The sequence below is a fragment of the Lynx canadensis genome, chromosome F2 (genome assembly GCF_007474595.2).
Source record: "Lynx canadensis isolate LIC74 chromosome F2, mLynCan4.pri.v2, whole genome shotgun sequence".
NCBI lineage: Eukaryota > Metazoa > Chordata > Mammalia > Carnivora > Felidae > Lynx > Lynx canadensis.
In genome coordinates this window covers 63,533,478-63,816,511 of record NC_044320.2, presented here as the reverse complement: position 1 = coordinate 63,816,511, position 283,034 = coordinate 63,533,478, and the positions used below count along the sequence as shown (strand labels likewise).

The 283,034-nt window shown below is 41.2% G+C and overlaps 1 protein-coding gene across 1 annotated transcript; it reads left to right on the top strand.

Moving 5' to 3' along the window:
- The first annotated feature begins 102,931 nt into the window (after positions 1 to 102,931).
- SULF1 (sulfatase 1) lies at positions 102,932 to 278,873 on the top strand. Its single transcript, XM_030304225.1, is given in 23 exon segments — positions 102,932 to 103,260; positions 196,199 to 196,273; positions 196,555 to 196,786; positions 209,365 to 209,604; positions 219,802 to 219,924; positions 219,927 to 219,952; positions 222,297 to 222,466; positions 233,841 to 233,991; positions 234,899 to 235,074; positions 236,805 to 236,933; positions 237,204 to 237,260; positions 237,982 to 238,111; positions 250,349 to 250,559; positions 253,186 to 253,432; positions 255,483 to 255,579; positions 256,047 to 256,141; positions 256,717 to 256,782; positions 257,875 to 258,047; positions 260,912 to 261,054; positions 261,149 to 261,272; positions 263,121 to 263,154; positions 264,419 to 264,484; positions 278,770 to 278,873. Coding segments are annotated over 21 exon segments (2,661 nt in total). The 5' UTR covers positions 102,932 to 103,260; positions 196,199 to 196,273; positions 196,555 to 196,614; the 3' UTR covers positions 278,801 to 278,873.
- Positions 278,874 to 283,034: the final 4,161 nt, after the last annotated feature.

Below are 283,034 nucleotides of genomic sequence, written 5' to 3'. Positions count from 1 at the left end.
CTTGAATTTCATTTTGAAAAAGGAGGGGGAGGAACACGGCACTGAGATCTAGAAAACTCCTGCAAATAGAGATAGCCCAGCAAAATCAAATCCATTCATATGAAAACAAAATCCTCTATAATCAAAAGATATTATTTTAAGTCCCCAAAGGTATTATCTTATCAAAGGGTCTCACACCTATGACTTTCTGCTATGTCTCCAAGTGGACAATACCTGTATGTAAAAAACATGGTTTCCCTACTTATTTCTGTGTTTGGAATATCATGGCTGCCAATCTGTGACTTATGCATTTGAAACTTGGGAAGGAAATGACAGAAGTAAAATTTATCAGACCATAAAATTGAACAATTCTTTCATGAAATTCTGATGGAGTATCTAACAGTAACTATGCAGTTACTTTTACTGACTGCTCATTGATGTTTCTTTTGTGGTACTACTGTTTTCAAGAGTGGTGGCAAAGTGAGGGTTGGGGGCAGGGGATGGGGAGAATGCCCCTGTTTTTGATCATTTTAACCCACATTTTGCTCTTGAAACTTTCCCACACTTTCTAAGTGGGAACATCAAATCTTCACACTCTAAAAGAACTTAGAGTTCACCGTGTCCAGCCCCCTTGTACTTGGGAGGAAACTTTCTACTGACAGTCTGGAGTCAAACAGGAAAGGGCAGAGTCAGGGTTGACTCGAAATCCAATCTTCTTTCACGAGGCTGTCTTTCTCTGATTACTCTGCCTCTTTTTCCATTACTGGTTTCTCTTCATCTTCATATCACCTAACTGAAGCTGGCCAGGATATTCAGTTTCCAAGTCTTTTCTTCGAAGATGATTCGATAGGTTTGGGTGTCTGCATTCATTCACTCCAAACCTATACACTGCATCCCTTTTTGCACCTGTGTCACACTTGGACTGAGTGCTGTCTGCCAATGTATGGAACCTAGCATGTGGAAAACACAAAATATTGTTTTACTCCCCAAACAACATTCCTTCCCACCACTTTTTACTGCTAATTGTACCAGTATTTCCCTAGTCCCTTAAATTCACATTTCGGAGATCTCAGAAAGTGATGCTCTTTGAGGAATTACAGCATGAGTTAAGTTTGCAAAGAGTCGCAAGGGTTCAGTCTCCAAAAAGTTATATTACAGATAATGGTGTTGCAATAAAATTGAAAATGTTTCCCACATACCTCAAAATAATTCCCTAATAAAGTCTTCCCAGATTTTTTCATAATGTCTCTCAGACTCAACCAAAGGGTTGAATTTCTTTTTCCATTCTCACAGTCTTTTCCCTTGCCTTCCCAGACTTTGATGCCTAGCTTATGACAAGTTAGCTATTCTAACTTCCTTTTAGACCAATATCTAACTGGTGAGATACTTAGTCTTAAAACCTCTTTCATTTGATCACTTCTTCACGCAAGAACGCCCCTTGGCTACATTTTGCCCGTCAGATAAAACCTAAATTTTCAACCTTCTAACCTAACAACTGCTCTTTCCTTGCTCTTCCAACCACTTTTCTCATTTATCTCTAAGATGACCTCTCTCAGATAGAAATAATTACCAAGGAAGGACTTCTAGGTGGGAGTTAGCAGAGAAGGTGAAATTAATGACAGAGTGAGGACAACATGTTCTATTAGAAAAAGCATAAGCTTTACAGCCAGATAGAGATGGGTCTGAATGTGTGTGTGTGTGTTTGTGCACACCCTGTAAAATCAGGATAATAATGTTAGCTGTACAAGGTTGTTCTGAGTATTAATATAAATGTCAGGTACATAGTAGTCACTCAATGTTAATAACAACTATTAGATTAATACAAACATTGAAAACATTTACTTTATACCAGCCACTACATTAAGTACTTGAAATATATTAGCTCGATTAATCCTTAAAACAACTTTCTAAATTAGCATAGGAAATACTGCTCACTGTTGCCTGGTACCCACTCTTCCCTCTTTCACTAAGTAATAATTTTCCCACCCCAAGTATTATCTAGGCACATGGATGCCCAGCTTCAAAAAGATATGTCCCAGCCTCCCTTGCTTCTAGGTCTGGCCAAGTGACTAAATTTCAGCCGGTGGGTTATAAGAGGAAGTGATATGAACAACTTCCTGGTCACATCCTTCAAAAAGAAACTCTCTTTTTTTTATTTAAATTTTTTTAATGTTTATTTATTTTTGAGACAGAGAGAGACAGAGTGTGAGCATGGGAGGGGCAGAGAGAGGGGGAGACACAGAAACTGGAGCAGGCTTCAGGCTCTGAGCTGTTAGTGCAGAGCCCAATGCAGGGCTCGAACTCACGAACCGTGAGATCATGACCTGAGCTGAAGTCAGATGCTTAACCAACTGAGCCACCCAGGCACCCCATAAGGAAACTCTTTTCTCTCTACTTCCTCTTCTACCACGTCCAGTGGGCTGACCCATGACATAGTTATAGTTGATTAAATGAAGACAACATTCATGTTGATGGTAAAGCAGCAAGAGAGCAGAAACCTGCTTCTCTGGAATGACCTTGTAGAGCAGAGCTTCTACCCAGCCTAGACTACTTGCTACTTCTAGCCTGCTAAATGAGAGAAGGAAACATTATCATGCTAAAGCCACTGTCTTTTAGGGGGTCTCTTTGTTATAGCAGCTTAGCCCATGACTCATTAATAAAGGTAGGTACTGTTGTGTACCATTATTTTACAAATCGGAAATATGAAACCAATACAAGAAATTTGGGGAAAGAAAAGGATAAAGCAGAATAAATCTGGGTCTCAAAAGAGCACTCCTGATTCTGTGAGCAGGGAGAATCCTGGGACTTGTCCAAACAGGATGGATAGAGTTCAGCCTGGCTGTTCAGATATGGAGAAGCTGTAGCATGAAGTCAGTACATAGACAGCATGCCGAGGAAGAATTGAGAGCTACCTTTGAGTGCAAGCGTTCCTCAGTAAATTGCCCACCGAGTGGATCAACAAGCTTTTAGACATGTTCATATTTAGCTTCCAGGTTATTCTGAGTATCTGCTGCTGCAGTGGTGCGATTAGGGGAAGGATTTCACATTACTCTATATCTGGTAGCCAAATTCAGTCTTACCTATGCTTTGTTTTTGCCAATTTCTCTTAGGTTCCCTCATCTTTCCTCTGCCAATCTGAGCCCATCAGTTCTCCAGATTCACCTTTCTCAACAAGCCTGATTTGCTTGTATTCAATCCACCAGTAGGAGATTTAGTTCTTTGGTTCACACATCAACAAGGACTATAATGGAACTCTAGAAGATTCTCATGCAGAAGTGTCTAATACAAAATGTACTTCACTATGCCCAAGAAAGCCTGCAGGGACTCTGCAGTAACACTGCATCCTTGTATCATCTGGGGCAGTTTTTTGCTCTTCTATGACTCAGTTTCCCTGTTTGTAAAATCAAGCAGGGTATAGATTCACATGGGTCTTTTGTGAAGAATAAATGAATTAAGTAAAAATACTTAAAACAGTGTAAAGCACATGTGAAGCCCTCAAATAAGTGCTAGCTACTGCCATGATTTATTTATTGAGCACCTGCTATGTGCCAAAACCTAAAGAAATATGGACATATCCTGTATGGAGTGCGTAGTCTAATCAGAAGAGACAGATCTATCCTTGAATGTGTTCAGTTATGTGTCATGAGTATGGGGATTTCATACAGAGCCTGGGGCATTGTGGATGGCAGGGCCAATTTTCTTGTATAAAGGTCATGAAGGACATGATGGAAGACAGGCATCCCTTCCTTCCAAGTAGACATCACTGTGCATTTGGAGTTTCTCCCCTGACTTATTTGTGCAAGTATATTTATGAGGTCAGTGGTATAGTACATAGAACACTCAAGTCAGAGTTTATAAAACTGGTTTCTACTCCCAATTGTGAAGCATACTAATAACTGACTTGAAAAAGTCACTTTTTGAGTTTCTATTTCTACCAGCAAAATAAAGATAGCAATAACGATCCTGCCTAGTTCACAGTTTTTGTGACATTCAAATGAGGTAAATATAAAAACACTTGCTAAGCTGCAAAGTAGTATACCAGTAAAAGATGTTAATTATTATTTTATTTTTAAAGTTCATTATACTTTTCATTCCAAAGAGTGCAAATTCCAGTTGTCTGGTAATGACTGCCCAGAGTGCTGGGTGTAGGTACGAAGCTACATTGGTTCCCTGCTGGGAAGGGTACCCTGATGGATGTCAATGGCCCTATTGGTATAGGCTGGATATGAGGAACACATGTTTTCTCATATTTAGAGCGTTGGCTTCATGCAGTATCAAGGTCAAGGCAGATAAATGCTTCTGCATGAACGTAACCTAGAAAGGAAGCAGAGTTTCACTGCAGCATTAAGTAACTAAGATTGTATGTGTGTAAAAAATAACTGCTTTCAAGTTATTGTTTGCTAGAAGTCAGTCCAAATTCCCAGGACCTAAGTCAATTTTATTGGTTTGATTGATTGATTGATTGATTGATTTACTTTTAATTTATTGGTTTTAGGAGGCTGAAGCTTTTTCAGAATCTTTCACGATGTAACAAGGTACTGACCACCCTGGAGGCCGGGGGAATGTAAGACATTCTGTCCTCTGGTAGTCTCTATTTGTGGCATTGTCGTCCCAGTTCAGGGGTATCTGCGGAGTAGGACAACCAGGCAGGAATCGGTAACACAAGAATCCAGGCAGCAATCGAGGCTGCAAAAGATAGGGCAAATTTATCTCTCCAGAAGGTCAAAAGGAGACAAAGTTATCTCTAGTGGGCAGGAAACAGGAAGTAGTCAGCAGACCCAAGCAGTGAGACTGGGGCCAAGCATGGGGCACCATGGGGACCTTGCATGCAGGAGCCGAAGCCCCAGCCAGAGTGTTGGGATCCTGGAGCTATGACGAGTGCTGTTTTACCACATTGTCTTCTCCACCGGCTGCCCAGGCATGAGCAGGTGCGGGAGAAGAGAGGAGCGTGAATTCTGGGTGACACTGGGAAGAAGTTACCATGACAGGGGGTTGAGAACAGTGTCCACTGGTAAAACCAGATATCTCAGGAGGAGTAGAGAGGAACCTGAGACAATGGATAGAGAGGTTCTAATGGATAATTTGCAGTTCTGAGAGTAGAGGCAGTAACATTATACAGACAACATGTTGCTTGTTTATAAACTATTGCAGGTGAATTACTTTATCTTTTTTTTTTTTTTTCCGGTGGACCATGACTAATAGCAAGTCTGCCACGGTAGTTAAGCATCAGTTTTTATCAGTAGAAAGCCCTTGAGGTGCAAGCAATGGTACCTAGGAGCAAGGTGAACATATTTACTCACACACTTTGAGACAGGAAAGACACATAAGTAGAATCCCCTCGGTTACCACAAGGAGCTACAGGAGCTATGTGACCTTCTTCTGCGGAGCTCTTCAGATATAGTTACAGCCGGTTCACTTGTAGGTGTGGGTTTTTCAGTTGCCTTTCTTGCTCCTAAAATGGTATGTATATAATATGTTCTCTTGAGATAATCTGCATAATATCTGCACCTTCCATTTTTTCCCCTCCTTCAGAAGACTACCTACCAAGGAAGATAAGACACAGAATTAGAGCAGTAGTGTTTATGTTGATCAGTGAAGCCCCCCCCACAAGTGATCTCTTTCTCCATTTTCAAGAGACTCCAGGTGAAAATCAAAACCCACGGATAGATAACTACCTCAACTTAACACTTCCGCTTGTAGATCGAATCAGAGCAGAAGAAATCAAAAGCCGCAGAAGGAAGCATTCCACAAAATCACGTTTCTTTACAGGAAGGTAGCATCAGTCCTTGTAAAATGATCACATATTTATTGAGTGTGCATGGAAACTAAATGGTCGTTTTTATTATGAAAAGTTAAGCATGGAGTCTGGGAACGTTTCCTGATAAGAATGGACATTCTCATTGTCTTATTCCAGGCTGTATCAGTTTCCTGTTACTACAGTAACAAATTGCTACCAATTTAGTAGCGTGAAACAACATAAGTTATTATTTAACAGTTCTGTAGATGAGAGGTCAAACACAGCTCTCCCTGAGCGAAAATTCATGTGCTGGCAGGGCGGCGTTCCTTTCTGAGGTCACTAGAGGAGAACCCATTTCCTTGCCTTTTCCAGATTCTGAAGGCTCTTGTGGCCCTTTCCTCCATCTTCAAAGCCAGCAACTGCAGGTTTAGTTTGATATGGCATCACTCAGACCTTCTGTTGTCACTTCTCCTCATTCTGCTTGTGTCTTCCCTCCATCTTATGCTTTTAAAGACCCATATTGGGATCACCCACATAATCCAGGATAATCTCCCTATTTAAAACCAGCCAAATAGCAGCCATAATTCCATCTGCAACTGTAAGTCCCCTATGCCATGTGACCTAACAAATTTACAGCTTCCAGGATCAAGATCTAGACATCTTTGAAGAGGTGGAGAAGTAGACATTACTCTCCTACCACTCGTTCCAAAATCGCAACTAAGAATACCTTCTTTCCCTTTAATTGAGTGTGTCCCTACACAGAGAACCGATTCAGATTCAGAGTAAAAGAAATGTTAAGATCAATGCCACCTTCTAACCACAGACCTGGTTGTGGAAAAGACTAGAATCCTTAATCCAGGGGATAGCAAAGGGTCCCAGGTCCCATTAGTATAGATAGGGGGTAGGAAAAACACATAAGAGGCAGCTTAGACCCTGAAAGATTCCTGGGTCTACTTGCTGTTTAAGGGGTTGGCAAAACTATCCCCTATGAGTACAAACAGGGCTAACACCACTGGACCAGAGAACTGGTCCTATTGTCTCAGGCTTTTCACCTGAGCCACAGGCTCAATGTTTATGGCAGGTTCCTCAGGGCTACCTGAGAGTGGCCAGGGAAGAAAGATGGTCTGCCTCATTCAAAGTCACCTTTGAAATTACCCACTTGAATATTAGTCACATCCTTGCATGTCAAAAACACATTCCTGTCTGAATATATAATTAATATAACATAGCCCTCTTGTGGCCTAGTGACTCTGAATATTTTAAGAAACAGACTGGTAGCAGATGAAGAAAATTCTGTTGTAAAATATTTATTTGGAGGGCATAACTCCAAAGAGGAATTGTCCTGTGAACATTTTCAAAACACCTAATGAGTGAAAAATCTTACGATCTGGATAAACGGAAGTAGTCAGACATGTCATTTAGTTTGATAGATATTTCTTACAATCAAAATGTAACAAACTATATTCTGAGTCTTAACTTTCACTTAAGTAATTTAACCCACTTATGCTCATTTTGATGATTAATATGTTTAGGTTAAGGTATGTCATATTTTTTATGCTTTTTAATTCTCATTTATCCTTACTTTTATTTCCTGTATCTTACTATAACTCCGCTCAGGTCATGGTTCACAGGTGTGAGCCCTGTGTCAGGCTCCATGCTGACAGTGTGGAGTCTGCTTGGGATTCTCTTTTTCTCTCTGCCCCTCCCCTGCTGGCTCTTTCTGTCTTTCAAAATAAATAAACTTTAAAAAAAAAATTAATTTTCTCTAATGAAATAGCATGCACAGCTATAAATGTCATTATCAACATTTTGATCTGAGAGCCTACATATTAACTATACTTCCCTATTTTGTATTTAGGTACCAGGCTGGAGGTACAACAGAGAACAAGACAAGGTCCTATCCTATGGAACTTGGCTTTAAGGAAGGGATATACAGGTACATTTACTAAATAGGGGGGAGAGTAGACAAAATGTTCCCGCAGTAAATGCTATAGAAACTAAGCAAAGTAATAAAATAGAGTAAAAAGAGGAAGCAGTATTATAAGGCACCCTTAAGGAAGTCTCTGAGCAGATGACTTTTAAAGTGAGAACCAAAGGATGAGGAGAACCAGGAGGAAGAACATTACATGCCAAAAAGAGAGACGTCTCAGTGTGTTCAAAAGAAAATAAGCCAGAGAGGATAAAATATAGGTGAAAAGTGATATATGATGAGGTTGGAAAGGAAGGCAAGGACCAGACTGAAAGAGTGGCCATAATCTTTATCGTCTAAGCAAGGACACTTTTTTTTAAATTCAAGTAGAGTTCACGCTTTTTTTTTTTTCTATGTAAAGAAATGTTTTTGTGAGTGAAAAGGAGGAGCTATTGGTAATGACACTGGGATGAGAGCCATAAACCAGAATTACACTAAGCAACTGGGATGGATGGTCACCCTGTTCACACTAAATAGTTCAGATCATTCTATGTGTGATAGGAAGACACTGAAGCGTTTTAAGTAAAGACCCTTACTTTACTATCAAGTGATGATAGTGGCTTTGATTGAAATGGTCACAGCGGAAATGGAAAGAAAAGGAAAGATTTTCAATATGACAAATGAGAGAGGAAAGGCAGAAAGATGAAACCTAGGTCCGTGGTCTGTGCAGTGGGATAAATGATGGTGTCATAATTATGGAGACCACCGGGAGAGGAAGAGATATGGGTAGGGATGAGATGCAGAGCTCTGCATTGAACATCCTTGATGTGCCCATGGACGTTCAAGCTGAATTACCCATTATTAGTCAGATATCGGGCCTGTAGTTCAGGGGAGAAGCCCACGCTATACACATGGAACTTGGGAAGCATCAACCTTTTCATTCCATTTAAAGCCATGGTACCATCTGAAATCATCTATAGGGAGGACATGGAAAGAAGAAGGGAGAGAGGGGGAGAGTAGAGGGAAAGGAGGGAAGACAAGAGGGCTTACAACCAGGCATCGAGATGTCACAAACTGTAAAGTTTGGTAGAGGTGCACGAGCCATCAAAAGACACTGAAAAGAATGTTGGGTCAAGAGAGGGCTTGTTTTGTTTGCTGTGGTTTCATGTCTTCGTTTCAGGATGGGGTACTAGGATGCACACACGTGCTGATGAAAATGATACAGCAGAGAGAGCACAAAAGATGACTTAGGAGAGAGGGAAATAAAGGCACATACTTAGGCAAGAAAGAGGGTACAGTTTCAGAGCAAAAGAGATAAAATTCTCTTTATATCTGAGTCAAGTTTGCAAAAGTATCTGTGATTGTCCCAATGCCGGAAGAGAAATGTCAGACCCTTAAGCTGCCTCTTCCTTTAACTGCCAAATCTTTGTTAATATGAAATATGACTGTAAACCTAATATTGCATCACTTAACAGTATGTGTGTTGGCCTTTAAGGGAGTCTTTTTTTATTTTCATTCATTTTTATTATTTAGACCCAACCTTAAATTAAATGTTTCAGTTATCAATTTTGCATAAATATTGAAGGAAGTGCTTTACATTTATTGCATCATTGAATACTTAATATTAATAAAGCATATATATTCTGTTCTTATCAAAATAATGGAAATGCTGCACAAAAATTAACCCAGGTGTTTTTATTTCACTGTTTGGTTCATGCACATGCAACCAGTACCCTCTACCTTCAGCTTACTGATGAGTGAAAAGAACACAGAGGAAAAGAGACTATGGGCTGCCCTATCTTTCCCCTTCCTCTATGTCATTTTCAAACATAAGTCAGCAGAAGGCTAACACAGGGAAGTGAAGTGATAGGCATCTTGCTCTGCTAGGGCTGCCATAACACAGTTCCACAGACTGGGTGACTTAAACCAACAGATAGTTCTGGAGGCAGAATGCTAAGATCAAGACATCATCCGAGACGATTTCTTCTCAGCCCTTTCTCCTTGCCTTGTAGATGGCTGTCTTCTCTGTATGTCTTCATATGGTCCTCTCTCTGTGTGTCTGTGTCTATATTTTCTCTTCTTATGTAGCTATTGAATTAGGGCCCACACTAATGACTTCATGTCATTTATGTACCCTTTAAAGACCCTATCTTCAAATACAGTCACAATCTGTAGTACTTGGGGGTAGGACTTCAACATATCAATTTGGGGCTACCAATTCAGCCCATAGTAGTAAGAAAGGGTACGATAATGTTTTCTGGGTGTCCTTGCTTCTTAGAATGGCATCGCCTTCTTTCTGCATCTAGGCAAGTTCTGGTTCTATCAGAAAGTGTGGCTACTTGGGGCTGGAATCCTCTCTACTTACCCACTTACTTGTACTTTCCCTGAGTCTCCCTGAACTCTTCCACACTGTGGGCCCACTGGAGTTCTGTGCTCCTGGAGCATTCAGAAGGCTGGATGGGAATGGTGTGGCAAGAAATAGCAGACACCATGGATGCATTTCCTCTAGTCACATACATGTTCTATTGTCCCTTAAAAAATACAAGTTCAAATGCAAAACTATTGAGAATTTCAAGATGGCAACAGCAGAACACCAAACCAAGTGCTTCTAAGCACAAGACCCCAAGTAATTGCACAGGTCGTATGCCCACGAAGCTGGCCTTGAAAGCAGATGTGGCCACCCACAGACAGTACTGGTCATGTGGTACAGTGAAGGCTTCTCTGCTTAGCCTCACCCCTGAATTGGCCCAAGACATGGCATGGTTGGAAATCTTTTCTCATCTTTCTTAGGATCGCCACGTGGTTTCCGCAAAAATACCAGACACACCTGATAAAAATGTGTAGACAGAAATACATCCATAAAATATATAGATCAAAAATACACCGTCTACAAACTATGTTAACAGCAGCCCGTATTACAGTTTCTGCATAAAATACTATATATTGCCTACTACAAATATATCTTCTATACTTATAAATATTAGACAAAATAAAACAATATGCTGCATGGCACTGAATATAAGTCATGTTATAATAAACTGCTCTTAATCTTTTAAATGGGCATTTTTATATCTCATCTTTATTTCGTCAGTGCTGAAAGCTCATGCAAACTGTCAGCTTCCAAGCTGGACACCTGGGTGCCCTAACCTTTTCCTGCCTGGCCTCCTATTCTGTTTCCGCAATTTCAAAGTCTGTGTCAGCCGCTAACGGTTTGTCAATCCAGCCCCATCTGTGTTGTGGTTACTGAAATTCTTCCCAGTGTCTGGCAATCAATTATTTGATATTCCTGGTTTCTGGTGTTGTTGGAACTCGGCGTCAGCTTTTATGCTTCCAAGAGTATTCAATGAGAGCAGCAGGAAAGGCAAATCAGCGAGTTGCCTTCAGAGCCAATAAATCCACCTGCTATATTGTCATTTAAAAACAAAGAGTCATGGGTTTTCTGGGGTCAAATAAAGCAAGAGCTGTGTACTGCCTTACAATATTGGTTTGGAACACACACACTAGGTATTATTCATGTGGGAGACACTGGCTCAAAAATATAATCAGGATTATACTCAACCAACCCTACCCCTCCACTGCTGTGCATGGGATTCTGCTTTTAGGAGAGAGAATCTCTGTTCTTGTGGGACAAGACACAAACACGTAAAAATATAACATGTCAGAGGGCGCCTGGGTGGCTCAGTCAGTTAAGCCTCCGATTTTGGCTCAGGTTATGATCTCGTGCCTCGTGGGTTTGAGCCCCACATCAGGCACTTTGTTGTCACCGTGGAGCCGCTTTGGATCCTCTGTCTCCCTCTCTCTGCCCCTCCCCCGCTCGCACTCTGTCTCTCTCTCTCAAAAAATAAATAAACATTAAAAAAAAAAGAGTACAGGTATGGCACTTAAAAAACTAATCAAGTTTGAGGATTGGGGGGGGTGGGAAGCAGGGTGCTATTTTAGGTAGACTCACTATGGCCATCATTCCTGATAGGGTGACATTTGAAAAGACACCAGAAAGAAGCAGCCGCACAGATATCTGGAGGAATGAGTTCAAAAGGAGCAAGAGCAAAGACTCTGAGGCTGGATTGTCACGTGTTTGAGGAAGATCAAGGAGACCAGTGTTCCTAGAAGGCAGTAGGAGAAGATGTCCGAGATTTCTTTTAATTGCGAGATGAGAATCCATTGGCTATTTGTAGCAAGGAGTGGTGCGATCTATCTGCTCCGGAGGAACAGACGTAGGAATCCAAGGGCTGAGGCAGGGAGGCCACTAGAAGGCAACTGCAATAGTCCAGGAGAAAGATGGCGGCCACTTGCACCAAGGCGGGAGTGGTGGCAACGGTGAGGTGTGGTCAGATTTGAGATGAATCTGATACATTTTCTAATGAATTAGAGTTGTGGTATGAGTGAGAGAAAACCGTGAAGGGCGACTGCAAGTTTTTAGCCCAAAGAGCTTAAGAATAGAATCACCGGCTGTAATTTCACACTTTTTCTTCCTTTATCGAGAGAGTACATCGTAATGCAAGTAAGCATTTGATATGATGATAATGGACAACCTGTAATTTATTCTAATTTAGAAGATAAAATAACATTCCAAAATGTGGGTTTTCTTGACTATTAAATAATAAAGTATACGTAACGTACCTCAGAATTGCTAGTTGTAATCCCAGTGTACATTTAGATGTTCCTGCATGTCTTTTATTTGGAGACGTAAAGAATAAGTGAGCATTCTGTGTTTCCCAAATGAAAGCTTATTTTAGGCTACTTTTTGTTTTCCTAAGTTGGTTTTTTTTTTTTTAAGAGAGAGAGAGAGGAAGAAGGAGAGAGACAACATTAAGCAGGCTCTACACCCAGTGCAGAGCCCCACCTGGGGTTTCATCCCACCACCTCGAGATCATGACCTGAGCTGCCAAGAGTCAGACGCTCAATGGACTGAGCCACCCAGGCATCCCTGGGCTACTGGCTTAACTGGAAACTACTTTGGAGAACATTGAGTATTTCTTTGTAAAGATGCAAAATCAGATACAGTTTATGAATAGAGTGATCAAATAATTCATCATCCAAATGAAGATATGTTTAAATATGAAAGGGGTGTATGCTGTAACATGGACATAAACAAGCATGGCCCCAGGCAGCCTAGCTAGAGGGTGTGATAAGAATAGAAACAGGAACTGACAGGATGATAAATAGGTTCCTAAAGGCTGATCTGCTGCAAAGAGCTGAGATGTGTGACAAATCAGCCTTGACCATGGCTGGTATTGCAGTTGGAGCTGGTCTACCTTAATGGGGGGCATGGCGAGAGTTTCTAACCAGAGGCAATTATGAAGAGCGACTGTAGGAAAGCCATCTGGTTTAATGCAGTACAGTGTGGCATACAGGGAACAGAAACTGGAATATCAGGATCTGGCCAAGAAAACGAAACACGGGACAAGGCTGCCAGCCCAGCACTGGTCAGGGAACCAAAGTGGAAGTGCAGTCCCAGCCACTGAACACACAGGGGTCACAATTCCATGAGGAGCCTTCATGAGTCTTAAGACAGTTAAGCTGTCCCAAACCTCACCTCATTATGGGGGGGGGGGGGGGGAGGGGGAGGGACGGTGCTGAGATTCTTGGCTCTCTATGTGCCATATCTAAAAAAGCTTCGAGAAAGCTGGAGGCTCAAAATGGAATAATGCCTGAAAGACACTAACTATCTACAGCATTTTGCACAAATAGAAAAAACAAGATACGGGATGCATCCTATAAAATATGTCAAAGGCTACTGTCGGAGGGCATTTAAAATTGGTATTATGAAATATTTTTAAACAAAAGAGCACTGAGGAAAAATAACGTCCATTTACTTGCCAGTTAGCTTTGCCAAATATATATGAAGATACACTTTGCAATATTTGCTACAAATCTTTTATTTGTTTTTAAAAAGTAAAACAGAATGTAGCTAAATTCAACTGTCGACCCTCTCCTAACCCATCACATTTTTCTTTCTCCTCTCCCAGATGTCACCACTATCCAGAATTGGATGCTTCCCATTCCCATGCACATTTTTCTATGTTTTTGCTAAATATGGATTATACATTAAAATACCCTATTGCTATGAATGGTTTAAAATTCTATGTAAATGATGTCACATTATTTGTAGTACTCTGCAACTTGTTTTTTTCTTACCACATTATATTTTTAAGTTCTGTCTGTTTTGATAATATAACTCTAATTTATCATTTCAGTATCTAAGATGTCATTATATGAATGTACAAAAACTGCATGTGTCTGCACACACGCATGAAAGATGATAGATAGAGAAAGACAGAGAGAGAGAGAGAGAGAGAGAGAAACTATTGTTCTGCTAATAGATGTTTAGATTATTTCCTTTTTTTTTTTTTTGCTATTACAAAGAATGTAGCAATGAAAACATATTCACATTTCTTTCTGTGCCCACATGAGAGTTTTCCTTCAACTGTGGCTCCCAATAGGGCAGGACCACCCTCCAAGAAACAGTTCAGCACTTTGGAGGGGAGATTTTGTTTGTCTCAATGATTGGGTAGCACTTCTGGCTTTCCTGCCCTGAAGCCAAGGGAACACAAAGACTTGTCCTTTAAACAACAGGAGGACATTTGTGTAAATGCGTGTAAACCGATGCTCAAGGAACATAACTACTGTGTAAGTTGAGGAAAGAGTCTCTTTTGTTCCCAACTTCATTAATAGTTGCTTGCCATTTTGAAAAATTACATCTTCAGTAGCAACATAGCATCTGAATGGCCAAAACAACAGTCTGTATTTTTGAAAGTCCCATTCACGTACTACACGCAGGCATGTGTTACCTCTTTACTTCTTCTGGTTGCGTTGTACCCAAGTATGTACATATTGAAAACATATTCCATTGTATTGCTTTACTTCTCCTTTATATTTATGTGATGGCCTTATGGTGATTTCTGTTTGTAATCAAAAAGAGGGTTATGTTGGGAGTGCCACAAAATATTTGCTATAAAAAGAGAGTGTTGGATCTGATAGGCGTAGAACCGCTACCATAGTGAACGTGCCACACAGTGACCACCACATGCATCCAAGTTACACCATTTTGCCAAGTTTCCTTCTAGGGGAGTTGTGCCAGCGCGTACCCCACCAGCAGTGGTTGAGGATTTTAATTGTTCCGCATACTTTGCCAACTCCTGAATTGTCACTTCTTAAAAATTACTGCCTATCTAATGGGTATGACATAAAATATGATGGCTCTTTAATTTCCATTTCCCTGATACTAGTAAGGCTGAGAATCAATTTCACATGTTTGTGGGCCTCTCGGAGTTCTTCTGAGAATTTCTGGTTCACATCATTCACCCACTTTTCTGCAATTGTTTTTATATATTCCAGACCTAGCCGTTTTCTCATTATATGCTTTATGAATGTCCACCACTCCCTGGAATGTCTTTTCACTTTGATTCCGATGTCTTTTATTCTATGAGGTTTTCATTTTAATGAAAACAGATTCATCAAAATATATATTTTTGCATATGCTTTCTGCATCTTTTTAAAAAATCTTTTTCTATTTCAAGTTTAAATTTCTCCGGAAAGTATTAACATTTTGCTTTTTACATGCATGCCTTTAATTCACTGGAGTTTATTTTTGTGATTCGGATGAGGTAAGAATCTAATTTTTTCCAATGAAATAACTATTTTCCCCAGCATTATGTATTGAATCATTCATCCTTTTCCCTTTTGAAATGCCTCCTCCGTCAAATATGCACAGATCTGTTCCTGAAGCTTCTCTTCCGTTGACTTGTCCAAAAAGTCAGGTCATTTTCTGCTCCAAAAAATATCCCTATCTTAATTAGTTCATCTTTATAACAAGCGTCCGTATTCGGTAGGACAAATTCCCCTGCTATTTCTATTATCCATCTTCAAAACTGTCTAGCTTATTCTTAATCCTTTGTTTTTCCACACAAATTTTAAGGTCAGCTGCTCATATTCCATGAAAAATCTACAGGAATTTTGATTGAAATGGCATGAAATTGATGTATAAATTTGGAGAAAAGTGACATCTTTCCAATATAAGTCATTTCATCTTTGCATTCGTACTCTTGTGTTTCAGTCAAGACTGCATTGATGTTATGGCAGATTCTGTCACTTGCCAACAAACTTCTTTTGCTTCCTTGATAATGAATACAAGTACTTTTTAGAAATGGCCACCAGCCTCGGGTGTTGAACACACAGTAAGCATTCAATAAACGGCAACTTCTTCCTGTCATCACCCCATGGCCCACGTTTAGTAATCAAAGCAAAGTAAAGCTCTTTGCAGGGGTTGATGAATTATGGCCCACAGGGCAGATCTGCCTCACTTCCTATTTCTGTAAAGAAATGTTTATTGAAACACAGCTATGCTCTTTATTTACAAATTGTTTATATTTTCTTTCACCCTACAGTGGCACAGTTGACTAGTTGCAACAGAGTCTGACTATACAACATCGGAAGCCTACTTCAGAAAGCTTCTGAAGAAAAAGTTTGCCAACTCCTAGCTTAGACACTTTTCTTAGCCAGTTATTTGGATGGGTCTATCCTATTTTCCCTGATGCTTACTGTTCCATATTTGTTTGCAATTTAAAGTGTCCATGGGGCCCAGAGTTAGCTGAACGCCTCTGGAAAGATGACTATGAAAAAAGAGCTTGCTGTCACCAACTCCTCCACCTTTTTGCTGCCTCAAGTGGAGACTGATGCCTGGAGCTTGGAGAGCAGTCTTGCAGTCATGGGGCAACTCTAATGGGGCAAGTGGAGGAAGGCGAACAGGGCCGGCTGTGCCATTTGCAGGAACCAGTACAAAAATAAAAATACAGGACCCCTTGTTTAAAATGCAGGGGGAAAGGTACTGTGAAAGGTAATCACAACACAAAGCTTTTTTCCTTTCTTCTGTGGTTTGTCTCTTGACCTGCCAGGGTGCCGTTTATTTGCTATCGAATGGTGTTCTCAGGAAAGAAAAATTGAAATCACAAATTAGCTTGAATTTTCTCATGTTCTTTTATATTTATATATAAAGTCTATAAATTGCAAATATATAAAAATTCTCAGGTTCTTTATATTTATATATTTAAATATCTTTCTATTGGGCAATGCTAGTTTTTAAATGCAGATAAAATAGCCTTTGACTCATGTGCAGAACCCCCAAACTACACAACTTGTATTTCAGAGCTTATACATGCTTATGTATTTCATTCCCACCCAAAGAGCAGAAATGCTGCGCAAGACTAACACAATTGTCTTTTTTCATGTCTCGATTTGTACACATTCTACCAACTCTCTCTACCTTAGACTTACTGATAAGTAAGGACTGAAAGGAAAAGATACAACGGTTGCCTTAACTTTCCCTTCCCTTGTATTTCATCATTTTCAGTATAAACGAAATGGCTAATATAGGGAAGTAACATAAGTAAGAAAGGATATGATAGGGTTAGATTCCCTGGTTATTCATGTTTCTTAGAATGTCATTACTTTCTTTCTATATTTGAAGCAAGTTCTGATTTGAATGGAAAATGTACCTTTTTCTGGGCTGTCATGTCACCAACTTAGTCATAGATGTAACATGCCTGCCTACCTAGTACTTCCAATCTCACTGAACTCCCATACATTGTGGGTCAACCAGAGTTCCGTGTTCATGGGCTCTCACAGAGGCTATACGTAAATGAGGTGGCAAGGTATGGCACACATGTATATTTCACATATCTCCTCTGTTCACACACGTGTCCCATTGTCCTGTCGGACTTCATTCACTAAACACAAGTTCAAAGATGAAATTACCAAGACTTTCTGAACAGCAAGGCAGAGCCCTAAACCAAGCACGGAGACCTACTATGTGTGGGCTTCGTGTGACTTTACAGATCACATGCCCACAAGCCTGGCCCTGACAAGACCCGGATGAGCCAGCCCCCTGAGCCTCGCTCATCGCACTCATGGTGGAGCTGCCAAATCGAACTACCTTTGAACATTTTCTCAACTAAACAATGAGTGTCCTTAAGATTGAAGTCCGTTTTTCATTTTCTAACAGCTGAAACCACTGGTCTTTTGTTTCTCCCTGGCATATTGGAATTTTCATTGCTATTGTGGGCTCCTGGGTGGCTCAGTCAGTTAAGTCTCCGACTCTTTTGTTTCCGCTCAGGTCATGATCTCAGGGTTGGTAAGGCCGAGGGTGGGGTGGGGGGAGGGGCAGTGCATGGGGCTCTGCGCTGATAATGCAAAGCCTGCTTGGGATTCTCTCTCTGTCTCTCTCTCTCTCTCTGTCTCTCTCTGCCCCTCCCCTTCTGTCTCTCTTTCAATAAATAAATAAATAAATAAATAAAACTTTTAAAAACATTAAAAAAAAAGAATTGTTATTGCTATTGTAAAATACAACCTCTTAAATTGTATTCTCTAATTGTCATTGCAGTGGTATGTTAACACAATTGATTTTTTTTTTTTTTTTAATGCCGGTAGTTTATTCAGAATCTTTGCTGAATTCTCTTGCTAGTTTAAAAAAGATTCCCTTAGCTTCTCCTAGACACTCTTGGGTTTTGATCACAAAACAGAATACATAAATATTGAAAGTGTTGCTTTGTTTTTGTCAAGCTTGATACCTTTTTTTCTGGTCTGGCCACAACCAACACAATGATGAGCCGAGTTCCTGCTCTCAGTCCTGACTTCAAATGGAATTCTCTGCTCGTGATTAAGTATGCTATTTGCTATAGAATTTTGATGACTTCTCATCAAGTAGGAAGAAATTCACTGCTATCTTTATGTTGCTGAGAGTTTTTATAATGAAAGAAAGCAGTTTCCTCAGATTTTTCTGCACCTATTGAGATAGTGAAATGTTTTGTCGTTTAATATTTAATGCAGAGAACTATATTAAAAATTACTAATTTTAAGCATTCTTTATATTCCAGAACTAAACCCAACTCAATCATGATGTATTATAATGTTATCTATATGTATTTACATATACACTCATACACGGATATATATCTATATAAATTTAATATGAACATCTGTTTCATAAATGTTAATAGATTATAATTTACCTTGTAGTTCTTGTCTGGTTTTGTTATTAAAGTTACATTAGCCTCATAAAAGTTGATGGGAAGCTTTCCTTCTTTGCTTATTCTCTTTATTTATTAACTAATGTGTATATTTAACAAATATTTATTTAGGAGGTGCTATAAAATACAAGAGTTATCTGTTTCTTAAATGTTTGAGAGAACGTACCTATAAATGACCTGGATCTTGGGTGAGTTTTTTCTTTATTTAGTGTGTTGTTGCATTTTTAACTGCTGACACAATATCTTTACCAGTTTATTTCTTCTTGATTCAATAGTAGTAAGTTATATTTTTCCCGGAAAGTTTCCATTTCACTTAAGTTTTTAAATGTCCTTCATAACTTCATCATATCAATGATTATTTTCATACATTTTAAAGTTTATAAATATATACTCCCACCAGATTATAAACTCTGTCAGGCCAGGCATTAAAACTATTCTTCTGAATATGCCTGGAATCTAATAATGGTAGGTGCTCACGTACTATAATATTGAGTGAGCAAATGAATGAATGAATGAATATCTACTTAAAGAAAACTGTGAGAAACCTTTTTGATCTCCATTTCATACACTGTTGTGGCACACTTGTCTATTGCTATTATTTACTATCTTTTATTACAAATAGAAATTGATGCATCTAATTTTAGTAGCAGATTTAGGAAGATTTTGCTGCATTTAAAGAATACTTCAAATTCATTTTAAGCAACCATTTTATGACTTTGTGTAGCTCTTAATATTTTTAATAACTTAATTCAATACTCTAAAACCAAATTTCGCTGCAACATGTTCAGAAAGTTTTCTTTCTTCCATGAAAATTGAACCTTTCTAACCAAGTAACAGTTGCTAAGGGATTTGGAATGGAGATTAGCATAGATTTGGGTAGCACAAATGATCCTTTGTGCATGGTAAACAGTCTACTTTTCATTTAAAAAATTAATATCCGTGTCTGTGATGCTCACTAAGACTAGTTTGAAAATAAGCTAAATATAATCCTCTTCTCTTTAATTTCCATGAGAGCAACACCACTCCATCTGATTATGTAATGTCAGAAAATTCAAGTTTACTGTCTAAATGCATAGTGCCTCCATGTCCTAATGCTGACAGTCTTAGGCAGTAATTAAACTTCTATCTCTTTAAGGATGTTCTGAAAATACACTCAGGGCAGGCAGTCCAAACAATCTGAATGTAGAAACATTTTAATTTTGTTGCCTCAGAATTTTGGAAATTACTCAGGGTTTGTTTGTGTTTTTTTTAATCTATTGGGTTTTGTTTCTTGTCTCTTGGTTTGTTTGTTTGTTTGTTTGTTTGTTTTTTAAGAGACTCCTACCCTTGCCACCAATTTCCTTCACTTTAGATCCTTGTCACCTTTCCCCAGGGGCATATCTCCACTATCCTCATTCTAACTGGCTACAAATCTACTGAAAGAAGTCCAAGTCCAGCTGCCGCAGGAGGGAGTTCTACCTAGCTGCTTCCATCTCAGGACTTTCAAAGAAGTCAGCTTTGGGACAAGATAATGTCTGTGCACAGCACATGACTTCTCTCTGGGACAACTTTCTTAGGGTCCATTGTATACCTCTGACTTGCCTTGTGTTCTGGAGATTTCCAAACTCATTACAAACGTTCAAATACACAATTCAATTTTCCCAAGGAGATCTTTTAAAACTGTTCCTCAAAGACTGCCTTACTGTAGCCACAAAGGACAATTAGGTGAAAACTTTATAGCGTCAACCAAGAGATAATACTATTCATAGGGACAGAAGAGGAAGTGAGAACGCACAGCAAAATCACTAGTCAAGATGAATTGTTAGACAGTGGCTAACGCATCACTTGAATGCATAGATGAATGAAAGGAGTAACTTCAAAAAGTCAAATACTTTATCTTCGAAAACTGTGTGATTAATTACTTCAGAGTTATTTATGGAGCATCCCAGGTACAGCTGGTATGCTAGTAGTTCTTGGGAGGCATGTAAAAATCACACCTCTATGGAGTTTATGATCCATTGAGAGTGATACAAGATCTCCTATAATCATATTGAAAATTATCTGAATTACTTTGAATTCCAAAATTTATCCTTGTATCAGAACATATGCTCCTATATTTTTCAGTTTCCAGATTTCTAGCCTTCTTCTGGTGTGGAGGTATGGCGGGGGGCAGTGGGCAGAGGTTCATTCCTCTCAAGTAAACCCTAAGCAACTGAAATACAATGAAACCCAGTAACACCTGGAGAGCAGGTGGAAGTCGGACAGACCTTTACATGACATAAGGTAAGGGTTAGACCAGTGATTCTCAAACTTGACTATCCATTGGCAGAGGTGGCTATGTAACTTGGGGTCCAGTACAAAATAAAATGTGATACCCCTTATTCAAACAGGAAATTAAAGTTTTCTTCTTTTTTCCATGTTCTCTTTCTTGACTATTAATGGTGCTTTTTATTTACTATTTAATAATGTTCCAAATAAAGAACATTTAAAATCTCAAATCATTGGCAATTATATTGGCAATTATATTGTGCAATGCCGGTTGTGAATGCAAATTTAAAAGCATTCAACTCATACACAGAATCACCAAAATTATGTAATTCTTATTTCACGGCTCAACAAACCTATGTATTTTGTTCTTACTACAACAGTGGAAATGTGGCACAAAACTAATCAATTGTCTTTATTTCACTTTTTGATTTATGCACATTCTACTAACATTCTCTATCTTTGGCTTACTGATGCATAAGGAAGGTCCAAAAGTCAAAGGTGTGCCCTATCTTTCCTTTTTCTTTCATGTAAGAGAAAGTCTGAATGGAAATGAAATGACTAATATACAGAAAGGACATAAGTAAGACAGGACAGGATAGGGGTCCTTGGTCATCTGTAGTGCTCAAAAAATCACTGTCTTCTGAGTTTGAAGCAACTTCTGGTTTGAATGGAAAGTGTAGTTTCATTGGGCTGTTCTTCCCCCATTGACTCAGTCGTAGTGTAATATGGATAACTTACTCTCACTTTAAGCCCCACTGAACTCCCATGCATGGTGGGTCCAATGGAATTCTGTGCTCCATCTCAGAAGCTATACGTGAATGGCGTGCTCCATTGTCCCATCAAACTTCACATCAAAACAGTTTCAAAGACAAAGTTATTATAAATTTCAAGATGGTGACAGCAGAGCCTTAAATTTTTTTTTAATGTTTATTTATTGTGAGAGAGAGCAAGCAGGGGAGGGGCAGAGAGAGAGAATCCCAAGCAGGCTCTGTCTGACCTGAGCTTGAGCACAGAGTTTGACTCTGGGCTCAAACTCACAAACCATGAAATCATGATCTGAGCTGAAATTAAGAGTTGGACACTTAACCTAATGAGTCACCCAGATGCCCCAACAGCAGAGCTTTAAACCAAGCACAGGGTCTTTCTGAGCCCAGGCCCATGAAGCCAACCGTGCATATTGGACTCATCTGAGGATCTTTAAAAAATACTGATACCTGGGAGTTGCCTTCAGAGGTTACAATTTAATTGATATTTAATTGATATTTAATCTGATATTCACCTGAATATCAGAACCATTACAAATCCTCTAAGAAATTCTATGTGTAAGCAAGGTTAAGAATCACTGGGGTTCAAAGGTTTTGGCATTACTGTTCAAGGGGAATGGAAGAAGTAACTAATATTCTAAGAAGTACATACTGGGACCATGAGTTACCACTTTTCACTACAGTATTAGAAGGATTATTTTTATTTTTATTATGAAAACAATCCAGTATACATCGCCATATGGAGAATGCACCTTCTCAGAAGTTTTGCTGCAATGCAAACCGGTTCCTGTTTAGAGGGCATATTGATAGCACTTATCCAACTCCTAAATGGTAATTAAAGCAGTGCTGTTTGTAAAAAAGAAAGAAGAAAGAAAGACAGAAAAAGAAAGAAAGAAAGGGAAAGGAAAGAAAAAAGAAAATAGAGGGAGATGAAATGAAAATGAGGAGAGAAGAAGGAGGAGGAGGAGGGGGAAGAGAGAAGAAGAAGGAGGAGAAGAGCAAGAGGAGGAAAAAGAAAAAGGCAGCAAATAGAGAAAACATAAGGTCCAACATAAGAAAGTGGTTAAATAAATTACAGTGTATCCACGTTCTTACTTGCCACGCAACCATTTAAAAAAATGATTTTAATCTACATGTGTTACCTAGGGGGAAGAAAAGGTTCATAATATAGTGTCAAGAAAAATATTTTCAGAACTATATAACTTATATGAGTTCATTTGTATAAAATATAAGTAGATAAGTTATTCATATTTATCTCTGTGTGTATGTATAGGTTAAGAAAAAAAATCCGGAAGAATATCAATCAAAGAAATAACAGTGGTTAGCTCTGAGTAATGGAATCTGCGTAACTCTCCACTGTTTGCTTTATACGTGTCTATGAAATTGAACTGCGTTACAGTTATGTGTTAGCAAAGAATGAGAAACAAATATTAATAGCAATACTAAAAGAAAAATCATTAAATTCCGATTCCAAAGACATTGTATGCATTCACACATTTGTTTTGCACCGAGGATGAAAAACAGCACTAAAGCTGTTTATGCTTTAGGCTCTCCATCTGAAAACTGTGGGTGCTGGTTCCTATCTCTTAGAGATAAGTGAAAGTTTATGTATTTCCAGAGACTAAATATGAATTCAGGCTATTATTCTTACAAATATTTAGTGTACATCCTGACTTTAAAACAGTATAATAAAGTATAAAATATTATAAACATAAAGTATTACGTGCTTCCTGATTTTGCTGTCTGACAAAATCAAAGTCATATCTCTTAGGCCAAGGCGCCATCAAAGACCTTATGATTTACATTGAAAGAAGCAGGGGAGTGATATTTTAGGATATTTAACATGGACCGGTCTCCCTCAAGTCCTTGCTATTGTTCCCAAAGATGTCCTTATTCCTTCAGAAAAAGATAAATGGTTGCAATTGTCCCTATTAGGATGGAGGAAAATCCAAAGGAAAGCACTTCCTCACTAATTCCCATCTCCATAGAAACCGCTCAGCTCCTCAAGCCTCTTGTCTACAGACATCAGTCCACAGTTTTCTGATATTAGGCAGCCTGAGCCCAGAGCCTGCGTTCTCTCACATTGTGATACCTTGAAGGGTGAGTGGAAAGAACAAAAAGACTTGTGCCAAATTTTTAAAAATCCCACTGCATCAAATTTAAATCCTTCCTGTATTTTTTTTTCAAGTTTCTAAGAAACTATCCCAAACCCAAGTTAAACAGACCCACGCAAAATGTGCCTCTTATCAGAATGCCCTTAATCCTGCATATCCCTTTCTGTTATTTACACTTAAATAGTGTATTGATAAGAATTTCCTCTCTCCTTTAACTTTTTTTTTTTTTTTTAATATGTATATCCTCAGAAGACTGAGATTAGGCTGTGGGAATTTTTACCTGCTGTGTGAATAAGTCACTTTAATGTGGAAGTGATAGATGAGTAGTATTCAAGTCCCCATGCCCCTTTGTTCCCATTCAGATCATGGGCTGGGGGATGTTATAGTAAATAGCCTAAGGTTGATTGGAAATAATTTAACTCAGTGGCTAATTGGATTTAATAATTACACCAGCGCCTTAAGTGCATTGAAGTCCGTTGACCTGAAAAAGAATGATCAAACTAGAATTCTGGGGTTAGCTGGGATGATAGAAGTTTAGAGCTGGAACTTTAGAGATAATTTAAGTCAGGATTCTAACCTTAGTTTGGGTAAGCCAAGGAATTTAAAAAACAAACCAGCATCAGAGTCCCCAGCCACACCCACTGAGTCAGAATCTACAGGACTGGGGGGGCTAAAATTCACATTTTTATTGATATGCAAAATTATTTCTATAAGCAGCTAAATTTGGGAACTGCTTTCCTAGTATTACCTGTCATTCTCCCCGCAGCCCATTTTACAGATGATAACATCGGTACATGGAGGTCTGGCTCAGAGATTACAAACTCAGTTCCTTCCAGATCCAGATGATGAAGCAGAGGGTGGGCCAGAATAACACAACGGAGAGCAGTGAGGACGGTGGCCACTAAGACAGCACGAGCTCCAGTCAAGGGCATGGTACTACTCGGCTCTGGTCAATCGTCATAGAAAATGCAGGCACAAGATCAATGGATTATCCTTTTTTTTTTTTTTTTTTCCAAGAGAAACTGGATATCCACGTTTTTAGGTGGAATTTTCTAATCTTCTCAATGCTGTAGGAAAAACAAAGCAGATGTTTGGACTGAACCACGGCCTGTAGCTACCAGTTTGCCACTCCCTTATAAAAATAAAAAAGTGACTTGTCAAGCATCATGCAACACTAGGAGAGAGTGACGGAGGTTTCTTGGCACTCCAATCCAAGCTCATTTCCCCTGTCCTATGCTCCTGTTTCTTCAAGTGATAGCAACTTGTGAAAGTCAGAGGGAGGATGACCTTTACATTTCCTCCCAACACGAAATTCTATGATTTTGTCCTAGGCAACAGCTAGAAGGCTTTTTTACAGTGGTTTCACATCCCTCTTTTAAGAGACTCTCTTGGCCTTTAGAAAGGCACAGTTTGCACACTGGTTAAAGTAAAAGCTAATGGCTTGATGAACACATAGGACCAGTCCTCTAATCATGTCCCCAGCTCCAGATCAACAATCAGGAGCTGACGGCTCAGTAGCTTTGTTTTCATTACATCTGTCTTGAAAAATAAGGAGTTATCAAAATTTAGATTAACCACCTTAAAAACGGGCTTCAGGGAATATTCACAACTCTAGGTGAAACGCTTAGACACAAACACTGAACAGGTTAAACACAGCGACCCTCACTGATGTGCTACGACTTGACACGACCATTGGCTATCAGCTCCTGCCCCACCAGCCCCAGAAACACCCTCTCCTCCAGCCCCTTACGCTTCCCTGAGTGACAGCAAACCCATAGGCAACAACCCAGGGTTGCAAAGTGCCTGAGTCACAAGGTACTGAGAAGGCTTGCAACGCTAAAATTGCCTTCCTGGAAAGGCACGAAATTCCACACTTCACTTTCTCACACCCCTTGATATTCTATCCCTTAGAAATGCATTTTGGTTAAATGGCTGACCTCTTTTCAAATGAGAAACCCCCTGGGAGGGCCCTACCCTAGGGTCGATTTGTTTAGCAGTTGGCTTTAGTTGAGGGCTCCTGAAAAGCCACATGGTTGTGATGCAAAGGAAAGGCAACTCAGGGGTACAGGTCACTTCAGAGGGTCAAAGACTCGTTGAGACATCGGGACTGGGGGAAAAGCAAACAGCAAAAATACCTCCACAATATCGCCACACTTGGTTATGAAGGGAAAGGTAAGAAAAGGACTTGGAAATAAACCCAGAGTGAACTTAATCTTACCTCAAAACTTTACTTGGGGATATCTGGTGAAGGAGTCAGGGAGTCAGGCCTGGCCAGACGCTGTTGTCCTCATGCTGGGGGAAGCTTCAAAGCCCTAAGAAATCTTGTTTTTCTCTCAGTCATACCTACCACTTTTCCTCCCCCGCCCACCATCGTTTTTTTTTCACATCTTGAATTGGTAATTATTTTTTAGTCATTTATGTTGAAATTTTATGACAACTGACCAGGATTTGTTTTCAATTCAAACAAAGACCAGTTATGATTTTTTCTATTAAGACCCAAACCAAGCAAAAATCCTTATATTGATTACACAGGGCACATGTCATTCCTTTCTTAATTAGTTAATGATTTTTCCTTAGGAACATCTCTGCATTATTGATATGTACTAGAAGAAAGAAAAGGCTCACCATTTTGATGCTCTAATACCCACAAATGCCGCAATTACAGTTGTTAAAAGTAGCTGACTTTAGAGAGCTGCTTCTTGCCTGGAGTGCCAGCTGAGCTCAGAAGGACTCTTTGGAGCAATGTGCTTCCTGTGCCTGTAAACTTTTCTTGTTTTTTAACTTAAAAACTATGGGTTTGTCAGATATAATAAAAATGAATTCAACAATAATAGTTTCCTTCCTTCCTTCCTTCCTTCCCTCCTTCTCTCCTTCCCTCCTTCCTTCTTCTCTTCCTTCCTCCCTCCCTCCCTTTCTATCTTTCTTTCATTTAAAAATAATTTGTTGGGGTGCCTGGGTGGTTCAGTCAGTTGAGCATCTGACTTCAGCTCAGGTCATGATCTTACATTTCATGGGTTTGAGCCCGTGTCAGATTCTGTGTATGTGTGTGTGTGTCTCTCTCTCTGTCCCTTCCCTGCTCATGCTCTGTCTCTCTGTCTCTCTCTCAAAAATAAAATAAACATTAAAAATTTTTTTTTAAATAATTTGTTGAGGGGTGCATGGGTGGTTCAGTCAGTTGAGCGTCTGACTCTTGATTTTGGCTCCAGTCATGATCCAGGTTGATGAGGTCAAGCCCCACATTGAGCTCCACACTAAGTGTGGAGACTGCTTAAGATTCTCTCTCTCTCTCTCTCTCTCTCTCTCTCTCTCTCTCTCTCTTTCTCTTTCCCCTCCCTGTCCCTCTCCACTCATGCTCTCTCTCTCTAAAAAAAATAAATAAATAAAGGACTAAAAATAATTTGCTGAACGCCAAAGATATTCCAGGCATTGCTCTAGCCTCTTGGGATTGCAAAGATGAATAAAACACTATTTCTGTGTTTGAGGGAATTCTTAATATGAACAAGGTCACTTGTTCATTCCAGAATGAAGACATCAACAAATTGCTACATCAGAGGAGAGGAGAGAGTGATGAGCTCACGCTCCACGAAGTAGTCAGGAAAGTGCAGAGAGTGCACGAGAGCCATGCTAAATGATGGGGGGGGAGTGCTAAGTACAAAAGGAAAAGAGCACTTTAAGCGGGAGGAACAGGCTGGCGCAAAGGCAAAGTGGGATCAAGGAAATGTGTGCTGGTTCCTCGTGACTGGAAATTAGTTGGAAACAGTGGAAAGGTGGATTGAAATAGCAATCATAACCTCAGAAAGGGATTGGAGTATTAACTCAGAATGACACGCTAATAAATGTGGACTTAATTCTGGAGAAAATTGGGATTTGTTGTCAAATGTTAAGTGAGACCAAAATTGTATTTTACGTTTTTTTCTAGGTGCTGGGGGTGGAGGAGGGGAGTGTAGATAGACTAAAGGTGATGTTTTCCCACATATCGATTTTAATCCACTAAAGAACCGGAGGGAGACAAAATTTCCTTGTCTTCTCTGTACAGATATGGATTCAGGCTGAAAAAGGTTAAGTTAGATGCCCAAGGCCAAATGATAGACTGAGGATTCAAACCAGATCTCCTGATTCTTGTCCCAGTGAGAATCCATGGCCCCTGCTGGCTTCTTCTCAACGTGGTAACAGTAACCACTAGTGAAAGGACACTTACAGTTGGCCAGGCACTGATCTAGGCTCATTGCCTTCATTGCCTCTTCTGAATCACAGTGAAATGTGTGAAATCTAAATGACTGTGTATGGTAAATAAGAGACCGAAGTCTGGAGAGATTAAACAAGGACTCAAGGATGCATTAGCTAGTCATGACGCTGGGACTCAAAACTGGCTCTATCTGAATCAGGACACCGGCTCTTAGCTACTCTGCCGTAGCTCTTCCCAACACTTAAGAAGAAAAACAAAAACACGCCATCAGTCTGCCCTGGAAGAGGCATCCACAGACGTTGGATAAGCGTTGAACGAAAGTTGGAGTCATGAGGCAAATTAGCGGCAGAGCCAGACCTAGAAAGAAACCAGGTCTCTCCACCAACGTTCGTCACACAACCACGCTGGACAGCAATCCACTTCAGACCTAATTTAGACAGACGAAGTTGTCAAACCCACATGGAGAGAGTTTACAGAATGCCTGACGTTGGCTTGAAATCTCCGGCCTCCAAGATAAATTTTTCAAAACCTCATCTCCTTTCCGGTATGCTGCCAGCCCGGGGAGGTGGCTCAGACGGGAGCTGACCCCTCGGATGGCCTAATACTCAGATCTTGAAAAGTTCAGCAGTCATCTCGGAAAACTAGATGAGAGGGAAAGAGGGATTTGTGCTGGTTACAATGAAGAGCCTTGACCAATATTTAATTTTTAATTCACATAAAATGAGCTCAGCAAAATAACAGGCAGTGAAAACACTTCACAAAGCGAGCTGTCACTGCATACCATACTTTGAACATTACTTAAAACACGATTTCTCATTGAAACAATCTAGAAAAATGTGATTACGCCAGAAAGAAAATGAAGGTATATGCTAAGGAGACATTTGTCTTCTAGGAATTTAACTACAAAATAATTAAATTCAATGGAGTGTGTAATTATACAAAAACGAAACCCGATCTCCCTAGAAACTTCCCTCCTACTACCTCAGGGGAACGAGCCAGATCCTGTGTTTTTTCTTGTTCGCATTTTCTGTATTAATCTTGTCGTGATCTGTAGAAAAGAATCCCATTATACATTTCAGATGGGTTTCCCATCTTCTGGAGTCTCACAGAGGAGAAGAGTCTGTTCTGTCATTGCTGCATGTGCTATCAGGTCCCTCCTGGCAAGCAGAAGAGACCGAGGGTGCAGTGGCCCTTGGCTGTGGCCCATCTGTGTGCCCAAGACCGTGACCCTTTGTAGAACAAAAGCCTTTCTCATTACAGGCACCAGGCTGATAAAACTGAGGTTTTTTTTTTAACTATACCATTCAGATAAATCTCTTCAACATGTTCACAGACTAAACTCTAACTGACACAGAATATGTCTTTTCAAAAGTATATTTTGGGATAACCTCATTTAATTAACATTTAGTGGCTTATTAAAACTGAAAGGAGATAAGACGGGAATGCATTTTTCAGATTCCAGTCGGATTTTTTACCTTTCTGTTAACTATGTGATCCACATACATTTAAATTCTGTTCCATAGTATAACTTTTCCTTCATATTTTCATCAGTACCTTGAGAAAGAATCTTGCTCAGTATATGGTATCTGAAAATTGATAACAACTTTCCTGAATCCGTTTGCTCTGAGTTAATCACTTAGCAATTACTATTGAGGCTATTTTTTTCCCCAGCGGAGTTTGCCATCATGTGGGGAAGTATGTAGCCACGAATAAATAGGCATTTCCCACAAGCCATTCTTCATTACATGACGGCAGCAGGTTTAAAAAGAAGAGACAAGGCATACCTGGGTGGCTCAGTCGGTAGAGCTTCCTTCTGACTTGGGCTCAGATCATGGTCTCCTGGTTCATGAGTTCGAGCCCCTTATCAGGCTCTCTGCTGTCAGGGCAGAGCCCACTTTGTATCCTCTGTCCCCCTCTCTCTCCGCACCTCCCTCGCTCATGCTCTCTCTCTCTCAACAGTAAATATTTACAAAATAATAATAATAAAATATAAAAAAGTAAAAAGTAAAAAGAAGAGACAGATCCACCCTTGCTCTTTTCTCTCCCAGTCTCTCTCCTTATTCCTTTTCCATGCCCTTTAAAGGGGCTTTGAGCAAAAAGAATTCTGAGTTACAACCTTAGCAGCAGTAAGTGGAAAATCTCAGCCACCATTATTCTTGCCTGCATACACACAAATTTCTTTTGTCATATTAAGAGATTGGTGATATAGTGGGAGAGGTGTCACAATAACTTGCCATATCTATCTTCGTGGTTCTCTTGACGAAAGCATTATGGCAATTTTGGGATTCTACAGGGTGCTCCTCTTTAACGTCAAGTCCTCACAATTCTTTCCCCTCTTCTCCAGAACTTTCCCCTGCTGTCTCGCACCATTTGCTTTTCAGGACCCTCACTTAGCCATGACGACCCTGAAGCAGAAGTTGTAAGTTCAGAAAAGCATGAAAACCTTCCCATTTCTCTCTTTTCCTAAGATAAGACACCCACTATGGAGCAAAGATAGAGTCCCCAGGCTAGCTGCTTCAAGGGCTTATCAGTTCCAGAAGAAACGGATTGTTTTGAAAGTCCTTTGATATATACTTTAAGGTGAGATTTGGGGGTTCTCTGGAGTGAATTTTCATGTGGATGTTATAAACCCAATAGAAACGTTATTGACCTATGCCATTTGTGAATATGCCTACAGTCAATGCCCAAATCAAATCCCTGCCTTTCTCCAGGAACCCCGTGGAGTTTACAGATTAATTCAATTGCAGAGTTAGGATCTTTACTGTGATCCTCTGCAGGGCAGTAAAAAGAGCAAAGGACTTTAGGGATAGACTGTCGGAGTAGGAACAATAGGTCTTAGTGAAGTTTTGTTTCGTTTTGTTTTGTTTTGTTGAATGACTCCCTCTAACTTTAGTACAGGAAGGTTTCTCAAAACATAAGCAAAGAAGATTCCTTGTTCTGTTTGTGTACAAGCACGTGTATTTAATGATTGCGAGTCAAAATATATCACAAAACCTTAGTCTTTGTGGAAAGGGCTGCATTTGCATCGAAAGAGGATGGCTACGAGACAGAGACCTGATCCAACTGCATCACAATACTTCATTTTCAGTCTTTCTTCTGAAGCCATGACACCAACCGTCCTCACAAGCTGGGAGTGTGAACTGCTTTCTGAGCTTTCAAGCATGGCTTGTTTTCTTCTTTCTTTTTTCACCTGTCTCTCTCTCTCTCTCTCTCTCTCCCTCTCCCTCTCCCTCTCTCTCTCTAGGGAGAAAGAGAGAGAGAGAGAAGGAGAGGGAGAGAGAGAGAAATAAGTGAAGTTTCAAGGACACAGTGCCGGTTGCATAGATATTAACCGACTTTTTTCTGACTACAGGATGTCTGTGGGCTCCAAGCAATTTCAATTTCAGTTACCCACTGCGTGTACCCTGCATTACAATGTCTGCATTTACCAGACCCAAACAGAGAATTCCTTATGTGAGTTTACGGTTTTCATACCTATAAATGTATCTATTAACTCTTTTCCATGCATAGGGCTAGAAACAAATTTTTCACGTACAGTTTGACAAAGTGAAACATTAAATTTGAATGATATAAGCTAGATGACCAAAATCAGTCATAAAATAACTTCAAAAACTTTTTAAAATATTTGTTTATTTTTGAGACAGGGAGAGAGAGAGAGAGACAGAGTAAGGTGGGTGGGGGGAGTTGCAGAAAGAAAAGGAGACACAGAATCTGAAGCAGGCTCCAGGCTCTGGGTTGTCAGCACAGAGCCCGATGTGGGACTCAAACTCACGAACCTTGAGATCATGACCCGTGAGATCATGACCCACAAGTTCATGACCTGAGCTTGAAATTGGATGCTTCACCGAATGAGCCACCCAGCGCCCTAGTCATAATGTAACTAAAATATTTCATTGCCAGACACTCTTCTAAACATAATTTTGTTTCTTAATGTTTTCAGATTCTTAAACTACTACATTCTCTTTTCTTTTTTTGTAATTATATTTATAAATGGTAAAACTTAGAGTCAGAAATTGAGCATCTGATTCATTTCACCTTGAAAAAATCAGTTGTGGATTATCAGTGGGGGGAGGAAGTATATAGCCACCAATATCATATCACATAATATCCATAATGTCACACAATATCCATAATATAGCACATGATATTGATGGGAGTTTGGGGTGATGATGGGAATTCAGAGCCAACGGCCAAGAAAGAATTATTGAAGATGTCTTTGGTGCAAAAAGGTGATTCCATTAAAGCATGGGGACAGAAAGAGTTGCACTGGGGTTGTGACAGGTAACTGATCATATACCCTCAGGTTGGGAGGGGTCAGGGATAGAGTAAGTCTCTAAAGCACATTTTGGAAGCAAGGTTTTCAGGACCTTGAGGGGCTAGGTATTGTTAGGAAAACACCATTTATTACTGTTTATAAAACCTCAGTGGTGAGACCCTTCAGATGTATATCAGGGGGCCACAAGCTTGGAGTATGATTACCAGCATATATCTTGGGGGAGCTGAGATCAAGGAAGTTTCCAAAGGAATTCTTATATGTTAAAGTAGACTTACAGGATAGTGAGGGGTCAGGATAATGTTAAGCCAAGGTTCTCTTTTGCCCCTAGAAAAGTATCATCATCGAGGCAGCTGAGCTCCTAGAGGGAGGTCACTCTGCCTGTTTCAAGGACTTGTCACTGGGCTGTAGGCAGTAAGGGAATTTGATTTTTCATTTGCTTTTGTTTCCCACATCACCAGGGCAAACATTTAAGCCCTCTTACATCTTGATAAGGGTAATATTAGGGCTCCAGGAGTAAAAGTCTACAGGTTTCTGGAGATTAGGCTATGGATAAGATTGCCTTTTTCTTGCAGTTTACTAAGTTATCCGTAAACTGAAGGAGACTCCTGTCCTGCATGACTGTGATCAACCATTTGCTTTTTTTTCCTTTCCCCCATTCTTGGGCAGCCGGGAGTGTCCGAGGAATATCACACATATCACACCTGGCGGGGGGGGGGGGGGGGGGGGGGGCTGCCTTTAGCCTGTACTTGGCCCTCAGCTTGCCCCATGCTCCCTCATCAATATCATACCATATCTGTATCTTTTTTTCTTTTCACCTGTTTGATTTAAACTACTAAGAACAGAAATTTTGTAAGAATGATTTAAGCCTCATATTTTTGGTTTAACTTTCACATTTTTGTTGATGTTGATTCAACTGAAGGGAGTGAAAAAAGGAAGATATTGATTTTAGGAGCTGAGAGTGTGCCATAATAGTAATGACTTCTGGCTGCCATCACAGTGCAGCTCCTACTGTCCCCCACCAAGCCCCTGGGATGTCCGCCTAGTTGTGTCCCTTTCCCTTCACACACATTCTTGCCTTCCCTCTGTAAGCTTTTGCTCATAACAAAGGTCAGAAATAAAACGTTTGCCAAGTCCTGAGCATACTTTATGCTATGTGAGTTAGTTTGTACACACCATTCTATTTAACTTCCAAAATAATCCTCAGAGGTACAGGTCTCTACTTTACAAAAAAAGAAACTGAGGCTCAAAGAGGTGTGCTTCCTTGCCTCAGGTCACGGATCAAGTAAGTGCCAGAATGGCAAGTTTTAAAAAATGGCGTGAAGCGTTGCAACTGATGTATACAGAATATATGGCAGGAATGCGATGGGGTGGCCTCTTCTACCCTGTGGGAGGAGGGGGTGAGGCATTAGTTAAGACTTCAGCAAAGAGAGGACTGGAGCTGAGCTCTGAAGATGAGGAGAAACCCAGAGTTTTCTGATTCCAAAGTCAAGGCCATTCACACCATACGCTTTCATTATCTCCTCTTCCTGTCTGTCTATCCGGAGAGACAAAGTCTGTCCTTCAGCGCCAAGATCAGATTCCACTACCTTCATAGAAACTTGCTGACAACCTTCGTCCTTTGAACTCCTTGAGCAATCATTTATTAGACAATTTAAATGATGAATAAGAGTATGCAGTCTAATGAGATCCTTTTGTCTTTGAAATGTTTGTTTTATAAATTCTTATGCGTTTGTCCATATTTGGGGCCTATCACACCAAGTATACAGCAAATTGTCTTCATCACACTTTTTACTATTTTTCTTCTAGTGCCTTGGAAATTGCCGCAAAAATCTCAGATGCTTCATAGATCTTTCATATAATTTTAAGATTGTTCTAAGGTTTTAATTAAAACTGACAGTTACTAAGTCCTAACTGTATATCTGACACTACTATTCAAGCATGATAAAAACATTAGAAAATGAAAGGAGAAGAGGTAGTCAATCTAATTAGTATGAGTGTTTTTTATTAAAAATTTTTTTTTAATTTATTTGTTCTTTTTTAAGTAAACTCTACCCCCAACAAGGGGTTTGAATTCACGACCCTGAGATCAGAGTCACGTGCTCTACCAACTGAGCCAGCCAGGGCCCCCAATATTTTGTTTATTGCTTTTAATTTTTTAATTTGAGCATACTTGCCACACAATGTTACATTACTTTCAGGTGTACAACACAGTGATTCAACAAGTTTATACGTTATGCTGTGCTCCCCGCAAATGTAGCCGCCTTCCGTCACCTTACAGTGTTAGTACAATATCGTTGACTATATTCCTTGTGCCATGCCTTTTATTTCCTTGATTTATTCATCCCATAACTGGAAGCCTGTATCTCCTGCTCCCTTTCACTTCTTTTTCTTAACCCCCCACCCCATTCCCTCTGGCAACTATCAGTTTTTTCTCTGTATTTATAGGTCTGGTTCTGCTTAAATTATAAAATATTTTAAATAAATAAAGTTTTATACAGTAATCCAAATTAAGCAAATATGAAGACCCGCCCCCTCAGTAAAAAATCCTTGCAGAAGTCAGTGCGTGGCTTCCTTCCCATCCTTCTCTTCCTTTATAAGAATGGCACCCTACAGCCTTGATCTGTAATCCTTCATTGCTCAGGCATATTTGCCTAAAGGGCAGATTTCTTCTATTAGACACCACTGCCCCTACTGGGGGTCACAGACTGTGACCTATTCGTTTTTATGTCTCCAGCAGCCACACAGGACCTGACAGGTACATAGTAGATGCTTAATGTTGAGTGAATAATGAAAGAATAAGGGTGTACATTTATGTTTAATTCCAGAGAGCTGTGGGGCCCCTGGGAAGTCATCTGGAAGAGTCAGAGAAGATTCAATTTAGAATGATGCTTGAATTTAGACATAGAAGATCAGTGGGAGTTGAACAAATAGGTGTGGAGGAGAAGATGTTCTAAAAAGGAAGTCCACGTACAAAGGCATAGAAGATGAGAAAGTCAGGTACATTCAGGGAATGTCAAACAGTCAGAGTGGCCCTTAGAGCTCTTCAGGAAAGATTCGCCGCACCCCCACTGAGGCCTTGATTCTTGGACACCACCAATAATTTTTCCTTCCCAGAAGTACAGATAAGATTTCAACAGATTGTAGCTTTTGTTCTGAAGCAAGTTATTGCAAGACCTCCGTCTCCATTTTCAGAGACAATCTGCTTATCTACTAAATAGAGGAAGCATAGACTGTCTACAGGTGCCCTGCATAAAAGTCCTTCTTGATTTACAAAGTATGCTCTTATTTATGTCTTAGTAAAAAAAAAAAAAAAAAAAAAAAAATGAAGTAGTCCAATTTTTAAAAAGAACAAATTGAAGAGTTTAGAATACCTGATTCCAAGACTTACTGTAAAGTTACAATAATCAAGACCATATAATAATGGCAAAATAAGCAAACAAACAAAAGATATATAAATTAATGGAAGACAATGGAATATAAATACAGATCCACATGTATATGGTCAATTGATGTTTTGACAATTTAATGGAGAAAACATAGTCATTTCAACAAATGGTGCTGGAATCATTAGATATATACATTAAAAACAAACAAATTGGGGTTCCTGGCTGGCTCAGTTGGTGGAGTGTGTGACTGTTGATCTCAGGGTTGTGAGTTAGAGCCCCATGCTGGGTGTAGAAATTACTTAAAAATAAAATCTTTTTTTTAATTTTTATTTTTATTTAAAAAAAATTTATTTTAATGTTTATTTATTTTTGAGACAGAGAGAGACAGAGCATGAACGGGGGAGGGGCAGAGAGACAGGGAGACACAGAATCGGAAGCAGGCTCCAGGCTCTGAGCTGTCAGCACAGAGCCCGACGCGGGGCTCGAACTCACGGACCGTGAGATCATGACCTGAGCCAAAGTCGGATGCTTAACCGACTGAGCCACCCAGGCACCCCAAAACTAAAATCTTAAAAAAAACAAACAAAACAAAAACAAAAAAACTTACCTAACCGTATACAAAAATTAATTCAAAATTAATCATAGACCTAACAATTAAACCTAAAACTATAATATTCCTGGGGAAAGACACAGGAGATTGGGGTTAGATAGAACATGAAAAGTATAACTCATAACATCATGAAAGCAAAAAACTGACAAATTAGACTTCATCAAAATTTATAACTTCTGTTCATCAAAATACAGTGCTAAGAAAATGAAAAGACCCTCAATTCAGAGACTGAGATAAAATATTTGCAACACATATACATAACAAAGGACATGTGCCCAGAATACATAAAGAATTCTCAAAACCTAAAAGAAAAGAAACCCAATAAAAATAAATAAATAAGGGGAAAGAATTTGAATGGATGGTTCACTATTGAAAATATGCAAATGGTAACAACAAAATCCATGAAAAATGCTCAACATTATTAATCATTAGGAAAATGCAAATTAAAATGACAATGAGATATTACTAAACACTGGCATGGCTAGAGTTGTTTTTAAAACTCTCATTGGGGCGCCTGGGTGGCTCAGTCGGTTGAGCATCCGACTTCGGCCCAGGTCATGATCTCATGTCCATGAGTCAAGCCCCACGTCGGGCTCTGTGCTGACAGCTGGGAGCCTGGAGCCTGTTTTGGATTCTGTGTCTCCCTGTCTCTCTGACCCTCCCGCATTCATGCTCTGTCTCTCCCTGTCTCAAAAATAAATAAACATTAAAAAAAAAATTAAAAAAATAAATAAATAAAAATAAAACTCTCATTATCAGGGTGCCTGGGTGACTTAGTCATTGAAGCATCCCACTACGCTCAGGTCACAATCTTGTGGTTCACTGGTTTCAGCCCGTGTCCGGCTCTATGCTGACAGCTCAGAGCCTGGAGCCTGCTTCAGATTCTGTGTCTCCCTCTCTCTCTGTCCTTCCCCTGCTCTCTCTCTCTCTCTCTCTCTCAAAAATAAAATTATCAAGTGCTGACAAGGAAACAGAACAATTTCTGGTGAAAACATGAATGGTTATAGTCACTTTGGAAAAGTTTGGGAGTTTCTTATAAAGTGAAATACGCACTTGCCATACAACTCAGCAATCTCATTTCTAGATATTTACCCAAGAGAAATGAAAACATATGTCCAGATAAAGATTTATATGCAAATGTTTATAGCAGCTTTATTCAGAACCACCAAAAACTGAGAACAATCTAAATACACACGAGTCAGTGAAGGAATAAGCAAATTGTTGTACATCCATACAGTGGAGTACTACTCAGCAACAAAAAGGAACAGACTACTGGAACACCTGGGTGGCTCAGTTGGTTGAGCGCCTGACTTCAGTTCAGGTCATGATCTCACAATAGGTGGGTTTGAGCCCCGCATCGGGCTCTGTGCTGACGGGCTCTGTGCTGACAGCTCAGAGCCTGGATCCTGCTTTGGATTCTGTGTCACCCTCTCTCTCTGCCCCTCCCATGCTCACGCTCTGTCTCTGTCTCTCAAAAATGCATAAATGTTAAAAATTTAAAAAAAAAAGAGGAGTAGACTACTGATGCATCTAACATGGACAAATCTCAAAAGCGTTATCTAAGTGAAAGAACACAGACACAAAGGCTTTATAATGAATGATTCCATTTATATGACATTTTGGAAGAGGCAATACAGTAGGGACAGAAATCAAATTAGGAGTTGCCAAAAATGGAGGTGGAGTGAGGGAATTCACCAAAAGGACATGAGGGGTGCCTGGGTGGCTCATTCAGTCAAGCATCTGACTTCAGCTCAGGTCATTTTCCCACAGTTAGTGAGTTCAAATCCCACATCAGGCTCGCTACTATCAGCACAGAGCCCCCTCTAGATCCTCTATCCCCCCTCTCTCTCTGACCCTCCCCCAAGCCCCCTCTGTCTCTCTCTCTCTCTGTTTCTCTCTTTCTCAAAAAAAAAAAAAAAAAATTAAAAAAATAAAGGGTCAGGAAAGAACCTTTTACAGTCATGGAGTTTTCTATATCTTGCTTGTGGTGCTGGTTATACAACTGTATATGTTTGTCAGAACTCATCAAACTGTGCATTTGAAGTGTACCATGTGTAAATTGTATCTTACTTACCATATGTGACAGAAACCTGTCTTAGCAATCCAAAATAAGAAGAAAGTAGAGATTAGATTATACTAAGAATACTCAATTGCTGTTCTGAAGAAAATACAAAAGGGACCCGAGACTCTTCCCTCGTTATAGTCCCTTGGCCATATTGGGTTGACAACCACCTTCTGTTGGTTCCCATCATCTCTGAGCCCAAAACCGCTCAAATGACAACACATAGCATTTCAAGCAGTGGGCATGGTTTTACATACCTAAAATCTAAAAGAGCATAATGACAACTAAAAAACTTTGATTTGGCCCCCAGCTATTCTGGATGCCGACTTGGAATTTTGTTCCCACTACCTGGACTTAGGATTGTGACACACACACAATTGTAATTCGGTACATTGGACTGTTACCAGACTAAATCATTACTACTCATGTGTTTCCAACGGGACTGCCTTCTCGTTCTGATGATTGTTATTTATTATCTGGGCCACTTGTCTATCCTGTTAACGAAGAAAAAGTGGCATTACCAGCAGTCCGCTTGAAGCCAGGCCAATCAGATCACAACATCACTACATTGTGGAGCATCTTTTGTCCACTAAAAAGGTGTAATCAAAACATGGAAATTGTTAAACAGTTCTCTTAGGCCACTGCCCCTGTTTGGATGCCTCTGGGATTTAGATCCCAGAATAAGTCATTCTGTACCACGGATCACATCATGAGAGTGAACCAGATTGCCTAAAAAAAGAGTATGTTGAGAAGCCAAAGTAGCTGTCGCAGAACAAAATCCTCAGAAACATCAATAAAGAGAGCTATGAATAATATCAAAAAATGAAATGACCTGAGAGGCAATAAAAGAGCCAGGTAGGATCGTAGAAGCCAGGGGAGTAGAGATTCAAGGGCTTATTGTTCCACTGTGTCAAAATCCATCAGTAAGGTACGGATTGGAAAATGTCCATTAAATATGGCAGTGTGGTGGTCAGGGTGATTCATACTGAAACCATATTTTGTTGAGTGATAGAATCGGAAACAGGATGGCTGGGGTTTAAAAAAAAAAGTGTGTCAGGGGGAGATAGGAGATGGTTCTTGCAAGAAACATGCCTAGAAAGGGGAAGAAGAGAGACTGGACTGTAGCTCAAGTGAATGCAGAAAAGAGAGTCTATTTTTAGACTGCCTTCTGTCCTTAATCTCACACTCTCTTCTAGCACTTTACCCCAAGTCTGTCAACTTGCTCAAGTCTTGACCATCTAAAAGTTGTTGGAAAGGCCAAAGAAACATGGATCTAGGTAGATAGACATTCCTCAGAATCACACAACATAGGGAAAAGCTGTCCTGTATGAGCAAGAAGCCACTAGTAAGATTGAGAACTTCTAGAAGCATATCATTATTGCTACAGTGTGGACACCACCAAGGAAATACCAGTCAATGCCACGCAGCATCAGCTGAAAGAAAACAGAAGAACCAGTGGAAATATAGGCATCACCCTGCCTGTAACTTAACGAGAACATGTGAGCATCAACCTCAGTGACATCCAGAATCCTAGTTGAAGAGAGTCTGGAAGCGTATGAAAATCCGAAGCGTATGAAATGAGAAACCATATGTAAAAGGTATGGTTTGCAAATTTACATCTATTACAAGATAATCCTATTTTTGTCAAGACTAGAACAAGGTAATACGGATAACTGAAGTCTAAAGGTAATAGGGGAAAAATAATTTTATTTTATTTTTTGATGTTTATTTATTTTGAAAGAGAGACAGAGAGAGATGAGTAAGGGAGGGCCGGGAGCGGGGGCGGGGGGGGGGGGGGGGGGGGGAAGAGAGAATCTCAAGCAGGCTCCGTGCTGTCAGCACAGAGTCCGACACAGGGCTCAATCTCCAGAACCAAGAGATCATGACCTGAGCCAAAACCAAGAGTCGGGAGCTTAACCAACTGAGCCACCCAGATGCCCCCGGGGAAAAATCATTTCAAATAGCACTTAAAATGTCTTCCTTTCTTTGATCCTTTTAGTGGAAATTGTAATTAATAAGTGGCATGGTCAGTATTTTGAGTTTCATTTTTGCTTCTGTACGTCTCCTCCTACAGTGCACTAATAAGTAGTAAAAGAGCCAAAGGAAGACAGCCGGCAGGAAGAAAAACAAAATGCTTCGATCTCTCATTTATTGGATAACCAGCCAGTGAAAAGCCGAGCATTGGTGGAATGTATCCATATTACAATGTTTACACCAACAATGAAATATCTAAGAATATGCAAAAAGATGTGCAAAGAATAAAAATTTGTTGAGGTTTTGGGGTAAAACAGTTTAACATTTTAAGGGGTGCCTGGGTGGCTCAGTCGGTTAAGCGCCAGACTTCAGCTCAGGTCACGATCTCGCGGTCCATGAGTTCGAGCCCCGCGTCGGGCTCTGGGCTAATGGCTCAGAGCCTGGAGCCTGCTTCCGATTCTGTGTCTCCCTCTCTCTCTGCCCCTCCCCTGTTCATGCTCTGTCTCTGTCTCAAAAATAAATAAACGTTAAAAAAAATTTTTTTTAAATAAAAAAAAATAACATTTTAGGGGCGCCTGGGTGGCTCAGTTGGTTGAGCATCCGACTTCGGCTCAGGTCATGATCTCACGGTTCGTGGATTCGAGCCCCACATCAGGCTCTGTGCTGACTGCTTGCTCAGAGCCTGGAGGCTGCTTCAGAATCTGTGTCTCCTTCTCTCTCTGCCTCTCCCCTGCTCACGCTTTGTCTCACTCTGTCTCTCAAAAATAAATACATGTAAAATAACATTTTAAATAAACATTTTAAAACATAGGGGAAAAAAGTGACGGTCAAAGGACCATGAAGGGGCATACTAATATGGATCACAGCATTGGATTGAAAATGTTTGCAGTGAAACTAATTTGAGTTCTAGAGCAAAAAGCATAAGCCAAGAGGGACGTAGCCCAGCCCGCCTTTGTTCTTCTGTGTGTCTTCGTTGGGCCTTGTGCTAGTTGAACCCTCAGGGTTCTTTCCTTTCGTGAAGCCTGGCTCTCTCTTCTTACACCCAGTGTCCTCCCAGATTCAGCTGCTTTTTCCATCTCTCAGTTGAACCACCAACTACTTTCTTGAGATTCTCCGCCCCCCTCCAAGACTGGCACATAGTTGCACTCAAATATTTGCTGAATTAATGACTGAGTAGAAAAGTCTGTCCAGCCTCACATTTCTTTGCCGTCCCCCAAATTAGACACACTAATCTTTAAGAGATTAGTGCCACTTATCTTTAACAAACAAGAGAAAATAACAAGCTTGCTCTATCATTGTCCCTATTCCCTAATTTCTGAAACTTCATTGGTTAGCCAATACCCAGCAACCCCTCTCAGGTAGAAACTCCTCTTCATTTTTAAAAAAAGATTTTTTTTTTTATCTTTAAGTAATCTCTACGCCCAACCTGGAGCTCAAATTCACAACCCCGAGATCAAGACTTGCACGCTCCACTGACTGAGCCAGCCAGGCACCCCAGAAACTCTCTCCTTGATCCTGGATTTGGGGCTAAGCTGCTGAGACTCACTGCCAGCCCAGAGCATAGCAGGGCTGGCGTCAATGCTAAGACTGGCCATGATCACCTGGATAAAGAAGGTATTTTTTTCCCTCATTCCAAAGATTCTTCCCCTGTGCTTCAGACCGCCCCAAACCAAGTGTAGAGGCTCTGTCTCCCTCCTCCCTAGCAGCTGGAGCTGGTACCATTATGGCAGATTATTTTCCAACAATGGCCGCAACAGCACTCCCCAGTCTACCTGCTCTTCTTATGATATGATTCTGACTCTGCTCCAGTGAGTCTATGTTCCCTCCCCCTTGAATCTGTGATGATGGTGGAGGTGAGGCCATGTGCCTTCTGGGGTTAGGTCACAAAAGGCAAGACAGCTCCTGCTGGGGTCTCTTGGATGGCTTGCTCTTAGAAGGCATGCTATGAAATAGCCCAAAGTGGCCACATGAAGAGACCACAAGGAGAGGCCAGGTAGGGTGTTCAAAGGGACAGCCCCAAGTCAGGCCACCAAGTGGACAGTCATTTCTAGATATGTAAGTGAAGACACCTCCAGATGATTCCAGGCTCTACTCTTTGAGTCATCGAGACTTTGACAAGCCGCTCCCTCTGTGACCTGTGCAGATTCCTTATCCTCACAAGCCACGAACATAATAAGATGGTTGTTTTGTGCCATTCAGCTTTAGGAACATTTATGATGTAGTAACAGCAGAACAACAATTCATCTAAAAGAACTTATTGCGTCCCTCATAGGTGTTAAATATGCATTTTCAGGGCCTACCCAGGCCTACTAGTCCTTTCCTATGGAAATCTGAAAGATTCTTTTCCCGATCTTCAGAGGACTTGGCAGCTGCCTCTCCCACTCCTCCTGTAAGACTACTTACCCTCTGTGCTCAGAAAGTCGTTCCCTTGGCCTGGTCCTCTCCATATGATGTGTTGTTTGTCTGCAACACAATAGCTATGTGGCTGCTAAGGCTAGTCCACCCTTCAGTGATTCTGGGATTCTTCACCTATTATTGCAAGTCAATGTCTAAGCCAAAGCTTTCTGGTTACCACTTGGTTCAGATGGGGAAACTTCCCAGGAGTTTTGATCAGCATGTTGCCTCTGCAACAGATCCCATCTCACTGCCCTTTCTGGCTACATTTGGGGCATAGTTACAACCACGTTAGAGCATTATTTTGAGGGGTCATTAGGACACCTGTGTCACCTATAACATTGCCCAGCACGCTATAGGACTCAATGCATAATAACTTTTTGTCCCCTTGCTCTCTTGTTCAAAAGGTCTTAAACTCCCCCATGATGTTCCAGAATATTCTTGTTTCTAATCTGAGAAATATTCTAAGGTCAAAGTCCATTTTCAAAGCCAAAAATGATTGTCATGCTGAGGGATTAGCATTCGATCTGAATTTTTTTTTTTAACCTGAGGGGTCTCCGAGCACATTTTCAGGAGCCCACGAGTTTGTCAACATTTTAAGTATCTCATTTTCAGCACTATGATAATTTTATAAATAAAATTATTTTGCAGTGTTCCTGCAAAATTTAGAGAAATTTTCATAAGGTTCCTTTTAATTTCTTCAGTTGATTTTAATTTAATGCTATTTCTCCTTTAGAGGTCCAGAGGTCCACAGACCTGTTCCCATGGCCCTTAAGGAAGTGTTATTGTTGTTGGGTTGTTGTAAACTGGACCATGTCTATTTAAATACAATTTTTAAACAACGGTTTCAAATCTGTGGTCATTGACTCTTGAAGGGGCCAAGTCAGGGGAGTTCCTGAATCTATATAGGTTCATCATATTTTTAGACTGAATAAACAATATATTGCACACAGCTTTTCTGTTATTCCTCAAGTGCATTTAGATACTATTATAATTATCAATTTAAAGTGCTATTGGGGGTACCTTAGCTCATTCAGTTAAGCCTCCGATTCTTGATTTCTGCTCAGGTCATGATCTCAAAGTTTGTGAGACCGAGCCCCATGTCAGGCTCTGCACTGACAGCACAGAGCCTCCTTGGGATTCTCTCTCTCCCTCTCTCCGCCCCTTCCTCCCCTCAAAATAAATAAATAAATAAAATCATTAAAGTGCTACTGAAAAGTCTTTCATATTCGTTTTGGCAAAATTTATTTTTTCAATCAATAGCTAATGGAATTTGATAACTATGATAGAGGAATACAGAAACTATTTTCCACGTGAAAAGGGTCCTTCTGCTCAAAAAAGGTCAAGCGTCATTTCCTACTCATCTACTCGTTCTGTTGAAGATGACGAATTCAGGCGACCACCCTAGGGAACCAAGGGAGATTTCAGAATTACAGCTTCTAATAAGAAGATTACTTAACCATACGTAATATTCATAATATTCAACGAGGGAAAACAAGAATTATTTCATAACATAGGCCACATTATAATACAGAGATCCAACCAGGGTGTGTGTGTGTGTGTGTGTGTGTGTGTGTGCTCGTGTGAAACACAGGGCTGTGTTTTCGTACAGATCTCTGATGTAACAACACGTGACAAGATGGCAAAATGGCTGGCAAATTTAGCCTATAAATACCTGACCTCACCCAACACAGAATTGATTAAGATATTCTTCACAGGAAATATTCATTTCAAAAGTAAAAAAAAGGATTACTGTTCAAATAAGCCCTTGTTTCAGATAGCTTTTATTTTCCCACACTTACATGACAAAGAATAATTTAGCTAATCTTTTCCTATGGTATTTCTGGCTTATTTCTTAAACAGAAGGATTCCTGTTTTGAGAAAATTCATAAATGTCCACTTTTCTTTCAAAAACCTGGGTGACCTCTAATATTATTTCAATTTTACAGGGGGTGGAGGGAGGAGTGGCCAATGGGAATCACGTAAAAGTTATTGGTTTGCTGCCATTATAATGAAAACCATGTGTACAGGGAAATTTACAGCCATAAATCTCTCAGTGCACATAACTTCTAATTAAAACCTCATAACAATCTTTTTCAAATAATGAACACAACTTTGAGATCGAGTTTAATTTCATTATTTCAGAAATGGACGTGAGAACCGTGTGTCTGGGAATGTGTTGCTCCGATACTATGACGAGGATACCAGAAGAGAACATCATAGCCCCCATATCACAAAAAAATGCAGGAGGCAGGAGGTTGTTGGCTTTGAAAACCAGCATTTACTGCACAGAACTAACATCCAGTGGGTTTCAGATATACTATTTGGTTAGAAATTTAGATAACCAGTCTCTCCAGGAAGAGAGACAGAATTACTCTAGACAGAATTCATATTAAATTGCATTAAAATTATCTAAGCTTTGCTGAAAACACACCTCACAGTATATGCTGTTATGTGGGTCCAGGAGAAGAAGTGCATGTACTGATGAAACCGTGATCCCATTCTTTGAATCTCAACAGCCAGACTGCCTCTTGGCAACTCTTTCTGGCCAGTCCAAATAGTGCTAAACAAATTCCATGGAGGACAAGTGTCTTTCCAGAGGAAGACAGATTGTATAAAAGGCGTACAATAAAGTCTCAACGATTCCAGGTTACACCAAATTTCAAAAACATTCCATGAACAATGAAGAAAATATCTCCTTTCAGTTAGAATCCTAACGAGAAAACAGTAATTTGGCCCTTAAAATGGTATGTTTACTGCCTTTCTTATGGACGATTGTTTCTGATCTCAGTTGGACAATATTGATCATGGTAATAAACATGTTTATTCTATTGGCTTAAAGGGAGCACTTATTCTGCCCTAAGGAGCCCTCTTTTAACTCCTTTTCCTTCTCCTGAAAGTCATGGTTAATCAACAAGTGTAAATCACTGTTAAAATACAGTAAATCTAATGGGTGTATTACTTGCCTTTTAACATCAAGTTAACTCATCAACTATGAATATACTCTAATGGTAGTTGATAGAAATTATAAATGATACTTTTACTGAAGCAAAAGAACATTTAACCACAGGTAATACAGGTGATAAACTTCTAGCACCAGCTCAGCAAAACTATATGCAACTGCCTCTATGCCAATGCAAACAGAATTTTATTGAGTGCACCTGATTTTCAGCCCCTTTCAGTATTCCCTTTTAATAGCTTAATAAGGACCAGTTATAGCCTAGCTAGCTCCTGCACATGTGCTTAAAATTCAGAAAGCTCCATCGGACAAGCTTATCAACATATAGAAACTCATCAAAAGCAGCGTAACATGGATTTAATGTTTGAAGAAAAAGAAAAAACTATTTTTAAATTAACCTGGCCCTTTGTTGTAAATTATTTTCACAATCTGCTTAGAACATCTAAGGCCCGGCCTATCAAAGGGTTCCCAAGACCCTTAATTCAGGCCTGGCCTTTCTGTGAAAGAGCTCAAGCTGCTGGCTGCAACAAGGACTCCGGGATTACAACTGAAGGAGGGTACCTAAGAGTGATCATTCTTCGCAAACATCTGCAGCCATTGAGAGGCGACCTGCTCTGAGGGCCGGGGAGCAGGCCATTATGGTCTGGCCTTCTCTGTCCTCTCTCAGCTGCAGGCACACACGAGTGCCAGGTGCAGAAGCCTCGCTCAAGAGGAGACTATAGACTGGGGTAATGGTCACGGCGATTATGAACTGATAATTATTCCCTCCCTATTTCCTTGTTTCAACCAACCGGTTGCTCCGCTGACTATTTTCTCTTTATTGCCGAAAATGGTATCCTATGGCTAGGGGCTGATTATATCTTTCTTTCTGGCAAGACGTTCATTTCAAGATTATGTAGCATGTGGTTTGTTAGATTGTACCTATTAGCCACAAATCTTAACAGCGGAAAGTTGCAGGATTAATGCAAAATATTATACCCTTTTTATTTTTCAACTATAACTCCATATGTGGTCCACCTGATTTTTTTTTTTTTGTCCGTATTGGTTGAGCATGCTCTCAGTTTATCTTTGTAACGCTTGCTTCATTTTCACTGAAACAGACCGAAGAAGCTGTATTTCATTTCTGCACACCTACTAAAGCACACCACTATGCTTGCCTTCACAAATGTGGCACAACTTTTATACGACACGATAAAATAAGCATTTTTATAGTCGTGTCCTCTATGGCCAAACACTAATTAAAAACAGGATGGAGCTTTTATTTCCCCCATTAGAGATATGAGAGCCAAAGTGTGTCAGTAGAACAATGGTTTTCATTGCTACACAGCGTTGTTATTAAAGGCTGTCTGAATACAAGAGTTTCAAATGAATGTTGTACAAGTAACAGGGGCTACCCAGTGATGTTACCTTAAGAGACTATCTGCCAAAATTGAGTACCGTAAAAGAAAGAAATTTGGAATTCAATGCTTAAACACTAAATAATTGAAACAATTGTAAAATGGCACAGGGCTCTCACACAAGTGAACGTATTCTTTCATCCGGAATCTCCAACTTACCAGTTTGCCAAGTTTTCATTAGTAGAAGAACATTTCAATCTTACAGATAATTGCAACCAACATCAGTGACAAAGTGATTTTTAACCAACATCAGTTAAAAAGTGATTTAACATTTCTGGAAATTTTGAAGCGTATGAGGGGAGAAATTTGTTTTTCATCATTTCGTTCTTTTCCTCAAAGGATGAAGAAAAAACACCTAGTTGGGAATATTAAAATCATGAAATAGTCAAGCATATTTTCTAGATCTAAAATAACTCTGCTACTTTATGAATATTAACTATATTATGTAGAAATCGGTTTGTTCACCAAATTATTATATTTATATTAAATTTTAAAATAAATCTTATCAGGCAGTTTAAAAGTTACTACTTGAATTTCTTTCTAAAACTGTAAGTAAAAGGGGTGCCTGGGTGGCTCAGTCGGTTGAGCGTCCGACTTCCGACTTCGGCTCAGGTCATGATCTCCCGGTCTGTGAGTTCGAGCCCCGCATCGGGCTCTGGGCTGACAGCTCAGAGCCTGGAGCCTGCTTCGGATTCTGTGTCTCCCTCTCTCTCTGTCCCTCCTCTGCTCATGCTTTGTCTCTCTCTTTCTCTCTGTCAAAAATAAATAGATATTAAAGAATTTTTTTTAAAATAAGTAGGAGCTCATATCGTTGAGCTTCATGGAATCCAACACCTCTTTCTTAACCTTTTCTAGAATATGAGAAGCAGACCAAGACTCTAAAGAAAAAGAATATTTTTAAATGTACTCTACTGTGTCAAATGAATTCAGAAAGCACTTTAAAAAAAATGGATTTGAGGGGCGCCTGGGTGGCGCAGTCGGTTAAGCGTCCGACTTCAGCCAGGTCACGATCTCGCGGTCCGTGAGTTCGAGCCCCGCGTCGGGCTCTGGGCTGATGGCTCAGAGCCTGGAGCCTGTTTCCGATTCTGTGTCTCCCTCTCTCTCTGCCCCTCCCCCGTTCATGCTCTGTCTCTCTCTGTCCCAAAAATAAATAAAAAACGTTGAAAAAAAAATTAAAAAAAAAAAGTTTAAAAAAATAAAAAAAAAATGGATTTGAGAAGAAAAGAGAAATACAAATTTCATTGACTGTTCTGCTCTATGAAATATTATCTACTATTCTCTGTTAGGATTGTATATTCCATATGACATTATTTTCTCTCTCTCTCTTGCAGTGTGGAAATGTTTCCATATGTTAGAAGTTGGTCTCACCATTTCGCTGAGGGAAATAAATAAAACAAACAGAATTTTGTGGCCAACTTGAACATAAACACCAAATAACAAGCATCAGGTACACATCCAGCCCTCACAGTCCCTCAGAGTTAGCTGTCCCAGCTCTTCAATAGCCTGGACTCTGTCTTGGCTAAGACTGGCTTGTGAATTTTCCATTCAACACCAGATTGTTAGGGATTCCACTAGGATTTCTATGTGAGTCTATTATTATTGAGTCTAAGATGTATATATTGTGAGTGTCTAATGCACATACTGTATTAACTCTGATTCAGATATGTAGGTGGTTTCACACACCTCTTAATCTAAGGTAGAGAGTGATTAAAAAAAATTTTTTTAATGTTTGTTTATTACTTGTTGAGAGACAGAGACAGAGTGTGAGCAGGGGAGGGGCAGAGAGAGAGGGAGACACAGAATCCGAAGTAGGTTCCAGGCTCTGAGCGGTCAGCCCAGAGCCCGACACGGGCTCGAACTCACAGACTGAGAGATTATCACCTGAGCCTAAGTCAGATGCTTAACCGACTGAGCCACCCAGGCACCCCCGTAGAGAGTGATTTAAAAATTGACCAAAGACACTTTTTCTTTTTCAAATTAAAAACGTGTAATGCGGGGCGCCTGGGTGGCTCAGTCGGTTAAGCGGCTGACTTCAGCTCAGGTCATGATCTCGCGGTCGGTGAGTTCGAGCCCCGCGTCGGGCTCTGGGCTGACAGCTCAGAGCCTGGAGCCTGTTTCGGATTCTGTGTTTCCCTCTCTCTGACCCTCCCCTGTTCATGCTCTGTCTCTCCCTCTCTCAAAAATAAATAAAAACGTTAAAAAAAAGTTAAAAAAAAAACGTAGAATGCTTTTAATGTATGAAAACACAGTATGAAAATACTGTGTAGGTCACTAGGCCAGGAGTAGCAAGTTCCTGTTTAATATTTGCTCTTGTTCTTCTGCCCAGGTCATTTTCAGCAAACAAAGCAATATGGTTTTTAAATTCTGATTTCTACAAGAATATAGGATTGCCATATTTCTGGGTGTAGATCCAAGATCGCCACGTCTGTAAGTGCACTGAATTCTTGCAGCTTCTTTTTACACAGCAACGTGAATGTCACCTTTAGGCCAAAGTGCTTCGGCTCTGGCACCCTAGACCTCTGCTCTGGTGCCGATATTCATTGCATGTAATGTTGACTAACCTGAAACCATTGATTATTTTATGAAAGTGGCTTCCTCATGTACGCCTTTGGGACGTTTTTTCCCCTCACTTTTTTTTTTACCCCCTGATTGTCTCATTGCGAACCAATCCGGAGACAATATCATTGAACGTATTCACTTTGTGGAGAGTTGTGTAAACAGCACGAGGCCGCCCAAGTGCTCCAAGTGCTTGGCATGCTCTTCTGTCGGTGTACAAACTGCAGCACACCAGGCCGGCCAGATCTTACAGGCAGCATCATCTACTGTGAGCAAATTTGGCTCCTTTGACTGCCCATAGCCCCACTACGTCATAACCGGACAATTACCCTTAACTACTTTTTGAAAGTAGTATGTGCCATCTGTCACATTATGGGGCATGATTTTTTTTTTAACGTTTATTTATTTTTGGGACAGAGAGAGACAGAGCATGAACGGGGGAGGGGCAGAGAAAGAGGGAGACAACAGAATCGGAAACAGGCTCCAGGCTCCGAGCCATCAGCCCAGAGCCCGACGCTCGAACTCACGGACCGCGAGATCGTGACCTGGCTGAAGTCGGACGTTTAACCGACTGCGCCACCCAGGTGCCCCTGATTTTTTTTTTTTTAATGTTTATTTATCTTAGAGAGAGAGAGCAGGGGAGGGAAACACAGAACTTGAAGCAGGCTCCTGGCTCCGTGCATTTAGCACAGAGTCCAGACGTGAGGCTCGAACTCACAACCGGTGAGATCATGACCTGAGGCGAAATCAGATGCTTAACCCAGGCGCCCCAAGGAGCATGATTTTAGCTTCTTGCTATCTTCAGAGGGATACCAGAAATGGGGGATGCTAAGCACTGTAAAACATGGAAAAACCTCCGAGGGAAGCTCTATTTTCACTTGTTTGTTAGGAATGTGTTCACTGGTTAAGAATGCTTGTAATATGGAGAGAATTCTCAGAACTTTCTGGTAAAATTCCATATATATATATATATATATATATATAGGAGTTAAAGAGATTCAGTTATAGGCGTCCAGCATGGTTCAAAAACAAACACTGTGGCTATGGATTTGATCTGGGTAGTCTTTAAAGAGACAGTGTTAAGTGGGTAAGTCTTTAGTTTAACCTCTCTTAACCTCTTTGCTATGTGTGAGTTGCAATTTTCTTAGTCCCAATGATGTCACAGTGTATTTTCACTCTAAACTTTCAAACCCAGATGCATAATTTTCAAATCTACATTACCTTCTCTCCACCCTAGAAGTACCCATACCGTGCCTCATTTATGAAAAACAAATAATTATTTTGCTTACTTTTTTGTGTTAACTTGATGTCCTGGGTTTCTACATGTTCTCTAGTAATTTAGTGAGTTCTCCAGATTCCCGAGATTTTCACTTTTCTGAAAAAGGATCCATTTATAAGGTACTGATTTTATAAGAATTTCAGTTTTATCTTACAGTTTTTAGTGACCAACATTAGAATAAGCTTACAACCTGAGATTCCTGTGGTGTAGACAATGACACCACTGCCTGTCCAGCACTCAACTTCTTCTGGAACTACTTCTTCCTCAACTCCAACAATGTGGGTCCAAGAAACAGGATGGTGACTTTATAGGCCTCTGTCACCCACCCCTCAAACACAGGGCCACCGTTGATGGGTCCAGAAGTGGGCACCTGACTCAAAATGACCAGTCAGATCCCTTCCCTGGGCCTCCCGAACTGAACCCAATGTAGGGAGTTGGCCTTTCTCTGGTGGTGGAAACTACACAATGTGAAACTCAGTGGCTTTTAATGATCATGTTCTCTGCCCCATGAGGAGGAGGTGGAGGAGATGAAACTTACCAGTAGAGAAATTAAAAGATAAGAGATAGAATGAAAGACAGCCATTATGTCCCTAGGCTCAGTTGTTCCTAAGACCTAATCATATCTTTACCCTTATGATTTAGCTCTTCATCCCTTCCCTTCAGTTGATGCCTCTGCCTTTCTCAGCTACTGCAAAGATGGCTTTCTATCACAACTGAAACAAGTGTTATTAATACCCTTGTGCTAAATTCTAAGTAATACAGATTTTGAAAATAAGAAAGCTATGATTAAAATGGGAACTGAATCATGGGAATGCAAACCGGTGCAACCACTCTGGAAAACAGTATGGAGTTTCCTCAAAAAATTAAAAATAGAACTACCCTACGACCCAGCAATTGCACTACTAGGTATTTATCCAAAGGATACAGGAATGGTGTTTCAAAGGGGCACATGCAGGGGCACCTGGGTGGCTCAGTCAGTTGAGCATCCGACTTCGGCTCAGGTTATGATCTCACTGTTTGTGGGTTCGAGCCCCGCATCAGGCTCTGTGCTGACTGCTTGCTCAGAGCCTGGAGCCTGCTTCAGATTCTGTGTCTCCTTCTCTCTCTGCCTCTCCCCTGCTCATGCTTTGTCTCACTATGTTTCTCAAAAATAAATAAATGTAAAAAACAAAAAACAAAAAACAAAAAACAAAAAAAACCAAAGGGGCACATGCACCCCCATGTTTATAGCAGCACTATCCACAATAGCCAAAGGATGGAAAGAGCCCAAATTTCCATCGATGGATGAATGGATAAAGAAGATGTGGCATATATATGTAATGGAATATTACTCAGCAATCAAAAAGAAGAAATCTTGCCATTTGCAACAACATGGATGGAACTGAAGGGTATTATGCTAAGCAAAATAAGTCAGACAGGGAAAGACAAATATATGATTTCACTCATCTACGGAATTTAACATACAAAACAGATGAACATAAAAGAAGGGAAACAAAAATTATATAAAAACAGGGAGGGAAACAAGCCATAAGAGACTCTTAAATACAGAGAACAAACTGAGGGTTGCTGGAAGGGTTTTGCGTTGGGGGGACGGGCTAAATGGGTGAGGGGCATTAAGGAGGACACTTGTGGGGATGAGCCCTGGGTGTTATATGTAAGTGATGAATCACTAAATTCTATTCTTGAGATCATTAATACACAATATGTTAACTAACTTGGATGTAAATTTTAAAAATAATAATAATAAAATGGAAACTGAAACTTCTTGACATTGGTGTTTATTTTCATTTACTCTTAGACAATAATAAAGGAATAGGCTGTGAACAAATCTCAGAATTTCCAAGGTGTCCTGCCCATTTTGTCCTTGCCTCCCAAATCCTGTATCACATATAGTGAGAATCAATAAAACAGCAATTATCTGGTATTTTCTATTTTCTCAGTACTGGCAGGGATAGAAGAGAAAAATAAAATATGTTCCATTTGATTACATTTGCCTTATATTACTCACTTAGTAAGGAGTTACTGCCTTCGTAATTTGGCTAGGGTCACATGGGTAGTAAATTTAAAATTAAGCCAAGATTTAAATACAGGAATTATCTCAGTGTCTAGTTTTTGTGTTTTTTTTTAATCACCAACCATGCATTATTCTTTTCTAACCAAGCATGTATCTTTCCTCTCCACCTCAATATTTTATTTTGACAAATTTCCAACCTCAAGAAAAGTTGAAAGATTAGAACAATGAAAAATCCATACAACCTTTATCTAGATTCACCAATTGTGGTACATTTGCTCATTCTCGTGGTAGGTAAGAGATAGATAGATGATAGATAGATAGACAGACAGATAGATGCCAAGCTATTTGAAAGTGATATCACAACATTTTACCCCTAAATACTTCAGTGTGTGTTTCTGAAGAATCTAGGCTGAACAGACTTCCTCCACCTGTGCCACCTTTCTTAGCATTAACATTTTTGAGAGGTCCAGGACAGTCATCTCATAAAGTATCTTGCAGTCTGGATTTGTCTGATCATTTCCTCATGGTTAGACTCAGATTAAACATTTTTGGCAAGAATAGAGACTCACATCAGGAGGCATATGAATCCGTATGTTTGATAGTGATGCTGCTAACTTGATCACTTGGTTGATATAATTTATATTAGCTCTGCCACTTAAAGGTGCACTTATTAGGGTGCCTGGGTGGCCCAGTCCGTTGAACAACTGACTTCGGCTCAGGTCATGATCTCACAGTCTGTGAGTTTGAGCCCCGCATCAGGCTCTGTGCTGACAGCTCAGAGCCTGGAGCCTGCTTTGGATTCTGTGTCTCCCTCTCTCTCTGCCCCTCCCCTGCTCACACTCGGTCTCTCTCTCAAAAATAAATAAACATAAAAAAAAATTTTGTCAATAAAGGTGCACTTACTTCTTTGTAATTGTTATTTTAGCATCAATTGTTATTTCTTGCCTCAATCAATTATTATGCTGATCATAAATAATTTTCTTTTTTTTAATTTTTTAAAGTTTATTTTTGAGAGAGAGACTGATAGAGCACAAACAGGGGAGGGGCAGAGAGAGAGGGAGACACAGAATCCAAAGCAGGTTCCATCCAAGCCCCAAACTGTCAGCATGGAGCCCAACATGGGGGCTTGAACTCACAAGTCTCGAGTTCATGACCTGAGCTAAAGTCTAACGCTTAACCAACTGAGTCACCCGGGTGCTCCTTTAATTTTTTTTTTTTAATTTTTTTTTCAACGTTTATTTATTTTTGGGACAGAGAGAGACAGAGCATGAACGGGGGAGGGGCAGAGAGAGAGGGAGACACAGAATCGGAAGCAGGCTCCAGGCTCCGAGCCATCAGCCCGGAGCCCGACGCGGGGCTCGAACTCACGGACCGCAAGATCGTGACCTGGCTGAAGTCGGACGCTTAACCGACTGCGCCACCCAGGCGCCCCTAATTTTTTTTTTAATATTTATTTGAAAGAGAGGGAGGGAGAGTAAGAGTTGGGGTGGGGGAGAGGGGGACAGAGGATCCAACGCAGGCTCCTCGTTGACAGCACAGAGACCGATGTGGGGCTTGAACCCATGAAGCATGAGACCATGACCTGAGCTGAAGTCAGACACTTAACTGACTGAACCACCCAGGTATCCCATAAAATAATAATTTTGCTAATTGTATTCCACATTTTATTAGTTAAAATATTTCTGCAGAGAAGAGTTTTTGGTCGCTGACTCCTCACCTGTGTTTGACTATCATCATGAGATTGTGGATTAATTTTTATTGAATGTGTTCTGATCCATTAGTACTATTACTCATTTTGATGCTTGAATTATTCCAAATGTGACCAGTGGAAGCCCCCATTAAGCTAGTTTCTGTGTTCTTTTGACATGCTGTCATTACTCTTTGAGCATTTTCTTTCTTTTTTAGCCCAAAATGTTCTAGGCTCACCTTGTACTTCCCTATTCCACACCTGAAATCAGCCATTTTCCCCTAGAGTCTTGGCCCCTGCGCTGAGGAATGGAATTAGAGACTGAGATGGGTGCTGGAGATGTTCATTGCTTCTGGAATGTTCCTGCTCCAGGCTCTTTCAACGGACTGAGCTACGAGATGATTTTTTTTTATAAATGACTTCATCCTTATGCTTCCAATTCAAATCTTATATCATAGATTTTTGCTCTTTTCATGGCATATTTCTATATCCACCCACACTCCTAGTTCCCAGGGATATCGACATTATTTACTCATTTGCTCTATTCTGCAATACATATAAAATCAGTTAAGAACTTCAATGCCATCAGTAAATCTGCTAAGTTCAAGTTTTCTTTGCAGTTCTTGTCTTAGAATATGTGCTGATAACAGTACTGAACCAGAAGGCTGGGTACCCCAGGTGGTCACATGCTCGTTCTGAGATGTAATTTCTATCTATTAATCAATCTATCTATCTATCTATTGCAGCCCTTTCACATCATGACCTCCTCATTCTTGAATTCTGGACTTTCATCTATCTTTATTTTAGCTCATTTATGTTCCTAAGTAACTTTTGCAGGGCGATGTGTATTTTCTGATATCTTGCCACATCTCTGAATTCTTTCTGCTGTCTTTATGCATGAGTGAAAATTTGGATCTCCTTGTCCATTTATTCAGTTATTCCAAATATGTTATAAATCTGATGCTATTACTAAGTGGAGTTTTATCCTGCTGTTCTTCTGATTATAATAATAGAGATAAGTGTATTTGTTTTGAACAAGGCTACAGTATTAAATCGTCTTAGAGTTCAAATAGTTTTAATTTTTTTTTTGCTTTTCTGAAAGATAAATATATTGTCTGAAAATACAGACACTCTTCTACTTAAATAGTATAGGTAAGTGAACCAAAAAGTTGTTCACTAGTCCCAGTATCTGTTAGTGCAAATTGACAGCATATGGCCACTGTTAACAACATCCAATGGAGGCAAGAAGAGTTGACGTACTTTTGCTCAGGTGTACTAAAATCTGATAACACATACAGCACTGGGTTTAAATACATGTTATACCAGCAGAAACAAAATCAAATGCAAGGACTATAAAAAAAAAAAAAAAAGCCTTGAAAGGAATGTAAGATAAAATTAGACTAAGTGAATTATTTAGTAGCAATTGCCTTTGTCTTTAATAAATTAAACACTGATAAACTACCGGAGTTAGGGAGAAGGATGGCAAAGCAAAAGCAAGCTAAGTAATTTCCCCAACATTACCAATATATTCTTGATTTGGGTTATTAAAGAAACAGATTCCTTAACTTGCAGATCATTGCCAAATGCTAATGTGATGTGTGTTTGCTATCTTGTTTGAGAATATTCAACTCTGCTATTGAAAACAAGCAAAATAAATGAGATGGAGGAAACCCACAAGAAGGGTTAAGCATAGTCATTAAGCCAGCAGTTTATGAGCTATACATGAAACACACAGGATGCGTTAATTGCAGATAATAAGTAAGCAGGAAGCTTGAGAGGAATAGGCAGCATACACAAGATTTATTAAATGTAAAATGTTAGTAACCTCTAAGACGTGTTAAAAATATACAAAATAAATGGAACCTGCAACAGAACAAACAAGAATGATAGTTTAGATAGAAAGGGATGGAAAGACCAAAGGGATAGTTTAGACAGAAAGGGATGGCGTTAGGAATCCAAAAGGATCATGAATCATGAATCTGTACCCTAACTTAAGTATATTAACTCTCCCTTCTCTTTCCCCCTGCCTCTCACTGCGTGTTTTTAAATGATTTCAGAAACTGTGCAATTTGAGCATTTAAGTTGATCTGTGAGCTTCTCTGTTCCATGTCTGTTAGATCAATTTGTCCAGCTAATACATTTGGAGGTTTTGTTGTACAAAGGTTATTTCCCATGTGACAGCAAAATTAAGGACAAACATATTAATTCCTATAATTCTTTGAAATCATTTAAAAGGCAAAATCTCTACTAAGTTTTAACCTAAAAGTCTAATCATTCTTTTATAAGGTAAATGAATTACCAAAGAAAATTAAAAGTAAATGCTTGGCCAAACATAAATCAAGCAAATATCATCCAAAGAAAGCACTTTTGTAATACGGACGTACTAGTGAATTGACTTGAAGAGTTCCTCAGTTCTCAAAGCCTGCGTAGTGTCTCCCAAAACTGAGGAGGAGGAATTGGAGTTGTGTAGAATGTGTCAGGGATCATACATAATCTGCTACCTGTGCTAGCCAGGGAGTGGCCAGTAGCAAGCAACCCTTTCCAGTGGAAGGATTGCCGGCCTTCAAAATGTCATCTCTTTTGCACTGGAAAAGCACATAAGCATGATCCAGCTGAATTTTTTTTTTTTTTTTGATGTGTACTTATTGAGAGAGAGAGCATGTGTGCGTGTGAGCGGGAGAAAGGGCAGAGAGGGAGGGAGACAGATAATCCCAAGCAGGCTCTGCACTGTCAGGGCAGAGCCCCATTCGGGGCTCAATTCCACGAACCGTTAGATCATGACCCGAGCTAAAATCAAGAGTCAGACACTTAAGCTACTGAGCCACCCAGGCAAACCCCCCCCCAACTGAATTTTAAGAGAACCTGAGAAATGTTAAGAATGATTAATATCAGAAAATTTAATAATGTTACAAATCAGCTGTCAAATTAAACAGATAAATAAACTAGATGAAAAAATTAATAGAAACAACAAAAAGTTACTTGATAATAACAGAACACATATACCTAGTTTTTTATAATGATCTTTAAAAATGTAAGATCAAAACTTCTGCAAAGTATATTGCATAGAACTTTTCTTGTTGCTCCGGGATTAGTGACAATCATCGTCTCTGTTGAAAATAAACAGCATGAAGTACCCACATTCGAATGAGCAACACCAGAGTCAGGTCCAAACAATCCCACAACCACCATCTTACAAAGAAGTGGAGAAATCAAACATCTGAACCCTACCTTGCCCTACCCCCACCCATTGGTCTAGGAAAAGAACTGGGATACAGAGTAGGGTCATTTGGGTCATCAGCCTTAGAGAGTTGCCGAGTTCATGAAATGAGATTGTCTTTCCCCAGAGGGAGGCAGGGCACTGAGGGGAACCCCTGATACAGACTGGAGAGCCTATAGAAAGGGACATTGGCATCTGCTGCCACTCGGGTGCTCTGTAAGCCATAGGACCCGACCTTTTGTCTGCTTCTCGTCTTGACACTTCTGGAAACAAGAAGCTTGTTGGACAACTCACTGGGGCAGGACAAGAAAAAAATTGTGTAGGGTGTCAGGGAAGAAGACAGTCTGGCCCTCTGCTTTGGTCTTTGTGCTCTCAGAAGACGGGGTCCATGGCTCCATAAGAGGAGCACTGAAGGTGGAGAAGATGTTGCATTATTACAGTCTCTACTAATAGACAGACCCTGACATAGCCATAGAGAGGCCTGGGAATTCTCCCTACCACTAAGATAGTACCTTGCTCGGAGTACGTGCTCTACATTTCTTAAATAATAAATAGATGATCAAACCATCAAATTACCTTTTTGGTATATTTGCATGGGACTTATATTTCAGGATTCATTTCAATTTTGTGTTTATTTCCTATTTCTCTTCCTACTTTATAACTTTCTTGAGACCAAAGACTAGGTTCTAACCTTTCACTGTATCCCGGAGAAGCATCTTAATTAGTGCTTTGGACAGAGACACTAAAGAAGTGTTTCTGAATGAGTAAATAGATGAAAATAAATATTGGCCTGAATCAACTAATCACTGGCCCCACATTCCAAGCTCAGAACTTGATACTGCTATTACTGCTTTTGGTTTTATCTGATAATCTTAGTATAAAAGTTCAGATAAAAGACCACCATTTCAAGTGGCAATAAAGCCCACCTAAAAATTCCCTTAGTCCCATATCTCCACTAAGATACTGCCCTATCTCTTGCCATTCTCCTACTGTGGATGATTTCTTTAAAAAGAGTTGTCTGTGCTTGGATGAAGTGGTGATATTTACTATGAGAGGAAAAAAAAGAAAACAGAAAAATAAGTTGGAGTAGGAGAGGAGGGGGTAGGGATCAGTTAATATACTCATTTGAGCTATGCTGGGTTGGAGATACCTGTGAGGCACCCAGGGGGAAATGCCAGGTGCGCTGTTATGTGGTCAGCTTACTCTCCACACCCTCACTTATTCTTCTTGCTACACCCACAAATGTCCAATCCCCGTTTCCACCTACATTTTTCCATAACAGACGTCAAATAAATGTTAACTGAATCAGACAAAGTCATTCAACATTTGTCTTATTACCTACCCTCTTCTAATATTCCATGATTTTCTTCCTTTTGTTATTTTCTTCTTCCTTCCTCTTCCTTCCTTCTGTTCTTTCCTTCTTTCCTTCCTTCCTTCCTTCCTTCCTTCCTTTCTCCTTTTTTTCTTTCTTTGAAATTCATCTCTATCTTATGGATATTATTGAACATTATATTAAATAAACTTTATAAATACAATTTTATATGTTTTTACCTAAAGCTGTTTCTTTATAAGTCACTTCGTAAAAATTAGAAAGTGATTATAAAAATCAGAAAGGACATCTGTGAGATTACATATTACAGTAAAAGGAATTCGTTAATTTAAAAAGTTGGGGAGCCATTCTAATCTACTTTAATTATTTTCCGAAGAGTTCAAGTACACACAGTAGATACATCATTGAAGAAACAAACACACCTACTGGGCACATAACACTCTCGTCATTTTCTTACCACAATTTGTTTAATGTTGTATCATGTTCTACAATTAAAGTTTTAATACACACATGCACATACGCTCAGACAGTCAGTGAAAGTGACATTTACAAGTCTTCCCAATCAGCTGCATATTCCCCTGAGTAAATAAAATAACCTCTTAGATTTTTTAAAGAAAGAAACATTTGGGATTTCTTCAGAAACTTAAACAATAACCAGAGAATGAATTTATGCTCCAACTATTCAAGCCAGCATTTAGAATTCCATGTACTTCAAAATGTGTACAATTTTAATTAAGTCCTAAATCACTTTAGATGAAAGTATGCAAAGAAAATTATTTTCTGACTACAAAATCATAGGGATTTAGCTTGGCTCCCTGAGGTCTGTACAAATCACTTAATCCCTTTTCCTCAGTTTCTGATTGGAGGTTCTATCCCTACCATATAGACACAGGAAGACCAAATACTCTAACATCTGTAATGGGCTTTGAAGTTCGGGTAATACGGATGTACTGGTTGGGGACCAGCACTATTGTTTTCGTTGTGTTTCATTACTTTCCTGACCCAGGGTCTCTGTTGATGGGAGCCCACAACAAAGGATTCATGGTGTGTGTGCTTCTAACTGCCACATTAGCGACCGCTTGTGTTTACACACAAAACACCCACTTACTGGGAAATCAGTCCGAACTATTATTATTTGATATTTTTCAAATTTTCCATTCTTTTAAGTTACCTTCAGAGAGAGTCACCAGAATTATTTCATGAATATTATTTGCTCAGAAATGCTCTTAATGTACACACTCTACATTGGCTAAGAATACTTATTTCACACATATGATGTGGACCAAAAAAAAAAAAATTGTGGTGTTTTACAGCCTGCCAAATGAGTAAAAAAGGGATGTCATCAGAAAGGACCGATATTTAAAATATGTATACATGATGAGATCAAATATTGCCAAATCAATGTGACTTTCTGAAATCTCAGTAAAAATGAGAGCAGAAAGACTATTTTATTGACATCCATTAGAAGGATGTTAATAAAATAAGACATATTTCTCTTTTCCTTTCTTTGTCAATTTCCATGTCAGAATGATGCAAAGGTTTATGTTCCAAACTGAAGCCAAGTATCACCTTTTATTACTGTTGAGGTTTTAAGGAATTTTGCCAGACTTTTCATAGAACTCGCATAGTGCCTTCACTGGCAATAAACAAACAAACAAACAAACAAACCTGGGTGGCTCAGTTGGTTAAGCCTCCAACTTCAGTTCAGGTCCTGATCTAACCATTCATGAGTTCGAGTCTTTCATGGAGCTCCCTGCTGTCAGTACAGAGCCCACTTTGGATTCTCTGTTCCCCTCTCTCTTTCTGCCCTCCCCCACTCTCTCTCATGCACTCTCTCAAAAATAAACATTTTAAAAATAAAGAAATAATAAAAAAGTAAATTTCATAAAATGAGTTTGTCATACAAAGAAGGCCTCATTTAAAGTATTAATCTATTTAAAATAATACCAATTTATTATTCCTACCTAACATTTATTCTGAAATTTTTAAACTAACGATAATTAAAATTATTTTTAGTTAAGATGAGATACAGTAATGCTTTAATATGAATAATACTGAATGCATTCTACACAGAGAAAAAATGAATCTAGTCACATCAGTGTAGTCTTACTAGGAAACTACACATGTATTCAAATGGTATAGTTTGAAATAGTTTTGTAGCTATTATTTGTATTATTTGTATCATTATTTGCTAAAGTCCTAAAATATGAATGAATGAATGAATGAATGAATAAACAAGTGAATTGCCTTCAGAGAGTATGTGATTTTTTAATATAAAAACGATAATAAATACTGATTCCTCAAGAGTAGTTTCAGAAAAGACAAGACCATTAGAAGCACACTCTGGTGACTAACAAGGGTCTGGTGAACGATGGAGAAAATGTGAATTGTTGGCTGAGCACCTACTATGTGCCTGCCACATAGTAACACTGCTGGTTTCTAACTCTTTTTCTGCCTGTATCTCCCAATTTTGTTCTTTTCTCTCTTTTCCCCCTACTGTTGAAAGCAAAGTCAAGTCAATCCCTTTCCCAGATCCCAGGGAAGATCCTCATGAATCTAAGGTAGTTCGTACACATAGAATTACCCTAGTAACTATAAGTGAATGAAGGGTAGGCATATCCTTTTAGTCCAGTTAGACTAACAAAAAGGATTTATACACTCTGGTCAGGAAAGTTTTTTTTTCCTTCCTCTCTCTGAATGTAAATAAAAGGAGGCCTGTTTTTGCCCATGCTCCCAGTGGCTCTGAAGTCATGAGGGAAGCCAGCTTGGGCTCAAAGGAATAAACATGGCTAAAAAGTGTGACCAAGAGAATATTAAGAAAAGCAGAGGTGGAGTCGTGACATGCCATGACTGGTGTCCACTGAATCTCTGGAGTACTTGATGTGAAGGATTATATATTCCCAATTTTTAAGCTAGTTTGAATAGGGGTTTTCTCTTACACCAAGCAAAAAGCACCCCAACTAAATGAATAATAGTGCCAATAACAGCAGTAATAATTTCTGAAGTGTTTAACATTTGTGAAATAAATCAGCAATATTAATGATTACACTTGAGATCTTCAAGTTCATTGCCATTTATGTGTCCATTATCATTCACAATTGATGGTAAATAAATATAATTTACCATCAATTTAATAGACAATATATGCAGTGTGCTTTCTAATCACTAAGTTAACATTTATAAAATGAGAAAACTGTCTTGGGGGAAAATACAAAGCATAGAGACTTTCTAAAACCGGCAAGTGGCTAGAAAAAACATGAAGTTCTCCCTACAAATATTAGACTGTCTGTGTCTCAAATACTATTTGGCAGTCTGGGTAGATCTAAGAATTCAGACATCTGGCAAAGCCAACAGAACCAATGGCTTAAACGGTTAAAGATTGTGAGGACCATTGTTCTTCAATTTCCCTCAGTTGTGGAGATCTGAAACACACCATTGGTTAGGCCAGTGGGCAATACCTCCCAAGGAAACTATTGAAAAATGAAACAAAACACACACAAAAAAAACAGCAACACAAATTTTATACCTGAGCCAAAGGCACACTTTCATTGTGAGCTAGGGTTCATATTCCAATTCAATGAAAATGAAAGTACAACTTTGTAAATACTAATTGTCTATTAACAAGCATGGACTTGAAATTGATTTTAAAATGAAAAAAAAAAACAGACATAGTAGTATATAGAAAATGTCTAGTTACACAGTTGTCCATAGACTGCACTAATAAAAGGTATATGAACTATTCACATTTTGCTTCCCTGAACTGACTTGCTTAATTTATCTTTTTCAGCTCTATGAGTGAACAACTTGTTCTTTTTTTTTTCTTTAACATTTATTCATTTTTGAGAGACAGAGAGAACAGAGCATGATCAGGGGAGGGACAGAGAGAGAGAGGGAGACTTGGAATCTGAAATAGGCTCCAGGCTCTGAGCTGTCAGCACACAGCCCTACGCGGGTCTCAAACTCACCGACCATGAGATCATGACCTGAGCCAAAGTTGGACACTCAACCAACTGAGCCACCCAGGTGTCCCAAACAACTTGTTCTGTAAGAAAAATTTTAAAAGATTAAAGCTGAACAAAGAAAGAAAGAAAGAAAGAAAGCCTTGCTTACAAACCTCCAGTCATTTCCATTCTACTCCTGTCATTCTATCCCACCTTGATGCCCTGGAAATCATAATTACCAAGTAAGTCAGCTCACATTCACCCCACATAAAGAAGAAAGAAAGATGAGAAAGAGAAGCACACGCACACTCACACACACATATATAAGACCAAGGAAGAAAATGTGACACTCTACCTTCACTCTTCAAGTAGTCATGAGGACATAGTGGCTATTTTATACTTTTATAAATCTCTTTCTTCACTACTTATTCCATGTTCTTTTTCTGTAAAATATATTCCTTGTCCATAATCAACGTTAAGTGCTTCCTCATTGTGTCTCATTCATTTGTTGTCTTATTCACCAAGAGTGTATGAGATAAGCAGTGATGTTAAAGTCAGAAGTCCAGCAAGCAAGGAAAACAAGTGCATATCTAATGTAAGTATTTGCTCCAGTGAATACAATGCCTCCCAACAGAAATATCTAATATAATCTATCTTCTGCCAGAATGGGATGCTCTACTGGAGGCTCAGCTTTGATATTTATGACTGACAGGCTGTTTGTTAATTAATGTCAGAAGTTTAAGTAGCCTTCATGAGAAGGAACCCAGATTCTTAAGGGTCTATCCCTGCTACCACTCCACCTTGCCGTTCAGGAGCCGTCGACAGCCCTGATGTAGCCGGAAAAGAAATTAACACCCACAGAGCAGGTCATTTTGTGCATCAGATTGTGGAGAACCTCCTCTACCAGGAACCCCTATGAGGAATAATCAGTTGGGACGCAGATATGTAACTGTTCAAACTTTCTTTTCACCAGTCTTCCAACTGTGTTCTCCCCAAGTCCCTGACCATCTAATCAAACCAGTAATCACTACTCAAGAATCAGCGTTTCAAACCCAAAGCAAAATCTCCTTCCAGATGAGTGGAGAAACAGAGAAACTCTCAGTGTTTCTTACTTGGAGAATTTTCTTCCCCAATAACCCTCAGAGCCAGAACGGGGACTGGAATATAAAATATCTGGTATAAGATATGCGATATGTGGTATGTAATATTGTATGAATATAATGTTGCCAGTCTAGTTCTCGCTCGTGCCAGTGTGGACACGCCACACGCTACTAGCCAGTTGGCCTTAGGAAACGCCCCATGAGGAATAAGTATAGACTGAAAGATGGCAAAGGAAAGATGGCACTGAGAGCCACCCTTTCTAGTCACCTGATGATGGGATGCTCCCATGCAGACCCAGACTTGTAACAACAAGTTCACACTGTATTTTCTACCAAATCAAAAAACTTCAGGCACTTTTCTGTAACTTTTAATCTTAAAAAGTTACTCAAACAATTACCTAAAAATTCCTGGACTTTGTATAACTCACATAGCTTTGTCTATTATGTGGTCAGAACTTACTGTTCTATTAGAAAGAATTTTTCATTTAATAGGGTGATCTCAAGTTTAGCCTACTAGTCTTAATTGCCTTTATTTAACGATAACATTCACCATCAGATACAGTATCCTTTTAATTTTCTTATTGTTTATGTAAACAGATAATTTTATATGTCCTATGCTACACCTTCATTTAAATTTATAAATAAATTTATTTATGTATCATTCATTCATTCCAGCCATTGTATTCTCCTCTTTATCATTTTTTGTGTTCTGATCAGATATTAATTAGCATCTGCCAAGAGTTGTTTTGTGGCAATTTGGTTACTTCCCTCGCACTGTCAGATTGTGTGAAATGGCATGTTCTCTTTTACAAAGTACTTCACATGCATGATCTCAGTTTAGGTTCCCACCAAATCTAGGAGATGAGGTAAGCAAAGAAGGTATTCAGTCTTTCATTCACTAATTATCTTTTTTTTTTAACTCCTTTTATTAACAGACTATTTTCAGAACAATTTTAGGCTTATAGAAAAATTAAGCAAATAGCACAAAGAGTTCCCGTACTCTTGCTCTTGTACATCCAGTGTCCCCTATGACTAACATCTACCATTAATGTGGTATATTTGTTATAATTGAGGAATCAATATTAATACTATTACATTTGTACTAGCTAAAGCCCATTGTTTACATTAAGATTCACTCTCTATGTTATTCAGTTCTGTGGATTTTGACAAATGCATAATGTTGTGTGTCCCAGTCTGCTAGGACTGCCATAACAAAATACCATAGACTATGTGGCTTAAACAGAAATTAATTTTCTCACAGTCTGAAGTCTTAAAAGCCTGAGATCAGGATTCCAGCATGGTTGGTTCCTAGTGAGGTTCTCTTCCAGGTTGCAGAGAGATGCCTTATCACTGTGTCCTCACATGGTGGAGAGAAAGAGAGAAAGTCCTCCGAGTTCTCTCCTGTCTCTTCTTATAAGGGCACTAATCCTATCAGATCAGAGCCCCGTCTTTATGACCTCATTTAACCTTAATTATTTCCTTCTAAGCCTTATCTCTAAATACAGTCATATTGGGCATTAGGATTTTAACATATGAATTTGGGGGTGGACACAAACATTCAGTCCATAACATCATGGAGTCGTCCTTACAAGATCATACAGAATAGTTTCATCAACCTAAAAGTCCTCTGTGCTCCACCTATGCACACTACTACTGACATTACTGTCTACATGGTTTTTCTTTTTCCAGAACGTCATATAATTGGAATCATACAATATGTAGCTTTCTCAGACTTGATTCTTTCACTTAGAAATATGCATTCAGTTTTCCCCCATGTCTTTTGGTGGGTTGGTAGCTCATTCCTTTTTAGCATAGAATAATATATTGCACTGTCTGGATGTTATCTGGTGGTTAACCAGGAGTCCTAGAAAGATGAACTTGTTATAGACGAGGAGGGATATGGTCTGGTCTGTGATCATGTTAGTAATAGGATTGTCAAAACTGAAGTAACAGAAGGGCCATTTAAGCATTAGGGGTGGTGAGGGGAGTATATTTTTAAAATGATTATGAGATAAAATTGACAATATTTAATAAATAGTTGAATGTAAAGGTAAAGAAGAATGAACATTTGAATTTGTATTCAAGGTTTTAAGTTGAAATGATTGATGGATGGTGTTACAACTAACAAAGAAAACTCTTGAGTTGAATTATGATAATAATCTCAATTCTCTTAACATTGAACATGGGATGCCTTTGGAAATTTGTTGAGAGCTGTTTCAATCAAGGTCACAACCCAAAATATGTAGTGTACTTTAAAAGAAAAATGCTTGAATAGACTTAACAAAACTATTCACAAAGTTATGAGTAGTGTTAGAGGAAATCAGTAAGAAATGATGGGACATTCTAAGTCTAGAAATCAGAAGTAAGGCTCCAACCACTGCCAGGCTTGAAAGGATAAGGGAAGGGAGTAGTTTCCAACTTAATGAAACCATTAGCTGTAGCCATGGACAAGAGCAGTGGCCATCAGTACAGGAACACAGTCACTAACCACCTGCTGACTGAGAGGAAGGGCACAAAGGGATGAATATATCCACCTCTCTTCTGCTCCCCCACAATCCTCTGCCACTGGCTTTCATTGTCCAAACACAAATGGACATCAGAGAACAAGGGAGTCTGTCCATGTGTCCACAAAGGTATGCCTCCTGGGGCCCATAGCAGGGTAGGGAGAGGGGAGGGTGGAGATCCAGAGTTCTGGAGACTATCCTCCAAAGAGAATAGTCTAGAATATTCTAGATCAGAAGGATATCTAATCTAGAGATTACATTTAGGGATTTATCACTGTGTAGGTTATAATTGAAACAATAAAACAGAGGTGATGCCCATGTCACAGATTAGAAAAATTAATTCATAAAGTTATAAATTGTAATTATAGTGTATAATATAATAATTATAATGTATAATATAATTCGTAAAGTCATTTGCCTCAAGTCTATCAACTAAAAAGCACTCTGATCTTCTGGATCCTAGTCCACTTTCTTTTGTTTTTTTTTTTGTTTATTTACTTATTTTGTTTTTTCAATATATGAAGTTTATTGTCAAATTGGTTTCCATACAACACCCAGTGCTCATCCCAAAAGGTGCCCTCCTCAATACCCATCGCCCACCCTCGCCTCCCTCCCACCCCCCATCAACCCTCAGTTTGTTCTCAGTGTTTAAGAGTCTCTTATGCTTTGGCTCTCTCCCACTCTAACCTCTTTTTTTTTTTTTTTTCCTTCCCCTCCCCCATGGGTTCCTGTTCAGTTTCTCAGGATCCACATAAGAGTGAAACCATATGGTATCTGTCTTTCTCTGTATGGCTTATTTCACTTAGCATAACACTCTCCAGTTCCATCCACGTTGCTACAAAGGGCCATATTTCATTCTTCCTCATTGCCACGTAGTACTCCATTGTGTATATAAACCACAATTTCTTTATTCATTCATCAGTTGATGGACATTTCGGCTCTTTCCATAATTTGGCTATTGTTGAGAGTGCTGCTATAAACATCGGGGTACAAGTGCCCCTATGCATCAGTACTCCTGTATCCCTGGGGTCAATTCCTAGCAGTGCTATTGCGGGGTTATAGGGTAGGTCTGTTTTAATTTTTTGAGGGACCTCCACACTGTTTTCCAGAGTGGCTGCACCAATTTGCATTCCCACCAACAGTGCAAGAGGGTTCCCGTTTCTCCATCTTTTCTTTTTTTTTTTAAGTTTATTCATTTATTTTGAGAGAGAGCGTGAGCAGGTGAGGGGCAGAGAAGTTGGGAGAGAGGGAATCCCAAGCAGACTCCTCATGGGCAGTGCGGAGCCCGATAAGGGGCTCAAACTCACAAACCATGAGATGGTGACCTGAGCCAAAACCAAGAATGGAGCACTTAACGGACGGAGCCACCTAGGTGCCCAGATCCTAGTCCACTTTCTCTCTCTTTTTTTTACACTAGTAATCTGACCCTAGAGATGATAATAGGCATTGACCATCCAACTCAGTGATGTAGTCTTTTGTATTATACATTAGAATTTTTTTTCTCCTCTATCCCAGTCTTCATGGTTCAGATGGAGCTGAGCCTCTGTCCTACCTTCAGAGTGGAGGACGTGTCCCAGACTTGGCTAATTAGAATATTCCATTTCTCTGGACATGGTGACTGATTCAGGGACTGCCATATGTCCCAAATTATCCCAGTCAGAATAAATGGCTGGCAATGTTGGCAAAGAGGCTTTCTCCTGAGATTGCTAAGGTTTTAAGACATGAGCCAAGAGTTGCTAATGGCCTCTTCTGCCACCACTGGGGAAAAATCTAAGATTAGAACCAATACACTTATCAAAAAAGAAGAAAAAAGTGGACAAAAGAAAGTTTCTACAGCCTGCCATCCATAAAGCCAGTTTAACCTCTGGCCTTCACAGTGATCAAAAGAAAAAAAAATGTAAATGTCAGTTATCATTTGATGCTAATGTCGGTTTGAGTTTGTTTCTGTAACTTGCAACTGAAAGAATGCAGGTTAATGTATTCATGTTGACTTTCATAAGTGTATAGAATTGATTTCAAATTTTTATTTGAACTGGATCGTTGAAGATCTTCTGTCAATCCAAAAATATACAAGTTGTTAGTTTTTAAGAGCTTGCCCTTAATGAGTGAGAACTATGATGATGACCCACAAGGAGAAATCCACATACAAGTCTGAACCTAAATGAGCTATTCCTAAACTTCTGGGCCCTTTATTCAGGCAAATTTCATAATAGAAAAGAAAACAAAGGGGGGGTAGTATCCTTATAGGAAATATACACTTTAAAATGTGGATAAATCTCTCCATTTTATTTTCATGCTTTCATTTTGGCAAATCATCACTAGGAATCTCAAAGCCTAAACAATGTGAAGCAAAGCAAAAAATGGGATAATAAAAATTTTATATCATTAAATATTACTTACAGAATATTTAAAAATTCAGACAAACTAATGGCTCTCAGATTTCCATTTGCTTTTCTGTTTATCAAAATGCAAATGGGGCCGAATTGCTGACACATCGTATTGTATAATTTATTAGTTTATATGTAGAAATAATTCATGATATTCCAAATTGAAATATAATGCCTGATATAGCAGTTCTCACGACGGCAAAATCACTCTAGGTTACAGAAATGTCGTTTCAATTTGCAGTGCAAGGTTATTTTAACATTATAAAAATAGAATTTAATTAAATTCAGGTAGAATTATTTCCAACATATGTATGAGATGATTTCAAGATTTGGGGGAGGGGGATAAAACAAATATTTCTTCAAAGATGTTTTCTTCCAGCCCTAATGGTGACAACATTAAGTCTGCCCTCTGCAAATGGTGTCATGTGGTCCTCACCAGAAGAGGCCCCTTACTTTGTGGCTGCCATTGGTCCAAGGCAGGGCTGGCTTCCTCCCTTTCACACCAATTTTCTGGTTTGAGTGCACGTGCTCTGAGGCGTATAAACCGCTTTACTTCCCTTATTAAGACATTGACATCAGCGTCCCTGGAGCACTGAAGAAAGACTTCAGCATTGAAATGAACCACCCTTGGGGTTTAATGTTCTTGTCATGTAGGGTTTCTTCTTTTCTTTCTTGTGTCCTTTTTTTCCTTTCTTTTTATTTGGATAAAGACTATAACAGCAGGGAATATACAGACCCTGAAATCGCTAGAAAATGAAATGTTTCCGCAGCACTGAGATGCATTTAGTGCTAAGACAGAAATTTAGGTCCTTCTATTGTTCTTTTGTAAGGAGTAGTTTAAAAAAAAAAAAAACACAGATGAAATAGAAATAATTTCAGAGGGAAGGGAGAGCCCCATGCTTCAGGACACACTGCTCTCTTATCATTTTCAGGGTGTTTGGTGATAAAAGAAAGTGAAGAAAAAGAGAAATTTTCCTAATCAGAGTTCCATCAGCCGAGTGTATAAACTAGAGATAATGAAAATGGTCAGTCTTGGGCTCATTAAAATGACTTCAAAAGGAGAGATTTCAGAATCAGCGGCACAGAGCACCTATTGCCAGATTCATTGTTGATTGTTTCTTGCAACTTCTTATTTTATGTAGTTATCTCTATTTTCTTCCTCTGTGGCATAGCTTCATAATATGTACATACATAAAAACAGTTGTATATTCATGCACGTAGTTGTGTCTTCCTTCTTGCTTTAGTCTCTGAGGTTAGATTGCTGATAGGTCATTGTTCTGGAAACATCACATTCAAGAGAGATGCAGAGGTTTTCAATTTTTTAAAAAAGCAATGAACAGTTCAATGAACATATAACTTTTAATCTAAAAAAAAGAAATAATAAGCTATGCCTTTTATACATGTATTCTTTTCATTGTTAAAAAGTTCTTTATTTTATATTTTTCAGATGATAATGGTATTATGTGACTGTCATAAACAATTGAAATAATATAATATACATATGTAGAAATGTGAAAATAAGCTCCCAGAAACTCCTACCTCCCATTTCATCCACATACCACCATCTCATTCCACTGAGTTAACCAATGCAATGTTTTTGGATAGATTCTTTCATGCTACTAAGTTCATTGATCCTATATGGGCATATATATGGGGACTTGGAGAATGATTTTAATGAAATATAGTCATCACTTTTTTGCAAATTGCTCTTTCCATTTTGAGGATGCCATAGAAATTAATGTAAGATTTATATTATATATTTTTAAACCTTTCATTACATAAAATTTTAAACATATACAAAGCAGACACATTAGTACAATTAACATTTATCATTCACCTTGAACAGTAATCAACTGAAGAAGAATGTATTTTTTACTTTTTAAAAAAATTTTATTTGAGAAAGAGAGAAAGAGCATGAGTAGGGGAGAGGGGCAGAGAGAGAGAGAGAGACAGAGGGAGAGAGCAGGCTCCACACTCAGCATGGATCCTGACCCGGGGCATGATTCCACAACTGTGGGAGGTTGACCTGAACTGAAATCAAGAGTGGGACACTCAACAGACTGAGCCACCCAAATAATTTTTTTTTAATTGAGAGAAAGAGTGGGTGCAAGTGAGAGTGCATAGAGGTGGGTAGAGAGAGGGAGACAGAGAGAGAGAAGCAAGGCTCATCGGAGACAGGGCTGGTGCTCACCAGATGCGGGGCTCTAACTCAAACTGTGAGATCATGACCTGAGGTGAATCAGATGCTTAACCAGCTGAGCCACCCAGGCGCCCAAGAATAACATTTTTTAACCTCATTCTCCTTTATCAATTATATTGAAGCAAATTTAGACATAATATGACTCCATCCATACATGTTTAAAATATATCTCTAAAGGATGATTTCTTTAACATAAACATAATATTTCTAAACAATCTAAAAAAATAATATATAGGTTTCAAATTTCCATAGTTTTCTCAAAATGCATTCTTTTTCTTGTTCATTGGTTGCTTTGTTTGAAATAGGATCCAAATAAGACCTAAATGTTCCAATATATCAATATGTTCCTTATGTCTTTTTTGATCTATAAGCTTCCTTCTCTCTCCTTCTGTCTCTATCTCTGTGATTTATTTGGGGGTAAAAAAGGCAGGTTGTTAGTCTTGCAAACGAGTTTCTCACAACCTGGATTTTTGTGGCACGGGTACCTCAGAGGTAAGATTGTGTATTTCCCCAGGAGGCACACATCTGGTGGTCTCTTTTTGTGATATTAGCAACCATCAATGACTATTACCTACTTCCGTTGATTCGTTAATGGTTACTAAATTGTTATCGGCTGATGATATCATTTCTTCTTGATTTATGACCTGAAATGCTTCCATTTAAAAAGAAAAAGCCTCTCACCAACAACTTGATGGTTCTGAGGAGTAAATCACACAGGAAAAATTCTTAACACTAACCTTTTATTTAAGCTTCTTATATACTCCAGAGATGATCAATGATTTCAAAATATCAATATGAATTTATGGATTCAAGCATATTTGGTATGTCCTAGTCCATATTTGGCATGTACTTACTATCCTTCATGATGTTTAAATTGTTACATCTTTTGCCACTTCACAGCCTTTGGGGCACAACTCTGGTAGTCGCTGAGAATTATTTTACCCTCAAAGGACAAAAGCACACCAGGTATGGATTATGTGTTACCTACCACAGATCCGGAATTATCCATTTCTCCAAAAGTCCCTACTTCACCCTCATGGGAAATGCTGGTTAAAATGACACATTTTTAAGGAATAGGTTACCATCTATGTGTTACTGGATCGAATGACCTATACGTCTTTATTTTTAATAGATAATCAGAACACCAAAAGTATAGTAATAGTTACTCATTGCTACTATGTCTGTTATTGCCCCTAACCTTTCTTCTAGCCTAGTATATAAGTCTAGGAAATTTAATATTGCCCATGAATAACCTTACATATAGAAATTATATATACGATTCTGATATCAATTCTATTGTGTGGTTTTTTTCACACCACGAAGCAATTAGCTCAATTCTCACACTATCTGGATGAAGGTTGCATCAGATCACAAGATGCACCTGCTTCAGACACCAATCAAAAAGTCCAGGTTGTCACTCCATGCTTCTGACTGCCTGGCTTTAGATGACAGCTTCCAAAGACTTCCTTCTCAGATTCAATTAACGTGGTGGAGCAGTTCACAGAGCTCAGAGAAACGTTTTACTTACTAGATTGCCAGGTTATTATAAAAAGATATAACTAACAAGTTGTCAGACGTAAGAGACGCATAGAGCAAGGTATGTGGGAAGGGGCACAGAGCTTCCCAGCTTTCTAAGCACACCACACTCCCCAAATCTCCACGTATTCACCAATTCAGAAACTCTCTGAAACTTGTCATTTGGGCCTTTTATGGAGGCTTCCATACCTGGGCATGGCTGATTAAATCATCAGTCTTTGACAGATGATTCAACCTCCAGCCTCTCTCCTCTCCCAAAAGGAGGGGAGAATTGAAACTTCCAATCTGCAATCACGTGGTTGGTTCCCCTGGCAACCAGCCCCAAGCTAAGATACTTTCAAAAGGTCACCTCATTAACATAAACTCAGGTATGGTCCAAATGGGTTTGTTATGAATATCGAGACACATTTACCTCTCTCATCAGGATATTCCAAAGGTTTTAGGAGTTCTGTGACAGGAATGAGGATGAAGACCAAATACATATTTCTTATTATAAATCACAGTATCACAACTGTCAGAACTAACAAATGAATTCAGGAAAGTTGTAAGATACAAAATCAATATACAAAAAACAGTTGTGTTTTTATACATTAACGAGAAACTATCAGAAAGGGAAATTAAGAAAACAATCTCAGTTTAACACCATCTAAGAAATAATATACCTAGGACTAAATTTAACCAAGGAGATGGAAAATGTGTACACTGAAAACTATAAAACATTAATTAAAGAAATTGAAGAAGACAAAAATAAATGAAAAGATATTCCATGTTCACGGATTGAAAGAATTCATACTGTAAAAATGTTAATACTATCCAAAGCAACCTGTAGATTCAATGCAATGCCTAGCAGAATTCCAGTGGCATTTTTCACAGAAATAGAAAAAAAAATCCTAAAATGTTTATGGAACCACAAAAGACTCTAAATAATACCCAAAGCAGTCTTGAGAAAGAAGAATAAAGCTGGAAGCATCACACTTCCTGATAACAAATCTATAGTGATCAGAACAGTATGGTTTGGGCATAAAAACATACACACAGTTCAATGGAACAGGATAGGCATCCCAGAAATAAATCCATGCATGTAAGGTCAAATAATTTTTGACAAAAGAGCCACGAATATACAATAAGGAATAAAGGATCATCTCTTCCGTAAATAATGTTGAGAAAACTGGATATCCACGTGAAAAGAATGAAACCAGACCCCTTTTTTACACAATACACAAAAGTCAGCTCAAAATGGATTAAAGACTTGAACATAAGATCTGAAACTACAAAACTGCTAGAAGAAAATATAGGAATATGCTTCTTGACATTAGTCTTGGCAGTGATGTTTTTGGACTTGATACCAAAAGCAAGGGCAACAAAAGCAAAAACAAGTAAACGGGACAATTTCAAACTAAAAGCTTCTGTGCAGCAAAGGAAATCATCAAGAAAATGAAGAGGCAACCTACAGAATATGGGAGAATCCTACTGGAGAAAGTATTTGCAAACCACGTATATAATAGGGTATTAATACCCAAAATATAAGGAACTCATAACAATAGCAAAAAAAAATCCAATGAAAAATGAAGAACATGAGTAGACATTTCTCCAAAGGAAAGATATAAATGGCTAACAGGTACATGAAAAGGTGATCCACATCACTCATCATCAAGGAAGTGCAAATCAAAAGCACCTCATGCACATTAGGGTGTCTATTATCAAAAAGACAAGAGATAACAAGTGTTGGCAAAGCATGCGGTAAAAAAGGAATTGTGCACTGCTGGTGGGAATGTCACCTGGCATGGCCACTAGCGGAAACGGTATGAAGATTCATCAACAAACTAAAAATAGAACAACCGTATGATCCAGCAATGCCATTTCTGAGTATATATCCAAAGGAAACAAAATCGCTCTCTCAAAGATATCTGTACTCTCATGTTCATTACAGCATTGTTTACACTAGCCAACTTATAGAAACAACCTCAGTGTCATCAGCAGATGAGTGAATGAAGAAAACATGAATATGTGAACGAACAAAATATATATACGTACAATGGAATATTATTCAGCTTTTAAAAAGAAGGACATCCTGTTTTTCACAACAACACGGATTTAACTAAAGGGCATTAGTCTAAGTGAAATAAGCCAAAGACAAGTATTGCATTGTATCACCTACATGTAGAAGCTTTAAAAACAAACAAAAAAGTGATCTCATAAAAATAGAGAGTAATGGTGGTTGCCAGAGGCTAAGGCATGGGAAAACAGGGAGAGGCTGGTAAAAGGGTATACACTTACTTTCAGCTGTAAGGTGAATAAGGTCTGAGGATCTAATGTATAACTCAGAGACTAAAACTGCTCATAGTGCATTCTTTTTTTCGCCAATTTTATTAAGATATAATTGACCTGTAACTTACTTTAAAGTGTACGACGTAATAATTTGGTTGTGTACAAATCGAGAAATCATTACTCCAATAAGTTTAGTTAACATCCAGCACCTCACATAGCTACCATGTCTTTCCTTGTGATGAGAACTTTGAAGATCTGCTCTCTTAGCAAATCTCAAATATACAATGCAGTATTGTTAACTATAATCAGCATGCTGTACACTACAGCCTCAGAACATACTTCTCTTCTAAGTGGAAATTTGTTATTTTGCTCACCCTCCCCACCCTGACCCTCTGGCAACAACCAATCTGGTCTCTGTATCTGTAAGTTCATGTTTTTTTAGATCCCATCTATAAATGAGATCATGTAGCATTTGTCTTTCTAGGATAATACTGTATTGTATAATAGAAATTTGCTAAAATATGAAAACTTAAATGTTCTCGGGGCGTCTGGGTGGCTCAGTCGGTTAAGTCGGTTAAGTCGGTCCAACTTCGGCTCAGGTCATCATTTCACAGTCTGTGAGTTCGAGCCCGGCGTCAGGCTCTGTGCTGACAGCTCAGAGCCTGAGCCTGCTTCAGATTCTGTGTCTCCCTCTCTCTCTGCCCCTCCCCCGTTCATGCTCTGTCTCTCTCTGTCTCAAAAATAAATAAATGTTAAGAAAAAATTTTTTTTTAAAACCTTAAATGTTCTCGCACACACAGAAAAGGTATAGATGTGAGGTGATAAATGTGTAATTAACTCAATGATGGGCGTTCTTTTCACAATCTATGCATACATCAAATTGTCACATTGTATACTGTATTATCATTTTCATTTCTCAATCATATATCAACAAAGGTGAAAAATAAAATAGAATGCAGCCCTTTGAGCAGCAAATAAAAAAAAAATTATAAGCGAACAATTCCTTCATACTTTTAAAGAAAAGTATTTCCTAACTAGAACACCATCTTGGGCCAAAATATAGATCAAGTTAGAGAGCTAATAAAGACATTTTCAGACTAACTGTAGCAGGATTCTCACACTGAGAGTCGTGACACCCAGACTTTTCTTTCTAGGAAGCAACTTTATTCATTCCAGCACTGCTCAGTTGGGTTTGTACCCAAAGAACTGAGCCCTGAATGCCACGTGGTGTAGTTTTTTTTATATATTTTCTACTTCTTTGTCTCCCATATATGGTAACACACACACAAACATGCAGTCTGATCAAGTGGTCTCATGTTACAAGGTCACGAGGGATGTTGTCAGGTACGCGCATAGCCAGGTTACCTTGAGGTTTTTTGCTTTTTGTTTTGTTTCATTGTTTCGTTCCTTAGGTAGGGTACCCTACCACAAAACAAGTTCTCAAAAACTTTACCATGTCTGTACCCTTTCTCTGAAAACTACTGGAGGATACACTCCAGAAAAATGAGGGTGTAAAACAAGAAAAAAGAAGAAATGAAATTTAGGAGAAAGGAGACCACGCACTGAAGAGAGGGGCAGGAATCACAAGACATGGAGAGGGATACTCAGGACGGAAGCTCTGACCTGGCACATAGTCAAGCAGACCACACATACTCAGCTCAGAAGGCTCTGGCGGGGATTTCCACAAGAAGATAAAAACGAGAGAACTGCTGAGCGGCACGAAGGTTCAGGACTAGGTTCACACCCTCGTGCCTTTCCTGTATCACTGAGTCCTCTAGATATCCAGATTATTAATTCCATACCATGAAATTAATGACTGGCATTGGGGTTACATTATTGATAAGGACAAAAAAAATGAGGCAAATGGAAACAAGACTGTTGGTTATCTTGAGAGAAAACAAAACATGCTGACAGGAAAAGTAAGAATTACTAGTACATGGCTCTGCTGTGAATAGCATTTACATCGACGTCACCATGGTAATTTAAACACTGAATGTTGATGTAAGCAAAGTTGTGATCCAACAAGGTTGGGAGGCTGAAGCGGTGCAAAGAATATATGTGTATGGGGGCAGCATGGGTAGATGTAGGTAGATAAAGGAGGTATAGCTTCATCGTCTATAGGGAGAGCCAACGAATACCTAAGCTGGAAGTCAGAACCAGCAAGAATATCATGGAATTCAGAGATGGGGGGATGATTTTAAAAGCAGCTAAAAGGGGTGCCTGAGTGGCTCAGTCCGTTGAGTGTTCGAATTCAAGTCAGGTCATGATCTTGAGGTTTGTGAGTTCAAGCCCCACATGGGGCTGACTGATGTCAGCCCAAAGCCTGCTTCAGATCCTCTGTCCTCCTCTCTCTCGGCCCCTCCCCCGTTGGTGCTGTATATCTTAAAAATAAATAAACGTTTTTTTAAGTAAAATAAAATCAGCTAAAAGAGAAGAGGGGCGCCTGGGTGGCGCAGTCAGTTAAGCGTCCGACTTCAGCCAGGTCACGATCTCGTGGTCCGGGAGTTCGAGCCCCGCGTCAGGCTCTGGGCTGACGGCTCAGAGCCTGGAGCCTGTTTCCGATTCTGTGTCTCCCTCTCTCTCTGCCCCTCCCCCGTTCATGCTCTGTCTCTCTCTGTCCCAAAAATAAATAAACGTTGAAAAAAAAAAAAATTTAAAAAAAAAAAAAAAAAAAAAAAAAGAAGAGAAATCTGGGAAGAAAAGTCTGGGGGAGTTCAAAGAGAATTGCTATTTTTTATACGATAACTCATACAACCATCTAACTCTTTAATATATATATATATGTCATTGTGATAAAAGAAAAAGAAATTTTACTATTTTATGAAAATAGCCTCACTAAACTGCATTTTAAAATTGTGATTTCCCAAGTGAGGTAACACTTCTTCAGAGCTTACCTCCATCATTTATTTCCTCATGGAATCTTTTTATCACTGACAGGGGTTTCCCTATCTTCGTTAAAAACAAATTAGAATTAGCATAAGTATCCATTTATTTATTCAGTCAATAAATATCTATTGAGGCATCTTTGTCTTAAAGGTCTTCACGACACCTCAGGGGAACACTAAGCCAAAATTCCTTGGCCGCTATAGAAAAAGAACACAGAAAGTGCTATCGGAGTGCAGGACAGGGATTGGCCTGCCTGGGCGCGTCTCACAAGGCTTCATTCAATGTAATGAGTGTTATGGAGTACATCTTGGTTCAGGTCACTCTCCTCGGGGTTATAGGAGACGTAAACATTTCCCAAAAGGATAGGAATAAGGATAAGGTCTTTATACTCATGATGCACAAGATATGAGGAGGAGTAAGGTGAGCACTCGTATACAAATTCAGAGAATGGGGCTCCCGGATGGCTCAGTCGGTTAAGCTTCCGACTTTGGCTCCGTCCATGATCCCATGGTTCATGAGTTCGAGCTCCACGTGGATCAGGCTGTCTGCTGTCAGCAAAGCCCGCTTCAGATCCTCTGTCTCCCTCTCTCTCTGCCCCCCCCCCCCCAAAAATCAATAAACATTTAGAAACAATTTAGAGAGTGATTATAGGTGATGCATCTGGAGTTGGGGCAAAGAGACGATCTGTCCCATTGAATGACAGAAGAACATTTGCTTTACCCGTTCACTGACTGTTTCAGTCATTCATCTGTGATTACTGAGTGCCAACCATACCCCGGACACTGGCTAGGTAATGTGTACACAAAGGTATACCTAAGCGTAGGTGAGGGAACAGATCAGAGAAATGAGAAGAGCCCAGGAAGGGAGGCATATAGGAGGGAGCGGGGTAGGGAAAGGGCAGGGAGGAGAGGACAGGAAAACAGGAAGGCGAGTCATAAGAATGAAGGAAGGAAGGATAGGCTGTTTGATCATTCTGCCCTTCCTGACTTATTTTTCCCAATGCCCTGTAATCTCTAAATTATTCACTGCTTGCTTTTAGGCATTTTTAAAGCATTTAAAAAGAACATTTAAAATTCTTTTTTTTATGTTTCTATTATTTATTTTCTTTTTTTTTTTTAATTTTTTTTTCAACGTTTATTTATTTTTGAGACAGAGAGAGACAGAGCATGAACGGGGGAGGGGCAGAGAGAGAGGGAGACACAGAATCGGATACAGGCTCCAGGCTCTGAGCCATCAGCCCAGAGCCCGACGCGGGGCTCGAACTCCCGGACCGCGAGATCGTGACCTGGCTGAAGTCGGACGCTTAACCGACTGCGCCACCCAGGCGCCCCTCTATTATTTATTTTCGAGGGAGAGACAGAGTGTGAGCAGAGTGATGGGGGTGGGAGGGGTTGCAGAGAGAGAGAGAGAGAGAGAGAGAGAGAGATAGAGAGAATCCAAAGCAGGCTCTAAGCTCTGAACTGTTAGCACAGAGCCCAACAGGGGGCTCGAACCCATGAACCGCGAGATCATGACCTGAGCCAAAGTCAGACAACCTACTGAGCCACCCAGACGCCCCTCAAGGTACACTTTAAAGTCTTCTGCTACCTCCACGTCCCTCAAGGACCCCCCACTAGGCAGCGACACACTATCAAAATGCAGCTACCAAGTTCCCCAGAAATAATCCAGGAGTCTTCTCTTTGGGTCAAATCCCTTATTTCCTTTGTTTTGACTTTACTGACCCAACTGTAAGGAGGACAGATAATACCAGGTTGTGGAGCTCTTCAAATCCCACACAGAGTTGTGCTTGAGTTCCCTATCATATGATTCTATGAAACTCTACTGTTTGGTCCGTTCAAGCATGAGCCTGGTGGGAAGCGTGGGCATAGTTATCTTTAAACTCATCTTTTATTGCTGCTTTTCCCTTATCTTAATCGTCTGGGAATCAGCAAAGGCTTAGACAAAATGTAGAGGTTCATGCTGGCTCTCATATTCTCTCTGTTTAGTTCAACCAATCTGATGATTTTCCAAAAGCTTTCTAGGCAAGCTTGCTGTGGTTTCAGGCATGCGCACTCCTCAGGGGGCATCCGCAGAGACCTACCTGCTTGGAGCAGGAAGTATTGAAAACCTGAATTTAGCGGGTGGCAGTAGGGATGGAGGGGCGCAGGTCGATATAAAGACCATTTGAAGGAATGACCAAAATGCTTACTAACTGAAGCTCCTGGATAAAAGAAAATGCTAAGTATTAAGACGGCTGCAACCTTTCCGTGGTGTATTGGCCTGCTACGCACCTTTAATACTCACTCCTGGCTCCTGGGTTTGAGATTCCATATGCTCAGATGACCAGAGGACAGGGCCCTGGAGAAAAGCCATGGACAGGGGATGTTTTCCGGGAGGAACTTTGAATATGTTGAATACAGATGGTGGGAAAGCTGGAAATACCCATCTCCAAGGTCAGGAGACACTTGAGGACCACAAATACAAGCTAGATGGTTGCCGGCTTCCGAGAAAGGAAGGACAGAAACAGCAGGTGTTGTCCAGCGGCGAAGTTTGGGAAAAGCACTTCCTTTTAACATGGGAGAATCCAGGAAAATTTTAAGATCTGATGATCAGTAGGATCAAGTGAGAAAAATTGTTTTAAAAAATGAAGACAGTTGGGTTTCACAGGAAATAAGTAAAGTTTTTAGAATCTTCTTTTATCTTGGTCTCTCTGTCTTAATCTGTTTGTCTCTGTTTGTCTCCCAGCCTGGGTTTTTTGTTTGTTTGTTCATTTGTTTGTTTGTTTGTTTTCCCATTTCTGCTTCTTCCCCTCTTCTTTTATTTTTTTTATTTTGGTATGATATACATAACAAAATTCACCATTTTAACTATTTTAAATTATACAACTTAATGGCATTAACTACATTCATAATGGGCAACTATTATTACCATGTAGTTCCAGAACATTTTTATCAGTCCACAAAGTAACCCCACGTCCATGAAGCAAAAACCAGAAGCAGTCACTCTCCATGACCCCATCTCCCCTGGCAATTACTAATCTTCTTTCTGTCTCTATGGATTTGTCTCTTCTGGATATTTTATGTCTATGGAAGCATAGAATTTGTGGTCTTTTATATCTGACTTATTTTACTTAGCACAATGGTTTTAAGATTCATGCATGTTTTAGTATATATCAATACTTCATTCTTTTTTTATGGTCAATTAATACTGTGTTGTGTGGATATACCATGTTTCATTTGCCCATTCAATAAATTGGTGGACATTTGGGTCATTTCCACCTTTTGGATATTATGTATAATGCTGCTCTGAATATTTGTGTACAAGTTTTTGTATATACGTCTTCATTTCTCTTGGGTATATGCCTAGGAATGGAATTGCCAGGTTGTATGCTATTCCTAAATTTAACTTATTAAAAAACCACCAAACTGGGGGCGCCTGGGTGGCTCAGTCGGTTAAGCGTCCGACTTCAGCTCCGGTCACGATCTCGTGGTCCGTGAGTTCGAGCCCTGCGTCGGGCTCTGGGCTGATGGCTCAGAGCCTGGAGCCTGCTTCCGATTCTGTGTCTCCCTCTCTCTCTGCCCCTCCCCCGTTCATGCTCTGTCTCTCTCTGTCTCAAAAATAAATAAACTTAAAAAAACCACCAAACTGTCTTCCATTCATTAGTGGGTGCACCACTTTACATTTTTGCCAACAATGTGTGAGGGTTCCAGTTTTTTTATATCCTCACCAATTCTTATTTTTGTTTCGTTTTTTTAGTTTGTTACTGTAGGGGATGTGAAGTGCTGTGTCACTGTGGTTTTGATTTGCATTTGCATGATAACTAATGACATGGAGCATCTTTTCATATGTTTGTTGGACAACTGCATATCTCCTTTGGAGAAATGTCTATTCATGTCCTTTGCCCATTTGTAAATTGGGTTGTTTGATTTTTTTGTTGTTGAGTTATAGGAGTTCTTTATATATTCAGGAGACTAAACCCCCTCCCCACCCTTAAACTAGGCTCTGAAAGAAAAGTGAAATTTAACTTGGTAAAGAGTCAGAGAAGATCTTTCTGGGCAAAGAGTACAGTGCATAGATCTGCTGTTTTAGCCTGTTCAGACTGCCATAACAAAATACTGTACATTGAGTGACTTAAACAACAGAAATTTATTTTCTCATGGTTATCTTTAAATTCATGTTTTGTTGCTGCTTTCCCCATATCTTAATCATCTGGGAATCCGCAAAGGCTTAGACAGGATGTAGAGGTTCATGCTGGCTCTCACATTCTCTCTGTTTAGTTCAACCAATTTGATGATCTTCCAAAGCCTTTCTAGGCAAGCTTGCTGTGGTTTCGAGCTGGAAGTTTGAATGCATGGTGCCAACATGGTCAGGTTCTGATGAGAGCTCTCTTCCTGGCTTCCAGATGGCCACCTTCTCTGTGTCCTCCCATGGCAGAGAGAGAGAGAGATAGAGCGAGAGAGAGAGAGAGCACGCACATGCACGTAAGCAAGAGACCTCTGGCATCTCTTCTTATAAGGGCACTAATCCCACCATGGGGGTTATAATCTGGAGACTTTATCTAAACCTAATTAACCCCCAAAGACCCCATCTTCAAATACCATCACTTTGGAGGTTAGAGCTTCAACATATGAATTTTGGGGTAGGCAAACATGACATTCGTAGCACCTGTAAAGGCTCTGTTGGGGAAAGAGGCATGGGGAATGAGGCACAGAGGCTATATCTCCGCTGCTGGATCCCAGGAAGCCCTGAAGAGGCTAGTCCTGTGAGGCTGGTGCAGCAGCTGGAGAACCAGATTATGAAGACCAACACTTCTCAATCTTAATGTGCCCAGGAAGCACCCAGGGTCTCGTAAAAAGGAGGACTCTGATTCAGTAGGTCTAGGAGGAGATAAAGATTCTGCATTTCTAAGTTCCCAAGTGATACTGATGTATCAGCAAGGATATAAAGCCCCAAGGAGCCTGCTAAATTATTGTATTATTTTTTTAAAAAGAGAGTAGTGAGATAAACTGTGTTTTTTTTTTAATGTTTATTTTTGAGAGAGAGAGAGAGACAGAGCATGAGCAGGGAAGGAGCAGAGAGAGGGAGACAGAATCTGAAGCAGGTTCCAGGCTCTGAGATGTCATCTCAGAGCTTATTGTGGGACTTGAACCCAAAAACCTCGAGATCATGACCTGAAATGAAGTCAGACCCTTAACTGACTGAGCCACCCAGGAGCCCCTGAATTGTGAGTTATTTCAAAGATGACTCTTTACTAAAGAACAACTCTTCACTACTTCAGTGGAAAATATATTGGAGGGGCGCCTGGGTGGCTTGGTGGGTTAAGCGTCCGACTTCGGCTCAGGTCATGATCTCACGGTCTGTGAGTTCGAGCCCCGCGTCGGGCTCTGGGCTGACAGCTCAGAGCCTGGAGCCTGTTTCAGATTCTGTGTCTCCCTCTCTCTCTGACCCTCCCCCGTTCATGCTCTGTCTCTCTCTGTCTCAAAAATAAAATAAAAACATTAAAAAAAAAAAAATTAAAAAAAAAAAAAAAAAAAAAATATTGGAATGGGGCAAAGGAATGGGGAAAGAGTTAATAATTGAGTTGATCATGGTGAAATAAATAAGATCTATATATTCATATGACAAAATGCTCTATCAATGTTAACAGCAATGGGTATGAAGATATTTTCATGACACGGAAGAGTGTTTGTGATACAAAACTAAATAAAAAAGCAGAAACCAAAATTATGTATGCAAATTGGTTTCATCTTTGTAAGACAATGTGTGTAAGAGAAAGCAAATGTACCCAGTTGTTAACAGTGCCTCCCTGGAGGTTGGATGATGGGTGATTTTTATTCTTTATTTACGTTTTTCTCTGTATCATTTTTCTACCATTTTCATTATACTTTATTTGTTTCAATTGCTTTCTAAACAACAACCGAATATTATTAAAGTAATCAAAGACGAACATTTCTCTCCATGAATCTTGAATAAACCTCTACAGAACTCAGCTCTAATACAGTAAATAGGAATGCTGGGAGAATTCATTTCCTGGCCCTTCTTAAGGTGCCATGCTGTTGCTGGTTGTCAATTTCACACATGCTATTTCTATCCATTCAGAGCTGACAGCTTGGATTTTCCCCTCCATTGTAATAGCTGTTCTCTCTTCTGGCTTCCCCAGGCTTGCATTTGGTAACCTTTGCCCTTTTATTTGGTACAAGCCAAAATGCCATCTTTGGAGAACTAATGTACCAGAGAAAATGGTAGCACGAAGCCACATAACCTACTGTTCTTTTCCTTTCTGTTTGTAAAGGTTATTATTAGAGCTTATTTTAGAGAATTTCAAATCCATTCAAAGTATCATGGGTTTAAATTTTTCTAATGGAAGCAAAGCTTTTGATGTTTGGGTTTAGAAAGCTGCCTAGCCTCTTTAGAGTTCAAATTTTCATACATTGGCACAATTGATCAAAGACTTTATTTTAAGACAGAGAGAAAAGGCAATTTACCTATAGTTGTTTTGTATTCTTAACATTATTATTATATTCCTTTTTTTTTCCAGAACCATCTCCCTGTTTGAAGATCTACTTTTTTACTAACATATATTGGCTTCACCTTCTTTTTGATCAGCCTGAGAAGCCATCTGGAAACAATTGAGAGTGACGTCACAAATCCAGCATTATGATTTCAATATAGGATCAAAGAATAGGAAGAAAAAAATCGAGGAATGGAGAAGCTTGATTTAACCTTTAAGCACAAATATCTAAACAGTAGAAAGAGTCAAGAAAACATGACAAGATGAAAGAATTACTGATGGGCATTAAAGTAAGGGCACTTTGTTTACCTGAGGTTCAATTTAGTTAATATGCTGGCATCCATTTTTATATTTATTGTGGGAAAAGAGGAAAAACAGTCATCCAGGGTGAGTCTGACAAGCGATATACCACAGTTAAAAAGACTTTGTAGCCTTGGGCTTGGCAGAGTGTCCTGAAGCTAAATGTAGACAACTACAGAAAAATCTTAAACGGGGGTTAAAGGTCATAAGCACGAACAATAGACCTGAAATTTGGAGGAATTCATACTCTACTGAAGAATTCCTAGACCACTCATGAAAATAACAGATTGTCCAGTCACCAGAAAAAAACTTAAATTAAAACTAAAACTAAGCCACACCTGAAGAGTAAGCAAATGATTAGAAAGGAGGGATTTCAGGAATTTGAAAGGGTGAGAATCTAGAATCTAATGTAAATGACCCTGAAATTACCACTAACATAGGAAGTCTCTAGAAACTGAACTCTCAGAACCTGAGTGACAGTTTGCTCTTAAGAATATTAACTCATTCTGGACAGAAATGTATGTTTCTGGCTGACCAGAGCAGTTGATCTCCTATGTACAGATTTCAGTCAGAAGCTAAAGGAGATGAATGAATGTCAACAAGGCGGTGAGTCTTGCAGGATGTGAGGACTTTTCTTTAGAAAAATCAGAGAGCAGTAGCTCTAAAATTCTTCTGCTATTCAAATTAACAGTCCTGCATTTTCCAGGATACATTTCCAAATACATTGTATTTGTAGATCTTTGTAATATCACCTTGAACACAAAGGTGTTTATTTAAAACATCCTTGAATGCTATCTAATTTTAATATCTATTTAATATCTTTGCAAAATATCTTTACCAATACATTTGGTCATTCCTTCAAACAATCATTACAGAATTGCGTGTTCCAATTTAGGCTTAGAAAATACGGCCACTGTACTAGTTCCTAAACTTGCTTGGGCCACCAGCTATGCCCAAAGAGGTTTTCCTTTAAATTGGTTATTGTTATTCTTATCACCATAGAAGTCATTCAAATATTATATTGAAGGCATTTTTACATAATATATTTATTTCCAACCCTTGATTTTCTTGTTATTCTTCCTTATTTAATACAGTATGTGCCAAATGAAGCACCAATAGAATCTTCTTTTTTAAAGTAAAAATACAAATGGGCATACCTATGGAAAAACTAATGTTTAAAAAGAACATTCATAAAGCTGAATTCTACTGTCCTTAATTTGGTGGGAAAATTTTTTAAACACTCAGGAAAGACAGATATATGTCTTCTGTGCCCCATTCCCATACCAACAAAAATTCATAAGCAGATCACTGCGATCTTCTTTTGAACCTGATCAAGCTTTCAAATCCTTCTTAATACAATATTCCAGGAGCCACTAGCAACTAATCGGAGCTTGCACTTGAGTGCAAAAAGCATTGGCCTATCTGTCTTTAGATGAAGAACAGTTCATTTCTGTTGATTATTTCGGGGAAGGGTATATGTGATTTTATATATAAATGGAATGATTTTATATTTTTGTTTAAAATATTAAAACAATTAAAACATACAGAGAAGACATTCTTAATTTATAAATGTTCCATTTGTAGGTTGTTTAAAACTCATAACCCATGAAAACAATAGTTGGGAGTGGGAAAACAGAAAAGAAGGAAAGTAGTAAGAGTATGTTTTACCACCCAATCACCCAGAGTATCTACCCAGGTAATTCAGAGTTAAATCCAATCTATATTAAGTTGAGGTTTCTATGTGAATCCAAGAACGATGGCAAAACACATCTCTGTACAAAAACTTGTATACAAATGTTCAGAGCAGCATTATGCATAAGAACCAAAGGTGGAAACTATCCAACTATCCATCAACCAATGAATGATCAAATAAACTGTGGTATATCCATACAATGCCATATTAAGTATTGGATTTAAGGAATGGAGTACTGACATATTCTGCAATATGGTTGAACCTTGAAAACATTATGCTGAGTGAAATAAGCCAGTCACAGAAGACCACATATTCTGTGGTTCCATTTATAAAAAAAATCTCCAAAAGGCACAAATCCATAGAGATAGAAAGTAGTGATTGCCAGATGCTGGGAGAGGAGAGGGACTGTTAATGGGTATGGAGTTTCTTTTGTGGTGATGAAAGTGTTCTAACATTATTGTTATGATGGCTGCACGACTCTCTGAATATATTAAATATCTTTAAGGTATACATTTCAAGAGGGTGAAGTATACGGTATGTGGATTATATTTTAACGAAGTTGTTATTTTAAAAAATTCTGTTGGGGGCACCTGTGTGGCTCAACCAATTGAGCATCCAACTTCTAGTCAGTTCATAATTTCACAGTTGGTGAGTTTAAGCCCCACATCGGGCTTGCTGCTGTCAGTGCAAAGCCCACTTTGGATCTTTTGTCCCCCTCTCTCTTCCCCTCCTCTGCTTGCACAAGTGCTCTCTCTCTTTCTCAAAAATAATTTTTTTTAATTCTGTTGGAAAAAGATGCAGAGAACCAAACTGTGACTCATTCAACTTCTAGGTAAGTTTCTAAGGAGCTTCCTATAATAAAAACAAGATTGTCTAAAAATGTCTGTAAGTCAACATTAGTTAGAAAGGTATCTTTGGTGTCTTCTGTTAAGGAATGGAGACAAAAAAAGAGTATCAGCAAATGAATTTTGTAGTAGGGTAGGTGGCAAATTAACTTTCACTCTAAAAATTAAGGGAAATAGCCAAACAAATCTGCACCCAGTGTTCTCAGGTTTTCTCTAGAGATAAATGAAAATAAATCCAGTTTGAGGATTCTGATCACTTACATTTGTGTTTCACTATTTTTTTTTAATTTTAGAGAGAGAAAGAGAGAGAGAACTGGGAGAGAGGCAGAGAGAGAACCCCAAATAGGCTCCATGCTTAGTGCGGAGCCCCACATGGGGCTCAATCCCACCACCCTGGGATCATGACCTGAGCTGAAATCAAGAGTTGGACGCTCAATCGACGGAGCCACTCAGGCACCCCTGTGCTTCACTAAGTTTAGATTTTCAAAGTACTTTATTATAATTCCTAATGGCAAAATTATCTACCAGTAGAACCAACCCAAGTAATCTATGAGCGTATAAAGCAATGGACCTTCCCTCTCCCTTGCAGACACACATACATAATAATATCTAATGTTGAGACCTCCCACTTCTGTATTAGAATATATTTTTTGTCTTGCAAATCGACCCTAGAGATTCATTTTAACCTGACTTTATATGTGTGTAGCAGATTACTGTAAATCATCTATCTATTCATTAATGCAAAGTTCCTAAAGATTCTTTCATAATTTTTTTTTTTGTTTTTTAGAGAAAGATAGAGAGGGGGAGGGAGAGAAGAAGAGAGAGAGAGAGAATCTGAAGCAGGCTCCATATTTAGCATGGAACCCAATGCGGAACTCTACCCCCTGACCCTGGGATCATGACCTGAGCTGAAATGAGGGGTCAGTTGCTGAACCGAATGAGCCACCCAGGCACCCCTCTTTCATAATCTTATCACTACTTTTGTTCTAATTATTAGGCAGAGTGAAAAATATTACCCATAGTAGTTCAAAACAAAAACGCAAAAACCTCCTCAGAAACAAAAGAAGTCTCATCCCAATCGGCAGATAAATGCAAACATTGAGAAACAAAGAGCTAACTAGTTTTACGGTGACTTTTCTCAAGAAAACTTGGGAGGTGGTGGGGGGGCTGGTAAGGAACTCTGTGCCTGGTTCCCAGGTCTGATGTACTATTAACTCCTAATAACTGAGGAGGAGAGATCTCTGTCTTCTATGTCTACTGGCAACATGTGTAAAATTACTCATCCTTAAGAATCTTGCGGCTGGGTTTTCTGCCTAGCTGCTCTCCTGGATGAAGATCTGTAAATGTAGCAGCTCACAGAACCATGTAGGTAATTTCCTATTCCCAAAGCAAGGGGAAAGGAGGCATGGGGGGCTTCAAGTGCAGGATGTGTGTGTGCCTGATGTCAAAGGTATGGAAAGCTGGAATGAGACTACGGTTACTTGCACTTGAGGAACAGTTTTAATAGAAATTGTGGAAGATTTCAGCAAAGTGAAGAGAGATGAAGGAGAACCGATGTGGAGATGGCATTGGGTGGGTTTTACAAGGTGACTTTCTATGAACTGTCCAGGCGGGGTAAGCTCTGCTGTAAAGTTGGCTGCTTTGCGCATTTTCTGCCTCCAGTTTCAAACACAGTCCCAGTGCTGCCCAGAGACAAAGCTTTACTTTAGTAAGAGAAAGTTGTCCAGGCAAGGGACAGGTGGTAGGAGCGAGAAGGGAAATGGCTCTTCTGACAGAGATGAAAAAGTGAGCCACTCCTTCGTATTTTCTTTATTGTAAAATACACATAATGTAACATTTATTTATTTATTTATTTAACTTTATTTTAAGTTTATTTATTTTGAAAGAGAGAGAGAGAATGAGCAAGGGAGGAGCAGAGAGAGAGACAGACAGACAGAATCCCAAGCAGGCTCCACACTGTCAGTGCACAGCTCAATGCAGGGCTCAAACTCACAAACCTGTGAGATCATCACCTGAGCTGAAATCAAGAGTCAGATGCTTAACCGTCTGAGCCACCCAGGGGCCCCATAATGTAACATTTATCAAATGCACAATTCAGCGGCATCAAGTGTATATAAAATGCTATGCAATCCCATTGTTAGCCTGAGAAAAATTTCATCAGCCCAAAAGGAAATCCTGAGTGCGTTCAGCAGTCATTCCCCACTCTTCCTCCCCCAGCCCCTGGCATCACCAATCTGATTTCTAGCTTAGGGAAGCTTGTACATGAACATTCATAGCACTATTTGCAATAACCAAAAGCTAAAAGCAACCCAAAAGTCCATCAGCAGATGAATGGATAGACAAAATATGGCACATCCATACGACAGAATATTATTTAGCCATAAGAAAGAACAGAGTGCTGATACATGCTACCACACAGATGAACCTTGAAACATTGAACTTTCCATTTCTGCCCTTAGAAGAAATGAAGGCATCAGCAGGAGAGTGGCAGAATATCACACAAGGGTTCACAGACCTGGGTTCTGGGAAGGGTTTCTTCTCTGCTCTAAGGCGTCAATGAGCTAATCCATTTAATACCTTGCAACATTTCAAATGTTCCTGTCATAAAACTGAGTGAAGCAACCCTGCTTCCACGCTGGTTCATTTTAACAATTTGAATTGTTCTGGGGCACCTGGATGACTCAATAGGTTAAGCGTCCGACTTTGGCTCAGGTCATGATCTCCCAGCTCATGGGTTTGAATCCCACATTGGGCTCTGCGCTGACAGCTCAGAGCTTGGAGCCTGCTTTGGATTCTGTGTTCCCTCTCTCTCTGCCCTATGCCCACCCCGCTCGCATTCTGTCTCTCTCTCAAAAATAAATAATAAAAGCATTAAAATTTTTGTTTAAAATAATTTGAATTGTTCTTTTTAAATGCTTTAAAAATGCCTAAGAGCAAGCAGTGAATAATTTAGAGATTAGAGGGCATTGTGAAAAATAAGTCAAGAAGGATTGAATTGTCAAACAGCCTATCCTTCCTTCCTTCATTTTTATGACTCGCCTTCCTGTTCTACCTCTCCTCTCCTCCCTGCCCTTTCCCCACCCCACTCCCTCCTATAAGCCTCCCTTCCTGGGCTGCTTTGGACTCTGTATCTCCCTCTCTCTGCCCCTCCCCCCTCTCTCTCTGTCTCTCAAAAGTAAATAAACAAAACATTTTTTTTTAATAAATAAAGTATACCTTGAAGCACTGAAACATTCCCATTTCATGGATGGCAAAACCAAATCCCAGGCATGTGCAGTAACTCATCAGCATAGCTCAAACAACAGGTAGCAGAGCTGAACTAGAACATAGATTATTTGCTTCCCATATTAGTGTTTGTTTCCTTTTCATTATGCCCGATATCTATCGCTCCTAAATGGGGTAGTGCTCCTAATAGGGCAACATTTGAAAGATATCAAAGCAGCAGCATTATTCGCAATATTCTTCCTTCTGAGAAGCCCATTCCTGCCAATCTCAGGAGTGAGACAGCTGTCAAGGAACTGCCACTTGTTAATGGAAAGAACTTCAGAGAGGCCCCAGGGGGTAGGTGTCATGGGTATTCATTGCCATGTGCACTGAAGAGTGGGGAAACATTAGATACATCCCTGAGGTTACTGTCTCAATAAAGGAGACAACGATGCCTGCAGATCATTATGTTATTGCCTCATTAAGTATGATAACAGAAGTATGAATGAAGTAAGTAAGTACTGAAAAGAAAGCCAGGATTCTGTCTGTCTATGAGGTTAGAAAATATCCTCAGAAGTGACACCTGAGCAGGACTTTTCAGGGTAGACAGAAGTTCTACAGATCAGCAGAAGAGTGTATATGTTCTGGATATGTGCCTGCAGTATAACTTTTAGACCTCACTCCCAGCTCTTAGAGTCATGCTTACTGGAGAACAGCATTTGCTGCTCTCATTACAAGCTCCTGTCCAGGAGCATTATTCCAGTCTGTGCAAAAATTCCTGATCCTCTTAGTCCTTATCTGCTATTTCAAGGCAAGTGTTTGATATCAGCGCAGAATGAAGAAAGCCTCCAGGCCGGTAGCCACCTTATGCTGATTAGGTAAACACGCACACTTCTTCCAGATTCTGCAATGGTTTTCTGCTCTCCCGGCCTGGAATGTCTTTTTTTCTCCAATCATCAAGAACCCCCAAATCCAATCCAAGCGTCCGTACTACAACCGCATTCCCTCCTGCCAACTTAGACCTCTACCTCACCATGACACTTGACCTCTTGCCAATCCACTTGAATTCTGAGCCTTCTCCCATTAGTGAGACCTCAAACTATGATCTCTCTCTCTGACTCTGTTTCCCGTTTCCCTGCCAGCTCCTGCCTCATGAACCTACTTCATAAGCCTTCCTCCCCTCTTGACTCTTCCCATGAGTCCTTTTTTCCTCGACTGCATAGGACCTTGCTCTGCACTGGGTATCCACAAAGAAATCAAAATTCATATTTCTGATAGTATCTCCAAATTGATTACATTTACAGTCCCAGAAGTACTCTAAAAGGATTTTTTTTTTTTTGTCATTCAATTTAAATGTGTGTCCTCTTTTCGGCCTTTGCTCTCTGTTGTGTACTAGGAATTACTAATTTTTTTTAATATTTATGTTTTTAACTTTATTTTTTAAAATTTTTTAATGTTTATTATTTATTTTTGAGAGAGACAGAGCATGAGTGGGCAACAGGAAGAGAGAGAGGGAGACATAGAATCTGAAACAAGTTCCAGGCTCTGAGCTGTCAGCACAGAGCCCAATGTGGGGCTCAAACTCACAAACAGCAAGATCATGACCTGAGCTGAAGTTGGTCTCTTAACCGACTGAGCCACCCAGGTGTCCCCCAAAATATTTATTTTTGACAGAGAGAGAGCACCCACAAGCTGGGGAAGGGAAGAGAGAGAGGGAGACAGAGGATCTTAAGCAGCTCCACATTGAGAGTGGAGAGCCAAACATGGGGCTCGAACTCACGAACTGTGAGATCATGATGGCCTGAACCACAGTTGGATGCTTAACCGACTGACTCACCCAGGCACGCCTAGGAATTACTATTTTTGATACATCTTATAATCATAGAATGAGTTTTTTATATTTTATATATTGTGGGTTGCAAGCATAAAGTTTCAAATGGAAGCATATACCACGCTGAGTGTATACCACAAGGATGTATTAGGTGATGGCCGTCTCATTTTTTCTCATATGATGGACACTTTCCTTCAACTTTATATTTTTCTTCATAGTATTATCACTAGCAGGGGTCTGCTGAATTTGGTCCCCAAGAACCACTGAAGAGGCGAGTTCGAAAGAAGAAAAGAAAGACGAGAGAAGACATTTTTTCCCAATGATACAGTGTGGTTATCTTGGAGACAAGTGTCAGGGCCCAACTGATGTGTACTGTAACCACATTATGCAGTACTGAGGAATGTCGCTCCCTAGCTCGGTAAAAGGTCCGTTCTAGGCACAGCTTTGGAAGATGTGATTTGATGTCTTTCTTTCCTGCCAGCCCTCCCACACCACGCTCCCTGAAGCGCCCTCCCATGCAAGCTCTAATATCCTCTCGTGAGTTGGCAAATTTCTTCTCTGAAGAATAAAGGGCAGGAGGTTTTTGTTTTTAAAACCACACCTATTAAGCCAGATGAATCTCCATCAGAGGAATTTCAGATATGAGAGAGGTCAACACGGCTAAGAGTTTCTGTTAGGCTCAGTTCCCCTGAATTTCCACTTCATAACCCTCAGATTATACATACAGTTCCAAGGTTTTTGCAAGGATTCTCAGAGCTATCCAAGGTGAGATTTACAGTGCCTGGTATTGGGTGAGTTTTAGACACCAAATGTTGTTAGGTTAAAAATTGTCTAAACAATCTTCCTCCCCTCTTCCAGAAGACTGGGCTTCTATTTTTAGCTCAATATTATACTGAGTTCATTTTCAGGAGACTCAAACAGTATAGATAGAGCCTTGATGAGTTTTTAAATTTTTTTCCAGATCGACTGCCTGCCTTGCAGCCATGGCATACTTTGGGTTTAGTGTCTGATATTTATGATTACATAATACCGTAAATATCAGATAACAGTAGCATTTAAAGCAATAATAAAACACTTTAAGTGGCCCCTTTTAAAAACTACTGCTTTCCAGAGTAACAAAATGCAAATGCTTGGCTGACATTTCTGTTCTAAAAGCTGATGGAAGACAGAGATTTGGAACACTACCCTCTGCTAGCTTCTCTAGAGTGACATTGTGGCACTTTCTACTGTAGATGTCCTGTAGGGGGCATTACTCTAAAAACAGATTTCCCCTGAATTAACGTCTTTCAAATTTATTTAATTTTGAATTACCATCTCAAAAAAGTACTCTAAATTTATTCGAGTGATTTTTTGTGGAAAATATCTTTCTAATGACTTTAGAGCCGAGTGCTAAAATATCCATTGCCAAGTGCATGAAGCACTTTGAAAATCAAGGTTCTGATATATCTTCTCTAGGAAAAACTTAAAAAAAAAAAAGTCAATAAAGGAGTCTGTGATAAATGAAGTATTTCACTGAAGAGATATTTAAAACAAATGAGCACATTTAATCAATTTCCTAGGACTCAAACAGCCAGGTAATAAAAATGGAAGATCCCATACCATATCAAGTTTTCTTTTTTTAACATTTTAACAAACCATTTAAAAAACATTCCTGGGGTGGGGAGGGGAATGAAAACCTTAGATAGTCTTTTAAAAAAATGCTGGCACTCTTTACATTTACCCTTTGGCTATTTTTAAATTTAATTTCTAATCCCATAATTGAGTTCACAGTGGTTGCAACTATTATCAAACATCTTTCGGGGATTAGAACTCACTTTGGGTTCAAATGAAGCATCAGAAAATCATGTATGTTGTTGTCCTGAGAAAGTAATGCATGCCAATTAAAATTCCCCTGGGATTAATGAAAAGAGTAGAAAATGATTTATTAAAAATGGTATTTTATGACTGCCATGGGGATTACTTACCATATTTAAAAAAAAAAATCAAATGTATATCACTATTAGGCCCTGCAAAAGATACAGAGGCTTAGAAGAATGAAAGCTGACCAGGAATCTGGTACAGGGAAGGCAATTGAACACAGTGCCACAACTCTATTTAATGTAACCTGAACACTTTCTGGGTCCTAAGTGCCCCCATGTGCTTGGGTTGGAGAAGTGGGGGGTCTCAGATCCTTCCCCCTGGATGTAAGAGACAGATTTCATTGTAAGAAAGTTCTTCTTTATGGGTGATTTGTGTCTCTCATTTCAGAGCAAAAATGGCGAGTTGTTTCTATCATTTAGAGAAAACCTCTCCTTGTAGAAGGTATCCTTATACTTTTTAGACACACACATAAACATGGTGTCTGGATGCGGGGGGTGTCTGGGTGGCTCAGTCTATTAAGCACCAGACTTTTGATCTCAGCTCAGGTCATAATCTCGCAGTTCCTGAGTTCAAGCCCCGCATCCGTTCTCTGCTGTCAGCACAGAGCTCGCTTCGGGTCCTCTGTCCCCTCCTCTGTCTGCTCTGCCCCCCTTTCTTGCTCAAAAATAAATAAACATTAAAAAAAAAAGTGAGGTCAGGGCACCTGTAGCAAAGTGAGAGAGACTTTTGATGAATGACTTTACCACCTCAAAATTCTCATAAATAGGAACTAGGGAGTTGAAACAAGAACAAATTCATTACTGATATAAATTCTAAAGGTGGGAGTCCAAATCCAGAATCTACTTCTTACTGAATGTTTGACCTTGAGCAGAGCACTTTATATTTCTAAACTTCCCCTTGTCTGTAAAATATAGATAATAGTAGCTTCCTTACTGGAGTATTGTGATGGTGAATTAAGTTAACCATGGTGAATATATTAAAAGCCTACCTAACAGTGAATGTTCTAAGACTATTAGCCATTATTATTTTTATTATGGTAAGAATTTAGAAGAAGGAACAGTCCTTTTTACAAGATAGTTTGGGGGTGGGGGAAGGGAAGGCAAGACTAAAGAGCATTATCTTTAAATTAAAAGATATGTCTGTTCTTTCAAGGTTTACCAAGAGAATTTAAATAAATTTTTTAAATAAAATACAAAAAAAATTAATTAATTCTATTTGTTTTCAAAATAAATAAGAATTATGGTAATAAACCTTTAAAGTGTTAGAAGCAGTTAAGCATTAATTAGAACAAGAAATAAACAATTTCAACTTTAGTTTGTAGGATTTATACATTCAAAATCAAATCCTTTGTTACACTAAAAACCAGAAAGAGCTATTTAGCCTATGAAAGAGTTAACACTGATTTAGAGGTGTCCTATTTTTTTTTAAAAGAGATTTGTCGGAAGATGCTTGACAAATCTGCCTCTAAAATCAACTGCAAAAATATTGTGACTGCTCTTTCCACAGTTTTCCTAGGCAACTTAGCTGATGCAAAAGAAATTGTGGTTGTCAAAATAATAAGCAAACCACATTTTACAATCATCAAGAGAAAAAAGGAAGTGGAGTTTTCTATTTTGTACAGTTGTGCATGTCCTAGTGTCTGATGAATCAGAAAGACTAGCATAAGGAGAGGTTAAGAACGTCAATTTGTTGATTATCTTTCTTAAACAATCTAACAAAATCCAAGCTTTTATTTAGCTTGTAGAAATTACATCGGTCCATTGAGTAAGCAACTGAAGATTGCTGCTCATTAAAAGAACTATATGTTCATGGAAATGAACATTTTTTTTATTAACATCTGTAAGCTCTGGTTTCTTGGTAAAGACTATAATGGTAATGAATGTGCAGCTGTTTTCCATCTGTTACTTAGAAATTTTTACCCGAGTACTTACTTCCCGGTAGTGTTAAGTGAGTACTAGAACACGATTACCTTCCTTACAATGAGGGAGGACAGTGTGTCAAGGGACTATACTCTGCTTTTGAACAGTTATGGACTCCACAGGTCAGTTATGCAGTCAGAAGTAAGGGCCTCCGTGCTAACAGCTTAATCTCCTCAAACAAGCTGAGCTGCGTTGTTCAAGAAGCTGCACCTGTAAATTCTAGCAAGACAAGCAATCCAGTAGCATTGGAAATAGATTGGAAGATCTATTATGTAAATGCACTGTGCTAAGTTCTAGACAGAAAGGATGCAAAAATGAATATGACAAGTTTCTGTTCCCAAAGAGTTTACGGTTTTAAAATGGATTGGCTTGGGGTCCTGAAAGAAGGAAACCGGTCCCCTTTTTTTCACTAACGTTTTTTAATGATATTACTTGTGCGCTCTGTATCCATGTTTCTATCGTCTTCTGTTGTTTTGGTTCAGTGATTATTTTTTGCCACTATTTTTTTTCTTTTGTAAACTTATCTATGACTTACCTTTACATTTTAAGTTTTTAAGTAAATATCAGGAGAAGAATGAACTCAGGATCCTGATTGAAAGCCAATACAGTAAAACTTTGGATTGCAAGAATCTTGTTCTGTGAGTGTTCTGCAAGACGAGCAAACATTTCTAATAAATTTTAACTTGAGAAACCAGAGATGTCTTGCAATGTGAGTAGTGTGTGACACAGAATGCCACATCATCACAACTGAGCCAATGGTTCTTCTCTCTCTCTCTCTCTCTCTCTCTCTCTCTCCCTTGCTGTGGGATTGTGGGTGATCCTCTCCCATGCTCAGATGCTCTGTCTCAGGCAGCGGTGTTTGGCAGAAATCAGTGATCTTTCAAAACGTTGGAAGGTGCCCAGTGATCTTCCAAAACTGGCATTAGTGTATGTTTTGTCACTTGAAAGCACCTATGGACAGCCCTTTGCTTTTCCATACAAGAGAAAGCTTAGGAATGTTTCCTTCATACTAGGTCAGGCTGCCTGCAGATATAGGCCCTTTCCTCTGCTGCCTTATTGCCAGTTACATTAAATACAGTAGATGACAAGAGTTTATTAATACTGTATTGTAGTCAACATCCATGTGAGTATATACGATGGCCCCCATGCAGAAAAAGATTCCATTGAGCCAATAGATAGCAGTGATTCTGTTAGTGACAGTGAAAGTCGTCCTACACGATACCCCTCCTTTCTCTTGTCTCCCTCACAATAGCCAGAAAAGTTTTCAAAAGTAAGTGCTGGTTAATTTGTTTATTTTTCTCTTTATTTTGTATTTTCTTTATTACTTTGTATTATATTACAGTACTGTAATCATTTTTATATGAATATTCTAGGGTTGTGGAACGAATCATCTGAGCTTCTGTTATTTCTCATGGGGAAATTCTCTTTGATATACAAGTGCTTTGGATCACAAGCATGTTTCGGGAACAAATTATGCTCGCAGACCAAGGTTTTACGGTCCCTCTTCATTAATTTCCTAGACATTAGGCAAATAACAGGGACATAGGGACTGCCGTATGGCCCTAGTTAGGAAAATTCTCAGTTCGGGGTCTGATGTCCATTTCTTTCAAAATTAATATAACGTGAATCTCACTCAGATATTCCCAAGTTTTTAATCTTATATATTGAAAAAAAAATACATGGAAGTAATAAAGTTAGATGATATGTGCCCTGGATCTAGCCCACTTTTTACAATAAAGCAGGGCCACAAGAAAAATTATATTATCCAATAATTGTTAAGAAGAGCTGTGCTGCGTTTACAGTTAGATTTGCCTGACATTTCTCAGCTAAGCCACTATAGTGGCTTAAAGAAGAAATGCTGCATGGACAAAGATATTTTATGCTTCTGAACTCACAGCAACTTGTCAAATTCTGTAATGCAACACCAATGAAACATAATCACTCCAGTTTAAGAGAATCTTTGCAGTTCTTAATTTTGTTCCTAATAAAAGTGCATGTTGCTATTGAGAGAAAAATACACAATCTGATAGATTGAATCTTGGGGTTCATTCCCTGTCCACCAATGACTTGGACATTAGCCTGATCCTCCCTGAGCTTCACTTTTCTCATGTCTATCCCTGCTTCCAGTTTTCTACCTTTTTTCCCTGCTACATACCTTAACTCAGGAATGTTCATATTACGAATGAAAGATCATTATTTGACTCATTGGGTTTAGGATAAACTCCACCTGAAACACCCTCCACCCTTTCTTCCAGATTTTTATTGCTGAAAGTCATTTTCTTCTCACTCGATACCCATACTTCCTAATATTATGTCTCCTAAACTTATTTATCTGTTCAAATGAGGACTAATACCCAATACTCAAGTACCAATTTCTACAAGATGGGTTTAAAAGAGATTTGTAAAAATGTTTTGCATCCTGTCTGCATTTATCATTGAATCCACTCCATTTCACCAAATTATCCCATTTGAGGGTTACTGTTTTGTCCTAAATGGTTTAGCGCCTCATTTCAGCCTCCCCAAATGATTTGCAGGGTAGCTACATATCCCTTTTCGGCATAGGCAGGCTTGTGCTTCCGGGAGAGAACTTCCCCTCAGTGATGAAACCATTTGTCTGGCATGAAAGCTACCACTAGCTCCAGTGCCACCTCTGATATAGCTGTGCAGTCGTTGAAAACATGAGCAACTTGGATGCTTGTTGCGTAGCACGTGACTTCATTTAACAAGCAACCGTGTCTTCTCTCTTTCTGAGAGTGATTTGGTTCAATGTGACTAAAGGCAGTGAAGTATAGTTGAAGAAGAGTAAGTCACCGTCTGAAGCTGGGTAGCCCTGAGTGCAGGATGTTCCAAATTATAAGATTTATTTTGCATCTACAGACACTTCATATGATATGAATAGTAATGGGCTAGTTGTCACATACATATTGCTAGCACGGTGGGCCTTTAGATGACATTTGTCATTTGCTTCAAAGGAAAAAACCCAAGGCAGTGTTACCGTCAAAGAAAGGGGGCTTCACAGATTCACACATCCCATCAGATTAAGCATTGGTGATCAGAACTTTTTCCTTTCTGATACTTACAGATGACCTCAAAGCCAACTTCAGAAACCATTTTAAGAATAAAACATTTCACCAGCATCGGGGAATCTTATTCTTTCAGTCATTATTTGTACACCAAAATAGGTGCTGGGAAGATGATGGTTAGCAGAGGTAATAGGAAAAAAAAGAGATCCAATGGTAGCTACCCTTTTGACTTTCTCTTACAGAGATTATACCTGGCCGTCACAGAAGACTGGCTCCTCAGCTGGAGGCTTCCCAATTCTTATGGTTTACCTCAGCATAATACAGAATTCAAGTTATGTCCAAAGAAGTAAAATCAGCACAAAGTACGTGAGCTTATGACTTTCCGCGTTCTCGCAATTCCAAGTGTTTGCTGATAGCTCTCCCCCCACCCCCCATCAGATTCCTCTGTGGTCACACTAACCTCTGGGGACTCCAACAGCATCGCTTGCTCCCAGCCCCGTGGCACAGGGCAGCCTGTGACAGCCAGGATGCCTCAGGACCCAGTTACCTTTCTTCCCGCCAAGTGACTGGAGCCGCCGGCCCTCTCAGCCCCACTGATGATTTGTTTACTATGCTTCTGTTGGGATTCTTGGCCAACTGGCAGCACCAGGGGGAAAAGCACCGTGGTGTCTTAAGTGCACTAAATCTTCGTATTAGCCCCCTGGCTTGGTAAACCTTTCTGTTGGCTTTGTTTTCTTTTCTTCAAGCATGACAAACAAGTGGTTTTTCTTTTTCACTTTAATGATTCTTTAAACAAAAAGGGGTAGTTTAGGCCTTTCTCTGAGGCTGATAGGTGTTTCTGTTTAATGAGGTTTTTATTATACTGTATTGGCTTCCCTGAAAAGAAATTACAAGCAGCAAACAGCTGATAATAGAACAAGGCTGGAAGAAACAATAACCAAGAGGGGGAAAAATTAGTGTGGCGGTGGATGCACACGTTGTAGCTCGGGGACCAAATGCCATTTCCATCCTCCCGTGGCCACCACTGTACTGGTCATAAAGTGATGTGGGCACTCGTGTGCCGGTGATGTGTGCACGAGAGATATGAATATAGATATAGACCCAGCTAAACTGCCATCTGTGGAGGAAGAAGGGTGGCGAGCTCAGTCTAGACAAAGATGAGTGGAGCTCCGAGTGCGGGTTTACAAGGGCTGGTCGGTTACCATGGAAACTAATTGGAGCTAATAAGTAAAGGGACATTTTAACTGTGGGAACAGAATAGGAGGGGCTATTTTTCAATATCACCGTTACCTACAATTAATCTCTCATTTTAGGAGTGTCCTGACTTAATTCTTACGAGGAAGCCAATCGCCCTGCACACAACCTCACCCTGATCAACATCACATTCAAATGCTGACTGTCATCTTCCAGAATGTGCCATATTTTAGGTTTAGATCTTTCAAAACAGAATCAATTTCACTTTTTTTTTTCCTTAAAAAATAAACTGTTTGCAGATGGCAAGGAGAAAGGAAGAGAGGTAATGGAAAATTCTTAACTTCTAAACTGACGCTCTGCTGAGCACTGAACCGGGCTAGAGGGAGAGGGAAGCTGGGACCTTATCCTACAGCACCGGCTTCAGGTTTTTGTTTGAGTTGATTTTCTTTAACAAAAGCATTTCAGAGCATCAACCAAAGAAAAATGTGTCCTTGTAGACTCATGTTATGATACTTGTGAAAGGTGATGTTTACGGACACTGCACAGAGCAGGAATTAGGTTCATAGCAAATGAGCAGGAGTGATGGCTCAACTTGTATTTTCTTATTTGGCAGCAAGTTTCAAGTAGTATAAATAGCTGAAGTTATCAATAAAAGGGAAATAGTGGCTGGGAATTAATGAAAAGATTTACAATCAAGAACAGAATAAAAATGTTTGTGTTAAAAGGCACTTTCAACAATAATGTGGGTCAGAGCCAGGATCACTTGGGAATGTCTTACAGAAGGTGTGTTACAAGCACAGGGTTGATAAAACATGATTCAACACCTTTATAGTTTCTTAGGTTTTACTTTTGTAACTCAATTACAGTTTAAGAGAATGCAAACTACCTTAATAATGTCTCCAGGGCCTTCAAAATCTATGCAGTGGAGGTAATCCAGATTTTCAGACATGAGTCTGGGTGGATTAACCAAAAGAAAAAAAAAATTTTAATGAAAAAAATTGCCTCGCAATAATTGCCACTGTTAAAATTTTTATGGTGCCCAAGGGAAGTCTTAGCCCTGTGGTGCCACTTGCCATTGTTGAAGTCTTCTGTGTTGATTATGTATCTGGATTTAGCTGATTAGGAGTAGTGGTTTAGTACATATAGTATATATTGTGAAACACACACCTCATAATCACTTCTGTGAAGAAATTAAGCAAATGAATCAGAACTCCGACCTCTAATTCTTTTTTTTCCCCTCATCTTTTCTACAGCCCAGTTACAGAAAAAAAAAAAAAAAATCACAATCTGAAAATTATAGTTCTTAATTCTGTACTTCAAAACATTTCACCAAGAGCAATTTTTAAGTATCTTAATATAATATCACATTAAAAACTCCTGGAAAAAAACAAGCCAGTCAAGTCAATTTTGCTAGTTATTGAAATAATTCTCTTTGCGATGCTGGCGTTCCAAACGCGAGATAGCCAGTTGTAGTCTAGATTTTAATGCTTTGGGTAAGTGTAAAGTTTGTTGTTTTGTTTTGTTTTGGTTTGGTTTTTTGTCTGGTTTTTATGCCAGCACACCCATCCCTGTTCAAAGAAATTCAAAAGGTGCAATATTTAAAATGTTGGCTCCCCACAGACACTGTCAGGGAGTTGCTAATATTTCAAACTCCTATTTTCCTTTTCAGATTATCAAAATTCCTTAGAAGTCTGATGGCATATTTTAAATGGTGAGATTTGTAGCAATTAATTTATTGCCAGATATGTCCTTAAAGCACTGTAACAAGTATAGCCATTTTCTGGTTCAGACTGCTATCAAAGTAATTAGGTCTGTAAAAACAGTTCAGAGAACTCAAAAAAAAAAAAAAAAAAAAAAAAAGGAAAGAAAAAAGAAAGAGAAAAAAGAAAAGAAAGTAAGAAAGAAATGCACATAAGAAAGAGACATTGAAATGACCAAAAATTGAAAACATTTCAAAGCAAAATTGTTAATGAGCTGCTTGAGCTATATGGACATTATAAGTGCAATTAACTAGAAGCCAATAAAAATAATCAATGACAGAGTGCAGCCCTCTAGTACCAAGTGCTTTTACAAAGAGATGTCTGTGAAAGCAGCAAGTGATTAAAAAAGCCACCTTCATCTATGGGGGTGCGTGCTATTTTACATGAGTAGAAACTAAAATGATTTTCGTGGACTATTTCTGAAGTTCAGCCCGTGGCAAACGGTGAAGAGCCGTACGTGGGAATAGACAAGTTTCTGCTCTTAGCCCTGTGCCCCCACCCCTTTTCTCCCTGGAATGTTGGAGGCAGCCATGATCTAATCAAAGGAAGGTAGGAGTTTAGATCTCAAAATGCAGATGTCACATTTCAGTGCAAACTGCTCCTACATTAACACTTTATCAGTATGGCAGGATGAATCTTTTCTCTCCTGGGGGTGGTGGTGGTGCGTGCGGGGAGGGTGCCTCACTGAGAAGATTGCCCTCACTAGGTTGGCCAGGAAAAGATTTTTAGTGTTTCAGTGCACCCCCGGGAGGGTCCCAGTAGTCCCCGGGGGAGCACAAGGAGTTGTGAAAAGTAACGCACAACTGGCCACCAGAATAATTCATTCCCTCCACCTTCTCTTTAGCACCTCCCACTCCTCCCCTCTTTATAGCCGTCCTTTCTCTCTGAAATCTCAGGTTACTTGACTGGGAGTTCTCAGACCTCCAGTTTCAGTCCTGCCCTCAGCCTCCAGTCGGTGAGAGACACCCAGCCCCAGCAATTGGATTGGGCAGCCCGTCTTGACACACCACCGTGCTGAGTGCTTGAGGACGTGTTTCACCAGATGGTTGGGGTTAGTGTGTGTCATCACATTCGAGTGGGGATTAGGAGCAGGGAGGCTGTCTTGCTGGAGCTGTGTGGTCTTCTCCAAGTGAGAGTTGCGGGCAAGAGAGCTACTTTGCCTTTGGAAGCAGAGGAGGAATTCATTTGCTGCAGCCACAAGAAAGGCAGTTTTTTCAGGTAAAGTAAAAGACATTGAATGCTTCTCTCCCTCCCTCCCTCCCTCCCTCTCTCTCTCTCTCTCCCTCTCTCTCTGAACATAGTTTTGAATGGAATGCTAGCACAGCACACTTGTCAAAGCCAGTTGTTGCTCTCCTATCAATGCTGCTATTGTACGGTGGACAGATAACAGTGAGGAGCTGGGTGCTTGGCTGTCTTTATAGAGCGAACACTCCCCATGCCTTGCTCTTGAAGGTGTAGCTGAGAAAACGCCTTCTGGAGCGGCATTCGTACTCTCTAATGCCCTCCTTACCTACCCGAAGCGGGAGCTACGGATTGTTCATAAAGGACGCGTCAGGCCGAGAGAGCATTTATTTTAGCTTTCAGAATTAAAATTCACTTTCGAACTGTTGCATTTTACGCCTCACTTTATAAAGCTCCCCGTAAGAGTCTATTACTGAGTTGCCGGCAGAGGTGGAAATGCTTCCTTGCCCGATTTTTAAAACGTGCATTATGTCTGATTTATGACGGACCCAAGTGTTTTTAACACAATTTGGCAACTGAAAACTCCTTGAGAGAAGAGGCTGCCCTCTGAGCAGCTGATAGATCGGCTTTAAAACAGAAATGCTCAGAGCTGGAAGAAAAGCAGAAAAGGAGGAAGTAGGAAAATGCTCTTTAAACGGAGTTTATCCCTCTTGCAGCTGCAGGGAAGCAGATGGAGGGAATTCATTTGCAGATCTGTTTGTGAAAGTTTTACAAGTCATTGAAAACTAAAGTAGCATCTCTGTGATGGATCATTAAAGTCACGACATTTATAGGTTTCAAACAGGCTATCTGAAGTGTTAATTAAATGGAAATAGATTTTCTGGCTGGGTTATAAACAAACATTGAAAAAAAAAAGGCTTTAATTATAAATTAGTCACTGGAAATGAATGGTCATCCGGTGCCGGAGCAACAGAAAATGAGTTGCCATCATCTATGTGAGTAGCTATTAATGGGACCAATCTGCCAAAAGCACCCACCAAAATTAAATTGAGCCGAATGTAACAATGGGGTTTATACACTACGTTTAGTGTGTGGCATAAAAAAGGCCTTTCAAACTGATGCCTTATTTTTACAGGGATCAAAAAATAAAATTTTCATTTTTAAAATTTTTGGCCGAGCTAGGGGAGTCAATGAGTTACTTCTTCTGCACTCTAACAGACTTGCCCTCCTACGTTCATGTCCGTATACCTGTGGTGCTCAAGAGTTCTTGTGTCTACCGGACCCTCACATTTGGTAGAGAAACCCAACACTGTCCTTACCCTCTGCAGGTGAGAAATCTGATGAATAATACTGTATATAAGCTATTCTGAAATGGGAGCTGTTTAATAGGCTGAACAGCAGGATTTATGGCTAGTGCTTTGTGATTTTTGTACTCATTCAACTGCCTAAAGATGCTTGTAAAATTATGTTTCAGGTTGCATTATACATTTTTTTTTGCAGCCAGTTGATATTATTTCATCTTCTTTTTTAAAAGTTCTGATTAAAACAACGCTTCAGCATGGTGTGTAGTTGTTATTCACAGTGTTCTCTGGTCTCAAAGCCCTTCAGTGAGAAATTATCCTCATAAATAAGCAGGCAGCTATGACGACTGAGTATTATCCGGTTCCCAATATTACATAACCCAAATAGGACTAAGTTCATAAGCTGAAGTCTTCTGGAATTCCAGTCATTCCACTTTGGCTTTACAATGGAACCGGGGCTTAAAAAAATAAAGACAGAAAGGCAAACTGATATCTGGGGTTGTGTTAGGATTAGGACTACGCGCACGGCATGTAGCAGGTATCGTGCTGACCACCAATGCCATTTTTCACTCTCACGGAAGTATTTCAGAAGAAAGTAAAGTTTCTGCTCACAGGATGGAGATGAGTGTGATGGCATCTAACAAAGGCAAGTTTCATTTAGCCATGGAGCCCCACAAGCATATGTCGCTAATGTCGCAGACTGACCACCAGGCTGCCTGCCCAGGACTTTGACAATATGGAAGAAACCCGCCCCCCCCCCCAAAAGCCCATTGCAGGCAGGATTAGGCGGGATGGAAGCAAAAAAGGGAATGTTGAGAAATAATAAATTCACACCTTGAGAAGGCAAAGTGGTGTGTCCATCCCCCCAACAAGGCTAAAGTACGATGAAGTTACTTAGCACAGCTAAGAGGCTCTGCTTAGAAGACAGTGCCCATGGGGCAATCCCAGTTGCTTGTCAAAATCTAAATCTACGGTTCCAGATGGTAGACATTCAGAGACATATTTATGGTGACTTCTACATACCTCCGTTTGACATTTGGTTTCTTCCTGACAGCACTTGCGCCGGTAACACACATGAAGTTCCCATCAGTATTGCAACAGCTGTAAAAGTGTTTGAGCACCAAGGCTGTCCCTCCCGGTGAAGGGGAACAGAATCGGGGGGAGGGGGGCTGGGGGGTGCAGATCTCCTCTGGCACTATTGATGATGCATCCTGCTATCTAGGCACGCAGTCAGGTGACGAATCTCAGAGGCGAAAAGCCATCTGAAAGCTTGATTCAGTAAGTTGCAAAATCCATTTTTATGGTCGAGTGGAAAACTAACATACATCAATCCAAATATTCACTGAGCTCATGCTAAGTTGTGAGTGGGAACCTTCATCAAAGAACTAAAAGGGCTCCTCTCTGTTCACTTCTAAGGAAATTTATGTGACTGTGGGCAGATTGTTGTGGTCATTTCCATTGTAATAGTTAATAGTAGAGACAAGTGTCAAGAGTGACACTTTGCATTTCCTTTCCTAATTATATATCCATATGGGAATGCATAGGGGCTTGCTTCCTTTGTATTTTAGACTTAAAATGGTTTACACATTACGAATCTATAAAGCAAGTTTTGTGACACTGAGTATTAAGCTTTTCCACCCATTGCCATGTGGTTGAGGCAAACCAGTGGGTCAGGTCAGGACATCTGGTTCTTTTTTCCCTGTACAACATTTTTGTGTAGAGAGTGTGGAGTATGTTTAAGGGGATTAAAATGTTTAAGGCGCTGACTCTAAATAGATTATTATTTTTATCACCATTATTGACTTTGAGGGAAAAGAAGCCCATGTATGAAATTAATTCTATGGTCATATGGTAAATTTACCTTTACTTTAGGTTAGATCCCTGGCAGGGGGAGGCGTTTGAAAGAAGATATTTTTGGAAAAAGTTTGTCCTGAAATGTGTTTCCTATTTAAAATATTTTCAATTCTATCTCAATATGCTAGGAAGGAGGGGAATTAGCCTGTTGGGTTTTTTTTTTTTTCTCTCTAATAGCCCCCTCACCCCCGTAGCTAATCTGTCGTCAAATTCTGCGAGTCCTTCCTTTAAAACATCTCCCACATCTGGCCCACAGCCACCGCTCCAGTACAATGATTGCATCACACACGTGGATCATTACAACAGCCTCTTATCTGGTCCGCCTGCCTCCATTTCCCTCTTCCATCCACCGGTCCAGACTGAGCTTCCTAAAACTCTGCTTCCATCAAAGCATTTCTGAGCTGAGAACTACTACATGGACCCTCATTACTCACAGAATGAAGTTCACATGACATGCTGGCCATCTGTTCCTTGGTCCCAACTTTCTGACAGCGTCTTCCACCAAATCCTTACAGAAGTACAAGCCAAACCTCCTTTTCCCTGCAGCCCAAGTGGCCAGTTCAACTCACCCCCCAGCCCCCAACACCAACCCCATCCCCACCCCCCATCCCTGCTTCCTGGTCTCTTCTCTTACTGCAACCACTCTACTTTTCTAGCTTGTCTGCAAAATGAGGGTCTGCCCTCACGGGCACTGTTCCTTCGGGTTCTATGTTTGTGAGACTGTGTAGAACACACATCATCTCTCTAACTTCATCCTTCAAAAATGTCAGCTTAAGTCCCATCTCTTCCAAGAAGCCTCCACTGATTACCACATCTCCCAGGGATGTTTTCCTTCCCTTGAAGCTGACCATTCGTTATGTATGGGTTGCACTTAGCACAACCGCCTTGATTTTATCTTGTTTTCTATTTTGCCATTTTTCCCTTGACTCCTCAGGAAGGGGGCGGTCTCCTAAGACAGGGACTGGCTTGATCTACTTGTATTTCCCACGGAAGACACTAATAGTTGTGTGTTGACTAGTTCACAGGGACATTCAAACATCCAAGTCACTTTTCTCTCTGGTTGCCCCACTTTAGAGCTGTTTGCCAGCTCTAAGAGTGTTCTCCCCCCGTGAGAGAGAAGAAAAACAAAATGATGACACTTGAGTGGTTGTATTTTGGGGTAGCTTAGAACAAATTCCACCTAAACAGAATGCAAAATTATTGCCCCAAATGAAGTTTGAGTATTACAATGACAAATCTCCATCTATTTCAGCTTTCTGTAACTATGGTAGAAATTACATCTATTAGCTGCCCCTCATGGTATAAAATTTCAACTATGATTTTGAAAGCGGGAGAGTACAGTCTTCAGTTCAGGTGGACTTGTGTTCTAATCCAGGGACCACCGCTCAGTAGCTGGGTGGCCTTGGACGGTGACTTGCCTTTCAGCCCCCTCCTCTGTAAAACAGAGTCAGAAGTACTTACCTTGAGGATGTTGTGGAGAAAACACACAAAGCGCTGGCTTGGCGCATGTGCAATAAATGGGAGAGAAAGGAGGTTGATAGGTGCGTACACAGATATAGATCCAGGATGCGTGAATGTGTTCATCTCAGTTATGTTAGTCATTGATTTTATGTATTTACGGTGTGTCTGTAGGTAGCCTTTTCTGTCACCAAAAGCAGGGGGGGGAAGGGGAAGAAAGATCAAGAGAGTAAGACTCTCACCAATAGCAGGGGCGGGGAGAGGTGGGGAGAGATGGAGAGGGCAAGGAGAGGGAGACAGAGGGAGGGCAGAGGAAGTAGGAGAGGGAGACGGAGGGGTGGCTGCTTTTGGCATGGAGCAACTGAGTTAATGGATCTGTGGGGACAATGGTGACAGTTGAATACACTTTGCAGGGAGGAGCAGAGTCCTGGGTCCTGCATTAAAGGATAATAAAGAGCAGGCACTGGGCTGCAGCGCTGGGGGAACAAAGGGTCCGAGCAGTGGACCCCAGCAGGGAGTGGAATTCACCAAAGGGTCATGTGCTCCTCTTCCTTCCTTCTGGCCCACTATTTAGAAAGAAATAATAACTTGGCAAAACATTGTAGGAGTCAGGTCAAGCTTCCAGAAGTAATTGGTAAAGCGAGATACCATTTAGACAAAACCAGGGGCTTGGACCTTTGCTGTCCTTCACCTCCAAAGCAAATTTAACAAAACGCTGGAAGCAATCAGCCTGAGCTCGGTTCTCTTCCCAAACTGCACCCACCATCAAACATCGAGCCTACTCTCTGTGTCCTTTCCCCAGAAGGGCAGCTCACTGAGAAATTGTCTAACAAAGCACTGAATGCCACCTCCCAAACATATCTGTGGACACTGGTCATTCAATTTCAGTTTTCAGGATCTTGGGATACATCAAAGGATATTCTTTCCAAGCCTGATCATCTGGTGTGCACCTGCCCCAGGCCAGGGAGAGGAAAGAAACTCCTCTAGCATAAAGGGCAAGGAGGCCTTTCTGGAGATCCCTCCCTGTCCCCGGCAAACACGTGCATAGAACTTTCATTAACAGTTATGTTGCCTGACTTCGTCTCGGCTGCTTCAGTTAAACTAGCTCCCTCTGCCCCCAAAGTATATGATCTTTGTACTACTGCACAACAATGTGTTAAACCTTGTTAATTTAAAAAAAAAAAATGGAGGTCTCTACTTCACCTTCAAAGGTAGGACTTTTTCTTATACTCTGATTTTCTTTATAACCACAGAGCTACAAATCTGTGAGACATATTTCTTCATGTTTTAAAATGTGAATCCCAGGGACTGGGACATGTCACCACTTAACTGTAGTGGGTGAGACTGATGTTAAATTGCTAGGCTGAAGAAATGAACAGACACACTGTGCTTCTGGGTAAAAAAAAAAAAAAAAAAAAAAAAGAAAAAAGAAAATTCATTGTAGGATGTAAAGTGTCCCAAAATTAATCTCCACATTTTGTGTGATACTAATCAAATTTTCACACAAGGTTAGATGGCTGGTGGTGGGAACAGAGTTCAGGAACCGGCAAGAGCCCGGATGACTCTGCTTAAAAGTAAAATAAGGATTCTAACGTTCATCTGGGTAGTAAACACATGAGCAAGCCTTGACATTTTTGTAAGAGAAGAGTACCATTAGTCAGATGGGGACTTGTTTTCTCACATATCCGAGTACGTTATAAAACTACCGTCATTGACTTTTCTATTCGTGAGCTACTGGCTCTGACATAGATTTTTACCTACCTTCACATATTTTTGCTTCTGTTGTGTTCTCCTCAGTTTTAATCTATTTGTTGTCATTGGCATTGCCCAGATCTTTAGTTCAGCTACAGATTGCTGTTTCTAGATACTAGTTCTGTTGCTACAATGAACTGAAACCCTGACTAGTTTTTTATGACTTGTGTTACAGTTCTCCCCATCTGCGAATAAAGCTAATACTCTATGAACTTTTTCACTTCATAAAAAACCCAAGTTTGTCTCAGGAACTCAAGAAAATCCCTCTGAATCCATTCCCTTGATGAAAGAAGCCCGAAACATACCAGCCTAAGAGCTGTCCCAGTTTTCTGAGCAATATACTAGAACACTCCTAATAAACAAAATAGAGATCTGAATTACAGAGAGTTTTGTCTATTGTCCAATTTTGTGGTTTGTCGTTGTAGCTCACGTATGTTGTTATAACACCTGCTATAGTAATTTAAAATAAAACTGAAAGTTAGACTCTTCTAAGATATCAGCTATACCAGAGTCATGGTGAGAAAAGATTAACTGCATGCCAAGTGTGCATTTATTAAATTAATTTAGAAGTGTGCACCTGTGGATATTATCTTCAAACTCATATCACTAATATGGCTTAGCACCAAAATCACCTCTCTATAATATAACATGTCCTCTGAATAGACTTCCTGCCAGTTTAAAGCTTCCCCCTTAACCTTCACCTGCCAATAATCAATCTTCCCCTGAATAGAAGTTCTGAGTAAACAGATGTGCTTGGCATTGCATCCAGATATTCTTGAAACTTCAGCTTTTTAACTTTCATGTATAAGAAGTGCATCCCAGCAAAGAGGCCCCTGCAAATCATGTGATTCTTTTTTCCTCTTGAAAGCTTCATGCTGCTAAGAAAAAGAAGTGTTCTGAATATAGCAGATGAATAAAAGCGTAGATGATGTAATATTTGTTATTTGAGACACCTAAAGTCTCCACATGTGTTATCACCATCTTTTTCGTATATAATATCTATACTTAGTAAAAGAGATTTGGGGGATATACTCAATGTCAAACAGCTTAAACTACTTTTTAGCCATTGAGTTGATGCCCTAAGGAATGGCCACAATGTGCCTTCTAAATAGAATCTAAATAGAGCCAAAAGGAACAGACTTAAGAAAGCTCCATCGATTTGTTAATTTGTCTATTCTGTATGTATTTGAGAGCTTCCTGTGCATTTCTGTCCCAATGTGGAGAGGAATGCAAAATAATAAAGGACACCATCCTTGCCCTGAAGGAATATCTAATTTAGCTGTGAGGGGAGACATGCACACAAGCAATTGTTTAATAGTAATGCAAAGAATGTGGTGATTAAATACCCCTTATTAAGGTCTAATAAAATAAAAAGGACATCAACAGAGCCCCCTATTGGAGGAATGGGAACCTTAGCTGGGCAAGACTTTGCTCCAGATCATAAGCAGATGAATCAGAGCAGTGAATCTTCTCTATCCTTTACAAACTGTGTGGGGCCTATTGACCCTCTCTTTCATTCAGTTTCCTTTTCTATACAATAGAGATATGGTTACCACAAAGGGTTGTTATAAAGGTTAAGTGAGATAATGAAAGTAAGATGCTTAACACAGGGCTTAGACCACAGTAAGCGTTCCCAGGGCTGTATCTTTCCAAGATGGTGGAAAGCTCCTCTTCAGCAAGGACTTGGACTTAAGCCAGGTATGTCATTTTCAAATCAAGACACAGCATTTTGAATCAGAGCATTTGTATAGATGCGCTTTGGGAATACAATGAAGGAGGGCACTAGACAAAGAGGAGAAGGAAGAAGGGAAGGGAGAGAGGGAGAAAAGAGGAGTGATAGAGGGAAAGAAGAGAGAAGAAGAGTAGAGTGTGGTCCTCTGATGCCTCTACTCTCTGTCTTCTGTATTAAGCATGTCACGTCAGAGCTACATTAAGCTAGATTCTAGATGTGTCACGACATCTCAAGTATACAAGTTGAACTTTATAGTTAAAATGTACCTTAGGAAGTTTAAGCAATAGGCTTTTCAAGAATGGAGGAAGTGAGAAAGAGAAAGAGAGAAGAGAGACAACAAGACAATTGGAACAAGACAAAGACCAAAGGTCAAAACAAAAAAAAAAAATGTTGCCCAGTCCCAGTGACGATGTTGAGAATGAAGAAAGGATGGGTGTAGGAAACATTAGGAAGAGATAAAATAACAGCATCAACAACTTGGTGATTGGTCAAATAGAGGACAAGTGGCAAAGGTGACACTGATGTATCAAAGCCAGGGAACAGGGGAATGGTGACACCACATAAGAAAATGGGGGTGCTGGAAGTAGAATTTCCATTTTGCAGCACTCTAAATTTCCAAAGTAACAATGGTCGTTGTGGAATAAATGTTTCTCTGTTATCTGTAAACTGATAACTATGCCTGGGATAACTTTATAATACTTTATAATTTAAACATGAAATCAAATTTCCTGATCATCAATGATACATAAGATGGAATGCACAACTGTGATTTTTCTTTTATTTTTTATTTATTTTTTTTTATTTTTTTTTTTCAACATTTATTTATTTTTGGGACAGACAGAGACAGAGCATGAATGGGGGAGGGGCAGAGAGAGAGGGAGACACAGAATCGGAAACAGGCTCCAGGCTCTGAGCCATCAGCCCAGAGCCTGACGCGGGGCTCGAACTCCCGGACCGCGAGATCGTGACCTGGCTGAAGTCGGACGCTTAACCGACTGCGCCACCCAGGCGCCCCTGTGTGATTTTTCTTAATAACATATTCCTCCTTGGATCAAAAGGATCTTCTCTCAGGTTAAGAAAATGGTTGGCCAAATAACAAGTCTAGTGTTCTTAAACTCTGGGGACGTAATAAATTTTCAAGTCAGAATAACAAACTACCTCTACAGAATACCTATAATTCTCTTCTTCCAACTAAGAAAATGCTGATGGAGAGGGACATATAATTAAAAGGGAATCTAGAGGCAAGAAGAAATGAAATATTTGAGTTGCTTCTGTCCATAAACCTTTAAATTCTACCGTGAAGAGTTGGACAACCTTTTCGCAGAATGTATGAATGACTTATTTTACAAACGGTATAGACACTCCGTTCTTCATTCACCGTAAAGACAAATCATTCTTAATTTTAAGGTTTGGGATAGGTTTCCCCATCCCCTGCTTTTCTTTCTATCCCCTCTTCCTTTGCCCTTTTATTTTATTTGTTTCAGCCACATACGTCGTAATAAGATCCTCTTCAAAATAATAAGAGTTTTAGTCACTTCTTTGTACTAAATCAGGGCATAGTTTCCAGGATTAGGTGTAATTTTATTAGAAATAGAAAACTGTATTTTCCATTTCAAACTCTGGCACTAGATGTTGGGGGGCAGCATGATTGAAAGAATACACTACTTGAGTCAGCAAGATTTAGAATTAAAATGTAGTCTTATTACTAGAAATAAGTGGGAATAGCATTGACCTGTGGAGACGTGACAGCATTTCGGTTCCTCAAAAGAGACTTGGGTGCTATTCAAGTTTTTAATGAAGACTTTGGCCTGTTTTATTTTACTCAACTGAGTTTTCTGAACCATGTTCCCTGGTTCCTATGGGAGAAATGCCAGCCTAAGTAACAGCACCTGTAATCCATTTCTCATTCACGGTTGCCATGCATGATGGTCTAATTGGTATGAGCCAGTTTATATTTGAAAGCTATTAATGGCTAATGATTTAATTGGTACTTCATGAGACATCCCGTTTAATGAACCAAGGGGAAAAGATATAATACACAAGCGCCACAGTTAGATCAATAAACGTCATCTGCCGCAAGCACAAAAGTTGGGCTTAGCTGCCAAGCTTAATACCAGGTCAGATCTCTTCATCTGGTACCCCCTTAGGTCAATGGGCTAGTGTTGTTGCTTGGAGATTGGGGTATGGAACATGAGCTGCTATTCCTAAACTTAATTTCAGACCATCTAAATCCCGACTTCAATTCAGGATTCTACTTCTACATGTTCAACTTCCAGACCTGCCTCAGAGAGACAAAGACATGTTGAATAGAGAGGTGTGGCCCTCGTGTAAAAAAAAAAAAAAAAAAAAAAAAAAAAAAAAAAATTAAGTGGAGAGGAAGCCAGGAAAATGTCAATGTAGTCAAAATATATTCTGTCAGAGTCACTTTTTTAACACAAAAATTAAGACAAAAAACAGAGAGAAATACCCTGTATTGTGCTTCATGTATAGCAATTGTTATTTTCAATAGCCATTTCGTTTCTCACTGTTGATCTACCGTTCTGATCAACCACGACGGTAGTCTCAGAAGTGGAATTGGAGGTGTTCCTACAATTGTTTTTTCCGTTGTTATAACCCCTGTGGAAGCTTAGAATACACCACTCAACTGCCTCATTGGTTCAGGTAAATCATATTTCATGCTGAGCAAGTAATGAATTCAAATGTTGCTAGCAATGAAATAAAATTTGCTGAATAATGGCAGTAGTATTATAGTTAGGAAAAAGAGGCAGGGTGGTTCAGTGGAAAAAAACATTGGACGTCTGGGTTCTAGAGCTTGGCTACCACTAGCCATGTGATGTTGAGCACATCAGTTAGCCTTTAGGGAGCACACTGCCCACCACCTCTTTGCCTTTATTTTGCCCTCCCCCCACCCCACCTAGATTACATTATTCTCGGCTACTGGCAAACTCTGCTCTTCCTTAAAACAGGCCTGAATAAATAAAACAGACTTCTTGAAATTAGAAGGTGTGGTGGGGGAAAAGGGGAAGGACTTTAATTCAATTCTGCATCACCTTATGCTTCTAAATCGAGCTCTGTTCTTTGTCTCTTTCTTATTCCTACTCAACTTACATACCACTGTTAAACCGACCTCCCTTTCGCGCGGTTCACCATGTCAGCTCTTACCCTAAAACAGCCATCTCTCAACTTTCTACAGCACCCAGTCCAAATAAAATATCAGCATCCGAGGACCTGCATAATCTTTCCCACTAGAACCACCCTACTTTCCACATAAGCTTTCTGCTCTTCATGAAGCCGGTGCAGCAGCTAATTTACATCACTTACTTCCACTCCTAACCATTTGCTCCTACTGTTTTCCAGGCTGACAGTGTCCTCTCATCATGCTTCTGAACTTCCAGATTTCACCCATCCTTGAAGAAAAATCAACCCCCTTCCCTCCATGGAACTTTCTTTCCCTAACTATTCCAGTGATAGGCCTATTACTTCTCATAGGTGCTCTGTCACCACTTAAAATCTTGTCATGTCATATTAGCTCTTAATTAGGTACAATTTTGCATTTATTGTTACTCTTCATAGATTTTTTAAGGACAATTGGGATGGAAAATTGCATTTTGGTTACTGAGAAATTTTAGCAAACTAATCAGCAACAAATCCACAGCTCCGCCAGGCAATTCTCTATCTTAGGTGCTGGTTCTCTGGCTGAAATGTTTTTCCATCTTCTGCCCACATCACTTTCCAGGGCTGCGTTTGAGCCAGCTGGATTCCATCCAGAAACAGATTCAAATAGACAATAGGCCAACTCGAATTCCCATCTTCCTTGATTAGTTGTGAAATTGTATAGCTGGGTGACACTCACATGCCAGCCACTCAGGATTCTATGTTATCAATTAAATTCTGTTGAGAGCTGAACTGAGGAGTTTGTGACAATTCTGTTTTTAAGGACCTGTAAAATTATGGCTAGACAAGCATTTCAGAGATAGTGACAGATATGTAGACTTGTGCCACCTGAATGAATATATCCACTATCTGCTGCATAGCATAAATTAAAATGCCCTATAAACTCCATAGTAAATCATACTGCTTCTCTCTCTCTCCCTCTCTCTCTCTCTCTAATTTTACAGTAGGATTTGATTGTAAAAATTCTTTGGCTAAGGAGTTTTCTCAGTTGTAGGACAATTAGCCAGTCAGATGACAGGCTTTAACTTACGCAAAAGAAAAAGGAAATTAACACAAATTCTGTCAAACCTACCGGATCTTTGTTCTTGTAGTTTTAAAAAATAATTTAGAATCAGGGATAGATTTTCCAGGAAAGATATATAAAACACTATAGAAACCCAGAAGGTTAGAGGTATACCTTAGAGATCATTTAAGTAAAATCCCTCATTTTACATCTGAGGAAACTGAGGCCTGGTGGGTATTCAGAGACCCGCCTAAAGTCACAAATGTCATTCTTACCAGAGAAACTTCTACAAGCGAGGCTTCATCAAGAAGTGCATGTCAGTGAAATTTTACCAGGACCAAAGGGAGTTCATAGGTCTATTGTACATTAGGATCTAACAAAAATGTGAAGGTATGAGCCCAGTTTTGTTTGTGACCATGGACCCTCTTGCTGAATGCTATGATGAATAATCAGGTACTGTCGAGAATTCTTGGGACTGGAACAAATACCAGAAAAAGCATTTATTGGATATATTCCTTGCAGAAAATCCATTCTAACAAAAATACCCAAGCACTGTTGCTACGGATGATCTGAACATTATGTGGTGTTAGTATAGAGAACTTTCTTTGTAGAGGCATGTTCTAACCTACACTAAAAGGATCCTACCCAAATGATGATGACAGTAGTAATCATTATCCCTTCAAAACATCGTTTCTTAAGCTAAATCATCGGAATTTGAAATATTTGGGTATGCAAATATTTCTGCACCCCATAAAGCTGAATCTGAGAGAAGACAAGCCCGAGTCTAAAGAGTTAGTAAGTGGAGTAATCAGTGTTAGAACTCGTGTCTTCTAACTCCTTTTTCACTGCTCTGTGCTTCAAGCGATTCAAGAAACATCACATTTTCTCAATATTGGGGAAAACTGTAGCATTAGAACAGTTGAGCTTTTCCTCAGAAACGTCACCTCATTGAGAAATAAACATTTGAAATTCTTACTCAGGTACTGCAATTTTCCCAAGAGAAGCCTAAAAGCAATATTCTTCATAGCTTAATAAATTACACAAGTGTATATACTATTATATATCTGTATAATTTATGTTGAAAACTGACTTATTTATAAAGGAAGTAAAATCAATCATTATTGGATTATAAATGTATTTCTTAGTCATTAACTTACATTTTTTGTGTTGTATTATAAAGAATAACAATTTAATAATTCAAAATAAAAGATGAATTTAGAATGCTTAAGTGTGGCTTTGACTTTTTGAAAAATAGTTTTGTTCCTAAAACGTGTTCTAGATTTCCTTTTTTTGTTGTTGTTTTAAGTATCTAAAGGAAGCCATTATGATTTTTAGGGCAATGAAAGAAATATGTGACCGGAAAAGCAGTATTTTTATAAATATTTTCAAGTTATTGGTCGTATTTCACTCCACTGGAGAATGTGATTGCAAATCTGGTTGGAATTATAAAGAAATTGAACTTACCAGTGTTACAACTTCTGATGAAAGGAAGAATTCTGCAGAGAATGCAAAGATAATGTGGCAGAATAATTACCTGTTTGTCACATAGCTAAACCGTATTATTACAGCAAATGCCGAAAAGGGATTCTATGAAAGATTATTTCTTTGGTTCATGCGAACACTTAGTTTCATACTATTTTCGACTAAGCCTATACATTGAACTCTTCTGTAAAACATGCTTTCCTTTTTCCTATTTGTATTTCAGCTGTTGTCTATATTGAAAATAAAGCAGGTCATGTTCACTACTTAAAGGGAGGACCACAAGAAATAAAGCTGAGCTCTTATTAAACTCTTAGAGCTCTATGGTCCTGCCATTGAGCAGCAAATGCCCTTGAGTTTCTGTGACCTTTTCTCAAACATGCTCATAATCTCCACCAAAAATACCACACAAAATGGCAAACTGTTAAAGTAAAAAACAGCGTAAAGATTCAAGTCTTTGCAGGAGGAATAGAATTCCAAAGTTATGTTGCAAAGTGTGAGAGCATCTTGTTGTTTCTCTCACGCATCACAGAGACTCTTGAGTTAGCTCTAGTCTTCATCTTGTTCCAGACATATGCAATGGACTTTCTTAGTTTGTACTCTACTGCACTTACAACTTGTGAGTCCTCTGAAGTTTTATGTAATTGGATTGTTCCCAGTATAGGAAATGCACATCCTTTGATTTTATATAACAATGTATACCTTTCCAAAGTGCTTTCTTTTTTTTTTTTAAGTTTATTTATTTATCTTGAGAGAGAGAGCGAGAGCAAGAGCGAGAGCGAGAGAGAGAGAGAGAGAGAGAGAACAGAAGTGGGAGAGGGGCAGACAGAGAGGGAGAGAGAATCCCAAGCAGTTTCCACGTTCACAGTGCAGCCCAACGCAGGGCTCTACCTCACAAACCATGACATTATGACCTGAGCCAAAGTCAGATGTTTAACTGACTGAGCCACCCAAGTGCCCCGAAAGTGCTTTCAATTGTTTATTTGATTTCGGCAACCCTGTGGAGCATGTCACACAGCTAAGCATCTGTGCCCCTTTTAAAGAATAAGAAACAGAGCCACATTCTTAGGCAATATATACTGAAAAATATTTAGGGGTATAAGACCATGATGTTTTCAAATTACTGTCATCAAGTTCAAGGAAAAAAATATATATATATATAATATATATGCATATATATTTCAGTGGGGGGCAGAGATAGCAAGTGAACAATTGATAAAGGAATTGGGGCCAATTGTTAACAATAGATGAATCTGAGTAAATTATCTTGCTACTTTTCTACAAGGTAGCTCAATTCTCCAAGCCTCAGTGGGTTTGTTTGTTTGTTTGTTTGTTTGTTTTTTGGTAATTATTTTCAATTTTTTTTTACAAATTTTTATTTACAAAAATTTTTAAAATACAGGAACACAGAGGAGTTAAATAATTCACATACACAAATAGAGCTGATCAGAGGCACAGTGGAGAATGGGATCCAGGTCTTCTACTTCTCCACACCTCCCACAAACCTATAATTTATTTCTATATAAATTGAAAAGTAATTTCCACTTAAAGTATTTAGAAACCACAACCACACCTTTCTCCAATCAATCACCAGTAATCAGTACCATAGCCCAGGACAACTTATTATTATATTACCCATTACAAATCATTTTGACAATTCTACTTTATTTGGTCCTCATAACTCCTTGGATGAAGTTGATAACACAGGCTGTATTGAACCCATTTCACAGATTAAGAAACAGGCTATTAAGGTAACATATCATTCTTATCCATAGCTACTAAATGGCAGAGTCATATTCTACAGTCAGATACTCAAGTCCTCAAATTCCAGAACCACTACTCTTTCCATTATATCCTCTTGACATTACAACGCTTTTTCATACCCTAATGACCATATATCTAAAACTTCTTGGGCTCATGTTGTATTTAGCAATAGAAAAAACAAACAAACAAACAAACAAAAACCTTCTCTTAAAGAACAAAACAAAATGACTGAAAAAGATGCCTATGTTTTATTTACTAATATAATGTATAATAACAGGTAAGACTTCTTAAGTACCTACCTTCCATGTACAAGTAAGTGCTTTATATACATTATCGAATTTAGTCTTTTTCAACAACTCTATGACCTGGAGTCTACATCACACAAACAACGAAACGGGATCTGAGAGCTTGACTAAGTTAACTGATATGGTTGACCTATAGGGATCAAATCAGCATCTGGAGTACTCCAGATCCCCTATCATTAATTAAATTGTCCTTATTCCACATTCCCATTTTTTTCTTTAAGCTCAGTTGATATTTCAAACCAATTTCTTTATCATATGTCAGTAATTTCTTTAATTCTGTGAGTGACAGAATTCTTTCCAAGAACATAGTTTGTGTGGAAAAGCAAATGTATGAAAAAGCAGGTACCACATCTCATTCACATCAGCAGCAGCCCCCAACATACATTACGCATTGAATAAATGTTTGTTAAGTGAATGAATGATGTTTGGAGTTCTCTAAAAAGCTTTTAAGATGTCATGATCTAAATAGTTAAACACAAGACCTAAAAATTAAATTGGTTCAATTCACCAAACCTGGCTTCATAGCAAAGCACACCTTTCACAGCCAGAAAAAAAGAAATAATAACAGAAAACAAATTTCGCTTTTTTAAAAAGCCTTCCCCTAGAAAGTTGAAGTGCTTTGTCGATAATCTGACAGATATGGCTTTTGACCGTCTGGATAACCTCTTGGATTACCATCTCTTGTCTATATGACAAAAAGAGATGCCCAGTCTCACGACTAATTGGACTTTATGAGTTCTTCTCTTTGCTATAACCAGCTGGGGAAAAAAGAGGTGAACCCAGCTGGCTTTCTAAGGTGCCCTGAAAGGTGCCCACTGAGCAGTGACACGAGAAGAAACCAGGAGGAGAAAAGAGGAGTTCAAGACAGGTGGTGGGATATACGACACACATTTTTCCCTCTCTTCTTCCAACCCATGCTTTGAGCCATCCCTTTTGTGATTTCTTCCCACTCCAAAGGTTTTGGTAATACTCATCTGTATACATTATTCCTCAAATAAGAACGGTTAGCTGAGCTGAGAAGACCACATTCACCTTCCTCCTTCCTCTATTAGTAATACGACCCCTGTCCTGGCCCTGCACCCTAGCACAGCACACGGACACCTTAAGTGCACAACTTAACCTTACTGCAGTGTAAGGAAATTTCAGGGTAAAAACTGCATTCGTGGAAGTCAGTCACATATCAGGTCTCAGGTTATTTAACTTGGCATGAGTTTAAAGCATAAAGCAATTCCTTTCGGGAACTGCCCATTATCACTCCCTTTGCTGTCCATCATCCTTGCCTCAGGCTCTGGCTCTTAGCCTCTCGTTCTTCTTACTAATGCACCTGCCAGCCCCAGACATGGGTACTTGCAGATTCTGCAGAACGAGACTTTTTCCTGTCTCGGTCTCCGGACATCGTCTAACCAGCATCTCCCAAAGAGTGCAAACTCTGCACTAGCTCTGTCCAGGGCTCTGTCTCACATACCTCTTGCTTTTTCTTCCATTTTCTCAGCCCAATCTGCACCCCTGCGCTTTGCCCCAGCTCCTCTCTCTGGCATATATGTTTTTTGCATACGCAATTTATTCCTCCGCCTGTTCACAAAAAGACTGGAGGGGATAATCTGAATTTGGCACATGCTGAATTTCTTGGATGATGTTCCCTCTGTTCATATTTTCTATGTCTCTCTAACCCACTGTTTTCTAGCGAAAGCTTTCTTAGGATTTCTAACATAAACCCGAACTCCCTGAGTTTACCTAATCCCCTGAATAACTGTTTGTCCCCCAGGCTGAAGTCACAACAATAACATTCATGTTATTATTAATGATTATCAAGCACTGCCTTTTTTGAGAGAACCTTATTATTTTCCTTTACATAATTAAATATTCATATTTAAACACGGAAACTTAAGCAACTGTTTATAGGGTCACCCTTTCACTAATGCTTACTGAAAGAAGGAATATATTTTTTACTCGCCCAGGGCAAATAATACTGAACTCATGCTTAGGACACAAACTCCTTAAAAGACTGTTAGAAAAGGGAGGAGGAGAGCCTGGGTGGCTCAGTTGCTTACGCATCTGACTCTTGGTTTCAGCTCCAGTCATGATCTCTTGGTTCATGAGTTTGAGCCCTGCATTGGGCTCTGTGCCAACAGTGGGGAGCCTGCTTGGGATTCTCTCTTTCTCCCTCTCTCTCTCTCTCTGCCCCTCCCCCTCTCATGCTCACTCTCGTTCTCTCCCAAAATAAACTTTTAAAAAAAGAAAAAAAAAGAAAAAGGAGGAGAAACTGAACAATAACCGAGTACTTAGCACATGATAGACACTGCTATTCACATTCAGACTTTGTTATTCCTATATTAGTCATTCTAGTTGTAAGCAAAGAGCTAGATGAAAATATTACACACCTGTAGAGCTAGGAATTGGACCCAAGTCTCCAAAAATCAATTCTGTCTCTCAAAAGAAAGTTCCATATAAATGCTAAACAGTAAAACCGGGTCATTAATTACGTGAAAGCAGTTTACATTTTTCTGCAATTTACGCCTTTTTTCTTCCCCCAGACTAATTCAATCTCAAATGCTGGTAAAGTGCTTCTTCCCGCAACTTACTAGTTTTTTTTGTTTTTTTTGGTAAAAAGCTAGATGAAGTTTCACTGTGAAGCTGGCGAGGAAGAGAAGACCGAGCTTCCAATAAAAACTTGCTAACTGGTGCGGCACACTGTGCGTATCAAAGTGGAACAAGTCCTACAGAATACAGACTGGTCTGCACACTGTTTGCTATGGGCTGGCCGAAGTGCTCATCTCTTAGCCTCATCCCCTGGGCTCACCCCCAAGCCAGCCTTGACAGGGTGGAAACAACCCCCCAGGAAAGCACGACTGCTGATTTGGAATCTAGGGCACCACAACACACACACGCCGCTCGGTGTTTTCTGTAAGGCATTATTGCCGTTCCTAATAAGCAAGACACATACATGCTTACTTAATGTGTTTTCCTTTGATTTACATGTCCTGGCTTCTTAAATCATTTCCAGAAGTCCTGAGGAAATGTGACATAAATGTGTTATCTTTTCCTCCAACAGAATGTCAGATCACTTCTTGAAAGATCCTTTCCAAATGCTTTAGTTCAAACCGGTTTTAACAAACTTGAATATATACACCATAATTAGGAAGCCAATTTATTCAGTTAATTTGCATCAGTCTAAATAATTTTTCCTGACAGATGACTTCCGTTCTAAGTACCAAGTACTTTTTAATCCTAGTCAGGTTATTGCTAAGGATAAATGATTTCACATTTCTCATAAAGATGCCAGTCATTAAGAATATTAACGCAAATTCCTTCCCCTTGAATAGAAATGAGCTGTTATGTTAGCAATGTTGCTGCGTCAGCTTTTCTATTGTCAAATACAACAAATGATGAGAAAATCAATTTACTCTTTAGAATTAGTCAAGTGAGGAATCCTTTGAAGTGGGGGTGCCGGGTTTTGCCTGGGTTCTATAATCACATAAAAGCGGGTACTGTATATATGTTGGTAAAATGTTGTGAAATTTAATGAGGACTATTTGCCGCCGTAGACCTTCCAGACAGAATCTATCTCTGAAAAAGAACTCCCCGCTCCTAAAATAGAGGTTTGATGAGCAGCAGATGTGGGTTAAATGAACCCTTGTTCAACTGAACCGAGAATATATTCTGATCTGTACGAGGCACAGGCCAGAAAAGGGGGTGTGATGATATAGCACAGCCTCAGCGTTGAGGTTGGCTGTGGAGTTCGAATATATTTATTTACTCCATAAAGTGTCTCTTGTAAGGCAGAATGCAAATGAGCTCTTCGTTAATACATCCTAATAGTCAGAGGATGCCATACATGACGCTCAGGGAACAATTTACAGTTTTACTTTGTAGTCAAAGAATGTGTGGAGGAAAGAAAGTCAATGGGTAGCCATAACCTTTAGAGTGATCTATGCCCTGGCAATGATTTGCAAGTTCCACAATTTTTGTTTCTCCACCCATAAAGGGAAGATTAGATCGTTGCTCAAGAATGACAAGCATTTAATATTTGGAAATGACTGTGAAATAATGAAGTGCCTGGATTCTATAGAAATGCCGAGGAGAAAAGAAGATTAATTTCAAACCAAAATCTAGTACAAACACGACCTTCCTATTGTAAATCTCATGAATAGGAAAAGAAATTACATCTAAAGCTTTGTTTCTAGGGCTCAGAATTTGGAAATATATTAATATTGGAATGTTTCAAATGGAGGGAAAAAAGAGCTGTTTATTATAATCTCTTCAGCTGTGGAGATGGGAAAAATTCTTTCTGCTACATTTTACAGAAAGAATGCAGTTAGTAGAGATTTAAATGACAGGAATGGAAGGGTCATCTTTTTATTCTTTTGCCTTCAGGCAGGGCTAAAGTTAAGTCCTCTCAGGAAAGAGAACAATGCTGTTACTCCCAAAAATCTCCAGGTGAGAACGATAAAAATTAAAAAGAGCAGACAGGAAAGCTCTGGGGCCTGGAAATTAATAAAGGTCAGTTCTGGCTGACATAATTTCAGTTAAAACTCATTTCTATTTGCAAATAGCCTGACACTTAGCAAAACTCCAAAGGATGTGATATTTGGCATTAGTTCTCTGCAAAATTCCATTTAGTATCAGTATTCATGTCTGGTCATTGTTTTGTTCACCTCCTCTTCACCCCGTGGGTAAGAGGTTCTAGAATGACCAGACGCAGGACGTCCAACACTGCACATGTGGGAACAACAGCGGTTTGTCAATCACATAGGCCACCAGCCCAGGGGAGGCGGACGCTACACGCCTGTAGAACCACACAGAGGTTGCATTCGAGAACACAGTGAAACAGAAAAGGCTAGGGCGGGGGTGTGTGTGTGGGGGGGGTGTGGTAGGCTTTGTAGTAACAAGAGGATGAAGTGTACCTTGATTCCAGGGCGGGATACAGTTGGCTTGTTTCAAGGATCGTGTGGTCTGGCAGGGAAGTGAGACTTACTAGGCTGGGGACCAGGTGGAGTGCAGCTGGGGCAGCTGTAGAGGAGCTGGCCAGGTGGGGAGCCTTTCCGCCTGCCGAGGGAAGGGAGGAGCTCACTTTCCCTTGCTATATTTGGCCCCTCCAAGGAAAATGCCTTTGCCACACACACCGTGTCTCTTGTAGAAAGAGTTGCTTTTTTTTATTTTTATTTTTTTATGTTTGTTTATTTATTTATTTATTTATTTATTTATTTATTTATTTAGAGAAAGCTCACGTGTACATGCGCATAAGCCGGGGACTGGCAGAGAGAGAGGGAGAGAGAGAATCCCAAGCAGGCTCAGCGCCCTCAGCACAGAACCCGACGTGGGGCTCGAACCCATGAACCGTGAGATCATGACCCTAGCCAAAACCAAGAGTCAGACACTTAACCAACTGAGTGACCCAGGCGCCTCGAAAGAGTTGCTTTTGACTAGATTAATAAACAGGGGGATGTAAACAGTTTTCTAGTGAGTGCTCTCAAGCCAAGCCTATATAATTAACAAGATGATTCATGCAAAAGCGTCCTTTGCCACTCACTTTGATTTGAATGAGAAGGGGAAGAGGGTCCTAAACCATCCAGACAAATTACATATTTAATTCCTCACTTGATTTTAATTTGTCACGAGGTGAATATAGACTGACTTGAGACTTACAGCCAATGGCCAAAAACGGTCTAGCTTGCTGAAGCCAAGGTGTTTTTCTGCCTTCCATTTTTCATGAAGAATTCTGTCAGGAAAGACAGTCAGGTCAGATGATCTCTCACTTTCCCTGCTGTTTAACAAGCGAAGAGATAAAGGGTACAGGGAGGCCAGTGGTTTCAGAAAGGGCTTGGACATCTGAAGTTAATGCTGGGCCTATTATAAAATTTGGGGCAAGACATTTAATCTCTCTGGACTTTTTCATGAGGAAGTTAAACTATATCAAGAAGGTTGGTTTTGTTTTTTGGGTTTTTTTAGTTTATTTATTTATTTTCGAGACACAGCCCAAGTGGGGGAGGGTCAGAGAGAGGGACAGAGGATCCCAAACAGGCTCCATGCTGCCTGCACAGAATTCAAATTGGGGCTTGAACCCACAAAACTCCGAGATCATGACCTGAGCTGAAAGCAAGAGTCAGATGTTTTCTTCTTTTTTTCATTTTTTTAATGTTTATTTATTTTTAAAAAAGAGAGACAGAGCACGAGTGGGGGAGGTGGTGCAGAGAGAGAGGGAGACACAGAATTCATAGCAGGCTCCAGGCTCTGAGCTGGAGCACAGAGCCCAATGCAGGGCTCGAACTTGTGAACTGCAAGATCATGACCTGAGCTGAAGTCAAAAGCTTAACTGACTGGGCCACCCAGGTGCCCCCCAGGAGTCGGATGTTTAACCGACTGAGCCACCTAGGAGCCCCTAGATCAAGAGTTTTAAAATAACTTTTTAGTAGCAAAACCCTTATTTCAAACAAAACTTAAAGTCACTCTATAAAACAGATAGAAATGAAGCTTCTTTGTTTGAATCCAATGACTGGGGCCAAGCCCAACTTACCTGGCCTCCCAACACACGTCCTCTTTCCCAGTTCTTCCCCAAAGATTCCTAAAGCACTTCCTGGAGAGCCTCGCGTTCCTTAGAATCCGGTTTGAAAACCAGCGGATGAGACACTGCCTAAGGTTCCTCCCAGCTTTCAGCAGAATGGAAAAATTGTAGGCTGGGTAGACAGATAGATGTGGGTTCAAATCCTCGTTCTGCCACTTCCTGACCTGAGTTACCAGTTTCTCCATCTGCAAAGTGAAGGTAAAAATAGTTCTGTTTTAGGACAACTGCTGCGTTAAGAATGCATGTGAAGCATCTAGCCAGTGTCTGGAACCTAGTAGGGTCTCGCAAATGGGAGCTAGAATAAACATCATGGCTCTGATTGAGGAAATATCCTATACTTGAACTGCTAAATTGCCACGAGACTTCTGTCATTCCTAAAGCCAAAACCTCAAGAACTTGAGGCAAACATTTCCCTTTAGAACCTGAATTGGTTTTCATTGTTCCTAATTAGTGGAGGCGGGAAAATTCTTCTAACTGACTGAACATTTTGTGTGCACTGGAGAGCATGTACTGTGTAGATACACCCCAAGTCTCTTAAAGGACGCCGTGGTCGATCCAACCACCACAGATGGAATTTAAAGCACGTTGCCTTCACCAGAGAATATCAGGGGGGATGTCATTAAGAACACTTTAATGCTAAGCCACAAGAAATTCAGTACCTGACAGCTCACGGTCTATATTTCACCCTGTATCATAAAACGATTCACCAGGGAGCTGTTGTTCGTTTGTGCAATTGCTGTTGTGATAGCCTGCGGTTCTTTCAATAGCGGAGGAGTCCCCCCCCCCCCCCCCCCCAGTAAAATGCATCCCAGAAGTCTGATTTCTGAAAATCTCACCTTTGGGGAATTTTCCTGGCATTCTATTAAGTAAGCTCCACTTTATAGGTTTTCTAAATGTAGTAGCAGAGGCTCAGTGGATGCCGGCCATTCTGTGACCCTCGCGAACTTACACCTGAGGGGAGGCTGGCTCTGGTAAAGTCTGGATGCCCCTTGCCGTGTTTTGTGAAGCTTTCCTTTAAAAAACAAACAAACAGGGGCGCCTGGGTGGCGCAGTCGGTTAAACGTCCGACTTCAGCCAGGTCACGATCTCGCGGTCCGTGAGTTCGAGCCCCGCGTCGGGCTCTGGGCTGATGGCTCAGAGCCTGGAGCCTGTTTCCGATTCTGTGTCTCCCTCTCTCTCTGCCCCTCCCCCGTTCATGCTCTGTCTCTCTCTGTCCCAAAAATAAATAAACGTTGAAAAAAAAAATTAAAAAAAAAAAAAAAAACAAAACAAACAGACAAAAAAGCTTATCCACAAACCCCTCTAAGCCTAATGCCCAGGTCCACCATCAATATTTCGCCGCCAAGTGGCTGCGTTCACCTGAGCCCACGGACGTCACACAGGGCCCCTTCGGCTCCCAGACTGATGGCCCAGGTGAGATCAGGTCGGCTGTCAGTTAAATTCAGGAAACATTCATTAAGCGCCTGCTTGACACAGGCCCCGGTCCCCTAGGCCATCCTGGGGAACCACATAAGTCTCGGAGCTTAGAGGGAGGCAGATGGCCGCTGAATTACAGCAGAGAAGCAGAGCCGGCAGACAAAAGAGGAGAAATTTGGGAAAGATTCTGTGGGGAAGTTGGGATTTAACTAAGCTTTGAAGGAAACGGGAGTGCAGACATTCCAGGCTGAGGAGGAGGATGTGAGTAAGGCTAGGAAGCGAAGGAACTGAAAGGCCATCTTTAGAGCATGATTCATATTCTAATGTGCTGGGGTAGGTGAGGCCAAGCGAGGGCTGGGAGGTTGGTCAGGAGCGCGGAGACAAATAAACGGGAGTTCTGAATACCAGGATGAGAAAGTTCCTTAGGAGTTGGGGAGATGGGGAGCAGGGCCGGGAACAGGGCAGGACAAAAAGAATCTTAAAAAAAAAAAAAAAATAGGAGGAAGCAAGTTGGGGAGGGAGAGTCAGCAAGGAAGATTGATGCTCAGAGTGAATCAGAACTTTCTCAGACCCAAGCTCCAGGGAGGCGGGAAAGAACCCTCTGGCTCGGTCTATTGCTCCCACAGAGGGGAAAAAAAAAAAAAGGAGAGAGAGAAAGAAACCACGAGACCCACAGAGATTGCAACTGGGGGACTAAAGTTCAGCCCCGGAGCAGGGAGCTCCCTGCAAGCCTTCGCCGGGAAAACAAGAGAGGGCGTAGAGAAGCAGCAGCAAACACCTGGTCTGAGTCTCAGAAACATGAGTGTTTGCTCAGCACTTGGTCTCTGGAACGCCTGCCTTTGCAAACACCACATCTTCCCCGTCCACTGCGTCCCGCCACAGGCGGCTACCGTGCGGGCGCCCGGGGCGGGGAGCCGGAACCGCCCGCCCTCCGAGGAGCCTGCCCCCGTCGCCGGCCGGCCAGCTGCAGCTCACTGTTTGTTTGCCGACGTTTGCATACAACACTGAGTTGCCTTTTTTTCCTTCCCAGTCGGTTCGGCGGTGTCCCGAGATTCACCCCCAGAGTAACTTCTGCCTCTGCTCCTCCTCTTCTTGGAACTGCCTTTTGTTTGTCTGGCAGCCTTGGTTCTATGGGGGTGTGTGATGATAATAATACGCGGGCTTATATAACCCTCTTCATCTTGCAAGCACTTCGCAGACAGTCCCTAATGAATCTTCGGGCGGCCGTAGCGGCAAAGAGGAAACCCCAAGCCCGGGCGCGGAGGCCAGAGGGGAGGGCGGCGCGGGTCAGAGGCCGGGCCTCCCCGGCTCCCCGCGCCTCGGAGGTCAGGGGAGATAAGGAACAATGACTCTCGCCCTCGGGAGGAGGAAGGAAGTCCCGCTGCCACCTTATCTCTCCTCCTCTGCACGCTCTCAGTTCCCAGAGCTTGTTCTCTAGAGAAGATTTTGAAGGCGGCTTTTGTAAGTATGATGCTCTGCTTTTTCTTTAGAAAGGAAGGAAACTTTCCTCGCTGCCCTGGTCCACCTCATATTATCTATTCCTCAGGAGTCAGTTTCCCTCGCTCAGCTCGGGTTCTAGGGTGATGGAAAGTGTGCTTCTGGCCAAGGTCCTCCACCCAGTAAGGTCCCTCCCAAAGACCATGGGAGGGGAAAGAAGTTTGGGTTGATAATGCACTGAACGAAAGAGCACCGCGGCCAGGTGCTGAAATTGGCCACTTTCACCACCTCCTGGTCATGTCTGGCCGTCCCACACACATCTCGTCACCCTAGAGAGGAATCCTGGTTCTTCGCCTGCCTTGTTAGGCAACCAGAAAGGATGGAGGGACTTTAATCTTCAGGTTCTCTGCTTGCAGTGCTCACAATTTCAGACAAATGGAATTGTTGGAAGTTTCTTTTCACACTCTGAAATAAATCCCGTCTCTCGGTGTAGGCTTGAAAACTTGCACGGGCTCGTATAAACTCTACAAAAGCACTGTAACCGTAGTGGACATGTGAATTGTTATTAAGTTTTTCACCGCATGGCTGAAAGGTCTTAATATTAAAGGAACATGAACACTAACTTCTCAGGCCCTGGCAAACCCCAAAGCTCTGTTATTAAACGGTTCTCGTAAAGAATGCTGAATTCACAGAGTATTTTCCTCAGGAATGATGCTCCCTGCTTTGAGAAACTGTCTTTCAACAAAAAGTGAGCTTAAAACCCTGGAACAACACGAAGAAAGATACAATTTCTGAACACAGACTAGAACTTAAAGAAAGTCCTATTCTGGGGACTTGTGCAATTTGCATTTACAGAACCATGATTACAACGTGGCTTCAGTATGGCATACAGGAAATTACTGCCTTTACTCAGGTAAGAAAACCGAGACTTAGAAATTGGCAATAATGTAGAAAAACAAGGCCTCTCACTTTTAGTGCCAGAAGTTCTAGCCATGATGTGTCCGCTGAGCTTGATTTTCTTTATCTTTAGATACACAGATGCAAAAACCACATATAATGAGTAGGTATAAATGCGCGTGTTTGTGTGTATGTTTACACACATCCATATGTGAGAGTTCAGGACAATTAAATATATATTTAAACATATATACTCTTACATTTGTTGTATCTATCTAGTGCTCAGAATTTTACATGATAGCGTAACATCCAAAACGGGCCAGGCGGAAAGATTTCATATCAGATTTCAGAATGCCATAGAGCTATTTATTCAGCAAACATAGGATACATTATAAAATTATGTCTATTTTTAAAGAATCTTTTTAAATGACATTTCCACTTAGAATTCTCTGTGGCTTCCAAGAAATTCTAAGGCATAATTAAAGTTGAAAATGAGACTGGATTCTAGTTGCTTTTACCCCTAAATTTAAAAGTGATCTGTGAACACTAAATTCTATCTGCTAGCTAATGTAATTACAAGGACCGGCCACATAATCTCAACGTTAGCTTCAAAGGCATACTCAGTCATAGTAGAAAGAGTACAAACCACGATGGGGTCCAGATTTGAGGCTTGCTTTTGCCATTACCTGAATATGACCAGCGGCAAGATCCTTAAGATTTTTAGCCTCAGGTTTCACATCTATGAAATAAGTTCAATACTACTTTCCCCAAAGGCAGGATTGTTGAAAGGACTAAAAGGAAATAATATATGTGAAACACCCAGCACAGTGTCTGAAAATAGCAGTGTTTCAGTCAATTTTAGGGCTTTTTAAAACAAGTTTTTTAATGTTTATTTTTGAGAGAGAGAGAGACAGAGACAGAGACAGAATGTGAGAGGGGGAGGGGCGGAGACAGAGGGAGACAGAACCTGAAGCAGGCTCCAGAGTCTGAGCCGTCAGCACAGAGCCCAACACAGGGCTCAAACTCACGGACTGTGGGATCATGACCTGAGCCGAGGTCGGACACTTAACCAACTGAGCCACCCAGGCACTCCTTAGGGTTTTTCCATGTACTTTATTATGTTTGATTCAGTTCATTCATTTATTGAGCATCTACTATGCTAAGCACTAGTGATACAAAGGTGAATAAGATTAATATCCTGCCCTGGGAGAATTGATAGCCTGAGGAGACAGTTTGAAACGACTGATAATTTTCTTAACAGTGCGATACCTTAAAAATAGAAGTGTGTTTCAGGTGAAGTGACAGAAGTGAAGCTAGAGTGATTATTTCTGCCTGGTGTCAGTCAAAGGAAGCTTCGCAGTGACACAGTGAGTGTGTGAGTTTTAAAGGATCAGCAAGAGGTGTGGCAGGACTTCATAGAAGAGAAGAGCATTGGGAGAGAAGAAGGTGTGAGAAAGCAGGGGGTGAGGGGCTGATTTCAGTTAATGCCAGAGTGTTGCCTCTAGGAGGGGCTGGGGATTTAGTCAGGGGCCCAATCATGAGTATCCCGGTGCCTCATGCCGAAGTGCTTGGACCTAGTACTGTAGTAAAACTCAAACTCATGCATGGACCAGCTCACGATCTGAAAAAAATCTGTTTTATAGGTTCAGATCGATATACAAAAAACTTGGGCTGAAATGCAAACCAACTGCACCAGTAAGATATCGTTTGGTTTAATAGACTATTGCATTTGTTTGTACCGAACCCATCCCAGTGACGGAAGCATTATAGCGCAAGCTTCTTAACTCACCAACCCTAGCATTTTCAGGATCACTCTTGAACCAGTGGGAGTTAAGGGAGGACTTTGCATGGGGCTGAGGAGGCAGCAAGTAGATAGGATTTTTTTGTTTCAGGAAGGTTTTACATACAAGAGTTAGTATCCAGTGTGGAGTGGGGGTTGAGCAAAGGCCCAGGGGGCTGGCAATACTATAAACTAGAAGACCAGTTGATAGATTGTTTTAGGGGAGCACCTGGGTGGCTCTGTTGGTTAAGCGTCCGACTCTTGGTTTTGGCTCAGGTCACCATCTCACAGTTCATGGGATCAAGCCTTCCGTTGGGTTCTGCACTGACCACACGGAGCCTGCTTGGGATTCTCGCTTTCTCCCTCCTCCTCTGGCCCTCCCCCGCTCATATGCTCTCCCTCTCTCTGGAAATAAATAAATAAACGTTAAAAAAAAAAAAAGGACATCTATTGAAAAAAACAAAAAGGCTATTGTAGTTTTCCGTGAGAAATGCTGAGGTCCTGAGCTGTGTAGGTGAACAATAGGGTGCAGATTCCAGAACTCTTTAGAAGGTACGACATTCTCAGCTTGGGGGCTGAATGAGGGAGTGAAAGAAAAAGGAAAGGTCTGTGTTAGTTTTGGGCTCACCCGGGTAGCTACGATGGAATACCATAAAACAAGAGGAGGCACAAGTTTGTAACAAAATTGAGTTAGTTTGGAGGGGTGGTGGGGGAGGGGAGATGTTGAGTTGAGGTGTCAGTGAGAGGGTAGACTCCAACATTGAGTAAAAATCAAAAGTAGTTCTTAAAAAAGTGTAAAAGTTGCCAGATTTGGCATGGTGGCTTTTGAGGAGAGACAAAGTTTAAGCCCTCCCTATTCTGCTTGGTGCCCCCAAGAAGTGTCAATATCTAGACTCACTGGGCTCTGCCCTTTCATCTTGCAACCGTGCTGTTGAGTGGATTGTTTTTCCATTAACGTTTCAACAGGAAGGCCATGTCTAGGGCAGTCTTGCCAATAGCCACGCATACCCTTAAAAAGACTAATCTGTACTTCCTCTGGGCCATCAGGAATGAGCAGAGACTCAGAAAAAAAGATCTGGGCTAGTAGAATACTTGCCGAGAAAGAACACATATTCCTAAAGAATATTTGATCATGAAGAAGAAGCCCTTCCACAGCAGACTTTTCCACTGTCCTTGAATTAGGGGATGCACTCAGAAACTAGAGAAAAGGAGGTAATTTCTAAGACTAAGGCAAAGTTGGTGATTATCTACTTTGCCCTTACTCAGCCTACAACCATTTCCTTCTTCGGTGTGACAAGGGAAGTTCTTCCTATATGCTTGAATGATACGTAACTGGAGAGAACGGGTGGATAACATTTGCGAATTTTTCAAAGATGACAACTGGAAGAATTTTAACATTTAGAATGAATAGAAAACAATCTGATTAACAGGAAGCTGTGACATTTTAAATCTTTGAGGTCTGATTACTTGATTACCTTAGTTTTCTTATACCTTTCACCCTTTCTACACTCAGCACTTAATCTTCTATGGCAAAGCCTCGCTCGGATTTCCCGCATTTCAGAGTGCCTTCCCCACCTGAATGCTTCAGAGCAAACACCACTTATTATGAAACGGGCTTAGCCCCAGACTTCATGACTAGTCTCACAAAGTCATATAATATTTCCGTCTGGTAGGTAAACTGTATCAACATATTTAAAAACAGATTTTAAGAAGCTATTTCCACTTCTGAATGTAAAGAGGTTTATCACTCATCAGAAAGATATATTTGGTTGTAAGCTGAATCCCATCTGGCCTCTGATGGTTCACTTCAAAATCCCCCAAACTTCAGAAATTATTTTGGGCTCTTGAAATGATGAAAAAGCTTTCTATTTTTACCAAACAGCTTCCGACATTAAAAAAAAAAAAAAAAAAAAAAAAAAAAAGAAAGGAGAAAGAAAAATTCCAAAAAGGAACTGTTACTATCTCCATTATACAAAATAATCACCCTCTATATATTTTAGCATAAGATGAACTTGCATCCTGCAAAAGTTTATTATTTAAAGAAGGAGCAAGATACATTTGGGGGAATCCCCATTAGCACAAGAGGAAGCTTGAAGAATGTAGTGAGCTTCCATATATGGTGCCAACCATCCCACACGTAGGCTACTCAAGCCATTTAAAGTCTTGGCTTCATAAGCAAGTGCTCCACTCTCCACAGTCGTTTTGGGTCTGCTGACATGATGATTTACTCCAGGCGGGGTGCCACCAGAGCCACTGCGCTGTCCTGAGCAGTGTTTGAAGAGTGGATAGGCTGCAGCTGTGCAGTCCCCCAGACACCTGAGTGCGGAATATCGCCGGATTCTGCTTCAGTTCGGAAAGCTGGAAGTTCCCCAACTCTCTCTTGGGTTTGGCTTCCTGTTCACATGTTTTCGGTCCCATGTCATTGTGCATGAAGTAATAGTCCCACATGCGAGCACCAGCCACAATGGCAGGATTTGTGTGGTTCAGTGCAAGGTTTCTAATGAGGACAGTTTGGACCTTCCAACAGCTCCTTAGGGAAAGCAGTTTGAAACTGTTATTACTTTCCAAGGCACAGCAAGCAGAGACGGAATGCACTTCTGCAACAAGACTGAAAGCAGCTTCCAGAAGAAATGGAAGGACAACTACCTGAGAAATCTAAGCGTTTACCGTCCACGTCTGTCTAAATATATATATGTGTGCGGCATAGATAAATGCCTCCAATTCACAGTTTAAAAACATCAGTTACTGTTTCAGCATTTCGCTATGAACGCTGCTAGTGTTTTCCACCGAGGACTGTTATTTTAATGACATTGCTCTGCACCAAAATCTGATGAGTTTACGAAGTTTGAGAGCCAGGAAATGCAGCTCAGTTTCTGAACAACTGAAAAAAGCCAAGAGTTAAGTTCAGTCATCTACTTGCTTTATAGCATGGATTCCTAAGTGCTAAGTACAACGCTAATGCGGAGGGAAAAGCCAAACCAAACTTTTAAAGTACAGTCCTTAAACTATCCAACTCAACTTCCCAGTATATTATCAGCAGGTGAAATTCTGACACACACCCACATTGAGTTGTGGATGTTAGTGTCAAATTAATGGGCACGGGTGCCAGCATTTCCTAGAATTTTAGAGCAGAAAGGGATTTTGGATGTCTCCCAATCTTATCTGTATATTTTATGAACAGAGAAACTGAGATTCACACGAGCACACGCTCTCTCTCTCTCTCTCTCTCTCTTTCTCTCCCCCCACACGTCTTTGCGTAAGACACATCAGAGTCTTGTGCTGAGCCGTTGCTTACAGAAAATATCATAAGTCTGGCTTGAGAAAGAGAAAGGGCAAAATGGTCTAGAGGTAGGCCAAAGATCCCCTGCTTCATTCAAGTTTGTGTGGCCTAGCTTCAGTGCCATGTGGACCGGAAATGTATCCTTGCTTCAGGAACCTTCCAAGGTCTTAGATTAGATATTTTTGACCAAAACTTAAATAAACTCCAAAACAAACCCGGGATCAATATGTGACTCAGGTTCTGGCGATAAAGTAATGCTCTGGAGTGCCTGGGTGGCTCAGTTGGTTAAGCGTCCGACTTCTGTCAGGTCATGATCTCGTGGTCCATGACTTCGAGCCCCACTTCGGGCTCTGTGCTGTCAGCTTAGAGCCTGGAGCCGGCTTTGGAGGATTCTGTGTTTTCCTCTCTCTGTGCCCCTTCCCTGCTCAAGCTCTGTCTCTGTCTCTCTGTCTCTCTCTCTCTCTCAAAAATAAATAAACATTGAAAAAAAAGTGATAAATAAGTGAATAAAGTGATGCTCAATCAGTGCCCGGTACTTACCAGGGGCCACATTATGATTAGAGTATGAGATGTATATAAAATCCCAGGTATAACTCTCATGCTTAGCAATCTTAAAACCTGGTTGGAGAGATGAGACCTTCACCCGTGTAGGCAGCAGCAACAACAGTGGGGGCTGTATAACTAAATGTTACATTTGTGGCACAAATTTCTAAGTGTTGGAGGGCTGACGACAGAAATGAAAATGGACCTTGTCAGGAAATGTCAGGACTTCAGCTGATCCCAGACGGGTGCTTAGAATTTGAATATGTGGAGGGAATAACTGTGGCTTTTTCTAGGTAAGGAATGGCAGAAATGAAAGCATTAAAGAGAGTCTCGCAGGGTACCCTGAGGAAGCCAGGCTGGTGGGAACTCTCCTATAGCGTTTCCCTACCTGACTGATGGATCACGGAGCCCCTGTATTGTCTTACATTACTATCTACTAAAATGTGACTGAAATATAAACCCTAAAAAAAAACTGGGCGTAACTCACTTGAATGATATTTATATAACTTTGCGTCCACAATAATATCATTATATTTGTATCATTGAAAATCCAAAAGAAATTACAGATTAAATATAAACGAAACCATAAACCAGTAACATTCTCTTTAATAATGTTAACTTTATTTGCCAGATGATGCTGTTTTGCTGAAATTAAAGAATAAATTTGTTTCAGCAAAGTGTTCATTAATGAAATTCTAAAAAGAAAAAAACATTTTAATAAGAAATTTCTTTATTTTTATTAGTAAGAAATTTCTATTGCACATTGAGTACTATGCCTATTTATAATGAATTGGTATGAGTGCTACGTGTAAATGAAGACAGGAACCAGGCAATACATCTGCTGGGATCAAGGTTATGGAACAGAAAACTGCGATGGCTCAACTGTCTTATCACCTTGCTCTATTCTGGCCAATACAACTTTACACGGCACTGCAGGAGGTATTTGACTCCCATGGGCTCATACTTACCAGGCAGATATTTAGACTGCCTCTGTTCTTTCTGTAATAGCCGGTAGCAATTAAAGTGTTACATTATTCGCCCACAAATTGTCATTTTAATGATGACAAATCAGAGCCTCCATGTATAAAATTTACGAAAAGTCTGATCTCGGTCCATGAAAATATCTTTTGATTGCAAATTACCACTGCAAGAGCTAAAACAACAACAAAAATTAACCCCAATTACAATGCTTGCCAATGTTTACTGTGTGCTTATGATGGGTCATGAACTCTTCGAAATTTTTTACATGGATGCTTGCATATAATTCTCACATCAACCCTGTGGGTTAGGTACAATGTTAGATCTCCATTTTTCAGAGGATACTGAGGCATAGGGAAATTAACTCACTCAAGATCACCTAGTGAATGCTGTAGGCTGGAATTCAGGCATCTAATTCCAGGGTCTGCTACGCCCAATAGTATATTCAGAACGATTGCAAAAAGGATGTTCTTTGGCCTTAGGCTATGCCAGCACGACCATCGCAGATACTTATAGCTTCACATTCATGTGTTAACTTTTACTTCCAGAGATCACAGGGTGTCATGCATAATTATAAAAAAAACATTTCTATGTCCTCCAGGGACGTATTTAAAAAGTAGACATCCGTGTGATACTTCTAATAGTTTGTAATATTATCAGAGACGTGAGAACAGAGAGAGTAGAAGTCCTACAGCTCACCAACCCCCAGAACGGGAAGCACAGGGGAGTAGTTCAAGGGCCAGCTGGGTTGGGTGTGCCAGATTACAGAGGGTGGCGTAAGTGGGTGGAGGAGTTGAGCTTCTGTCAGGAATGGAAAGAGACATGATAAGGGTGGCGTGGGAGGAAGGGTCCTGCAGCAACAGGCCAGCTCCAGGGAGTCCCTGCTGCAGGAACCTCACTATAAGAATGAAGCTTCCAGAACAGAGCAAAGGACTAGGTACTGCCCCACATTCAACCTGGATCACTAGGGCCAGTTAAGATCAAGAAGAGATCCCAGGTCTATTATCCTGAGGGAGATCATCTCTACCCATTACCTCTGCAATTCCCCTCTGCATATACCAATAGACAGTTGTTTTTACCAGTGAAGAGGTAAGAAAGCTCCAAATGAAATGTTTTAATATTTATTTACATGGGCAAGAGAAATACCTTTTCAAGGTAAAGGAGTTTTGGGGTTATTAGATCATGTGTGATGTTTTCCTATTCTTTTGTATTTCTTGTATCTTATATTTTCTGATAAGATACACATTATATATCTAATATTTTTCTATATTATAAATCATAGATGTGTACATGTTAAAAATGTGCTATTCATGGCAGCAAGATTGCATCATCAAATACTTAATGCATTAAACTGCGTGTCTCCTCTTATTCAAAGTATCTAAGTTGATTTTAGTTACTTACATTTTTCAACTGTAATAAATGCAGAATAGAAACAAATTTAACCACTTGTTAAATAAGTAGCAAGGTAGCTTACTTTGCTACTCATCAAATAATAGCTTACAGCAACTTTAGATTTTATGACTCAGCACATTTCCCTTTAAAACAGGTCTCATAACCTCAAATTAGATGTCACTCCACTTTTAAACTTGGAACACCTTCTAAACTTTTGAAAAGAAACTCTTCTTTATTAGTCTTAGGAAATCCAGTCAAAGAGTAATATGAAATGAATCTGAGGGAAAGTCTTTCCCTTGATGAAGAGAGAGTCAAATGGAAACTTCTACAAAAGGACTGAATTACTCACCATACTTCAAAGTCTCTTGCAAGTGATTGTAAGAAAATCAGCGTGGATAAAATTTGGAGAATATTATTCCTAATGATGTTCTCTTTTGAAGTTGTGAAAGGGCGCTATCAGAAAGATGAGAGAAGCCACTGATAAAATGCAACTGAGGACACTTTGACTCTTCTCCATCGTAGGTGCTGACTGCCACCCACCACTGTCTGAAGAAGGCGAACTTGGCAGATGACGTGAAGGTTCTCCAGGACAGAGTGCAGAACATCTTCAAAGGTACTCGTATCAAACATTTATCTCTTAGTTAATTAAACCAAGGTGCTAATTAAACCTGAGCACACCATGTCACTTGAGGAGAGGAAAGTTCCATGGATGGGGAATTGTAAGAAAGAGAGCCTTCCTGTAACATTTTCATCCTTCTTGGCTGAGAGAGCTAAAAGGGGCCTTAATGGCAAAAGAACCATCTGAACAATGAGTATTTGAAGAATCAGGGTGCCTGGATGGCTCAATCAGTGGAGCCTGTGACTCGTGATCTAAGGGTTATTGGGTTTGAGTTCCACATTGGGTGGAAAGATGAAAGAAAGAAAGAAAGAAAGAAAGAAAGAAAGAAAGAAAGAAAGAAAGAAAGAAAGAGAAAAGAGAGACAAGAAGAAGGGAGGAAGGAAGGAAGGGAGGAAGGGAGGAAGGAAGGATCATAGAACTTTATTAACATGTCATGAGCTGCTCATGAAGCTCAGGGGAATCAGTCACAGGGAATGGCAGGCCAGCTACACCCAGCCATCCACAGTCTCAGGAGTGAAAACCACAGATGTCACCTGTCTTGTTCATAGCTTGCCTTCACAGTTTCTTGTCTTGGCCACATACACACTAGTGCCCTGAGTGTTGTGGGGCTGGGAAGAGTTACAGAGACCCATCCCAGCCATGCAACCTTAGCTGCAGAAACATTCTCAGGAGTGTTGATTCATGTGAGTTTACAGCCCCATGTGTCTTTGCTTAAATGTCAACATTGAAATTTGTTTCCTTCTACCCCCAACCAAATTAATGCAATGGAAACTGCTGAGTTCCTGTTGGTTTCAAATTGCAGCTCTTCAAAGTCATTACCCTCTGCTTGCTTTTCATTCTAAGCCTTGTGTTGGCCCAGGTTGGCTTGGATAAAGTCCTGCAATCACCAAAAAGTTTGTGAACCTCACACAAACAAAACAAAATGAAATCTTCAACAGGTCTGGCCTGAATTTCAGGTTTGTCTTTTGAGGATTGATTTATCCAGCTCTTCTTTCTAATACTTATGACATTAAGCATTTTGTGTCCTCCACAAATGTCACATTTAGAAGGGAAATATCTAGAAGTGTATGGGAGTGTGGGGTTACTTCCTTGAAAGAAAATTATGAACACTGGCAATTTTTTTCCTGTAATTCTCAGTGCTCTGTGTGCAAATGGTCTGGGGCATCACCAGAAATGTAGTGGAAGCTGGTTACCCACAAGCTAAATAAAAAATAAGAGAAAACAAGTTGAAGTTGAATGAAGTCTCCTTCCTTCAAAACTCTGGACAGGAGAGGAAATACTCCCAAACAGAAACTAAAAAACATTTCTGTTTAGAAATAAATTCAATAAACAGTAGAACTATGACTACTTCAGAGTTCTTCATCTTCTTGAGTCAGTTCTCCATTTAATGGGCAACTTTATCACTTTAAGCATTGTATCCTTTTCATTAGTATATTCTTATTATGAGAAAACACAAATGTGTTTAATATTGCATCAACTTAGAATTACATGCTCAAATTTAACACACAAGGCACTACTTCTTAAAAACCTATAGGCCCCCTGTGAGAGAAGTCTCTGGTCTGTTTTTTCTCTCTTTGGACTGGAATATTCAAATTCAAAGTCGGACCAGTGGCCAGCTTCAACATCTCCGCCCTTCCTCATCCATCATTTGAGCTGTATTAGATAGGTAACTGAGTCACTCTTCACCACCACATCTGTATTCACAGATCCACAGTCTTCCCATCTGGTAAATTTTGTAGAAAAAAATGAGTCCTTTCTCTGTGTGCTCAGACAGTCAGGTTTATAAAATAAGGACCACTTTAATGAGGCTTAGAGCTTCAAAATGCTGCCCTGTGCATTTTTGATTACCTCTCTGCTCATGTCATCTGGATATAAAGTTCTTTCATTTAATATTTTTCCAGCTTTAAGAAATGCTTACCTGCAGTTCAGTGAACTTGGCATCACCTCCAAGATACGTAACACAAGAAACAGAACCAGGAGATGTCATAAGCAAAACTCAGAAGCTGCCTAAGCATCCCCTGACTATCCGATTGCCAGAAGATTCTCTCTTGTTCCAAGGAGAGATAGGTTGTATTCACATGCAATAAAACAACAAAAGGACAATTAAATTCCACAGCTTGGGGGAGATTTTGAGGGCTCTTGTCAAAAATGTTCACACCTGTGGAACAGACTGTTATTTTTTTGTGGAGCCTGGTTTTCAGCTTGAAGTCCACCTGCCAAAATCTGAATGGCTTCTATTGTACCTTCTGGTCTCAAAAACTGCACTGTCAGACAAGGCTTGGGGCACACAGATGGGATAACTTAGAACAGCAAATATGTTGTTTATAAGGAAATTAAGACCTTTCCTAGCCCTGTTGATGCCCATTTAGGATGGAAAATTTTATCAAAGCATGTCTTAGTTGTGCCTCCCTGGCACTTTATTATTTTCTATATTACTCTAATAATTTAAGTTATACTCAATGCCTTAATTTAAATTTAAGAGATTTTTTAAATTGTCCATAAATTGTAATAGTAAACTCTATCTTTTCAAGGAATCAACTTCAGATTTAGACCCTAAAAACTGCTAAAATTTTCTTTGGGTATCTACTGAGCATTTAAAGCTTGCTGTGGAATATAAAGAGCTGAATCTGGGGCTGCTAAGAAGCCAACTGTTTTCATTTGTGACCATTGTCACCCTGAACATTTCTCAGTGCACATCCTAATGGCAATTAAAATAATGTATTTGTTGTAAAACAATACGATAGCGGGACACTAGACTGGCTCAGTTGGTGGAGCATGTGACTTGATCTCAGGGTTTCAAGTTTGAGCTCCACGTTGGGTGTAGAAATTACTTAAAAATAAAACCCGGGGCACTTGGGTGGCTCAGTCAGTTGAGTATCCGACTCTTGATTTCAGCTCGGCTCATGATCCCAGGGTCATGGGATCAAAGCCCATGTTGGGCTCTGTGCCGAGTGTAGAGCCTGCTCGAGATTCTTGATTGCCCCTGGATCATGCATTCTCCCTCTCTTACTAAAAAGAAAATAAAATGATATAAAGTAATTCATAAAAAAACACAACATAATAGGGACCCAATATGAAATTTTTTTAGGTAAAACACACACCCACTTAACCCAAGCCCAGGATTTTTTTTTCTAATATGAATATATGCAATGCGGAATCATAGAAAATTGCTGCTATGGACTATATCTGACCCACAAAAGCAGCAATTTCATATGGCCCTAGCTAATATTGTATGTAATTGGAAACATAGAGAATATACAATTTTATTCTGATTCTTTTCACTCTTATATCGAAACAGTCTACAGTTTCTGCATTGTCTTCATAGTTCATAGTCTGAAATTGTGCTCTATTACATAGATGTGGACACCTGAGTGGATTTTGCTTTTTCCCGATAAGAGATAACAGTCAAAAAAAAAATCTAACCCACACCTTCCTCACATAGCTGTTTTATTTAGTTGCCTTCTAATGCCAGTTTTTAAACTAATGTCTTCTCCTGCATCATCCTTTCAGCCCCTCCGAAACTAAGTACTTTCACATGTGAGTCCTAATACAAATGTAAGCGATAAAGCAAGTGCCAGTATGCGCAGGCATACCAATGTGCACACATGCATACACACCGTTAAATGGACCTGTGTAGACAGTACATCCTCAAAGCCAAGGAGTTTGTGGTGACAGAAAACACCAAACGTCAATAGGATGGGAAACGTTGTGCCCATCAGGCTGTGTCACCTCTTGCTGGCTTTTCTCCATTTTCATCTGACTGAGACCTATCCCAGCAGACGGTCCTCCCAGTGCACTTTGGCTGCCAAGAGAATAGGGCTTTGTCTACTATGGCGAGGAAACAAACTCTGGGGATATTAACCGACCAGAGGAAAGCCCTTTGCTCTTGCCGTAATGATACATTCAGGCAGGAAGTTAAGAGGAAAATAGCTACTTCTCTGGGGATGAGGAGTGTGGAGCGGGAGGGAGGAGAGCAGTTTAATTATGATGAGGGTGGGGGCGGGGAGATGAGGACAGTCACAAGTGGAGATCAAGAAAAAAAGAATGGGATGATGTCATTCTTTACTGGGACAGTCACTGAAATGAAATCAGGTCACACACAATGGTCTTGTTCTATGCCTGGAACCATGAGTGTTACAAGAGATCACTTTGTGGTAATGCTTGTTAGGAAGGGTCTAAGGGCCCTGCTTACATTAAGATGTCCCCCAAGACATCTTTAAGACGGATCAGAAGGGCAGAATCAGTCCATCCAATGCTGAAATGACCCACGCTAGAGGCACAACATTTGCTTAAGATCAGTGCGCCACAGTATAGGATAGAAAAAGTCTGCATTCTCACAACAGTGAATTTTAAGAAGTAAAATGCAACTCCACAACTTGGTTTCAGGCCGGATGTTTTAAATTGATGTCCTTTTTCATAGGATGGTTTTGAATGGCATTTTGGAGTTAAGATGGAATATATTTGCCAGTATAATGTTGCATTTCCTGAAAAGAAATACTGCTTTGTACTATGTTAGTGCATTTTCAGGACTGATTAACTCTGCTTACATAGGAAGCATTTGATTTGTGTCACTGTTGAATCCCCAGTGCCACTGGTGGCAGATATATTCAAATTTAGGTTCCTTCTCTCAATGATGTCCTAATTTAACCTCACTCATCTGCTTAGATTTCCTAAGGAGAGCATCACAATTACAAATGAAGGTTAAGTTTTCTAAGAAGTCATCCCTTGAATAATTAGGTGATAAGGTCAAATCCTGTTATTAAGGTTCTGTTGTTACCGCATTATCTAGGGCTCCAAACAAATAGGTCATTGATGGAGACTTTTTTGGGACATTTTTGCTGTGTGAGTATTTATAAGGGTAGAACTGGAACACTGGAGGCTTTTTACATTCGCATCTGCAGGTTAGAGAATCTACAAAATTCGATGTTCGCTTTTGGCAAACCGCTGATCTTCAGGGATGGGAAGATCCTTCTCTCTCTGGTAGGCTATAAAAAAATGTAAAAATAAAATTAGATTCCAGTGAGAATTCATACTGGTTTTATGATGTTGCCCTCAAATTACTAGAGAATCTTGTAGTGGTATATTTGGGACAAATGTGTTTGAAAGTTGCTGCGGATTATGGCTGTCACAATGCAAGGTGGCACATTTTGAAGGGATCCTTTGGGGGGGTAGAGTCTAACATGAATTTCAGTGGTTTCTGCTTCCCTTTTTTTTCACATTTTTATTTAAATTTTAGTTAGTTCTGCTTTCCTTATTTTTAAATGGAAGATGATCAGGCTACAGGGCCTTTGAGAGAGTATAATTGTTTAAAAATTGGTGTGTCTGGGTGGCTCAGACGGCTAAGCATCTGATTTTGGCTTAGGTCATGATCTCATGGTTCATCATGGTTCGTGGGTTCGAGCCCCACATCAGGCTCTTTGCTGACAGCTCAGAGCCTGGAGCCTGCTTCGGGTTCTGTGTCTCCCTCTCTCTGCCCCTCCCTGACTCGTTCTCTCTCTCTCTCTGTCTCTGAAAAATGAATAAAAACATTAAAAAACTTTTTTTAATTAAAAGGCATCCATAATATTTCCAAACAAGTGATAGACATCATCAGAAACTCTCAAAATTTCCAGTGTTTGATTTTTTCTGTTTATCTCCTAGTAGCCTTTAAAGAAATCTAAATTCATTAACCATAGCCAGTTGACAATAGCATCTAAAATGCAGGTGTTACTTTAAGCACATCCATTATTTACAAAGCAGGTAAAGCAGACATGGCTTCTTACAATGGGGTTCACCATAAATTTTTTTTTTAATTTTTTAAAGTTTATTTATTTGAGAGAGAGAAAGGGTCGGGGCAGAGAGAGAGGGAGAGAGAGAGAACCCCAAGCAGGCTTTGCATCATCAGCATGGAGCCTGATGTGGGGCTCAAAGCCACGAACTGTGAGATCATGACCTGAGCTGAAACCAAGAGTCGGGTGTTTAATCAACTGAGCCACCCAGGCGCCCTCCCCCGCTAAAATTAATTTTAAAATTACTTGCTTTTATAGTTTTACCAAAAAATATAAAGAAGATTTGATGCATTCTCTGATTAAAATGTATTTATTACTTAAAGTAAGAATGCCCCAGCAGATTAAAGCTCTTCTACAATATTCATAGGAATCTGGGCTAGCCAGACGGTGATGCTCAGGAATGCACAGTGGCCACAGGAGAGGAACTAGCAGCCTTTCAGAGCCATCGGTTGCCCATGCTATAAGGGATAGAGATATTTTGAATATCTCTCCTGATGATGTTTGCCATCATCCTGCTAGTCACAAAATCCTGCCGTTCGAAGAACGCTGCACTAAGAGTCGGTTCCCATTTTAGGCGTTTTGTTGACTGTGTAGCTTTCTACAAAATTAGAATATACTTGTCCCACTTCCCTTACTAGGCTGTTGTAAATGCAGATGAAGAATGGAAAAGTGCATTTGTGGGGAAGCAGATGTAGGGAGTCGTTCCAGCACAACGTAACGCTATTGCTGTGGTATTACAAGGCTGAGGTATGGCACAGCCATCGTTAGTTCCCATCACACTCTTCTATTCCCAGCACCTTTTTGCTCCCTCATTATTCTTTTACTTTTATGTCTCTGCCAGTAAACTAATCCCAATGTGTATTTTTGATGGTTGGCAAACATTCAAAAATGCTTTGCAGAGAAGGAAGGCTATAGAATCACTTGGATTATAACTATGCACTCAGTGGATTTTTCCGAAAAGCTTCAGAATGAACTATCTTTACTGGCTGAGGCGTTAAATATAGGCGTGAAAAAAATAACTTGTATTATATACACTTGTGGTTGTTGGAATTCAGCTCAGGACTGACTCCCAATAATCTTTATGATTGGGGCCGGAGGAAGATTAACTCACCAAGGATGGGTGCCATTGCTTTTCATAATCTTGTCCATTGCCTCCAGTCATGTCCCAAAATGGATCGAGAAATTGCCGTCACCTGCATCCCCCAGACAGAGGCCATCCCTCTGCTCTCAGGCACAAGACTGTCTTTCTCTTAGGGAAATTCTTAATTTTCTAGTTGCTTTTTCTACGCGCCCCCCCCCTCCCAGTCATTGATTGATAGAGGAATATTCTTTTAAATGTCCAATACAGTATCAGCTTAGTAGTTTGCACGTGCTGAAATATCCCTTCTGGGTGAGGGAAAAGGAATACAATTTACATTTCACATTTGGAAGTCCATCTTAGTTTGAAGAACTTTCTCTCTGGTTATAGAACTATTAAGACAGAGTGTGTATGGGATGAATTGCCTGTATATGTATGAATAACTGTTCCAGTGACAACCAACTCCTAAACATGACAGACGATGATTCTGACTACCAAAACATTGATTTGTTTTTTCTCCCTGACTCGTGTAGACAGTAAGATCATGCATCTACGTGGTAATAAGAAGGCTGAACTGTTGGCCTTCATGGATGTCTAAAGACATACGCCGTGGGGTGTTGAAGGGATATAAACAAGAGCCTTTTCTACCTTAGGGAGCCTTTGGGAATTCAAGAGCTATCATCAGCAAAGGTGATGTGGTCTTCTTAAATTGGAAGTCTCTCGGTTTCTAATTCATAGTGGTACATGGAAGAAGTGTAGATACTGGATAGGAACACGCATTTGGGAGACAGACTGCCTTGGTGTGAATGGCTTGCCGTGTCGTTGGTTCGCTGTGTAACTTAATTTCTTTGTGTCTGTATCCTCATCTGAAAACTGAGGGCCACGCTAATACTGTGTCTGGCTGTTTGGAGGGTTAGAGGTTTCCATGTGCATAAAGGGCTCAGCACAATGCTTAACACTTAATACAGTGTGTTATGCATGTTAACAATTGTTATTATTTGTTGAAACTTTTAAAATCCAGAAACGCATGAAGTGTAAAATATGTTCCCCTACCATTACCCTGCCCATAATTCCACACACTCAAATACACACACACACTCACGCTGACAATTACCAGGCACTATAGGGAAAGCAACCACGGGTCACAGCACTCACCCTGTGGGAACTGGATGGGAGTAGGGCGTGTGCCTCGCAAACAGTAGCAATAATAGTATCGTGTGTTTGCACACTTACAATGTCCTCCAGTAACAGTTGTCGGAAGTCCAATAACATGATCAATGAAAAAGTACTTTGGGATTATATTGTCAGCATACTGAAAAAAACAGCTTTTAATTTTCGAACTTCTGATTTCCCTTTAGATTTGCTTAGACCTGGGTTCACCTTTTCCCCTCACCCAGCCACCAAAAACAATAATAAATAATAATAATAATAGTCACTAATGCGATACAAAGATTCTCCTTTAAAGATCTGTATGGTTCCACAGGTCCAGATTCTGACCCCACATAACTGGGTATTTATCCTGTAGTCTGCATTCTGAGATCCACAGAAGTGTAAACTGGGTTTGCCTCGTGAAAGCTTTTTTTAATCCTTTGTTTACAAATGAAATACATTTGATGGGTTTTGGTATTTTTACAGCTATTATGCTTTAGATGCTGTAATTTCAAGGCTCCAGGTTGACAACTATACAGCACCTGGTCTCCCCATCGTGCCATCAGTAGGATTCCCTGGTTGGAAGGAGAGGAAAAAAATATATATCCTCAAAGAGTGATAAAAGAAGTCTCTCTCTCTCTCTCTTTTTTAAAGTTTATTTATTTATTTTGAGAGAGAGAGCACGAGCAGGGGAGGGGCAGAGAGAGGAGAGAGAGTCCCAAGCAGGCTCTGCGCTGTCAGCACACAGCCCCCAGGAGCTGTGAGATCATGAACCAAAATCAAGAGTCGGATGCTCAACCTACTGAGCCACCCAGGCGTCCCTAAAAGAAGTCTCCTGAAGAGAGCGTTCCTAAGTATTTTGGAGATTTTTCACACAGTGGAGAGCACTAATTCTGCCTGAGTTTGATACTTCTGAAAACGGCATTTTATATGTATAATTCAAAATTTTGATTGCATATCAAATGTTGCCACAAAATCTGAAAATCTTGGGGTTTGAGGGACACCTGGGTGGCTCGGTCGGTTAAGCGTCTGACTTCGGCTCAGGTCACGATCTCTCGGTCCGTGAGTTCGAGCCCCGCATTGGGCTCTGTGCTGACAGCTCAGAGCCTGGAGCCTGTTTCAGATTCTGTATCTCCCTCTCTCTCTGACCCTCCCCCATTCATGCTCTGTCTCTCTTGGTCTCAAAAATAAATAAAGGTTAAAATAAATAAATAAATAAATAAGTTGAGCTTTGTGAATTGCCAAAAAGAGGCATCTGTGCTTTGGCTCGGGCCAGTTCCCTAGTGGCAAATCTTAAAACTCATACAGTCTTTCTTCTACTTGCCTAAGTATTTGAGTATGTAAGGGCTCTGTTGGTGTGGGCAGGGCTTCCCGGCTGACTTTCAGCATTTCAGCCATATTTCTAAAAATAGAGGCAGAGGATTCTAGCAAAAGCTAACATCTAAAAGACAAATAGTAACATACACCCTTAGGAAGTTTTCTAGGAAGGGGTTCCAACATGTATTTTTGGTATTGTCTGTAAAGATAATAAGAGGGTGCGGTGTAAGGGAAGGTTTCAGAGAGGCTGAGTTTTGCCCCGGCTGTATATTTAAGTGGCTGTGTGACCTTGGGCAAGTTACTTAACACTTCTGGGCCTTCATTTTCTCATCTGTAATACGATATAGGTGTTCACTTCCAGCTGTAAGATGACACCACCAGATTCTGCCAGTTATGCCTTTACTATTGTCTACCAAGGATTGACCGTCTCTCAGACGAGAATTATACTTTTTACCTGAGTGTTGTTAGGAAAATGATAGATACAATGAGAATAAAGAATGAAAACATACGTGATTCCCATTTTATTTTCCTTTATTCAAACTGACCCTAGATTCTCTCAACAACTGAGACGAAATGTCTGTTGATATGAATATTTGTAAATATGGGCAGATCCCTACTTACAAATGGACAGTGTTAAAGATGATCATGTATAAACTGGTTTACCAGTGGTTCAATCTAGATTATCTAGTAATATTATTTATTGATGCTGTATTTTTTACAGGCCCTTTAAGGCACAAATACTTTCGCAAGCCCGCCTAGAAATCCAAGCTTGAAGTGTAAAGTTTTGCGAAAAAAGGCACTTCATTGTGATAGTCTGTAAACCCGAAAACTTATCTTCACATCTCTGCTTCTTGTCCCCTAACCTACTTCCCCACCCCTTGTAAGGAAAGTAGGGGTTTCTCCTTACCTCTTAAGCAATGCTGTTGATCTATTCAGGCTGAAATTCTAATGAAACACAAATTAAGGAACCAGGATGTAGGAGTTTTTGGAGAGATGGAAAGAATTCAGGTACGGAAAGGAGGTGGGGTTTTACCAGTAGGCACTTTAAAGGCAAGTGGAGGGATGGGGCAAAATGAGCAGAATATTTATTGGAGCCTGGGGGCTTTAAACAGTAAGTATAGGGTAAGTTAATTTTAAGACATGAACGGAAAGTAAGAAAAAAAATGTCTAGTGAACAAGAAGCCAGTAGACGACAGGGAAAGAATAGAAAAGAGTTTCTCTATATTTTTTCATTCTGTATTTTCATCATCTGCTTCTGCCGCCCCCTCTCCTTACCACAGATCCTGACCATCTTGACACTTGGTTAGACAGGAAGCAGGGGTGGGGGGTGGCGGTTGATGATCGCTCCAAGTGGATGTGCAGAAGGAAGGAGGAATTAATGCACAAGTTGGTCAAGGAAAATGATGTATTTTAAATTTAGGATAGGCTTACATTTGTGTGTTTCTGGTATAGCATTCATCAGATTGCATTCATCATATTTTCAGTTAGCTGAGCTTTTTGGATCTGGTGGGGCTTACATTTTTTAAACACATTTAGAATTTTTTTCAGTCATTATTTCTTCAAATATTTCCCCATTACCCCCACCCCTCCTAGGACTCCAATTACATGCGTGTTAGACTACTTGATACTAAAATTGTTCCACAGGCCACAGGGGCTGCACTCACTTTTTTGAAAAGCCTTTCCTTTCAGATGTTGTACTTTTCAGCTATAGAAATTCCATTTGCTTCTTTTTAATAGTTTCTGTGTATCTGTTCATTATGTTCACGTGTTCCTTCAAATCCTTGAGCATATTTATAATAGCTGTTTTAAATTCCTCATCCGCTCATTCAATCATCGCTGTCATTTCAGAGTCTTTCTTTTTTTATTGCGGTATAATTAACATAACACCATATTAGTTTTGTGTGTATAATGCAATGATTGGGTATTTGTATATATTGCAAAATGATTACCATAGTAAGTCCAATTAACATCCATCACCATACACAGTAATGGATTTATCTTTTTCTTGTGATTTTTTTTTTTTTCTTTTTCTAGGACCAGCGTTTCTCCTGGTTAGGAGTCACCTTTTCCGGCTTTTTCACATATCTAGTAATACCTGATTGGCTGCTGGATATTGTGAATATTACATTGTTGAATGTCTGGATTTGGGTGTCTTCTTCTAAAGAATATTGGATTTTGTTCTGGCAAGATAATTAATTTACTTGAGGATCAATTGGGATTTTTTAAAGTTTGTTAAGTTGTGTTTGGTCAGATCTAGAGTGATCTACACTCTAGGGCTAGTGAGCCCTATTCTCAAGGCTTGACCTTTCCAGTCAGAACATAAGTATCCCCAGCCATATGTAGTGTAAACTGTTGATCTTACAGCTCCCCACTAATTCTTTGCCTGGTAGTCATCCTTCGCCCAACTCTGTGGCGTCTCACCCCACACATCTGTGGTTTAGTATGCAGCCGAGGACTCAAGGGGACCCCATACAGATTTCTGGAGCTCTTTCTTTTTGTCTCTGCCCCGCAGATTCCACTTCCCTCCTCAAATCACCCTGTCTCTTCAGCTCTGCGTGGGTACCCCTCTCTGTGCCATATCCAGAAAGTGTCTAGGGGGACATACCTCACTCGCGTTCCTTTTCTCAGGGATCATAGCTTATCATCCAGTGTCTGATTTGTGCCATATGCTTTGTCCAGTTTTCTAACCATTCATAGTGGGAGGACTAGTTTGGTAGCAGTTACTCCATCTTGATTAGAAATAGAAGATCTGAAAGAAAGAAAGAAAGAAAGAAAGAAAGAAAGAAAGAAAGAAATAGAAGATTTACCACATTTGTATTCAAACCTTGTTTCTTTCTCTTTTCTCCCCACTAATCACTAAGACCTTTCAAGGCAGTGACAAGATCTCATTCATCTCTGTATCCCCAATGCCTAACATAGAGTTTAGCACATAACAGGCGTAATAAATACTGTTGAATGAAAGAACGAATGACTATTGTTAAAGAGATCCACAATATTTAGAATATCTCTATTTAGTTGAGGCATTGATGTAAATATCTAAGCACTTCTGTAATACATGCTTTTTTAAGCCACAGAGAAAAATCTGTTCAGCAGCCAAATTCACATAAGCTCGGGATCAATGCTATGGTAGACAAGTTCTACGTTAAGCTTACTTAGCATTCCTTATAGCTGTAACATGCCCGTGTCCAGAAACAGAGATCACATGTTTTTAAGTACCTATAGGACAGTAATGACAAATTATTCTAAAATCAAAAGTAGCAGTGGCTGTTTTTAACATTCAGTCCACGAAGTTGGCAAATGCAGTATTTACCTTCAGGGATTTCTGCCTCTAAGCATATGCCAGGATTATAAATGTCCAGACCTTAGTTGCATTTACCTCCATCTTTTGAAGGGACTAGGATGGCTTTTTATTTAATAGCAAGATGCATTGAGTTGGTCTTTCAGAAGTCTATGTAGCTCTCTTCCTATGATCGAAAAGTAGACTTATAAACTAGGAATTACAGTCAAACTTCTATAAACTGCACAAATTGAGTAGAAAGGAGTCCTACATTTTTGTGTTAAAGATTTCTCTCTGAAATCTTAATACAACATCTGTACAAGTTTTATATAAGAAATATCTGTAGCTGGATGAATGTAGGATTTGTGGAACTCTCTTTACTTATTTTTTTAAGCTTATTTATTTATTTTGAGAGAGAGAGAGAGAGAGGACTCAGAGAGCACGAGTGGGGGAGAGGCAGACAGGGGGAGAGAGAGAATCCCAAGCGGACTCCTCACTGTCAGTGCAGAGCCTGATGAAGGGCTTGAACTCACGAATCGTGAGATCATGACCTGAGCCAAAATCATGAGTTGGACACCTAACCAACTAAGCCACCTAGGCACCCTGTGGAAATACCTTAAAATTTTCTGATGCTTAAAAGTCTCTGATTATGAGTGCATCTCCTATAATTAGAATAGTTTTACCTATTGAAAGGGTTCCTAAAACTCCAGTCCTATAAACATACACAAACACACACACGCAAACCCCATTACTGATAAATTATTCCTACTCCATATGTCAACTCAGAGTTTGCACAATACTGTTACCGTCAAAAGCAAAAGCACAGTTTTTTAATACTTAATCTCACCTGATCCACAGGAGTCTTAAGGTTTCCCTTTGTCTCTTTGTGACTGTATTTCTGGCTTCCTTCAATGAAAGGCAGCAGGCTTTTGGGGTAAGGAACTGAGCTGTGAACGAGATGTCCGCTCTGTTGGCTCATTCTTGTAGGTGCCTTCGTCAGGTCACCTCCTCATCTTTGTTCTTTGATGACAAAGCCTGCCAGATGGAAATAATAACTTGATCTCCACATGAGTGTGAAGGACCCCTGAAATTTCTAATACAGGATAACAAAAAACCGGCTCATTAGTGGGGGAAATTTTTCAAAACAATGATTGCACTTATTTAAAGCGTGTGAGTGAGGTGATGTTTAAGAGCAGCGATTTAAGCTTGCGGTTTCAGGACCGTTCAGAACTAAAGGTTTTATTTCACTTTGTTTTTCTCCAACATTTGCCCCCTTGGTTTATATTTCCCAGTTAAGAATTTCACGTGAATCTTTGCCAAAGCCTCTGGTTCCACCTGGTTTGGGGTGGAAACCACACGAAGCCACTGAATTCTGCATAGTTTCCATTTGAAAAGATATATCAGCTGAGAGGTTCCCTTTCAGGGTGAGCCAGGTTTACATGAAATTTGGCCAAGCTTTAGATGAACCTGCTCTGAGTTTTTCATTATATATCAGACCCTAAAATGAGGCCACTTACCTAGTTCCGTCTTTTTAAAAGTTCATATATAATGTCCCCAGGGAGTATGTAATAGTTACCAGTGGCTGAGGTGTGGCAGCACCTTGCTTTCGTGAGATGTGGGGGAGGATTTCTCAGCTACTTGGAGTTCATTCTAATTGGAAAGCGAAAAGACTCAATAACAGGGGCTCTAGAGTCAGGCATAACATTTTGGGAACAATCTCCTTTGAAGTCTCAACAAAAAGCAAATTTCCAAGCAGATAGCTCAGAGAAACCAGGCTAACTCACCTTTTTTGTCCCTTCCTTTACTTTACGCCTTCGTTAATTCGACAAACCCTCACTGAGCGCCTACCACATGACATGCCAAGCCCTGTCCTAGGTTTTCGGGATACATTTGTGAGCAGATTATTCAGAGGTCCTGACTCTTGTGGTTCTTACCTTCAAGTAGCAGAAGACAGAAAATAAAAGGAAAGATACCACATAAGTCAAACATATATAGCCTATTAGAAAGTGGTACATGCTATGAAATAGAAGTACAGCAAACTTAGAAATCAGGCTGGGTTGCAGTGTTGAAAAGGTTTCACAGGGAAACCACTGAGATGGTAAGATTTGGATAAACACTTGAAAAAAGTAAGGAAATGGCAACCAGATATCTTGAGGAAGAGCATTCCAGACAGAGAGAACAGCTAAGGCAAGAGCCCCGGGATACCTACATGTTAGAAGACTCACAGTGACACCAATAAGACAAAAAGGAAGTGAGCAAACAGAAGAGTGGTGAAAAATTAGGTCAAACAAGTAACAATAGGCCAGCACATGACCTGTGGGCCACGAGAAGGACTTTGTCTATTTCTCTGGCTGTAAAGGGAGCCATCGCAGGGTTTCGTACAAAGGAGGAGTACATTCTGATTTATATTGTCAAGAACTCTCTCTATCTGCCACGTGGAGAGCCTACTATAGATGGGCAAAGGTAAGAAAAGGTGAATTATTACTGAAAGAGATAAGAGGGCTTCAGATTTGGTGAAAGCAGTGGAAGTAGTGAAAAGTCGTCAGATGCTAGCTAGTTTTGAAGATAGAACCGACCGTATTGCCTGATTGATTGCAAGTGGTATGGGGGTGGGAGGAGAGAAGAATCAAAGATGCTGCAAATGTTTTGGTCCAAGCGGCTGAAAGGATAGAGTTGCCACCAGTTGAGATTGGAAAGGCTGCCGTTGGAAGCATTTTGGGGAGGAAGATCAGGAGTTCAGTTTTGGGAATCAAGTTCGAGGTGTCTTTTAGATTTCCGAGGGGAGGAGATCTCATTACACAGGCAGTTGGGTTTATTTGCAGACTGCATAGACAGTGTGTGTTTGAGAATAGAGGTTTGCGTGGTGCCTGGGTGGCTCAGTCGGTTAAGCGGCCGACTTCAGCTCAGGTCGTGATCTCGCGGTCCGTGAGTTCAAGCCCCGTGTCGGGCTCTGTGCGGACAGCTCAGAGCCTGGAGCCTGTTTCAGATTCTGTGTCTCCCTCTCTCTGACCCTCCCCTGTTCATGCTCTGTCTCTCTTTGTCTCAAAAATAAATAAAATGTTAAAAAAAAAAAAAAAGAAAATAGAGGTTTGCATTTGGAAGTCGTAAGCATACTATCAACAAGGAGGTGCGTATACACAGAGAAAGAAGTGACGCCCAGGTGCCGTGGAGATCAAAGAGAAGAGGAGACGTCAGAAGACACCGACTGAGGGGCCCAGGGAAGTAGGGGGAGCACCAAGGGGTGAGGGAGTTCCTGGTTTCCTGGGAGCTGAATGAAGACAGTGTTTGGGGAAGGAAAGAATGATCAACTAGGTCTGACAGGTCCAGTATGCTGAGGACTGAGAACTGACCATTGTATTTCTCTCCTTGGCGGTCATTGGTTATGCACATGAGAGCAACTTTGGTGAAATAAAGGGCAAGAAAACCTGGTTGTACTGGCACAAGAGAGAATGGAAGGAGAGAGACTAAGACAGAAATATGGCAACTCTTCCAAGGAGTTTGTTGCAAGGGGAGCAAAGACAAGGGGCGGTAGCTGATGATACGAGGCAAGTAAGGTCATGAACGTTTTTAACAAGATGGAAGAAATGACCACATGTTTACACACTGCTGGGAATGATGTCAGTGGGGGAGGGAAGATGATTTGAGTACGAGAAGGGAGCATTGCTGGAGCTATGGTTTTTTTGAATAGATGAGAAGAAATAGAACCTAGTACAGAGGTGGAAGAACCGGCTCCAGACTGAGAGAACTCAGAGGACTCATCGACTCAAGTGAATGAGAAGGCAGAGCCTAGGGGAACAGATGCTGGTAGGTGAGCTGGCAGGGGTAGAGGAGCCTGTGGAAGTTCTCTTCCAACTGCTTCTGTCTTTTCGGTGAAGTATGAACCCAGGTCATCTGCTCAGAGTGCCGGTGAAGAAGGAGCGCTGAGGGCATGAGCGGGGACGAGGGGATGGGAAACAGATATCTGAGGGAACAGAAGAGTAACTGGACTGGGGTAAGACAGGGTGGTTGCCCGGAAGCATCCGGGGCCTCCTTAAGGTTTGTGGCACGGGTACAGCATGAGCCCCTTCAGGGCAGCGTGCCTTTCTCCGGGTGCGGGCAGTTGCACAGGTTGCAGATGAGAATAGGCAGGGAGTTGGACTTAACTAGGGCTGTGGTGTCCCAGGCAGAGGTGGCAAAGTGACGGGGGAGGTGGGGAGGCTGAGCATTTTCACAAAGGACTGATTATAATGACTGACTGTGTGAAATGACTTTAACATGCTAAGGAGAGGGGTGAAGACGTCAAGGGAGTAAGGGCCACTAGGAATGGTAGGATCAAAGGACGGAAGAGAGCTCTGCCATGTCAAAGAACCGTTGGGGTTGGCAGACTGAAAGACTGAGAGAGCAGTGTCAGGGCAGGACACGGGCCACTGAGATGCCAGGACAAGAGCCAGTTTCCAGTATTGTTCAGGGCTAGGGATTGACCAGCTGGACTAGGGAGTAGTTAGGGGAGAGGAGAGGTGACCCAGAAAGGAAGAGGCAGTGGTGCTGAGAAATCTTTGAAATCTCCAAGAACTCAGGCAGGCATAATACTGCAGAGACTGAGAATGGAGAAGAAGCTAAAGTCACTTAGAAATGGGAAGAAATGTCCTGGAGTCAGTTGATAATGATGGAAGTACTAAGCTATGTAATCCAATATCATGAGCTAATCTTTTTTTGTTGTTGTTAAGATGAGAAATAAGAAAGCATGTGGATTTAAAGAGGAGAGTAGAAGGAGAGAGGGAGGGAGGGAAGATGGGAGGAAGGAAGGAAGGAAGTAAGGAAGGAAGGCAGGCTTTAAGAAAGAGTTTAGCATAACACTGATTCAGTGGATATACGCAAATTTACGTTCAATTTTCTAGAACTATATTATTCAAAGATAACATATTTATACAGAAACCTGGATAAATCATTGCACTTCATATAAAGTGACATTTTGCCAAAATGAGATATTTTCCCCCTTTCCCCACCAGAATCCATCCAGATGCACAATAACTTGCTGCTTCTTATTTTACAGTGAAATAAACAAGAACGTCCTTAGGAAGGTGCCAACAACAACACAGAAGAAGGAATCCAATTTAAGCATAGAGGGTCTAGGCTTGCTTTATGGCAATACTAAACCAAGGATCTTCTCTGGGAAAAAGAGCCCAAATCTCTGAAGGATGGTGGATAATGCTTTATATGTATAGTGGTGGCTTTATTACCCCCTTTTTATGGCTTTGCATCTTCTCTTTACTGTGACAAAAGATCATTTAGATGTGAATTTATTTTAACGATACCTAGACAGACTTTATGCCTGCAAAAGTAATTCATAGTGTTTGTCCTGGTGACAGCTCAGAGGATATGATTAAATTTTAATACTTTCAGAGTTAAGCCATATTCCATCCTTGATGCCATAAGAGCACTTGAAAAAAAAAAAAAAAAATCCTGGAAGTCAGGAACAGCACCTGGTCAGATTCTGTACAAATGTGAGCCCACAGATGCTCAGAAGGCGTTCAATGGGACTAACTTACTTGACCGTTAATCTTGTTGTAAATTCAACTTTGCAGTGGTGGAAACAAATCCTATTTCCTTTGGAGTGAAATTGAGAAAGATGGCCAGGTAGAATTTCCCCGGTGTAATTTTCCTTTTCACATTAATGAGTCATGTCTTTGCCATGGAGAGCAATGGCAAGGATGCCACCAGGTGATTTGTTTGAAAACTCAGTAAACCGGAAGTAACCTTTTCCTTCTCCTTTTCTAGGAAATTGGGTAGGGAGAAAGAAATACTCAGATGGGAAAAAACCATTAAGTCAAAGGATTTTTGATAAGTTAAGATCTTGTTCAGTTTTTACCGTATATGACGATAACGTCATAAATTGCAATGAGCTGCCCAGGCAGGCGATACTTTGCGAAGTGGATTCTGTGGACTTTCTCAGAAATGGCAAATCGCGGGCATTCTTTCCTTTAACAAATATCAATGCACGTATTACGTGTGTGGGATATTAACGTAGGCGCTGAATATATGATGTCGGACGTGACCCGCAGCCTCTGCTGTCAGAGAGCTTGCGTTCTAAGACGACCACAAGGCTGCCCCAGTGTGAGCTAAGTAATACGCACTGAAGCTTCCTGTCGGTGTGATTGCTAGAAACTGTGTGTCTTTAAAGAGGCAACAACAGTCTTTAGCACTGACTCCAGTCTGAGGTAGCGGTGGGAAAAGACAAAGGGCTCGGCAGCGAGGACAGAAGACATCATTCTAGATGCTCCAAGACAGAGAATGTATTTCTTAAAGCTCTTCAGTGGATAATTCCCACGCTCTTGTTTGCTAGAATATATTTCAGAAAAAATGATCAGACGTTAATAATGAAAATTTACTAGATCCACCCCAGAACTGTAAAGTTTATAGGTACAAATTGCTGTGTAATCAACCCTTGCCAGCTTAGGGATGCTTAGGACAGTGGCAGAAAGTATTTCGCAGGAACTTCACTAACCAGAGGCTTTGAGTGCAACAAAACCCCTTCACTCACAAGGCCGTGTTAGAAGAGCAGTTACTACCCAGGCAGAGAGCTCTCCTGAACTCGCTCAGCATAAAGGACTTCTTTGCAAGGCTATTGGCAGCATTTTAGTGCAAAGGAGAATTTAAGTTTCTAGACTTCTGTTCCCAAAGGTCAACCTATCATTTCTGAAGTTTTACTCCTCATCCTGTTAAAATGATTGGCTTTTTTTTATTAGTCGATTTTTTTAAAAAATGCTTCTATTTCCAAATAGCCATTTCCTAAAGCTTGCAGTGAGAGGCTACTTGAGTTCCACTCAAGTTAGAGAGTTTGCTTCATAAGAGAGATAGCAATAATAATGATGATGACGATAATAATAACAGTTTCTTATAAGTGTGTGAACGATAGAACTAATCCAAAAGTACTTTAAACACTTCAGAAATAAAAATAATAAAATGTCATTGTGTACAGTACTCGGCTAGGTCCAGCTGGTAACTTAATGGCATTCTCAAGAACCCCCTCCAGTTTGCGGACACCCATGTGCTTCCCCGAGGAAGACATCCCAGGCAGGCAGAGTGCGTGTGCACTCTTCAGGACAGACCCTGCAGATGCCAAAGTAGTTTGTATTCAGAGCTTCGTTTTTAACAGTTTGTGACCATATTTCTCAATCTGTACATAGGCTCTGCACAGAAAAGATGCAAAGGGAAAATAACAGGGGAGAAACCCTCTAGCTAGCAGATCCTTCCATAGAAGGCCTTGTCGTAGAAACCAAAATAATACAAAAACCTTACAATAGCCATGTCATTGGGGGCAAGTGAAAAGACAAGGTGAATGAGCAATAGAGCAAGAGGAAAGAGCCGGAGGTCAGAAAAGACAAAGGGCTCAGCAGAGAGGACGCAAGACTTCATTCCAGATGCTCCAAGACAGGATGGCTGGTGTCAGCAGGGGATTCCTGGGCAGCTTAGGGTCTAAGCAGGCACAGGGTTTTGGTTTACTTAAAATACCACTTACGCAAAAAACAGGATTGCAGGTGTCTCAAAAGGATGTATTTCTCCACACGTTCCTAAGTAAGTGGAGAGTAGACTGAAGATAGATAGATTAAATGAAAAACAAACACCCATTGTCCATACAGATTTGAAGGCTTAAAAATGAATGAGATTCTCATTGTGTGGTTCCTATCCGCATAGCATGGGCACATGTCTCTGTTTCCTTTCCTTTAGAATTGCAGGGAAAACCCATGATGAAAAATGTTTGGGTAACAAAATCTGCGTGCGTTTCACCGGGGTGGGCAGAGACAGCCAAGGACGAGGGAGATCAGAAAGAGGGAACTGGTAAATAGTTTGATTAAACGCTCTCTCGTCGCTTTAATGCAGGAAACTAAAGGAAGGCCGGTTTTGCTTATTTCAGCAAAATAATGTAAATGAGTAAAGCTAAGTAATAAAAATGTGGTATATCCAGCCAGCTTCCTGCTTTCCAGGAACTCTTTTATGTCCAACTGCATGGTCTCTATCTTCCTCTAATCCTTTTTACTCTTCTTGCCCTTTGCCCCCACACGACCTTTGGCACATTGCCTCCTAACCTTAAAAATGTGGAGTTTAGAGTTTCGGGGAGATTTTGATGAAACCACCTGCTGTTCTGCTCAACTCTTTCCCCGCCTCCCACCCCACTCCCCCACCCCCCATCCCACCCCCACCCCCACACTGAATTCAAATAGAATGGCTGAGTGCATAAATATGCTAATATCCTGAACCACACTAAATCCCCAGCCCCACAGCCCCTGTGAGACAGGACAGTCGTGATTGGCTGTCACGACTTTCTCCCACACTACCCAAATAAGAATGGGAAGGACAGATCTTACAGAGAGAAGTGGACTCTGATTTCTCCTGTCGCACGGAAAAAGACTGTGAAAAAGTCAGACCAAATTCCCAAAAAGGTTAGTCAATTTAGTATGGAGCTTTAAAATTGAGGTGAATCTTGATTTTTTTTTTTTTTTCTAACGATACTTGGCTTTCTTTAATTATATACTGGTGAAGTGACTATAACCCTGGAATATTTGGTTCTCTAAAGTTTTCTTTTAAAAATCTAACTTTCAGGGGCGCCTGGGTGGCTCAGTTGGTTGGGTGACCGACTTCGGTTCAGGTCATGATCTCACGGTTTGTGAGTTCGAGCCCCGCATTGGGCTCTGTGCTGACGGCTCAGAGCCTGGAGCCTATTTCAGATTCTGTGTCTCTGCCTCTCTCTACCCCTCCCCTGCTCATGCTCTGTGTCTGTCTCTCAATAATAAACATTAAAAAAAAAAATTTAAAAATCTAACTTTCAGATATACAACTTTTATTTTTTTATATATATATTAAATATAATTTATTGTCAAACTGGTTTCCATACAACACCCAGTGCTCATCCCAGCAGGTGCCCTCCTCAATGCCCATCACCCACTTTCCCCTCCCTCCCACCCCCCCATCAACTCTCCATTTATTCTCAGTTTTTAAGAGTCTCTTAAGGTTTGGCTCCCTCCCTCTCTTTTTTTTTTCTTCCCTTCCCCTCCCCCACAGTCTTCTGTTAAGTTTCTCAGGATCCACCTATGAGTGAAAACATATGGTATCTGTCTTTCTCTGCCTGACTTATTTCACTTAGCATAATGCCCCGCATTTCCATCCACATTGCTGCAAATGGCCCGATTTCATTCTTTCTCATTGCCAAGTAGTATTCCATTGTATGTATAAACCACATCTTCTTTATCCATGTGTCAGTTCATGGACATTTGGGCTCTTTACATAATCTGGCTATTGTTGAAAGTGCTGCTATAAACATTGGGGGTACAAGTGCCCCTATGCATCAGCACTCCTCAGATATACAACTTTTAGAAGACAGAGTCTTTCGCATCCATGCACCCTGAGATTGGGTGTCATTTAGGCCCGGGAGTGGGAAGGGAATGAGACTACAAGACGTGGCCTTTGTGCTGTCGGTGCTGAGGCGTGCCAGCTGGAGAGGGCAGGGAGGAGGCCAGGCAGGACAGGCGACGAGCCACAGTGGCTCTCCCAGATAGTACTTCCTCTTTGTCTCAGGTTCCAGATTCAGTTTGGAAAATATCTTAGTTGGCTAAAGGAACAGCAGATGAATTCTTGGATCGTGGTGAAAAGAAGAAGAAACTATGACACGGTTCAAATATTTAGGTTGTGAAAATAAATTGGTAATAAAAATGATAATACGGGGCGCTTTCTATGTGGGAGCTGTTCGCCAAAGAACTTCACATATATTAGGTTATTTAACCTCGACAATATCCGTGAGGTAGGTACAGCAACATGTTTATTAATGGGGAAACTGAGGTCCAGAAAGTTTAACTCATGCAAGGTGTCAGTTAGAATGCAACAGAGCCCACACTGGAGCACAGCTTGTGAGATCCCCAAAGCTATGCTTATTATCAACTTCTATGTTAGATGCTAAGAGTGCTCGCATATATGAAAAGGGGAAAGAAGTAAGGCTCTTCTGAAAAAGCCATTAGAAAGTGCTTTTGAACTGTCACTGATACAGCTACTAAACTTTAGGACACCTCTACTCTCTATTCTCATAAATTATTAGCAGTCAACAGTATGACAACGAAACTGAAAAGTGACTTCAGTCACTCATGAAATCAATCTTTTTTATTTTATTTATTTATTTTTTGTTAACGTTTATTTATTTTTGAGACATAGAGAGACAGAGCATGAATGGGGGAGGGTCAGAGAGAGCGAGACACAGACTCCAAAACAGGCTCCAGGCTCTGAGCTGTCAGCACAGAGCCCGACGCGGGGCTCGAACTCACGGACCACGAGATCATGATCTGAGCCGAAGTCGGATGCTTAACCGACTGAGCCACCCAGGCACCCCGAAATCAATCTTTTTTAGAAGCCTCTTGTATTAGTTCTGTATTTTTGCATTAAAAAAATTACTCTAAGTGTACGTGGTTCAAAACAATAATAAACATCGATTGGTTTATATAGTTTCTGCGGGTCAGGAATCTGGGGTCAGGTTAGCCAGAAAGTTCTGGTTCAGGGTTGTTCGTGATGTTGCCGTGCAAGACACTGACCGGGCCCTCAGTCATCTGAGGGATTGATTGGGGTTGGAGGGTCCCCTTCCAGGATGGCTCACTCCCATGGCTGGGAGTGGTCCTGTCTCTTACTGGGAAGCTTCAGTTCCTTGCCATGGGGTCCTCACCATGGAGCTGCTTGAGTGTCCTCACAACACGGAAGCTGGCTTTCTCCAGAGTAGGTGATCTGGGACATTAAGACAGAGCAGCGATGATTTTTATGGCTTAGTCTCAGAAGTCACACTCCATCATTTCTGCCATATGCTATTGGTTACCCAGATCAGCCCTATTAAGTATGGGAGGGAATTATACCAAGGTATAAACACCAGGAGGTGAGAATCCTGCATCTGTGTTGGGGGCTGATGGTCACACATTATCAGCTCAGTAACAGTTTTGTTTTGTGATTTGGGTTCATTTTTCTACTTCAGGGAAAGGCCAACAGAGAAATGAAATGAGAGCAATAAATACATTCAAACAGTTGTGACTGAAGCAGGCAATCTGCTTTTCCATCCATCCCAGGAGAGCTAGAGTTTGAGGAGTCTTGCTGGACTCTCAACTCCGGTAATTCTGCCTGACTGGTGATACCAAGTGTAGGACTTGTGTCTGAGTATAAGGCTCATCAAGACACTCGACCATCAAGCACTTTGAGCAAGCAGAAAAAGCAGGGGCGTGTCTAAGACTCGCCCTCCCTACACATCATTTGACAAATATTTATTGGATACCTGATGGTGGTCAGAACCACAGTCTGTGTAAAATCATAGATATAATGGACCACTGGGAAGGCTCAGCCTGCTACTCTTAGAGATTCATTGCTAAAGTGAGTCTTAGAGACCATTAAATATAACCACCACCCCTTTTGACAAATGAGGAAATTGAAGTCTCCAGAAAACGAAAAGTTGGTTATTATTACACAGCTATGCCTGTTCTGCCTTAACTTCTCATTGATGAAATCACAATAATAATAATAATAATAATAAAAACTGCCTAAAACTGTTTTTAGAGGTTTTCCATGGATTTCATTGTTTTTCCCTACTTAGGTAACCAGATGTACCATTTGAATGAATTGTACCTCTTTCTTGAATTCAGCTGAGAGTCGTAGGTTGCTTACAGATATGTAATCTGGTTCCTTTATCTTAAAAAGAGGAAGATCTAACTAAACCTCAATAGAGGCATTACCCCATACCTAAATGAACACTGTCTATCCCCTTGGACCAATGTATCAAATTAGACAACTGTATTTTCCAAAGAGGTTGAAGCTGTTGCTATCTTGCATAAGCAGGTGTTTCACCCTAAGAGGTGAAACAGAGTGAGAAAAGGAGAAAGTACTTGTCGAGGGCCTCCTGGATGCCAGAATGTGAGCGCCCGCACCAACTCTGTAATCCCCACAAGAATGCTATGAGGTGATAGGCATGACTGTTATCCCATTTTGCAGAAGAGAAAGCTGAGAAGGCAAGAAACTTGCCTAAGAATGCTCAGGAAGCAAGAAGTAGATTAAAATCTTAAATCCAGGTCTTCCTCAGCCTGTGTTCTTACCCACCAAGCTTTCCAAATACCCCTAGAAACTGACTTCTCAGTTAAGGGGCCTAGCTCACGCCTATGCTATCTCCTCAGATCGTCCTAAAGGACGATCGTCCTAAAGGGCTTTGTTAAGTGTTGATCTTTAAAAAGCTATTTAATCTTTATGTTTGCATGTGTGTGTAAATGAAGAGCTTCCCAATGTATTATTACCTCCTTAATAACAGTATTCCTCTTTAACTTCCCCTTTCCCAACAGCAGGGCTCTCTGCCCACAGTGAGCTCTGAAGATAGTTTTTGTTCTCATGACAAATGTGCTCCCAAGCACCCCCCTCACCTCTCCTCCATTTCCATCCCAGCCCATTCAGTGTTCACTTCCACTGGTGAATGCTCATTTTTAAAGATCAAGTGATTTCCCTTAAAACTTGTTCATATTAGGAGAGCCTGGGTGGCTCAGTCGGTTAAGCGTCCGACTTCGGCTCAGGTCATGATCTCATGGTTCCTGAGTTCGAGCCCCACGTCGGGCTCTGTGCTGACAGCTCAGAGCCTGGATGCTCCTTTGGATTCTGTGCCCACCTCTGTCTCTGTTCCTCCCCTGCTCGTGCTCTTTCTCTGTCTCTCTCTCTCAAAAATAAATAAACATTGAAAAAAAATTTAAAAAAAAAAACAAACTTGTTCATATTATACTCTGCCCAAAAAGTTCTTCTTGGTCAATGCACTTGTTTGCCCCAGAGTTGTGATTACAGTAATTAATATGGAAGCTGAAAACCCATTGTGTTGTGACTAAGAGAGATTCCTATGGGGACCCTACCTCTTAATGTCATCTTAGAAGTATTTTTTATTCTGGAATCAATTTTTAAGTGCAGGCACATTATAATCAATGCCTTTTCTTTCTCGTTCTCTTTCTCTGTAATTACCAAGAAGATCTTTTCTTTTGTTTCTGTTATGTGGTGGTTCCACAGCTCAGTGTCAGCACAGGGAAAAAGAGGCAGTTGTAAGCTGGTTAAATACACCAGCCCTCCGCTAAGAAGGGAGCACTGTGCTTCATAGGAATTCACATCCTTCATAGCAGTGGTGCTCTTGAGCCGGTGACTTGAGACTCCCTTGCCAGCGAATAACCTATGACAAGATAATTTCTTTTTTTATTTTTATTTTTTTAATGTTTATTTATTTTTGAGAGAGAAAGATAGAGTACAAGCAGAGGAGGGGCAGAGACTGAGAGAGAGACACAGAACCTGAGGCAGGTTCCAGGCTCTGAGCTGTCAGCACAGAGCCCGACACGGACTCGAACTCACGAACCGTGAAATCATGACCCAAGCCAAAGTTGGATGCATAACCGACTGAGCCATCCAGATGCCCTAACAAGATAATTTCTAGCTTGCTGGCACTCCAAAAGGAGCAAGTTACAGGTTAAGAAGCAAGAGTGTTCAAGAAGTCACTGGGTCTCCACTCAAGAACATTGAGAAACAGACCTTTGAACTAACATATCCATTTAGGTTATAGAATTGCTCTTCAGTCATCATACAACCTCAAACTTTATCTCTTTTTATTAAAAAGTCTTTTTTTTTTTTTTTTGCCTGAGGGTCTTTTAAGGGAACAAGTCATTCTGTCTTAAAATAATTGTTTCAAAATAGACACATAAGAAAGCTTTAAGCTTCACTGAACCTTAAAAGAATTTTCAATATTTAGGTGGAGTGGGGAGGGTGAGACAACCTTCAAACCTTTAAAAAAAAGAAAAATGGACAGCGATATGAATAGAATAGATTCATTAGCGTTGTGAAAAACAGGTCACTAACTCCTTTTTTTCCCAAAACAACAACAAATACTTTGCCGCTATTAATAACTGTTACAAAAGTCTGCTCATGAACAGAAAGAAGCTTGTGCTGTCACTACCCTCTGGGAGAAGAGAGTGCATTGTGTGATCTTTAAATGCATTCTACAGTAATAAAATGAAGGGAAAAATGCAAGAAGAAAGAGATCATAGATTTACTACTAATTAGAATATTAGTATTTGGTTGTGAGGACAACCAAAATGTAGATATGCAAAGGGATTAATCTGGATGTACTAATATTAAGAAAAATCACAGATCAGAATCCTGATTGGTCAAGTGATTAAGAACATTCACTTGGCTTAACTGTTTCTACTGTAGCCTTCTACAGGCCTGGTTTTATGCAGAAGCTGTTGGAAAACATGGTCACTGATACCTGGAACCCCAGAGAGTTCAGGGTTTTTTGGGGGGGGCTGTGGAGAGTGGTAAAACCTGACTCTGAGGGCCTTTGGGCCGTTTGTTTCAAAACCAAACAAGTTGAAAAGAATGTGGTAATTTTAAGCCCAATCTGGTGCTATTACGATATTGAAATCAAAGGCTGGCTGTAAATAGCTTACAACTCCATAAACAAAGTTACAAGGCAAACAACAGATGGGGAGAAAGTATTTGCAAGGTTCCGTTGTGAAGCTGACTATTTTTCCAGGCTTAAGGGAGTTTTATTCTCAGCAGTTGTGATAATGTCAAGAACTGTGACATGGAACGGGAATGATAAGGAAGCTATTGATGGTTTAGGAAAATCTTCTATTAATGACTTTAGCGAAAGCTACATGATCAAAGTTCATGTTAAGGCTGAATATACTTGATAATGTGCATTTCACATTATTGATCTGTTAGGTTTGCTTACTTGCAGTTGTTCTGGGAAGTACCTACTAATTAAATAGGCAATCTCCAAGGACCCCATGAAAATTGAAAAATTCAGGAAGCATTTACAAATGATTTGTTTAAATGTCTGTAATACAATATTACATCTTGAGAGCCAAATGGCTCTTTGAGAAACTCCTTAATTAAGAGATACACAATTGCTGTTTTCACTAAATCATGCCTGGTCCATTTCTGGGTGACTCACTATTAACTCAGTTTTTAAGGGAATTACTTTTATGCCATAAGAAACAAGAACCTAGTGCACTTAAAGGTGCCAACTCTGAAGAACAGGGATGTATTTCTAGCAGTTTTATAATACATGAAAACAATTGCCAGAAAAGCAGGAATATTACATTCCTTTTACTCATATCTATTTTATTACCAATTCGAACTTCAACTTTGGTGAACTCAGCTCGGTCTTCCATATGTCATGAATTGCGTTTCCTCGGCAAATGAATGAATTATAAGACTGTATTTCACCACTCTTCTGAGACTTAAGAGAAATGAGATGGCATAAGGGTATCCAAAGGCAATTTGACGAGGTTGGCAAGACTACAGATTTCCCGGGCCTATGAAATGAATGTGCTACATTGATACAATTGATGTCATACATATTTAACAAGAACTGTATTTTTAAGTTGTCCTAAACACAAAGTCACCATTCATAATTAAGTAATATGTAAGTGAAAAAATTTTAAATAATTCAGATAGAATTGTGCTGATTAGAAGTGAAACAACAGTAGACTTCAGAGGGATTATTTTGATCACAAACGCAAGCTGTTTTCTAAATTAAAGTTTTATATGTACATATAATATATATAATGTATGATAACATACATATATGTGACATCATATATCATATATATCAATTTGAAAGCTTTGGGTTGAAAGAGAAAAAAAATCAGCCCAAATTCCTTTAGGCGACAAGGGAATGATGGGGCTGGTAAATGATACTGCCCCCATATACTGCTCTCGGCAACTGGGGCTATACTGGAGCTCCATTAAAATCACGGGCTGTGTTTCTTCCATCTCATGGCTCCGCCTGCTGTGGAGAGCTCTATGTTTAGGCACGTTTAAGTTCTCGTATTTACAATGTGGCTGCTGCAGCACCAGCTTCTCATCCTCATAGTCTTAAGTCAATGAATGACCGAGCACTGCCTTCCTCTAAAGCTCTAACAACAAAGCCTCTGAAGCAAGTTTCACGGCTCTGAATGATCTGGCTTCAGTCAATAGCTTTTGAAACAATTACTCTTGTTGAGGAGGGAAAAAGAATGCACTCCAGACAGTATGCCCTATGGGGGAGGTGAGGGATGTATGAATATCCCCGGAAGTTCATGGGATACCAAAGGGGGAGAAATGATTCCTCCAAAGCCTAAAATCAGTGCCATTTCCAAAAATAGGAAAGAGTTCCCAGATAGGAAAAAGGCAAACAGCCCCTCTAATACCATGACCTATGAAGTAAGGCTAGAGTCTTAGATACCTATTAATGTAAAATCCATGAAGCTGACTTAGATAAGATGAAGATTACAATTAAATAGAGCCATGTAAAGAACACATCCAACCTATCAGGGAATGACACAACCATCTTTGTCCAAGAAGAAACCATGAGACAGCCCTGTGAGTTATCTCTGGCACCTTGCTCTTCTTGATGGTGAAAACCCCTTAGATAAGAGACACCTCCATCAATCTGACTCGATCATGGTTTTTTTTACAGTATGAATGCCCAGGTGTTTTCTGGCTGGCACTGCCACTCATTTTCTATTTGGTGGAAAGACCAAAGCAACTTTCCATGTGGGTGCCAGTGAAGCCTTCTGCATAAATTCATCTTGCAGCTCATAAGAAAGCATCATCTAGTACTTATCCAAACAGTGTTTGGAGAATCAGAAAGCAAATGTTGTTACCTTTGATCAGACATGCTACAGAAACTCATTTTGTTTATACTTTATATAAACTCCATGATCCTAAGTATCATTTGCAATTTAAACTAATACTGCATAGCAGAGGACATTCAAACTCTCTTTGGGGCCTGCTACTCCTGCATATTAATATCTATGATAAGCAGGACACCGGCTACTAAGTACATTTGGTCAAGGGAAGTGGCAGAATGTAATCCATTAGCCACATTCTCCAGGCGAAAAGTGGGTTGCATTTTAAGATAATCGTTTAACAAACATGAAATCACTGAGGATGAAGCCCCAGAACACAGATACTGGAGGGTGTTTCCTTTTTCTAGGGATGCTTGGTATGTTGATTTCACTACCATTCACTAATTTCTATTCAGAGCAGTGTGTGTTTTCCAATGTTTCTGCCAGTGTTTCAGAAGGATCAACTACAGAAGCAAGACACAGAGAGGTAACTGCCAGGAAGTCTGATGAGATGGTAGAAAATCTACCCAATGTGGCCCTCCCAGGGAGGCCTTGTGATGTCCTGGTTCGTAATTACCTGAGTTGACCCTGCAGTGACTGGTCATGTAACCTTGGAAAAGTTATTTAACCTCTACTCCTCAGTTCCTTCAGGTGAACATGGGGAAAATAGTCTTACCTCCTCTGTTCTGTGGGAAGTTACTGCACTGTTCCTGGCACAAACTATGAGCTCAATCTTTAAGAGTACCTGTGTCCTTGGGAGAGAGCAAAGCCTGAGTTGGGCCCTTTTGAGAGTCCTCTCTGTTTCTCTCTGCAAGTGGAAGGAGATCAGCTAGCAAACCAGATGCAGAGAGTCGGATTTCCGGGCATTCCTGATAGCACACGGTACACAGTGGGGCTCCTTAAAAGGTTTGTTGAGTGAATGCTGGTACCCTAGCTGAAAACCGCTTCTCGTTCCCCAAGGCAGCTATCGCTTGGAAGTTTCATACATTTGGGCTTCATAACCTCAACCTAATGTCCTCTGAATGGATTTCTATTGCTAGAAACTGTCATTAAATATGCATAATTCTGTTAAAAGATTTTCTTGATCCAACTTCTGGTCTCCGGGAGTATATTATATCAAATGGATATAAAAAGTCTCAGCTCTGCTCTCAGCATGGTGTGGGCATCATAGGGATACCATGAATGTGAATCATTCAAGAAGATTCTCCCTCATGACTAAACCATTCCCTGATTTTAAAGTTACATGCTTCCCATTTGTACCACAGAGGACAGAGGGGCCTACGGAAATGCTTAATACTTTGCCAGAACGTCAGAGACATCGAGGCAAATTCTGCACGTTTGAAGTGAGAGTCCGTTACCTGTAGCGCTTTATGCAATATAAGATGGCAACTTTGACTTTCAGCTTCTTGCTTCCTTTGTTCATTTTCAAGTTCCTCTGAAGCTCTGTCCTTTCAGAACTCTTAACCATGCATCTGGAATTAAAATATTATACAACCTGAGAAAACAATTGTTTTTTAAGGAGAGAGGTAATCAGCGTGCTTGTTTTGTTTCATCTGTTTGCCCCTGTGTTTTTTTGGTTTGTTTCGCCTTTTTGTGAGCCATTGAGTTATTTTTTTTTCAGTCCTTCATCTACCCCCTGACCTGCCGCACAATGCCATAGAAGCTAAACAATTCACAGCCACATCCGTTCGTCTGCAGGCAGTGATTATAAATCTGGTTTGAGATTTCTAGGTTAAGCGTGCCAATGCACTAGGGCCAGAACCCCTTTCTAGAACATGTCAGCATTCAGGAGTCCTCCCCAAGTAGTCCAAAGTTTAGTGAATTTTGAAAGCCCTTGTCTAGAAGGTGAGGGAGGGATACTTAGTCTCGGTTTCTGCAGTGGGGCTTGGAAAGAACGTACAGGGCAAACCTGAGACCTTGAGAGAACACAGAAAATCCTGTCATGTTTGAACCTTCGCACACTACGGTCTTCGTTCTTTTTGCAAGCTTTACTCTATTTCCAAAACAAAGTGAGATAAGCCAGGATTGAGCCCTGCAGCTGCATACCTGCTAGTGGCCAGGTCTGGCTTTGAAGAGAACAGGAGCACATCAGTCCATGAGTCCCTCCCCACCGTGCACACACCACAAGGCCATCCGGCTGCAAGGCTAAGGCACTGCTTCAGAATCCAAATACCTGAGCCTCTGTTCTCAGAAAGGCCAACTTGAGAGCTAAAAAAATGGCTTTCAAATGGATTAAGAATAAAGTCAGACTGACACAACTTTCATTCCTTTTTCTCTTTTTTCTTTTCCTTTTCTTTTCTTTTTTTCTTTTTTCTTTTTTTTTTTTTTTTTTTTTTTGAATCTGCTGAATGAAAATGACCTCTTGGAGGCTCATTAAAAGAGGAAAAGCTTTTAAAGCTGAAAGATCACATATTATTTGACAAAGGCATTTAAATGTCCTAATTTTTCTCATATTATACTATGACATGCAAATATGAAAACATCTTGCCCTAGGCAATTGCTAACTAGATGTTTAGATACGGTTGAAAATACCAAAATGTGAGGTAGCCTGTTTATTTTTAAACATTTTATATTTGGGTTCAAGAAATATTCATAAGGCAGTGGGTGCATTACCATCTAGACATCCGTTCTTTTATTCCACATTTTCCCAACCGCTATGCTCTGCCAGATTCCAGTGGGTTCTAGAGGGGGAAATGACAGTTCAAAGGTGGAGATATGCACAGGATATTACCAGAGCCTAGAGGAGGAACACAGAATTTCTGGGGAGGGAAAGTAAGTGCGAGTGGCAGGGGAAGATTAAGGAAGGCTTCACTGATGTCTGTACTTCTCAGCAAATAAAAAAGGAGCCAACCCTTTTTGTGGGAGTGGAGTTGGTTGGACAATCAGCAAGTGCTTGAACCTAGCAAGTGTTTTTAAAACAGGGGAGGTGATTGGGAAGGTGTTGAATTTTGAAGAGGGAAGAGACATGGTTAGGCTAGCATCTAAGAAGATCGCTGTGGTGCCTGGGTGAGTTGAAAATGAATTTAAGAGGAAGCAGACAGAAGACTGAAAGACCATTAGAAGCTTTTAGAATGATCTGGAAAGGAGATAAAGGCATGACCTATGGTAGTGGAGAAAGAAATAGAGAAAAGGAAACAGAATTGGTAACCATTTAGCTGACAGAAATAGCAGGCTAAGTGATTGATCAGATCCAATGGATGAGGAAGATGCCACAACTGATGGAGAAAAGGAATACATATAGCCTCCAGGTTTTTCTGTCATTTATGGAATGATGAGTTGTGCCACCATCTGAGACAGAAATAGTGATAAGACCCTAAGTCACTTTCCCTCCCGACACAAAGACACGGATTATTTTGTGTAAATAGAGACCAAGATATCAGAGAACCCAATTTTTTTTTAAGTTTATGTTTGTATTTTGAGAAAGAATGCCAGTGGAGGAGAGGCAGAGAGAGGGAGAGGGAGAATCCAAAGCAGGCTCTGTGCTGTCAACCCCGATGCAGGGGTTGAACTCACAAACTGTGAGAACATGACTTGAGCTGAAATCAAGAGTCGGACACTTAACTGACTGAGCCACCCAGGCGCCCCAAAGTGCCAAATTTTTGTAAGACATTTTCATGTTCATCAAGCATGTCACTGATTTTAAATCATGTGATGGTAATTAACCATCTGGAAGACAGGCAGGGCTGTTACATCACAGAGATGATGTCAGCTTCGAAATCACAGGACGAGTTAGTGGGAGAGCAGATACTCAGGTTCAGAACTTCTTTCCAAACCCACCTCTCCCTCCTCCTCCAGCATCAGGCCTCGTTCTTGAAGGAGCTGTCTCAGCGCCAGGACTGAGGCACAAGCTGGTTCTGTCACGGTGATGGCATTTCCTGATTTTTTTTGCCCAGGTTTCTGTGCCTCGTCCTATGTGCTGCCAACCTCGATTAGGAGTATACGTTCTTTTTTTTCTTTTTCAAATGATATATAACAGACATATAACATTGTATTGGGTGTGGGTGTACAGCATAATAATTTGATATTTATGTGTACTGCATAATGGTCACCACGATAAGTCTAGTGAACATCTGGCACTACCCGTAGTTACAAATTTCTTTCTTTTTTTCTTGGGATGAGGACTGTCAAATATACAATACAATATTATTAACTAGAGTCACCGTACTATACGTTAGATCCCCATGAGTTATTTATTCTGTAATTGGAAGTTTGTACCTTTTGACCTTCTTCACCCGTTTCTTCCACCCCTAACACCTCTACCCTGGCAACCACCAATTCGTTATCTGTATCTGTGATTTTATTTGGGGGAGGTGGGGGATGTTTGTGTGTTTTGTTTTCTAGATTCCACATATAAGTGAGTATATAATGGTATTTGCCTTTCTCTGACTTATTTCACTTAGCATAATGCCCTCAAGGTCCATCCCTGTTGTCTCAAATGGCAGAATTTCATTCTTTTTTGTGGCTGAATAGTATTCCACCCATATATACCCATATTCATTCCATTCCAGTACATATACATCACATTTTCTTTATCCATTCATGCACCATGGGCACTTGGGTTGCGTTCGTGTCTTGACTGTTGTGAATAATGCCGCAATAAACATGGGAGTGCATATGTCTTTTCAATTAGCGTATTCTGGTTTTTTGAATACATATCCAGAAGTGAAGTTGCTGGATCGTATGGCAGTTTTATTTTAAATTTTGGGGGGAACTTCCATACTGGTTTCCATAGTGGCTGCACCAATTTACATTCCCGCCGACAGTACAGCGGGGTTCTCTTTTCTCCACATCCTCCCCAACACTTGTTATTTCTTGTCTTTTTGATACTAGCAGTTCTTACTCGTGTGAGGTGATACCTCATTGTGGTTTTGACTTGCATTCCCCTGATGGTTAGTGATGTTGAACACCTTTTCCTGTGTCTGTTGACCATCCGTGTGTCTTCTTTAAAATATTTAAAATATTGTCTATTTAGACCCTCTGCCCATTTTTAAATTGAATTATTTGTTCTTTTCCTATTGACTTGTATGAGTTCTTTATATTGTTTGCATATTAACCCCTCGTCAGATATATGATTTCCAAACATATTCTCCCATTCGTTAGGTTGCCTACTCATTTTGATGTTGATTTCCATGGGAGTATACATTCTTGCTATAGGATGCCATTCGAGAGCTACACTCTAGGTAGATATTTGTTATGCCTTCTTTCTCCTTTTGCCAGTTAGAACCCACAAATGAAATACCAATGATGAGTTCCTGGGGGAAATATGCTGTCTGTAACTTTCACAGGACCTGTCACATAGGTGATGGCAAGCTCTGTCAGGATCACTCTAACCTAACCCAAATGAATGTTGGACTAAAAAAAAAAAAAAAAAAAAAAATCCATGATTCAATATGAATCTATAACCTAAAAAACTCATACCCTTTCCTATATGGCACAGCTAAAGCATTCCTGGAATGGAGTATTCAGGAAAAGAGAAGGGAAGAAACAGAAGAGGAGTGTGTGCTTGGGGGCAGAGAGACGGAGAATGGTGGGGCAGGAATGGGGAGGACAGGGCAGGATTTATAGGCAAGAAAAGATGATGTCTCTAGGTCCATACGTAATACCCCACTGAACTCAATCCAGTGTCGATAGAAGTGGCATCCACATTTTACAGAAATATGACGGAGGGCACCTCGGTAGGTCAGTCAGTTAAGACTCCAAGTCTTGATTTTGGCTCAGGTCATGATCTCATAGTTTGTGGGATTGACCTCTGCATCAGGTTGTGTGCTGACAATGTGGAGCCTGCTTGGGATTTTCCCTTTTTCTCCTCTCTCTGTGCCCCTTCCCTGCTTGAGCTCTCTCTCAAAATAAATAAATACACATTAAAAATAAATAAATATGCCAGTAAAGCATATTAACTTGAGCTGACTGCCATTCATGAGATGAGAACAGGTCAGGACAACCTGGCATTTCCTCTGAGAAGCACAATGCCAGTTAGGCTTGCCCAGTGTCACCGGGGCTTGGTGTCTTTATTCAGAAAACCTGAGGCGGTGGAACTAAGGAAAACATATTCTCACTTCTCATACCACTTGTTTACCTTAACATGTTATTTGAGGACTCACTTTATAAGGAAGGAGAGAAGGAGACAAGGCTCTAAAAAGAGAATATAGGACATTTTTCAGATGGAAATGAATGAATCAGATGAATGAATAGAAGGAAGAGATAGTAATAAAAAGAAAAGATATGCACTTAACCGTTAACATTTTTTAAGTAAGCATAGCGATCCCTGAACACGTATTTGAAAGCGCAGATGTCTTGTTTAAGTAGAGTGCCATGGGATCCCAGCGTTCTCAAAGGGAGGAGAATGTATGAAGAGAATCTTTCCTTTTAAATATTTTGGAGGGAGGAGAGCAAACCATTTGATAAAACGTGGATACTGCGAGTAGATGTGTGTATATGACTAAATAGTGATGTTTGATTTCAAGAGCAGAGGATACAAGACTTACTTAAAGAAAAAAAAAAAAAGGATAGGGATGAAAATGTTTTAAGATCAGACCTGTGGATCCATTGGCGTGTTTGGGTGGCTCAGTCGGTTAAGTGTCCGACTCTTGATCTCAGCTCAGGTCCATGAGTTCAAGCCCTGCACCGGGCTCCGCACAGACAGTGCAGAGCCTGCTTGGGATTCTCTCTCTGTCCCTCTGCCTCTCCCCCACTAGTGTTCCCCACCCCCTCTCAAAATAAATAAATAAACTTTAAAGAAAAAAAAGAACTATGGGGGCGCCTGGGTGGCTCAGTTGGTTAAGTATCTGACTCTCAATTTAGGCCCAGGTCATGATCTCATGGCTTCATGAGTTCAAGCCCCACTTTGGGCCCTATGCTGGCAGCATGGAGCCTGCTGGGGAGTCACTGTCTCCCTTTCTCTCTGCCTCTCCCCTGCTCACACTGTCTGTCTCTCTCAAAAATAAATACACTTAAAAAAAATAAAAGAAAAAAGAGAACTATGGATCCTCCAATATGTAGATCACTGGAAACATTTGATTTTTCATTCTTCATTCTCAACACTCTGGATCCGAGCCATTGGTGGGTTGGAGTTGGGGAGGCAGGGAAAGAAGGGTATGAAGAAGGCGTGTCCTTCCTTAAACATGGGGCTTACTGACTTAGAATGGTGGACACAGCCATTCACTTGAAAGACCAGAGAGTACACAAGTTCCCTTAGCGCCTTCTTCCAGAGAACAGAAGACATGGTGCTTTCTTTCTCTCCCTCTCGAACCTTCTCCAGTGGCAGAACTTTGCCTGGGAGTCAGTGCTTTCAAACCTTGGCAGTTCCACCTACTCCGAAGAATGTTGGAAGGGGTTTCACAAATTTTAGATAGATGGGTGTGGTGAGACAGAACGCATTTCTTCATAGCACAAACACAGTTTATCATTTGCAAGTCCCTTGAGACAGAATTGACTTCGGTGAAAGTGTTTGTGTAACTAGAAGGAAACCGCCTTAAGTTTTGCGTCAGATGCAAAGCATAGCTCCAACGTGGTCACGACGGAGCATTCGGTGATACAGCAGGAAGGTACAGGGTGCGGGTTTCCCTCCCCACTTTGAGAGACAGCAGTTTGGGGTGAACCGTTTAGCCACTCTGGTTCTGGCTCCAATTAATTCTTCTTATATGTCAAATCAAGCTACTTCTGTTTTTTTTTTTAATAACTGTAATAAACATCACTACATACAATACATACAAATATAGAAATTAAACGATTGATTTTTTTTAATTTTCTGTTTTCAATATCTTTACATAATGTGTAACGTAAGGCAGATAGCCACATCAATGTAAAAATCCTCATAGCCAGTTTGACTGTCTAGGTCACAACATCCTAAAGGCCACTCTGCAATGGTGATGGGCCACAAAGAGATAGTAGGGGTGTCAAGGTATCTACCTCCTCAGCCTCAGGATGGCTGGGAGATCTGGGATCATGAGAGCCCCTCTGAGGAGCCTTGTCTGATGTTCGTAATTGTTATTGTTATTTTCTTTCTGTGCCATGACGTCAAACAGCTTGGGGAACGTAATCTAGACCAATCGAATTTACCAAATAATTTCCACTTCCTGGCAGCTAAACATAAGTCAATGGAATAAAGTATTTTGGTTTGTGAATTCATATTTTTTCCTTCTCAACTTTGCTAGTTATCGATGAGAACTTTGGATTAGCCATTATTAATTGCTATGGAATTTAGGCAGTCTCACTGCCTAAAAGTAGTGTGCCAGATACGTATTCATTTAGTTTACAGAATCCTAATTTGAGGTATAACTGACACATAATCAAGACACCATTGCAAAAAAAAAAAAAAATCATTTTTAAGAAATTCTTTTAAAGCACAGAAACCTTGAGTTTTAAGAGTTTGAATTTTTTAGGAAAGCCTTGCTACTCAAGTAAAGACAGAATTCGTGTTTTCAACTAAAAACAAAAGTCCTATCTGCTGGCATGAGAAGGGAAAAGAGGAAGGTCTGCAGGTGAAGAGAGATAATTAAGTTTTTCTTATAAATGAATATGACCCAACATTCCTACAGAGGAGTTGGGTTTTTTTTTTGTTTGTTTGGATTTGTTTTGTAAAGTTTATTTATTTATTTTGAGAGAGAGAGAGAGAGAGAGAGAGAGAGGGAGTGCATGCGCAAGCGTCGGGGGAGGAGCAGAGAGCGAGGGAGGGGGGGGAATCCCAAGCAGGCTCCGTATCTTCAGTACAGATGCAGGGCTCGAACCCAAGAACTGTTGAGATCATGACCTGAACCGAAATGATGAAGAGTGGGACGCTCAACCCACTGAGCCACAGGGGCCCCACAGGGGTTGGTTTTGTTACCTCTGTATCCAGCATTAAAGTTTTGCACAGTCTGATCCGGAAGTACAGCCGTAATATGCGTCACCAGTGACTCCTTCAGTAAGCGAAGGACAGAGGCTGCATTAAGCTGGACTAGGGGGTCAGCCACCGTGTGTACCTAGCTGCAGAAACAATGCCAGCTCTTTGTACATAAAAATGAAGTTTCTTTAAGGCTTCAATTACATGTGTTTTAGTGTGAATGGAATCGTCAACTGATTATAGAAACCTCCTTTTTAAAATCTACTGTTACCTTCTCAATGGATTCATTTTAAAAATATGTGGCTTATTTCCCTTCAGTCATATAAAAGTATTCACACTGGAAAAAAAAAAGAAAGAAAGAAAATAAGACTCAGGTACGGTACTGGTATATTGTCCATGTAAATGATTTCAGGCTTTTTTGTTTGTTTTGATTTGTTTTAAGAAGCTAAAGAACTATTCATGCCATAATAAAATCTATTTGGATCCTGAGAAATTATCAAAAAATAGAAGAATCCATTTCTGTTTTTCGTTTTCATAGCTAATAAGAGATTTCTAACATTCTTTAATTGACCCAGAGACCTTACACTGCCTTAAATACTAGTTTGGAGCTTAATGCCTGCTGAGAGAAATTCATGTCCCCACTTGCCCCTATGGATTTCATAGCACTTGCCATAAGTTGTAACTACACATTTGTTTGTGTAGCTCTTCGTGTCTTTAAATCGCTCACTAACCACAGGTTTTGGTGAGGTTTTTTTCCCTATTTTGAATATGAACCAAATGCGTTTAGTTTGATTTAAAAGGCCGTGTTTTCCTAACATTTCAAACCTAGGATGGCGGTAAAATGATGAAAACAGTAGTGTTAGTTAGATATAGTTGGGAATTTGACTACACGTAGCAGAAATCAAATTAGTGCCTTAGCTACAAAGGTCTTATTCTCTCAAGTAAAAGAAATCCAAAGTCAGGCTGGCAAAGCTGGGACAGGAGTCACTAGGGACCCAGGCTGCTTTTCTCTTTCTGTTCCACCATGGGACATTCCATCAGTGAGAGTATCTCATGGTCCAGGGATGACTGCTGAAGCTCCAGCCATGTTGTATGACAGATGGCCCCTCACACTCTTGTGTGGAACCTCCCAGAAGTCTGACACAACCCTTTCATTATAACTCATTGGAAAAGACTCAGTCATGTGGGCACATAGAGCTGCAAGGGAAGCTGAGTGATGTCACCTGAAGCTGGGCACACTGCCACTCAAATATAATCGGGATCTTGTTACAAATGAAAAAGCTAATGAATGATGAGGTAGACATTGAAAAGTCCTTGCCAGATAAGTTAGGGCTATTTGCATCATTCAGAAATGAAAACGTATTTTTTCCTTTCAACACATGGTAACAGAAATTATATGAGCTCAAAATCTGTCTGGAGGAAAAAAAGGTTGTCACCAACAGAGACAAAATAAGGAAAAATTGTACCCTGTCATTGTAAGGAATGCTATTGTGGCCTCTCTCTTCATCCCAGTGGTCAGGCAAAGCAGTGACTTTGGGTGAGGTGAATTTCCAGGAATCACTGTACTACCTACTGCCCTTTCCCCCATGACTCCTACCCAGAAGACAACAGTTTTATAGCCGGTGTCCCCTGAGAAGGTGCTAACTTACCACATAGTCCTTTCTGCTTGGGCCAAGTTTCAGATCACCTACAAATGCATGTTCAGCCGTGTGACCAATCCAGGTCTCTAGTGTGTGTTTATAAAAAGACTATTAAAATGTTAAAAATCAAAATTTGAGATTTTCCTCAAGTTAGCAATCATTAAGATATTCAATCCAAATGATCTTATGGATATATTTTTACCAAAAGTTGTTTTTCCCGTATTTTTTAAGCCTAACATTCTACTATGAATACTCTGATCAACCTAAGAGTATTGCTAAAATTTGTAGAAAGCAACATTAACACTTTTACTCACTCGATTCCTACTAGTAGGGACATTATTGCTTCTTTGTATTTTCACCGGTCAGTGGGTTTATGCAGAACGAATAAGCAGACTTAATACCAACATTCTGTTTGCTTGAGTTGTAGAGAAAAGTAGCAATGAAAAATTTAAAACTCACACAAAAGCGTTTTTCTTTGCCTGTTTGCACATTATCTTAGTCTATTTTTAGCATGTATGTCCACAGATAACCAAGTCACAAAATACGAGGGAAATGGAAAAGAACTGATTTACTGGGGGGAAAACCACCGCTTGCAGAATCAGAGACCTGAGTGTGCAGGGAGTTTTAGCTTCAGCCTAGTGACCCTCCCATGGGGGGTAGCGGTGCATTAGTGAAGGAGTAACGATCCTGGCTCTTCTTTCCTATTGAGTTGTGGCAAAGAGCAAATCTGATCATTTATGACAGTCGTTCCTGAACTGTGATGCATTGTGAACACGGGAGTTATTTTGTTCATGGAAGAACAAATATGTCTTCAAATGGGATTTGAGATGAAAGAAAACACCTGCACGTAGGGACAACTTCATTCACAGTGCAGTTATTACCAGTGTAAGGTCAGGCTTTCAGAAGAGAGCCAAATACCTATTAGCTAAGAAATAGTTGTCCACTGACCAGATTGGTAACATTTGACTTTCACCTATCTTGACTGGCAAATATGGCTCTGGAGGGTTTGTTTTCATCTGAAAAAGATGAACATCAGACTCCACTGTGGTGCTCAAGGTAATATAAGCCCAAAGCAAAGAACGTGCACATTCTAGGGCGTCCTCGGGCCTTTCAAAGTGTGCTGTCTGTCTTACCTATAGACAGAGTGCTGCTGCCTGCACATTCTGGAACTGAATTCTACCTAGCATTGTATGTAACTCTCCATTTGAAAGCTGGACTCTTTTCTCATTCATCCATTATTTCCAATAGTGCCTAACCTGAGTGCCTGAGCGGAGGCTCTACAAAAGAATGCTGAATACAATGTGCATGGCAATTAAAATAAACGGAATCGATCAAGAAATGGCAGATAGTCGTAATGCTTAGTCAACTATGTGGAAAAGCATTCCCGTTAAATATGGAAAGTGGCAAAGCAGCGGTTCTCCTGTGGAACTTCGTCCAAAGCCAGTTCTCCTCTGACTTTATGTATCCAACCCCCTCAACCAGCGAGACACAAGCAAAAGCAAAGAGGAATCTAACAACTGTATGAGGTGCCTACACCCAGACGTTTGTCACACCATCTGTGCACTGAAGCCAACACACTACCCTGGAGAGAGACTCTTGCTTTAAATGCAGAGCTAACAAGGTCCAACCAGCCATCTCTCTGGTACTTCCCTAGCATATTAGAAGAAAGACAGTGGAGTTCGGAGAGGTAAATACGTTTATAGTACCTGGTGATATTTTCAAAGGAGGTAAAAGCAATACTATGAAAAGCATTCGTAAGCAATTCCCAGCAGGATCAGCCCAGTGTCATTTACGAATTGGTCAAACAACTTTCCACATCCTCATATCCCTTGGGGGCAGCCTGAATTGTAGACAAAGGCAATGTCTATGGTAACGATGATGACCCACAGCCATAAAACGAAGCAAAACAGTGATCTCATTCCCAGTATTCTTTGAAGGCTAGAAAATATGTAATTAATTTTTGGAAGTGTATGTGGTGGGTTAAATCATAATCCCCAATTATTGCCACCCCTCCCCCACCAGAGAAAGGACCAGAGTTCAGTGTTCCTGCCCACTGCATGGGACTTGCAGAGCAGCCCAGGGAGCAGAACGTATCCCCGCCCGCGCTGGGCCCCACCACACGGCTGGCTTTGGCCAAGGGCACGTAAGCAGGTGTGCCGGATGCCAAGTGCAAGCAGATGCTGTGAGCGGCTTTCCACATTTCTACCAGCTTTCCTGCTCCCGGTGTGGGCCATGAGGATGCCGTGTCTCACAGAAGGGCTGCTGCCTCCGCCTGAGTCCTAAAAAGAAGACTCAAAGAGCCACCAACCTCTGCAGCCACTATGGAATAACACAGGGAGGAATAACCCCTTTCTGCTATAAGCCACTGAGCTTTGGGAGTTTGTTGGGCAAATACAGTGGTTCCTTTTTGTTTAAGTTTCTGCCTTTAAATAGTTAAAGGAAGGTATTGTGAAAATTCACATACTTGGAGACCCTCCTTCCCCCTACTGTGATAGATAATTGAGGTACTACTATGAACAGTCTCAGTTAAAATTGCACATGAGGGCGGAAACACGGTCCCAAGCAGCCCCGTGCAAGATATGAACCAGATTGTGCTTCTTCCACCCAGCAAGCCAGGAAGCGAAGCCTCGGGGAGGGCCCCCATGGCCTCCTTGGGGCTGGCCCGCTGGGGGTGTGGTATCTCGGTGGGTGGAATTTCCAGGGACTGGTGATATTGAGGATGATGTCACGAGGGTGCGGATTAAGGACAGCTGGCGGCCACCTGCCCTCCTTTTAGAAAATTTCAGGGATTGGGGGGTGGATCTCTTGGATCACAGGCACAAAAGCAGAAAGTCAAGTCCAATCTTCTTTCTGTCTCTGGAAAACGAAGCACTCCAGCACCAACTCACAGCCTGAGAATGACCAACTGCGTGACTATGCACAAATTATTTCACCTTCTGCCTCGGCACCAAGGATTAATTAATCATCGCAAGTTGTCTCGCAACTACACAATGCTAAACACAAATAGAGGAGACCCTCGAATCCATGGAGTTGTGACTCGTGGTCTTGAATATTCATGTTGAGCCACGCCAGTCCACTGTCTCACCCAGCAACGACTCTTTGTTTTACTGAGCTCAGAGGGGTCCCCTTCTGTTGGTAAAAGGTGAAAGGGGGCCTGTTCGTGGTATGTGGCCACAATACTGATGCCCTGTTTTGTTCCCCTGGCGTAGATACTGTAAAGCACAGTGGCAGGTACCTCGAAACACCAGCAACAACACCTGACACCCATTTTCACCCAAAAAACTTCTCCCTGTTAACTTTGCCAGCTGGAAATTCTCCGGGCGTACGAGATCTTTTAAAGTGAAAAGATACTTCTGAAGAAGACCCAAACACAGAACGGTTAACAAAGATTTTGCTGTGCAACCTTGGATGGATTCCTTAACTACCCTGAATCTCAGTTTCCTCATTAAAAAAAAAAAAAAAAAAAAAAGAGTGGGAGTTGTACCTACTTCATAGGTATGAGGCGGGATAGAGTAAACTAATGACCATGCAAGTTTTAATACACTGTAACTGCTCCACAGATGAGTAGTGAAAATGGTTACCTCTCGAGAAAAGGTAAAGTCTGATCCAGAAGCTGGAAATTAACAACATTGGAGACTCAGGAGGGCAAAAGGGAAGAAGCAGTGAAGTCCTTCGGGTAGTTGGAGTGGGAGGTGGGGAGGGGGAGGGTGATGGGCAGTGGTATATGAGGAGTGAAGAAGCAGACAGTCCCGGGATGGGTGACAGGGAAAGGAAGAAGGAGAAAAGGCTCCCAGTTCAAGTTGGGCCACTTCCCTGTAGCTCTCAGGCCCCCCCGCAGTCCACAGAGTGGGGGAATGGACTCCCTGAAGTCAGACGACTGGAAAACTCAGACTCCAAACTTCGTGCCCCTTCTTGGCCAGGACTGCCTAGTCTCCTTCTGAGAAGTGGCTGCTGCAAGAAAGAAGACACACAGAGTAGTTTGGAAGGTTGCTGCCTTGACCTTTGCTCTGTTTTCCCGGTTACTTGTGTCCAGTCTGCTCAGCTCAGTTCTGTCAGGCTTCTCCCATTCCCCACTCCCCCACCATGTGGGAAGAATTCAGCTTGGAGTCCCCAGAGCACCTAATATGCGTTGTGCATCACAAGGGGTTGGTATATTTTTTGGATCATATTGTTTAGCCAAGAGTTCATTTTGGCTGCCTCTGTGTCTGTCTGCCAGTGTCTCAAAGAAGAGGTGATAGGGGCACCTGGGTGGCTCAGTCGGTTAAGCATCCGACTTCTGCTCAGGTCATGATCTCATGGTTCGTGAGTTCGAGACCCACATCAGGCTCTCTCTCAGCACAGAGCTCACTAGAGATCCTCCACCTCCCTCTCTCCGTGCCCCTCCCCCACCTCAAAAATAAACAAAAACATAAAAAAAAAAAGAAGAGGTGATAGATGGAGTAAAAGGCCCAGAGTGGGTGATTGGCAGAGACAGCTAGGCAGAATTTGACCCCTTGGGGTGGGGGCTGGGCTTCACTAAAATAAAAACAGGTAACTCGCTCTACCTCTTTAGTTGCCAATGACAACTATGCAAAGATCCCAAATAAAATGTAGTGGTCATAAACCTAGCTTTGTGCGTAACAATGGTTTAATAAATGTAGCAAACTTCAACATTGTCCAGGGCCACTGTCAGACTCCAGTAGTTCCTGTATGTCAAGGATTTATGGAACTTCTTCAGACATTGAAGGAGAACATACAGAAAGGAATATCAGAGGGTCATTTGAAAACCGCTTGGCGATTGTTTGCCGAGGGAAGTTTCATGCTCTCCAATGGAAAACTTCCCACTGTCCATGCCTACTGAATGAGGTCTGAGTGTGTGGACTGTTTGCCTTCTCGGCAACTCTGCAGAAGATGATCTTACACACGAATCCTATCAGCTATGAAATAATTGGCAATATCAATAGTCACGGCCTGTGAATGCTCAGCGGCCCCAGCCAGTGCCCAACCTGAAGGTCAGCCTTCGTGAAAAGGCTTGAAAGACCTTCCCCAGGCTTGGCTCCGTGTCCCTTGCCTTTTGCTAGTGCTGGTAGACTGACTGCTCTACCCTGGACCAGTACTATCAGCATCAGCATCACTGGGAACTTCTTAAAAATGCAATTTCTGAGGCCCCATTCCTGAATTGGAACTCTGGAGTAATTAACGATCCCTCCAGATGATTATGATGAACCCCCACTCTACTTTCTGATTTAAGTACTTGAACTTGGGGCCTTTGTTTCATGGCAGAATAAGTGTTCTTCTCTTGCGTGGCTCTTTTAAACTACCCAGTTATTCTGAAGTTGGGAATCAAACGTGGTAAAGAAGATGTTTCTTAGAAGGAATGCTTTGTCAAAATCTGGAGAGAAATCAATGACTAAATTGTCAAGGGATAAAAAAAACAAACAAACAAACCAGTACTTGGATTGTAACTCTTAGCCTGGATCTTCGTCTTTCTTGTCTGGCTTTATTCTCCAATAAAACTGATTAACAAGTTAATTACGCAAATTTTGGAAGATTTCCGAGTCGACTTTAGTCCAAAAACGAAAGTAGTAGTACATAAAGGAAATGTTCCTTAGTGAGTTTGGAAAGCATTGATTAGGAGTCTAGCAGTCAAAATTCCTTTGAGCCAGAAAGGCATTAAATATACACTGGCTTCCTATTTGTACAACTACAGCTTTATAGAATCTCTTGATCCAGTACTTAACCAAGGAATGGCCAAATTCAACAATAACCCCTTCCACTGTTCTCCCATATCTCTCCACCACATAAGTATGTTTTTTAAGAGAAAATGATTCAGGAGTCTGATGGAAACCATCTTCAAAGATTAAAACACTTGTTTAGAGAAGAATATAGAATTATTTTGTGTGGCTCAGTAGACTAGAGAACTATTAAACATTTAGAAGAGAGGAGGGCAGAATTGTTGTTCAACAAAAGGGAGAATTCCTAAGGTTCAATGTTGCCCCAAACAACACAGGTGGACTGGTAAGGTCTGTGATACCTAGATGGGCATGTTTCCATTGATGCTCTAGAGAAGTTTTATTCATTAGTTAAAAGGTAACCAGGTGAACTTTAAGATCCCAATGTCTTAGTCTGTTTGAGCTGCTCTAACAAAAATACCATGCCCTGGGTGATAAATAACAAACATTTATTTCTCACAATTCTGGAAGCTAGAAGTTCAAGATTAGGGTGTGGGAGATTTGGTGTCTGGTGAGAGCCCACATCTTGGCTCACAGATGGTCATCTTCTTGGTGTCCTCACGTGGAAGCGGGTGGGAGAGATTTCCGGGCTCCCTTTCATGAGGGTACTAATCCCATTAGAGGGTTCCACCCTCATGACCTAATTACCTCCCAAAGGCCCTACCTCCTAATATCACCACATTACGGGTTAGGATTTTAACATATGAATTTGGGGGGGGGGGGGCGGGGGCTACACAAACATTCAGCCCATAACACCTTCAAACTAAGAGATTTCTATGGTGTATTTTCTAGGTTTTTTCCAGTACATTAACTCCCGTAAGTACAGTTGCAAATCTTTTTCATATATGATCGGGTATGTGAAGCAGTGTTCCATTGAGGAATAGCACGTTTTCAGTGTGTCAGGGTGTTGCTTTTTGCTAATTTCATAAACCAGTTCATGATCATTTGCATGTTTTCTTTTGTGTGCTTTTCAAGGATATAGAGTTGTATGCAGAAGATCCTAAAATGGGACTAGAAACATATCAAATCTAATCTTTTATATTTTCATCCACGATTGAAACTAAATACAGAGACCCTTCAACAACACAGGAGTTAGAGGTGCCGACCTCCTGCACAGTCGAAAATCTGAGTATAACTTTTAACTCCCCAGAAGCTTAAGTAATAGCCTATGGTTGACCAGAATTACCGATAATATAAATAGTCAATTAGCACATATGTTTTATGTTATATGTATTATGCACTGTATTCTTACAATACAGTAAGCTAGAGAGAAGAAAATGTTATTGAGAAAATCACAAGAGAAAATACATTCACAGTACTCTACTGTATTTATTTTTTAAAAATCCATGTGTAAGTGGACCCTTGCAGTTTATACCCATATTGTTGAAGAGTCAACCGTACAATTAGAAAATAGATAAAGGATCAGGACAAACAAACAAACAAACAAAATGTCCAGAGACCCTCCATGTCTGGAGGTCTTGGTATAACATAGGCAGCCAGACTTATGAAGTAATTGGTTTTTGTTTTTTTAATTTGTTTAAATGCCTTTTTAGTTTATTTTTGAGAGAGAGAGAGAGAGTGTGAGCAGGGGAGGGGCAGAGAGGGGGGGAGACACAGCATCAGAAGCAGGCTCCAGGCTCTGAGCTGTCAGCACAGAGCCCGACATGGGGCTCGAACCTGTGATCCGTGAGATCATGACTGAGCTGAAGTCGGATGCTAAACTGACTGAGCCACCCAGGCGCCCCTTTGCTCAGTAGTTGTAAGAATCCAGTTCCTCAAATGACAATAGCTTATATTTTTAAGTTGTCAAACGCTGTTCTAGGACACATTTTGATGTACTTTCACCACAGGGAGCCAAAAGAATGATATACTAGAGAGTCACAACTTTATAAAGAATTTTCTAAATAATCCAAGCTCCTCACTATGTAGAGTTGCAAATATTTGCTGTGCTTTGCTAATTTGTCCACCAGTGAAAACTGTTTTAGTTTCTCCTCCCCTTTGCATGCCAATTTTATATATAAAATATAAACCCCATTCAGATACCAGGGTAGCATTCTTTATTTCTTTTCTTAATTAATAAGTAAACACCGTCTACCTTTGTATGCAGAACGTTTTTAGTCGGCTTACGAATATAATTGAAAATTGCTTTCTTTTTGAAGACTCAGATATTAAAATCAGCCCAACCCTGTTGCATTATATAATCTCTAATATCACATCAGGTTTTAATAAGCCTCCTTTTTGTAGCACACATGTGCTTAAGACTTCATGGAAACCAAATCAGTAGAGAGAAGGGATTACTTTAGATTACTTTGAAATATGCATTGTTTGAAATGGCCTCTGGTGACCAGCTTTCATGAATGGCTGATTTTACTTGTGGGGCACATCATCTGGTTTAATTACATCAGCTCCTTTGTGTGACAAGTGCTGAGAAATGAAGATTTCAAACAAAGTAGAGTAGTTAGAAAATAAATTCTGGAAGTGGAACACCACAGAGTATTTGCGGTCTAGGTGAAATCTAAGGACTTGTCCAACTGTAAACATCTGTTTATAAAGAAACTAACATTTTATTTCTTGTAAAAATAACATAAATTTGCCCCAAACACCCATAGACAGAGATCCTCATCTGAGCCTTTTCAGGAAGATTATTTTACCAATATGACAAATCATAGTTTAAGGTGATAATATGACTTAGAATTTTCATTCTATGAATTCTTCCGCTTAAAATGTCATAAAGTTTATTCTTCGTAACAACAGAGTAAAACGTTCCTTTTCATTAACTAAATTTTTTCTCAGCTTCCGTCCAAACAACAAACTAAGACAGAAGTCATATTTTAAGTTTCAAGTTAGTACAGGCCTTTGATGCAGTAGCATCACTGGAATCAGTAAATGTTAGTCAATGTATGGTCTTAAAAATCTCCTACTCTCTCTCTTCACGTGCTAATCAATCCGAAGACATTGGTAAGTATCTTCATGTCCAGATAACGATTTGAGGTTTGGTAGATGAAATTGATTGGACAAGAATGCCATCTATCTGATAGATGTCAATGAAAACAGATCATTGACACCTGTCGTATACTTTATGCACGCATTATGGCAAAGATTAATGAATTTTCCTGGAGGGGCCTGTCCATTACTCGATTTGTTCTACTATAATAGTATCTGCCATGATTGCGGGCTTGAATGTCACTTGAAATTTAAGTAGAATTACTCTTTTTACTTCATAAATGCACGGCTGTGCGTGTTAGTTGTTTGGAGGAAAGCCTACAACCAAAGGACAGACAACAATCTGAAGATGGTGTAAGGATGTAGGCACATGTAAAGCGCGTGTTGAAGATGATTTTGTCATTAAAAGACTTGGAATCACATATTTAACCAACAATACAAAGAAATCTCAAAATAGTATTTCCCAGTAATACTTGCGAAGGAGTATTTTCGAAATATCAATAGATGACTTAATCTGAATTTTAAAGTTTCCTTGAAAATGGCTCTGAGCAAAGAGTTGATTTAAATATGAATCTCTTTTCTTTTTTTTTAAGTTTCTCCTGTAAGTATGACATTGGGGGGGGGGGGGGGAAAAAGAGTTACTGTCTGCATTTGTCCCTAAGTCTTGAGCTAGGAACTTGCATTGTTTTCAAATGCGTATTCATCTTGCACACTCTGTTTCCCAGACTCCCTTTCTTGGTCATCACTCTGTGTGAGGCCAGCAGGATCCCTCAGAAGGCACTTGTAACTCTACTCTGCTGTATTGAAACCCTTAGAAAATGTTAACGAGCATTATATTGGTGTAAGCTTGCCGGCATAAAAAGTAGGCCAGTGGAACTTTTTTGACTGTGGCTTAATTGATGTTGTAAAGTCAGGTGCGCCTTCTTTCCCCACGTAGATTTTAACTGCAAGAAAATATTCGGAGAAACGCTTTTGAAATATAAATATAGCTTCTAATTGGTTCTTTAAAAATATTTTCTTCAACTTAAATGCTTTGCAAGGATTGTGGAACTTTAGAATAAATTTGTATTGTGGCAGATTATGTACATCAGGGACACAAACTAAAACGAAACATCTACCCCCCCAAAAATGTATGAATCTGTGAAAAGATGCATTTTTCAGCAGCTAGGAATAGTTGAACTTTAAGCTGCAAAGACCATGTTTCTTCATTACTTGACATATGTGTCTGCGTGAGTCTGAATATGCACATCTCTTTAGTATGTGCATGTGTGTGCATGCACACACCTGTGTGTGTGTCTAGAGAGAGAAAAAGATAAATGCAAGAGGTGCTGATGAAACTTGATGCTTGTGGCATGGACAGTCGTGCTCTGAAAACACTTCATCTGCTCCACCATGTTTTCAGCCCTCTGACAGCTGGAGGGAACCATGTGACTAGTTACGGCCAGTGAAATGTTAGACATGATCCGAGTCACTTCCAAGTTGGAGCCCCGAGAGCTCTCCTGCAAGATTCTCCAGTTTATTTCTCCTTCTCTTGCTCCAGTGTGGCTACAAGGCAATAGGGCCCCCGTCAGCCTGTGTCCATGCGCGACTGGGCAGAACAAAGCTCCCTGCCACCACCCTGTGTGTAACTTGCAGTATGAGCGACAAATACACTTTTATTGTGTTAAACCATTGATATTTGGGATTTATCTGTTATTGTGACAAACTATGTTAAGATACTTCAATATAAATCAGCTATAAATACGTAAAACTGAAGGCACATTTAATACGGTTTTGTGTGTTAAACCATATACTCTAAGACCTAGCTAAGATGTCTAAGACCACATTTGTAATTCTTTCTGTCGATATCGCTATCTTTCACCAGGCCCATTTGAACTGAAATTCCTGATGCTCCTTTTTTTTTTAGAATTCCAATAATTTTGTTGCTCTCACTGCCACCATGGAAACTGGTGACCATCATCAGACCCTTCAGACACTTCACAGCATCTGCGTCAGGAATATCAGATCCCTTTGGTTCTTTCAATAATTTTTAGATCACTTTGTTTTCCTTTGTTTTGCTGATTCCTATTTGACAGAAGCTGGACAAATCTTAGTCTTGGACTTTTGGGATTCTCTAAAATGCCCTCGGAAAGTTCATTTTTATGGTTTAACTTCCTATCTTTGTGAAGCTGCATCTCAAACGTACATTTCTTGCTATAACTTCTCACTTCGTGTTATCGTTGCTCCTTCTATCTATTCTCTTCCTCCCTAAGAAGACAGAGGGTAAATGTGGAAAACTTAAATCTACTTATCTCCATTTTTTTTCTTGTTTTTTTATCTCCATTTTTATAATGCAACAGATCATTGAAAAAATCCAATACAGACATGAATGAAATAAAAACAAAATCTTTCTCACCATACCCCAGGGACAACTAATACAACAATTCTGTGAATAGATGGCTTTTCAAGGTTCCTTTCAATTTCAGGGGATTCACATGTTGGTGGGAGAAAGAGTGAAAAGGGAGAAAGGGAAGAAAGCAAATACTGTTGAGGGAGGACTTCATCATTTAGCCAAGTATTTCCCCCAAAGGTGTTCCAGGTCAGAGATGCACACTTCTCAGCTGTCATTAGTTGTTGGAAGAGATTTATTATTCCAGGGGTATAAAAATGTTATTGCACCAGAAGGAGACTGTTGTCTGTCTTCTTTGCTTGGAGTTGTAATAAATTAGTTCGGGAAATATGCTTCCTGGGAATTAACAGTAGATGAAGTTTGCCATCTATGGGGTTTTTAAAAGAAAAAATTAGCTCCTTCATGGTTTCACGTAGATTATAAAGAAGATAACACGTCCTGAAGGCTTCTCCTAAAGAAAAGAAGTAATGTAGGGGAAACTTGAGAGCCAAAATTAAGGGAAAAGGCCATTTAAGCCCATCCTTAGAAATGTATGTAGAGTGGTTGTGGGCGGAGGGGGTGGGATGCGGATACCAGCTTCTTGCTGGTATAACCTTATTTTGCTTCACTCTTAGGATTAAACTAAGTATGTTCTGGCTAAATTCAGCTTTGAATAATTGCATAATGCTGGTTTAGTCTCTCCTGCTGTTTTGATTGGTTATGGTATCCCTTTTTTTCCTCTTTCCTAACTGGGGTGGCATTGCTTTGTACTAGAAATAATTCCTTTACCCCATCCTTGAGAGGTTTATCTCTGTGCTGAGTGGGTTGTTCCGATCTGGTCTTTCACATACTTTAGATGTGTGGGCATTCATTTGTAAGACTCTGTGTTACCTGAGATTAAAAAACAAACAAAACACAGGGTGTCATCACTCAGCAACAACCTGTATGTATACTAGGCATTTGGAACTTAGGATAGTTTCAGGGCTTTAAGGGACAAAAAAGTGAATAAGTCTGTGAATAGGGCCAGATCTACAGGGTTAGAGGTGAAAGTCTGGGCTTCACGGTGGAGCCAGGTATACGATAGGCCAGCAATTCTCAAACCTTTTGGGCTCAGGATCCCTTTATATTATTAAAATTGACTGAAGACCCTCAAGAGCTTTTGTGCATGTTTTAATTTTTTTTTTTGCATTTTTATTCATTTTTGCTAGGCAGAAGGAGACAGAATATGAGTGGGGGAGGGGCAGAGAGAGAGGGAGACACAGAATGTGAAGCAGGCTCCAGGCTCTGAGCTGTCAGCACAGAGCCTGATGCGGGGCTCAAACCCACAAACCGCGAAATCATGACCTGAGCCGAGCTGGACACTTAACGTACTGAGCCACCCAGGTGCCCCTTTTTTGTTCATGTTTTAATTACCAATTGATAATTAGAAATTAAAACTGAGAAATTTTTTAAATATTTTAAAACTCTTTTGAGAATAACAGTAATAAATCTATTATATGTTAAAAGATATATCTTGTGAAAAACAACTATATTTTCCAAACCAAAAACATATTGGTGACTAAAGTGACACTGTTTTACATTTTTACACACATTTATCTGAATAGCAGAAAGCTGGATTCTTATATCTACTTCTGCATTTAATCTGTTGAAATATATTGTTTTGGTTCAAATATAGTAATAAAATTCAGCTTCACATGGATAAGTAGTTGGAAAAGGAGAAGTATTTTAATAGCTTTTTCAGACACTTGTAGATCTCCTTTGATACTATGCCAAAACTTGACAGGTGGTGATTTCTTAAAGATTAGCTGTCGTAAGTAATCTGAAACCCTATCAATGCACTTTCACACTCTGTTACATTAAAATCCAACGGTCATCTTCCACTTTGAAATTTTTTTGCTCATGTATGATTCTGTAGCATTATATTTGGTCATTTGGGAAATACTGGTTCGCTGAATTATGCCAATGTGCTAAATGTTGGCACATTTCATTTTTCAGTATCAAAAAAAATAATGTTTGTTAGTATCAACATCAATGTCATCAAAAGGTCTTACACATTGGGAAACTGCCCAGTTCATGGTGGCAGATACAAGTTTTCCAAAATTCTGATTTTTGCTTGGAAGCTACATTTCAATCATTGGCAACAAGTAGGACAAATACTCTCAGCTGCTTTCCTTGAAATGACAGGCTCATTTCATTCATTCTGTAAGAAATGCCTGCCAAATATCCAAGTCCAAATAATTCTTTCAAGTAAAAATAGAGTCCTGTGAGCAAAAGGCAGTGTCTAGTTTGCAACTCAGCCACACAAGTGCTGTTCCTCCACTACCGTCAGCCTCCATAGACAACAAAGGGCTTTGCATGTAGCTCCTGTCTCATAAAACAAAATTAATGGGAAAAAGGTGTGCATTTGAGGGTCAGGATTGAGTACAGTTCATCATTTTACTGTTTCATCTTGAATAAAACTGGCTTTTTTTGTTTTAACTGCATGTGATGTTCCCTTTATTCGGACATAAGCAGTCTTACCCATCGGTGCTCTTACACCCAATCAGTGCAAATGTCAACAATGTGAAAAAAGGAAATGTGTCAGTATTCTTATCAAAATAGTGTTGACCTTGGGGTGCGTGGGTGGCTCAGACACTTGAGTGTCCAACTCTTGCTTTTGGCTCAGGTCACGATCCCAGGGTCATTGGCTCAAGTCCTGTGTCAGGCTGTACGCTGAGCATAGAGCCTACTTGGGATTCTCTCTCTTTCAAAACCCCACTCACACACGCGCACAAGCTCTTTCTCTCTGGCAAAAAAAAAAAAAAAAAAAAAAAAATAGTGCTGACCTCATGGAATCTCCCCAAAAAGGATCTCATCAAGATAAAAAGCTTCTGCACTGCAAAGGAAACAATCAACAAAACTAAAAGGCAATAGACGGAATAGGAAAAGATGTTTGCAAATGACATAGCAGATAAAGGGCTAGTATCCAAAATCTATAAAGAACTCACCAAACTCCACACTCAAAAAACAAATAATCCACTGAAGAAATTGGCAGAAGACATGAATAGACACTTTTTGAAAGAAGACATCTGGATGGCCAACAGACACATGAAAAGATGTTCAATGTCACTCCTCATCAGGGAAATGCAAATCAAAACCACACTGACATACCATCTCATGCCGGTCAGATTGGCTAAAATGAACAAATCAGGAGACTATAGATGCTGGACAGGATGTGGAGAAACGGGGACCCTCTTGCACTGTTGGTGGGAATGCAAACTGGTGCAGCTGCTCTGGAAGACAGTGTGGAGGTCCTCAAAAAAATTTAAAATAGATCTACCCTATGACCCAGCAATAGCACTGCTAGGAATTTACCCAAGGGATACAGGAGTGCTGATGCATAGGGGTACTTGTACCCCAATGTTTATAGCAGCGCTTTCAACACTAGCAAAATGATGGAAAGAGCCTAAATGTCCATCAACTGACGAATGGATAAAGAAGATGTGGTTTATATACACAATGGAATACTACTTGGCAATGAGAAAGAATGAAATCTGGCCATTTGTAGCAACGTGGGTGGAACTGGAGAGTGTTATGCTAAGTGAAATAAGTCATACAGAGAAAGATAGATACCATAGTTTTCACTCATGTGTGGATCCTGAAAAACTCAACAGAAGACCATGGGGGAGGGTAAGGGGGAAAAAATAAAAGAGTTACAGAGAGGGAAGGAGGCAAACCATGGGAGACTCTTAAACACTGAGAATAAACTGAGGGTTGATGGGACGTGGGAGAGAGGGGAAAGTGGGTGATGGGCATTGAGGAGGGTACCTGTTGGGATGAGCACTGGGTGTTGTATGGAAACCAGTTTGACAATAAATTTCATTAAAAAAAAATATCGTGCTGACCTCATGGAATCTACCTAGAAAGGATCTCAGGGACGCCCAAAAGTCCTGGTTACACCTTGAGAACCACTGCAACAGACAAAGCAGAGCCTTTCAGTGTGTTGCCATCCCTCAGCACCAACCGCCCAGACAGGGGAGCTTGGTGAGGACAGGTCTACCTGCTGAGGCAACGAAGGTCTTGATTTAGGGTGGGTGTTGCTCAGTGAACAAGTGAGCTAGACTTCTATCCAGTTGGTTTGAAGTCTCCCTGGTCAGCTTCCTTTTCCCCCTTTATATGTGACTTGAAACTTTTATTTTTAACGTTTATTTTTGAGAAACAGAGTGTGAACAGGGGAAGGGCAGAGAGAGAGGGAGACACAGAATCTGAAGCAGGTTCCAGGCTCCTAGCTGTCAGCACAGAGCCCGACGTGGGGCTTGAACGCATGGACCGTGAGATCATGACCTAAGCTGAAGTCAGACACTTAACCGACTGAGCCACCCAGGCTCCCCTGTGACTTGAAACTTTTATTGTCACATTTATAGTTTGGCTTGAAGTCCTAAAAACTTTCCACATCCACTGTCCATAGCTACCGTTGGTATTTTCAGTTTAGGACTTGAAGAAAAGGCAACTTGTATTCTAGTCCTGATTCATGAATACAACACCATTCCTTGAGCTCACTTTCCATTTCTCCCACTTTCTGCTATTTCTCAGGACAAACTGTTAGTCTCTAAGGACACTTGTCATCTGCTACAAAGTATCCAATTCAAACATTGCATCCTTGTCTCTTTTGTCAAGCTCTGCATTTGTCTCTCAGGGTTTTCTTCTTCTTTTCCTTCTTCTCCTCCTCCTCCTCCTCCTCCTTCTTCTCCTCCTCCTCCTCCTTCTTCTTCTTCTCCTCCTCCTCCCCCCTCGTCCTCCTCCCCCTCCTCCCCCTCCCTGTCCCCCTCTTCCTCCTCCTTCTTCTTCTTCTCCTTCTCCTCCTACCTCCTTCCTCCCTCCTCCTCCTCCTTCCCCCTCGTCCTCCTCCCCTTCCTCCCCCTCCCCATCCCCCTCCTCCTCCTCCTCCTTCTTCTTCTTCTCCTTCTCCTTCTCCTCCTACCTCCTTCCTCCTTCCTCCTTCCTCCTCTTCCCCCTCCGCCTCCCCCTCCTCCTCCTTCTTCTCCTCCTCCTCCTTCCCCCCTCATCCTCTTCCCCTTCCTCCCCCTCCCCGTTCTTCTTCTTCTTCTTCTTCTTCACTTCTTTTCCTTATGGAGATGGAAACCAGGCAGTGAGAAGATGACAGGTTTTAAAAGGTCATTTTTGAATAAGGAATTGTCTGTTTGCAGGCTTTTCAGAGTGCTGTGCTTTGTGTTTTTGTGAAGGGAGATGGTGTAAAGATGATGTGCTGCGGGTCAGACCTGCCTGAAAGTCCTGTGTTCTGTACCACTCAGTTTCTCTGCGTTTACATGTGCACCTCCTGAATCAATAACAAACGGCAGCAGAAAAAAAAATGTAGGCTCCTTCTGCACCTTTAACACTCTAAGGAAGGTCACTTTGTAGGCGAAAAAACATGCATCTACTTGGCTGTCCCTTTCCTTTATTAGGAAATGCTTTTCGGTGTAGTTGAATGCAGTTTATTCAAGGGACCATTAAGGCTAATTTTCTTTTTCCTAAAGGAAGAGGCAAAGTAAATAAGATAAAGAAAAGAATAACCAGTAATGTTGATTGGGTTCCAGGGAATGTTATCAGCATCTTAATTGTGCAGAATTTTCAGTTTCATGTGTGGCCGATTCTTTAAACTCCAAGCGCCACTGTTTGCCCGACACTGTGAGTCTGAGTGTAATTTCCGGGTCACTACTGTCAGCAGAGGCTGGTTCACACTAGAACGGATGCAAAAAACCCTTGCTCACTCTGTCTTCACACACCCTTGCAGGCTTGGAGAGGTGAGCAAACTCTTGCTACTTAAAAGACCAACCCCGGAAGAAATTTCTGTATGTAACTGTTTAGCCTCTGCTACTCTGCTGGAGACAGCCATTGTTTGACTTCTTTCTTTCCTTCGCTTGCCTTTCATGCTTGTATCACTTTTCTCATGATTTGAAACAAATGCACAGAAACCAAACAGTCAGTGCAGAAAAATTGCAGGCTCTCAGTGTTCAGCAATCACTGAAATAACCCTGAGTTAAAGAAAGAAAGAAAGAAAGAAAGAAAGAAGAAAGAAAGAGAAAGAAACACCACCAAACCTTATAAAATCTGTTTCTTATAGTGTCTCTCTTCCTCTCTCTCTCTCTCTCTCTCTCTCTCTCTCTCTCTCTCAGAGTAATTACAGGCTGCAGAGTGAAAAGCATTAGAACTGTTTACAAAACAGCTCATAAAGTTTAAAATAATAGGGGTGTGTGTGTGTTTGTAAAACAAAATAATGTGTGTGGTGGGGGGTAAACAGTCCACAGTCTTTCTTCTTTCTTCTCCCACTGCCCCATGTCACCCTCCAGAATTTAAGGCATGGAAATGAGTGATGGGGTCCCTTTCCTTCTGCTATGCAACTCTCACACTTAATTTGTTATGCTTATTTATCTGATGCCAGTTCATTGTTGCGATTCAAAATACAGACCCTCAGGTGTGTGGGGACAGAGTGGCTGATGAAGCGGGCTGCTATCTAATTAATTTTAGGGCAGCCTCAATTCCCATACAGACATTTCCTCGTGACATCCGAAAGAAAGAGTTGTGGGGGTTTTTTTATTATTATTTTAATGAGCCCTTTGCTATCAGAAGTCCAAGAGAAACGCTTTCAGCAGGTTGGTGCTCTAAAGTGAAAGGGGCTTTCTTCCAACTCTTTCCGAAGTCTCCTCTTGGGCAGATTTGCAAAGCTTGTGCAGCACCCCCTCCAGATTTTATGTATTTATTTATTTTTAATGTGGAAGGGCAGCCTCTAACCTCCAGCTCCAGGGCCAATCAATCATTTAGCTTTGTGGGTTTAGGTCTGCCGCGGCAAAGCCTCCGTGCTCGCGACACTGTTACAGGTCTTGATAATAGTGAGGCTGGTGCTGACAGTCAAGGAGGGCTCTGTCCCCTTAGGCGCTGGCGTGCCAAGGACACGGGCTGGACGGAGGGACAAGCCTTGCCCGGAAGAATCACCCCTTCCCCTGGTGATTGATGGAGGACAGTTAGGAGCTTCTCGGGGGCTGGGAAAGGTTGCCCTCCCAGTCACTTACTATGAAGTCTTTGTCAGCAGAAAGAACTCTCCTGGGTACTGAGTGACATAATGCAGATGACAAATGACAGCTTTGCATTTTATTCTGCTTGATAAGTACTCAGTATCTACGCAGGTGAGTCGACGCTCCCCCACCACACCCCTTCATGCCAACCGCTCCCCAGAAGCAAGCGCTCTCCAGACGCGCTGGGGTTTCACAGGCACTGGTGGCTCTTTCTGGTCCACCGTGAGTTTCCCGGGGACGTTTAAAGTACTATCAGAGTGTGAGCAGGGACATACCTATGTCATTGTTTCATGGGGCCGATTATGAAATGAAGATACTTTTTGAGTCATTTGTTAGCAGTTCTGAATATTGTTTTCTTCTGTTTCTCCCTTTTGGAGTACAGATTATTGACATTTATGTTTATAAACATAGAGAATATGCTACTTTAAGAAACTGCTTCAGACCAAAATCTGTATCAGAATCCTTGACTGACGTTTCCTTTGTATTTTTTCTCGCCCTCTAGGACCCCGTCTGCAGATGGTCTGGATATACCTCTGAGCATAGGAATTGATTCTTCAACCAGGATACCTACTTCAAGGTATTAGCTCTCGTCAGAAGGCTTTTACATTTGAGCTCTGTGTGGGAAATTATATTTTGGCAGTGACTTTTGAAATAGGAAAAAGTTGGAATGAGAATAAAGGACAAACGTGAATTAGCAAAATAATCGAGTGCTTAAAAAACTATCCAAAGCCTGTGAGGGTTTGCCGCTTCTGACTCATGTGCCAGTTCCCACTTGGTTGTAGCCCTTTTTCTGCAACTGTGTTTGGGGTTTGGATTTCATTTTCATCTCTCCCTCTCCCTTTCTCCCTGACTGCCCAGACCTGCAGAAACCAGGAGGCTGAGACGTTTTGTCAGTTTTGCGACGTTGGACCAAACACAATGAAGTATTCTTGCTGTGCCCTGATTTTGGCGGTCCTGGGCACAGAACTGCTGGGGACCCTCTGTTCGACTGTCAGATCCCAGAGGTTCAGAGGACGGATACAGCAGGAACGAAAAAACATCCGACCCAACATTATTCTTGTGCTCACCGATGACCAAGATGTGGAGCTGGGTGAGACGCTGGATTTTTCACTTGTTAGTCTCCTTTGCTCAGCTCATTTGCTGACCTTTCACACGCTCAGTAAACACGGAGTGAACACTGGGGGGGTTGGTGCTTTAACTAGAGTGTCTGAACCAGCAACCTAAGTCTATAGAACGAACTTGTGTTGACTGTAAGGAGTTTGGGTTTTGTTTCAGCATCACTTTTCTGGTCCTTAGTTTTTGGTACAGTCTGGGGAGGGTCCTCAAGTAATGGGGTGGAGGAAAAAGAGCAAGCACAGCTACTCTAGAAGTCAAGGATTCGATTGTGCACCTTCGGAAGCTCTTGGTCAAGAAGTTCGTTAAGTATTTGGGCAGAATTGTTTCCAAGAGTATGAGTTTATGGCTGTAATTCTTCTTCTTTTTTAAGTTTTTTGATGTTTGTTGATTTTTGAGAGAGACAGAGAGAGAGAGAGACAGAGCACGAGCTGGGGAGGGGCAGAGAGAGAGGGAGACACGGAATCTGAAGCAGGCTCCAGGTTCGGAGCTATCACCACAGAGCCTGATGTGGGGCTCAAACCCACGGACTCCAAGATCGTGGCCTGAGCTGAAGTCAGGTGCTTGAAAGACTGAGCCACTCAGCCACCCCAGTTATGACTGTAATTCTACGCAATGTATATGAGCATAGATACTATTACTCTCTTTTAACAGTTATTATTATTAAAGGGAATGATTTATCACAGCCTGTGATAATTGTTACATAGTTGGAAGTAATGGTGTTGTATATATCTTCTGGTGATAATTCATTACTGTCACCTTAGAGATGATGCTTTTCTGAAGAATTAGCTAACCTGGGTTAATTCTAGAGCACTTGGAAAGCCCGCCAAATTCTGGTGGTTCCAGCTTACCTTCACCATCTGATTCAGTGTCTTACCCTCTCACTTTCTGTAATGGCCCAGCCCTATGGTCTTGTCTGTAAGTCTAGGGCTAAGGTCAGGCCTCCAAGGTCTGACCTTCCAGGGTACCCTAGAAGAGATCAAAAGCTTGTCCTCAGAAGTTGTCACCGGCACTCATTTTCATTCCTGGAACCAAATTCCTCGCTCTCAGGAATCGCTCAGCTGGGCTTACCCATCACACCCAACCTGACTGTCGCTGGTATCTTTTAGGCTTCGGGCTTGCAGAGCACGCGGGGCTTCCTTACAGGGCTCCTCTGGCTAGGGTTCCTGAGGACAAAACCCTCCATGCTGGAACTTGGTCTCCATGGAATGGGACTTTTATTTCCAGTTTGAACCGAATCGTGGAATCCCAACAGAGTTAATCCCTTGGCTTTAGCTAGAAGCACATATGCTAAAAACCAGCAGCGGGTCATGATTTTTGATTTGCAGCGTCTGCTGTCTCTCCCTTCACTTTTTAAACAAGAGTATCGGTTTTCAGGCAACACGCCCAAATGAAGTCTTGGAAGTATGACTTTAGCATGTTTGTGGCTGGTGGTTTAAGTTTTCGCCAATCTATAGAGCAAGTAAATTGAGGTGAACACATTTGAATTCACCTTCCTTATCATCTCTTGTATCTCTCCCTTTCACTACAGCCACGATCTCCAGACCGTTCTCTTGTCTCCTAGTTCTTCCCTAACTGGTCACCTGACCCACTTATCCCCCAGAGTCTTGATGCCTCTTGTCTATCCTTTTCTCCATGGCTCGAGTTATCATACAAGTATCCAATCAAGTCTTTTCTGCTTCAAATTCTCCATCGTGTCCCTTTGGCATGAGCATTAAGCAATTCTCCTCTGAAGGCCAATGAGCTCTGGGCCGTCTAGCCATCTTCTGTTTCTGTCGGGCTATTCCCTTTTGCTCTGTGCTTCATGGAAATAACTCGCACTTCCCCCTAAGGCATCTGGTGGTTTCATCTCCCTCACTTATATTTCATGCCTTTGCACATCTTGTCTCCTCTGCCTTTCCCCCTCTCTCCCCCCGAGGAAGCCCTACTTACTCTTCATGACCCAGTTTCAGATGCCTTGCCCTCGGGGATCTTTCTTCACCAAAACCATTCTCCCTTCCATCAGGGTAGATGGAACTTTCCTTTGTACAGCCTTGGACATGCCTCCAGCATGGCCCCTAATCCATCATGTGCTTCCATACCTGTTTCTTCCACTGGCCTGAGAGCAACAACAAAGGAAGGTAGTGCTTTGTTTATGTTGTATTTCAGATACTGAGACCATGCTGGGAACACAGTGGGTGCTAAATAAATTCAAAATTAACCTACAAGGGCCTGAAAAAGCTAATATGGGTATCTGTCATAATCTACCTCTTCAGCATATAGTCCTCGTCTTTATATATATACTTTTAAATAGGCTGCATGCTGGGCACAGAGCTCAGTGCAGAACTTGAACTCACAACCCTGAAATCAAGACCTGAGCTGAAATCAAGAGTTCGACGCTTAACTGACTGAGCCACCCAGGTGCCCTTCCCTGTCTTGAAAATAAATTCAGGAAGGGGCGCCTGGGTGGCTTAGTAGGTTGAGCTTCTAAGCTCATGCTACTTCAGCTCAGGTCATGATCTCACGGTTCATGAGTTTGAGTCCCACATCAGACTCTGTGCTGACAGCTCAGATCCTGAAGCCTGCTTCGGATTCTGTGTCTCCCCCTCTCTCTCTGCTCCTCCCCTGCTCACACTCTGTCTCTCTCTCTCAAAAACAAATAAAGATTGAAAACATGAAATAAAATAAATTAAGGAATTATTTGACACATTTATTTTTAACAGAGTTCAAAATTTCACCCTTTAGTTTCACCCTATAGTTTCTTAATTCATTGAGCAAATATTTATTGAGAAATTACCAAGTACTGGCTTCTATTGGAAGCATGTGGGTATAATGGATACAACTCATAGACCAGGCTTAATCAACCCAGTTGTTTCCTGTATATTTTTCTCTACCTCCTTCCTTGATTTTCTAGCCAGGTGTGATGCCAAGCATTCATTCATCAATTTTCACAGTAACTCTATGAAGTAGTTACTCTCTTCAATTAATGCATAAGTAAAATGAGGCTGACAGTAGTCATGTGGGCTGTGACGAACTGGTAAATGGTGAAACTGGGACCTGTGTTAGGTCCAGGTCTCCACAGCTACGCATCTAACCGTGATGCCTCCCATCAGTCCTTCAACAAATGTTTCAAGCCCTTTCTAAAAGCCACCTATAAATGCATAGTACTGTTCTAGGTTCTGAAAGAGACATAACAGAAGCATAAGATGGGTCTTATTACGTCACTGGCAGAACATGATAATGAACCACAGTGACCCGTGGGGTAAAGACTAAAAAAGACCTCCTTTTGGGTGGCTCAGTTGGCTGAGCATCTGACTTCGGGTCAGGTCACGATCTCGTGGTTTGTGAGTCTGAGCCCCGCATTGGGCTCTGTGCTGACAGCTCAATTCCTACAGCCTGCTTCAGATTCTGTGTCTCCCTCTCTCTTTCCCCTCCCCTGCTCTCTCGCTCTCTCTCTCTCTCTCTCTCTCAAAAATGAATAAACACTTGGGGCGCCTGGGTGGCGCAGTCGGTTAAGCGTCCGACTTCAGCCAGGTCACGATCTCGCGGTCCGTGAGTTCGAGCCCCGCGTCAGGCTCTGGGCTGATGGCTCAGAGCCTGGAGCCTGTTTCCGATTCTGTGTCTCCCTCTCTCTCTGCCCCTCCCCCGTTCATGCTCTGTCTCTCTCTGTCCCAAAAATAAATAAACGTTGAAAAAAAAAATTTTTTTTTAAATAAATAAAATAAACACTTAAAAAAAAAAGAGGGGTACCTGGGTGACAGTTGAATGTCTGACTTCTGCTTGGGTCATGAACTCGCGGGCCGTGAGTTCCAGATCCACGTTGGGCTCTCTGCTGTCAGCTCAGGGCCTTCTTCAGTTCCTCTGTTTCCATCTCTCTTTGCCAGTCCCCTGCTCATGCTCTCTCTCTTTCAAAAATAAATAAAACATTGAAAGAAAGAGAGAGAGAGAGAAGAAGGAAGGAAGGAAGGAAGGAAGGAAGGAAGGAAGGAAGAAAAGACCTCCTTTCTCTGCCAAACAGTTGTGCCCTTGGTGGTGGACACTACCTAATGGAGACTTTTGCCCAGGCTTTTGTAATGTTCTCATAATCCTTCTGGAGCCTAACTGCTCTAGACTTTAGTTGTTGTTTTTATTTGTTAATTTTTACTATCTTAACCATTTTTAAGTGTGCAGGTCAGTCGTGTGAAGTACATTCACATGGTTATGCAACCATTCTCCAGAAGTCTTCATCTTACAAAATTAAAACGTTGTACCCATTAAACAATAACTCTCCCTACCCCCAGCCCCTGGCAACCGCCATTCTACTGTCTCTACAAACTGGGCTATTCTAGATACTTTATATAAGTGGAATTATACCACTTATGATAAAGGAAAAATATTTGTCTTTTTGGGACCGATTTGTTTCACCTAGTCTAATATTCTTCCTCGAGGCACATCCATGAATCAGAATTTCCTTCCCTTTGAAGGTCAAATAATATTCCATTGTATGTATATGCCACATTTGTGTACCTATTCATCTGTTGATAGAAATTTGGGTTGCTTCCACTTTTTGACTATTGCAAATAATGCTTCTATGAACATAGGTGTATACATACCTCTTTAAGACCCTGCTTTCAATTCTTTGGGATAAATACCCTGAAATGGAGTTGCTGGATCTTTTGATAATTCTATTTTGAATTTTTAAAAAAACCTTCCATAGTGTTTTCCATAACAATGTCACCATTTTACATTCCTACCAACAGCGTGCAAGGGCTCCAATTTCTCCACGTTCTTGACAACATTTGTGGTCTTGGTTTTTTGGTTTTTGTTTTCTGATTTTTGTTTTTTAGTAATACTCATCCTAATGGGTATGAGGTGGTATCTCATTGTGGTTTTGATACAGTTGGGTTTGATTTTGTTTTTTCACTTACATGTAACTATGCTTGCCAAATGCTTAAATAGAATAGCAAAATTATTTGCACCTGTAATACTGCAGGCACTTTTGGCTACTGTACCTCCAGAAAGATACAACAGACTTATTAGAAAAACAGTTACAAAAATTATAATAGAATGCTTTTCTTTAGGGGAGAGAATAAAGCTATTCTACCTCTTTGTTTGGAAAGACAAAGTCTGGGAAGGGTTGTAATCAGAGTTTATGAAATCAAGCTCAGAAGGAAAGCTTTTATTCGGTGGGAACGGGGGCCACTCCCTCAACTTTGTCTAAGGACAAATAAAATAAACTAGTACTCTGTGAAGGGAGGAAGACACATAAGGAATTTATTAATAAAAGTGCTAGAACCTTGCATGGTATCTTTTTCCAAAGAACACTCAGTCTCATTATTGTGTTTGTGTTCATCCCACCCAAATTGGGTGGGTAGAACAAAGATCATTATCCCAGGAGAAAATTAATCTGTGGAAAGATGAAATGACTTAACCAATGGTCCGCTTGCTTCTGGTTTTACTTTTTGCCCAACTTAAGAAGTAGCTTAGGTTGTAACTGTACCTATAAACAGTTCAGATTTTTGGACTATGTTAACGGGTGGAAGATTTAGGCCTTTTTTTAAGCGAGAAAAACACACATGGACACGATCAACATGAAGTTTGAGGGAAAAGGAGTAGTAATATCAATAATACCAATTGTATCCACATTTTCTTTTAAAATTTGAAAAATACATCTGAAGCAGCTATCGTCAAATATTAAACTTTTTTAAAAGCTTAAATTCAAAAGCTTAACATCTAAAAATACTAAAGCTAAAAGTTCCAGTATTTTCCTGCAGTTAAGATATTATATAAATCAAAAAGAACAAAATCAAAAATGCTTGTGGAACTCCCCTAAATTTCTGAGACTGGAGTCAAAGAAATTAAGCTCTACATCTTTCCAAAAGGGTCCCTGGGTGCCTCTCTGAGGAATAAAATGTTGAGCTGATCTGACTCGATGTGGCATTTGTTAAATTCTTAGGAAATTGGGCAGAGGCTAACATCTCGGTAACGCTGACCCAGTGCTTCTTTTCCATCATGCGTGGAATTAGGAAACCATAATACATGGAAATACTGTTTCTTTTTTCTTTTTTAAGTTTATTTCTTTATTTTGAGAGAGAGAGGGAAAGAATGCCTGTGCACATGCAAATGGGAAAGGGTCAGAAAGAGAGAGGGAGAGAGAGAGAGAGAGACAGAGAGAGAGAGAGAGAATCCCAAGCAGGCTCCACACTACCAGTGCAGAGCCCAATGTGGGGCTTGAACTCACGAACCACAAGATCATGACCTGAGCCAAAGCCGGACGCTTAACAGACTGAGGCATCCAGGCGCCCGATATTTCATTTCTTTAAATCAGAGGTCACAAATGGGATCTATAGTCCAGAGCTAGCCCACAGATGTGTTTTGCCTGACTAGTGTACTTTTTTAAAATTAAGGCAACATTTTAGGCTACTGGATCTGATTACAGTCACTTTGTAGCATCCTTGTCAGGCTTCCACCTCCAAGGACAATTTTATTTATTTTTTTTAATTTTTTTTTTAACGTTTATTTATTTTTGAGACAGAGACATGCTCTGTCTCTACAGAGCATGAACGGGGGAGGGTCAGAGAGAGGGAGACACAGAATCCAAAACAGGCTCCAGGCTCTGAGCTGTCAGCACAGAGCCCGAAGTGGGGCTCGAACTCACGGACCGCGAGATCATGACCTGAGCCGAAGTCAGCCACTTAACCGACTGAGCCACCCAGGTGCCCCTATTTTTATTTTTTAATGTTTATTTTATTTGTTATTTTTGAGAGAGAAAGAGAGCACATGGGGGAGGGGCAGAGAGAAGGAGAGAGAGAATCCCAACCAGGCTCCATGCTGTCAGTGCAGAGCCCAACTCAGGGCTCGATCCCACGAGCTGCGAGATCATGACCTGAGCCACAATCAAGAGTCGATTTTAAGAGGTTTAACTGATCGAGCCACCCAGGCTCCCCCACGGACAATTTTTTTTTTAAATTTTTTTAATGTTTGTTTTTGAGAAAGAGAGAGACAGAGCATGAATGGGGGAGGATCAGAGAGGGAGACACAGAATCTGAAACAGGCTCCAGGCTCTGAGCTGTCAGCACAGAGCCTCACGCGGGGCTCGAACTCAGGAACCGCGAGATCATGACCTGAGCCGAAGTCGGACGCTTAACCGACTGAGCCACCCAGGTGCCGCCCCAACCCAAGGACAATTTTAAATGAAAATGAAGTCAGGCTTCTTGCTTAAGGGGAGGTAGGGGAGCAGTATATGTGGAGTAGGAGAGAATTCAGATTTTTAACTATAAACCATCATTAACATTTTAAGTCTTAAAACATAGAAATGATAGTTGACTTCTGTCTTACTCCTGAACAGTCTATAGCAAAACACCATAGACTAGATGATTTGGTGGCTTATAAACACCAGACATTTATATCTCACGGTTCTGGAGGCTGGGAAGTCCAAGGTCAAGGCAACAGCAGATTCAATGTCTGGTGCAAGCCTGCTTCCTAGCTCACAGACGGCTGTCTCATTATGTGTTCTCACACGGCAGAAGGGACAAGGGAACCCCGTGGGGCCTCTTATATAAGGGCATTAATCCCACTCATGAGGGCCCCACCTTCATGATCTAATCCCCTCCCAAAGACCCCTCCTCCTAACGCCATCGCCTTGGACGTTGGGTTCAACACACACATTTTGTGGGGGATACAAATATTCAGTCTACGGCAACCTGTCTACTTTTATCCCCCTTTTGGAATTCAGATGTAAATTACAGAGAAGAGAAGGGCATGAAAACGACAGGAGAAAATTAATGTGGTGGGTTGAGGTGAGCACACAGTGAAATCCCAGCCCATCTGACAACACTCCATGCGAGAGGCACTGTAACAGCATCATGCCATTTGCTCCTCAACAACCCTGTGATCCAGCTGGGGAACTATCCTTAGCCCCATTTTACAGATGAGACATTCACCCCAGAAGAGAGTAAAAGACTTGCTCAAGCCTATCTATGGCAAAATCCAGATGTTTTCCCATAAGTTCAAGTCCAGGGCTCTTTCTCGTCTCATTCTTAGCCTCCTAAGCGCTGCCTTGTGAATCTTGTTATGAGTCTTCAGCCGTAAGCTTCATGTCATGCCTATGAAATAATTGTTCTAATAACTGAGAATCAGCACAATTTGCATCTTCTACCCCAAAGGCCTGAAACTCAGAGAGGTGAGGAGCTGCAGCTTAAAAACAAAACTGAGCCCTTCCAGGGCGCCTGGGTGGCTCATTCGGTTAAGTGGCTGCCTTCAGCTCAGGTCATGATCTCGCAGCATACGGGTTCGAGCCGCACATGGGGCTCTGTGCTGTCCTCGCAGACCCCTCTTCAAATCCTCTGTCCCTCTGTCTCTGCTCCTCTCCTGCTCTCTCTCTCTCTCAAAATAAATAAGTAAAAATTTATAACATACAAAAGTGAGTCCTTCCAACAACAGGACAGGACATTGTCCCATTCATTAATCTCAACAGCTGTAAGTGCATAGTTATGAGTTTTATTACAGAATAGCTTCAGGGAGAGAGAGAGTCCCAATGAGAAACCAGTAGTGTCATCACGACGGTGATGCATGCGGTGCAAGTGGGTGTGACCGACCGACCGACCTTAATCGACACGCAGCCGTACCAAGAAGATGCTTCGTGCTTTCCTTACTGGTACATACTAAGTCAGAGTGAAGGGGTGGGATCCCCGTGCCTGTCATCTGCACAGAACCCACCGAGATCAGAGGCTGTCACCTACGTGACACCTACGTAGCACCGGCGTGGCTGTCAGCTACGAAGACAGACGCATCCGCAGCCCACTCCCCCCTCACCTTGGCCTGGGCCACTGAGGTCACTTCAGCCCTCGGGGAGGGGGCTGGCGGGAGGCAGGCAGCAGTGCCTGTCAGCATCGCCTCTAAGAGGCCAGGTGAAGCAAAATACAAGACTGCGGAAAGTGAGACCTATCTTGACTGCGAGCAGACAGCTTTTCTGTTTCTGTCTTGAAAACGTCAGTGTCACGGCCAGTCCTCGGCTGAGATCTAGGGGCTCTTGAGCACGGTCTCTGGAGCAGATTGCCTGCATTCGTGTCTAGGCTCTGCTAACCTAGGGTTTGTGTGGCCCTCAGAATGCTATTTAACCCTTCGGCCCCTCAGTCTTATCATCTGTGATTTTTATATACGAGTAATAAGTAATAACACCTGCTGTGAAGGCTTATCGTCAGGATTAAATGAACTGATTGATGCGTGTGAGGTGCTCCAAAGGGAATCCGGCTGAGAGTTAAGCATGACATCGATGTTTCCCATTCCTGTCTGCAGTATCTTGCACCTCGGGACTGGGCTGAGCCACTTAGAGGCACCCACGAAAGTCTCTCGCAGCTCCAGGCTTCCCAGGTTCTGTGTCCAGCCAGACACTCGAGTGCGAGTGTGGTCCAAGTGCAAGTGAAGTGAAGCAGCTTCACTAGGGAGCTTGTTAGAAGTACAAATTCTCTGGTGTTTCCCCAAGTCTTCTTCAATCAGCACCTCAGGGCGGGCCCAGGATTCCGATTTGACGTGCTCTCCGGGTGATTTTTAAAGTTGGAGAAACACTGTCTCAGAATCTAATCTTCACTGAGAAACCTCAGGCCAGATACCCGCTTTCAGGAATCCTAATGGTGGGGCTACAGTGGTCATGGTGACCGAGGGGACCAAAGGTCCTCATCAGTCCCTTTGATGTGGGACCTGGTTGGAATCTGGACGAATTATTTAGGACCTCGACATAATCAGCTTAGTTAATTAAAAGAGTGACATTTAGAATGGCAGAGGAGTCCTGGTGGGGGCAAATCCAAGTGATGAGTTGGACTAAGTTTTAGCTCCCCTTTTCCTGTTATTTGACCTTAGATCAGATTTCCCACTGCCGTCCCATATCAGCAGTCTGAATGAGTCTGTAAACAGGAGATTGCAGGCGATTCAGGACCTTGGAGGAGGGTTCCCAGTACTTTTTTTGTTGTTAATGTGCTAAGACTCATAAAGGAAAGGGATACCCCATTCTGTGAAATAAAGAGAGTATTTGGCAATGAAAATCCATCAATAGTGTTTGCTGAGTTTTCCCCAAATTCAAGATAATACATGAAGTAAGCACTGCAGAGATGTAAAGAGGAGAGAGGAACAAATGAGTAGACTTGGGTGTCTACCCTTCACTCTCCCCACTCCCCATGTCTGTATCCGTCTAGTTCCTTCCCTGTCCACGGTGCTTTCTGCATATGATCAAAAATATAAAACACATTTCTAAAATGGACTTCCTTGATCTTCTACAGTGCATATATCTTTTTAGTTACTTCTTCTTTGTTAAATTTATTTTGAGAGAGGGAGGGAGAGAGAGAGAGAGAGAGAGAGAGCACGACCACACCGGGGAGGGGCAGAGAAAGAGGGAGAGAGAGAATCCTGAGCAGGCTCTGTGCTGTCAGCACAGAGCCCAAGGCGGGGCTTGAACTCACGAACCATGAGGTCATGACCTGAGCCGAAATCAAGAGTCAGACCCTTAACTGACTGAGCCTCCCAGGCGCCCCATCTTTTTAGTTACTTCTTGAGCAACAGCGAACCATCACTTCTCCAGTTTTCTTCCTATGCCGAAGATGTTGACGTATAGTCAACTCATCGCCTTCTGATGCATTATGGTGTCTCTGGGATCTGCTTCTTAGATGCTCCATTTTAGAGGCACCATCCAGTTCAGGTGCTTATCATCTCATGGCCTGACAGCCTCAGCGATCCCTTGGCCATGACGTAGATGGAGCGGCCTGTTCCCTCTTCAGTGCACATACCTCCATCACCACGTTGCCACAACAACACCCTCAAAGACTTTTTCCTTATCGTGTCATTCATGCCTTTGACAAAGAAACTGTTCTGCCTTCATTTTGGCTCTTCTTTCAAATCTAAATATCTCTGCCCAACCTCAAAGCCATTCACTAACTCTACCTCCCACATTTCATGAAGAGAAGTGTCCATTCTTTTTCATTCTAGGAAATCAGTGTGCTGCACTCTTCCGTCTACTCCCCCCACCTCCCGAGCCCACACATACCGTCCTGCCCACTAACGCACTGTGCCCGTCTTGCATTTTTCTTCCTGCTCTCCTTCCATTTGTCCTCATTTCTTGTTTCAGAACTCTTATTAGACATCCCCCTCAGTCCCTTGTAGCCTTATTTTACTGCTGCTGCTCTAGCCACACTCTTACGTTGCTTTGCAAATATCCCCAATGTGATTTCTATATGTAGGTTCTCGTCCAGATAGTTTACTGCCGAAGACCAAGGGAGCAGAGGATTTTCCATTTCTTTTGTTAACGCTACACTTACGGGACCAGCCCAGAGTACTGAGGTTGATAGAATGTTCAGCATGAAGTGGGCACTCACTACATGTTATTCACCGATTACAAAGAGGTTGCTTGATCCCCTGAAGACAACCAGGGGAGAAAAAGCAGTCAGGAATCCTCCTAACTGAAGCCTATTTTAGGGAGCTCTAATGAGACCCAATTAGAAACCTTCCTCCTGTTTTCGTATGTTTCATGTGAACAGAAAGAGCTAATATGTGAAAAAAATCAGGCTAACTGTGGCTTTTTGGACCATTGCACACTTCTCTTCTGCTCTGAATGCTTGCCTGGTTTGCATTACGATTTCCTTCCTCACTGGAAAACGACATAGACTTTCTCCCTTTCTTTGGAAGAAGTGGGACCTGTTGGAAATGTGAGGCTCCAGGATTCAAATGCAATGGGCTTCGCTGTAGTGCTCTGTAGTGCATTTCTTGACAAGTCCTGAAAAGACTATTGAATTCTAGCCTGTGCTTTTTTTTCTGCAGTATTTGGATGTGTTTCAGCGGCAGTGTTTGGCTGGGTAGAGTAATCGAAGTAGTTTTTTTCTTCCTCAGCAATCTTATGTTACAATTTCATCCTTCACAGTCAGAATGGAATATTTTACTCTATGTAAATCCTTTTGAGTGCAGTAGAATCATAGCTCTTTCATAAGCAGTCTGTCTTTTAATATTACATGTAAACAGGTTAAGATGTAAATTGGTAGTACTATTCCTGATAGAAAAACTGGCAGGTATTTGGTGACTTTGCTAGGGAACACCAAGTTACAAAGAAGAAATTTTTTAAATTAAATACAGACATTTTGGAGGGACTTTTACTTAATAGGGGGAAAAAATGGCTTTCCTCTTTAATTTCATATGATTGAAACACTATATCTAGTAACCTCTGCAATGTCACAAGCATTGTGCATATGTGGTGGGCTGGGGTTTTGATGTTCTGTGTAACAGGCTTTTGTTCTCTGGTAATCTTCAAAAGGCTGCTGGCCTTTGAATTTGCTCCATATCTAAAATTCTAGCTTTAATTATCAGATTAGCCTGCATTTTTTTCTTTGTAAGGAGAGGAGAAGCTGAATTGTGTTTATTATTCTGCAAAATGCTTGAGATGATAGGATCCCAAATGCTTAATTTTGTCCCGGAAATGGGAACTGTCAAATTATAGAGCCCTTCAAGCCAATGGAGGGAAATTAATAAATCAGGGGAACAGGGTCACTGAGTGACACGGCATAAATGGGCGTTCGTGTGGCGCAGGCTGCTAAACAACGTTGAAATTGTCCCTTCCAGGGTCCCTGCAAGTCATGAACAAAACAAGAAAGATTATGGAGCATGGGGGGGCCACCTTCACCAACGCTTTTGTGACTACCCCCATGTGCTGCCCCTCCCGGTCCTCCATGCTCACCGGAAAGTATGTGCACAACCACAATGTCTACACCAACAATGAGAACTGCTCTTCGCCGTCCTGGCAGGCGATGCATGAACCTCGGACTTTTGCTGTGTATCTTAACAACACTGGCTACAGAACAGGTAAAGGTGGACTTTCTAGCCAATGAACTTCTGGCGGTGTATCTGAGATACAGGTAAATGCATGGTGTAATGAAATAGATGAAGTTCCAATAAGCAGAAGTAGGGTAGACTCTTCTCTTCTGCATCAGTGTCCTCCCCATCCCTTTCTTTTTTACTCTGAAAAGTGTACCAATGAGCGATCCCTTAGAAAAAAGAGTGATTCTCAGTGGGTACGTTACGAAAGTGTTATTTTCATCAGAGCACCCAACGATCAGAATTTTCTAAGAGGATCTGCAACAGAGGAGTATTCACCCCATTTGCCTGCTTGGGATCATGTTACAGCCTGAGGCTTGTCTTAGGTGTTGGTAAATTCCTGCAGATTGTTTCAGTGAGAAATCGTCAAATGTTTGAAACTGCTTAGCATCCACTCCAAGATCTGGGACCCACTAGATAATCAAAAATTATTTTTTGAATCAGTAAATAACTGAATGAATAAGCCAATGAGGTGTGTCTTGTTGATTCATCTGTTTTTTCATTCATAACTAATAGAAGTTGGAGTTTCTTTAGCTTAGGCTGTGGTTATTTGTCCGTCTCAGATGTTCACCTCCGTCTTCCAGGAAAAGAAGGCCTCCCAATCGCTACACCTGCTGTCATTGTTTAACCTACACAGGGCAAGAAGAGGTCTCTGGTTAATCGCTCTTTTGAAAATTGGGGACCTCTTTCAAGAGAAGTCACAGGGGCGCCTGGGTGGCTCAGTCAGTTAAGCATCTGACTTCGGCTCAGGTCATGATCTCGCGGTCTGAGTTTGAGCCCCGTGTCGGGCTCTGTGCTGACAGCTCAGAGCCTGGAGCCTGTGTCAGATTCTGTGTCTCCCTCTCTCTCTGCCCCTGTCCCACTCTCACTCTGTCTCTCTCTGAAATAAATAAACACTAAAAAAATTTTTTTAAAAAAGAGAAGTCATAAACGTCATTCAATCTTTGTAAGAAAGACTGTGGTAATGTTAGCCCCCAAAGCCTTTATTATCCCAGCATTCCGATGTTCTCTTAGGGGTTTTCTGAACATTTGTTCATGAAAGGCAACAAAGGTGTTTATAGAAGAACTGCAGTGCACAAATAGTTTTTTTCAGAACCACCAAGACTTAGAAGGATTAAAGATGTCATCATTAAAGTTTGTTGGAAATGGTTTGCGGGTCTACAGCTTCTCTATTCTGAAGATTTAGAAGTAAAGGGTTTCAGATATACGTATTCTCTGAAATATCTTTAAAACATGAAATTAATCTTTCCCTGTGGACTTGGAAAGTATGAGGCCATTTGCTTCTTCTCAGGGCGTTCTGTGCGCTCTTAATACTTGTTATTTATGGATAAAAATATTGATTTTGACTCTGATAGCATTGTCATTCACAAGCATCTCAAGATCTCCATTCAGAGGGAAGGCTCCTCCCGTGACTCTCAAGGGTGTTTGCTTATACTTAGGAAAGAAACTAGGTTACTGAGAGTGCCTTATCCTAAGTGTGTTTTCTCACATAAGTGATTTAAATTTATGGCACCTTTCGTCTGAGAGCCCTAAGGCAATTTGCAAACCCATCAAACATCCCTGTAGGGTTTACAGACAGCAAATGTACTTGGCTCTGTGTTATAACTGGGGTGGGGATTTCAAATACTGTGTGACCAGCTCGGAAGCGAAACCAGAAATTCTCCCCTGATGCCTGGTTCCTGATTTTAACCACCGACTCGTGTTTTGTTCATGAGAAGCATCATATGAAATCAATGCCTTTCGACTCCCAGGCTCCCTAGCATTTAATCCCTAGTAGCAGGTATAGAGCTTGAAGGGTCGGGACTCTCACCATATCCAGAGTGAGACGCACGATGCCTGTCATAAGAAATAAAGCTGCAGGATGACACAGAGAACCCTACCAAGACTAAGAGTGGTCAACCAGGGTTTGATAGTCTGTTTCGGGGCAAATCAAGCAAGGGCAAGAAGAAGATGAATGAGTTCTGAAGAAACAGCATACGACTATGTAACCATAGCCGACAATATTGTATTGTGCACTTGAAATTTGCTGAGAGGGTAGATCTTTGGTGTTGTCACCGCAAAAGGAAAATAGTAGAGGTGTGAGGTGATGGATATGTTGATTGGCTTGGCGGTGGTGAGTGTTTCACAGTCTTTATGTATTTCATGCCATCGGGTTGTACACCTTAAATATATTACAGCTTTTGATTGTCACTTACACATCAATAAAACTAGCAAGAAAAAAGAAAGGAGGAAAAGAAGGAAATTAATATATGTCGTTTACTTATGTGCACAGATGCTTTATCTAAATTGTCTCACTTAATTCTTCCGGCAACCTGGAAAGAAAGGATTTGCCTGTGTTGCCAGTGAAGAAACAGAGACTCAGGAGAGTTGTCTAAGGTCACAGGCTTACCCGTGGTAGGATGAATCTAGCACACCTGACTCCAAAGTCTTTCCTTTTTCCATCATCTTCTTTCTTTACATGTTTCTGTCATGCCTCATTCCATAGCACCTTCAGAGACACATAAAACGTAACAGGATACCGAACAGTAAGAACCCTGGAAAATGGAAATGAAGGGCTGTACCAGTAAAAGTCAAGGCAAAGCTTGGTACACAAAGTGCATGCCATGGAGATGTGGAGAAAAGGTGCATATTTGGAACTAAGCTTCCAGATGGCAAAAGGAAAAATTGAAATGCCATCCATTACGAAGTTTACTGGGTCACCAAGATAGAAACGAATTATCTAAGAAGCGCAGTATATTCTGGGCCTTGTTTTAGTTATACTACATTATATCTACCCTGCAATGGATTACAAGAGCTTGAATAAAATAGAGATAATTTAGTTTGATCCCCTTATTTTCAGGTGAGCAAATTTACACCATCAAGATCAAAGTGGCACATCTGATATTCTAATGGGAAGAACGGGTGTCAGGACCTTAGTCTTCAGAGTTCTTTCCAGTGTCCTACCCTAAATGTACAGGTTAGGTCTAGAATGACACTGCACCCCATAAGCCTGCCCCGATGACAACTGTCAGGCCTTTTGTGCAGCCCAGCAACCTGCTTCAGTCACTTGTCTTCTCCAAGAACAGGAGATTTGCTCCTGGAACCTAAGTCTGATTCTGAGGCCAACCTTCCACCCAGGGGCCTGGATACTTAGGTAATAATTGAATTTATAGTGAGTCATCTTAACAGGGGAAAAGGAATTCTCTAAAGGAAACGAGGACTTTTCCAAATAGTTGATAAACCAAAAAAGGATGATACACACATAATAAATTTTGATGGGCCCATTAGTGAATCAGGCAAAAATACAAATTGGAAGACTAAAATGTCAATGATAGAGATCTATACAATTTAAATTTATCCTTGATGGGAAAATATTGAAGTGTCTCAGACAATTAGGAAGCAGGGATGTCTTTGTGACAAGAGTTTATTGATCTAGCCAGGGACAGGGTCCCATTTGAAAATACACAAATAAGCACATCGGGAGGACAGGCATCTTAGGAAATTAAGAAAATTGGTGAATAGGTATTAAACCAACATAATTATTTACAAGCCACTAAACTAGAAGGGGGGAAAGCCAATATATAAAGATTTTATTGTTTTTCTAATAATGAATACATTATTTGGAACATTTAGCTGAGAAGCTAAGAAAAATAATGCAAGAAACCAAAATATATATCATACATAAATATTCATCTAAAGAAAAGCACAGTGCAGCAATCAGTTTTATGAAGAACAAGTCAGAGAAGACGAATTACTAAGAGGCTTATTTTGGGATGCCTCCAGAATATGTGGATTTAAATGAATCGAATTGATCCAATATTATATTTACCATTTGTCTGACATGATTTTTTCTTTTTCAGAACTGAGGCATATTTTTGGACTGGCTATAGCCTAAATTTTTCTAACTTTACTCATGGAAAATATGACTGTCCAACAGCTTTAATGTTCAAAAGGGGAAAATACAACAACACGTCTATTGCATTTTATGTTCTGACAAGTGAAGTGGGACTGATATTGGATTATCTATCATAGAAATGAATATCCTGCCCATCTGCTCAAAAAAAATAAAATGTAGTGTAAAGTTCTTGTAAGAGTATAGACATGAATGTAAAACCTGTCATCGGTTTTAAGGTAAAAGTAACAAGCCACGTTGGAGAGATAGCATCACATATCAGAAAAAAAAAACCCTAAATCAAGGCTGAGGGGAGTTGGACCCTTGTCCCATCTCTACCTTTAATATGTTCGGAGAACTTGCATAAGCTAGTTTCCCAATTTGTATATGCAATTCAGAGATCAAACAGAATGATTCCTAGGTTTTCTTTCCTGCCTGAAATTAAACTGTAATTTTATTATAATCCCTGTACGTTTTATATTGACTCATTTAAAGATTGTAGTGTTCACATTACAGTTGTAACACATGATACATAAAATCACATGTGAATTAAACTTTAGTCATACTCATTTAACTTCATATCACTTGGGTGAAAGGGGCAATATTTAATGGAGAGCTGCAGTAAATCTCTTTGTAAAGAAGTCTTTTATAACAAAATAGTTTAGACCGATGAATCAATTCTTCTGATTTCATGTCGTTTTATTTTACAAAACTTATGTTACTCATAGCAAAATTATTTATTTATTTATTTATTTGTCCTCCACACACTAATATTCTTATTTTAATGAATTATGGTATTATAGATCTTGATAGTAACATATGGTATAGCATACATGTATTGAACTACATATGCTTAGACTTACACTAAGTGCTGGGATATGAAAAGATATAAAGTAAGATCCCTGGCTTGACAAGATATAAGTAAGATCCTTGTCTTCATTAGACTTGCAGTCTCCTTGGGGAATTAAATTATAATTTTAACTTGGTTCAAACTTACGTATATTGGTGTGTTAACTACCAGTAAAATCCTGTGACCCCAAGTTTATCAATTACACGCAGTAAAAACTCAATTAGTGTACCATTTGTTATGTTAAATAAGATTTAACTTCTCCACAGCATCAGAACTCTTTTCTATAGTTCCTCCTGCTGACCTAAAAGCCTTTGCTTCAAAGAGTTGAAGGAAAAATTTTTAAGTATTATGTAACAGATAGTCCTCCGCAGACGTAGCAGGGCCTAAAGTCACCCGTAATTATAATCAGGTCTTTCTGATCTTTCTGCCTGTCACCCGACCCCCCCCACCCCCTTTTTAAACAGCCATGAAGGGAAGTGCTTAATGATGTCTCAGAGAAGAGAATGATCTAGAAGGACAGGTAGATGGTGTGTTAGTGATATATTCTGATGGTAGTAAGTTGACGTGAATTGCCAATGCCAAGGGATAAGAAAAACTTCAAACTACACATAATATAATGGCAATATGGGCGAGAAAATGAAATTCACCTTAGGGAGGGAGAACGAGATTTAATACATCTGGAAGAAAATAATTAGAAGCCCAGATAATCAATTGCAGAACACTGCCAGGAAGCATAATGTTGAAAGAGGCCAGGGGTGATTACAAATGAGTCTCAATGTTACGAGGCAACAAGAAAGGCCAGAGTAACTTGAAGCCAACAGCACCGGGGTGCCGCATCGTGATGCATGAGGTCCTGGTCTCTCTCGGAACAAGTGTGCTGGATGAGGGCACATCTGGAATCCTGAGTACATGTTTTTACACTCTGTTAGCGCAGAGACACCGAAAACCTGGAGGGAGTTCTGAAGCAAGCAACAAGGACTATTAAGAGACTAGAAGGAAAGTTTACAAGGGGAGGATTAAGGGAGGGGCACTAGCCATGGCGATGGATAGAAAACAGCACTAAATAACCGAACAAGTGAAACAACGAGGCAAAGGGCAGGAGTGAGTGACCCATCGTGGCTGCCCCAAGAGGAAAAAACAAGAGAGCAAAACTGAACGTAACAGGAAAAAAATCTAAAAACTAATTAAGCAAGAAAACGGAAGCCAAATGGGAATTCGTTGCCGCAAAATGTGGCCGATTGGGGAAGAAAAGTATGTAACCTCTCAAGAAAGTTTTCCAAATGCACAAGCGCGGAACTCCAAGATCTCCTTGGACAGCCGAGTGGTACATTATTTGAAACCAGGATGCAGCGTTGGGAGCATAATGATAACGGTGCTGCTAATAATATACCAGCAGCAGCAGCATTAAAAAAGCCCTTGTTATGTGCCAGGCACTGTTCTGAGCGCTTTACATATGTTTTATTTCACTTGATTCTAACAACAACCCCGCCACTGTGCTTATTAGTATCCTTGCGTTTTCACAGATGGAGAACTGGACGTGAAGAGAGGCTAAGTAACTTGCCTGAGGATAGCTAGCAAATGACACCGCCAGGATTTGAACCCAGGCAGGCTGGCTCCAGCGTTTATATTCCAAGCCACTGTACCCTTTTACCTCTTTTAAGACAGATGGAGAGGAACGTGGGTCAAAACCCCTGGGGATGAGGAGAAGGCCAGGGGAAAGAGCTGGGCCCAAGGCTATTAAGTGGAAGGTTCCTGGAAATCGTCCCCTTCTGAAGTAATGGTGGGTGTGGCCCTGGTCCACGGCCTCTGACTGGAGGTCACATTGCCTTTTGTTAGAAAGGAAAATTATCTTGTACTTTATGTGAAAAGGTGATTAGTCTCTAAAGACAAGAACCCCTCGTTAGAATTCCTACTGCACACAGCTCAAAGGGAAATCCTGAGTCTTACCTGATGTGAGACCCTCTGACATTTTGTCCTACCCCCGTTTCTCAGACTTGAGTCAACTCTTCCCAGAAAATGAATCCAACCAGAAATATCAACTTCAGCCACTTATAATTCAAGTGAAAACATTAAGTCTCGAATTTATAGAATCCCCAGAATACATGGAGGTCCATGAACCCCAGTGCAAGAAACAAAACTTTCGGAGCCCCTATACTATATACAAGGATGGGAAGCAGGGGGAGTACAGAGATGAGGCAAAGGCGGTGTTGGCCCTCAGAACCCTTACGGTCTAAGAGAGATTAGCTTACGTACAAACATGACCGTAGCGTGAGGAAGAAAGGGAAAATGGCACCAGAGCCGCAGAACCAAATGGCTGTAGAACCGGGCAAAGACTGAGATTGAAATGGCACCTCGTCTGGTCTTGGTAAACAGTGGGGAGAAGAGGGAACTAGCACAGGCAAAGCAGAGAGGTGAAACCAGAGCAAATGGAGAAAATGCATTCTCTGGACATGGGGTCAAAGAGAAAGGCAGGATGGAGCTGGAAAGAGGGATTTTGTCCAGATTTTGTCCAGTCAGGGTGGCCTTGAATGGCAAGCTACCAAATGAAACTTGGTTGTGCAGGGGAGGGGGACGGTCCGTCCACAATTGTTGGAAGAGGGTGATGGGACCAGAGCCAGTCTTCGGGAAGGTGGCACCAGGAGTGGAAAGAGCCTGGAGCCTGGCTAGGAGAGCTGGCAGAAGCCTGTAAGCGTTCATGAGGGGCGTCCTGTAATCAAGGGTGGGGCAGGTTCGAGAGTCATTTTCCACCTAGAACCTGCAGGTGGTGGCGACTACTTAGCGAGGGGACCAAAGGAGCGAGTGAAATCAGGGCAGACTCTGCCTGGTTGACCAGGAAGGTGATTATGATACTCAGAGAATAAAAGGAATCTGAAGAAAGAAGTAATTTCCTAAGGGAAAAGGATAAATTCCGTCCTGGACGATTGTATTAGGTGCGAGTAAAACATTCAGGTGGAGGTATCCTACAGGTGGCTGTGGACCAAAGATGAAAGCAAACTAGCTATCCCATAAAGACACAGAAATGATGTACTGTGGACAAGTTTACAGATTCAGAAATGCGTGCTTTAAGAGCACTATCAATAAAGTGCCTGATCCTGGGATCCGTTTTCATCTTCTCAAGCCAGTCATCCAGAAGCTATCTTCCTTCGTGGATGTAAGTGGAGGTGTCTGGGACACCCTGCTTAATGAAACTAGAAAGTGGCTTTGACATGGAAGGCATCTGGCTAGCCATCGTTTCACCCTAAAACAAAGGATTGCAGCCTCGTAAAAATCAGAAAAAGTAAAACTTGCATGCATGTGTGTATTATGTATGTACATACAGGTGTAAGTGTGCGTGTGTGCAACACACGTGTGCACATATACACACCTATATATACACATATAAAAATCTCTCTACTCCTTCCTACTTAAGGGGAAGGCTATCTACGTCTGCAAGCTAATAGGGTGACCAAACATCTAGGTTACCCAAAATAGTGCTTGTCTATACCCGTGTCCCTGGCGAAATTACAACTATTGGAAATTGTACCATCCTCCTCTTGCAGACTGATTGAGTACTTCAGTTTTTAGGATTGGTTGGCTCGTAAAGAACCCTTTCAGAACAGTGCATGGAATATCACATTATAAGCTTCCTTACAAATGAAAATGTGTGTGTGTGTGTGTGTGTGTGTGTGTGTGTTTAAACCAAACCTAAAAAGCTGAGAGCAGCTGCTGAGAAATAGTATTTACTTCAGAATGATACATGTAAACATGAGGATAACTTAACTATGGAACGTAGTTTAGCTTTTTGTGTAGCTGCGGAATTACAGTTATGTTGCTGTTGTATTAGAATAATTTTTAAACATCATCTTGAAATAGAAATGTGTATTTTAAGTACTAATGCGAAGTTAATGAAAAACACTTTTTAAATATACGCAGTTTGTTTATTTTCTCTGTAAGAATCATAAATGTTAACAAATTATGGGGCGCCTGGGTGGCTCATTTGGTTAAGTGTCTGCCTTCAGCTCAGGTCATGATCTCGCGGTTCAGGAGGTCGAGCCCCACATTGGGCTCTGTGCTGACAGCTCAGAGCCTGGAGCCTGATTCAGATTCTATGTGTGTCTCTATCTCTGACCCTCCCCCATGCTCTCTCTCTCTCAAAAATAAATAAACATTAAAAAAAATTACCTACAATTGAAGTGATTAAGTATTTATCAGCAAGGCGATTTGGTCAGACATTATACACAAACTTTGGTATATTCCAGATCGCTTTATTGCACTTGTGAAGCTCTCTTGTCTAACCTGAATTTACATTCCATGGTGATAACATGGTAAATGTAATGTGACTAAAGTCAGTGAACATATGAAAGAAAGAAAGACAGAAAGAAGAAAAGAAAGAAGAAAGAAAGAAAGGAAGGAAGGAAGGAAGGAAGAAAAAAAGAAAGAAAGAAAGAACCTCTTTCTCAAAAATATGCTAACAATACATTTTTGGGACCCTTCTAATAGTTACAAGGTATTTGACTTCAAAATCTAACCCATTTTGTTCCCAAAACTCCAACCTGCCTTTCTCTCCCCTTTGCCCCTCTCCTATCATCATCTGTGGCAGAGGACCAAATTCAAAGTTTTTCTCTGAAAGGATCAATAAGTCTTGTTGCACAGTGGCCTTTCTTGGATGTGTGACATGCCAGAGTTACAAATATGAAGCCCCTCCAGTGCCCTCTTCAATGAGCAGTGGTGTGCATGTTTGTGGCCCATGTACTTCTGTTGCACTATAATTCTATGAAAATTAGCCATCTGTGTAGTAACTCTGTGTCATCAGGATTTTTAATTATCAGTAATAGACCTATGCATTCGTGAAATACACATAATGTAAACACCGATGCTGTAAAATGTGTGTGACTTAAAAACCCTTACCATGTGCCATAGAAATGGAGTTTACCATGGTTCCTCGATTTGGAAAATTTGGATATGTGAAAACAAAGACAAGCTTTTCTGTAGTGTTTTTACAACTCTCAAAGAATGAATAGTTTTTACAACTCTCAAATAGTGAAATTAGGAAACTTATTTTATCACAAAGACTGAACTTTCAGTCTTCCAGTATTTGCCCAATGATAGCATTCCAGATTTCTATTGGCTACTTCTCTGACTGTTACATCAACTTAACAAAAGGGTAATTCTGCTTTTATCCCAGCACAACCACAAGAAATAGATGTACCCGGAGTATCGTGATCATTATGGTAATTTTATTGAACGATAATCCATGTACTTGGGTGCGATGTTTATTTATTTGAAAGGAAAATGCTTGTGTGTGTCACTTGGCCAAAGAATCAAGAGTATTACACTATTGTTGTTTTGACATCCACTGTTACCTAGGTTAACTTTTGTTTTACTGCCTCTTTTTCAAGTCATAATTTCATACTTATGCATTTATGCATTTATTTGTGATTAATCATTTCATATGAGAAAATAATCCTGTTTTTTCCCATTGCAGCCTTTTTTGGAAAATACCTCAATGAATATAATGGCAGCTACATCCCTCCTGGGTGGCGAGAATGGCTTGGATTAATCAAGAATTCTCGTTTCTATAATTACACTGTTTGTCGCAATGGCATCAAAGAAAGCATGGATTTGATTATGCAAAGGTAATTTCAGGCACTTTCACACTGCATCAATTTACTTTATGTGTAATGGGGAAAAGCCATTTTCAGTGAGTTAAGTTATACATGAGATTGGCTTTCTATGTTCTCACAATGTTAGAATGAGAAATTTTAAGGTAATTTTAAACTCCAGGCAAGAAAAAGATTTTCAAGGAACACTGACTTTGACTAGTGATTTTTTCCCCTCATTAGGATGAAAGGCAATCAGCCTCTGATGAAAGTTATCATCAAGAAATCATAGATGTCTCCACTCTGTCTTGTGATAATTTTTTGATTTCTCTGCTCTCCAGAGGATTGGTCCACATAATCAAATGTTCATCTTGTACCATTTTGCTTTTCATTGGGGTAAAAGTATATTTCATCCATGGCTTCACGTTTAGATGTAAGAGTAAGAGCTGACAAGTGCAATAATCGAAGGTCGAGAAACCACGGTCCTTTCTCTTACTCCTGTGGGAGCAAGCTTTTATATATGGCAAGGATACACCTGCCCCATGGCGGCTCGAGTCCATGAAAGTCTCTGAGGCTATCAGTCCTAGGATTTCCAAATCAGTTCATAGACACTGAAATCGACATGTCCCTTGGCTCTCTGATAAATAGATTCTAGATTAGACTTTTTTAAATTCACAAACGTTTTGTGATTGCCAACTTAAAACAAAACGATTTTCAGAGGACAAGAGTGAAGGGGGAAATATCTTTGAATTTAGCCTGCTAGTTAGCCTAAAATATGCTCTTCTCTTATAGCCGTGCCCATCTCTTCCTCGCTTATCTAAAAGAAGCTGACAGTCTGCTCTATCCAGCATAGATCGCTACGAAAGAGCCATTGGTAGAAGTCAGAAAGAGGGAACTTGATTTAATTTTGGCACAGTGCTGCCTTTATGCTTGGCCCAATTTGAGCCCAAGGAACTTGGTTGGAGATGAGGTATAAGCCTCGCTCTTTGGTATCCCTCAGAAAACAATGAATGCAAATGAAATTCACAAACATTGCTAATAGGATTCCAGACTCATCAAAGTCGAGAGCTGGCAGGGACCTTGGAGGCAGATTTGAGCAATGTCCTACAAAGTGCACTAATTGTCACTGCTATCATTTTTTATCTGTGGGGATGCTTTCATGCTCCTTGTTCAAGCTATTAACCTTTCTTTCCCTGTTGTCCTAAGGAGAGCAAAGTAATCAAGATTCCCTCCAAAGACTAAATTAGCGTAACTTGCCCATTATCACAGCTGATTAAGTGTCAAAGACAACTGTGTCCAAAAAGAATATATGGCGTTTTTTTTAGTGAGAAAAGGAATGAATCAGACACTCCCATGGAGGAAGGTGATAGCCTGTGGACTTGTCCTAACAATGACATGTGACACAGATTTCCTCCCTTGGGCTCTGCTTTGGCAGCTGTTCTGGTCCTTGAATCTACATGTGATTAGTCATGCCTGGAAGCCTCCACCATGGTGAACGTTGTCTGGGCATTTTCTGAATAAAGTTTGTATTGGAACTCCAGGCCAATGATACCCACTTGGAGGAAGCAGGTGGTTTAATTTAAAATTTTCATCATTCCTCTTCATTCCATTTCTTCCTTCTCCCTTACAGAGTTGCATCAGTCCCTCAGACTGTGGCTTAGTCATTTATTAAGAAGTCGGCCCAAATGCCAGCAGCTGTATCATTTAGTTGTGCAGTTAACAGTATAATCTGCAGGAAATCAAATGCTCCCCATATTTAGTGTTTCAAGTAAATTAATTGATAAAATATTGCAGCTTTTCCCTGTGTACCCAGATTTTGGCTATGGCTTTCATTAGCAATTACTGTGTAATTCCCACAGGTGAAATTTTAATTTAAAGAAAGACCTTTGCTTTGTTTGTGCATGTGGCTTTGTGTGTGTGTGTGTGTGTGTGTGTGTGTGTTCTGCAACTGTGAATTTGTAGTGGGCGTGGGTGTTTCCTGCCCTTGAAGTAATTAAACTTTTTGTCAACGAATTACATCAATGAAACCTGAGAATGAAATATGTATCCGGTGTTTCATGTTCTCTAGCATTTGGATTGCCAGATCTGATCATTATCTTGGACAAACAGAACTTGACTTTTCTTCTTTCTTAATTGCTAAGTTGTGCTTTACTTAAAATAAAATTTTTGCGTGTTACCAACCTAGCAGCCCTAGCAAGTAACTGGCAACCGATTTTCTCTGTTAGGGAAGATGTTTTGCTGCTTTGGGAGTCATTTTCCTTCCTGCTTTAGACCTTATCTCTTCATTCAGGGAGATGCTTCTGAAGAAAGCAGTATTCAAATGTGATCTGATGAATGTCACCTTTTGTAATTTTTGTTTTGTGTCAAATGTATGTTTCAGGACTACTTCACAGACTTAATCACTAACGAGAGCATTAATTACTTCAAAATGTCTAAGAGAATGTATCCCCATAGGCCCATTATGATGGTGATCAGCCACGCTGCGCCCCACGGCCCCGAGGACTCGGCCCCACAGTTTTCAAAACTGTACCCCAACGCTTCCCAACACATGTGAGTAATAACATCCGTTCTGGGGCCTGCTGAACACAGGCCTTTCCTTTGCTCTCCACCTCCCACCTCTCCCTCACCCCATTTCCTTCCACACCGTGTCTCCAGAGGCCGGAATACCAGCTTCTGACATGAGACCATGGCGCGGGCTGGCCACAGGGCCTTCTCTAGTGGTGTCATTAGGAATCATATTTCCAACACGTATAAGTAGCCAAATAGAAAGGAAGAGAAGCACGTAGGCTTACTGGGGGAAATTTTTATCAAGTGTTCCCTTCAGTTGTCTTAAATATATTCCTGAGCACGACCTATAATAAAAACAACGATCCAGTGGTATGCTTTTCATAGCAACAGACCGGCGACCCCTGGTCTGGTTGTAGAAACGCAGGTTATTTTCTAGGTGAATACTGTCGTAGCTTGCTACAGATGTGCAATTAGGATTGCTGCAGAAAGCAGCTTGAATGGGCTTGCCCGAGAGGCCTTCTCAGTCACGGCTTTAAAATACCTGATGTTTCTTTTGAGAGGCAGGATCCTTGGTGAGGAGGGGCGGGGAGGCTGGGGGAGGGGGCTGATGGTGTGGGGGGCTGAGGCAGAGAGCAGAGAGCTGCGTTATGCTGATGATTCTCACTAGCCCAGAATGGAAAAGTCTAGATGCTTTGGCAGCAAAGAACATGAGTTTGTTTTGTACTCTGTCGACATGCTTCCTTCCCACCCATTGCAATAACATGCGGGCTTCCCTACAGAGCAGTTGGCTCTGTGTCTGCTGAAGGATCGGCCATCAGACAGGTAGGGAACAGGGAACTGATATCTGTTTCTTTCATCACTAAACCTCCAAAATTGGCTCTTAATCTGTTTATGCTTAAATATCATCCGTTTTCATCCACACTGACTTCCCAGCCACAATCCCAGACAGAAAGAAAATAGATTAAATGTATTTATGAAAAGAGAAGCACTGGAGGCACCATCGTTGCTGGTCATTCCATATCCCTGAAGAACCTTTCCTGATTTCTTATTTCTTATAACGAATAAAACTGATCACTTTGGCCAGTGGTACTTAATGCGTCTTGATCACATCAAGTGATTTAGAAAGAAGGAAGGGGATCAGAGCTGACAGAAGATAGGAACTAGCAGTAGATATAAAGCCAGGACGGATATCCTACCAAACATGCCCAGTGGGATAGGAGGAGGGAGGTGTTTCAGTGCAGACAATATTGTCAACAAATAAAGAAGTTTGCCCCAGCACCTGGGGAATGTGGTCTGGATGACTCACTGTGTTTGGGAAAGACCCCTGTGGTTGGATATATAAGTCTCTGAGGTCTACCTACATATAACCTTGCGACTAAATTCATGAGTGAAGCCCACAAGTGGCAAGTGGCTGTCCATTACAGATCACTTACAAATTCAGCAACCTGCTGGTTCAGAGTCTCTACCAGGTTCTTCCGTGCCTCTTTCCTTTTCTGTTTAAAATGTTTATTTATTTATTTTGAGAGACGAGAGAGAGAGCCCGTGCGCACCCACACGAGGGAGGGAGGGGCAGAGAGAGAGAGAGAGAGAGAGAAAGAGAGGTCAGAGAGAATCCAAGCAGGCTTCATGCCGTCAGCACAGAGCCTAACACAGGACTCAATCTCACGAACCGTGAGATCGTGACCTGAGCCGAAATCAAGAGTAGGAAGCATAACCAACTGAGCCACCCAGGCGTCCCTCTCTTTTCTTTTGAATCAGAAATCAGTCTGTGTAGGTTCTGTTGTTGCCCTGGCAGATTCCCAGCCTATGGTGGCTTTCTCCAACTGTAAACATTACCGGTGTTTTCCCCGAGTTTGAGGAGAAGGATTGACAAAATGTGGTGTTTTATGGCTCCTTAGAAGTCATCCTGCCTTTGAAGCTTCCAGGCAAGGTCCTGGGCCTCCAGAAGAATCAGCCACAGGTCAAAAGGTTCTGACAGCTCAGTGGCATGCACAGACAATTGTGGGAAGAGAGGAATCTGCAGATTTCTTAGGGCCTTAGTGATAACTAAAAAGCAGCATCTCTGATTCCAGCAATTAAAAATTCTATTTGACTCCACAGATATTTATGAGTAGTGCTATATAGTACGGCAAGGATGTAGGCATGAGGAAGACACGAGTGCCAACACTGGGGAACCAATAATCAAAGACAGGGATTGGCACGCTGGGGTCAAATCCAGCTTGCCACTGGCTTTTGCTAACAACATTTTATTGGACTACAGCCATGCCCATTGATTGATGTGTTATCTGTGGCTGCTTTCACAACTCAACAGCAGAGTAGTTGTGGCAGATACGCTATGGCCTGCGACGCCCAAAATATTTACTCTCTGATCCTTTACAGAATAAGTTTGTCCCCAACCCCTGCTCTAGGCAGGGGATGGGCAAGTGTCCAAACAGCCATATCACCGGTAGGAACAGAAGTGGTAAGTACTAGGGAAGGCATCCAAGGAGCTACGGAAGTTTGGGGGAAGACCCATTCACATCTTTTAGGGGAACAAGGAAAAGTCGTGGAGAAGCAGACATTCAGAATGGGCCTCAAAGAATGGGCAAAATTTCTGCAGCTGATCCTGTAGTTTGGGTAGATGACCTCAGGAAGACAATGTGGCACGGACAGGTGGTCGCCATGTGAAGTAAGGCGATCTAAGATGTGACCTAAGAGAATGGAGTGCAAGGAAAGCAATAAGGGTTAGAGCTAGAAAGGGAAACTAGCAGAATTTTGGGCTTGAATGGATTTGTATGTAGCATAGGCAGAGAGTCACTGGAGGTCACTTGGTAGGGTAGTAACTTGGTCGTTTTCACATGTAAATTGTTTCAGTTATTTCTTTTTAGTTCAAATGGACCACGAGTGTGCCTTACTTGTGATTCTATAAAGCAAAATCTACGCACGACAGAGCGAAAAATATTTAGGCCTTTGAGACAAACAAGCCTGGGTTCCTTTTTCATCAGTCCTCCCTAAGCAATTTTTTTTAACCTCTAGGCACCTCCATTGTCCTCATCTGTAAAATGAGGATAATACTAGCATGTTGACATGATGTCACGAACAAAAATTAAGAGAGGAAGCGTAGCTAAAGTCCCCACAGAGGGCCCCGGGACACAGAAGCCACTTCAGAGATGCTAATTCTTAGTGATCCTTTCTATCAAGATGAACCACATAAAGCCACTCTTTCTTGATTCCATCTTTCTTGACCTACAAAAATCTCAATTTCATTAGGCTCAACCCGTGTTTAGGGGAAGCAACTGAAGGATTGACAAGTTGATACATGTCCGTTGTGATGTGGACAAATCTCCTGACAGGCTAAGCCTCACACTGATGAGCCTCTCACACCTGGCCATTCCAAAAACACAGACAGGCTAAGCACCATTCTGGGCCGTGTTATCTTTTTCCAGGTGCAAAGTGTGCTCAAGGAGGCAAGGGCAAGTTAGGAGAACACCCTTCACCATAGAAAATGAAAATCCATGTGGTTGATTGAGTGATTCAGCTTCTCTTTGCTGCTAAGCCTTGAGCTTCGGTGCATCTAGGATGGAGAGATCCGTTGTGTCTCCTGTGGGTCTTAGGAGCCTCAAGACCCTGGCATCTTAGTGGTAAAGGTTTCCCCTGACTGATGCTCACTTGAGGAAGGGGCTGGGGTGAGTCGGTGTGTGGCTCTTGTCCCTGAGCGACTGCCCGCATTCACGGTTCAGTCTAGACACGAAGAGTGAGACAAATGAAGACAGGCTGCTAACTGTGGTGCGTGGGGCTCCTGAATGGCCGGTTTCCTTAGCGAAAACACGAGCCACACATTCAAGCAAAGGGATGTAAGCAGTTAAGTAGTTTGCAGAAATGTTTGGCAAGGCCCTGAAAAACACTGAGAAGCTGTAGACACTCCCTTTTTGAGAGAAAGCAGGTACACGAACACGCTCCTTTAGGTCACCTTCCTTGGTGGTCACGCATCATCCAGATGCCTTTCACGTGGCCCAGCGTTGTAGTTACCTGACCCTCTCAGACTGGAGTGAATGCATTGTGTTTCCACGGTGTTTTCCATTCCCAACAAGGAAGGAAGCCAGGCCAATACTGGCTATTGGCTTTACACACTGAGGCTAGAGACTATGCCCACTAAGAATGTGGACAGATATCGACCACGCGTGGCATGGGGCAGTGTTTAATCAGAAGCAGCTCGGCTGTTCACGGCCTCGGTGATATCTGAGGGAGCCTCCGTCAAAACATCACACATGATAATCCTTATTCCTAAAGCCCTTCACTATGGGGAAGACCCTTCTGTGCTTTCAGTAAATCATCTCCCCAGTAGCCTCATACTAATTCTGTACCCTCACTCTCGCTTTGACATAGCTTTTCTCTCCTGGCCTCCGTGATGTGATAATGTGAATCAGTGACAGGAAAGGAGATTTCCGTTTACCTACCTGATGAGTCTGTGGGAAGCCAAGAGACTCCTTCGTCACCTTGCTACCAACCCTGCCCCTATCGACTTCAGTTGTTTTTTTTTTTTGTTCTAGGTCAACAGTTCTTTCTCCCCCTCCCCGGAAACGTGTGTAATTGTGCGCGTGTGTGTGAACACGCACATGCACACACACACACACGAATTCAAGAGAAATCTAAAATCTTGGTAGAACAATCCAGGTGCACTAACTTGCAGGGATCATTCTGAAACTGTGGTTTGGGGATGACATAGTATGTTAAAGGGACAACTAACTACCTCTGTGTAAGCCTCAGAACAAAGTTTCTGAAACACCTTTATTATCTGAAGTTGGAAAAAAGGGTTTTACTTAAAAGAGTTTGCACATTCTTACTTCACTTCTTCCACAGATCCATAAAAGAGAAAGAAAGTGCTTTTGGAAAGGAGAGAATTTTCTTTATTTTTATTTTTTTAACGTTTACTTATTTATCTTGAGAGAGAGAGAAAGAGAGAGTGCGAGCAAGGGAGGGGCAAAGAGAAGGGGACAGAGGACCCGAAGCAGGCTCCAGTTCTCAGCGCAGAGTCCCATGCGGGGCTCGATCCCACGAAGCACGAGATCATGACCTGAGCTGAATCAAGAGTCAGATGCCTAAGCGACTGAGCGACCCAGGTGCCCCGGAGATGAGGGAATTTTAAATTCTCCATAAAATCTTTAATTTGGGCAGAACCAATTTCTCCTTTCCTGTGTCCCCACTTTGTTCTTCGCTCCATCATTGAGTACATATCCCATTGCACTGGCTATTTACCAGACCCTTGAAGGCAAATTGCACACCCCCAGGGGGCAGCATTCACACAAGACAATGGTGCCCTGGGGTGATGCAAGACAGCTCTTTCCTGAAGGCAGTCACACGGTCACATGTTGCACCTCTCCCTCCTGTGCCTGGGGCACATGGCTCCTGCCGCCTTCCCTGCGTGATACATTTTTCTTTAGTAATGAATAAGCGTGTTGACCCCACCACCTACGTGACATTAGAACACTTATAATAGTATAAAATATTGAGGCAATCAGTTTTATGAATTAAAGGACACCTAGAGATCATCTAATGCCATGAATTTTAGATTAGAAACTGGAGGCCCAAATTCTATTTAAAAAAATAAAAGACCCAGGTCAAATGGCTTTACCCAGGTCACATAAGAGGTAGGGAAGGACAAAGCTGGAGCCAAAACTCCATTCTCTTGGCCCCAGGTGATCTTTCTGCTGCACCAGGCTTGCTCAGTATGATTCACAGTCACGGTTAATATTAGAAATGGTTCCTGTGTGTGTGTTTGCACAATTCTATCGGAGTTTGCAGTACCTTAGAAGACTTTATAAAATTAGTCTCCTGATATACCTATAATCAAGATCATTTGATATTATTCTGCATGCATTCAAATGTTACCCACCTAAAGACATTTGAACTCAGGTGGGGAATATCTCCACAAAGTCAATTAAATAAGTTCAATTTGAGTGAAAGCTGAGACGGTGCAACTTGGGAGATTAAGTATAGAATTTCCAATTTAATGCTTTGAGTGTGTGTCTTAAATCTGTATAACTGGCTTATTCTGGGAATTGAAACCTATTTCATTTCTTAGAGAATGATGGTCCTGCTACCAAGACCCTTTACGAGTTAGATCATTAGAGTTTTTGTTGTTGTCCAAGACTAAATAACAAATGAAGAAAACACATGTTCAAATATAAACACTAGAAAGGTATTTCTTTTCACTGGGTGACAGCAAAGGGCCATCAGCAGTAAAAAATGAACTGCTAAATTCTGTGTAATCCCCTGAATATGGATTTAATATACAACACGTGCGTTTCTTGAACCTATTTCTTTTCTGGGAAGAATTTCTTCTCCCCAAATACCCACCCATCAAACAGAAAGGTGACATTATTGATTTTCAGAATTCTTATTCTTGTTAGTGCCAATAAGCAACACAAGAAAGAAAATCAAAGCCCAAAGAGAATTAGCATTGATGGAAAAGGTCGAACTTACAATGTGTGGTCTAAAGTATCTGTGATCTAGTGCGAAGCAATAAATCCAAACAAATAATGACTGCAGAAAACCAGTGTGCAGAGAAGCCTTACTGGGGAACGTTAACATTTAAATATAGGAGTAGTCTGTTGAGGGCTACAGACATGTTTTTGTGTCTGGAACGCACAGTACGGGTAAATCCTTCTCTGAATAGACAACAAGAAGTCTTACCAGATCAAGCATATGGATTTTTTTTTTAAGAAAGCACAGAAACTTGGGGGCGCCTTGGTGGCTCAGTCGGTTAAGCGTCCCACTTCAGCTCAGGTCGCAATCTCACAGTTTGTGAGTTCAAGCCTGCATTGGGTTCTGTGCTGACAGCTCAGAGCCTGGAGCCTGCTTGGGATTCTGTGTCTCCTCTCATCTCTCTGCCCCTCCCCCACTCAAGCTCTGTCTCTCTCTCTCACTCTCTCAAAAATAAATAACATTTTAAAATATATTAAATATTAAATAAAAAATATTAAATAAAAAAAAAGAAAGCAACAGAAACTCAGAAAGAGCAATCTGTTCATTTGTCCTCTCCTTTTAAAGCAGACAGCTAGTGTTACCCTACGCTTTTTGCTGCTACAACCCAGTTTGCTTCAGAGGGTCAGACTTTGTCTTGTATTGTCAGCAGGTGTGGACACAAAGCAGCTGGTAGGACACACTTGAACGGGAACCAGAAACGGCTAATGTTTTAATCAAGACGAATGTTAAGGATCTTAGGACGTAATTTTGAGAGGAAAGAAATATATTGTACCAGATCTTTTAATGACTGGGATTTTGAGGAACTTCTTGGGGACTGTGATGCAGGACTCTGGTCATCAGGATATCAGGAAGAAGTTCCAGCCCCAACCCATTCTTTCTGAGTCACCTCTCTACACTTTACTTTCTCGTTTGTAAAATGGGAATGAGATGTCCTCCTACCCTCCAGGGTTGCCACAACAACCAAAAGAGGTACTAAATGATCTTTCCTAGATACCTGTATAAGACCTTTCCAGCTACCGGTGAGTAGGGGTATGATGTGGTCCCAGGATTTGTTCTCTGGAGTCACTGAAGTCTCTTCGAATCCTCACCAAACACTGTAGCTGGTATTCCCATTACATAGATGAAAAAAACAGAGGCTTAGAGAAAAAAAAAAAAAAAGTTGCCCACGATCACACACCAGTAAGTAACAGGGCTGGGATGAGATTTTGGGTCTGATCCCAAAACATTCTGGAGCAATTGATTATGTGATTTTACGCTTTTCCCTAAAACAGTTACCTGCTTCTTTCAGTGGTTTCTGTTCCAGCTGACAGCTCCAGGTCCTGTTTGAATAATTGTGAGTCAGTTCTTTGGGAAGCAAGCCTTAATTATCACTGGGGGACAGAAGGCTGCATCTTCCAGGAATCTGGCAGACCCCGGCAGGAGGCAACCACAGATCTTTGGCAAAAGATCACTTTTCAACAACATTGTCAATTGCAGCGACCCCCGAACTTACACCTGCAGGTCCCCGAACAGCTGCCGATCTGTGGGAAGCAGTGGCAGTCTGTCTTCCTTTAAAAGGCAAATGTGGTACCCCCTCCTTGCCACCCTGCTGAGATCTCACCTGGGATTTCATCCCCAGAGCTGGGGGTCAGCTCCCCACTGCGAGAAATTAAGGGGGAGGGGGGAATAAAGGCAACGTTGGGGGTGGGGAAGGACAGCTCTGACAACAGACCTGAACTCTCCTTTTAATATAAGCCAGATTTAACATATGTCATTCTGTAAATCTGGGAGTCCAATTTGAGGGCTTGTAATTTGCTGTGACCTTTCCCGTTCCTCCAAGTAGATGGAATTGTGCCAAGCACATCAAGGTAACCGGTAGAAGATATAATTTGCCCGCTGTGAGGCTTCGTTCTGGTTCCCTATTGTAGTTTTATTGTGTTGAGGTTTTGTGGTTTTAAAAAAGTCAACTCGATTTATTTTAAAATTAAGGCAAACCAACATCAAAGGCAGTAAGAGGAAGATGTTTAGGTATTACAAAGAAGCCTGTGTAATCTTTTATAGCCGTATTCTTTTCAGGGCACGTATCAGTAAATGGTTAGGGGACCTTTCATGACCCACTTGCTATATTTCTCTGACCTCGAGCTACCCCCACGGGTGAAAATCTTTTCCTATGGGCTTTAGAAGCCTCCCCTCTCCTCCTCCTCAGCCTCTCAATCTAATCCGTTTGTACCACAAATGCCGCGTGAAGAATGAGAAACAGGGCTTACATTCCTTCCTACTGCACAAGCTCCTGAGATGCGACAGGCTGATTCTGCCTGTGTTCACTTTAGATATGAGGAACCCTTTCAGGCCAAAAAAAAAAAAAAAAAAATGGACCAAGTGGTTCATGAGTCATTTATTGGGGAAGCAGAAGAAAGCTTATATGGAAAGTTTCTCTTAAAAAGAATGGCGGGCCGATACCTGAAGAGCTTGTCTGGTTTTAATGCGACAGGATTTTCTTAACCCAGACACTTATATAGAATGTATTTATTTATTGGTTTATGTAGGAAACTCATGTGCCTCTGTACTAGGCACTTTTAAGTGATATAGAGATAGATAGATAGATAGATAGATAGATTTATTCTCAAAGAGCTTTTTAGGAAAGGTACTAGTATCTCCATTTACACATGAGCAAATTGAACCACACCTGCTTTTTCTACGCTGCAATCTGTCCCTTTAAAAAAAGGAGTTGACTTACACTAACTACTGAGCACAATTTATACAATTTTAGGTACAGTGCCTTCTGTGTTCAGTGTTATATTGGTATTTGTGCTGTCGTAGTTCTGCTAGTTAACCAGCATCCGTACTGATCATCAGGTAATTTTTTGTGCCAAGAAGGTCTGTGGTACCAAAACGATGTTTTCAACTATCGAAAGAGAAGTTCTGCAAATCCACTGGCGGAAGAAAATGTATAATAACAGGCAGCATTTTATAGCTCAGTATACAAGTATGTATCCCAGAAACTCCAGGTTTACCCCAAGGGAAATTGATATCACAACAAACCAGAAGGGTACATGTCAATATCCCTGAATTCACCTGGCTTGCAGCGACTGTTTCTCTGGCTTATAATGTAATGATGGCAGAGGGTCATCTTCATTTGTCATCATCCACAATTTTTCACTGAGAGGATCCTCCCCTCAGTGGACAGTGACTACCAGCTTTCTCAACCAACATAGATGGTTACTTGTTCTGTGAGACCAGTTTACTTGTAAAGCTGGGGTTCATAGAAAAGCAGTCTCAGATATAGGAAGCACCCCGCACTTCATTTTTTCTTTCATTTGGTTAGAGTAAATGGGCTCTGGAATGGAGTCCGGGATCTACCACCCTGATGACTTGTTAATCTGAGGAAATTGCTTAACTTTGCTAGGCCTCAGTTTTCTCAACTGTAAAATAGGAATGATAAACCTATTTCTTTTTTTTTTAATTTTTTTTCGTGTTTATTTTTGAGACAGAGGGAGACAGAGCGCGAGTGGGGGAGGGGCTGAGAGCGAGGGAGACACAGAAACCAAAGCCGGTTTCCAGGCTCTGAGCTGTCAGCACAGAGCCCGATGCGGGGCTCAAACCCACGAACCGTGAGATTGTGCCCTGAGGCCGAAGTCGGACGCTTAACCGACTGCGCCACCCAGGCGCCCCAGATAAACCTATTTCTAAGAACAACAGAGATAATTAAATCAGTTAAGGTGGGGCGCCTGGGTGGCGCAGTCGGTTAAGCGTCCGACTTCAGCCAGGTCACGATCTCGCGGTCTGGGAGTTCGAGCCCCGCGTCAGGCTCTGGGCTGATGGCTCAGAGCCTGGAGCCTGTTTCCGATTCTGTGTCTCCCTCTCTCTCTGCCCCTCCCCCGTTCATGCTCTGTCTCTCTCTGTCCCAAAAATAAATAAACGTTGAAAAAAAAAAAATTAAAAAAAAAAAAATCAGTTAAGGTGTACAAAACAACTCAAAACCCAACACATGGTAAATACTAAGTTTTTAATATTAAACAACTTCTGCATGCTTAATAACATCTAAGGAGAAAGTTCAAGTACATTGTAGTCTGGCAGAGGTAAAATATACACGAGTAATTCTCAGTGGGAGAATTACTCTAGTATGAGGTGGCAGCATCTAATGGTCAAGAGATTTGGGTTAGATGATATCAAAAAGAAGGGGACATTTTGTGGGTCCCCAATGGAATGTGTGGGACACCACTTGGGTGTCTGCAATAAATTAAATAGAAGCTTGAACCAAGATGTTTGAAAGTAATAGGACCCACCACCCTGTAGTAAAGAAAAATTGGGCTCTGCACCAATATTGATTTGTCTATTAAAAGAATAGTTTTATTGATCAGCATGTATATTGCAGATGTAGAATTGGTTATAATTCCAGCAAATCCAATTAAATTAATGGTATCTATATATAACCTATATATCCTATATATAGGAAGGGGAAAAACTCATAGAGACTAGATATATAAGTAATCAATAAAACAGCCCAGTAAACTCAAGAGAAAAAATATATTGAAATTATGATTATTATTACACATATTTGTGACTATATCTAATAGCCCAATTAGCAATGAAAGTTTACGACTTAGTATCACCATGAAAACTTTCCCTTCTGTATTACTGAGTTTTATCTGTAGATATTACAATACCATGATCATCTTGATGTGTTTTTACACATTTTATTCGATGAATCCAAATGAACTTACACTAATTACTTTTTTAGATACCGCTCTTGGTTTTATAAGGTTGAATGCACATGCCTTTAGAGGATGTGTTTGGGGTGGTGAAGATTTTAGCTTTTCCTATAAACATAGAAGGTACATGGGAGAAAAAAAATACTTTAGCAATGTCTAAATCATCTTTCCGAAATGATTGTTTTACAACCTTTAACTTGAAATATTTCTCCAAATGGCTAAAAATATGTATAGTAAGAATTCTCTCTGGATATTTTCAGAACCCCTAGTTACAACTATGCACCAAATATGGATAAGCACTGGATTATGCAGTACACGGGGCCCATGCTGCCCATCCACATGGAATTTACGAACGTTCTACATCGCAAAAGGCTTCAGACTTTGATGTCCGTAGATGATTCTGTGGAAAGGGTAAGCATACCAATTTGCCTCGGTGATAGATTTTGGTCCAGCTGTCTTTGTGCGGACCCATTCTTGCCAATTCTGTTTTGTTTCATTGTTGTTTTTGAGAGAGAGAGTATGCATAAGTGTTCGGTGATTTTATCTACCCTCCCTTATCTTGACCCCTTCTGTTAACTCTCCAGGCCACACTGCCTTTGGAGCCAGTGGCAAAGACGAGACAAAAATCAAAACACCATAAATCAAGGGCTACACTCACAAATACCCTCAAGAATTAAGCAAATAATGTAAATACCTAAAGCTGGTCTCGTATGAAACAATAGGGAATGGTGGGGATTATGGTGAACTTTAAGTGTCCCCATCTATAACAAGAAGCAACCACCCAGCTCCAGCTAATTTTCGCCACGTAGAAAGGTAGATCCCGTATCATGAGGTCTTCTGACTTTTTTTTAAGGAAACCAGAAATGCAAACATTTCATGTGAAATTTCCTGAATTTTAAAAAATTAACAGAAGCCGAATAAAACTTGTCTACAGGCTGGATCTGGTTGGATCAGGCCCATAAGCAGGCTGTTTTTAACCCTTGATAGCCATATAAGAGTGACGAAAAAAATCAACAATGGATTTTTCAGTGTAAAACTGATGTGAGGTGGTAGAGGCTGTTTTGTGGAGGGTTTCTTTTGAAAAACAGGTGCACAAAATCTTTAGGAAGAATGTGCCAGATTCAAAAAGTTACATTTCCACTCTATTATTGGACTTCTTCCCTCCAGAATTGTAAGCAACTTGAAAATGTAGTTAGTGATCGTGTTTCTTGGTCTTGTTAAAAGAACTCTTGCCTTTAAAAATTAATGGGGAAAAAATTGGGGAGAAACATGGCAACACTATTGTCATCTTGCACATCTCGTCTCTGTTGTCTTTCAGTTGTATAATATGCTTGTGGAAACGGGGGAGCTGGAGAACACTTACATCATTTACACGGCTGACCACGGTTACCATATTGGGCAGTTTGGACTGGTCAAGGGGAAGTCCATGCCATATGACTTTGATATCCGTGTGCCTTTCTTTATTCGCGGTCCGAGCGTAGAGCCAGGATCAATGTACGTATTTCTCTGCTTGCAACGTTCAGCTGAGCTGTCGTGGCTCGTGTATATCTGAGTGAATTCAGTCGCCAGTCTCAGTGTCTGGTTTCTTTTCAGAATTCGGTCGCCAGTCTCAGTGTCTGGTTTCTTTTCATCCAAAACAGAAAAGGGTGTGTGTAGGTTGGTAATTTAGAAAATGAAAACCTTTTTCCCCCTACAACGAACTAAGAGAAAATGAACTAAGAGAGAGGAAAATTAACTACCAATGTTTATTTCTGTCACGTGGACCAGAATGCATGTCATATGGGCTGTGTACACAGACACAAAATGTGGTCTTTAGGGACACCACCTGTACCTTCTTTGAATCAGAGATACACTGTCTTTAAAAAATAATAGTAACCACTGCCTGCCTTTTTTTTTTAAGTTTATTTATTTATTTTGAGAGAAACAGAATGTGAGTGGGGGGAGGGGCAGAGAGAGAGGGGGAGAGAGAGAATCCCAAGCAGGCTCCTCGCTCTCAGCACAGAGCCTGAGTCAGGGCTTGATCTTACAAAACTGTGCGATTGGGGTGCCTGGGTGGCTAGTCAGTTAAGTGTCTGGATCTTGGTTTCAGCTCAGGTCATGATTTCACAGTTTTGTGGGCTCGAGCCCCGAGCCCCTGCTTCGGATTCTCTCTGTCCCTCCCTCTCTCTGTCCCACCCCATTCAAGCTGTCTTGTCTCTCTCAAAATAAATAAGTAAACTCAAATAAGGGTTGAGGTGGGGGGTCCTCTGGGTGTCTCAGTCGGTTAAGCATCCAACTTTGGCTCAGGTCATGATCTTATTGTTCACGAGTTCAAGCCCCGTGTCGGGCTCTGTGCTGGCAGCTCGGAGCCTGGAGCCTGCTTCAAATTCTGTCTCCCTCTCTCTCTGCCCCTCCCCTGCTCATACTCTGTCTCTGTCTCTCAAAAATAAATAAATTTTGAAAAAAAAAATTTTTTTAAACCAACTGTGAGATCATGACCTGAGTCGAAATCAAAAGTCAGTCACTTAACCAACTAAGCCACCCAGGTACCCCCAGCCCCTGACTTTTAGCATTTTTTTTCAATTATTAATAAAGAAAAATTTTTAAAGAATATAACATTTTAAGAAACATGGTTTTCATTTAGAAGAAAAACATCTTCAGGGAGTGAAGTTCTATTTCTGCACCCCTCTACATCTCTATTTTCCCATCTTAAAATGGGTTTTACACGTCCTGCTGGTCACATCAGAATGTTCTGTGTAAAATAAGATAATGTACATGAAACACTTACAGAAAGAATCAAAGAAAAGAATGCAAGTAGAATTCAAAATCTGGAATGGCTTTAAGGAACATCTAGCCCGGACTCCTGATCTAACAAGGAGGAAACTTGGCAGATAGCATAAATGCCTCTCGCAGAGTTCCCAATTATGCAGCGGCACTGGGGCCCAGAAACCAGATATCCTGAATCTCACCTGGGTGCCTCTTCTGCCGCCACATTGCACTACATCCTGGGAGAAGGGAGAAGGTGATGACAGCAGAAGGCTTTCTTTGAAGAATGTTATTATGTCTCTTCAGCTCATTCGAAACTTTGGGAATTGTCCGATCCAAGTTAAAAGGTTTTATGCGTGAAAGACCACGCTAGAGGGAGAGAAGACCAAAAACCAGTGCATCTCGGTGTGGAGAAAGTGGCCCTAAGTGCCACTGCCACGGGTGTTAGGTACGGGGCATAACCATCTGTCCCTTTGCAGAGTCCCACAGATCGTTCTCAACATCGACCTGGCCCCTACGATCCTGGACATCGCTGGGCTCGACACACCTCCCGATGTGGATGGCAAGTCCGTCCTCAAACTTCTGGACCCGGAAAAGCCAGGTAACAGGTGCGTCAGTTTGCTTTCCATCAGCCATCCCCAAGCTCATGGGCGCCTAGAGCCAGCCAGCAGTTGTAAGAAGTGGAGGCAAAATAAGGCTTTGCCCAGGAGAACCGCCCTGAGCTGAGAATTTCCCTGCTGTTTGTGAATAGCATATTGATAGAGATGCAGTCGTGGTCTGTGGGAAGTGAGAGGTGTTTCTTTAAATAAACTGTTAGTGCAGAATCGTTTGGAAAAACGTCCAGATGCCAACAGTAAATATTATTATTTTGCTTTCAGGTTTCGAACAAACAAGAAAGCCAGAATTTGGCGTGATACATTCCTCGTGGAAAGAGGGTAATTATTGGTTCCTGGGGTGCTTCTGGGAACCAGTCCTAGTGGGCAGCTCTCCCTGCTGGGTATTTTTTCGCCCTTATTCCGGTTTACTAAGCATGCAGATTTCGTAAGCCCAGTCACAAGATTGAATGGTTTGCTACTCATTCTCCACTGGCCAGCACCATCATGATTGTTGCATCAGACTGTAAAACATAAATTCTCACAAGATGGGACCAAAGCACTTATGGTTGCATTTCTCAGCCTTGGCTCCTAATCAGACCAGTCGATTGACTTTCTCAGCCCTCCTTCCCAAGTCCGCCTGGCCCTCACCTTTCTCTTTCTTTTCCTTAGGTGCCTTTCCTGGCTTTAAATATATGAGACTTTAATTTCCAGAGTCTCTTCTGGGATTCCCCTTTTGATTCATGATCCCATTGTCTTGTTTTTTTTCCATACCTACATTGAGAGAAAAGCATTTATATAACTGTACAGCTAAACATTTATGCCCAGAGTTTTGAAATTAACGCTTTGGGGAGAGAATGTTCTTCATTAGTGCCCGGCCTATAATCTTCACAAAGGACTCGGCAAATGCCGAACTCCTATGAGCCAGATTCTAACATCTATGTCATGCCATTTGAAGAATGTGTAGTCATGTCACAGGGGAGAAAAGTAAAAAAGGCACATGATGCTAGGAAGATAATGCAGATCGTTTCTCACATTAGAAACTTTTTCTTTTCTGTCAAAGGAAATTTCTACGTAAGAAAGAAGAATCCAGCAAGAATATCCAACAGTCAAATCACTTGCCCAAATATGAGAGGGTCAAGGAATTGTGCCAGCAGGCCAGGTACCAGACAGCCTGTGAACAGCCTGGGCAGGTGAGTGACACAGCTTGTCTTCACCACAAGTCACATCCGTCTTCATTTCTAATTTAAAATTTGCAACGTATAAAACAATGTACATTTATGGATAAATAAGCTTTTCATTACGCTCATGCCATGCTCACTATGACAGCTCTCCTCTGACTGGGATTATCTAACTGGTCTAAGCTGGGCCTCCTCATCACAGCTTGGCTCCCTCCAGTGGAAACACATGGTGCCCTCGGAGAGTACGAGATATCCACCTGACTAGCCAACACCTGTTCAACATATCAGACGTGTGAAATGGTTAGCCAGGCTAGAAAGTTCAGAAGCTCGGTTCCATTTGAGGAGAAGCCAACACCACTTGGGTTCCTGTTAACTGGTTATCAAGAAGTCTGCTTAGTCAAGATCATGGGCAGATGCTGAGCCTCTGGACAGTGAACCAGCCAAGAGACACGATGGGGTCTTCCCATCCTGTACTGAAGTCAGATGTCATCCCACCTACAGAGGAGGACAGAATCTAGGACCAAGATTGGGGAATGAAAAGGGAAGACATATTGTGTTTGTTTATCGTTTCTACCTCTGCTCATAAAGTATCTGACATCAACTATTCCATTAGAATGAATCCTCTTTATTAATCGAAGTATTACTGTAGAATTTAAGGCTACCCAGAACACCAACTATTATCAATAAGAACTAAAGAAATACCATGTAATGAATTAAACAGACCTGTTTCTAAGGAAAGTGAGAACATATGAACACAAGCTATTTTTTTAAATGTTTATTTATTTTGCAAGTGAGAGAGAGAGGTTGAGCTCTGGAGAAGCGCAGAGAGAGAGAGGGAGAGAGACAATCCCAAGCAGGCTCCACGCTGTCAGTGCAGAGCCTAATGCAAGGCTCGATCTCACAAACTGTGAGATCATGACCTGAGCCGAAATCAACAGTAGGAGGCTTAACCTCCTGAGCCCACCCAGGCGCCCTTCACACAAACTATCTTAAACACTCTTGATCAACACCAATGCTACCTAAAAGAGGTATTGTGTCATCATGAGAGAGGAACTGAATTTCTGCCTAAGTCATTGCAACTTAGAACAAAATGGAAGGAAAGTGAAAACTAATATTTATTACTCATGTGTCTTATGTAAAGCACTGTATATGGAATTTTCTGTGTATTAGCTCAGTTTAATCCTCATATTCATCCGGTGAGGGAGGCATCATTGTCCCCATTTACAAACGGGCAGCTGGTGAGTGCAGAGCCGGGATCCAAATGAGGTGTAGGATTCAAAAGCAGCGGCCGCTTGCTGCCTTCCAAGGTAAGTTACATGAACTAGGCAGAGAGAAGTTCAAATCTTTGGTGAGTCTTTTTTTTTTTTTCTTTTCAACTTATCTGACCTCTAGATATCCATACAGCTAGCCAATACCAGTTCAAGATATCAGGCGTATGAAACTGATAGTCCCGTTATTGAAATGGCCTCATAAATGTAAGGCATCATACATTTGTACATGTGATATGGCATCTAGCTTATCGAACAGACATTCACAATAAACAGCTTGGTCCTCATACATTCTGCATTTCCTCATGCCTTTTTGTGCTCAGGGATTCCCCTGAAATAGAAAAAGATGGGGCGGTGGGGGGAGGTTGTTGAAGGAAGGGATGAAACCAGGCCTTCAGGGTACTCCAGTAAGTCTTTATTTTCAAGTGTTTAGCGGAGAAGCTTAGACTTATTCATTATAGTTTCATTTGATGTCTTCAAATCCTTCTTAAGGAAGCTCTAAGTATTATTATGACTAAAACCTCAGAATTGTTTTGTAGCTCTGAAATGATTTTTATGAGCCAGCCTCAGTAGACTAATTTACCTGTATTCGGGAGTTGGAAATGTTCAGTGTTAAATATATCTCATGCAAATTGGTGATTTTTGTTACTATTTTAGCCCTCTGAGCCGCAAGCATGATAGCCGACTGAGAATAAGGTACACTGCCTACCTTTCAGTACACAATTTTGCAAACCTCACCATATGGCTTGCCCTGAAATTTTAATACATGTCCTAAAGGGCAAATGTAGTATAACTGGATTATGGCACTTTGGCACGAGCTCTCCACTCTTGTGCTGAATGCTAACTATGTTAAAAACTTCACTTTGCTTTTTCATATTTTTCTAAACTTGTTTTGCCCCCACTAAATGCTTAAATATCTAGTTCCCTGGGATTTTCCTCTGCTGCTTGATTTCTATGTGCATCAGTCTGAATTTAGATTATATCACATGAATATATGAAAATGTTAGCAACAATTTCTTTCAGAAGTGCCTGAATTATGAGAACGGAGAATTATGCTATACCCCAGATGATGATTTCTTTCTATAGGTGACGCTCACACAATGGCTTAAGAATCTGAGAACTTCTGGAAAATCTCAAGCCTCTTCCAAACAGTTCTCGAATCTGTGGGTCAAGCCCAGTTGCTCTACTGTGTTCTACAGAATCTTTATATTTTGGCCTTTTGCTTTTTCTATCTGGCTACTTTGAAGATTTTCTTTTTAGTTACAATATCAGTGACGATAAAAAGGGAAGAAAAAGTCCAGAATAATGAGATTGTATTGATCTGGATCAAGGCATCAGTTGAGGCCAGAACTAACTTGCTAGGAATCTCTTCTCTTGACATCGATTTCACTCCTGGCCTGTGCCCTGCGTCTTTTTCTCTGACCAAGGTTAACTGCCTGCATTCAAAAGACAACACAGTCTTCTCTTTGGTTTGATTCTGTACGGGATATAAAGGAAAAACCCATGCTCTCGGCCCCATTCTCTTCACTTTTCTCCCACAAAGAGAGCACGAATTTCCCCTGTCCCACTACACCCCCATGCCTGGTCACCTGAGGATTGTTTGTCAGAGTCAATGTGAATGCATGAAGCAGGTAAATGAAAGAAAGAGAAATATGACATCAAAAAGTTTGGGTTAGAATATTGGCATCCACTACTTTTTAGATGTGTGTTTGGGGACAAGATTCTTAAGAGTCTCAGGTTGTCTATCCCTAAAGTGAGGAAAATTAATCTCAGGCTTGTAAGAATCCAGTGATATCATATATGTAAAGTCCTAGATGAACTATAAGGCAATGTGTGAATATTGGGTGCTATTACTGTTCCAGGCCATCTTACCTGCTGTTTTCATTCCTATGAAGCCAACAGAGAATTAAAATGGGCTGGAATCCCAGACATTTGGCAATACTTCTTCACTTTGTGAACAGAGCAACCAGCAGGGACTAATTAAGGCAGTGTGGACATATGTGTTTGCATTTCTTCTGTGTTCCTGAATTAATATGAGACTGAGTATGAATCCCCACCACCCTCTCAGCTAGCATTACACCCCCAAGCACATTATGTACAGATTTACGTATGATACACTGCACACACACACACACACACGTGCAAATCTCAACTTCTATCTGAAAAGACTTTGGCTCAACAAAGACCACACATCAGTGATGCTCAATTCTACCTGCACCCTAGAATCACCTGGGCAGCTTTTGAAAATATCGACTTATAGCCTCCCCCTAGACCAATCAGATTAACATGTCTAGAGGTGACGCCAAGGCATCTGTATTTGTTAACAAAGTTAAGAACCAGAGGTCTAGAGTCCGAGAATGTGAAAGTTGGAAAGAGTCTTAGAAATCTTCCAGTTGAATGAGATCCTTTTCCTAATAAGGAAATTTAGATCTGGAAAACTTCAGCTACAAACCCGAAGTCAGACCTGCGACTCTGTACTTCATGTTCAATCCTTTCTTCCCCAGAGCATGCTGCCTCTACAAAAATGTAACAGAGTAGATATTCTCTTGAAATTGTATGTGGCACTTGCCTGACTGAAGCCGCGGGTTTGGGACCCACTCACAGCATCTAGGGGAGTGGTTCCCAAGCAGGACTGCATACTAGAATCACTTAGGCAGCTTTACAAAAGCTGATGTTCAAGCTTCACTCCAGACGAAGTAAAACAGACCTTCTGGGGATGAGACCCAGACATCAGTGATTTTTTTTCAAGCGCCTGGGTGATTCCTATGAATAGCCAGGGTTGAGAATCACTCACGTCAGGTAAGCGTTACTGGTTTTTGCTTCTTCTAGGTACAGTGATTGACTCCTTAAATAGGAGTTACATAAAAGAGAAAATCCCTGGGCATTCAATTTTGAACTGCACATCATAGATTCTGTCATTTGGAAAAAAACAGCTTTCTTTTCTTTTTTTTTTTTTTTTTTTTTGATAAAGCACATTTCATATCCTTTGTGAGTTGTTAAACTCCAGCGACTTTGCAATTTTGTTTGCCTCTCTACTGTTGTATCAGTATGAAATCAAAGATTTGTTTAAAATTATGAAAGAACCCCAGATCAAGCAAGCTGATACTGTTTGAGAAATCAGACTGTAGCTGGTTGAATGTACTGGTTTAACTCCAGGATCTGTGTTCTCATCCCCAAAATTATCCCTCTGGCCATAGAGCCCTCGACCCTCTGTGACCAGCTGCAGAGCAGGAATAAAAGGCATTTACCAGTAAGATCTGGTTCGTTTGCCAGAAACTGACAGCCTGTTTCCAGAAACTCACTGAGCCCTGGTTAAAATCTCAGCTCATAGACACCTCCCCTTGGCGCTCCTGATTCCAGAGGGACAGGCCAGAAGGACCAAGCCCCAGTGCCACCCTCTGGCTGAACATTTGTGTGCTCAGGGCTCGTTATGGACGGCCCAGCCTCTAAACCTGGCCACCTCCCCTCTTCAACCTGCACTGAAGGACGTGTCTGAATTGTGTGCTAGATGGTTTGGCTTTGGTGCAGTTTTCAAAACACAAACCACAGGCTTAAAGGTCAAACCATATTTAATGATGTTCCAAACAAGTCAGAAAAAGACAAACATAAGGACATTTTACTTATAACCTACCTAATGTGTCCACACCCAATTTAATGTATGCTCTTGTTCCCCACTGCTCCCTAACGCGGCCTCGCTCTGGTCAGGAGCCCCTCCTCCCCGTCTCTTAAACATAACATTCTCGTCTGCCTTCCCCAATCCCATTTCCTCAGTTGAGCCTCACCAGAAGCCTCACGTTCTGCCCAAACCATTCTTTTTTCGCTAGGGTCCTACTCAACTGGGATTGCATCCTGACTCCACACTTGCTTTGTCACTTAACCTAACTCTGCCTTAGTTTCTTCATCTCGAAAACGGACATAATACTAGTAAAGATTATATGGGGAGGTTACTATAAAGATTATATGAGTTAAGTGTAGTAAGCATTTGAACCGGTACCTGGCACATAATAAGCACTCAATAAATACTAGCTATCACTTGTTGGCCAAGGTCAGTTTACCAACTTTACTTTCCCCAAACTGCAAGAACAATATTTCCTCCAACATATCATTACTGACTTCAGCAAACAATCATCCAGATTAGAATCTAAAGGAGGAAACTTCTTCTGCCTCTCTTTCCTTTCCACTTTCCCTCCTTCACCCCCTCTCAGCCCATCTCAAAGAAAACAGGAGGAAACTCCTCAGCACGAGTAACTCTAGTTCATATTTGTGAGAAAATCGGACAGTGGCTTCAGCTAAGTGACAATTGCAACAAGGATGTTTATATGGTGTTTTTATATTCCCGGTGTTGAGACAAAAATTCTAAACACACGTCCACATGCAGGTAACTGTTTTTCATGATGTTGGTACTGGCCTAAAGGATAATCAGGTTATCTGAAAATTGCTGTATGGTTGTTACATTTCAGAGAACATGATTTGACCTGCATTATGACCAAATCCACATAATAAGACATATAATAATGGGGAACTAATCCGTGTGTGTGTATGTCTGTGTACGTGTGTATGTGTGTGAAGTTTTCATCGCAATGTACCTTCGAAAAAGTTGTAGCCAAAATTTTTATTTCTTACTCATGAAAATGGGCATAAATGGGCATAAATAAGAATATAGAACATTCTTGACCAGTCTGAGAAATATATGCCGTTGGAAATGTAGAAAGTATCATGATTATCTAGTAGTTACATCAGGAAAAGGAAGTAAGCAGAGTTCTGTCTTCATCTCATATTATGCTAGGCATTTACACAAAACATTTTATACCTGAAAATTATACTATAGTAGAGATCTCAGGCTCATTTTAAATATAAGGAGACGAAAGCTCAGATGGGAAAGGAACTTGACCAAAGTCACCCAGCTGGAAGTGTGACAAGTCTGAGTTCAAACCAAGATCTGTGTGATTCAAAGCCACAGTCTCCCCACTAAATAATAATTACTGTATTATATATAATTTACAAGCAGGAAACATGAACTTGCCCAAGGATTGGCTAACCATTGTTAAAGGTCAATTATAATGGTATTGCTCTGGATTTATATGGCGCATCTTTTTTTGAGAACTCCAAAAACAATTTATTCTCATGACATATCCTTGAGGCCAGGAGGAGCAAGTATTATTTTGCCAGATGTGGAATCTGGAAGAACAAAGAGATTCTGTAATTTGCTCACGGCCATAGAGTTAGCAGCGAAAGAAAATTAAAATCGAGGTCTCCCCATCCCTAACCCAATACTTATCTCCACTGAAAATGTCTACCTTCCATTCAGTTTGCCTAAGACCAAATTCTTAAAATTTTTTTTTTTCAACGTTTTTTATTTATTTTGGGACAGAGAGAGACAGAGCATGAATGGGGGAGGGGCAGAGAGAGAGGGAGACACAGAATCGGAAACAGGCTCCAGGCTCCGAGCCATCAGCCCAGAGCCTGACGCGGGGCTCGAACTCACGGACCGCGAGATCGTGACCTGGCTGAAGTCGGACGCTTAACCGCTGCGCCACCCAGGCCCCCAAGACCAAATTCTTTAAGTAATAAACTTACGTGGCGGGGGCGGGGGTGGGTTGGGAACTAATAATAATAGTAACAACAACACCAACTGCCTTTGTTGAGTGCCTACCACGTACTGAGTTCTCGCTGCGCGTGAGTGAGTTCTAATGCTCATGGAGCTTACAGTGTGTAGCTGACTTGCTCAAGGACACATAAGCAATGTGATAACGCTGATATTCAAATCCGGACTTTTGTGGCCTGAAAGTCCAGACTTTTGCCACTGCGTCACATCAATATGGGTACAAAATGCCATTCCCAAGTCCCAGGTGGAATATAGGTGATCTTCACTACTACAGAATCTTCACTACTACAGTGAACGAATTATGGTAGCGCTTTAGGTTGTTGTAACGATTAAGTGGATAATTTATATATAAAGTGTTCTAGACAAGTACCCGGCAGCAAGTAAGAGTTCCCTAATGATGACAATGATGGTGACAAAGACAGTGTTGAAGGGAATTGTTTGAATGGCATTTTAGCATATTTCTCATTAGATTTGATTCCACCAAACTAGCTGCCCCACACCCGAATCCTTACACCAAATAGCCAGTCTTCTCTTCATTATGTGTTATATATATTTATATATATATTATTATATAAGTATATAATCAATCAAATATACTAAGACATAATTACTAAACAAAGTGATTTGATGCTGAGCTAACTTCAGGGAATAACTCAGGAGTATGAGACATGGTCCCTGCCTGTAATTCCAAATTCCAGTGTGGCTGGAAAGGGTAAAATGAAATCAGAAAAACCTACAAAATTATTTACATGGTTTTATCTAGCCCCTCATCAGCAGAACGTCTGCAGAAATAGTTGTGCAATGAATGTATGTTAAATGATTGGCACAGACGGAGCCAGAGAGGCAAGAGAAATGTTGAAACGAGGTCCGACAAAGTGGCAAAGGAATTTACAGAAGGGGTGAGTGGTCAGGGAAGGTGGAGACCATCGGCTTTGGCAGTTAACTGATTTACTGATAAACTTCAAGAGAGTAGACAAAAGGGAGACAGTTTGATGTCTGTATGTCTGCACGGGTGGGTCTTTCACAAAGCTCGTTTCTGAGGCTGACTCCGTGTCCCGTTAGCAGATGCCTCCCTGAGTTCGTGTTTCCTTCTGATTCCGGAAGCTCTTCTGCACTGTGAAACCGTCTCCTCATTGTTTTGAGCGTTTAAGTGACTGGTGGTGTGAGTTTCAGAGCAATTCTCTGAAAGTTCTCTTCCCTCGCCTCCCTCTATAAACTCTCAATGATGACCACGGTGGTGGCGGTTATTCAAGGATTTATTGCTCAGCTGTAAAAATTATCATGATATCGAACACTAAAATGACTGTGGCAAATATGTGGTAATTACATTTCATTAAAATTGCTAGTAGGCTTGCCACTAGGAAGAGTTTGAAAGCCTCTAGCTAATTACTCCATCTGATAGGGTCTATGGCTTGTTCAAAGGGTTCATGGTATAGAAAAGCGTTGGCATTTTTCACTGTGGCCCTTGTTTTATTCAAGAATGTGTGTAGGTGGATGTATACCTTTAGTATATGTGGGTACGTGTGTGCATGTGTGTACAGAAGCGTACATATATGTGTGCATATTTGATTTGTGTGATATGTCACCAGTGCCCAGGATGGTACCAGACCTCAGGTTTGGTTAAATTCATGTCTCAGGAAAGAAACACCCCTTCCCTTCACCTCTGATCCATGGGACATTAGCAAGGAATTTGGCTAATGGGAAAATGCCGGTTAGATTCCAAATAGACCAAATCACTAAAAATTCTGCCTACACTTTCTGTTCTGTACACTCAGCTCTTCAAGGCCAAGAAAAAGGCGGAATTTTTTTTTTTTTTTTAGTGTGTTATGGTTACAAAACTAAGGAAGGTTTTCGTTGTAGTTACGTGTTTTAAAAATTAGTATGTGTACCAAAATTGGTATAAATTCGAACCACAAAAGACACAAGACCAGACAAGAATAAAGACCACCATGTTTTCCTGTCTGGGAGAAAACAGAGTATTTCTTAAGCTTCTGCTAGGCTGTAGAACACTGGCCTCTTCTTTTGCTACCCTTGGAATTAAGTAGTAAACTCTTAGTTTTTGAATGCTTGAGTTAGAGGTTACCCAGATAGATGGAGAAGTCTGAAACCATTTGCATTTAGGACAAATACAGATCTAGACTGACACTCTAGTATCACTGATCACCAAACTTTCTGGAGCTATAAAGTTATCATTGATTTTGCTGACACTTCTCACTAGCAAAAATTCCACAGGGCATATCGTTATTCCTTAAGGGAATTGTATATCTGTTTCCGAGAACTTTTCTCAAGAACTTCACGACACCTCCTCAAGCTCACTGGATGTGTCTGGAAGTGCCACACACCCAGGCTTGAAAATCACTGGTCTCCACCTTGAATGGCAGAACAGGCACACACAGCTTTCCGCTAAGCATTTGCAAAGACGAAATTCTATCACTTGTCAACTACCTATGGAGAGAAAGTAAGGAAAACTGATTACTCTTACAGAGAACGCATAGTCCTGCCAGTGTAGACAAGCTGGAAGTGTACCTCTGTTCAACTAGAGTCGTTTTCTGACCTGATTGCATCAGTGCATTTCTAGACACAGCTTCCTTTGCATATCCACGCCCAAAAATGCATATATCCTTCCCAAAGACTCCTCCGTCCGAGCTACTTAGACCTCTTTTGCCCCTGCCAGGGATTCCAGCTGCAAAGAGGTCCAAGAACCAGTCGCAAATTGAAGGCGGTTGTTCTTAACCCCAACTGCACATTAGAATCACCAGGGGAGCTTTTGAAACTCCCAAAGCCCAGCCATGTGTGAGAACCACTGACCTGACATAAGTCCTGTGTGCCTGATCAAGTTGACTTCACTTTTTTTCTTCAGTTAAATTATCTCTAACTTAGTTAGTCCTTGACTGTGCTTGTTTGTGTCACCTTTTCATGGCTTTGTAAATAGAGTTGCCCTCTCCCTTGAGCCTGCTTCTCTGGATGGAGATGATGGACATTCAGGATATGCTGGTCAAGCCGCAAAAGAAGACTGTAACCTGACGTGGCTTGAAATCACCGAATTCTGTAGCACCAAGAGTGTATGGGGGTAAAGCAAAATCACAGAACAAGCCCTATGGCCCCGGGATTTGGGGACTATCGGGTAGAAGTGCAAAGGCAGCACCAATAATTCAACGCTTATTGAGGGCACATGGCTCCATCAAGAAAAAACAAAGCATGACTCTGTACCTTGGTCCATTGTGAATGGTCACACTCCATTTGGTTTTTGGGGTAGGGTTTTTGTTTGTTTGTTTTGTTTTCTGTTTGTAATATAATTTCTTGTTAAATTGGCTAACATACAGGGTGTAAAGTGTGCTCTTGGTTTTTGGAGTAGATTCCCGTGGTTCATCACTTACATACAACACCCAGTGCTCATCCCAACAAGTGCCCTCCTCAATGTCCATCACCCGCTTTCCCCTCTCCCCCACGCCCCCGACCCCCTCAGTTTGTTCTCTGTATTTAAGAGTCTCCTATGGTTTGCCTCCCTCCCTCTCTCTTTGTAACTATTTTTCCCCTTCCCCTCCCCCATGGTCTTCTGTTAAGTTTCTCAAGATCCACATATGACTGAAAACATACGATATCTGTCCTTCTCTGACTGACTTATTTCACTTAATAATACCCTCCAGTTCCATCCATGTTGCTGCAAATGACAGGATCTCATTCTTTCTCATTGCCAAGTAGTACTCCATTGTATATATAAACCACATCTTCTTTATCCATTCATCAGCTGATGGACACTTAGGCTCTTTCCATCATTTGGCTATTGTTGAAAGTGCTGCTATAAACATTGGGGTACGTGTGCCCCTATGCATCAGCACTCCTGTATCTCTTGGGTAAATTCCTAGCAGTGCTATTGCTGGGTCATAGGGTAGATCTATTCTTAATTTTTTGAGGAACCTCCACACTGTTTTCCAGAGCAGCTGCCCCGGTTTGCATCCCCACCAACAGTGCAAGAGGGTTCCCGTTTCTCCACATCCTCGCCAACACCTGTTGTTTCCTAATTTGTTCATTTTAGCCACTCTGACCGGTGTGAGGTGGTATCTCAGTGGGTCGCACTCCATTTTGTACACGAGCGTCCTTTGTCTGCTGGCCAAGCCATCTGGGACCCTTGACTAAATTTTACCTTGCATCAGATCACCTTGAAATTAAAATGCAATCCAAAGTATGGTTACAGGTACACAAGGGGGGGTGTGGTGAGATCATTTTATGTGGCTCAGGAAAGAGCATCTTTTATTTAATAATTTTTTATTTATTTTAATATGTATTTGAAATATGTAACTGGCACACCAAATACATAATTTTACAGGGGCTGTTGCTTTGGCCACTGCTTAGAAATGTGTCCATTTAGAGAAAAGTGTCAATAATTGTACACAGGGGATACTCATAGATGGAAGGGAAAAAAAGACAAAAGTTTGATAACACTGCATGACAGCGTGTTGTCACAACTGTGGTCAACTTCAGACCAAGGTCAGCATACTTCCCAAATTACCATTTTAGAGAGGAGGCCAGGGGAAAAGAGAAAGTAAAAGGAAGGTTATTAGGCCTTTAGGTAACATACGGAGGATCCCATGAAATGCCCCGAGGAGAAGTGCTATTACTTCAGGCAGACTGAAGTTCAAGAAGCCTGGGCAGCAGGTGGGAGGGACAGGGAGACCCAGTGCCGCGTCCCATTGATCTAGAAGTAACGGCAGGCTTGATAGAAGGCTCAAAGGAGAAAACCCAGTGCCAGCCCCCCCCCCACCCCGGGCCCGTCTCTTGGGAAGGTGCGCGTTGTCTCTTCAGGGTTGCGGGGTCCGGAGGAGGATAAGAAGAGGCCCAGAGAACCCCTGACACGTTTGCTAACATCCCGGCCCTGTGAGAGCTGGCCCGCGCTGCGGCAGACTCCGATTAAACTCCTCTCCGGCTCCCTCACGTGCCACTCTTCCCTGGCCTGAGTCAGAAATTCAGGGGCTTGAGAACAAAGCAGCCAGGTTTGTTTTTCCAGAGGAAGAGGGGTCTGGTGAAAACGGCCGTGACAGCTGTGCTCTGTGGCTGGGTGAATTCAGGGCTTTTTACGTGTCTCACTCAAGACTGTTTAGTCTCGATCCTGAGCATTTATGTATCAACTTTGGGCTCTAGTGTCGCTGAGGTAGTTCTGATTTCCAATGATTCCGGTGTCATCTGTCTTTGCCTCCCGTGAGAGAAATAACCGAGAGAACCGGGGGTAGGCTCGTTGCAGGGTCAGTTAAAAGCTTGCCTTCCTTCGTTGGCTCTGCTTATCGGGGTTGCCCGGGCTTCCGGAACCCGATGCAGCGGCCCGTGATACGAAGCACCTGGAGCAGGAGGGGTAAACCGCTCTCACGTTGGCTTTTGCAGAAGTGGCAGTGCATTGAGGACACATCTGGCAAGCTCCGAATTCACAAGTGTAAAGGATCCAGTGACCTGCTCACCGTGCGGCAGAGCACGCGGAACCTCTACTCTCGCGGCTTCCACGACAAGCCATGCAGCTGCGGAGAGCCTGGCTATCGCACCGGCAGAAGCCAGAGGAAGAGCCAAAGGCAGCTCCTGAGAAACCAGGGGACTCCGAGTAAGCAACACGCAGTGACGTCTCAGTGGCAGGCCAAGGCTTTGCAAGTGGACATTAGAGAGACAAGAGGCCGCTCCTTCCACATTTTAGATATTATCAATACATAGCGTTGGGGCGAAAGCAAATAATGGTCCTGTTCCAAATACCAGAGCTAATTTGGTATGTGCACACTTTAACTTAAGCATAGAACGAAAATATATTCAGTAAACACACCAGACAAAACATAACACGCACAGGAAAGAGCCATACAGGGTAAAAGGTGGGGCTAGGGGCAGAGGGTAGAGTTTAAGTCAGGTGTATTTTACATTAATGCTAATATCCTGATTAGTCTGCTTTGAGCTACTTTAAAAAAAAAAAGGAGAAAATAAAAAGTCAAGGTTTCATTGCTTATGCATTTAGTAAGGAAAGCATACATGCGTTTTTTAGGCACATCTGTTTTAGGACAGTTTTTGTTTAATTCCTCTTGTTGGCTGGGATGGTCAAACAGTCAAATTCAGTATGAAAAGCACTGCTTGCCATCTTCTTTATAAAAACCCTATCAGGCAGCTATAAGATTCCTATGATTGTACAGATGTGAAAACCCAGTTGGGCACCTTCTGTAAAAGAATGAGAGTCTAGTGCCATCTAGTGGCTGAATGTGAGAAGTGACTCATCTGTGGCAATTTTTTCTATACGGGTTTGGAAATCAGTAAGATACATCAAGTTCAATTCCGTGTTGTAAATTAGGTAGTTTTTTTTTTTTTAAGTAGGCTGTACGCCCAATGTGGAGCTTGAACCCACAACCCCAAGATCAAGAGTTGCATGCTGTACTGACTGAGCCAGGCCCGTGTCCCCCATAATGTAAATTCGGAAATCAAATCAATCACTAGAACAATAGACGCTCTTAGTACTGGCTTTTTTTTTTTTTTTTTTAACATTTATTTATTATTGAGAGACAGAGAGACAGACCATGAGCGGGGGAAGGGCAGAAAGAGGAGGAGACACAGAATCTGAAGCTGGCTCCAGGCTCCGAGGTGTCAGCACAGAGCCCGGCGCCGGGCTCGAACTCACAAACCTCGAGATCATACCTGAACTGAAGTCGGACACTTAACCAACTGAGCCACCCAGGCGCCCCAGCATTGGCTTTTTTATCCTGGAGTCCACAGATGGACTTCTGTGTAAAACTTTCAATAACTTTCTGAGTATAACTTTCAATAAATTCTTAAAGGAATCCATAACCCAAAGGCTGAGAATGATTGATTTGGGAGATTTTTTTTCCTCACTGAGAGAAAATGCCAGGTTTAATAGTTCACACAAAGATATCAAATGGAAAGCCAACAAATGACAAAGATTCCCCACAGCTTCCCTTAACGGAAGCTGATTGCCAGTGTTGGGCTAGGAGGTAGGGACAGCCTCCTCTCTCCCAGGAGGCTCAATGTCACTCCACAGCAGTGACCGTAAACCCTGCTGTTGTTCTCATTGAACACAAACTGGAGATGTCTGGGGCCACCCTTTCAAACCACATGGAAGCTCACATATTCGAGGACAGGAGGTGTTCCTGACCACCCTCAGTGGCCTGCTGATTGTTACAGAGGCGTTTCCCCCTCTGGAAACTGCCATCACAGCGAGATCCTGTGGCGAGCACTATTCTGATTCTGCAGCCTGTGTGCCCCCCCTTCTTCCTATTTTAGCATCAGGCTGGAGAGAGAAAGGCCACGTGAGTAGGCCCCCTCAGATCCCAAGTGCATCTCGTAAGGAGGGGCAAAGGTGTGCTGGTGAAAGCTCTTGTCTAACACACCATGAGCAGTGGATTACAGTGACCAGAAAACACGCTGGCCTCTCCTGGCCTTGCCCTCCATCTGCCAGGTATCACTAGTCAGCTGGCTGATAAAAACATTTGCAACACTTAATTTTTCTTAGAGCATTCCTCTGTCATTTGCACGTTTGTCAAGAGCATTTACCCTTTGGCAAAAGCAGCGCAATGTGGTGGGAGGACTGTAGCCTTTAGAACCTGGGAGACTAGAGTCCTGGTTCCCACAGCTATGGGCTACGTAACCTCACACTTGCGAGGTAGCATTCAGAGCTTCAGTGTTCCCTCCTGGGGAAGTGTAGCACCAGACCTACGAGCCTGTTCGGACAATCTAATATGTTTTCTTAATGTAAGGATGTATTACAATAATATAGGCCTTCCAAGATTGTGGGTTAGAGATAAGTATGAGGTGGGTGATACATAGCAAAAGCTCGATAAATGACAGTATCATTATTAATACCATAATTGGGAGTATAGTTGTATCCAAACAAACTACGTTTGTTCGCATTGAAAACGCAGTGTGCAAGTTCACAGCCTGCCGTAAGTGGAAAGGAACTTAGAAGGCGCCCAGACCTCCCCCCTGCCTGGAGGGATGAAGGGCCGAGGCCCAGAGGCACGTGCCCTCCACCGCACTGCCGGGCAGTGCCAGAGCCGGACGAGAGCCCACGGCTCCGGACGAGGATTCCAGGGGGCTGCCCACAGCACCCCGCTGCCCCTCAACGGTGCAGTACATACTGCCTGCCCCTTCCCAGCACGCCCCCTGAGCCAGGTGGTGATTCTCCCCCCTCCTCAACTACACCTGGATGTCCGTATTAACACATCTTCCCTTATTTCCAGAGTACAAGCCCAGATTTGTCCACACTCGGCAAACACGTTCCTTGTCCGTCGAATTTGAAGGCGAAATATATGACATAAACCTGGAAGAAGAAGAACTGCAAGTGCTGAGACCAAGAAACATCGCCAAGCGCCATGATGAAGGCCCCCGGGGGCCTGGAGGCCACCAGGCTGCGGGCGACGGGGACACGATGCTGGCAGACAGAGGCAATGCCCTGGGCTTGCCCACCACCGTCCAAGTGACCCACAAGTAGGAAGGCTCAGTTCTCGAGGGCTGAGTTCACAGTTGTCACCTTATCTTATCACTGTCTCCCTTCTTTACGGAAAGTGATACCACTTGGGCCTGGAGGCTGGCCTGTATAACAACCAGGGTTTAAAGAAGCCACGGGGAGTCCAAACAGTCGTGCATTTGGACACATGCTTTGGGCTCGGTTTCGCATTGAGGCTGATCAGCCAGAGTGGTTCTGTCACATCTTAACTTAGCAGGCATGGAGTTCTGCCCTTGAACGGTTACCTTTGTGGGTGTCTGGGTAACAGATGGAAGCCATTACTGGCGCTGGTAGAGGCTCTGGGTGCTGCACCGTTACTGAGGCTCAGAACAGTGGTGCGCTCACAGCCTCAGGAACCAAACCCAGCCCAGGGGAGGGCCGTGGGGCCTGGAGAACGGTCGTAAGACGCAGGAACACCTCACGAACCCGTGCAGAACCCAGAGAGCACGGAGGGCCTCGGGAGCCGTGGAAACAGGGAAGGGAGCTGATAATCTCACAGCTCTAATGGACCACCTTGGTTCTCCATTTCCTTCCAAGATCCAGGTCTTGTCTTGATAGAGAAAAATTTTCCTTCTGAATGTATTAGCAGGGTCTTTTTTTCTCTCTCTCATTATATCACTTTGGGGAGGCATGCTGTCATGAGCTCTGTCAGGATCTTTATCTTTGGATCTGGTCTTCCGGTGCCCGTACAGTTGACCTTGAACACGGTGGGGGTTGGGGACACAGACCCTCCCCCCTATACACACAGTTGAAAATCCACGTATAACTTTTGACTCCCCAGAAACAACTACTAATGGCCTACTGCTGACCAGAAGTGTTAGTGATAATATAAACAGCTGATAGACACATATTTTATATGTATCATATACGGTATTCTTACAATAAAGTAAGTTAGAGAAGAGAATGTTATTAAGAAAATCACAAGGAAGAGATGATGTTTACAGTACTGTACTGTGTTTATCCAAAAAAAAAAAAAATCTGCACGTAAGTGAACCTGTGTAGTTCTAATGCGTGTTCTTCCAGGGTCAACTATAGTTGTTATAGTTACACACTAAGAGATTTAGACCAGGGTTCCACTTTTAGTATTGACTGACCCCTTATCCCAATTCCTCTCTATCCCTAAGGCTGTTTCTTTGCTTCAAACTTTTTTTTTTTTTCAACGTTTATTTATTTTTGGGACAGAGAGAGACAGAGCATGAATGGGGGAGGGGCAGAGAGAGAGGGAGACACAGAATCGGAAACAGGCTCCAGGCTCTGAGCCATCAGCCCAGAGCCTGACGCGGGGCTCGAACTCACGGACCGCGAGATCGTGACCTGGCTGAAGTCGGACGCTTAACCGACTGCGCCACCCAGGCGCCCCAACTTCAAACTTTTTAAAAATGTTTATTTATTTATTTTTGAGAGGTGGAGGGGGGAGGCAGAGAGAGGGGGAGGCAGATAGAGAGGGAGACAGAAAATCCCAAACAGGCTCCACACTGTCAGAGCAAAGCCCGAAGACGCGGGGCTCAAACCCACAAACTGTGAGATCGTGACCGGGAGTCGGATGCTTAGCCGATGAGCCACCCAGGTGCCCCTCTTCGCTTCAAACTTAATGGGGTGCTTCAGGCAGCCTGTCTGTAACAAAATGAATGGGATAAATAACCCCCTTCTAACTCTGCATTTCTTTAATCAGACAACTTACTTCCTCTTCCATCATAACTGTGCAAGCTTCCATTTTTCCTGTGGCATTTGATGAGGCTTTCGAAATTGGAGTTTTCCGGTGGTTATCTGTTCTTGGAGACATGAATATTGAATATTGCTGTGAAAGGCGATCTTAGTAACGGTCTGTCTCTGTCACCATCATTTACCCACACCGGTAAATGTGGGTCAGGAGACATTGCCACGCATCCTGGTCTATGGCTCAGCTCCAAACAACTGCTTGCATCCAAATTAAGAGTTTAGAAGATAATTATATTCCCTTTGCTATTTCTAATGTTTATTTTAACATTAGCATATAAACCTATTTCTATTGTTTTGGGTTTGTTTCTGCAGGTGCTTTATTCTTCCGAATGATACAATCCATTGTGAGAGAGAACTGTATCAATCAGCCAGAGCCTGGAAGGACCACAAGGCATACATTGATAAAGAGGTTAGCCATGGCTATGTGATTGGAAGGTGTATTCCAAATGTGAGCTCGGCTCGCCAGCCCGGCTGTGACCGGTGGGGCTCACTGAGTGTCCACTTCATCTTTTTTTTTATAATTACAGTTATGTGAAAAATAGAATAGCAGGGTATTTATCTTTCCCCAGTGTTAGAGGGATGGTCCTGCCTGAAAACAAAATAGAGTGTAAAAATCATAGCGGGGACTGGCCCAACACAGACTGAAATCTCTGCGAGGAAATGATTCAGTTGTTAAGTTGAGACATCTGTTAATGTTTACCTACAACACATCAGTAGGAATATCGAGGTAGGCGTATTCCGTGCCCAGTCGGTTTCCAAGTTAATTATCATCTCAGATGAATAGCTAGGATGATGGAACACAGAAAGTAAAAGAGAGGTAGGCAGCATAGAAAATCCTTGCCTTAAAAGGTAACTGTTCAAGTATATGTCTTCCAGATTGAAGCTTTGCAAGATAAAATTAAGAATTTGAGAGAAGTGAGGGGGCACCTAAAGAGGAGAAAACCCGAGGAATGTGCCTGTAGTAAACAGAGGTGAGCGTGTAACCATCCCACGGTCTTTTTTCTTTTTTTTTTTATTTATTTTTTTTTTTTAATTTTTTTTTCAACGTTTATTCATTTTTGGGACAGAAAGAGACAGAGCATGAACGGGGGAGGGGCAGAGAGAGAGGGAGACACAGAATCGGAAACAGGCTCCAGGCTCCGAGCCATCAGCCCAGAGCCTGACGCGGGGCTCGAACTCACGGACCGCGAGATCGTGACCTGGCTGAAGTCGGACGCTTAACCGACTGCGCCACCCAGGCGCCCCCCCACGGTCTTTTTTCTAAACTCGTGTTTCCGCAAGCTACAGTGATAAGCAGCAGGCTTGTTTCTCTCTTATGCCAACAGAAGGCGTAACAAACTGAATTTGTTACCATGTACTGTAATGACCTAACCTGTTCGGGTCAAATGAGATCCGTCATAAACCTCAGCCCAAGGTTAAAAGTCCCTTTGAGCTAAATAGTTACGACAAAGTAACAGCTTTCCTTCTATTCTGCCTTCTGTTTCTAAAATGAACTGTCTGATCAAATGTGGAACTAAGACTCGCTTTTCAATCTTCTTGCCCGTAGCTATTATAATAAAGAGAAAGGTGTGAAAAAGCAAGAGAAGGTGAAGAGTCATCTCCACCCATTTAAGTAAGTGACTCTGACTCTCTGTTTTCCACATTTGCTGGGAGTGAAGGACTGTCCACTGGGCACTTCTGAAACACAGCAGGGACCCCCTTGTTCCAAGTGGTGCTGCTTCATAAAAGCAGATTCAGCCAAGAGGGCACCCAGTCCCAGAAGCTGGAAACAAAGCCCATGCCTTGCTGAGAGAGCATGGCAATGTTTTTGGAATCCTTTGAGGAGGAGCTATGAGGAGTTTGCTCTAATTCTCTATGTGTTGTCTGCCAATGTTGGGAAGGTAACCGGATTTTATTCCATGCTCTGTTTTCTGTGGACAGTGATTGGGAAATGGGGACCGTCTTGCTAAGGTTGGCGTATTCCGTAGGGTAGTCTGCAGTTGTGCTAAGTTCTGAAAGTTGGAAGAAATATACGTATTTTTAAAATAATAATATAATTGGCATATGAAGGGGATTTAGGATATTAGAAGTTGAGCCTTTTATGGAAAATAACAAAATACTAACCAAAGGAAATTCTTTCCAAGGTATCTAATCCAACTATCCATTGACGTTATGGCTGATAAATACTGAGTCCCCAGGAAGTGAAGCCATTTGTCCACAGGGTGTGGCAGGATCCACGCATTCACATTGACACGTACTTCCACCAGTGTTTACATGTACATAAGAAAGAAAACGTTGATCCTTTAAGGCTCAATCAAATTCTTTTTACTTTTTTTTTACAATTTTTTTTAATGTTTATTTTTGAGAGGTGGGGGAGGGGCAGAGAGAAGGGAGACAAAGGATCCCACCGAAGCCAGCTCCGTGCTGACGGCCGAGAGCCCGATGCTGGGCTCAAACTCACGAGGTCAGGACCTGAGCTGAAGACAGATGCCCAACTGACTGAGCCACCCAGGCGCCCCAAGGCTCCGTAACATTCTAAGCGAGCTGTCACTTAATGAGTATGCCTTCGTTCTTGCCGATTAGAGTTTGAGGAGGCCCTCTGTGAAAAATAAAAGTCATCTTATTATTGTGTGTCTGCCTATTTGTGTGAGATACAGAGCGAAGATAGTAGTTTCCGTTGGGAAAGTGCTCTCCGATCATTAACAGATCCCTTCTGTTGGGATAGGGAAGCTGCTCAGGAGGTAGACAGCAAACTGCAGCTTTTCAAGGAGAACCGTAGGAGGAAGAAAGAGAGGAAGGAGAAGAAACGGCAGAGGAAGGGGGAGGAATGCAGCCTCCCGGGCCTCACCTGCTTCACGCACGACAACAACCACTGGCAGACGGCCCCGTTCTGGAACCGTAAGTTTTGAGTGGTTTGGTTTTTGAGGGTTTTTTAGAAATCTTTCTCCCAGTTTTATGGAGTAGCGCTGTATAAGTTTTAAGATGTGTAGCAGACAGACCTGACGTCTATGCACAGTGAAACCTTGGATTGCGAGTAACTTGCTCTGCGCGTGTTCTGCAAGGCGGGCAAACGTTTCTAATAAATTTTAACTGGACAAACGAGCGATGTCTTGCAGTACGAGCGGTCCATGACGCCGAATGTCACACGATCACAGCTGAGCCAACGGCTCTTGAAATTCGCTTTGATACACAAGTGCTTTGGATTACAAGCATGTTTCCAGAACGAATTATGCTCGAAAACCAAGGTTTTGCCTACTGTGAAATGATGATTGCATTAACACCCGTCACCTCGTATCAATTGCTCCTTCTAAATGCCACTAACTGCTGCCACGCAGAGACAGTGACTCACACTACAGTCCTGAAGACCAGGGCTTCAGCAGCATAAAACCAGGGATCTAGAATAACTCAAGTGGGGAGCATCCTCTTATTTTCTAGAATGATTTTTGCCAAGCATTATTTTTTTCTTTAGAGATTTGTTTTCACATTTTACTTGAAAATGCCAAGCTCGCCCGGGGTCTTTCTCCTGTTGGTGTTATTTCACACAGTGCCCACCTCCTGGCATAGTGCCTACCCAGCAAGACTGCTCTATGACTGAATAAATAAATGGGCAGACGATTTTGCCTCTTATGTATTTTGTTGCTGCTGTATTTCATGTAATGCTCTAAGTATAATAAAAGGAAGTGAAACCCCCTTAAAGGCAGGAGCCATATCCTACTAATTCTCAGCCCCCTTAACTACCTAGTGTCATGTTTGCGGGGAAGAATAGAGACTCCACAAAATATTTAGTTTTATACGGAATTGCTGATGACATGGAATAATAACAATTGTGTGCTTTTAAAATTATACTTAACATCTGTTTTGGTGGTCTATGAACAGTGTTCACTGAGGCCATCTAGAAATAATGCCCTAAATTCTTGTGGCACATCATCTGATTGAAGGCTTACCGACCCAGGGAGTAGCTAAAACCCCAGATCTCCTCATTGAAAAGATCACAGTAGGACCAGCTGGGTCAGTGTTTCTCCAAGTGGGATTTGGAGACTCCAGGAACCCAAGACCCATTCTTTGGGAGTTTCAGGCCTACCTATGAGGATTTTTGTTTTGTCTTTCCATTTTGATGCTTTTTGATTTCAGCGTTCAAGTTTGCATTTTCATTTCCAGCCACGTTAAAGCCAAGTGAACTCTTAAACTCATAGCATTCTGACTTTCCATGGTGTTCCCTAAACTGGGACATGAGGATCTCTGAGGGTCATTCAGGTTGTGGGGGTCTGTTCTCTGCCAAGCTCTGGGCTGGGCCCCTGGAAACACAGCAGCCTGAAAAATCATCTCCTGTGGGCAGAAAGGAATAGATGGAGAAATGCGGATCTTTAGGTCAGTGATGTGACGTACCAGCATATGACCCTATACTGGGAGACACATGTCACTGTACGTTGGTCAAAGCCCATAGGACATACGACACCAAGAGCAAACCCTAATGTAGGCTGTGGACTTTGGGTGATGACGTCGTGTTCATGTAGGTTCATTAGTTGTCTCCGTGTTGAGAGATATTGATAGTGGGGAAGGTTCTGCATCTGTGGAGATGGGGTATTCTCTAGAAATTCTCTGTGCCTTCCGCTCAGTTTTGCTGTGAACCATCTTATGCTCTAAAAATAGTCTATCAAAATAAAATTAGAAAAAAAATCATTACTCATTCATTGTCTAAAACATTTCTTTTAGCTTAAGGGGACAGATTTAGTGTGTTTAATACTGGATAGGTGGGTAAGTGACATATAGTGGTTAAGGGTATACCCTCCAGCCAGACCCTTAATGCTGCTACTTGTCAGCTGTGTGACCTCAAATAAATTACTTACCCTCTCTGAGCCTCATTTTTCCCATCTGTAAAATGGAAATAATAATAATCTTTGTCTCATAAGATTTTTTTAAGGATTAAATGAGTTAATACATGCAAAGTACATAGTAGAGAATGAATGCGCATTAAGTGTGCCTATTCCAACTGCTTTAAAAGTAGTTGCTAGACAGCATATTTCTAAAGTTCAATTATCGTTGCAGGAGAGGTCAGAAATTTAGAAACTTTCTTTCTATAGAAGAAGACTGGATGGTTTGTTTTGTTTCCAAAGTGTCTGAGACACTTTCCACCAGAAAACCAGTGAACCTCTGCATGATGCCAAAGCTGTTCAAGGTCATAGCCTGTCTCATGTGAAAGTGTCGTCTACAATGATCACAAATTACATCATCCCTCAATCCACTGACTGGGCTCAAGTCGTCTGCAAACCCCTTCCCACTGCAGAACCCCCTCTTTCCATGCACCATTTGTGACGTGTGGCCAGATGAGGACACTCAAGGGCACCAGTCCACCTCTTTATTTTAGAACCATTTATCCTTTAAAAAATAAATAAATAAAATATAAAAATAACCAGAAATGTAAATTCTGATAATTCCCTTCCCATTCTCCACCCACCTTATTCCAGAGACCACTGCCCAACGGGGGCGGGGGGGCAAACCAACATGCCTAAAACTTCACCCTGGCCTTCAGCCTGTATTCACGATCATAGATTGCCATCGTTTTCCCCGTTTTCCACCTTTCCCCGCTTTCCACCTCTTAGAGAGGGGGAAAATACAATTTTTTTAACATCTAAACACATAGTACTTCCAAGAAAGAAAATGTGCCCCTAAGTTATAAAGATAAGGAAATGCTAGAATGGCTAGCCTGCCTACGTTTTCGTTTTTTTCATTCTTTGCCTTTCATTTTTCTTTTTTACCAACAGTGGGATCTTTCTGCGCCTGCACGAGCTCTAACAATAATACCTACTGGTGTTTACGTACAGTTAATGAGACGCATAATTTTCTTTTCTGTGAGTTCGCCACTGGCTTTTTGGAGTATTTTGATATGAATACAGATCCTTATCAGGTAAGTCAGTATGTTTTCATTTTATGAAGGTTGTTGGAAACAAAACAGCCAGAACATGAGCTTAAATATGTTGTCCTGGCCTCTTCACCCATAGCTCACGAACACAGTGCACACAGTGGAACGGGGCATTTTGAACCAGCTACATGTACAACTCATGGAGCTCAGAAGCTGCCAAGGGTATAAGCAGTGCAATCCAAGACCTAAGGGCCTTGAAGTCGGTAAGGGGGGAAAAAGGTGGTTGTTGTTGTTTTTTTTTTCCCTGTATTTCCTGGGATATTCTTTGTGTTGTCAAGTTTTCTGCCTTTGAAACGACGCTATGCATAGAAACCCAGAGATTGGGACACTTCCAGGCAGTTCCAAACACAATCTGTTCTCTAAGTTTATCTCTGGGAGCATTAATGAAAAATTTAACAGGCCAAAAGATTTGGTGAGTGTTTTATTCCAATTTGTCCCACACGTCTGTTCTACTAGTAAACCTTCCTGATAGAAGCATCCACTGGCAAGCGGGATGAAGGCATCGGGGATTTATTTGTTATTGCTGTCAACAGGCGTGATCTATACTCTTAGGCAAACCAGGATAGCCTCATTTTTTAACTGAATTTGGATGGGAACACACAATGTCCTGTTTCTGCTTAGCACAGTTGGGAGCTGCCCTAATTGGACCCCTGCCCGTGACACAGTGAATTCGATTTCTTGTACCAGTATTTCCCCTCTGAAACTAGAGATACTTGGGTAATTCACTGTCTTGGGACCCAGCAGTGTTAGAGGGTCCATATGGAATCAACTAGATGCTCCCTCCCAGATCTGCAGCATTAAACTAATTTCGCCTGTGGTTCGTGAGGCGGCCATTTTTTTCAGTGTCTGTCCCAGCTCTTTCCTAATTGATGAGGATACTCAGTTTGTCGTAATTCCTGTAGAAACGTAAATTCCAGCAGTCCAATGAAGGGAGGAGAAGGAGCTGGCACTGGCGAGGTCATTGGCATCAGCACGGCAGCCAACCCCAAAAGAGCGAAGAGCTGAACTCTGTGATGGTGGGGAGTGGTTTGCAGGAGACCTTTGTATGCAGCTGAGTTTGCCTTGTGTCCCTAACAGCCGGTGTCTCTGGGCACCTGGCAGAGCCAATATCACCAGCCCTAAAAGTAGGCCTCTCCCCTGGGTCATGTGACTTGAAGGGGGGGGAGAGGGTCCTACCTCCAAAAAATCAAGTCTGCCTCCTGTCGTTTCCACCCCTGCAGGGTCCTGAGGCTTTCAAGCTGCAAAGACCCCAAAAGAAATTATAAACACTGTGAGAGAGGTCACCTCACAGCCATCGGCCAACACTTCTCAGTTAACACCTTAATCAAATCATTTGGCCGCCTGTAAAGTCCAGTCCTGACTGAGCTGCAGAATAGGTCTTTGGTCGCTGACCCCACCCAGCTCCAATCTTTTCAGATATCCTGCTTATCTGTTTGAGCTTTTCCTCAAATCTTACCCCTCCACACACCAAAAACAAAATAAACAAACCAACGAAAAGTCTCAATAAGGCCTAGAAATTGAACCAATTACTGCTTTTTGAAATTTTATACCCAGACAGCTCTCCCCCAAAGGACCTGGCTCTCTTACTGGTGGTGACCTAACTCTGCTCAGGGAAGTCTGATAGTCTCTTGATGGAATGACACACAAGGCAGAGCCAGTGAAGCCAGTAGTCCCTTCCACCTTCTAGAGAATTCCTGCAGGAGATGATTGTTGCCCTCCCCCCTTTTTTCCCAACTGTTTTGTCTAAAAATAACCAAAATTTTACTGAGACTGACTGGAAGTACTTTTCATACTGCTTTTAAATGGGCTCTCTCCTCCTTTGCCACCAAAGAAACGCCTATACATTTTATCTCAAACCTTTTAATTTATAGCTTTCACTGCTCATTTTGAACCCGTCTACTAGAAAAGCTCTGTGGGACTTCAGCACTGTCTGTATTTAACACAATATGTTTCTTTCTAGGATTTAGATGTTGTGCATGGAAAACGACATAGTGAATGGTTTTATGAGTTCTAAAGCTAACATAAATTACTCTTGTATTTTCCTATGTCAGGAAATAAAGATGGAGGAAGCTATGACCTACACAGGTATTCACATTTTTTTTATTCTCCCCCACAGCTTCTTTCCCAATAATTGCATGATCCAGCCATTTCAACTAATTTCTGTTCCTCACCATGCTGCACAGAGCAAAGTGTGGGTGCGTGCATGTGCTAACAGCATTCCCCACCATATTGTGTCGTTGGTTACAGATCTGTCATTTTGCTTTTAATCAGCTGACTGTCACAGTGGGATGTCTCTCAGAGCATTTACTCCCATGCGTGTTTGCTCATTAGATGATGCTTTTAAGCATGGATTGCTGTGAAAGGGGGGAAAAAAAATAGAATGACCCTTGGGAGCCCTGGGGAGAGTTTGGGAGAATTCTTTCCCTTGTGGTGCTCACACATTGATTTGGTGGAGAGGTTTCATGGAAACTGGTTTAGAGATTTTTTACAAAGTATAATGAATGCCAAAGACCCAAGACCCAAAAAGGAGTGATGGGAAATTTAAGAGCATTCTAAAGCCAAAGTTGGAGGAAATAGAAGGAGCTTCCTTGTTAAGACTCCTTAATTAGAGTGGGTGGTGAAAGGCAGCAGTGATACGATTCCAAAGGCTCTGCAGGGTGGTGGTGAGTGAGGAGAAGGTGCCGGGTTGGGGACAGGGTACCTGGAGTCAAGCCCTACAGAGAGGTCTCAGCACAGCACAGAGACAATACCTCCTGACACACCCAAACTTCATAAACAGGCCTCAGCCCAGCCACCTTGTTCTCTCCAACCCCCACCCATCCCTCTTACCTCATGTTCAGTGAGGGGGCCCGACATGCCTGGTGGCCATGTCACAGGATCACCTGGCATCATCAGCCCTTGATATTTTTCCACTCTAAGCGTAGACCTTAGGTGGATTTGTCAGAAACGTGCGGTGTGGGCAGGAGGGGACTGTCCTGACCACCTCCACTGTGGGGAAACAGAGTCACGATGAGTCAGCACCATAGTTGAGGAATCCATCAGAGGAACATGGGCTTCCTTGGAGCCATGCCAGGGAACCCTGTTTGCCCCACTGCCTCTCTCCAGCCTCCTGAGCTGTACTCTCAGATTCTTCCTTTTCCGGGGCACCTCACTGATCTGACCAGAAGCTAAACAACAGGAAAGGTGGAGGGGAAGATGTAAACAAATAACAAAACAAAGAAAGCTGGACTTCTGAGGATGTTTAATAACCATGTATGTATCTCTTCTTTTTCTCTTCTCTCCTGTCTTCTTCCCTTTCCTCGCTCTGCCCTCCCCCCCCCCCCGCACCCTGACCCCACATCACCCCCAGCACACGTAGGACAGAGCAGAAGAACCCACCCTTAAGCTGGTCTCACCAGGGCTATGGGCTGACGAGGTAATATCCCGCACACCAGCATTGTTTCGCCTGCTTCCCAGGGGCCACATTAAGACATTTCCAAAGTGTGACATTTTTAATGGACCTAACACTAGATATTGACTTTACGGTTATTTTATGATGCACTCAATTTTACAGCTAAGGGATTGTCAGTTGAGCTTTCTTTTACTTCTTGTCATGAACGAGGTAAAAGGGTATTAATAGGCTATTTAAGTCACCGGCCTGGTCAGAGCTGAGTCAGAGAGCTATTCTCCATCAAGTCATACCCGGCCAACTTTGAGATGAAGAATGTTTAACTGCACTCTGGTCCTGATTAAATGGCAAGCATCTGGGACTCTTCCCTCTCCCTTCTCTGCCACCCACCACTAAATCCGCCATTTGTGAGGCCATTTGTCAGAGCCTTGGTAACTCGTTGTTGACGGGGTCGCCTGAGAATGTGGTCGTTGGAAGCACATGTGCAAGGTGACAGAGTTACCCGTTGCCTCTTCCTCCCTAAATTCCTTCCCAAAGGACAGATAGGTGGACACTGTGTAACACGCAACGACTGGCACTTCCAGATCCTACCATTTCATGATGGGGGGGGGCAAGCTGTCTTTCGGCCGACACCCACATTGCAGGCAAGAAATCCTGAAACAGGGCTACTGAGGGAGCATTTGCCTGTCCCACCTGGGGACTTACTGGATACCCAAATGCAGTGTTTGACGTGGCCTCCCCTGCTCACTGCGCCCCGTTGGACTGAAGGGAACAAGTGTCGAAAAAGCCACCGTAGGTGTGGACCCACCGAAACGACTGTCTCAGGTGGTGCTTACCGGGACACAGCCCTCCAGCGATGGCCCTCTTACCAGGTTTCAGAAGCCTCGATTCTCCAAGAAGATTCAGATTTTTTTTTTTTTTTTTTTTAGAAAACGAATTAAATGCATTTTCATATGAAATTTCATTATAAAAGACTTCGAGAAAAGTGATAGTAGCCCAACCTGAGGGATGTGAAATTTGAAAATTCAGCAGTCTTTCAGAAACGTTTCTCTCACACGAGATTGACTAAGAGCTTTTTGACTGCCTTCAATTCTGAGGATGTGGAAAAATTAATCTTTACATTTATTTGTTAAAGGGCCTCCCAAAGGCAAGTCTGTTCCCCGTTCAACTTCGTATTTATTCTATTTACTTAGTGCCGTGGCATGCACATGAGGCGGGGACAGGCTGCAACGCTTTGCTTACTCATACTGGTCATTTTCCAGTTAAGACAAGCACAGAGCAGGGGCACCGCTCAGAAACCAGCCGCCATGACTCAGGAAGGAATTTTTGGCTTGAGTTGAAAGCCATCATTTCTGTGTTGCAAAATTGAATAGGATCAACAGGTTGAGGGGGTGTTTATTTTTCCCACTGCTTGTGAAAGCTGATGCTGCTGCCCTTTGATGGCCCAGAACTGCTCCCGGCAGCCGTGCTATGTGTCCATGGCAGGCAGTGTGGGGCCGGCCGTCGGTTCTGGGCAGCCTCGTGCTGGCAGGGCTGCTTCCTGACCCGTGTTCCACGCCCAGTAGACCGGCAGGCCACGCTGTGCTCCGTCCTCGGCACCCATGCTCTGCCCACGTTGCATTTACACTTTTTGACCCATCTGCCCTGTGGCCACAGCTCACGGCTGGCAGATGGGTGTGGGCAACCTGGCTGCGTGTTAGGGGCTGATTAGTGCTGACGGGGCCAGTGTGCCTTGGGTTCAAATCCTGCCTCACTAGCAAGAAGTGGAGAACAGAGCCTGGCAAGCCTCAAGCCCCGGCAATGATGGGTGCCATCAGTGAGGCGGGCGTGGATGCAAAACATTAACAGGAAAGAGACAGTGTTTGAAAGGGGATGGTGATATTATGATTCCAAAGGATGTTACTCTACTTCATGAGACACAAAAAGAGATGCTCATCAGCACCACCCCCAGCTTCCTCATCACTCACTGCCAACCCAGAGCTCAGTCTTTTTTCTGAACTGCCTGAACGTACTGAAGGACAAAACCCAAACTTCACTTCCCGGCTCCGTGTTACTTTAAGGAAGCTTCAGCAGGTTCCGTTCTCTCTGTCACATCTCAGGACTCCATTTTATTTACTCATTTTCTCTCCATATTTTTTCCAGTTCTGCTGAGAAATAATTGACGTAGATCACTGTGCACCCTATTTTATTTTTACGCTGCGCTTGCTTAGCTCTGTTGGACTTCTCTGTTTAAGGTGCTTGACCAAGAGTTGGGTTCAGGTCAGGGTGGGTTTGGGGTTAAAGGGATGGGAAGTGAGGCTGGCCTCCTAAGGTGATGGGGGCCTTAGGGTCAGAGTTGTTAGGACACGGATCAGAGGTGGGGTCGCCATACGCAGTGGACAGCTTGCACCCTGCCCAGAAGTGTGCCCTGGGGAGGACGGGCAGCCACTGACATCCAGCCACAACTCTGCTAGACAAGCCCTGCCAACTGGCGGGATAAGTTTTTCATCACACAACAGTGGCCACTTGGTCAGGATCAGGGGCAGGGGCAAGTCAGAATTAATCTAAGCTCCCAGAGGATGTCCAAAATTTTGTCTTTTCCAGGGGTGATTCTACACCTGGTGCCTTTCTTCTCCGTAAAAAAAGGAACAAAAGTGTTGCAGGACTCTAAGCCCCTACCCTCCAAACTGAGGAATATAATTTACCTTTAATTGGTTTCAAAATAGAGAGGAAAGGTAAGAGGGGGAAAAGCTAATCCTCTTTCGTCCATTCAGTAAATAAATAAAGAAGGAAAGAATCCACATGACCACCTGTATGCAAGCCACTGCCTTGGAGGAGAATACGGTCAAGTATTATCATTACTGTTCAGAAAACAAAGTGTCCCAACAGGGGAAGAGATGATTCTGTAAGAGCCGTGTGGGGCCCCTAACCCAACCCCGAGGAATCCAGGGAAGCTTCCCAAGGAGGTGGCATTTCATGCTGCATGCTGAAGGCAATGCTGGCACCGTCTAGAACGGGATATTGAGGAAAGAAAACCGGTCCAACTAGAAGGGACAGTTTGTGCGAAGGCAAGATCCATTCGGGGGACTGTGATCGATTCAATGGTAATACAAGGGAATGGGAGGCGAGCAGAAGAGGTAAACAGAGCCAATTTCACAAAGAGTGCTATATGTCGGTGACCACAGAATTTATCTTCCAAACAAGGATGTTTGAGGGCATACTAAAAATAATTAAAATGGTCTATATTTGACATATGTATTTGCTTACCAATGGTATGGTCAGTGGATTTATAAAATAATTGCATTTAAAAACTATTTTCTAAACTAAAATTTCAAAAGTTCTGGACAAATGCTAAACTGAACAGGATGCCAGTACAACAGATATAAACTGGGACCCTCGGGCAATCTATTTTAAAATTTTTTTTTTTTAATGTTTATTTATTTTTGAGACAGAGAGAGACAGAGCATGAACGGGGGAGGGGCAGAGAGAGAGGGAGACACAGAATCGGAAGCAGGCTCCAGGCTCTGAGCCATCAGCCCAGCTCAGAGCCCGACGCGGGGCTCGAACTCACGGACCGCGAGATCGTGACCTGGCTGAAGTCGGACGCTCAACCGACTGCGCCACCCAGGCGCCCCAACCCTTGGGCAATCTAAACAATCTGATCACCCTGGTTACCTACTACCTCAGAGGATTGGGTTTTTGGGGTTTGTTTGTGTTTTTTTTTAATTTTTTTTTTAACATTTATTTATTTTTGAGACAGAGAGAGACAGAGCATGAACAGGGGAGGGGCGGAGAGAGAGGGAGACACAGAATCGGAAGCAGGCTCCAGGCTCTGAGCCATCAGCCCAGAGCCCGACGCGGGGCTCGAACTCGCAGACCACAAGATCGTGACCTGAGCCGAAGTAGGACGCTCAACTGACTGAGCCACCCAGGCGCCCCTCGTTTTTTTTTTTAAGAGAAAGAGAGAGAGTGCGTGTGTGCATATGCAAGCACTTGGGACAGAGGGAGAGAGAGAATCCCAAGCAGGCTCCACACTCAGCACAGAGTCCACCACGGGGGTCATGACCTGAGTCACTTAACTGAGCCACCCAGGAGCCCCTTGCCCCCCCCCCCCCGCTTTTTTTTTTTTTTTTTTTTTTATAGGATTGGGTCTTTATCCTGAATGCAGTAAGGAGATATTCAAGAGTGTTAAACTGTGAGAAATAATATGGGAGGACCTGGGTCGATCAGATTAGGTAACATACGTAGTTGTGAAGAGTCTTGTGGGTCTGCTTGCTCACAAGCTCTGGCTCAGTGGCCTCCCATTTGGGGGACAGTGTCTAACAGTATCACGTGACTTACCGTGCCCCTGCTCTCTTCTAAGTACTTTGCATATGTTAAATCACTTACCCCTCACAATAACTCTGTGAGGTCAGCACTGTTATCCCCATTTTATAGATTAAAAAATTGGATCACAGAGAAACTCAGTAACTTTCCCAGGATTGTACAGCTGATAAATGATGGAGTAGGTAATCAACCCAAGGAGTCCGATTCTAGCCTGTGCTTTTAATCTCCATACTGTGCTGACTCTTTCAACAAATAAACTTTTTTTTTTTAACGTTTATTTATTTTTGAGACAGAGACAGAGCATGAACGGGGGAGGGTCAGAGAGAGGGAGACACAGAATCTGAAACAGGCTCCTGGCTCTGAGCTGTCAGCACACAGCCCGATGCGGGGCTCGAACTCACGGACCGTGAGATCATGACCTGAGCCGAAGTCGGCTGCTTAACTGACTGAGCCACCCAGGCGCCCCAACAATTTAAACTTTAACTGCACTTTCTCATCTGTAAAAATTTGCTAATAATATGCATATACAGAACAATATGTAAGGATTACATAGGCTGATATCTGAAAAGTGCTTAGCACAAGTAAGCCCTGAATATATATCATTCTATGAACAGTGTTTGATAACAGAGTTGGATAGTGAGAGATATATCAAAGAACCCTAGAGTTTTGAAGGACATTTACCTTCACGTTAATGAGTAATAAAATTAGCAGGTTTTTTTTACTAATCAAGGGCTAAGAAAGAGGGAAAATTATGTGCTTTTGCCCCAATAAGAAAGTATGTGCTTTTAATCAGTCATTGACTATACAAAGTTATTTGTCTATAGATAAATGACATAACTGACATTTACTGATAGTTCTATACTGCCTTCTTAGTTGAAGGTTTGTAGTCTTTTATTTGTAAAATAAATAGGTATTCTTACAACTGCATCAGAAAACAGTGCACGAGAAATCTTCCATGCATAGCAAATAAAAAGGTATTTATGATTGGCTTTTAGTTCCTTGCAGGACCCGAATTCATCAGAGGCTCTGAAATTTCAAAACCCAAAGCAAATTTTCAGGCAGCTGAAAGTCCTCCACAATACACACTGATTTGGCCCCAAATATTGGAAACTCTGTGCCTTCAGAAAAACATTCAAAGACAACACAGAAAAAACAGGGAAGGGCTTCAGAGAAAAGAATGGCTACATTAGTGCAGATACCCTGTTCAGGCTCTCTCAATTTTGTAAATCAAATCAATGCCCTCAGAACTGAAAGCTGGGAAGAGAATAGCCATATCAATGAACACATCCTTCCAGTCAGCAACGATCGGTAAAACTACAAAGCTTGTGAATTTCCAGTGGACCTCTTACAGTTTGCTGTTGGGCACGGGTACCGACATTCATCTACAGGTGTGATGTAGGCCTTCCCAACGTGCTTAGGATGAGAAGAAGAGGGTCACGAAAGGCTTTGCGGAGAGAATGATGTTCAAATTTAATTTTGAAGGCCGAGAGCTGACTCAGACGATGAGGCAGGGAAGCACATTCTAGGAAGAAATGCCAGTGCTGAAGAGAGAGAGAGCCTGGTGCTTTCAGGAAACTGCACTGTTTTGGCGAGGCTGTAGCAGAGATGATGTGGGGAGAGCAGGCCGAAGGAGTGGGAGGCATCAGGCCCTCTCCGTAGAAACTATCCTTTCTGCTTCTCAGGACACTCCAGCAGCCTTTGTTGATTGTAACACCACTGCTCCAGGAAGAGTTCCTATGCCACGCATGCGTGATCTCTCTCACCCGCTCGTAGAGTGTGACATAATTACGTGGTCATGTTCTTAAAAGCAAATAAGTTGCCGTCTGGAAAGAAATGTGGCTCAGCTTGCAACCTGCATGTGGTTTTGAATTGCTGTTAGTGGTTTTGCCATCTTTGTATTTCCCAGATTGGATGAGAATCGCCTGGAACTTGAAATCATCTGCATTTATTTTGAAAATTCACTTGTCAGAACAAACCTATTCATCCGTTTCCTCCCTGAGTAAAGAACTTCAGAATGGCCCCCCGAAAGGAGCTCCTTTTGTGATAGAAGGACTGGTAGAAACCAGGACAGAAATGTGGAAAGCTTAGTTCTAAGGTCTAACAAGGTGTTCACTTTATATTTTGATACAATGTTACATTTACAGAAAACTTGCAAGAATAGTTCCAAGAAATTTTATCTCATTTGCCGTATTGTTTTCTCTTGCTCTCCCGCTCTTTCTCTGCATATACACACACGCTTCTTTTTTTCCTGAATCGTGCGTAATTTGCAGACATCATATACCTTTATCTGTAAGAGTTTTTGTACGTATTTCCCAAGAACAAAAACATTCCTACATAACTATTGTAAATTTATCAAAATCAGGCAATTTAACACTGATACAATACTATTATGTAATCCACAGTCCATATTCAAATATTGCCAATTGTCCCAGTATTGTCGTGTTTATGGGTTGAGGAGGATTTTGTTTTACTGGTCTGGGATCCAATCCAGAAACACACATTGTAGTAAACTGTCATGTCTCTTAAGTCTCTTTCCATCTGGGATAGTTCCTCAATCCTTCATTGCATTCATGACATTCTGAAGTGTACAGGCGAGTCGTTTTGTAAAATGTCCCTCAGCTGGGGTTTTCTGATGTTTCCGCATGATTGGACTAAAATTGTGCATTCCTGACAGGAATACCACAGAAGGGGAAGTGTGCACTCAGGATATCTTACCGGAAGCTACGTGACATCTGTTTGGTGGTCTCACTTTTGATTACTCGGTGGAGGTGTTGTTTGCTAGGTTAATCCACTATGAGCCTAGTATTTTTCCTTTTTTAATTAATAATTCATCCACTACCTTTTGAGGAGTCCATAATTCTTGCCTGAATCATTATGATGGCTGCAAAAGGATGATTTTTTCCAATTCTGTTTTTCTTGCTACATTTAAGTGGTACTCTACCATAGACAAGAGATTTCCCTTTTCCTTGTACGCACGTACATGTGTACGTACGTATGTATGTTTGTATTTATAGCAATAAGGATTCATAGATCCTCATTTTATCCCATGAATATCTTTTTGCTACCATTATTTATTTTGATGACCAGAATGTCCCAGTTTGGGCCAATGATGTCCCTTCAGGTGTCCTTTTGGTGTGTCCCCATCATCTTTTGAACACTTCACTGCTTCCTGGCCTAACACTATGTTCCAGGTTCACCTTGTATTTCACTCCTCGACCTCTGGAATCTGCCGTTTCTCTGAAGGACCCCAGTTCCTTTTAAGTGGGCAGCAGTGGCATCTGAACTAGGCTCGAGGTGCATAAAATTGATATGGAGGCATCTTTGTATGTAGACCCTCTGGGCGGACAGAGTTAAAATACACGTGCAGGTATATTGACAGCCACTCCTGTTTCTACAGCTATGGAGATACATGGGGACATAGCTATCTAGATATATTTAAAATTGTATGTTTGTACTGATACCTCTAATTCTAGTTTAACAGCATGAGGTTCATTCTAGTCTTCCTAGTTTCTAAATAACTTCCTTTTTTTAACATGCTTACAATTATTTATTTGTTTGTTTATTTATTTAATTATACTTTGTTAATAGTAGACTCTTTATTTTATTTTTCAGGAGTAGAACCCAGTGATGCGTCACTTACATACAACACCCAGTGCTCATCCCAAAAAGTGTCCTCCTTAATGCCCATCACCCATTTAGCCCATCCCCCCCACCACCCCCCTCCAGCAGCCCTCAGTTTGTTCTCTGTATTTAAGAGTCTCATATGGTTTGCCTCCCTCTCTGTTTTTATCTTATTTTTCCTTCCCTTCCCCCATGTTCATCTGTTTTGTTTCTTAAATTCCACATATGGGTGAAATCATATATTTGTGTTTCTCTGACTGACTTCTTTTGTTTAACATAATACATCTTAGTTCCATCCACATTGTTGCCAATGGCAAGGTATCATTCTTTTTGATTGCCAAGTAATATTCCATATAAATGATAACATCCTTTTCCAGCAGTGAGAAGCTTAGTTTCCATTATCCTCAATGGACTAACTCACCTGTTAAATGCGACAGCACACGGAAAGCAATTTCAGAATTGCTAAATCATACTGCTGTAAACACAAACCTGCTAACTAGAGTTCAATATATTTTTCAGTTTCTTCTGTCTTTAGAATGAGAGAAAATAGGTAGCTCACTCGGTTGAGCGTCCAACTTTGGCTCAAGTCATGATCTCACAGTTCGTGGGTTCAAGCCCCACATCAGGCTCTGTGCTGAGAGCTCAGAGCCTGGAGCCTGCTTCAGATTCTGTGTCTCCCTCTCTCTCTGCCCCTCCCCCATTCATGCTCTGTCTCTCTCTCTCCCAAAAATAAATAAACATTGAAAAAAATTTTTAAAAAGAGAGAGAAAATAGCACTGTGTTTGAAGTTACTCGGAATGGTTCTGTTTTCCCTTCTTCTTTATTTTAGTTATGTTGCCCATTTGAAATACGGCAAGGTTTGTTTATTTCCATTTGCATTCCATTTTCGGTTCTATTTTTTCTCGTCATCGGTAGTTTAATTTTGTTTTTCAGCACGTAATACTTCAGCGTCGTTCCAAAAGTCAAAACTGCCAAAAGCATGTGCAGAGAAATGTTAGTCCTTCCCACAGTGTCTTCCCACCCGTGCACTGTACGTAGATAACCAATCTCATCAGTTTGTTTTACCTTCCTCCGTTTCTGGTTGCAGTAGTAAGCAGACGGTGATATTTTATTTCTCTTACTTTTTTACACCAAAGGTAGTGTACTATATACATTGTATTGCACTTAGTTTCTTTTTCACCTAAAATATTATTTTCACTTTAAAATATATCGTCTCCATCGGTTCATAGAAATTTTCCTACTCTCTTTTCACTTCTTCCTAGTAATTTGCTGTATGTATGTACCATAATTTATTCAGCCCCTCTTTTAAGTATGAGCATTTCAGTTCTCATATTTTGCAATTACAAATAGTGAGACAGTAAAGAGCCTTGTGTTAATATATTTCATATCGTTGAGGATATCTTCAGAGTAAATTCCTAGTTGCGGGATTACTGGGTCAAAGGTAAATGCCTATATGGATATATTAAATACTGCCAAATTTCCCTCCATATGGTTTGTACCATTTTGCATTCTCATCATCAGTGTACGAGGGTCTGCTTTCAACAGTTGTCAAGCTTTAAAATTTTTTTTCCAACTAAATGAGAAAGAAAGGGTATCTCAGTATGGTTTGAATTTGTATTGCTTTTATTATGAGTAAAGTTGAACATGTTTTTGAAAGTTTAAAGGCCATTTTACTTGCTTTTGTAGATTATCCGCTTGTGTCCTATGCCATTTTTCTATCTGGTTTTTGAAAGAATTATCAGAAAGAATTTGCATCTTTCTGATGATGAGTCTTCTATCTAGGTACAAAAGCTGTCTTTCCACCTGGTTAAGTAAACTTCTAGGTCTTTCAGGAGCTTTTTATATTATCTCCTTATAGGTTTTGCACATTTCTTGTCAAGTGTATTCAGAAGTATTTTATCTTCTTTGTTACTGTTATGAATTGGGTTTTCCTCTCTCATCAAAACCTCTTTGTGATTATCATGTGTGTATATGAGGGCTATTGGTTTCTGTGTATTAATTTTGTATCCTGCTACTTTAAAAAATATTTCTATTTTTGAGTTAATCTTGTCATTGATTTTCTTGGGTTTTCCAGGTATACCTGTCAGATATTTGCAAATAGAGATCGCTTTGCTTCCTTTCCTATTGGTTGTCTCTAATTGATTCCTCTTGTTGAATTGAATGAATTAATACTTCTAGTACAATGTTACCTTGTTCCTGATCTTAGTGAAAATGCTTTTAAGCCTCGGTGCCTCGGTGGCTCAGTCAGTTAGCATCCGACTCTTGATTTTGGCTCAGGTCATGATCTCACATTTCGTGAGATTGAACCCCATGTCGTCGGGCTCTGCACTCACAGCACAGAGCCTGCTTGGGATCCTTTCTCTCCATCTGTCTCTGCCCCTCCTTCTCTCTCTCTCACTCTCTCTCTCTCTCAAAAACAAATAAACTTTAAAAAAATATTTTTAAAAAAATTCCCTATTGAGAGGACAGATTTTAGGACTAAGTTAATACATTTTTGTCATGTTAAGGAAATAGCCATTGACTTTTTTCTTTTTTTTTTTTTAGTGTTTTATTGTTAATGAATGTTGAATTTGTCAAAAGCCTTTTCGGCATCAATGGAGATGCTCAAATAATTTTCTCTGTACATCTTCCAGTAGGATATACTATATTAATGGATGGGCTATGAATGAACCAACCTTTCATTCCTAGAGTAAATTCTACTAGGTTATCATGTGTTATATTCTTAATATAATATTGATTTCTATGCTTTGAAGCAATTCATACAGCATTCAGATTCTCTTTTCCTTGAAGGCTTGATAAAATTCTCCTGTGAAACCACATGGACCTGGTGCATCTTTGAGGATAGTTTCTTAATCTTTCTTTCCCTTCTTTGGAAATTGCTTTATCTAAGCTTTGTATTTCTATTGGGTCAATTTCAATAAACTGCATTTTCCTGGGCAATTACCTGTTTCATCTGGGTTTTCTAATTTATTTGCTTTAAGGTCTGCAAAGTAGTCTCTCTCATGCTTTGAGTTTTGTATATTTCAATGATTATTTCTCCCTTGTGATTTTTTTATTTTGTGTATTTGAATTTTCTCCCCTTTGTCTCAACTAGTTAAACTAGTGATCGTCTGCTTTGACGCTTCTTTAAAGAACCAGGATTTTGATTTATTAATGAGATATGTCATTCTTCTACTCTCTACCTCATTAGTTTTTGCTTTCACCTTTATTATTTCCTTCCTGGTGCTTTCTTTTGATTTATATTGTTCTTTCTCCAGCTTTCTGAGTTTTGAGTTTGATTGATTTATTTTTTCGTGATAAAAGTGTTTAAGGCTATGAATGCTTAAAATGACACATAAGTATCACGCTTGATGCATCATAAGTTCTAATACATAGTGTTTTCGTGATCGTTTTTTTAAGTTTATTTATTTTGAAAGAGAGAGGAAGTGAGCACAAGCAGGGGAGGGGCAGAGAGATTGGGAGAGACAGACAGACAGAGAGAGAGAGAGAAAATCCCAGGCAGAGCCAGACACAGGGCTCAAACTCACAAACCATGAGATCCTGATCTGAACTGAAATCCAGAGTCAGACACTTAACCGACTGAGCCACCAGGCACCCCGTTATCATTTTATTTTATTTCATTTTATTTTATTTTGTTTTATTTTACTTTATATTTTATTTTACTTTATTTTATTTTTAATATGATTTATTGTCAAGTTAGCTAACATACAGTGTATACAGTGTGCTGTTGGTTTTGGGGGTAGATTCCCGTGGTTCATCGCTTACGTTCAACACCCAGTGCACATCCCAACTAGTGCCCTCCTCAATGCCCATCACCCGTTTTCCCCTCTCCCCCGCCCCCCCATTATCATTTTTTAAATTCTGCACTTTTAGCTTTGTATTTTCCTTTTCACCCAGATGATGTTTGTCAGCTTCCAGATGAAAGAGCTCTCTTGTTGTTTTAATTTTATTAATTTCTAGTTACATTGTGTTATATCAAAGTGTTGTTTGTAATATTTCTATTTTACGCAACTTCCTGATGCATTTTTCCGTGACCTAACACATAATCAAATAATGTGAATTTCTGTGTGTGTTCGACAAGGTGTAACCTCTATCCTCGGAGTATACGGTTGGATACATTTGCATGAGAATTACCTGATTGATTATATATTAAGGTCTTCCAGATTCTTATTTATTTTTTGTCCATTTGGCCTCTCTTAGATTGAGTATCACTTATTATTATGTCTTTGTGTATTTCACTTTGCATCTTCTACGGGTAGTTTCTTCTAAATTTATAAAGGTGTTGCCCTTTATCCCCCCTCTTTGAAACTTTGTAGGGTTTGTATTTTTGTCCTCTTGGTTGTCTTTGATCTTAAATGTTGGTAACACCCTTAGTTCCTGCTTCTTACTTAATCTTTTATTATCAGTGGTCAGTTTTTAGTGTTGTTCTTTGACTTCCAACTATTATTAGCTCTACCCTCAATGAGCTTCTTCTCTTTCAGTTTTTCTATCTTTCCTCCCGTGTTGAGTCACATTATTTTTACTTTGTCATAGAAAACGTATATATTATCTTTCGACCCTTCTACCTTTATTGTATCCTAAATCTGATAAATATATTAAATGCTCACCATCAACCCTTTTGCTGAAATTTCTCTGGTGATTTCTTGGATGTGAAGACTACTTACTCAAGATGAGCTGATATGTACAGTATTACCTGTGTTCTTACAATTTATTTCTGGAACTTTTTCTATAGCCTTGATAATTGAAGAAGAGCTTGAATGGTTGTGAGATCCTTGATTCGTACTTGAATTTCTGACTTGAGATGGCTTTTCACATCCTGGGGTACTTGATGGAAAACACGCCGTTTACTTGGCAGCATTGTGTTGTGGTTTTTTCCACTTTATGGTCACTTTGGGCAGGGCGTTGGGCATTTTCATAAAATAATAGGTTTTGTTATTCTTATTTTCTATTTTATGATAATTTTGTATAGATTTAGGCCGTTTTTATCAATCTCCTGGATTTCAAGTATTTATAAGATTTCTAGTTTAAGAGGCTCCTTTCTAGCATGTGTAACCAAATATACGCTCTTTTTACTTTTTTACTTTATTATTATTTGGGAGTGGGAGTTGGGGAGGTTGTGTGTCTTCCAGTTTTTTCCTTCTCTTTTTTCTTACAGGATCTGAAATCCACCCCCCCCCCACCTCTTTCGCTGCCTTTTTTCTTTTATCACCCAGTTTCCAAAGGATGTTCCTTCTTGCTCTGTGTCCTTGTCTCCCTGCCGCCAGGGCTTTCAGACTGCAGCCTCGATTTGCGCCCACTTCTGAGTCTCTTCCTCGTTGTCTCCACCGCAGCTTTTACCGGGACTTTTACAGTCTTTCCTACTTCAGGTTGACACTCTTTCTGGTGATGGTTTCAACTCAGCTCTTGGCTGCAACCTCATTTCCTTCTTCTCTCATCGCTACTGTTTTCCCAGGGCTCGTGCCCAAAGTGCAGCGTATAGGTCTGTTGACATTCGGTATTAACTTTTTTTTTTACTTACAGGTGGTTCGAAGAGTACATCATTTTTGATCTTTTAGTGATACGAAGAGTGTGGGTTTTGTGCAGTTTTTCTTATTGTCCCTGGTGATCCGTATTGCTTTGTGGCCAGTTCATCACATTAATCCAGGCTGCCTCTTTCTAAATGGTACTCGGACACAACAAGAGAAAAGATGCTATTTTCCACAGGACTGTAGTCACCTTGGTGATGTAAAAAGATCTGAGAGAGGAAAAATTGGGGGCATTCTTTGTATACTATGAAAACCACCCAAAGATCATTTTATCTAGATATAGATATTTTAGGGGGGAAAAAAACGAATCAAAAACAGATTCAAACATTGGATTCCAAGAGTTTAATTGCTTCCATGTTTCTTTTTATACTGAGTGCCAGGGAGCATACAAATATCGTCCTAAGCATCACCTATTCCATGAAAACACTTTCAAAGTCATCATTCACCCAGCAACCCTGTAGGTAGTAAAGGTTCTATCACACAACTATTCCCACATCTGACAGATGAGGGAGCAAGACTCAGAGAGCCTCGCTCACATGATGTCCCGGTTGCAGAGTTGACTTGAGTAGAGCCGGGAGTGAAATGTAAGCCTCCTGACTGATGGTGCCGTGCATTTCCGGCACTAACCACGCCTCGTCATGGAAGTTTGCATGTGTTTGAGCCTCTTTCTAATTTTTTGGTATTGTTCAATCGCTTCTGTAACCTAAGGCCACTCCTTGATAACGAATTACCAGGGGAAGATACTTTTTAGCACTGTATTTCAAATTGATTTGCCTTGGTAAAAAACAATGTAAGTTGCTTGTCCAGTAAGTGGGAAATCCTTTCTCCACTAACGATCCACCTTCGTCTCTCTTTTCACAGAGGACAGTTATGGGATGGATGGGAAGGCTAACCAGCCCAGCCTCGCTGCAGACGTCAACTGGCAAGGCCTGGAAGATTTATACAGTGTGAATGAAAGCATCTATGAGTACAGACAAAACTATAGACTTAGTCTGGTTGACTGGACTAATTACTTGAAGGATGTAGATAGAGTATTTGCACTGCTGAACAGCCACCATGAGCAAAATAAAACAAATAAGACTAAAACTGCTCAAAGCGATGGGTTCCCAGGTGGATCTGCTGAGCTCTCCGTGCCAGTCGAGATGGCCTCCGCGGAGTCAGATGATGACCCGAGTCGGATGGTTGGGGAAGCACCTCACGTGACCTTGCCAGCTGACCTTCGAACCCTGCATTTGAACCAACCAACATTCAGTCCAGAGACGAAACTTGAATGGAATAACGACATTCCAGAAGTTAGTCGTTTGAATTCTGAACACTGGAGAAATCATAAAACTGAAAAATGGATGGAGCACGAAGAGATAAATCATCCCGAAACCGATTTCAGTGGCAACGGCATCCCAGAGCTGGTGCTCAAGCCCAGGCCTAGGCTGCAGCCCATTAGCAGGCAGCAGAAAGGACGTCCCCGGGTTGGTGGCCCAGGAGGAGTTTTTGAAGATCAGCTGTATCTTCCTGTGCATTCTGATGTTGATTCTGTTCATCGGACGATCAGTACGTCTGCCCTGGAGCAGCCTATTAACTCCAGCAGCGTGAAAAGGATATTGGACGAGGTGAAGAATCACGAGACAGGCAGCTTACAGAGTCTAGAAGGCAGTGCCTCCTTTCCACTCTCCTCGGATTAGATGAAATTGTTACCTGACCCTAAACACAGTATTTTTTTAACTTTTTATTAGTAAACTAATAAAGGCAATCATGACAGCCAACATTCCGAGCTATCCTAGGTACACATGTGCGAAGTTAGCATAGAAGTTAGCACACAGGCGAGCGGTAGGCACACAGGGATGCGGTGTTGTAACTCCCTATTTGTCAAGAGTAGAAATAAAGGTTGATTTGTGTTTATTTGGGGGAGATTAAAGCAGTATTATCTTTTGAAAGCCATAGGGACGTGCCTATACGAATGTTATCCAATCAAGATGGCTAGAATTGTATCTCTCTGAGTTTCTAAAACTTGACATCCTCCGTGAATCTTTCAACCTGCTTCCCACTGCCTGCATCACGTGGTTTTGATTCCTTTTTAACCACTGGAATTTTTCCGTGCCATCACGTTCAATGATTTTGCACTTTGAGATCAGATTGCCATGTCTATTTGGTTAGTCTTTTTTTTCTTCCCAGAGGCTTTTCCTAGTCTCACTGCTTGCTCTCAGTGTGACCGTGGAGAGCAGACCCCAAGAATGACACACAGTATGGATCACATATTGTCTAGCGTAAGCTCTTGCCAGAAAATATTGCATGCTTTTTCCTTGACTTGCTAAAATTGATTAGCAGAAAGGCATGGCTAACGATGTTGGCAGTGAAAATAAATAAATCAACAAAACAAAGATCGCTTGCTCTCTCTGTGCCTAGCCTCAAAGTGTTCATCATATGCTTAAGATTGCTAAATTTTTGTTATTTTATTAGCAGGATAAAAGGACTGAAGACTTTTTTTGTCATCTTGGTTTTCTTGACCTGGCTAATAAGCTAAAGTGTTGAGAAAATATACTTAGTTTTGAATTTATATAAGGAATCTTTTTCAATAAAACACACTCATGAATGTTTCATATTTTAAACACACCATAGGTGTTGTATGATTATTTTTAAGGCCTTCACCAAGTTCGGATTTTTTTAAAGGCGTAATTCAAGACTGCTTTTGAAATTCTGTATTCTTGAAAATATTCTTGTTATGTATTAGATTTTTAAATATCAGCAAAAGGATTACCTCATCAAGAGTTATCAGTACCCTAGCCAACTTCCCAAACAGGTTTATTTTTTAGCTTAACAGTGATTTTCTTTTTATTTTTAGACCATTCAAATGCATAGGTAAATTATGTTTTCTTCAAGTGTTTAAGGTAAACTCTTTTAAAGAAAATTTAATATGTTATAGTTGAATCTTTGATAACTTTAAGTCTTTATCATAGACTCTGTACATATGTTAAAATTAACTAGCTCTTTATCAGATGTGTGTGTCACCAGCTGAATGACAGAAGAAACATATTTATGGTCATGAATGATGTGCTTTGTAAAAAGATTTCAAGTTATTAGGAAGCATACTGTGTTTTTTAATCTTGTGTAATATTCTGTGATACTTTTATAGAACAATTCTGGCTTCGGGAAAGTCTAGAAGCAATATTTCTCCAAATAAAAGGTATTTAAACTTTACCTGTTTCACAGAAATGAGCTTTCCAACTTTTTGTGGTATACCCACTCTTTGCAAGTAAAATTGAGTCCTGATCTCAATTGACATGATTGAATATTAGCCATATCGGCAAAATTGCCCCAAAGTCAGTGGGTTCTAGAACATGCTCAGATCGATGATTCCAAAGTGGATTTGGCTCTGTGCTTCAGGGAGGATGTGACAGAGGCCGCACAAGCGAGGCTTCCCCGCTGTGCAGCCTGGCCAGTGGCACAGAGTCAGAGCTTGGTTTAACTCTCTACTGTTGCCATCTTGAAATCTTTAATGATTTTTGAACAAGGAACCCCACCTTTCCATGTGTCACTGGACCCACAAATGATATAGCTGGCTCTGGGCAACACAAATGGAGTTTCTCAAAAGTGGGAGGACAGATCCACCAAAGGAAGTTTCAATTCATGGAGGACAGGACAGTGGACTCTGCTTTTTTTTTTTTTTTTTAAGTTTATTTACTTTGAGAGAGACAGATAGTGTGCACGCAGGGAAAGAGCAGAGAGTGGGGGGCGGGGGGAGAGAGAGAATCGCAAGCAGGCTCCACACTGTCAGCACAGAGCCCGATGCAGGACTTGAACGCACAAACTGATATCATGACCTGAGCTGAAACCAAGAGTCGGATGCTTAACCGACTGAGCCACCCAGGCGCCCTAAGGACCATGGACTTTGATCAAGACCTAACCGGTCTCCCATACCTCAAGTTTTTCCTGCCTAACCTATACTTCTTTCTGATCCAGGTTTCCTGAAGTGCTTTCTCTTCTCGTGATATAGGGGCTGACAGTCTGTGAAATGTCCAAAGACCAGGAGGTTAATAGTAAAGGAGAAAAAACAAAAGCAAAGGGCTTTTTGAGACCTGCTCCATCCTTAGATAATTGAGGAAACCATCTGTATTAGTTTGCTAGCATTGCCATAACAAAATACCACAGACTGGGTGGCTTAAACAACAGAAACTTATTTTCTCACAGTTCTGGAGGCTGGAAGTCGAAGACCAAGGTGTGGGAGGCCTTGGTTTCTTCTGGAGCCCCTCTCCTTGGCTTTCAGATGGCCACCTTCTCCGTGTGTCCTCACGTGGCCTTTTCTCCGGGCATGTGTGTCCCTGGCATCTCTTTTTATGAATACACCAGTCATGTCAGATTAGGGCCCACCCTTATGACATCATGTAACCTTAATTACCTCTTTAAAGGCCTTCTCTCCAAATACAGTCACCCTGGGGATTAGGGCTTCAATGCATGAATTTTGAGGGGACACAATGGAGTCCATAACACTATAGTTTCATCAGGAGGACAGCTCAAGATAATCGTGTTGTCCGAAGGCACATCATTTTGCCTCCCTCCTTGTTCCTTTCCTACAAAATGTGATGAGGCCAAGCGTTGCTATCCTGGGGAAACATCCATTTTAGTTCAACAACTATTTATGGAGCATCTACTATGTGCAAAGGGCATGCAAGAGCCTTTCAGACTTTGAAGAGTGCCTAGAAATTGGCCAGCCCGCTGACCCTGTCTGATCTGTGAGGAGCTGATGCCCAGAGGGTCAGCTGGTTCTCCAACTGCCCATTTCCCACAGATTTAGAAGACGAAGACATTTACCAGAGGCAGGGCCAGCCCCTCTCCACTCTTTCCACTTAAATATGCTCACACACACACCAGATCAGGGAACTGAGAGGCCACAGTGTGACCCCATGTGGCAAAAAGTAGTGGAAAGAACATGAACGGTCACAGATTCTAAAGTTTACTATCTGTATGAGCTGGGAAAAGTCGCATCACCTCTCCTTGACTGTAAAATAATTCCCTTTGACGGCGAACACATCACATATGTGCTTTCTCTTCCTAAAATGTGCCCAGAGGAGACATTGTGAATTCATCAGAACGCTCTTCCGTCCAGGCAGAGCACTTGAGCCCTTAAAATCCTC